This window comes from Amblyomma mixtum, chromosome 1 (genome assembly GCF_055824585.1).
Source record: "Amblyomma mixtum isolate Tamu chromosome 1, ASM5582458v1, whole genome shotgun sequence".
NCBI lineage: Eukaryota > Metazoa > Arthropoda > Arachnida > Ixodida > Ixodidae > Amblyomma > Amblyomma mixtum.
Genome location: NC_143012.1, coordinates 306,563,375 through 306,816,070, shown reverse-complemented (window position 1 = coordinate 306,816,070; position 252,696 = coordinate 306,563,375). Strand labels below are relative to the sequence as shown.

Below are 252,696 nucleotides of genomic sequence, written 5' to 3'. Positions count from 1 at the left end.
CGGCCACCAGTTGCCTCAAAGGAACTCTAAACATAAAGGAATCGAAAAAAGATGTTTTGCGCGGGTGCAACAAGAAAGACACTGTGTCCACGCGCCCGAGCAGGCCATCGAGAGAAGACGAAGTAGTCAATTACGGCTCACGCCGAAATATTAGCCAAATTAGCAGAATTTGTTGTTGCGTAGCCTTCAAACTGGCTTGCAACTTCGAAAATTGGAAACGATGCTGCTACGAAAGCGCGCAGGAGGAAGAAACAAACGCAAAGGTTGCATGTCCGAATGCACCGCGAGTCTTTTGAGTAAAGAAAGGCGACACAGAAGCCGACGACGACGACGTCGAGCACCGGCGGCCCGAGGCGCGAGCTTGCTGCAGGAGAGCCTTGCTGCTCGACGCGCACCCCAGGACAGCCGCCGCCCCTCGCCCGAGCCCGTTCCGCTGCGACGACTCGAAGGGCAGGACTCGGAGCAAGAACCTCGTCGCGATCGCCCCCCACCGCTGGCCATGGACCGCCTTCGGTCCGCCCGGCGGGCCTCATGACCACCCGCAGCAAGGCGTGCGGACTGAGACAGAGCAGCTTTTTCTTGGCACCCGGAGCAAGGACGTGAGTGCGGCTCGAACACACACCGCGGGCCGGTTTTCTGTCTACGTAGAACTCAGGCAGTGTATGGCCAAACGGAGGACAAGGGGCTCAGCGACGTTTTGCTGTGCGGGTCTCGTAGCATAGGTGCCTCAGGCCAGGGTTTACGAGGTCGTGAAACGCCAATCCAGAATACTCTATCTGTTTGTATTTCCATACCCTGTATTTGTACGTAGTCTATACTGCCGCCCTGGTCCTCTCCTTTCTTGCTGTCGCTCCCCTTTCTTTCCCTATCCCTGTCCTTACTCCCGCTAGCCGCAGCTCAGATGCTTCAGGTTTCGGTGGCAGATGCCGTGGCTAGCAACATCTTTTTCTTTCATTGTTAGTTTTATTTATAAATACCCAATAACAGTAATCCTCTGTTCAATGAATGGTAACGAGGTAGCAGAAACAACCGGCGGAGTTCGGCTATGTATGGGCACAGTGTCAATGTTATCAGCATGCAGGACCTTTCTGTCTATTTTTATCATTGTTTATTTTTATCGTGAGCCGATGCTGCTCGATCGAACGTTTTGAGCGAAAGCGCGGTTTCCTGATTGCTACTCTGTACCGCTTGGACTCGCGTCCTCTAACAGAGTCCATTGTTCTGGAGCCTTGGACACAACCTTCCTCACAACGGAAAGTGGTGAAAGCACACCTAAGATTCTTAAAGGACTCGGGGTTGTACTCCCGTCTATAATATTTGTTTTTAGTGCGCGCCCTCTGTCCCCTTGACATAGTGGCCGATGGACACTTGAAAAACTCATTTCATTGCCGCTTTTTTTCCTTTTATCCCCATTGTTCCCCTCCCTAAGTGTAAGGTAGCCTACTGGGCATCGCCTGGTTAACCTCCCTGCCTTTCCGTCCATTTCTCTCTCTCTCTCTTATCCATGATGTGGATGGACAAATGCCGACTGGGTGCAACCTGCGCCACCCACCATAAGCTAAGGCACTTAATACGCCGAAATGAAAAGACGAGTTTGTAAAAGACGAGTAGCCTAATTCTAATAATGACACCTTAGACTTTTAATTACTTTCATAATTACAGGATCACAACACTGATGCAGAGTAAATTTCCAAATAACGAACTACAACGTGAATCTCCAAACCATTTAATCTTCAGGAGCGTTTTCTTGAGGGTACAAAGGCTGGGACTTTGTGATTGCGAAGCTAATGTATCTTAACCACTTCTCGCGTAGATTTTGCTCTCTTGTGCATTATAAATAGCGTACCCCGCTGCGGTGCTCCTAGCCAGAGTTCCCGCTAGACGAACTAGACCTCCGTCCTGCCATTCTATGAGGACTCGATTCTCTGCATTACCTGCAAGAAGTGAGATAACGAGAGAAGGTTGAGCTGGTGAGCTCTCTCATCGCAGGTCACGCCTTAAAGATGATGTCCGACGAGTTGAACGTCATCAACGAGGAGGAGAAAGGGCGCGGAGTGACGAAGAACAAGGTGTTCGTGACGGCGGGCGCCGTGGGCGCCTGCGTCGTCGTCCTCATGCTCCTATCAGTCGCCTCGGTCGGATCCAAGAAGGGAAGCGACGAGATGGGATTCGCCAATAGGCAGATCAACGTCGCCGGAACATGCAGGTGCGCTTACCCGTCCACTCGGGAGCCTCAAGTTATTTTTTTTTCTTCTGAGTATGCGAGACAGAATGACTTTTCACCAAATCCGATTGAACGCAAGCCCTCAGCACATAAATAAATGTCCCGAAAGCAGAAGAATGGACAGCCGTCTCCGTAGCTCAGATGGTAGAGCGCCGGACGCGAAATTAGGAGGTCGTGCTTTCGGATTCCACTGGCGGCGTGTGGTTTTTTTCTTCTGCTTTCTAATCAATTATCTTCAAACGTAATGAACACCACAAATAAATTAAACTTCCCCTATGCTCCTTGGTTTTGGTGACTGTTGGCTTGCGTCATGTGTGTTCATAGATAGAGCGTGACCACAGCCCTCCGCTGAAACACAGGGGAAAATTGGTTTGGCTTATGGGGTTTAACGTCCCAAAGCGACTAAGGCTATGAGAGACGCCGTAGTGGAGGGCTCCGGAAATTTCGACCACCTGGGGTTCTTTAATGTGCACTGACATCGCACAGTACACGGGCCTTTAGAATTTCTCCTCCAAATAAATTCAACCGCCGCGGCCGGGATCGAACCCGCGTCTTTTGGGTCAGCAGCCGAGCACCATAACCACTGAGCCACCGCGGCGGCCTAGACAGGGGAAAATTGCAGACGTGACTGTTACTTTACTAGATCGTTACACAATTACATATTGCAGAAATAAGTTATACGCACCGACATAACCACCCCTCCCCGCACCTTTAGCTGTTACAATGCATCGCCGGTGCCTTTGAAAAATTAAACTCCTGACTCATCATTATCGTCAGGCTAACTACGTCCACCGCAGGACAAATGCCTCTCCTATATTGCTTCAATTATCCACGTCCTGTGCCAGCCGTGATCCCCGCACATTGCATAATCTCGTCTCCCCACCACCCTACACAGTGGCCCGGTGGCTTTGGAGTTCGGCTGATGATCCCAAGGTCGCGGAGGCCACATTTCGATGCAGGTGAATTGCAAAGATGCCTGTGTGCTGTGCGATATTGGTGCACGTTAAATAACCGAAGGCGGTCAAAATTAATCCGAAGCCCTCCACTACAGCGTCACTCAAAGCTATTGTCATCATCTCCCACCAGACTACCTGCCAATCTCTACAGAGCTTTCCTCTTCTCAAAATCCGCTGCATCACCTGTACGGACCATGTTATTATAGTTCTTCGTGTTGAATGCCACGTCCATGTCACTTTCTTCATGATTTCAACTAGGTTGTCGTTAAGTTGTGTTTTTTTTCTTTATACCCCTGCTGCCGTCTTCCTACCGTTATCCTTCTCATGACTTCATGCACTTCCCCAGCTTAATTTCAAGCTTTCTCGTTAGCCTCCAGGTCAGCCCTGGCTAATCCTCTCTTTGATATGGGCTTTTTTTCTCGCACTATGAAGAGCATCGAACACATATTGCTTGCCTGACAACTGGGGTTACGAGCGTTAGCTTCTTCACGCGGGAATAAGTTGTTAGCTAAGTTCCGTTATTCTTGACCTCTTTGCGTGCCAATTCATTTCAGATCTCATGCCTGCAACCAACTCAGCTCAAAGCTGAACGAGACCATGAGCCCCAAGGAGGCTCCTTGCAAGGACTTCTATCGTTTTGTCTGCTCTGGGAAGCGGGACAACATGGCAGCGCAGACGCAAATGGCCGCAGCGGAGGGAACCTTCGGAGCATCGTGGGTCACAGATACCCTGAGAGAATCGTTTCACAAAGTCGAAGCCAATCCCAAGATTCCGGTTCGGTCGCAGACTGAAGCTCAGAAGTTCCTGACTTTTTATCTCTCCTGCTACCACAGTATGGCACCGGGGTCAAGGAGCGTTCGGAGCCTCAAGCACTACATGCACATGTTCAACTATTCCTGGCCTAAACTTAAAATCCACGAAAAGAACTCGTTCGACCTACTAGTCCGGATGGAGCTTGACTTCAACATTGGGGCCTTCTTCCGGTTTGGCATCTCTCTAAAGAGGCAGAATGCGTGGGACTTCACACTGAAACCTCCAAAGATATCAAAGTTCATGTTTTCGCCGACTAGGAAAGAGAACTACAGGAAGTACTTAGAGAAAGTGGTTAAAGCCATGGGAGGCGGCCTAAAGCACAGCAGCATTGTAGATTCGATAGCCAAGTTTGAAGAGGAGCTCTTTGAGCTGGCTGTGATGGAGAAAAAGCAGCGAGTACATCTGAAGAACCTGTCCCTACTGACGCCAACAATCGGCCCCGAGGTGTGGATGGAAACGTTCAGCAAGTACTTTGTGCTCTCCAAGTTTCTGGACAACCACACCATGCTTATCACTAGTCCGGAGTACTTCAGGAAGCTCTTCAACTCACTCTCCAAGAAAGATGGCGCGTTGTACCTGGGGTGGAGAATATTTCGTTTCGGCAGCTGCTTCACGCACGAGTTCAGGGCACTCGAGGAAAGCCTGGAAATGAACGTCGACGCGTGTAGCCACCCCGTCAGTGACGCCCGAGGGTTCTGCAAGGAGTACGCGTCCAAGTTGATGCTGCCCCAGATGGTGGCCTTCGCGACGGAGTCGCTGACCAGCAAGGAAGAGGTGCGGTCAGTGGTGGACATTGCAGACACCGTGAAGACTGAGATTATCAAAGGACTCAATACTAACCCCACGCTGGACAACAGCACTAGGCTCACGGCCATGCAGAAGATGCGAAAGACTCGCCTTGTGCTGCCAGAGATCGGGTTCCGGGCCGAAAACTCGAGCACGGCCGCCTTCCCCGATTTGGGCGCGGACTTCCTCGAAAACTGGGTGCGCGTCGTGCCGCGAGCCGGTTTCCCGGCCAGGGAGTACGAAGTCGAAGAAGCCATAAAGAAGCTGTATGACAGCCAGGTAAAGTACGATGTCTATGGCAACGAGCTACACCTTCCCGTAGCTAGTACCAAAGGGCCCTTGTTCTCCGCGGACCTCCCAGGGTCCACCATCTACGCAGGTCTGGGAAGGGTCATCGCGCACGAGCTGCTCCACGGCCTCGACGCTCAGGGTCGCGAAGTCAACAATGGCGAGTCGCAGCCGTGGTGGAGCGAGGAATTTGCCGAATCGTACAACGCAAAGGCAGCCTGCTACGGCAACCAGTACGAGAACGCTGTCAACTACACCAACAACACAATTCAGGAGGACATCATTGACAGTGGTGCGGTGCGGTACGCGTACGCTGCCTTCAAGGCAGCTCTGCCGTCGGACAGAGTGGCCAACGTACTGGGCGGGCTGAGCACATTCAACCCAGACCAGACATTTTTCATCACGTACTGCCACAGCTTCTGCGAAGGAACAGCCGATCATCCCGAGGCACATGGTGGCTGGACTAAGTACTCGGAAGCCCAAAATCGCTGCAACATGCCCCTCATGAACATGGAGGAGTTCGCGCACGCTTTCTCATGCTCGCTGCAAGACCCCATGAATCCTGCCAAAAAGTGCAGCCTTTGGTGAAACAGCGTCCGGTGACCGGGCGAAGACCAGGCGCGTGGAAAATAAAGATCGGCCGAGGCACGGTGGGTGTTCACTGTAAGCAGTGTGTACACATAAAGCGGCAGCACATCCGTAATGCAGGGCATCTGAGTACCCTAAATATGCTGCGTACTTCTTTAAATGCGCATAATTCATTTCTTAATCCCTGGGCATAACAAAATACTTACTATTTACGCAAGCACAACATTCTACGGCTTCCAACCACTGAAAATAGAATGGAAAGGCGGCTATGAAGCAAAATTCCTTCTTTCGTTACCGACAATGGTGTACTGCAGTTATTCAAAGTTTGCATTTGCAACGCACAGATGAAAAGCCTGATTTCTGTTCTCGAGGCGAGACCACTATATGGCAATCACGCAACATGATGTAAGCTTCGTGACCTGCACAATAGGATTTATTGCATATGAGAGGGTTCCCCACTAACTTCCCTGGTACCACCAAATTGTTATAGCTACATTTTTTGTCTTGGTCAAACTTTGTTTTGAATGCTCCATTTTTGCAGGGTTTAATTGTGAAACATTACGAATAAGCTGATGGGATAGCATTCGCCTAACTAATTAAATGGGAAACGGTACAAATAAGCTTTGGACAACATTAGCCTAACCTTAAACACTAACAGCATATATGCAATTCGCTAAAATGAAGTGACCAAGCTCTCCAAATGTGACGCGCCACAATTTCAACACTTTACAACGAGTATGGGGCAACAAGGGCGACACGCACTACAATGCAGTGCAACAAATATACGCAACTCACACATTCACTGTTTAACGAATAGCACGGCATCAAACTGACGCAAGCAGTGAAGGATGCCAAAGTGACGAATAGCATGACATCAAGCTGACGTAAGCCAGCTGTGAAGGATGCCAAAGTGACGGTGGTGGATGGCGGGTAACATGTGAAGTTTTCTAATGAAATGTTCGGCCTTTGCACGCAATCTATGAAAGACACCATGCATCTCAGATACGTCATTCCAAAGTTCTGCTTGAAAAGTTTTACCGCAGAAACAGTGGGAGTTCTGAGACACTGTTATTGAAAATATTGGTAATTGTTTTGTGGCTACGATTTCCAGATTAAAACATTTCAAACACTGCTTAAACACAATGTTTACTTTGAACGTTAAGCTAATGTTTACCACTCAACCTATAACTTTTTGCTAATTTTTAACACTAGCAAAACATTCGAGTGTATGTAACATTACTGCAAATGTCACAAGTTTACAGCCTAGTTCTGGTTGGGCCAGCTAAAACCACGACGAAGAGAAGGAACCACAAAGAGATCGAGGAGCGCGCCAAGCGCTCCGGAGCACACTACAGCAGCTGAACTATTTGGTGGATTGACGGTTAAGAACTCTTTGCCCCTCTAGGTAAAGTTGCCGCGGACTATGCCCCATGCCAGCGGTGACGTATTCGATACCTCAACATCATTCAATCCACCACGAAAGAACCTTTGCTTTAGCACGTGGCGCAAACTGGACTGCCAGGATCGCTTCACATCTTGGCTATGGAGCCTATGCGAGACCACTCCTCTGTTCCGAACTAAACTTAAACATGGCACATTCAAGTCAAATAAAGTCCGACCACTGACGCCATGAAATATGTCAGCGGTCACGGCAAATAGCTTGAAAGCCATGCGGTTCGAGTGAAAACACTGCAGTGCTTTCGGTAAGTAAAGGGCTATAGTAGCCTTAACTTCTAATTTGAATCTCCGCGTTTTCGCGCCTTCTCCTCTCGTCACTTTTGCGCACTGAAATGTCACTCCTCTGCCGGCCACACCCACTCGGCCCCTCCGCCCAGCTGCCGTCTTGTGCGGGAGCCCCCCGGGGGCGAAGCTTACGGCCGCGGCCATGGTAGCTGCGTGACGTCAGGAAGATTTGGTTTTATGGTTTTATGAGATCGCTAAGTCCCAAAGCGACTCAGGCTATAAGAGACGCCGTAGTGAAGGGCTCCGGAAATTTCGACCACCTGGGGTTCTTGAACGTGCACTGACATCGCACAGTACACGGGCCTCTAGAATTTCGCCTCCATCGAAATTCGACCGCCGCGGCCGGGATCTAACTCGCGTCTTTCGGGTCAGCAGCCGAGCACCATAGCCACCGCAGCGGCCCTCGTCGTGGAAGAGATTGGCAAGGCGAACCAATGACATTCCTCCGCTGCTGACGTAACGAGCGCTGGCGCGTTGCGCGCGGATTCGGGCGAAAGCCCGTCAGCCATGCCGTCAGCGCTGGTCGCCCCGAGGCGTAGAAGCGCGAATTTTCGAAACATATTGTAAATGATTGGCTCGCTTTTGAGGTCGCGTGCACGGCATGAACGCTTGATGGCCTAAACTGGTGGCCTACAAGCATATTATAGCCAACTTCAAACACCCTTTTCAGGGACCCTTTAAAGGACTGGCGTCGCCGATTATACGGTCGAACCTCGCTATAGCGAAATAATGGATATAAAGAAGAAATAGATATTCCCCTTGGAAACTCCCATAGAAGCTCATGTATATCATATCTCGTTTTCACAAAACGAAATTTTCCTACAGCAGGGTATTACGAACCTTATTGGCGAAATGTCAATACATAACAATGCGCAACACTTCCGTACCGATTCGATGTGGCAAACTGCAGTCTCCCCATTCTCCAAACTCTTCGCTGCACACACGACCATTGCAGCAAAAGCCGTAGAGACTGACTAGAGATACTGAAATTTAAGTAAATTCATGTCTGATGTGACCAGCTCACAATCGCATAACAGCCTTGTTATATCCTGTGTCACCTGCAACCGTTATCTTTTTGGTCTCGCATTATAAACCAGAAACTGATAAAAAAAAATAAGCACGATAATCCAGAGCTACGCTAACTCTCTATGAAAAAGCGACGGAAGCAGTTCTTCCATACACAATTCTATGTGAAATATGCAACCAAATCTAAAAAAAAGTGTGCTGAGAATTGCAAAGAGTAGTACAGCAGGGAGGCTGGTCTGTAGGAACTAGCTGGAGTAATACGATTACCTGAAAGCAAAGGAAGAGAAAGACACCGAAGAAGAACGTAAGCCAGCAAGGCATAGAAGGCAAGCCTTACGAGAAAAACAAAAGGTCAAAATGGACAATGCTATCACCTTTGAATGAGGACACTGCCATGGTTGTAGGGTATTTGCTAGATTAAGAAGAATGGGCAAAATTTGTGTGAGGGATGACCTTGTATTCTTCAGCAAATTCAATGGCATTAACGAGGCAATTGCAATGACGACAGAAATAAAAGTCACCAATGACAGACAGCTGCAAGAAAGAGCCCCATAGACCATTTAACAAATATTTCAGTGCGCAATCGATATTTTGTCAATAAAGTGTGGCGGTGCACAAAATGCTTAATCGGTTCCCTTTGTGCATACTTGTTTCTGATGCTAACTACCAGCACATTAGAATCAAGACAGGCCATACATTTACTCCATGCCCAGTCTGTTTACTTTTTCTAGCCACCACTCTTCATACAACGTTGCAATTTGTGGAACTTCAGTCATGATTTCAGCCCTAATTGGGCCCCAGTAGTTCACAAAAGCAGTTTTTTTTGCCTTTTATTAACTGCACATGGTGCTAACATGGATAAATGCATGGAAGCATGCAGTGGTACCATTAGTAGTGTGTACCAAATGCAAAGTCCATAAAGATGTATGCCAATAAACTCAGCATGGATAAAATATTTGTGTTCAGGGCGCTGGGCATCATGACAGAAGCAGCAGTGAATTGTGCCAGAGAAGAATTGACTAATGCATTATTGTTGATGAACACTACCGCACCAAACAAGGATGGCACTGTTGGAGAAATGCATACTTACTCTTTCTAGACAGGTCACTTAAAACTCATTGGTGGCAAGACAATTTAAAAAGTGCCCGCAACTTTGCCTTCCTTTTCTGTTCCTCCTTTTCTGAGGTAAGCCTTGAACTGCACACTAAGAATTAATAGTGTAGTATAACTCCAGGCTTATGTTCAAAGTATAAAAATGCAAGTGGCAGCTACCAGTGCACATAAAGCATTGAAACTCTGCCTGCTGAATGAGGCACGAGACCAATGCTGGTATACAACTAGTTCCTCTCATTGTGAAGGCGTAGTGCCTGAATGAAGGCACTTTCAAGGTATACTACTGGTCATTTCATGTTCTGTGAACATTGCAACACACTGAAATTGCGTCTCAGTGGTACACACAAAATTTGATCAACTGCATTGGAAAAAAAATAAAGGTACAGAACACTAGTGCTATGTTAGGTCAATTGCACTCGCATTATGTCCTTCCTTCATCTACCATCACTGCACTATTCTCTTTCAAGACACCAAACCAACCAGCCTAGTTAGCCACAGCCACTCTCATGCAATTAAATGCACAGGCTAGTGGGAGACAGCCAAGTGATGGCAGCAGAATAACTGGAAAACTGCAGTGAGACAAACTGGCAAGGCAATATTATGCATCACAATCTGGTTCTCTTGCAGACCCCCAATCGCTGAGCACTTCACCTTTAGCGCATCCAATGAAGCTGATCCTCTGTCCATTCACAGCAATGCTGCTATAATGCTACACAAAAAGATCCTTAGTGATGAAGCACCTGTGAAAACACAACCCAAAATTTTAAAGTAGAAGGCCAAAGAACTACATGCCACCAGTAGGATACAAACCCATGACATTCGTATGTCCCACATGGTGCTCTACCAAATGAGCGATGCCAGCATCTGTCCAGTCTTTAAGAGTGACACTCTTAGTAATAAGGGGCGTTCTATGTCTGCCGCTCTAGACGAGGGTGGAGCTGGTGAACACTCTCAAGGTTAGGTTACACGCAATATAAATACCCCCGAAAGTAGAAGACTGGAATTGAAGAAGCGCAGCTTGTTGGGCCAGTTGGTGCATGTTACAAAGGAAGAGAAAAACCATCAAAACAGGATGCATTCACACGGCGAAGAAATACACATGGACAGTGCTGTCCATGTGTATTTCTTCGCCGTGTGAACGCGTCCTGTTTTGCTAGTTTTTCTATTCCTTAGAAGACTGGACAGCCGTTGCCACAGCTCAGTTGATGGAGTATCGTATGCAACATACGGAGGTTATGGATTTAGGTCCCACTGATGGCATGCGGTAGTTTCTTTTACTACTTTCTAATCAACTTTCAGCCATGAAATGATTAGACTACCAATTTTGCTTTGATCAACAGTGCAAAATAAAAAAGAAAACATTCCGCCATGCTTTTCTTGGTTTTGGTGACTGTTGGCTTCTTTAGTACACGAAACAAATTATATCATTTGCCTTCTGCCTTGGACCATATAGTATGCATGTTGCTGTTCTATTTCCTGTTTCTTGAAATAGCGAACTTATGGTAAAATGCACATAGTACCAGTACTAGGCAATTTGATTAATCTTAACATAGACGCAGGAGCATATAAAGCTGTCAGAGTTAACCATACACGCCATATTTTGTAGAATCTACAAGTTCATTTGGCCCATCATAGATCTGGTATTTTTCATAATGTAATGACACAAGAGAAGTTGTTACCAGTGATTAGGCTGTATAGAAAAAGGCATAATGCAACAGTAAAAAAATACTTTATTGTTTCAAAACAAGCACAAATTTTGAACAAATTGTATAATTTCGTCCCTTGAACTGTTGGCTTCCCAAAAGAAACACAACAGTACACAATCCTTCATATTATACTACTAGACTCAAAGACAATAAGTTCGGCAAGGCACAGAAAGAAAACTGCGAAGATTCTGAGCATGTAAGGATTTAACTTCATTTCTGTTATAAATCATCAGCTATGCAATTTTAATAAAAACTGACAAAGCCAAGTAAAGGAAAACTGAATTAAATATTTTCTGCACAAACTGGCAAAGGAGCCTGCAAATATTCTCAGCCTGCAAAACCTCCAATAACTTTCAGGACGCCAAAAACGTCACCTTTCCTAAAAAAGGTGTTCAGTTTTACCGCTATGGCCTAAGACGTTGAGTCATGATATGCATTAAGTGGCAAGTTAGTCCTCATGGCCTGAAAAATCACTGGTTAGGTAACATCCATGTTAATGCAGCAGCTAGCAACCCTCAACAAGCACTCAGTGCCCCATTTATAAAACATACAAATACACAGAGCTGCCTACCTAGACTACCATGTGCAGACATCTTTTATAATAGACCAACGCCAGCATTTTCTTGAACTAAGCTCGAGGCAAACTGACAAACACTCCACTTCTGCTTGCTTACATTTCCAAAAAAGACACTTCAGAATGACACATGCTTCCACTGGTGCGAGCAGCCAGGGAGTACGTACACAATGTTTAAGTGTAGTCCAAGAAGGCTAGTTCAGTTGGAATTCGTCGTCTATGCTGTAATGCAGAGCCAAGTAAATTACGTGCACCATCTATGAGTGTTGTTATCTTATCAGTGATGAAGGCAATAAATACCATCGCATATTTGTGCCTGCAATCATATGGTACATATGTGTGTGTGTGTGCACTGAAATAATTATCTAAGTAGCATGCAGACGTCGTCTTTCGTACCATTTGTGGAAAGAGAACTTTAGTAAGCTTTGTGTGCCAAGAAGGAGACCTTTAAAGAGAGACAGTAAAGTAGCACACACTGAAGTCATTACAATAGGTGAAGTTGAAACAGCCATTTTTCCAGTGCAAGGCTAGAATCAGACATTGCATCTTTAATAGAATGTTTTTATGTATAGAGTGAAAAGCACATTGAAAATAGAAGTAAGATAGGTAAAAACATAACTTGCATTACTTCCAATAAGTGAAACAGAACATTTTATTCATGTGTTTATAATGCTAACCCTCATAAAAATTTCACTGAAAAGTCATTCATCACATACAGTAACCTTATCAATGTAGTGCGACCCTATTAAGGCAACTTGAGGGTTGGAAAGCTATTAAAGGCATAGTTACAATTGATAAGCGACAATAGTAGGCCTATGCACAGAATTTAACATGCCCTATTACAACATGCGTAGCTCTTGTGGCCTTCACAAGAGTGGCCTTCACAACTCCCAAACTTGCCTACTTTAAAATTAGATAAACAATATGTTCCTACTCGAAAGAAACAACGAATAAAACTGCACATAAACTAAAAGACGTAACAAAGTCAACACATGCACAGCAACAACCAACTATCACACTTTGTAAATGAACTACTGCCTCAAGCCGAAAGTACTTGAAACACTTTGAAAACAGTAGAAGCAGTCTCTTGTGAAGCTTTGCCGACGTCGCACAGGCACTGTATGCAGTTCCAGCACTTCCAAACAAAAAAGATTTGAAAGACGCACAGTTCACCTGAAGTAGTTTGCAAGGCATTTTTCCAACGAAAACGGCGTTCACAAGTACGGCCGTGTTGTCATGGTGCTGCCAGAGACCACACAGTTGCAATGCAGCACAGTGCGACTGCTGCGGTAGAAAAATTATTGCACTGTCCTGAGGTAACAGCTTTCGAAGGCAGGAGTTGGTCGCAGAAGGTGAATAGTTTCTTCACATTGCGCCTATCTTGCAGGCCCCATCACCGAACCGCTTTCACAGAGGTTTGGTTCGCTTGAGAAGTAGAATTTGATAATTTGATCCAGATCTGAACAGAAAGAAACGATTTTCAACGTAAAGGAGCCAGTCATACATAGTATGAACTGTTATGTATGTGCAAGCACACCAACATGTAATGTGTTTTCTTTACTTAGTTCATTCATATACAATGTAATGTCATTGCATCTAGTACCCGGAATTTATGATCTAGGGCTGTAGTAAGGGCTTCACTGTAATGCAAAAAGAAACTATACCTATATGGCCTAAAGACTTTCAAGCCAAGGATTTCTAATAAAAGCCGTTTCTGAATGCCTCCAGGAACAAGAAAAACATCGAGATCGTCTTCCTTTCCAACTATGAAAAGCATACAAATACAAAAACAGCTAAATATTCACGCCTGATACTAAGTGCTAGTCAGCTGGTACCTTCTATGACTGTCCCAGATCAATCTCTGTGCCAACTTGCAGTAATAGTTTGACATACTTTTTTTTTCTTTTCCTTGATCCTTGCATGTTACTGTTCTGCACTTGGATTCTCTCCATGCATGGTTATTAATCACAGGAAGTGCTTAATTAAAGTCATCAACCATGGGACTTCATTTTGTATTTCACTTTTTGTGATCACCTCGAAAATAATTAATGAAAAATGGATTTTGATTATGATCTGAGGGCAAATACAGTAAACACCCCAATGCAAGAACTAGAGACTTGTTCTCAAATAATCAATCCGGTAACACTTACATGCTCCTGTAGCAAGAACATGCTCTTACTATAGCAAAAGGCATCTTCCTACATTACCACTTAACTACATTACCTACATTAACTAGCGGTATGTTTCGTTGAATCTTGTAATGCCCGGCACATCCTACACAAATCTGCACACTTCCCAATTTGGCGACAAAAAATCACTGCTTGACGTTGCTCAGTGTGCGCCCAGTAGGCAGCAACCCTAATGAAAATGCTGATCTAGTAAAGAGTATCAACAATGTGGTATGGCTTCAGAGATAGGTGGTAATGAAAATGCTGATCTAGTAAAGAGTACCAACAGTGTGGTATGGCTTCAGAGATAGGTGGCTGTTCAAATTTTTAGCAAGAACTTGCAGGAAGCTGTTCTATTCTCTGCTCCCTGCCAAAGCACTTGGCAGCCGTGCAATGCTAAACATGCACTGACAAAAGTAAGACTATTTCTCATGACTTTCCTTCTTCCCATTAGGTTCCAGAGTCCCCGATGATCAGCAATAGACCTTATGCAAAATTGCTGCCATCTATCGGAGAAAAGAAGAACCAGGGGAAAGCGGCCATGTTGGAGGATGACTGAAGCTTGTTTCGCCTCTGCTCTCTAGATTTAGGCGCGCCTTGCGATAGCTTCCTTACGGCTGTGCTGGCTCGAAAGTCTTATTTTCTCTCACTTGAGCCTGTAAACATGACTGAATGGTCAGTTGACCTGTCTCTGCTGACCAAGTTTCCAAGTGACTTCGTAGACACTTATTATGCGCTCAAAAAACTTTCCGAACGCCACCGGATACGGAGCTACAAGTTTTTTACGGAGTCCTACGTCAGTCTGCCGACGCTAAAGACCACGAAATGTACGAGCCAAATACAATTTTCGTTTGCGGCTAAAAATGTGCGCATTTCGGTCTAATTTGAGTAAGGTTTTATTCGGTTCGCTACTTTTTGCGAACGGGCGTGCCGCTTGAATGGCTGTTGTTGTGGTAGCGTTCTCTGTGTGTTGCGTAGGCGCCGAAAGCAAACGATAGTAAACCTCACGCTCATGTTGGTAGCCTTGAAAAGTTCATGCAGCATTTGTTTGTTTGCCCTAGTGCTTAAAGTTGCTTCGTGCGGCGAGTGGCCAGTTAGTAGTGGTGAGCAGCCTTGCGAAGAGCCTCAGAGTGGTGTGCTGCATGATAAATGAAGTGAATCCTTGCTAGTGTTTCCGTCAAAACAAATATTCGCACTAAAACTAACGCGTGCAATCGCTGCGCCGGATAACGCTAGGAGCGACGGTTCACACAAAGCGCAACCCATACCACTGAACAGCTGATCACGATTACTCTCTTGCAAAGCCGATAATCGCTGCACTTCACAGGCAATCGCAGAAGAAAGGCAGCTTTTGTCTGATATTTTCTACGTGCCTACAAAGCTTATTTCTAATTTCATTGGCTGCATGGAGATAACGAAATGTGTTGCGCGATGCCTCGACATGTAGCGACGGTTCTGCAGCATTTGTGTCGCGGATGTCGGGGATCGCAGTCCAAAAATAGAAATGCGCTCAAATCAAGCGCTTTTTCTCTGGGCATCTTTGTGACCCGTACAGCAAGGCACTGAGCAATACGTGGGCATCTTGAAGACTGTGAAACTCGAGCGCGCGCGACGCGTGTGTACCAGTACGTGCTGTTAATCCGGCGGCTATCCTCCAACATGGCGGATCGCGCGCAGCGACCGCTAGATGGCAGTGCATTTCGCATAAGGTCTATATTATTCCAAAACACTGCTCCTGTTTGCTTTCAGGAAAGCAAGGACTGGGGTAAATAAAAGTAGCTGTAGTGCCTTACCTCGCTAAGAATGGCCCAGTGAGTTGAGTCGTACTGAATGTTCAGTCGTAGGACTTGAACATGGCCCATCTCAGGTGGAAGCTTTCCTTCAGCGATCCCTGTACTGTCCTTAAACTTGCCGACAATGTAGAAACCATCCGATGTTCTCGGAAGTGGCAACAGCACTGGCTCATAGTCGAGCCGGACCTCGACTGTGGTATTGTAGAATTTGTCGTCTGGGTGCTCTTGGTTTCCACTGCGAAACAGAAACCTAGGAAGAAAAAAAAAAAAATCCAACTGTGTGAGCAAGCTAACAGAAGCATTAAAGCAACTTTTCACATGGGTCTTTCTCGGTTCTGAAAGGCACCTACTAAGCCAGTCGTCACGGTAATCAATGCAATCAGTGCTGACCCATTGCAGGTAATTAATTCTACCAAAACTTGTCAGCATCTATTTGTTTTTCATTGTTTATTTATCTATTATTGACCTCAGGGTAAAAACATAACAGAGTGGAATACAAAAATATTGAATACAAATATTGAAAAGTTGAATACAAAAATACAAAAGTGAACAGCAAGAACATAGTGGTACAAGTAACATGTAAGTAACAGGTGAGGTCCACGTTATACAGAGCAATACTTATTATTCTATATAGGTATGAATTCACGTAACAAAATATACAATGTGCAGGCACTAAATTCGTGCTAAGATTTCTGAATACAGCGTGGTGAAATGAAATATTTAAGGAGAGGCACAAAAGTGAGGAAGCTTTCTACAGCATTAAGGAATGTTTCCCTGCTTTATATTGCATACAGCAGAATAAAATAATAAAAGATTTACTGATTGTTGCAAAAGGACAGGGAAGACAATTTAAGTCTTTAGATGTACAGGGTATGAAGAAATCTAAGAAAATTTTAGTGATGATGCCAACCTTGCAGATGTGATCTATGCGTAATGACAAATATGAAAGCAGAATCATCAATTCATCGTAAAATCATCATCGTAAAAGATCTTATGAAAGAGGCACAACTGTGCGAGCTTTTGATGCTGTTCAAGAGGTAATAGGATGAGGTTACATTTCATTGTAGATACACTGCTGGAGAAATGGAGCTCGATATGACTGCGACATGCTCTATCTACATTCATGTTTATTCAGTAAAAATTTACACCATGATCAGACATCGGATGCAGTAATTCTGCAAAAGCAGTTGGAATTACCCTCAATGGCTACTACGATGCTTTGACTATAATGAATGCTTTTACCCTAAGCTGAGGCTTCACACTCGCAACAGAATTTTTCTGGACGGCGAAGGTTGGTGGCGGTGGGCAATGCATCTGAACTGACCTTGTCATTGAAACAAATTATCTGCAATTTCGAAGCATAGTTGCATACACTGCAGTGTTTCGCCTCCATAACCTCTTCCTCTAGGGTTACTTGCCAAGCAGCTCCACTAAGGACTTAAGCCACTGGCATCCTCTGCGGCTGCAGTGGCATAGTGAAACTTCCTGTGAAATCGGTCTATCGGCAGCTCAATCTTTGTTACCTTATGAATGCAGTGTTGCTCCGAACAATCAATTTCTCAGTGTAAGCAAAAAAAACACAAGTACACAGCAATTTTCCGTTTACCTTCAGCATTTGAAATAAGACTAGGTATTTATGCACTGACATATGGATAAAAGTGAAGGTACCCCAGAGGTGGAGGTGGGTGGAGGCTTCGCACACACGCAGGTGGCATTTTTGCCGAATTAGGGCTATACTGCTAATGAATTAGAAGGAAGATTTTAGTCATTGGAGCCCACTATTCACTATAACCAATGAAGCTCAACAGCTCTCTTATAGAGACATATCTAAGCTCTCATGTAAAAGGTGTTGTTTAGTTGGAAGCTACGGACTCACCGTTCTATCCGAACAGGTGGCGTGAATCGGAATGTGATGTTGTCCCCTTTCTGGGGCAGCAAGGACCAGAAGAAGGTGGCCCCCTGGTAGGCTCTGGCAATGTTGTAGTTCTTGTAGGCCTTGAGTGAGGTGGACACCACGGCCGTGGGATTGGCATGTCCGACGTGGAGAGCCAGCTTTCCGAAGTGGCGGTCCTGCATTGCGGCAACAGTTGAGGCAATAAATAACCGATTTGTTATCAGGTGATGAAAGGTGGTGCGGTAACTGTTCCACTTCTCCGTGGACACCTCAACTGCGCTGTGAGGGAAGTGGGAGTGAAAGAGAAAAGAGAGAAAGAGGTGCCGTAGTGGAGGGCTCTGGAATAAATTTGACCACCTGGGGATCTTTCGCCTGCACTGATATCGCACAGCACATGGGCACCTTTAGCATTTCGCTTCCATCCAAACACGGCCGCCGTGGCCGGCTGATAAATATGGCAGATAAATAAAACCAAACCATGTTTATGCCTCCCTACTAGAGCCCCCATCAACTAGCTATATGATCCTTCTTTTCAACACAATTAACCAAACATTAGTTCTTTCTGACACTGGAACTTCCCAAAATACATTTTCATGAAGCACATGCGCATTTTTTTCCCGTAAGGGGCGCTGAATGCTGAAAAAATTGGTGAACCATGACGGCTTGCACAGCAGAACGCCCAGCAAGTGGTATGAAATGACTCCACATTAAATTTTTATTATGAAAAACTTATCGATATAAGCACATTAAAATGCAGGAGTTCAGTAGAAGCACAGTACATACCAGACAGTTTAAATTTTAAAAAATTTGAATTTACTATCTCTAACATGTAAATGATCAACTGTGTATAAAAAAAGGATGAAATGAAGAAACATTTTAGATCTGTCTTTCTTCCTAGTTTCTTCCGTTACGTAATTGGCACACACAGCAGCATCAGCAAATGGCCCCAAAAGTTGTCAAAACATGAAAATCACAAGATTAATTGTTTGGCGGTCTAAGCACAAGGCCATAAACTAAACAGTGTAGTAGGTGGTTTCCTGCAGACTACAATACCCTCTCCCAATGTCAGGCCATGCTGTCTGGCAGCGAGAAATTCTGCGTTTTCATGTCTTCCAAGTTCTGAAAGCTTATGTGGGCACCTGTACACGAGTGGATATGCCTGCATATGTTTGAGCGAATACAGTAGAACCCCGTTCATACCTTTTTCACCGGACCGAGAAAAAGAAATGCAACGGCTGGGAAAACGCAACAGTGAGGAAAGCTCCAAAAATGAATGAAAACAGTGCAGCTTTGACTTGATACAATTTATTTCCTCAAAGTGAGCTTAGGACTTTAAAAAAATCGAGAATGGTGGATTGCAATGGACTGATAATTAACAGTACTTAAAATGCTGTAATGAAAACAGATGTGCTCTTCCTGTCTAAGAGAGCCGATTTTTCCTGTAGGCAGTCCACCTTCAATCTGACTTATGAAGCAACCACTGATTCTCTTCCAGCTCTTTAAAAGAAGTAACTGTCCTCTCCCTTTTTTTCTGAGCATGTGATGTTTCCAGTAACTGTGTGCAAATATCAAATTTTTGGTTTTGAAGCAAAAAGAGTAAAAGAAATTGGCTGCAAATAGAATTGAATCTCGAAAGGCTGAGATATAAAATATCAAAACAAGTAGCTTTACTTAAAAGAGAAATGTGTTCCCACGAAACACAGCAATGAAAAGACAAGTATCACAGCACAAAAATTCTTGACTTAGACACATATAGCAGTATTGCCATGCCACAGGAACAAGACGATTTCCACAAAAAGTAGCAGCTTTTGGTGACCTTGCCATCATAGCCTGAATAACAGAGCAATTAGCCCGTTTGTCTCAGTTTCTTCATGGCCTACAAATTTGGCGTGGCCCACAGAGCCGAATTCCGGAATGGATTTGATGGCCTGAATTTTGATGCCAATGATTTTCAAGCAAGCGAATTGAAAAGATGTCATGCCTTTGGGTGTGGACAGCATGCTGGGCACTCACTGTACCATTGTAATTCACGAAAAATCATTGTGTTAATTCAGCTAGTTAATTTCCCTGATTTTCCAGTTAATTCCCTAGTGCCCCTGATGGTTTCTCAATTTCTCCAGGTGGACAAAAATTTCTCCGTCAATTACATGTTCTCCAGTTCGCTAGGCACCCTGGGCCACGCTGATGCTTTTCTTGCAGCAGAAGACACGGTTGCTAAGAAAATCAGATTTAACACTTGAACACTTTGTTCCTCCCACTAGATAAGAATTCATGACATCAGTAATGAACAAGACTGCACAACGAATGTTTTAAGAGACTGGCAATGCAGCCTAGCCTCGGAGATCCTTGCACAGAAACTGCCCTGACATAATCACATTTTGTTTGTGAAAATCGTGAGAGGCAGCAATACCTGTATCTCATTTTCCGGTCTTTCTCTAGCTTATCAAAAAGCTCAGCTTCCAGGGGAAATACCCTATTTGTCATTGCGACGCTGTAATCTATTGATAGAAGACAACTTCAGTTTGCCCTCAGCATCCCTTTAATTAAGAGTGAATTGAGAGCAATAGGAGCTAAAACTGAAAGCTCTCGTGTTGCGACAAAGAATTTCGCAGCCCAAGACTGCATGGACTCTGTTTGTCCATAAAATAAAAGGATGGACGCTTTCATCTGAAAATATTGCAGGTTTAACTGGGGCACAAGGGTATACAATGAGACCAACATGCAATCATGTCCAGCAACTGCTCTCATCACCCATGCCATAAAAACTTATCCCAGCTGCTCTTGGGCAAACACAAATACAAGTGCATCAGTGCATGCAATACAAGTGCATGGCTGATGAGAGGAATGAATGAAAGGAGAAGCCTAAATTTACACTGCATTGCTGTAGGCTACATTAGGATGGTTATTTATTTTTAAGTTACTTCATGCATAAAATATATCGATAAGAAAAAAAGCATTTTTGAAAACGTCATGTTTCTTGCATTTTCACTTAATTGGGAACAATAGAAAACAACGGTTCGTTACAAAAAACTGAGTCTCGTATAAGAGATCAACATCAATAATCTGAGACACAAAAGCTTCGCATATATTACTCATCAGAAACCAGCCTTTTCTGCTACAAATTAAATAATACCTAGATTTTCACAAATTCACAAATGTTAAAAAGCACTCACAAATGTTTCAGAAGATGTCTAACAGGACTGACTAAAGCTTATTTTCGTTTGTTCTCTTTAAAAAAGTTGACGATAATCAAGGGTCACATTTCTGACATTTGGCATGAGATCACTCTGTAGCCTCATGTGCGAAGGACTGCTTCAGATGCAGCAAGTGCGTTCACAGTCTTCGTGCACGTCGAGCTCCTCCCCTTGAGTAGTACACAGCTGTGAATAAACGACCCACCTTCAATTTCTGCACTTTGCCTTTCAGGGATGAGTGCATTCCTACATGCTGGAACAGTGATGGCTTGTAGTGAATCCAGATAGTGTCTACCCTCTTCCTGCATTGTTTCTGTCGAAAGAACAAAGAAACACAAGGTCCAAGGGCTTCACAGTTTGTCTAGAATACATGTACTGTTGAACTCCACTTGTGCAACAGAAGGCAGAGGTGGAAAAGCCCATAGTCGGACAGAACTCTAGAATGAAGCAGCAAATTCCCCTTACATCCAATGGTGTCAACCGATTGTGATGAAATTGCGGTGAATTCTCTTGCACTTTCTAGCATGACGTAACAGACAGCTGACAGCTCTACGGGGATTAATCATAGATTTACCGGGTTAACCACGACGTCATGACAATCGGCCAACACCATTGGTGGTATGGCCCTCCTTTGAGGGGAATCTGCATCTTGGTTAATTTGAATGCATTTCTTCGCCGTAAAATTAGAGAGGGCATAGCAAAGAGACACACACAGGACAAATGCCAAAACCCGTTAGTCCTGCGTGTGTCTCTTTGCTACGTCCTGTCTAATTTTGCCCTAAAACAATGCATTTGAATTTCCAAGACCAACTAGCCTGTCTTTCTGCTCTAACATGCAGCTTTGTTTTCGAGTTGCATCCGACTACAGCCAAAACAAAGCATCGCTTTAAGCTACATAGCTATATGTCCCCAGGAGTAGTCACAAGGCTGGATAAAAATATTTGCGGTAGAACACTGTGTCACAAAAAATGCTATCCCTCTAATTATCAATGCAAAAATTCTTGCCTTGAAAAAAGAAAAAAAATTTAAATACTTGGGTGGTCTGTTTGTTGAAAACTGTTACACTTCGATAGCTGTAGGCGCTCACAATATCATGGTAAAGAGGTAAATCTATTAAACTTTTTCGCATGTCCACTGTGTTTTGCTGTCTTGTCTTTTCTGAAGTCATTCAGTTTTAATGTGTGCTGCTGCCTTGCATCTTACTATTGCTGCATATGTAGAGCAACTCTATGGATTTATTAGTCTGTGGTGCCAACATTTTTTCCCATCATCCTCCATCTATTGCCCACTTGGGTCCTTTGGCTACTTTCTTAAAATGCATTCTCTTCTTTCCCTTGCATTTCTTAACCCATTCGCTTCCAGTGTTCCGTCCACGAGGGTACAGCATGACCTGGGTTGCTGGAAAGAATCAGCAATAACTCGTGCTGAAAACGTAGCATGTGGGAAATTTTTATTAATGCATTAGCATTTGAAGGGCATGTTCAAGCAGAAATGGTAACTGCCGTCACATGTGGCGATCTTGGATATAACCAACTTTAGTATACTGCTTCAAATATAACGAACCTTAGTATGCCACCTCGAATATAACGAACTTTAGAGTTTAAGGCTCAGATATAGAACGAACCTCAGTATGCCATCAACAATATAACAAACTTATGAGTTGACCTTGGATACCGTGAACCTAAATATGCCATCGCTGATATAACAAACTTTAGAGTGTTGACCTCGGATATAACAAACCTAAGTGTACCACCCCAGATATACTAACAAACTTTAGATTACCACCAAGGATATACCAAACTTTAGAGCGTCAACCTTGGAAACAGACAACCTAAGTATGCCGCCACTAAAAAATAAGCACTATGTGTGTGCACAATCTAAAGAAATGATGAATTGTGTTGTAAAAATGAAAATACAGACATATGAAACGAATATAAGCAAATGTATATGTGAACTTTAATCTGCAACAACAATATCAGCAGCAACAGAACATCTTAATACATTGAAACGATGCAAAAAGGGTCGCCTAGAAGTTGTTTTTTTTCTCTATTTGGCTCTCATGAAAAATCCTGAGGCAGTCAGGTTTATGAAATGCAAAGTGGCACTTGTCAAACAGCATCTTTCACTGTTTTTTCTTGAGATTTGCAGACTAAACATTTGTGTAATATTTTCTGCTATGCAGTCATCAGGAGATATTTGGTTATCAAGACAGTACCATTGATGAGCCTCTAGACACATTTACGATGGAGCAACAGCTGGTTTCTGGTGCTCTTGTGTAGGGGTCACATGAACGGTCCTCTCGACACGATAAAACTTTCCTCTCAGGTGTAGCCCATTCTTTTTCTGTTGCTTTTCGGTAGAATATGTAACCAACGTAAACAACCAAATACATCATATTGACATTTATTCCCTCGCAAGCAGGGCTCAAGCCCCACCTGAAGTGCCAGTCCAAGACCTAATCCTCACCTTGTGGATCAAATCACACTCACTGCTTTCAATATTGTTATGCCATGTAGCGCATTACTGAGGAGTTCAAGGAAAGAGAGGAAGGTGTGTGTAGACTGATCTGGGCCCTGAGCTCTCCACTGAGCTCTCACCTGTATTAAAACCGTTTCATCTGCTACATTTGGTGCTAGGTGCTGGGTAAAAACGTCCTGGATTCGCCAGCACCCCGTCGCAGCCGCCGTGTAGCAGGTATGCTACCTTTATCGCCTCAAGAGTTCCTTTCAATGGCTACCATACAAGCGACACAGATCCAGGAACAGCCAGCTGAAGAAGAGACGACCTTGTCCCATCAGCAAGAGCCGCGTACATTCCACGGCAAGACTGAAGAGGACGTTGAAGAATGGCTCCAACATTATGAAAGGTGCAGCAAGTACAGCCATTGGAACTCTACCGCCCGCCTGCCTGCACAACGTTGTTTTCTTTCTTGCTGGCACGGCTCTGACTTGGTTTGAAAACCACGAGGAAACTCTCACGACCTGGAGAGTCGGTTTGTTGAAGAAATCGCAAAGACCTTTCGAGATATTCTTGCGAAGAAGGAACACGCTGAGCATCAACTTTCGCAGAGAGCCGAGCTGCCCAGTGAAACATGCACGCGATATATCGATGAAGTAGTGAAACTTTGTCGCAGTGTGAACCGGCAGATGCTAGAAGGCACCTTTTCAAGAGGGTTGCTGAGGACGTGTATAACTTCCCTTATTTCATGAGACAACCTTGCTACAGTTGCAGATGTCATAAAGCAATGCCTTGTATTTGAGGTGCATAAAGCACGCCAACTTCGGCTGCCTTTCGAATGTGACAACCGTCGCCAGCATCGACATCCCCGAGACAGAAGACATCACTTCTATAGTCAGGAGGATTGTACGCGAGGAGTTGGCTGCTCAGCGGCAACATATAAATTTTGATCTACATTACCAACAGACATCGAGGTCCATGCCATCATGGGAGCAGCGTACGCCATGGACTGCACCAAATAACAACGAACCATCTAACAACTCCATCCAGCAATCGACGTCGCATTCTTATTTCCATCAGCTTCCGTCCCATCCTGATGAAATGCCTCATGGTGCGCCTTGCTGCGTGTCTGTCGCCACTCCTCAATGGATCCTGCTGTGAGCTACCAGAGCCGCCAGAACCGACATAACAAGGCTCTGGGTGCATCAGACACATCTCCCGCTTTTGCCAGCGTCGCGTTTTCTCGATCCCCTATACAACGCGCACAGGAATGACACCCAGTGGGAGCAGCCACCCACTGCCACCTATCGACCTCCTTCTCCTCAACGTGGTGCACGCAATGACTCCCCTGTCTCAGATCGCAGAACCACTGCCATCTATCGGCCTCCTCCTCCTCAACGCGGTGTACAAAGTGACTCCCCTGTCTCAGATCGCAGAACCACTGCCATCTATCGGCCTCCTCCTCCTCAACGCGGTGTACAAAGTGACTCCCCTGTCTCAGATCGCAGAACCACTGCCATCTATCGGCCTCCTTCTCCTCAACGCGGTGTACAAAGTGACTTCCCTATCTCAGATCGCAGAACCACTGCCATCTATCGGCCTCCTCCTCCTCAACGCGGTGTACAAAGTGACTCCCCTGTCTCAGATCGCAGAACCACTGCCATCTATCGGCCTCCTTCTCCTCAACGCGGTGTACAAAGTGATTCCCCTGTCTCAGATCGCAGAACCACTGCCATCTATCGGCCTCCTTCTCCTCAACGCGGTGTACAAAGTGACTCCCCTGTCTCAGATCGCAGAACCACTGCCATCTATCGGCCTCCTCCTCCTCAACGCGGTGTACAAAGTGACTCCCCTGTCTCAGATCGCAGAACCACTGCCATCTATCGGCCTCCTCCTCCTCAACGCGGTGTACAAAGTGACTCCCCTGTCTCAGATCGCAGAACCACTGCCATCTATCAGCCTCCTTCTCCTCAACGCGGTGTACAAAGTGACTTCCCTGTCTCAGATCGCAGAACCACTGCCATCTATCGGCCTCCTTCTCCTCAACGCGGTGTACAAAGTGACTTCCCTGTCTCAGATCGCAGAACCACTGCCATCTATCGGCCTCCTCCTCCTCAACGCGGTGTACAAAGTGACTCCCCTGTCTCAGATCGCAGAACCACTGCCATCTATCCGCGTCCTTCTCCTCAACGCGGTGCACACAATGACTCCCCTGTCTCAGATCGCAGAACCACTGCCATCTACCGGCCTCCTTCTCCTCAACGGCCTTCTTCTCCGCAGCGACAAGGCCGTTCACCATTATTCCCACGTCGCCACTTTGTTTCTCCACTGCTGGGAAACTAGGTGGTGCGACCGATGCAAGTAAAGTCGCCAGACAGTCAATTTCACGAATACCTCTGCCTATAATCATGCTAAAGAACAAAGTGTCAGTGTGTGTAGACAATGTTGAAATGGATGCTTCGGTTGACACTGGTGCCGCTGTGTTAGTTATGAGCCTTTTATGAACTTCCTTTGACGGAAAGTTATGTTCGTGTGGGACAGAATCAGTATGTTTTGTGGAGTTGGGGGGTGAAACTTAAGTTTTGGTTGGCCTGTGCTATGCTTCAGTTGTGCTTGGTGACGAGTGCTACAGAACAGAATTCGTTGTATTGAGGCATGCCATGCATGACGAGATCTTATGTATTGACTTTTTGTGCGAGTGTGCTGCAACACTAGACTTCAGTGCCAGTGAAATTTCTTTGAAGCCAAACATTACCCCAGTATTAGTGGATAGCATGTCCCAGTATCACGAAGGAGTTCTCTCCCTGAAGGAAGATGTGCTGCTGCCTGTGATGCCGGCAACATTTGTGCCTGTGAAATCCATCATGTGAACATTTCGTGGGTACACACTCAATAGCCATCAAGCCAGATGTCTTGAACGGGGCAAAAAAAAATTTTCTGTAGCCCCGCGCCATCGTGGAGGCCGTGGATGGTTGCGCACACCTCTAGACTGTGAACGTGTCAGAAGAACCTGTTCATCTTCCTTCTGGTTTAACACTCGCAAGATCTGAGAACCATGCGAACCACACCGTTTAAACTATTTCTGATTGCAGAGGAGCTACGAAAGGGAAGTCTGAATATTGTGCTGAGCTTGAGCGCATGGTCAACAAATTGCTCCCATCTGGTGAACACCGTACGCTGCAAGAAATCTTGACGCATCATGCCCAAATGTTCGATTTTGCCAATGGATCGGATAGACATTTCCCGGCCTCTCGAATACCGCATAAAATCAACACAGGAAACGCACCTCCTATTCGCCTGAAACCTTACCGAGTCTTCCCGCCAGAGCGCAAGATAATTCAAGAACAGGTGTATAATATGCTGCAGAAAGGAGTCATCCGAGATGCTTCCAGTCTGTGGGCCGCCCCTTGTGATCCTAGTGCGAAAAAAAGACAATTCTTGGCGATTCTGCAGTGACTGCAGTCGTTTAAATGCACTAACAAAGAAAGACGTATACCCGATACTTCGCATTGACAAAGCCATTGACTGTCTGTATTCGGTGTATTTCTCTCCGCCTGTCTGTATTTCTCCTCCGCTGATTTGCAATCCAATTATTGGCAAATTCCCCTGCATCTATCCGACCATGAGACGACAGCTTTCATAACCTCAGATGGTTTGTATGAATTTAATGTGATGCCGTTTGGATTACGCAAACGCCCCCGCAATGTTCAGGCGATTTATGGACGCTATCTTTGTGGGTTAAAATGGGAAATATGCATGTGTTACCTGGATGATGTCATCATTTTCGGCAAAACCTTCCAAGAGCACGGTGAAAGACTCCATATTGTTCTTGAACACATCGACGCAGGGAGACTCAGCTCGAACTCAAAGATGTGCCATTTTGGGGACCGGCAAACTGTAGTTCTTGGCTTCCTCGTTAACAAGGATGGTACCAGGCCACATATGCAGAAGATCGCAGCAGTAAGAGGTTTTTAAACTCCAACCACCCTGAAAAGCCTTCCAAGCTTCCTAGGACTCTCTTCTTATCTTCGTCGCTTCATTGCTGGCTTTGAGCAGATTGACTGTCTCCTCACTTCTCTTCTGCATAAGGATTCACAGTTTGTGTGGACCCCCGAGTGCGAATCCTCGCTCCATCTGCTGAAATCTTCTCTCACTTCAGCAACACTCCTGCGGCATTTCGACCCTTCTGCTGTGACAGAAATTCACAATGACGCCAGTGGTGTCAGTCTTGGGGCAGTGCTTGTCCAGCTGCACAATGGGGCTGAGTACGTTATTGCCTATGCGAGCCGCACATTAACAAGATGTGAGCGCGACTACACTGTCATCGAATTGGAGTGCCTTGCCGTTGTGTTCGCTGTGCACAAGCTCCAAATATACCTATATGGACGCCACTTCACTATTGTCGCAGACCATCATTCTCTCCGCTGGCTCATCGGACTTGGCAATCCATCCCGTCGTCTGGCACACTGGGCATTGTGTCTACAAGAATAGAACTTTGCATCACTGTGATGGCATCCACTTTTGTACGAGACAGCAGACTGCTTGTCACACCACCCATTGCAGACCTCGATCAACGATGAAGATGGTTTCGAAGAGTATTAAGCCTCATTCACGCCGACGTTCCCCAGTGTGGCCACGTTTTAGCGAGAGCAACATAGTGACCTCTCATTGCAGCCCCTCATAGAAGAGGCAGAAGGACGAGCAGATTCAACGTTATTTACTATCAAAGATGGTATTTTGTTCAAGAACAACTACTCTGTTGATCGTTTCTTCTACACTCTGTTATTCTTCGCCATGGCGCACCCCATGTTATAATAAGTGATCGTGGACGGCAATTTACTGCTGATGTCATGGAAGAAATTCTCAGACTTTATGGATCAGACTACCAACAATCCACACCATACCACCTGCAGACCAACCACACCCTGACAACCATGTTGTCCCTGTATGTTTTGTCTGACCATTGCAACTGGGACGCAGTGCTACCATATGTGATGTACGCTTATAACACGGCAAATCATGAGGTCACCGGGTACTCTCCCTTCTATTTGCTATATGCCAGAACTCCTCGCATTTTCCTCAATAACCTTTCCATTTTCCCTCAACGACAATGCGTCCATTGCCCAGATACTATGCCGTGCTGAAGAAGCCTGTCGTATAGCTCGCTTGCGTACACTGGCGTCTCAACGCCGCTCGAAAGAATACTATGACTCACATCATCGTGCAGTAATTTACTCTCCTGGAGACTTTGGCTTTGGATGCCAGCCCGCAAGAGAGGAATGTATGAGAAGTTTCTGTATAAGTACGACGGCCCCTTCGTCGTGTTGGACCGACTGAATGACGTGAATTAAGTCATCATCAAGGTGATTACGGATAAACGCCGTTCCCACAAGACATAAGTCGTTCATGTGGCTTGCCTGAAGCGCTGCCATCGTCGACCTGCCTCACTTTCTCGAGGACAAGAATTGTCTGCCCTCGGGGAAATTGCTATGCTGCATAGCGCATTACTGAGGAGTTCGAGGAAGAAGAGGCATGCATGCGCGCACAGACTGATCTGGACCTTGAGCTGTTCACGGCCAGCTTTCTTCAGACGAGCTCTCGCCTGCATTAAAACCATTTCATCCATAACAATCGCATCTAAAATTAGGGCATTTGCAGGCCACGTCCCTCTCATTGCCAAAAAGCACCGCATGATTTTCAGCATCCCTGAAACTTCAGTCTTCCCGCGATGCCATAGACCAGCGAGAAAATTTTTTTTCCTGCAATATATTTTCAAAACTAGTGAGCAACTGGTCTAAATCTACTATCCAAAAATTAGCAGTCAAGCAAGTGGCAACATCTGTTGATGCGTATTTAGAGTGATTATTTTAAGGTGATGACAGGGAATCATCACCTTTGGAAGCAAATGGGTTAATGAAAAATAATAATGAGAGTAAAGGATGCCTATCCTTCATCCTCTTTTAAGACTTCTGTCTGCTGTCAATGAAATGAGAGCATTCAATAAAATGTTTTGGCTCCAACTACACAAGCAGACAGAAGATGCAAGACCTTCAAAGACAATGAAGTTCCTGAATGAAGTGGCACGCACAAATGAAAACAACCTCCGTGCTGGCAAAATGAAAGCTCCGCAGCTGTCCTTCCTAATAATGCCACAGCAAGCAAAGAGGCACACAGTACTCACGTGGTCCTGGTCATTCCGGCACATCATAGTGGCGACCATGTTATCTAGAAGCCAATCAACCGGCTTGTCGTTGTAGAATATTAGGAAGAAGGCCACGAACTTGGACAGGTCTACACACTTGAACAGCTTTCCTAGAAAAGATAAAAAGAAGCAATTTTGTTTATCCACTAAGGTAAGCACAGGCATGAATTAATTTGCAACAGAGAACTTAGCACCATCTAATGCAATGCAAAAATGTATAGCAGTCGGGAGTTCAGAGCCACATGGCGCCATGTGAGGTACCTTGGCTGCATTTTATGAGACTTAATTGGCATATACTAACTGGAACCCACTATCAATGCTTCTTCGTGGTACAACTATAAAGCAATGTCATCACATTCTTGCACTGCAGGTCACAGATTCGACTGCACCACTTGCATTCACATTTATTGTGAGCTTGAAAGCTCCACAGTTGAACATAGTTATGAGTTTCCATGAGAAGGTCACTACAGCTTTGATCTATTCAGTCCCTGACAATCGAGCCATGCCAGTGATAAGCTTTCCATGATTAAAAGCAAATTTTACCTCTGGGAGGCCTTTTACGCCAGACCAGAACAACACCACGGCCACCCGGCTAAGTTCCTGTCATCGATAGCACTATTTAATAAGCTTAGGACCTGCCTGTTACATACTTGAATACCGCATTTACCATGTAATTTGCACAATTCTGCTCTTTAAATTAGGGCTTCAAAGAGAGGGTGCAAAAATCACGTAAAAGTTTTCTCAACATATCCTTAAAAACGCAACAAACATCATAGCGCACAATATATACGGTATACTACAGCCTGTACATAAACCCCCCCATCGTGCACCCTCATGGCCAACAAAAAAGTTGACTACAAATAAAAGACGCATACCCACTACTGCCCCACCCCATGCTATGTAGTTCCCCATGGGATGGCATGACGGCGCATGCACAGCTCAAAGCAATAAACAGGCAACAAACAAATCGGGAGGCCAACAGTAGGAGGCAAAGGAGATATAGGGTGGTAAAACGGGGCCCTCGCATGGGTGCTGGCTGACTAGCGGCCCAATGAGCAGCAAAAAGGTAGTTTCGGATATTTATGAGCGTGCAACTGTTATTCTGGGAAAGAGACCGCCAGCACGAGTGAACTGCTTAAATAGTGCACAACTCGGGCTCTTAACACTCGCACCATTTAAAATCACACACGCCGACATGGCCGCACCGACCTTCCCAAGTCTTCCTAGCAAGCGCCCAAGTACATGCTGATGATCTCGCTCAAAACAGAATGCAAAATGTTCTGAGCAGGAGTTTTTTTCTTTCAAAAATCCGGGTGAAAAGTTGGCACTGCACAAATTATGCGCGGGCGCAGATTACACAAGTAAATATGGTATGTTTATTCCAACAATATTATTTTATTGATTTTAGACAAATGAGCTTCAATGCCATAAGAAAGTGGCTTAGCTTTGTAGAAAATGGGTGGCTGCTCTACTGGCTTCATGATAAGAGTCAGGTGTGAATTTAACAACACATTACCATATTTACTCGTATAATTTTTTCATCCCTATTATTACTCTAGTTTGAACTAGCATTAAGTACCTTGCTAGCGACAAAGCCGTCTTGTCTGGGGAGAAAGCCTCAGACCACAAATAAACTAAAATAAAATACTTTAAGGCCGCTAGTGGGTTTCGAATCGGGGGGCGGCGTGAACAAATCCGCATTGTTGGTCATTGCACTAAACCACTGCACTAGAACATTGCACCATAGCCACTATGAAAGTAGGGCATGCTAACTGTTGACTCTCCCTGAAGCCGAACACCCCGCATGCCAAACTGAAAGTCTTTCACGCTATGCTTTGCATGTCACCTTCTTCATCAACTTTCATCCATGAGCAGTGGATCCAAATACCGAAACTGAAGAGAAAAATTAAATGACACCGACTTAACATATGGACTAATACATCTACATTTATGGCAGTACAGTTGTCCGCGCACTTGTCTAGAGCACTTAAACGGAGCGCTCTGTTGTTTATTTAAAACAATCACCGCTGCCTGGCAAACCCCACGTAGTTTTCAAGGCATGAGGAGTTGAACACAATATATGGGAATGTGCACGCACAATGTTTTTTTGTTTTGAGCCCTATGCCACTCATAAGTGGTGCTAGTGCACTCCCTGGTGCACCATTCCAGCACTCTAGACACGTGTGTGTGGACGACTGTACTCATGCCTTTTAACTTTTCTTTGCTCCCACATGCTGTATGCCTGTGGAAAGACTTGTCAAACCGCATCACTTCACAGTGCTACCATGATATGTTCCATGGACATCTAGACAAAGATTTTGTTAATAACATCTAGCATGTTCACTTTTGTATCCATGAGTCAAATAATTTTTTGTCATTTCCCATGTGGTAATTTGCCTGTCCGCCTTTGCATTCCTGCAGACATGCTTGAACTTTTTGCCTGGATACTTTTAAGCGTGCATCTGTTTTTTTTTTTTTATGTCACTCACTGAGTTCCATGACTCATAGTTCTTTCTGCAAGGCTTTCGTGTCAGTAGCGATATTTTGTAGAAGTGTGCGAATATCAAATTTTTTATTGCAAAGCGAATATGAATAATTGGAACTGGTTGCGAATGCAGGTTTTCGAATAATTTCGAATATTGGCACAGGTAGCTGAAACTAAAGACCGATGCATTTCCATAAAAAAACAACTACGAAAAGAAACAAATATTATTTACAATTCTTTTAAGACCTACCAGGACTTAAATAAGGGAGGGGGAATCCCAGCAGTATGTAATAGTAATAAACTATTCTGAGGACTAATACCTTGTATGTATTTCTTTGAATAACAATTCCATTCAGTAAGAAAAAAAAGTCATATCACAGTTTGACCTAATGAGCGCGTGACAAAGGAGCATGGTGAATGCCGTCATGAAGCATTGTAAGGTGGTCAGAGGAGTGACGTTAGCTGTCGATTATTATCAGAGCAAAGTGCAAGCTGCTGCTGGTGAGACGCAACAGGACAGGTTGCGAAACGAACCCAAGATCAGCAAATCGAGCTGCAACGTGAGCACGACGATTTCTTCCACGCTCTCTCGTGATGCCTAGAGGACAAGTGCCGGTCAAGGAATGCCGCTCCAAACGCAGCGTTCATGACGACATGTAGCCTGTTTATCCCTCGCGTACTGACTTCACCGGACTACAGGTCCCCGGATGGGCCAAAACACTGTCGCGAACCAATGGCGAGAAAACAAAACCATGACGTTCGGTGCCCCAGTGCGCGGGCCACACAGTACTCGGTGCGGTTGCTTGGGCTGGTTTCAAGCCTGATGTTTCTATCATCTGCTTTTCCTTGTCCTCTGCTTATAGATTCTAGAAACAGAAAATAGCAGCTTCTAGACACTGCTAGAAATCCACGAGCGCTCAGTGGCACCGGCGTGGCAGTTCTAAATGGCCATCAGTGCTGTTTTTAAGTAAGGGCAAGCATTACTGCATGTAGCCTTCTACCGAGAGCTGGCAGTCGATTCTACGAGGAAAGAGCGATTTAACGCATGTAAAGGCAAAGTACTGCTGTCTGGAAATGTCACAATGTTTCGCTGCAAATTCTGATGAAGAAATTCGTATCTTCTGAATGTTTAGGAGGTTCGAATAGTGAAAGTGCAGTGCGAATCAAATCGAGTCGTACACACTATTCGCAAACTACTCGATGTTTCGAATATTTGCTCACCCATATTTTGTGATCGATTATTTGAAGTCGATAGTTTTTGTTACTTAGGTTTTCTGTTGGTTTTCTATGACCTGTTACATGTATTTATCTATATTGCACCCTACTTTACACAACACATCCCTGGAAGCCTGCAAGGTACTATAGTATATAAATAAATAAATAATTATGATGTTTCCTACAAATTTTAAACAGTATTACAAGCCAGGCTACCTCTAGGCAAGGCAATGACAGCATGAGGACACAGACCTACATGCTCCCACGATCACAAGCCGAAAAAATTTTGTGACATAAATGTTCAGATGTTATCTTGCCCTAATTGCAGTTTATACCTTGCTTCACTACGAGTTTGGACCCAAACGGTGTGAAAAAAATGCAATTGAAGATAAATAAAGCTTAGTGAAGTGCCATCCAACTCACCAATGAAACCTAACTGGCAGAAGTCGAGAATCATCCAGCGCTTCTTGCGAGCTACTTGTAAATATGCAGCATCCCTCATTTTGGTGACATAGCCAGGCTTGCTGAGAATGTCATCCTCTAGCTGCAGAAGGGAAGACACATGCAATCATGTAGTTAAAGCCGCTCATTCAGTTGAACTCATGAAATCTCAGCAGGTTTCACTCAAAAAAAAACAGAAGCCATTAACACAGTTCTACTGCACGCACTCAGAAACTAATGACACAGTAGTGAGCTATTTTAATTTTACAAATGAAGAATGCTAATTATACTGTAAGAGCACAGAAAGAGAGCATGAATCAGAGAACAAAAGCAAGTCAATGATACTACGACATGAAAAGTGCAGTAACAGATACCCTGGGCCATATTCGAATGACAAAACGAATCCCAAGGAAAGGAATTGCGGTTGAAAGTGGCAGAGAATCAGGTGGAGTGATGAAGCTGGAAAATCTGCCAACATATAGAAGTTGCGGCAGACACAAGGAAGAGGTAAATGGAGATAGAGCTAAACTTTAGCTATGGGGGTTGCTGTAGTTTATGCTTTCAGGTAACCTCTGACTGCCTCGTGTTCTTTGATGCGCACCACAGTCTCAGTTATAAAAATGTTTTCAAATTTCGGCTGAACCGGAAGGTGACCGCCATAAATGGGCAAAGAATCTGCGATCACGTGCTCGGAAGCAGAACGCCATGGATGCTAAGTCACCATAGTGTGTCGATAAAACAATAAACACAGGCCAAAAATGAAAGTTCGTACCAGCCGGGACAACGCATTAACCCTTTCACTGTCACGGACGTACCGGTACGTTTTCGCGCTTCCCCCGCACAGTGTCACTGACGTACCGGTACGTTCTCTATCGTGCGTTCGAAATTTCGCGCTTGAGCGCAAAGCTGACGCTCTTGGACTAGCCGCGCCATCTGTTGAATATTTCTACAAGTTCGTATTTTCGCCCCTTACTGTTTTGGTACGTGTATTGAAGAGCATGGAGCGACTGCCATCCCACCCCTCTCTCTTTGCTGAGTGGCGCGGTCGCTCCGCGTTCGCCGGATCATGACACGCGCGCGTGTGGTTATGGGTCCAAGGGTTGTTCTGCCATCTGCCGCTGTTTTGCAGGTTTTTATTTTTCTTCTGTCGGCATGTGAGCTACGGCGCTTCAAGTTGTTCAAGGGCGCGCTCCGTTGCCACTCCGAGAGTCAAAGAAACCGACACATGACTCGATCGCTGCTTTCGCTCTCTCGTCGCACCCTCGCTTGCGGCTGGCAGCAGCAAACGTAAAGCTCCTCTAACTTTGTTTTAGCCTTTTTCCATGTCCCTCTCTCATCTTTATTACACAGCGTCCCATTTCTCTCCATTTTGCGGGCCACTGAAAGCATACCCCCGCTGCGCGCGGTTACTTTTGGATATGGCTGACGGCGCAGGACCTTCCTCTGCGTATTGGAGTGGTGGCTCTTCCGAGTCTGAATACGAGCCGAGCTCGGATTCGGACTCGGACAGCGTCTCATCCGAGGAAGAGGCGAGTTCCGCATCGTCAGATTCTGATGTTGAAACAGCGGGACCATCATCCCGGAAACGTGCGACACTGGGGGTGCGTCACGGACAGAAACATCCGACAGCGAAAGGGTTAAGCGAGATTTCACTCCATACTATGGAGCTGTGAAACAAGTCGAAGGGCCAGAGACGCATGTTTAGAGGACGTTGCACATTGTTTCAAAGCTCGAATGATTTCTTGTCGTACAGCATTCGTGCGAACACCAGGAGCGGGACACCGATCCCATGAATATGACGTTGCCGACTAGTTTGAAAGCGTGAGAAATGCAAACGGCCAATTTGAAAATGCCCTTCTGGAGGGGGAAAAAAACCGTGTCAAAACTTCAGCAAAATGCACAGAAAATAGTCTACAGTACTAAACTCAAAATTTTCGAAGTAAATGCACGATGCAAAAAATAGTTCTAGCTTAGAGGGACCATGAAACGACATTTACAGGGGTTAGGAAAAGCGCATGAGCGATCGATATTTCATCGCACGTCACCGCATCACAAAATTTTCAGGCTAGCTTCATGAACACCGAAGATATCAGCCACTAAAAGTTATGCTCCACCTCGGCACCCTGAACTCACACATGACCCGGTAGAAAAAAAAAAAAAGCAGGTCAGGACTGCACCCCTCGGTGCCCCATCTGGCCCATGCCATTTGGGCATGCCCAATTAGAAGGCTCGCCCACATTACCTACTGACATCCTTGGGGTAAGGGCAGCTATGACAGTGAGGTGCGGTGTCACCCAAATCTGTTGCGAGCTCCTGCGAGCAGCAATTTTTAAAATTATTAGTAAATTATAAAGTCCATGCAGAGCTTTTAAATTTGACTTGAATACTCACAAAAGCCACTCAGATTTCTTCCACTAGAATATGACGCACAAAACCATTTCAGGGTCTCTTTAATTAATGTTCTTTAAATGATGTTCGATGACTGCGTAGTTCGAAGATAATCCCCACGAGACCTCTACGGACATCATTAAATGCTTGCAAAATTACACAGCAGATTTTGGCACTCCGGAAAATGTAGATTCTCATATACTAACAAAAAAAAAGTGAGAACACAATAATTCACACGTTTTCACTCACCTGTACGTAAAACGTTCCCCTGCTCTGCGCATACATCATGAGGTACGCAAAGTCCAGCGTCTGTTTCGTCCTCCACCTGCAGCGTATTTTAGAGTAGTAAAGGTTGGGTCAGTTTCGCGTATGAGCAGTTCTGTTCGCGAGCCACAGGTGATCGAGCCACCGTCACTCACTTTACGCGTGTCAGCGGGTCCCCCAGCGTCTCAGGAAGCCCGTCCATGTCCGGGTAGTAAGACTGAGGTGGGGAGATAATCTCCAGCAGGCCGCTCTCGACGTGCTCTTTCAACCTGTTCAGATGACACGGTGAAGACAGCAGACAAAAACAAAAATCAGCTTTTGTCAGTCTTTTCCTATGCTGAATTGTTAGCATTATGTATCAACAGATGTAGCACCCAGGCATTGATTTGGTACTATGTGCATCTGAAGGACCTATCAGTTAACCATAAGTTAACCTCAGCTATCAGTTAAAGATTCAATATATGGGGGAAGATTTCGTCTTTCAGCAAACTGCAGCCGTATGCAGCCTCAAGGAACGCTTCTGCAATTGTTGCAACAAATGCAGTTCATGGAACGGCTTTCAACTTTTCTATGATTTATATTAAGCACCCGAATGTGTGTTCATACTGTACTAGTTCCTAGGCATTATGAACTTAGTCTAATTTGCTCATTTTTTAGCATGCAGCAATGACAAATTTCCAGTTTTTTACTATTCTGCGAAGTAGGAGACAGCATGTGAAGAGATGCTGGACATCCAGAAATTTTATCCCACATTTTCACGGCCTGGGCGTCACAAAATTCGGTTAGTCCTGATGATAATTCTGGCTCACTGCCAGCTGCTAACAAACATACCACGCGACGATATTCGGAAAATAACTCCATGCATTTTTTTCCTCTACACATACCGCACCTGCATGTTCGTGATTAAACTTTGCACCAGCGTCATGCTGCAAGGCACATTTCATAAATAAACAAAAGACAGCAAATACTCAACGAAGGGCAGCTGAAGCGAACAGTATATGTACTGCAACTTACTGATCCTAAAGTCTGCTGTGCCTGCTTTTCCGCAATAAAGGTTGCAATACCCCTGTGCTTAATTCTCCATGCCAATGAGAAAGTGAGAAGCTAAACAGCTAAAGAAAAATCTAACGGTAAGACTTACTCTTCCTTAATTTCTTTGGCTTGCTTCATGACGTAGCTCAAGTTCGTCTGAAAAAGAAAAAACAGAAAGCACAGACAAGGCACGTTACAGCGATGTCATGATCCGTGATGACTCCATTAAGTTTGGAAAAAGTTTGATGTCGCATACCAGGTATTTTACTTATGATGGCCTGCAATTTTTTTAAATAGACTTTTTGAGTTACAACAGCACTTTTTTGGCATAGCATTGTCAGCAGTGTGCGCATCACAGTACAGCTAAGACATGCTAACTAGTAGGCTGGTTAATTAATGTTGAGTAGTTAACTTATGAACTATTACTGTTAGACCCCTTATTTACTGAGAGACGTGTTGTGCACTGTGTGTAACATACATATCAGTTTTTAGAATTTCGAAAACACAGTTACTCTCGGCGCTGTGGCCCAATAAATTTCGGCTACTTTGACGAGTTACGTGCACTGGAGGGGTTACCCTGTCTGTAAGCTTTCCGAAAGCATATGTATTTTGGCGCAATGTAGGCACAGTTTGTTGGGCCACAGCGCTGAGGACAACTGTGTTTTTGAAATTCTAAAAACTGATATGGATATTACTTATGGTGGGCTATACGCCTCTGAATAACTAAGGAGTCTAACAGTAATAGTTAAAAAGCTAACTATTTCATATTAGTTAACCAGCCTATCTGGTAGCATGTCTTAGCTGTATACTGATGTGCTGCACTGCTAACAATGCTATGCCGTAAATAGCGCACTTCTAACTCAAAAACTCAAAAGGCCGATTTTTAAAAATTGTAGAACCTCTGAGGTAAAACATCCGGTATGAATGCATTATTTTTCTGGAGGCTACACCTCTTATGGGGGCAACAGTTGCGAAGAGGATGTAACTAATTTATTCTCTAGAGTTTTACAGGTGTTACTTGATTATAAACCGATTCATACATAACACAGATAAAATTAGGAAATGATAAACCAGCCCTTTACCAGCAGGATGCATGAACTAGTATACACCACCAGTTTTGATCCTTAAACAAAACTAACAAGAGAACGGAGAGCTGGCGATTATACTTCGACTGCCAGCAGTGGAAAGACATACGCACCTCTGCAATGAACACGACGATAAGCGATATCATCCTTTCTTCGGGACTCATGTTGTTGATCAGGTTCTGTAGCGTGGACATCAGGTAACTTTGGACTTCTCGCTTTACAGTGGGCACACCGAGCACCATGGTCACTGCAAGAGCGAATTATTCAAGTTAGTCGAATTAGTTTCCCCGATAGACTGTCGTGATGGCTGTGAACGTGAAAATGGATTTAATCCAAGTTCCTTACTCTTTTCGTTCCCCTCCAAAATACGCAAGCAAACAGTACAGACGATCTGCTGATATGCAAAGGCCTACGAAAAGGCTTGAGATTAACTCAACGACAGCAAAGTGATTATGAAAAGGAGAACGACAGAATTAACATTGTGGAACAGAAGGATGGAAGTGTGAATTTGAGAACTAATTCGAGTTAACTATACTACAGCTGAAATCAAGAGGATATGGACATGGACAGCCCACGTGGGGCAGAGAACAGAAAACCGATTTTCTCTTAAGGCCACAGAATTAATACCAACTAAAAAAGAAAAAACAGCCAGGTTCGGTCAACAGCCGTGCGGGGAGATGGCACAAGAACATTTGCGCCATAAAAGAAACAATTTTCACCTCAACTATCATCCCCCCCCCCCCCCCCACACACACACACACTTCGTCCACTTTCTCCGAAGATCTGTGCACATCTCCGCTTCCTGGCACTAAGGGTATTCACATCTCCACCTCTTGGCACTAAAGGGCATCGTGGATACAAAAAATTGCTGATGGTTTAACTTGACTTAAACCTGGTGTGTAAGCGAAAGCTTCAAAACATTGTGCCCGCTCCTCGTCGGTCTCTGCCCCATGCTTCCTCTTCTCGGCTTCGCGTTGCCGCGTAAGCCTAGCGAGCCCCCGAGCGACAACGGCTGGATGCTCCGGCTCTTCGTCCACTGCCAACTGCCGCCGAGACACGGCAGCGGCGCGATCATACCCGCCGCGCGGCACACGTGGATGGTCCGTGACGTCACCTCATGACGTCACTCAAGTGACTACCCACATGTTCAACTTTGACTTTGACCTTGACTTGACCTTGAGATTGGGGTGGGCCAACCTCAATCTTGGTCTGACCTCTAGGCCTATGGACCACCTTAGTGTTTCACCCGGCTATGCTAAAGCCCCTAAAAAAACTAAAGTAGCGACAAGACGCCCTCCCTCTTCGCTCATCCTCCCCCGCGCGCCGGGCGAACGACTTTTGTTTTCTTTGTGATTTCATGCGACTGCGGTGGCGACCTCTAGCCCGCTCCGAAGGAACTAACGCCCCTTTTGAATTGGTTGCGCTGGATTCCCGTACTTGCCGAGTTCTTCTCTATGTCTCCGCATTAGCCGTGCGTTCCGCTGCATAAATATATCGGTGACTTAGGAGAAAGATTTGCATGCTTCACTGAATCGTCTAAAGGCAAAAATGAGCACGCATAGATGGATTGTTTTGGTAGAGCAGCACGCGCACCGTGTCCGGGTGCGCCGGGCTTTATGCGGCGTGCCAAGTTTGATATCGAGAGTGGGGCGTGCATTGAACGTGACCGTGAATCACGAGGCCGTAGAATGAAGTGGCGGTGATCTGTTTTGGTGAAGAGGAGTATGCAAACAGAACGACCGTCCCGCCGCAACGCTGGACGTGCTACAACGGATGCACAGGTTTGACATTCGAAAAGACACCTGCAAGTGAAGGCATTATAAATGCCTGTAGTTCATCCGCTCTTCTAGTGGCTTTCGGTTTTGGTCTCCTGCAGTGTATCGCGAACCAGGTTAGACGCTTGAGGGAGTACTCGAAATACGGTATGAAGGTCACGCTACGTCTGTACTTATCTGTGCCTCCCCTAATGTTCTCTCGCGTGCATGAACTGTAACGATATAGACTCCGGCATTAAAATTTTCTTTGGAATAGTGACTTAGTAAAGAGAAAACCTACCTCGCAAATATCCTTCACCTGCCAGCAATTGGATAATGAAGTTCTTCGTAAATGTTTCAACGGCATCAGTCATTTCGTGAGAAGCAAAATCTACCTCGCTTTTAACACATCTGTCCGATAATCTTCCATATTCGTACAGTCGCTATTAGAGCACTGCACGGGCCTTAATTATTCACGCGTCCCGAGCCCGTCAACCTTTTTCGTTACCTGCCCCAGCCCGGCCCGTCCCACGAGGTAGACATGGCCGGCTCAGGCTCAGAAACACCCCGAGTACTAAATGCACATCGGTAAAGCCAAAGCGTTTTGTTATACGGATGTCATTTAAAAAAAAGCGGCTACAAAACTTTTAAAAATGGAGATAATGGGGGCCTCACTGTGGGCAACGTTAAGAAAAAAAAAACGTTTTAGCATTAATCAAAGAGGTTATCACAGACTTTCTCGCATTCGTAGCCTCCTAACTAGTTAGGCGTCAAGGGTAAGCGAGAATGCGGAAGTGATGTTACACACACACATACACACACACACACACACACACACACACACACACGCGCGCACGCACATGCGCGCGCGCACGCGCACGCGCACACACACACACACACACACACACACACACACACACACACACACACACACACACAAACACACACACACACATGCGCGTGACTGCAGAATGTAACGCGTGCGCTTCACCATGTCAGAGCGCAGTGTGATCTGCGCTTATAGTACGCATGTATGTCTAACTTCGGCATGCGCTCAAATTTAAGGAACGTCACTCTACAGTTAGACGTGTGCCTCGCGTCTTAAGCGCCGCGAAATTGCCCCTTTTCTCCCTGCCGGTTTGGCGGTCTTTCCCTGCCGCCCCGGTAGACGCGGTCGCTGTTCGGACTTAGCCGATCGGGAGCCTTCGCCTCGGTAGACGCTTACACGTTTGTGTGTGTGCAATCACGATGCGCTCAACGCAAGCGCCCTCATGTCGAGCTTACTGCGGCCATACGCTCGATCGCGAACAAACCACTTGCACAGCGTAGCTTAAAAAAAAGGAAAACTCAGCAGCTACTAAAAGCATGTCACTTACATCGCAAAGTCTGGTCGATGGCGTTGCGTTAAAATTCGCCCGGCCAATTTTGTGTAACCAAACCTTCCTCCGGCCCGCGTCGGTTTTCGATGATGGGATCGCGAAGAACCGCTTTCCACCGTCGTGACGGTTCTTGCACCCGAAGGCGCAGCTGCTCGTCATGCCGCACAGACAGACGGCTTGAAGTCGGGTGACTGACACACGTTCCGAGCAAAACAAAAGCCGCTGTTCTTCAGAGCAAGCAAAAGCGCAGTGTCCGCAACGACGCCTGCCGAACCTACGGTGCGCGGTTGGAGCGGACAATATGGCGTCCGCGGCGGCGAAAAGCGCAGGTTTAAAGGGCTTTTGCGCGCGAAACCATCGACCAATGGGAAGAGGCGACGGGCACAGGAGAGGGAGAGGCGGCGCTCTGCAAAGGTTGTCGCTACTTTAAAAATTTCCAGGGGCTTTAGGCTATGCCCCATGGCTCTACTATGGTTTGACCTTTAACTCAGCTGAAGGTCAAATTTGCACCGTCCGCGATTGAAGCCCGAGGTCCCGTAGTGAAGCTTTCGCTTCAAAATACCATTTGAGTACGAAGTACACATACACGCAAGGCACCGGGTTAATTGGGTAGATATGGGAGGGGCGTCTGCACTCTGAACATGAATATGGCCATATGGGAGTAAAAAGGGACTAAGCTGTCCTCTAGCGCTCCTTTTTATAAAATGGGGTGCCATAGAGGGCAGCTTACTCCCTTTTTACTCCTTCCTGTTTAAAGTGCCCTGCAGTGGGCGAAGTCAGGTTGGCGATGATGATGGTGGTATACACAGGGTTAACTGAAGATCAACAAGACAGGCCTTTTGTCCTGCATTAAATGGACGTAGTTAGGTTGATGGTGATGACTTGTGATATAGACAGTTGTGGCGGCACGCCAGCACTAAATAACCCAAGTCAATTACACCCTTGCCCCTCTATTCTGGACTGCTCGCGACGACGTCGGCCGGTGGTGGAGGACAGAAGCGAAAGAAAGTCCCTCGCACAATACAGGAAGAGCCGAGGACGGCGACACGCGGGCGTCACCCAACGGCACGCATGTGCATGCAGAACAAGTGAGGTGTACTTACCTCCGCTCCGACCCTTGGAGACCTTGAGGGCGGGCTTGACGGCGTCCGGCCCCGCTGTCAGGTGGGGCAGGAAGTTGTAGATGGCGGGCAGCTGCAGGTCCAGCATCGTGCCGTCGCCCAGACTCCCGTTGCGGGGCACCAGGTGCTGCTGCAGCGCCAGCACGTCCTCCCACCGCTGGTGGTTCAGCATCTCGGCGTGCCGCAGACGCTCCTGCAACTCGGCGATCCTCTGCACCAGCGCAGACTCCTCGGTCATGTCTGCGAAGAAGAGCAGGGGGGTTCTCTCAGACGACACGGGATTTACCTTTTTGTAATGACAAAAAAGGCGAAAATCTGTCCTAAGAACAGAAATTACTATATAGCGACAGAAATTCCTGTATGTGCACTGGCTCGGTTGCGACGGCGGACAATTTTGTCATTACAACCAACAATACGACGACCAGAAATTTGTCATATGGGGGAGCGACTGTTCGGTAACGATTAGTTTTCTGGCGTTTTAAGCTGGGAAAAAGGCATTGTTTCGTAAGCACGCCCTCCCTGCTCACTCATTCTCTGGATAATTTCAAATATCTTCGGCACTTCAGTGAGCAGTGAATCTACTCTAAACATGAATACGCCTATATGGGGATAAAGAAGAAGCGAACTGTCCACTAGCACACTCCTTTTTATGAAAGGGTGTGCGCTAGGGGTCACCTTACTCACTTTTTACTCCTTTCAATTTAGAAGAGTGTACACGCGCACCAATAAAAAATGTATCTCCCACCTATACGCGCCCATCACCCACCCAACACCTCCCAAATACCAAGCGAACGTTCTAACCAGTAATATAACGACTCTAATATACTATGTGTCTCTATTTCTTCGCGATCATTCGCGTTACGAACTCGTAACCGTCCCGATCTTTTCTTTTCTTTGTAATAGTTAGCATCCCAGCATTTAGACGTTTTGCCATCCCAGCTATATGCACATCCGACTGCTTCTGTCGAAAAAAATTATGCGCACATAAACAGATCAAAGAACGGTGCTGCCTCCACGCAGTTCTTTTCAGGTTTTTGTGGGCCAGTTTTCCTGACGCAAGTGCGACGCTTGCGCCGGTGTTTCTACAGCGTGAAACCCGCACCCCGTCAAGCCGAGGCCGTCACGTCAGTTGCTTCATCGAAATCAAAGCTTCACCGAAGTCAAGCATGTATTGTGCGGGCAGAGTATGCAGAAATCGTAAAGCATTGATGGCCACCGCTTCAAGAAGAAAGGAAAACCGACCACAACAGCGGTATTCACGCGAAAGAGTGCGTCCTTGGCGATGTCGATCCTTACGCCGACCCACGCGGACGCCGTTGACGCAGGCGGCCACAAGTAAACGTTCCGGAAGGCTTGCTGTTTTGTATTACGCCACCGGCCCGGAGACCCGCATTTCTCGTACACAGTGTCAGCCACTCTGCTTTCACCCTCCTTCCTGTTCGAGATCAGGCCGCTACAAAACCGTGACGGCCTCAGAGCCCGAAAGGCACATAAAGCGGTAGATATAATAAAACGTATTCGTAAAAAACAAAGACGAATTTGTGCACCTGTGTAGTTTCTTTTCGTTCTGTTTCTGTGTAGTTTCATTCATATATGCACGTGGCTCACAAAATTTTTCACCATAATAAATCGCTAAATGAAAATACCCCGACAGCTGTCACTCAATCTCGCGTTCCACAGTACTAGTAACCATTCTGCGAGTTTTTATTGTCATCGCAGTGAAGGACTAAAGCACGTGCTCATGGCCTCTCCGGGGGGTATTTGATCAAGAGGGCTACTCGACAAACGCTGTCCCACCTAACAGAAGGCACAAACGAAAACGAATTTCTGAACAAAATGCAGGAAAGAGGGCGACCAGAGCTGTTCTTAGCTCATTAAATTTCCATTTTGACGCGACAGCGTTAAACGCCCCGTTCTGCAAAAAATCCGACATCGGCGACGGCGTTGTGAGCGAAAAATCACGGGCACGACTCTGGCAGGCGGTACACCTGGCGGCTGGCATGGCCGGGCACAGATTATGGTCGTAGGGTTGTGCGATGTCACGTGACATGGACGATTTAGGAGGAGTTGCCAACTCTGGCTTCTCAAATCAGATGGTAGGCAGCTGAGGGGAATCGAACCCTCCAGCATCCTTCCATTCGGAGTCGTGCATGCTCCCCCTAGGCCACGAAGGCACGGTCGTAGAGCTTGGTTAAGCGGGGCTTTATATGGGTGTGACCCCCCTACACCTATCGCATCATGCCCTTAAGGCGGAGCTTAAGTGCATCCTCCAATTTTGTTGCTAATAGGTAAAAAAAAAAAATGTTCGGCACGTGACTCGCGACGTCGCACACATACAGTCTCGGTCGAAAATACCCGGGTCAAGGGTTCTGCTGCTGAAACGTGTATGAGCACACCCTCACGGACAGTCTTCAGAACCTCCCTGCAGTAAGTTTAAGACGATCAGCAGAACAACAGGACGAGCACAGGAGAGACGAACGTAGAAAAACGCTGAAATGGTGCGACCAGTAAAAAAGAAAATGCCATGATTTATTAGGAAGCAAACGAAGACACTTTTCTTCTCCCTGGACTGGTTGCACCATCCCAGTGTCGTGCCCTTCCACTCCTGTTTTTCTGCTTCCGTCTAAACGAAGCATGAAACTAGTTCGAATTCAAGGAGCCATCCGGAGTTTAGGAACTTCTCAAAATCCGCGCAAATGCTGCGCCATATATACCCTCTGGCTTCAGTAACAGGCGATCGTGGGAACGACAAACGCAGCATCCATCACTCATGACGCCCGCAACACTCTCCCGCTTTCTCACGTACAAACCCGATTAAAGGAGATTGTGTTGACAAAACACAATAAACGAACAACGAAAATGTACTTTCTTCGTTTATTCATTGCTCTTTGTCACCACAGCCTGTTGTAAATGGCAGCTATCGGCGCTGGCTAAGGTCACCTAACGACATTCGCGCGGCGCCGCTGACAGGAGATCGGTCAAGAGAGAAAAGAGCGCGCGGACATCGGACAAAGCAGCGCGTCGGCGATCGACCACGCGAGCTTCGAACGCAACAAGGCGCGAGCGCGACACTCATCGACCAGCGGCCCTTCGCTGGCGTCGCAGCGAGCGACAGCATCGTCGCGAACTCGCGCCCGTCACCCACGCGCGCCGTGAGAGACAATCGCGTCATTAGGGGAAAAGCCATTAAGCGCCAGCTTATATGCTCCGGCGGCGGCGCGCGCGCGCGCATCTATCGACGGCGTAGTTATCTGCACGAATAGATTAGCAAAAAAATATAAAAAAGGGAGTGGCGGAGAGAAAGGGACGCCTTACATGCAACTAGGCGCGCTACACTGCGCGCGATAAGTGAGACGTGCACAGTACGCGGGCGCAACAGCGGAAGAGAGGAGCGCGCGATCAATGCGGCCGGAACGCTGGAAACCGAAAGTATGAAGAAAGACAAAGGTTGTGAGCGCGCGCGCGGCGACCCGCAAGCTGCCCTTCACGCCCGACTCGCCACGCGGGTGCGGGGGCGGCTGAGAGAGGAGACGGTGGATGTGTAGCACAGTGGAGGATACACTCGGCCAATAATAAACGTGATTGAAGCGCGCCGCTGCTTCCCGTGCGCCGCGACGGATTCAGATCGCCGAGAGAGCTAGACTATAGCTATAGCTGGACTGTGTATTCTTGCTGGGCACGTCTCCGTGCGTAACGCCGCGCACGGCTGTGGGACGCGCTCTGCGAGATGAACGCGGCCGGACGTGGGAAGGTTTGGGAAGAGAGGCGAGGTGGCGAAGACGCACGGCGAGCGGAATCATCAAGTGCGAGCAAATCTAAGCAGGAAACGCGGTTGCGGTGCGGCCTCGTTATTTCGAAACTAGAGGACGGCGAGGAAAAGAAGCCCGAGAGGTTCTCTCCCTCTCTCACTCTCTTTTTTTTACTACAACCTAAATTTCGCTACAACCACACAGCTCTAAACTACGAGGCTTACACGAGGAGACAAAATAACTTCCCTGTACAAACCAATTATTTTGTTGTACTGCTGGGAGCCGCTGAAAACAGGTAAATTGAGGCCAGCGAACAGCTTCGGTTTGGTTTGGTTTATGGGGTTTAACGTCCCAAAGCGACTGAGGCTATGAGAGACGCCGTAGTGAAGGGCTCCGGAAATTTCGACCACCTGGGGTTCTTTAACGTGCACTGACATCGCACAGTACACGGGCCTCTAGAATTTCTCCTCCAAAGAAATTCCAGCCGCCGCGGCCGGGATCGAACCCGCGTCTTTCGGGTCAGCAGCCGAGCACCATAGCCACTGAGCCACCGCGGCGGCGCGAACAGCTTCGTTACTGCGGGATTTCGTTATAGCGAGATCCCCTCCTGCACTTCACAGTGCCGAAGAACAAATAAGGTTATCTTTTGATATTGAAAGCAAAGCTTGGTATAGACACTGCCGAGGCTATTGACACTACACACGACGTCGTACATATAGTTGTGCGTGATGACATGTGTAATTTCACGTACTGAAGCTACACTTTCGCTGTGAGACACGTCGTAGTGGAGGACTCCGAGTAACAGCTTCCACCACCTGGGGCAGCAGACAAGCATCTTTGTATTCCGCGACCCTTTCGAAATTCGGCCGCCGCAGCCGGGGTTCGATAACGCGACCTTGGGCTCATCAGCCGAACGCCCCATATCCACAGAGCCAACGCGGCGGGTCGCGTACCTATAGTAGTCATGGGCGCCAAAGTATACGAAGTAAAAAATAATGAATTTACGAGGAATGCGGTTTACCGCAACCGAAAAGTTCCAGCAGCAAACGAGGCTGCAGCCGCGAATGTCGTCGTTCATGCCCGAGATATGGGGCGACCGCTCGCACGCCTGTACAGTGCCTCCTCCTCCCATAGATTACATCCGGCGTCGGCGCGGCCGCAATTCAGGGCCGCGGTTAGCTAAACTAGGCCAAATACACTAACGCTCGGGGGCGCAGTAAAATGAAGGGCCCACTAATCCTTTGCGCATCCACGGCGGCGTCGGCGATTGTTTATGGCAGCGCACCATGTACGAGAAGCGCCACTTATTTTGCCTTGCGTGCCCATCGCTGGCTTCCTATAAAAATACAATTTGGAGCAACAACGGCGCATTTGCCACAGAGTGACCAATATGGCCTCACTTGAAACTATAGGCTTTACGTGCGGCTGTGAGGCAAATAGAGAAAAAACAACTCGCTAATCCAAGTGCTTTGTTAGTTTCCGACAGTTTCCGGATAATCCTCTGCGTAAAACTATCCACTGTTGTACTGGATGTTAGAACGTAGATATCCATCTTCTGGTCTTCTCTTTTCTGTGTACGGTTTGGGCCAACAGTTAGCGGTATGCGCACGTGCATATAGGTGTGTGCGCGCTTATGTTTTCAGTGAGGTTGAAACGACGAATATAATTAAGACTCATTCGAAATTACAGATGTCAAGAAGTGTCGCGCTTACGTAGAGGTGAAACACGCCCAACATAAACTTACAGTTACCGCCATGCACGTACCGCACTTCTCAAGAAGGCATACAGTGAAAGCTGTTGTACAGAGCCCTCCCGGCGGATTCAGGGCGTAGACCGCCAGTCAACAACCGGTCACGTGACAAGCGAAGGCCTGTGACACTGTGCCCGTTGCGATCGTGGCGTTGTCCAGGTTCCCGCTAAGTCTGCCGGTCTGCAGACAGGCAGCAGCACGTGTAGCGGAAGCTTTCACAGAGTTTAGCGCGTTTCGCAGCAAGGCATAAAAATTAAGGGAAAAAATTGTGCGAAATTTAGTGAGTGAACGAAAATGAGTGAGTGAGCGACTGTGAGTGACTGAATGGCACCGAATGAGCGAGCGAAAGACCCATGAAGCATGCGCCCCTAGGGCAACATCGTCCCACACGAATCAACGGTCGGAAGCACATGTGTGTATCCGTGACGGCAATACTGAAGCCGGGATAATCGGATGGATGCGCTTCGGCGGTTCGCTCGCGTCCCACAGGGGCAGGACCGAAATACCACGGGCCACTGCTACGTCATCACAGACCGTTCCTATAGCAGCAGTCCGCGAAAACAGGCGTGACTGTGGACTCGCGCCGACAGAGCACCGACATTCGCAGGAATCGCACGAATGGCGCAGTAGGCGCACTTCATGAACATTCCTAGCTAACCATGACGACCGCGATAACAATGAGAGCAAGCTTGACTGCTTCCGCAGCTTCTTCCATGGAGATAATAAAATCAGGCAGGAGGCATTCACGCCAGCGCAATTTGATTTGATCCAGCATCTACTTACTGCTCCACTTTCGGCATTTGTTTGCTGGCATACATGCGCGATACTTCACTCGTGCCTTATTGTAAATGATGGTAAAGTTCAGATGAGTATAGATAAACTTTTTCTTTACTGACGCGAACCAACAAACAGCTCGAATAACGGGCGTTCTTGCGTTCCGCTGTGGGAGTAATGCGGAAGATGCACATGGGGATCGAACCCGCTACCATCAGACCCATATAGCAGCTGTATATACGCGGTTTGAGTTAAGTGCCACCGCAGCGCTTAGCGTTCACACATCAAGCAGAGTCGAGACTGCGCGACCGCTGGCCCGCAACAGGTCAGCTATAGGTCAAGTGAACTGGTAGTCCCAACTATTGAAATGAGAAAGCATGAAGCGGAATCCGAGGAGAACGCTATAGCTGTAAACAGTAAATTTTATCTTTAACCCCTCAAGACAGCAGGAGGGCAGTTTGTATCAAAAATAAAACGCGGGATTGATGATATTCAAGCTGGAATAAATGTGTGGACGGGTCGGATTTAACGGGGTTTAACGTCTCAAATTTCCGGACATCTAATTTTCAGTCAGATGCTGACTTACGCTAAGGAGTATAAAAATAATACAAAAACACACGAGTTCTACAGCAAACTTAAAGAGAAACACCGCTCATTACAGCACAAGGCCTCCAGAAATTGATTAGTTCCGCACCGCCGTATCAACTCTGCAAAACAAATGATTTATTATACTCTTCGCAAGTTACTAAATTAGCACAATCCTCGACAATGTTCATACTATCTCCTGTTATATAAACACAGTTTAAAGTGTTTCTGTCCCACTTAGTCTTTAAATAACGTCTTCTCTTGAAATTCTTGTTGGAACATGTGTATTGCACAATTAAAATTTTCAGAGCATGATACCTTAGTGTGCATAATATTATATATATATATATATATATATATAGGTTGCGAAAGCGTGAAGTACTAGACTGCTTATAAGAATATATAGCGAAGTATACGCTTCGTTAAAGGAAACATATTTATTAAACTCGACGTTTCGATCGGAAGACCGATCTTCTTAAGGATCTTCTTCAGGACCTGAAGAAGATCGGTCTTCCGATCGAAACGTCGAGTTTAATAAATATGTTTCCTTTAACGAAGCGTATACTTCGCTATATATATATATATATATATAGCTATATATATATATATATATATATATATAGCTATATATATATATATAGCTATATATATATATATATATATATATATATATATATATATATGGGGGGGGGGGAGACGCGAGTTATTTCTGTGTCATTTGTAATCATGTGTAATTGCACTGCTGCTTCTGTCACGAAACGCGGCCGCCACAGACGTGTTTGAACCCGGATACTACGACTCAGCAGCCGAGTGCCTTAACTGCTGAGCCACCGCGGAGGTTGTGTGGACAGGTCTGTTTGAGTAACTAAGAAGGTAACGTGAGGTGAAGATAACGTGAGGTGAACACAAGAACACATGCGGGGACACCAGGGGATCGGCGAAAAGATGAAGAAGCGCGCCGTGACTAGCGCATAATTGAAGTAATTCTGAGTCGGCCTTAAATGTTCTGCAGCATGTAGACGCATATACCGGATGTCCCAGCTAAATGCAACCAAACTTTAAAAAAAGGCGAAGTGTCCTAGTCCAGTGAAACCAACTGAGGGTTGTTGATAGTCGTGTGGCCTAGTCTTGAGTATATTTTTCGCTCTTCAAAGTTAATTAATGAGTTCAGTTTAATTAGCTAACTTTTTAATTATTGACTCCAGGAAGAAAGTGTCAATGAAGAAGTATTAGATCGCCTCGAAAAACCGCTAGTAGTGCTGTTTCCGTCAAGTTACGATTTACGTAGCTTCATTTATTGGTCTTAAAAGAAAGTTATCACGTGACCAGCTGCTCGCTCACTTGTCTGCCCCAATGTGCACCCAAAGTCTCATCGAGGAGAGGACTTCAGAAAAAAATGGATTTTATTCTTTAAGGCGCGTCTTGGGACGTTGAAGTGGCACAGTTGTCATGTGGAAGCTTTTTCTTATGGTGTGGGTTATGGTTAAAGACCGGTAAAAAAACTATTTTACGTAAGCATTACTTTGCTGCAAATGTCTCAGTAAGCTGTTTCTCAAAGCGATCTACAACTTTTCCATTGACACTTTGTTCCTCATGTCAATAATTAAAGTTAGTTAATTAAGCTTAGCTAATTAGTCAACCTTGAAGAACGAAAAAAATACTGCAGACTAGGTCACGCGACTCTAAACAACCCTCATTTGGTTTCAGACGGCTAGGACATCCCGTGTTTTTTAAAAGCTTGGTTACATTTAGCTGGGACACCTGATATATAGCATATAGATATATATGAGAAAGAAGCCAACAGCCACAGAAACCAACGGACACAAGATATATAGCATACTGAAGTTTCGTCTGTCGAATGGTGACGGTGACGAAGCATTATATGAGAAGAGCATGGAGCGATCTCAGAGCTTCCCTCACTCCCAATCCCTATACGCAACACCTCCTGTCAAGCACGCACCGAATAAGTATATGCTGCCCACAACGGCCACGACATCCAACGGAACAATGTATCTTGTGTGTGCATGTGTGTAACTCCCACTTTGTTGTTCAGTAATGCCAGTTTCAAGGCGGAGAAGCCGTTCCCATGGCAACAGGCTTTTGTATACGTTTCCATCGCCGCCATGGCACATGTTTCCGTTCCGCTTCGCACACGGGTCACCTCGCTCGCTCGTGACGTCAGAATGATCACCGAACCGCAACAGTTAATTCGGAAACCACTTTGAAAACCTGGTCCCAAAAGCCGGACCCCAAAAGGCGGAGTAAAAAAAAATAAAACCGGATTACTGTTGAACACGTTAACTTGGCTCGATGTTTGAAAGTTCTCCGATAGGCTCGTCAACCATTGGCTCGACGCACACTATTACTCCTGATTTTGAAAATGTCACGCTCAATATTCAGCGGTCTTTAAGGGATATCTATAGATATCTATATAGACCTTCTGCTGAAGACTGCAGTATGCATGCGTAAGATACCTCAGGACCTCTATCATAATATCAATATTGTGAGGAAGATAAAACATCTATTAGAGATTAATCCTTCACACAAAGGTATTTTTTCTTTAATCTTCTTTAATTAAGGATTCAAAAGCTATGTGTTGAACGGTAAAAGAAACCAAAGAACACAAGTTTTTGAGCGGGAGGAGAACACACGACCACCGCCCGCCTAAACCATGGTCCCGTGCTTTTCAAAACACCCTTCAGAGGCTGATTTTTCTTCCTTTATGGGTATATTTGGAACCATTAAAAACAGGAAATATAAATATAGGAAAAGAGAGAAGCACACCGAAGCATTACTTTTAACTCCACCGCGCAAGTTCGCGGTGCAGTAAGCTCAACCTTTTATTTATTTTTTGCCGGCCATGGGACGACCCGTGCTCGCGTTGGGCGTCACTGCAACACATAGCAGCAGACGTCGCCGAGCGATACGCCATACACAGTGCGGCGTATAGAGCCCCAAGCTGCTAAGTATAGCCAGAGAGAGTCATTTGCCGCGCGAAGAAGCGATCAGAGCGCGGACGGTTGATGCTGCGGGCGCTATAGAGCGCGGAAGAATAGCAGAGGCGGCGGTAGCAGCAGCAAACGGCGAAGGAGAAAGGCGATAAAAGAACATGCGGAGCGGCGTTGGCGTCGTTGTCGTCGGTCCGGCGGGCGTCACCTCTTCTCACAGCAGCCGCGTACGTCCTATTTCGGGTGAACGACTACAGTCGCTAAGAAAACAAGAAAGCAAGCCCAACAGGCTGCCGTCTTGCAGCACCAAAGAGACGGCGATGCTGTCCGCATTCAACCGAGCTCCACTGGCGTGCGGTGGTCCCTCGCTGGTTAGTCAGCAGTACCCGCTGCGGCGTCCGTGAGCGAGATTATGGGGATCCGGAGCATTGTTCGCCGCCCTCGTATGACCAGCACGCCGGATCTCGAAATGGATTGGACATCATTTAGCCCGACACCGGTCGTCGACAGGAACACTGAGGCCTGAGGAGTTGCACACGTATAGGCAACATGCGCAGACCTCGCTTTATATACATACGCAAGAGAAATGGAGCTAGGGCAGGCAGGTGGGCGCCATGGAGAGAAGCAAAGCGCGCGTTGATGTCTTCCTGAAGTTTCGCTTTCCTCGTCTAATGACCCGACGTCCGCTACCATTTACTTAGTAACAAAACAAGAGCGAAGTTGCCTCCCCCCCCCCCCCCCCCCCCCCCTCTTTCCTCCGTCCCGCTTGGTGCTTGGTAGACAGTCGTATGCCCGACTGCACAGACATCCATAGGCGAATAGGAACACCGGCAATTTCGGGGTTCTCGTGAGCTCGCGAAAGCCACGGGAGATTTTGCCTTTTCCGCTTTACGGGCAAAGTGAAGGTCTCCCGAGTGAAGCGTCGGCGCACGCGAGGCCGCCTCAGATGCCGATTGGAGCGGCAGATATAAATCGTTTTGCGGCCCCGGCAGTCGGACAGGAGTCCCTCTTTTCTGTTTCTTTTTTTCTTTCGCTTTTCGTCGGGTCTCGTTTTCCACCACCGGCGGGCGGAGTGCCGCTTCATTTGGAGGACAGGTGACGCTGCCTACATCACTCCGAGGTCCATGACGGCTGGAGCTGCCGATTATAACGGGCTTCACTCATCTCCGCCGCTTCACTACATACACCGCTGCCCCTGCGTTGGTCACGGAAAAATCTAGCGTAGGAACATAAATTAATATATTATTATCAGGGGGCTAAAATATAGTTTGAAAGTAAAACCAAACTAAACAGCAAATAAATAAAAAATAAGCATGCAAATAAGGAACCCGGAAGCAGAAGACGGAATGGGAATCGAAGTCGACACAGCAGATCATCTAGCAAGCAGTCATCAAGCTCACAGTATGCTCGCATACGCACCTCGCCTCCAAGCTAGATTGAGGTTTATACGGCATACGCTTTCTATCAAAAGTTGTGACGCGATGAAGTGACGCGTGAGTACGTGCCAGACGCAATCAGTTCGGAGAAGCAGCTGGCTCCGACACCTTCAGAGACTCTTACTTCACAATAAGCGAAATGCACACATTAAAGCGGCGAGTGACATAGAATTAAAAACAAAAAAGCCAGTTTTTCGCGGCTCGCGGCTCCCGAGGTAGGAGCAAAATCAACTGCCCCCTTCCTGATCGAAGGGACGTGTGCTCAGAAGAGCAAGAAGCCAGAGTCAAGATGATTGACGAACACGCCTCTCCTTCAGCTGGCAGGAAATTGCTGCACACAACCGGTTGTTCCGGTCACCAGTTCGAGAGCACTCCGTGTGCTTCTCTTGTTGCGTACAGCACATTCCTCGCTTCAGTCAATGATGACGACATCAGCGTCAGGAAACGACGAGACCCTATGAAACCGGGAAGCACTTGTCAGCTTCGATGCGATCGGCACGCAGATCGATAGCATGCACCCGACAGGGATTTTGCCTATTAGCTTTGCGGCACTATTACTGCAAACTTATGCACTTGCGACCCTTCCAGATCCCATTTTCTCAATCCGCTCAGCACTCGCCGACTGCACGCCTTTCTGATGACTGATTCCTGCCCAGGAAATTGGAAAGGAGCTGAAGACTAGAAGCCGAATGATGACACCGCCAATTCATCGGCCTAAGTTCCAAACAGTCGAAGTACACGGTTATTAAAGACACTACACAGCTCCATCACACCGGGATCCGATATCACCATGCCTACGAGATATCACTGCTACGCTGAAGGTATAGAAAGACTACGCCGTTGTTCTTTTTTTTATTATTTTCCGACGCAAAACCACCGCGCGGTTCTTCCCGACTAGAATGCGATCCGCGGGAAGAGACAAAAGGACACGCGGAGCAAAGTCGGATCTGGGCGAATAGTCCGCACGCGAAACGACGCCGCGGACAAGGGGAAGAATTTAATTTCGCGACGGGGACGACGGACGGCTATAGCAGAAGGGGCCGGCGCCCGGCCCGGATAACTTTAGCTTGGCGCTGACCTCGCCTCGCCTCCTGCACGGCGGCGGCGGCGCCGCAAACCAAGAGGCTCAATTTTAGGGCTGTGTCAGTTATGCAAAGTTGGCTCCCAGGACTCCCACTATTTTTCTTTCTGCCCTCCTCCTCCCCCTTCCAAGCAGTGCGCCTCCCCTCGCTCAGAACAGCACAAACAGCTCCTCGGGCGGCGGCTACGACGCCGTGCAACCAACTGTCATGACAAGAGGGGGGTATCTGGAAAGTCAGGGCGGCAGATGGGAGGGAAAGAGAAGGGCGGAGGGGGAGGAATGGCTGGTCCGACCTGTTCGTCTCTCAATGCGCCACGCAGGCAGATGCAGGGGGCTGAGAGGGAGAGAGAGAGAAGCGCGCCGGGGGTGCAATTTGGCCCGCATCACTCCCCTCCCTCCTCCCAGTCCGGCGCTCCGCGCCCCGGGCCGCCGCCCGACGCAGCCCACAAAAGGGTTCTCCCGTTTACCAATAAGGCAAGTTTATTGCCACATCGATCGCGGGCCCTGGCCGCGCGCTCGGCTCCGCCGTCCGGCTGTAAAAATATTTTCCCCGTGTGTTGCGAGGGGAAGGGAAGGGGGGCACGAGCCGTCGGCCGCCGCCGCTGCTCGCGGCAGCCCGGCAGAGGGGAAGGCAGCAGTATGAGGAGGAGGCCGAGGAGGGGGTCCGGCGCCACTTTTTTATGCGCGCGCTCTTGTTTTCTTTTGCCCTCTCCCGTATGCGAGCTCCTCTCGCCCAAAAAGAATGGGCGAGCGGGAGAGAGGGGCCATCCAGTCAGGTGACCCCGATCGAGCGCTCCGGTTGGAGGAACGCCGCCTAACACACTTTTTTTCCGTCGGCTAAAAATTTCTCGGGGAAGGAAGGCTCGCAGACGACGCCGGCACTCCCGCGGGCCGGGCTAGGAAAACATTTTTCCGTGCCGGCGCCGCCATCTTGGAGCGGCGCCCGTTGGCGAGGTCGTCGCCGCCGTTGCTGCCGAACGTCGCGGGAGCTTTGTTTTCGCACCACGGCTGTCGTTGGTGCCGGCATCGACGCCCCGAGTCTTCCAGCACGCGCCGCCGCTGACCCGAGGGAGAAAAACGTGAGTGCTCCGACGTCGGCGTCAGCTGCTGGGCGCGGGCAACCCCGGGTGTGCGTCTGTGCGTGCGTACGTTCGCTCCCCCCCCCCTCCTACCCTCGTACAGGCGGAGTGTCTCCGCTTCCCGGAAGTGACGTCACGCTCCTGTGCAGGCGCATCGGTAACAGCGGCGTCTCGGTCAGCGTCTTGTGATGTCGCCGCCGTCTTTCTTGCTTTCTCGCCTCCTTCCAACGTCCTTTAATTCCAGCGTGCTGCTAGCTGGTCGTACAGTCGACATTTGCGTACCTTCGTTCTGCTTTTAATCTTGCGCTGTGTATGTGTACCGGCATAACGTACCACTCATAGAGTTCGCGTATATGGTGCCGCAAATATGTGATAACAGAATTCATGGTACCATCGACAGCCGCGGCAGTCACCTTTCGTACGCGAACGTGTGTGTGTGTGTGTGTGGGGGGGGGGAGAAAAGCCATACGTTGCAAGCATGTCATTGTTCGTGGCCCGCCGCGCGCACCTATGCTCACCTGAAGTTAAACGCGTTCAACGGGACAGGCCGCGCCTAGAAAGCTGAATGCGCCCGCGCATAATTTATTTCTTGCGCGACGCAGTAGCAGGGAAGACGCAGGCTAAACGCAGTCGGAAAATACCGTGGCGTCGACAATGCCGCAGCGACGACGTCGGGAAAATGAAATGCGCGCGTCGTCGAGGCAGCGAAAGATGATTGTGGTAGTTTCGGCTGATGTGCACTAAGTATTCCGCGTACTGGCTGTGGGCTCGCTTCATACGCCGCTGCCTTATCCTGAAAGCTTCCGTGCAGAACTTCTTGGTGCCCGTTTAAAATCGGAAGTGTTCGCAAGTCGACTGCATTCTAGAATAAACTCGCGAAAGGGCCATTGTGACGTAGCCAATGGTTCCGGTCAGGTTTGCGAAGTGACTTCGATTTTGCTCCTGGGTCGATGTCACTGCCTTCTCTGTGCGGACGGCTATAACCAAGCCACACCCTTTATATCGAAAAAGAATAACGAATTTAAATAAGTTGCAAACTATCGACCACGCTTCACCTTCAGAGTGTAAAATCAAAGTGTGCGCATCGCTGGCTTGGTACCATAACTCCACATACTATACTGGCAGCACAAGTACAGTGAACACAAGGAAGCAAGATCCCCGGCTCTGTTCACTTGTTACCCTCCGTCCGCGTTCCATTCAAGAACTCTGACCACGATCGCGTTTTCGACAAGGGCAGAACGCTCCTTCTGGCCGTGGGCCCATTCGTTCGTCTCACTGTGGGGCCGAAGTCACGCGAGGGAATAGACAGCCGAGCGATGTCGCAAAGTGGAGATGACTGAGCTTTTCTGGTCTCTGCTGTGTGCTTGGCGAAGTGCAGGAGGGCGATAATTTGACGCTCGTTGAAGTTAAATGCCGTGGTTAGGCCTGGGGGGGACAGGCACTAGTGCTCTTTCCAGGAAAACAATCGAGGGGAAAACCACAGTGATGTCTTCTTTTCTTCCCTCAGAAGCGCCTTAAACGTTGTACGTAATCATAATTTGTAATGACTCCCCCGAGTGCGATTTTTGTGCATAAACAGAACTACGAAACAATACTAACTAGTTACGTTACTCGGTGCACAAGCACTAACGCGCCCACGGAAAGTTAAACGCGACGCATGGCAGCGAGATTTCGACGTCTCAGCGTTGACTCTCGGCCCGTGGAGCGCGAAAGAAATGTCGCAAGAAAGGCGTGACGTCAAAAAGGACACAAAAGTGTCTGGGTTATAAACAACGTTATGAAAGTCATTCTATATGCGCCTCCGATATTCTTTTCTCCCTTTCTCTCTACATAGTGGGGGAGGACTTTTATAATGCAGCTTATCGATCAGCACGTGTTTTTGCATATTTGCGGTGCCAGTAAAAAAAAAAAATTATTAAAAAGTGGCCTAGCCTCGCGACCTGTTTCAAATAACAAGCCCGGGGGCGCAGTACCGCGCCTTCGGTGGAGGACCTTATATATTACAGCGAGGTATGGCGTACGTATGCTTCTATGGTTAGCCTTCGCCGAAGCAGCTATCCAGCCATGCGCGCCGCGTAGGAAGGAGCCCGCCGATCTCCGATCTGAAATGATCAAAGCCTCGCGGTTGCTCGCCCAAGGTGGATTATAAATAAGTCAGTGCTTCATTATTTCCTCCCTCCGCCGAGAACTTTCGGCGTTCCCGTCTTTTCTTTTGCAGTTCTTTTTCTTTCTTTTCTTCTTGGCGCTCGACGCGTCGTCGAATGAACCGACGAAGAAGAAAACGGGCCCCCCGCATCCTCGAAAACGAAAGAAAGAAAGCCTTCTCCTCAGAAAAAGAAACCTGTCCTCGCGGGAGAGCGCACACAAAGGGAAGAAAAGAAAAATGGAAGAATCGAGGCGGGGAGTTCGTTGCCTTGCGGCCGACGCCGTGCAGAAGCCTGTTTCGCGCTCGCGAAGGTGTGTGTGCGCGCGCGCGCGCGTTTGTGTTTGTATGGTAGATAGATAATAGACGGCTCTCGGGGGGTGTTTCGGTTTTCTCGCGGTTTTTTATTTTCCTTCCGAGCAAAAAAGAGAGGAATCGAGATTGGCATCACCTCCGAAGGAACGATATGACTGGGACGCCTTTGTGCGCGAGTCGACTGTAATGACTCGCCGCGCCTCGAGATAGCGAACGCGTCGGGCCCGCCGCTCCCAGACTTGAGAAAAGCTGCCCGAAGACAAAAAGACCCCTTTCGTTCATTCAGAAAAGAAAATAATATGGAAACAAAGGCCTCAAAAATAAGCGTGTGTTGAGCGCAAACGCGTTTGATCAATGAGGACTGGTGTAAATAAGAAAAAAAATAGTAGAGCTAAGTTTACCGGATTAGTGCATTGGCATTGATTAGTGAAAACTGGCTGGAATTAGCGGCGTTTCCGGCACGTAAGGTGGGTCAGACGCATGCATGCAACGAGGACGCTGGCGCAAGTATATTCAGACATTTTATGCACACTACGAGCCAACCTGACATACAGGTATACTTGGCTTTCATTTTCTGTTTCGTGCATGTTTAGCTGCTTGGGTTTGGCCTGCTGGTAAATTGGTTTTTGAAAAAAGGATATCTGTCTCGCAAATCTCGGTGGACACCTGAACCACGCCCTAAGGGAAGGGAGGAAGGTGGGAGTGAAAGAAGAAAGAGGTGCCGTAGTGGAGGTCTCCGGAATAATTTCGACCACCTGTGGATCTTTTACGTGCACTGATATCGCACAGCACACGGGCGCCTTTTGCGTTCCGCCTCCACCGAAACGCGGCCGTGGCAGTCGGGTTCGAACGCGGGTACTGCGGCTCGGCAGACGAGCGCCTTAACCACTGAGCCACCGCGGCGGGTGTTTGGCCTGTTTGTTCCGAGCACGTGTAAGTACTTGGCTTAGCCTCTCTGTTTCGAAATCATTTGGCCACTGGCCGTCGCCGCTTTATGAGAGCACTACCGCGGGGGTTCGGTCTTGCACGTTCAGCTCGGATATCAACACGCTTTCGACTTTCCCGCCTGCACGGGGAATATCCGCTTCCGCCGGCATGCCGAATCTATACGAGCATCCCACGGCGCACAGTTTTTGCGTTCTTCGCACCTCGTCAACGCGGCATTGAACGCTACAGCTGACTGCGACGCTCGCAAGCCTCGTGTGGCTGCTGTTGCGTGGTACGCTTCACCGCCGTGCATAGCGATCCACCTCTTCACCTCGGTTATAGTTACTTCTAGTTCACTGTAACCTCGGTCAACCACCGCGCTAGCCTCTCCCTTGCCTCCGCAACGAGCGAACCGCCGGAGCCTGCGACCTTCCTGCCTATCCCCCAGGCGCGCGTCCTGTCTTTCCTTTCCTCCCTTCTCGGCGGCGCTCGTTTCCGGGTGATGCGTACCATCCTCCTCTTCCCGCCACCGGATTGGGAACCTTCCAGCACTGCAATCGCATCCGAGGTTCCCTGTGTATCTGCCTTCGCAACGTAATTATTACTGCGTAGTCGACACGATTAACTTCGGAGATAACGTGAACGGACGCTCAGAACAAACTGGAAACAGTTTAGTAACTTACTGAAGCAACATCTCGAGCAAGTATGCGGGTCGTAGAGAAAAGCCCAGAGGTTTTGAAAGCCCGCCGCGCCAACTGGCCTGGGATCTCGCCATTCGTCCTTGAGTCGCAACAATAACGACGACCCTTAAGAAATACCTGCAAATCATGGTGTGCCCTGTGTTGCCAGCTTAGGGCCACGGCGGCCATGTATCTTCCAAGCACGGCAGCGCGAAGAAAAGGAACGCGGTATTCTGGGTCTCACACTCTCTCGTCGCCGAGACAGAATGAATGCGTTACGGCTGCCGATGTGCCCCTTAAATGTTTAAACAACGGATAAAACCGTGTAAAACTGAACTGTTTATAGTCATGAAAACTGGTATTAATTCAGCGTGGAATGCAAAACGCAGACATACCGGCAAAGTGGCACAAACGCGATGCGCAAGCTTTGTGTGTGCGCAACATGCAAGTGGCGCCCTCATCCGGTACGTTTGATAACTACAGTTGCGGTGGGTAGCTGTGCAGTGTGCGCATTCCAGCCAAATTTTCAAGCGAAAGGACTGCATTCCCTAGAATACAAGAACTGCGGTGAAGGCTGCGTTACAGGAAATGCGCTGCAGGTCCTGTAACGTCGGATACGCAGCGGCAGGTGACCCTCAAAGGAGGCCCTCCTGCCAATGGCGTCGACCGATTCTCGTGTCATCCCCATTGACCTGCTAGCATCGGCTTTAACGTATTACCCGAGTCGTCATTGAAAATCGATCGACGCCATTGGCTGGAAGGCCTTCCTGGAGGATGTAGGCCTACCACTTCTTTCTCGAGTTGTACCCGACTGAAGGACGTTGGGACAGCGCAAGATATCGCGTTTACGAATGCACCTTCACTGACAGTCAGTGATGCAGAACGTCACAAGGCTTTTAATTTAACCTTGCACCGAAAGGTGACGCGCGGAAGTACAAAAAAAAAATCGTAACGGCTAAGGGCGTGCACAAGCACAGAGAAATATGACATGCAATGCTATGGGCAGCGTCGCCATCGTTGTGATTGTGAACATAAGCACGGACGGAGCGCATGATGACAAACCGAGTTCCGATTGCGCTCTCCTCAGGACTGGCGACAACATGCAAGCGACAGGTGTCTGCCAGGCCCATGGTCCGTGCTTTCTTTTCGTTTTGCCATCGAACAAATGATCTGATCGCACCAATAGCATTTGTAACACGCCGTGGAGAAGTGTCCAGTTCTCACGTCGCTCCTATACGGGCTGGCAAAAATGCATTTCAGCCCGGCAAAAACTCTTCCGCTTAAGACTACAGCCAGCTGATCTCGACCCGTGCGCGCACCTCCAGGACGCAGGTCCCACACCAAGCGGGCGACAAGCGGCGGCAGCGCTGGAGAAGATGGCCGAGCAGTGCGCGAACGAGGCCGTGTCCGGCGGCGGCGGGGCGGGCGACAGCCCCGGCCTGTGCGTGAGCCAGAAGATCCACTGGCCGCACAACGTGACCTGCTACCTGGTCAAGTTCTACCGGCAGACGCCCTGCCTGTGGGACCACTCGCACCGGGACTACAGCGACAAGGCGGCCAAGGAGCGCGCGCTGCAGCAGTTCTCCAACGAGACGGGCTACCCCGTCGAGGCGGTGCGAAAGAAGCTCATCAACCTACGCAACCAGTTCACCAACGAGTGGCAGAAGATGGACCGCAGCAGCAACTCGGCCAAGCCGTACCGGACCAAGTGGGCCTTCTACCGCTCACTCACCTTCCTCAAGGACGTCGTGCTGCCCCGGAAGCCCCGGAACTCATCGTTGCACGTGAGTGCACGTCCGTCTTAACTGCCACCAGTGATATGCAATCACCTAGTGTTCAGGGCATCGAGATGCACGCACAACAGCTGATATGTTTCGTTTGCTCGACGTAAGCGAAAGCTGCATGCCGAAGAACGTTGAACCTTGAGGAATGTCGTCTTCGTGTGCGACGTGCGTCGACCTCGAGGGTTTGCCCACAGAGAGAGTTAACATAAAGTGTTCAACGTATAAAATCTTTCAATACCGTCAGTTACAGACCTCTGCATTTTGTACTTCAGAAGAGTTTAGTTGGTTTACAGCCATTATGTTCATCTCATATAGCGCAAAACACACACCTGCCCTTGTGTGCTCCTTTCTTTTGTGTGGTGTGTGTTTTGCGCAATATGAGATTATTGTAATCACTTTGCCATACGTATAGACAGTCCCATCACGTGACCACGATGTCGACCTTTCTCCTGTCTGGCGACTTTTCAGCGACAAGTATGCAGGTCTTGAAAAAGAAAAGTAAGTTCTGGCTCCTTCGTTTTCTTGGGCTCATGCAGCTCGAGGGAGGACCCATGCGGATGCAGTCGATGGGTGCGCTCTGTGGCGGCGGAGGCGGCATGCAGGCTGGGCTCGACTCTCGTTCCATGGACATGAACCCCAACTTCGGCTTCGCCCGGGAGCGGCGGTTCCACGAAGCGCCGCACTTCCACCACGACGGCCTGAAGCTCGAGAACAGCTCGTCGTCGTCGTCTTCCCATAACCACAGGAACTCGCTGACACACAACCACCTCCACAGCGACGACGGCTCTCACCACCACGACGGAGGACAGGTGGCGCTGCTGGACGGCGCCGGGCACCAGGACAACAACGGCAGCTCCTCGCAGCAGACGCCGCAGCAGGCGGACCAGGACGTCACCGTGATCGGAGCGGGCGCCGACGTGGAGGACCTGGAGCTGTCCCAGTCTAGCAACTCGCTGGTGCTGTCGCCCGAGGTGACGCTCGAAGAACCGTCGTCCAGCGAGAGGAGGATATTCCCGGTGAGCGACGAAGGGCTCCGATTCGTCGCGCACTCCGTTTACAGGTTATGCTTTAGTTATCGCGCGTGATAAGCGTGCCACGGTGCCAACAGTCTCTTAATCCCGCTTCCTTGAGCGCCGTAAGGCGACCAGCTACTGCTGGTCAGACACAGAAAATCCTTATAGCTGTCCTCTCGCTGAATACATCATTATTATTAAGAGCACGGCAAGTTCGCGGGGGTCACTTGACACTATAGTAGTATGCCGTAACTATAGGGATGAACTTTTCGTTTTTTTTTATTTGAAAGTTTGGCGGATTTTTTTCGGTGTTTATTGCGGTTTTAACGCGATAGCTTTAAGGGCTCCGCGTCGCACAAAAGCCGTCGTCGGCGTCGTGGGCCGTGAACGAAAAATTCGCGAAAAATCCCCACAGAAGCAACCTAGATGCAGGCGGTCCACTTAGGTCATGTGGCCTTGTGGTGTCGTCACAACCTGCCCAACGGATTGTGATCAAACTGCCCACCCTGGCAGGTGGCAGTTTATGGTTGTTCGCGAGACGCTGCTCGGTAATCTCACAAGCCCCACCGGTGGCAGCGCCATACATCGCAGGGCAGTGGCGCATCGCTTAACCGCTGCACCGCTGCGCCAGGAGTGGTATGAGGACTCCCAAGGATATATGAATGTAAAGGAGAGTGTCTAATTCCGCATATATGAACATTAGCCCATTAACGCTATCGCATCATGCTCGATAGCTCATACTCGATAACCAGCACGCTGCGACGTGCATGTCAATTTCAAAAATGAAATCGGCGTACTTTCTTTTTTTTTTTTGACCGAAAAACCTAACCCCTAGTAACAAAGGAAGGATCAGAAATGGTTCCTCACTCGTGCTCCTCAAGCAAAAAAAAAAAAAAAATACATCATATTTGTGCTTGCGATGCAAGTGCACTCATTCATACCGCAATATATCCCTACCCTCCCGAAGTTTTTGGTTACTCTTTGGTTGCACAAGCAGGTGTCTGCAGCCCTGCTTAGCATCATGTTGCAGGGCTAGAAACAAAACTTGATCCAATCCTATCACTCAACAACGCTTCTTGCACTCTTTTTTTTTTTTTCAGCCCGAGGACGACGGCTTCCACCAAGAGATACGGCCAACTTACACATTTCCAGGGGAACGTTACGGCGACCTGCAAAGGTAGGCCACCACCACAGCTCTCATGGCGCAGCCTTTGACATCCAGCCTTTGCCGACGCCGGCGAGAGAGTAAAGCCGGTTGGCCGACGTGCGCACGTAGTACTACTAGGTAGCGGTACGACATTCCGAACTGATATTCGGCCTCTTTAGGTGAGAAACGAACGGAGGACTGCGAACTTGTGCCGAACGCTCACAGTGCTCAATTACTCATTAAGAGGTAGTTGTTGAACGTCATTTCGCTATAGCGCGAATAGCGGTGGCGCCAGTGTCGGGTCCTCAAGCTTGACGGCAGCGGTGTTCATTCTCTCTATTGCGGAAGCGTTGCGTGATTATGCATACAGGGTCGGCCGCAAGCCAGCTTCTGACGGCTTGTACTTCCTGCCCCAGAATAAGTGACTGCATCTTACTAGCATGCAGATGCCGCAGTCGCAGGCCGTGAGTACCACATATAGACATATCTGTAGAGTCATATTACACGACGTTTAATCGGCGCTAAGAGGATTCAAACAGAAATGTCAGCCAGACTTATCGCATAGTAGAGGCGTGGAGGCGAGAGCAGAATAGGGTCGGCTTCCAGCTCAGGCATGCCTGAATTGGGACAGAATCACGGACGCCGCAAAACAATGCAGAGCCTCAATACTCATAGCGTCCGACGCAACCACTGCTGACGCCTCTCCTCCACGTTTCTGCCTCTGCAGGGGCGACCACGTGGACTCGTTCACGTGCTACATCGGCACGGAACTGCGGCGCATCCCGGACGAAGAGACCGTGGGCGCGCTCAAGCTGCAGATCCTGAAGCTCATCTTCGACGCCCAGGCGACCACGGCCACGTACAACGCGCACCCGCCGCAGTGATGGCGCCCCCGTCAACAACTCTACCACTGCCAGCGACGACGCTTAGCGCACGCAGAGGAATACAAAGGAGAGGCGCCGACGTCGAGCCTGTACCCACATTACCCTAGCCAGCCCCGGTGGCGCATTGCGCATGCACAGTGATATTATATATAGTATATATCGCACATAGGGAACGCACTGACTTGAATCTCTGTCGACCCTACCCTACCAGTTCCCTTGAGCATGCTTCCGATTCTCGCAAAGTCCGAGGGGCAGGCGCACACGAAAGTTCCAGAGTTCCACGCGAGACGGCCGGGCTTTCGCATATGGCGTCCCTCACTAGCTCCATCCAGATCACTACACCAACGACCAATCATTCGGACTGGCCCGAGGCCAGGGCCACATGGAGCGCGCGCACTACGTAACATAGCGTCGCCTTCTTTTTTTTTTATTTTTTGATTCGCGACAAGCAGCAACGATCTCCATAGAACAATTTCACGCTTTTTACGGGCGTTTATATAGCGGCTACTCAGCGAGGTCACAAAGAAATCTCACGATGCCCGGTGCCGACACCAGGCGATGCAAGCGTTAACCCTTTGGACTGTACAGACTCACAAACGAGCGATCAAAGTAGAACGCTTTACCCTCACTTCCAACGAAAGCTTAATTTGATAGTTGCCACTTTGACGGGCCGTGTGGCGCGGATATCTATGCACACGCAAGAAACCGATAGCGAATGTCAATGGCCCGTGCCTGACGTTGTTCCCACAAGAATAAAAAAAACATAAATAGCTTTAATATACACGATATCCTTCAATGTTAATCCTACTTCCGAAGGAGAGGAAACATTTTCCTAAGCAGCACAGGTAATCGGCCCAATATTGAAAATGGTTTCAGTCTGGTCCTTTGTAGAACCGGCATTTGCCAATACGTTTCCAATATTGGGCCAATTGCCGGTGCTGCTAGGGTTATGCTGTCGGCAGGCAGGGAATTTTCCACTTGGCGAAGCAACACTCGCCGCCACGGCACCACAGCAATGTAGTTCCCCTCCTTCCAGGCTTTTACGAAGGTCAGCAAGGCAAGAGACTCTGTTTGTGCTTGATACCAGGAAAGAATTCAGCACAGTCTTCATTACACTCTGGGACGGCTGAAGAGCAAAGGTGAAGGCGAAACCGCACGCGATATACTACAGACTCTCGCGCTTGGTATATATCGGAGAGATAGAGCAGGACACCCGCTGAACCGTTTTATGCAACTTCCGCGCCAAAAAAAACGCCGCGTCTTCGAAGGTGAGAGGTGTCCCGTAGAGGTTCTATAGGCATATACATTGCACACACGCGCATGTATAACAAAGGGTCACACAACGCGACGCCCGTTATACTTCCAGCTCCGTCGTCGCATCAGTCGCGGCGACTACGGGGACCGGGTCACGTATGCACACCCGCTCCGAGTGCGGGCCGAACGAAGACGGCTCTTCCGGCCTCCACGCTCCAACGAATGAGTGTGCAACGCGCTGCTAGTTTCCGCAGAGCGCGCGAAAAGCTGTCGGTTTACGAATAAAAACGCACGGATGTGACGAAACGCTTCGGCGTGATCCTTTCCTTTGATCCTGCTGACGTCGGCGGTGTTGGTGATGCGTGTATATACCTGCCGGAGATTTGCGTTGGTTTTTCTGCGCAACGCTAACCACTGCACAGACGCGCATAAATTTCGCGCGACCTAACGCGCGTGCGATGTGCATACGCGTACTTGACTCGTGCAACGTTTGCAGCGGAGATCGAGCTGGCGTTGCATATAAACGCCGTGCTCAGTCAGAGGAGTGTGTAGCGGAGAGGGGGGATCACAGGTTTGACCCATAGACGGCGCCTTTGTAGCGTCGACTCTAGTCGACCCTAGGGTGCCTTGATGTGGCCGGCCATCGAGGCACCCCAGTCGACCCTATAGGTTCTCTGCGTGCTGCCCGTTTCCAGTCTGCCGCGGGAGCTTCGCCTCTCGACTGCAGGACAGAGGTCAACATCTAGCTTGTCCGCCAAGACGTCCTTCAGAGAAGACTCCAACATTTTCGAAAATAGTTTTTTTTTTTTGTAAAATTATGGTTTTTGCGGCATAAAAATGTTGCCGGACACCGGAAAGCCGGTAAAATGTCTAAAATATTAAGCTGGTTAACTAATTCCAGATAAATAACTTTGTAACTATCACAGATAGGCAACTGGTTGCAATTATAGATTTGTAGCCGGTCGTTAGTAATAGCCATATCAGTTTTTAGAATTTCAAAAACGCGGTTACCATCGCCGCTGCGGATGGATCAAAATTTGGCTGCATCACGCGAAAATACACGCGCTTTCGAAGAGCATGCAGGCAAAGCAAACCCTCCAGTGCAACCCCTCCCCTATAGTCGAAATGGCCAAATTTTGTCGAGCCACAGCGCCAAGGGTAATCGCGCTTTCGAAATTCTAAAAACCGATATGGCTATTACAAACAACCGGCTACAAATATCTAATTGCAACAAGGCGCCTAGCTCTAATAATTACAAATTACAGAGTTAATTATTGAAAATTAGTTAACCAGCTTACTAAATAAGATGATTCACAGGTTTTCTGGTGTCCGCCAACACTGGCGACACCATACCACGAAAGCCACATTTTACCTAAAAAATCACTTGAAAATTATTTAAAGTCTTCCCTGAAACACCCGGTGCAGTAGTTTGCTGCGAGCTTGTGGTGGACCACCGGAGTGTCTCAGCGGCTCTCACGAGTTCAATGACCCATGCAGCCTGGGCGAGTTACATTTAGATGGCGTCAGAATGCGAGAAACGCCTGTCTCATTAGAATTCGGTGCACACTTAAGAACACTGGGCTGTCGAGAATGATCCGAATAATTACACCCAACGGAGCCCCTTGCATTGTATGCATGTATGAATGAGTATACTTAGCGCATCAAAAGTAAATAGAATCCAGTCCCGCGATCGAAAGATACTCGCGTCCAGGGTAGATTAAATTCGAAGCTAGTGTGTTGGCGCGGAAAGGCGCCACTGAGACGCTGACACGTGAGCACATTATTCCAGCTAAATTTTAATACGAGGTCGCGCCTCACTGCACTATGACGTCCGGGCCTAGGTATGCGTCATTTCTGGCGATCCTCTGGCATATGGCCATCGAAATCCGGTGGAGCATGAAATAAAAGATGGTGAAAAAAAATTCCACAGAGGTGTCTGGTCGAAAAAGCAAATTTAATTCAACTAAGAAAAGTAAGCCGACCAAGTTAACACAAAACTTCGTAGCCTACTTGGTTCCTTCATCCGGGGCGACTACGAGATTCGCAGCTTGGCTTTCCTAAGCCCACGTATAGTCGACTGCCGCGTCACTGAACGTAAACCAGCGGTACGTGGGCTTAAAGGGCCACGGACCACCCCAGCTCAGCAGACACTCTCTACCTCTCTTTCAGCGAGCCTCCTCTCCTTCCACTCCCTCCTCGAAATTTTTCTCTCCCGCTCCTCGTCGAGTAGGCTCGGCAAGGCAAAATCACCCCTTCCTTCTCCGGTGTAAGCCGGAGGCGTGGTGTCTGTGGAGTTCGTCACAGGGCGACGTCATGGCCCCGCCTTCAATAGAATTCTTTTCTTGGTTTTTGCATTTTCTCCGCACACTGAACGATCGAGAGGCGCGATCGGCTCGACCACCTAGACTTGTTAGCGAGCGCATCCTTTCATACATCTGTTTGTCATTCCCAGTTAACGAGCCACCTTTTCATTTTCTTTTAGGCCTCCCCACCGTTTCACGAGCGGAGGGGCGGAAGTCGGTTGTGTTCGAAACACACGGCGAAGCGCGGACCCGGCAACCGCCCGTTTGCTTTTCTCCATGCGTGTTTGTGTTCTGTGTGTTTGTGTCTTTTCTCCGCTCCAAAGCATATGTCATTCATTGGAGTCAAGGCGTACGCAAGATGCACGAAAGATAAGCGGTATGTGTGCGGAGCGGTAAAGTGGGCGAGCGAGGGAAAGGCTCTGCTGCACTACTAATTAAAACCTTGTTTTGGGGGGCTCGCATAGAAGAAAAGAAACTGAGAAGGGAGCGCGCACGCAGAGCGTCTCGTGACGGGATCACGGCGGGGGGGGGGGGGGGGGGGGGGGCGAGCCAACTCCCTCAGTTTTACTGTTTTTTTACTTTTTATGGCTAGGGTTCAAGGCTGTCGCCGCACGCTCCCTCCGCAGTTTTTTTTTTTTTTGTTCCTTCATGCGGGTTTGTAGGCATGAGCCAGAACAGAAGGCGCTGCGGAAAGCGTTGTGCAGACGACGCGACGCCAAGGCTACGCCCAACCTTCTCCCGTCAGTCAGAACGATGCACCAATGGAGTGCCTTTAGCGAAAGTAGTCCCCCCTGACGTCAGCGGGGTGCAGAGTAGTGGGCCGGGCCCGTTTTTGAAGGAAGGAAAGAACGAACGGGCTTTGATTTGAATTTTCGCAGCTTTTCGGGGCGCGCATGGCTCTAGTATTTTGCAGAGGTTATCTTCGATGCCTCATCTATGCAGTGGGCTTGTTTTTCAAAAATGTCCGGACCCTGGTCAGTGGCGGGCTTAAAAAGCAAAGCTGCAAGTCGCCCGCAGGTTCCGAAACGTCGTGCTATCTTAACTTGGTTGGCGTTCTTTTAAATAACATAAAGATGCTGCATACGCAAAGCCGCCGCCTCAGCCACTGGCCTGTCCGATTTGACGCGAGTTCTCGACAGCCCCAAGCAATCTCGGCGCGGCCGGTGAGGACATGCGCCAGTACCGTGGCAGCAACAGCATCGTCACACACAGCCCGTCTGGCTTCATTCTGCGACGACGCCGAACACACGCAGACTAAACTAGAAAGGTGAAGGAAAAAAAGAATATGCCTCCAGCACCGGAACCCTAAGCCTTCCGCGCACTCTCGCCTACATTATAAGCCGGCCTCACGCGCGCGAAACGCGTCGCGTCAGCGTTGATTTTGCGAGGCAGCGTCGGCGGCGTGTAAATATTAGTTTCCTTTCTTGAACCGCTCTCCCCGGCTGTTCCTCCGAATCAATACGAGAAAAAGAAGAGAGGAGAAAAAAAAGCAGCCCAGCAGACGACGTTACGGTTTCCTCCTGGGGCACCGAGACGCGACCGGGTTCCCTTCGGTCTCGCCGCTGATCCCCTTTTCGCCCCCGGTTCTGCCTACTTTCTTCTTTTACTTGTTCTCCGCTCTCCCCTCTGTCTCCTTCTTTGCTGTTCTTTCCTCTTCTTCGCTTCTTTCTTTCCTCTGCTTTCCCGCCACCCGAAGCTATTGAGCGCCGTCGTCGCGTGGCCGCCGTGATCGTCTCCCGTGGCCCGTTCCTCTCGGAAATTGCGTCCGCGGACGTCTGTCGACGGCCCGCGGGGACGATATGTCTCGGCGCGGCGCAGTTCGCAAACAAAACGTGCCCGAGAGAAGGCGGCGGCACGACTCCGCTTTTGGTCCCCCAAGACGCGTAGTGATCGCCCTTGTCCGCGAAGCTGTAGTATCACTCCCTCCCTGCGGAAAGCTACAGCTAAGAAAGAACGAAAGAAAGAAAGAGATAAAGAAAACGTGACATTCACGTCAAAGGTAGCTTTGCTAAATGCTGTTAGTTCGTGACTGGAAAGCGAAGAGCTAAACTATACTGTCGAATCAAGACAGACTTAAGGTGAAAGGCACAGGACGTGAAGAAGCAATCTTTTCTGACCCTTCGCAACTAGCGAGATGAACCGGGACTCCCAAGAGGCTATACGGGCAGGGTTTGGAACATGGGACGGGCCTGTGCGCCTTGGGACAGTCCCGATACGCGCGGTTGTTAGTGCCGAGAGGGAATCGCGGCAGTGGAGGCACGAATGATCGTCCACAATTTCCCTAAGTGCCAGACGGATCTGGGACGGTAAACGATCTGCGTCTGAGCATTCCTCAGAATGCAGGAAACTTCTCTGGACGGGGTGTTGTGAGGCAGGGAAGGAAGGGGGATACCCTGTCGGAAGGCTATTTCCCCTTTTAGCTAGGCGTCGATGTCCTTTATACAGCGTTGTGTGTGTTATTCCGCTTCGCAAACACGCTGAAAAAGAACGCTTTATGACCAACGGGTGTTTCTGTTTGCCTGATGCAAAGTTCTTTCCATCGCGAGAACTAACTGCTGTAATAACGTTATATCTTTCAAAGTTCAATATTGAAGTATTCAACATCGAAGAACTGCTCCCGCTCCTCTTCCCTCGTATTCGTACTTAGGCTGCACGGTATGCAGCACTTACGACCACCTCGCCTCTTTGAAAACGAACATCTACTTCTTAAAGGCGGACGAAATATTTCCCTTTAATACTGCGCGTACCTTGTAGACTGAGCGGTCATTAAAACTAATTACGCAGTTATACAAACGCCGTCGTGGATGACACTAACGCCAAATGCCACCTACCAATCCTCTTTCCTTCTCCGTCTTTCTATGCTCATAGGCGGCTGTCACATTTCTATCACCCAGGGCACCATCGACTGATGAAGGAACCCTGACGGCGCCGGCTGCGCGCCGTAACTGCCACTAGCTGCACTCTAAGCGTTAAGCATGTCGATTCGCGACGAAGGCTGTCTATTTAATTAGTTAATGGGTAGTTATCATTGCTCTGTGGGCTGTGAAAATGAGGAACGCCGTAGTAGAAAGCTCGTGATTAGTACCGACTACCAGAGGTTCTTTAATGCGGATCGAAATCTGAAGTAAAAACTAGTTTTTCTATCTTGCTGCCATCAGAATGCGGTCAGGTTCGAACCTGCGACCTCGAGTTCAGTGGCAGGACACCTCGGTCAACGAGCCACTGCGGCGAATATATTATGGCCGGTTATGAACTAATGAACGGCGACACGAACTTATTATCTGCCAGTCAAACCATCTTCAAGAGAATCGTTGATATAGCGGGTGAAAAAAAAAAAAAAAGGAAAACCAAAGAGACGGGCGCCCTTTGAATTTTCGAACGCAATCCACGCGCGCCTTCGTTTCAATGCTTACAGTCAAGTTGGCGCGCTGCACATTAGATGGCGCTAGACGGCGTAAACGCGCCAAATGCTACGCGTCGGCAGACATCAAACAATAAGCGCGGCGAAGGGAAATCCCAGGCAAAACGAACAAATGCCGCTTTCGTCCACACTGTCTTTGATGATTGGTCCGGTCTATTACGCAAGGGCGTCAAAGGCTTTTGTTTTAGTTTTTTTTCAAGCATGCCATACCGCATGTTTTTTGTGCCTTCAAGTGTCTGTACGCCCGCGCTCTTACACTCCGCATGCATTCAGTGCATGCGTTCGGAGATTACGGAAGGAAAAACAAAAATGCCGCGGGGCGTCGTAAGTGCCTTAAGGAGCAGCGGTCCGGATCAGCGAGCGCTCAACAAAAATGCGGATGCGCACAACGCTCGGCATTTCTAAAAGGGCGCGTTGAATTGGAGAACGGAGGAACCGCGGAGAGACGGGGTAATTCCCTTTTCACAACGAAAGCAGCGTGAACTCTCACCGAGGCAGACCGCTCCGACGTCGGCTCGCTCATAGAGGCAGTGATCCAGGCGCGAGGCTTGTGACTGGCTGCGCGCAAAAGCGGAACTCGTTGATCGCACCTGCTGAGCGGTTCTGCTGTGCTGTGCTGAGCGGTTCGAAACTAGAGGTTAGAGTACTGTCCTGCCACTGGCGGCATTCAGATGAACTTGTCAGCACTGCTAGGTCAGGATAGGTTTTCATTTCCAGGAATAGAAAGGGGCAGTATGAAGGCCGCACTGTGACTGTTTGTAGCGCAAGGTTGGCAACCGAACATCGGCCGACAAGGAAGTGTGGTTGCAGCGTATAAAAGACAGAAGCGAAGGACGGTGAGGGGAAGAAGGGTGCGGCAACGTGTATTAAACAAAGGCTACACATAAAACATTTACACATACGAACAGTGTCCGTTTTAAGCTGTCGTGGTAAAGCAGCCTTAATCGCAAGTCCATGTATTACTCCACCAAGAAGGCACAACGCTGCCCGAAGCGTTTTGCTGCTGCAAGAAAAAAGAAACTCTCAGGATACAAGTGATAGCTGACAGCCCAACTCATAGGGGGCGCCTCCGTCGCTGGCCCCCAGAACTGCTGAACCCACAGTCGTACGTCAGGCCCGCATCTTGATTTGGAATCCTTTAATTAGCAAGGTAACCCCTCATAAAAGGAGTGGGGGGGTCGGTGAAGGGATGAGGGTGGAGTACTGCATCAAGCCCACAGATCTGCGCGAAATTCGCTCTACCGCCATGCAGGACGACGCAAAGCGATGGACAGCCCAAAGGCGATCGATTATGTCAATACAGCCTCAAAGGTATACCGCCACTCTGACGGCGAAGGGTGCATCAACGCGAACAAAAAAGACGAACAGAAACAAAAAAAAAAGAATGCATAGACGCGAACCAGCTCGATGAGGGAAAAGTGCTTCGTCGCAAGTGCTTCGCTATACGGGAATGATGGGGGTACTGCGGCGGACGACCGTAAACACTCTGCCCTGTTTATTCATGCGTACCCCGACCCAGTGCTGCAGTCGAAGCTAAATACTATATGCTATGGTATACACAGCGAGTGGCCATGCGTGGTCCTCCCAGCACTCTTCCCAGGCAGAGACCACAAGAAAAAGAGGACCCATTCTGCCGAGGCTGCATCCATTTGCTGCCAGGTGTAAGGCGCTACTTATTCGGAACCACGAAAAGCACTTGCCGTCTGAAGCTGCTCCCCGCTCATGCACGCGACATATAGCTGAAGCGCTTTTTTTTTTCTTCCAGATAAAGCGAACACATCTGAAACAGTTCCCGTATGAATTTAGCCCAAGTTAAAAATATAAGATACTTGACATACCTCAAAAGCGTTCTAAGCGCTTTGGTCTACGTGGCCTTCGGGAGATGCAAGTATCAGAGGAGCTCTAAGATGGGTATTGGTGCACCCACGAGAAATGCTCTGAGCGCTCATAAGTACACATATTTATTCCAGTTCTTCCTTTGGCCGGCATAGCCCTCGGCGCTCTGTCTCGAAAACTTACCACTATGATTATTATTAATATTATTATTATTATTATTATTATTATTATTATTATTATTATTATTATTATTATTATTATTATCATCATCATCATTAGCCACGATAGCCAATGGTTATTTGGATAGGCTGCAGATTTCATCATTAAAATCGAATCACCGAAATAAATACAGTAAAAGCTCACTGATTCGGACTTCAACGGTTCGGGAAAATGTAAAAACGAATGACCCCACACAAATCTGCCAGAAACTGTCCGCATTGGAGTAAATTTACGTGGTGAAAAGCTGGGAGACAGTCGCCTGCATGCTTTTGAGCAGAGGTCGAAAGCGAAACCTCTTTAATCAGAGCAATAAGGTAACTCTCTCTCTCTCTCTCTCTTACCAGCAACGCTGAACCGTGGCTATTTCGGCGATCGCTTGCTGTTTCAGTTACATCTCGACACGACCCTCCAAGGGCAGCCTATCCGAATTTTACCACTGTGAGTCTACGTCCTAATTAACGAGCGTCTGACGTCATAGACTACATGGGCGTTGACGGTGACCGCACGGGCAGTCCGAATTATCCAGATTCCCGAATTAAGGGTGGTCGAATTCGCAAGGTTCTACAGTAGCTGTTATCACTGTGCTTCTCGTCGACGGCAGCGGGCTGCGACCGCTCTGTCCCGCGCCGCTTCCCGCGTCATCGCCACCTATAGTTCTATCCAGTAGTAGTATCGCACCGAGCAGTCGCCCTGACCGTTATTTTGTTAACTCTTGCAGGCCTATCTGCATAACAATATATATTTGGCCTTTCTCCTCCTCCTTTTCTTCACCTTTGGCACCCACATGGATAACAGTAATATGCAGTCGAGACTACGCCGGAAGTCAGAAAATTCCAAAGGGTTGGCCCCATGAACACTCGCAGCACCAAGAAAAAAAAAAAAAAACTGGAGGTCTGCTCTTGAGCTGATTGGCTCACTGCTCCAGAGAGAGCCATCAACGCTTAAAACTATAGGCGAGAGCGCCACGTGGCGTCGAAATTCGAACTGCAAAGAAGCGGAATCAGGCCCACAGCAGCAGGTGTCAGCTCGCCACGTGCGAGCTGTTCTGCTACGCTGCTTGCGAACTTGAAATGCGATACAGTCGAGCACCCACTCGCATACGCACTCCTTCGCTTTGACAGTTGCTGAAGCAAACACTTGGAAGCTCCGCGGCTGCCTGGGTTTCGGCGCGCGCCTTGCCTGCGTCTTCTTGTCTGGCGCCGCAGCCTGCTCATTCCTCGAGCGACGTGGGAAACGACGACCTTTGTAGTGAATTTCACACACACACCGAGCCGCAGCACCGAAGAAATGCTGCAGACAATTCCTTCGCGGTAAATCAGCACCCGTATATGCGTCAGTTCACTGCGGATGACGTCAGTGAGTAAGCGTGAGCAAGTACGACGTCAATGAGCATCTGCGATACCCGACAAAATACATATCGTCTCGGCCGCGAACGGTCGAGCTAAATGCAAGTTTCTACCGCTTGCGTGGAGCGCTAGAGAAGCTGCTGCCCTGGACGCGACACAAATAAGTGTCCGAGAGAAAAAAAATTCTCAGGGGCACCTCACTACATTGTGTGTTGGCAACGCGATAGCATTAGTGGCGGAAGTGACGTCACTTCCAATAGAAACTCCCCATCTAGTGACGTCACTTCCCTGCAGCCAATGGGATGTTCCGGTCCGGTGATGTCACTTCCCACTAGCCAATGGGCGAATTTCATGAGCGACGACGCTTTCTGGCTATACATGGGGCTTCTAATGCCCCGCAGCCTCTCAAAGGCAGCACCTTCATCGCTCAAGCCATACAGAAGCGGCCAGAGTCTCATGTATTGAATGAGGCGAATATTCTGCGCGATCTCCAAGACACGCGACAAAGTCACTTTGGGACAGTTCGCAAAGGCAGACCTCGGGGGTCGAGGATTCTCTCCAAAAGTTATTGTCCCGCTCCTTCAGCGCGTCGTCGCGAAACATTTCGGCTTTCGGGTCAACGCCCCCTACTGCTCCCATGTCCTCTTCATTTTTAAGGGAGACTGTTTACGTCAGAAAAAAAAAAAAAAACGAGCGTCATAAGAACGCTCCTGAGAAATTCTATTATCAATTCGTTTTTGCAGCCGCTCGGGCGACTAGAGAGCTTTTTCGCACGTATCCGTATGAAGCTACACGATATACGCTATGACATGGGTCGTTCAACTGAGCCGCAATACACTTACTTCAGTTTCGTTATCTAGTAAATAAATGTTTCAGGATGCCGAACTGTCGCAAAATAATTGTTCTCAACATTCTGCGCTACCCAATTCAGGGCCAAACTTGTCGGCATTCAAGCGGCTTCACCACCAACCCCCTTCAATACTAAGAAGCACCGAAACTGACTGCAGTTGGCTCAAGATATAGGGCCAGGACTATAGAACTTTAAATGTGAAGATTATTCTAGTACACACGAAATCTCTCTCCACAAATACAAGCTCTACAGAACTTGTGAGGAATATTCTAGTGCACACGAAAATCTCCCCCCACAGAACACAAGGAGAATACGTTCACTTAACATATACGAGCTTAAAGGTGCACTGAAGAGGATTCTGAACTTGTCTTTTTGCCGCGGGAACTCGATCTACACGTTCCAAGCATTCTTAGAAACTGCAACTTATTGCCCTGTATGGCCGATTTCCCTAATTAAATCGAATTAACGTCCGGCTCCCGCCCTTTTTTTTGAATTCTGCCTCATACGATGGGCGGAGTCGACCAACGCGTGAAGTTCCTTTCAGCCAGCTCCGTGGAGGCTTTGCTTTCGCTTTATTTTGTTTTTTAGGTTTCCATGAATAAATAGTTTCATTCGCAGATAATATAGCCGCAAAATAACCCCGCAGAAATAAAAATACGCGCGGACTATTTGCTGCTACGGACTACTACGTATTACTCCGCCGATGGCAGAGCGGCTAGCCGCCACGGGACTGGGTGAAAGGCACTCCACGCGTTGGTCGACTCCGCCCACCGTAGGAGGCAGAATTCAAAAAAAAAGGGCGGGAGCCGGCCGTTAATTCGATTTAATTTGGGAAATCGGCCATACAGGGCAATAAGTCGCAGTTTCTAAGAATGCTAGGAACGTGTAGATCGAGTTCCCGCGGCAAAAAGACAAGTTCAGATTCCTCTTCAGTGCACCTTTAAGCTAGTTGGACCTCGAGTTTGTAGTCGACGCGGCGAAACATTTGCGGCTCATTGCCTGAATGTCGACAGTTGCGGCCTCAAAGAAGGAGCCATAGCAGCTACGGTTTGGGCTAGTTGGTAGTGAAATATCCAGTAAGGGTTCACAGCTCTCGAGAGCCAGTATGAAATTCAGAGATTCAACGAAAACGTTGCGCTACGCATCAGCAAAAAATGAAGCGAAGCTAACATTGCACCCTGTTTACAGCTAATAGAAAACTTCGCATTCGTCTTAGTCATTTGATAAGCAAAGGGCTCCAAACCCCGACATCGTTATTAGAGCAGGAAAGCATCGTTATGTCGTTTCAGTTCGCATAGTAGACATTAAAACAAAGGCGCATAAATCAAAACGACGAAATTTTCCCGGTTCGTTATGACGTGTTTTTAAGTCCCCGAACTGAAGCTATTCGTTTCGCCCTCAATTATAAGCTCTCCAATATATGGTGTTTTAAAACTCGGTAAGTAACGAAGAGTAAATCGCTAATTAGACTTGGCTTGCGCTGCTTTCGCCCAGGCATTTATCAAAGTCTTCACCTTTTTAATAACGACTCGCCATATATTCACGTCAAGCCATTGAAAACACGATAAGCCTAGCTGTCTCTCTTCGACAGGCCCAGCAACAAGTTCGTGGCTCTGGTAAATAAGCATCGATACATAAATTTAAGCACCCCAAAATAGGATAAAAATAAAGCAAGTATTCGGTTGGGTCTTTAATGAGGTCTGCAAGATATTAACGCCAGCAGGCCAGCAGAGCCGGTGTCTCCCAATATTGGACGCATGACACTCTCACAACTTGACATTTCCTGTTTTATCTATTTCCTCGGGCAGCGTCGGAGCGAGAACTCCGTGTAATTAGTGCGTCATTCCCGTCTCAGATATGACGTAAATAAGTGGTTTTCGCGGAAGCGTTCATAATCTGTCTCTGAAATTAGTTTTTCCAAACAAACAAACAAAAAATAAGTACGAAGTTGTGACAGTTAACTTCAGAGTAAAAGCGTCGAGAATGCGCCTAAAGCGAAAACAGTCATGCCCCGTTAATATGACACCCGTTAATATGGACAACTCGAATTACGGATAATTTTTCTAAGGGGGCAAACTTTTGCATTGCCTTTACGCCTCGTAAATATATGTAAACTCGCTGTCCGCTGTCCGTCGCGTTATGCATAGCGATGAAAACAAAACCCCGACTGCCCCAACCAGACCATTCCTTCCGCTTCTGTATTTTGACTGGAGGTAATGGAAAAGTGCAAATTCCTGAGTGATGGCCTTTTTCTTTCGATGGTTTCACCTTTTGCAGGGGCCACGGCGCCCAGTTGACGGGCACACTGGCCGTAACTCCTTGCTTACGGTACGTTGAAAGCCGCAGCGAGCAGCTTTCAGCCGATTTAGTACATCTGTGCACTAGTGGTCTGTAGGTTGTGAAGAGTCTGAGCAGGACACACGCAATTCCACCATGACACCTTAATGCGTTTCATGAAGCGCACTATACTTTAACGATAATGGCGACCAGCACAATGCACTTAGCAGTTTCAAGAATACTGCAAATTTCCACTTCCCCGTGCAGCACCACTACAGAAGCAGACCTCAATACTTTGTTTTTTTTTTTATTTTTTGCGCTTCATTTTTCATCACGATTAGTTATTGCGGATATGCCCCGCTTTCTGGACACTTTTGCGCACGAATAAAAGTGCCCATTATTAACGAGGCCAAACAGTGCATATACCAAATGGAACGCGTTGAAGAAAAGGCCGAAGCTCCGAAAATACAAATTATACGATGTTACTCGAACAGAAAAAGACCCAGTAATTGTTTCACAACGAGACAACCTTTCTCTTTGCTTCAGGAAGCGAAAGTGGCTCAAGACACGACGACTTCGCACGCAATAACCGTTCTTTATGCCAGGTAGGCCAGCCATATCCGGACATTCGAAGATACCGAACATCGAACTGCAAAATCGAATAACGAGAAATATGCAATTGGCATTCAAAATCCGGAAGGTTCCAAGCCCCTCTTACTCTCTCGCACTCTTGCGCAAGTTTCCAGGAACAGGGTTTCGGACAATTCCGACATATCACCCAACATAGCACACAATTCCGATAAGTTCAACGATAAGGCCCTGCAGCGTGTTGCTTCAGCAGTCATGCACATGCGTGGTTCCGTGAAACGTAGCAGTGATAAGAGTCAGCCACTGATATCAAACTCCTTTCGCGCCAACGCACGCCTCGCCAAAAAGCGCACGTCTCCAAAGATAAGCTATGCCAGAAAGTGCAAGCGAATCGGCAGCAAACAGTGCCACTGCAAGCTCGCGAATAGTGCTAGATAACGGCCGCGACTGCACTAACTGCGTACAGATAACTACGGTTTCTGCTCAGTGGACTCTGCGTGAAAAGCGAAAAAAGAGAGAAGGAAAGGAAGATTGTGCAGATACCGTGCTTCGCGAGAGGTGCTGCTTATGCAAGAGGTTGCCTCTTCCGGTGACCGCGAGCGTGATAAGGCCAGCACCGTCAAGCGTTGCTCGTCCGCGATATGCTGTATCAGTTAATTGTAGAGGGCAATAATGAATGGTCCAGGTGTCGTTCCAACAGCAGCATAAACCAAGGAGCTTGGGCAGGTTGCCATAGATCGCTTCAAGTCCGAAAGTCTTTCAGCAGCGCCTCCGCCTTGGTCTGACCGTCTAGGAGACACACCTGCCAAAACCGCTGTCTGGTATCCTTCCACGTCATTAACACTTCCGAGTTCGGTCCCTTCGTTCACCGGCATCTGCATTCTCACGTGTGCAGCTGAATATACCAGCTCGGCTGCCAGCGCGAAATTCGCTCTCCCTTTCACCAGGACCTACACACATGCGCACACGCAGGTGGCATGGATGCTCGGACATACAACACGCAAACGCATGCACCTCAGCTTTGGCCACGAAGCATTCGGTGATAGAGGCACTCCACACACATCGTAAGGGCCGGACGGAGGTGGGCGATAACATTCCGCTCCACTTTCTCTGCGCGCTGCAGTGACGCCGTGCGAAGGAACTAGGCACGCCTCCGCATTCCATTTGCCAGTAAAAAGAAAACAAAAAAAAAATCGTGTATCGCAGCAGCGAGTCGTGGCGCTCCTCTTCAGAGATTACGGCGGACAGAGCTGCACACAGCTATATCCAAGGCACACGTGACACAAGTCACGCAAGACCGTATTAATGTTACTCCGACAAAATAAAAGGTTTGGTTTGGTTTATGGGGTTTAACGTCCCAAAGCGACTAAGGCTATGAGAGACGCTAAACAAACAAACAAAAAAATAAAACGACTAGGAGGCAGTGTCTGCGCGTCCATGCAAGCACGGTCGGAGGAGGAAAATAAAATGTGACACTGATGGGCCTCGTGGCTGTCACCGATTGCGCGAGCAACGCCGCCGACGCATGTGCACCGACAGCAGAACGCAAATCGTAGCTGTCAACGCGTGCAACATCTGGACGCAAGCGCAGACAAGTTGGGGGGGGGGGGGGGGGGGGGGGGGGGGGAGATGCAGCAGGAAATTGTGCGAGAGGTAGCGAGCGGTACTGACGGGGAGGTTTCCTTGACTGTCGGAGGCAAAACGTCACCGGTTGAATCGTGCGGTCGGGACGACAACGGACAAAGGTACAGTCTTTGTCAAAAGTATACAGCCCAAGGGGTCTGCTTCTGAGCCCTGCAGCGCGGTGCCTTTTGCATACACACGAACCCTGATCTCACGAATGCCGGAGCAACTTATGTCCTCAACCTACCCAAGCTTCGGAGTCTCAAATGTGCTAAATACCTCCGCTACGCAGCTTGGAAGCAAACCATTTGGGCTGCATATTTTTTTACAAAGACTGTACATGCAGCTGGGAGGACATGTCGTGTCCCAAAATTAATATGGATATAGTGGAGCGCAGCATAGTCTTGCGCAGCACCAGGCCCCTCGATATCCCGTAGCAGTACAGTGAGGTTTATCGACGCAACAAAAACGACAAAGACTATCCTGGGCCATTTATACAGTGCGGTATAGTATCGTGCAGTATCATATATCATCGTGGAGTGATGTACAATAGAAAGATCCAGCGTAGCGCGGCCCGCAACCGTAATCCGCTTCAGCGGGGACCCAGCCGGACAAGCATAGTGGGAGAGTAGTATACGCCCCTCAGGAACCGGTAAGCGGTAGTGTATAGCGGATCGCGCTACCCTAGATCTCTCTGCTATGGTATATCACAGTATAGCGCAGTTTTTCACTTCATTTCATTTCATTTATTTCATCCTTAAAGGCCCGAGGAGGCCCGAAGCATACAAGGAAAAAAAAAAAAATCCGCTTCCGGCAGCGAGCACAGATGAAAGTCAGTGATCAAAACGTGGTAAAAATGACAAGAAATTCACTTATTCAGAAGATGACGGGCTAGTTCAGTGCGAAAAGATTTTGAATCGTTGCATAAAACAATGTCGTTAGGTAGGGAATTCCAGAGTGTTATTGCATTGCGGAAAAATGAACTATTCATTCCTAATGTACGGGTCTTGATACCAGCTATGGGGTGGCTATGGCTGAGGCGACTTGAAGTTCTTATTGGGGATTTTAGAAGTGGGTGTCTTGAAGCTGGATGGTGGAAGAAGTGATGAAGCAGGCAAAGACGTGAAATTATGCGGCGTGATTCAAGTGATGGGAGGGAAAGAGAGCGTTTGAGTGCAGTGATACTAACTTCTTTGGAATATTCAGAGGTGATAAACCTGACGGCGCGATTTTGGATGGCCTCGACTTCGGCGGAAAGGTATGCTTGAGATGGATGCCAAATAGATGATGCGAATTCAAGTTTGGGGCGGAAGAATGTTTGATAAGCCAGTTTTTTAACATCTGGAGATGCTGATTTCAGGTTTCGCCGGAGATAACCTAGGACACGAGAGGCATCGGAACATATCGTGAGTTACCCAAGAGAGTGTCGATGTCAGATGCAAACCAAGGTACTTGTAGGATGTTGTTGGAGCAATCGGAACCGTGTTAATGCTGTAAGTGTGCTGGATTACAGTGCGCTTGCGAGAGAATGACAAGAGTTGACATTTTTCAAGGTTTAAGGGCATGAAGCAAAGCGGAAAGTTGGGCAAGTTGGATAACGTTCATGATGTAAAAAATAGAGCACAGGGAACACACGGGACGGAAAGTAAACGACGCAGACAAGCGCTATCTGTCGACGCAGACAAGCGTAGCGCTTGTCTGCGTCGTTTACTTTCCGTCCCGTGTGTTCCCTGTGCGCTATTTTTTACATCATTAAGGGCATGAGCCATCGGTTGCACCATGTAGCTATTGCATCAATGTCTTTTTGCAGGAGGTGACTGTCGGTGGGATGACGAATGGGGCTGTATATGACACAGTCGTCTGCAAATAGTCGTAACTTGGCGTTTATGTTAACTGGAAGATCGTTTATGTAAATTAGGAATAGCAATGGTGATAAGCCTGCGCCCTGGGGGACGCCTGATGTAACATGTGGCAAATATTTGCGTAAATGACACCGGTCGGCGGTTTTGAAAGTAACCTCACGAAAGAAGCCGCATATGCAGATAAATTTGCTAAAATTGAAAAGTGCTGGTCAGTGATTCCGCCGGCTGCAGCTCGGGTGCTTAAGATATTAGATAGCAATTGCCGCGGCCGGCAACACTCTTTTGCTTCACTTCTTTATTTTTAAATAAACCACTACCACCACCACCACCAGTGAGGTTTAACGTCTGAAAGCTGCTCATGGGATACATGAGAAACTTCAGCTACGAGAAAGGATTGAAAGGGGTGCCTATCGAGCAGAGCCGTGCCAACGCGATGTCCTAAAACCTGCACATAATTTTAGTGCTTCAACCTTATTTCTAGGTTTTTTAAAACACTGCTTTGACAAGGGTGTACTTCGATACGCATGTGTTCAGTAATTTTTTTTTGTTTTGTTTTGGGCAGTTGGAGATTGCGTCTCCAGATCGACAATAATGAAAAGCTTGCACTCATCGCTTTGTCTCGGTATAACGCAACCTTTTGAGGCGAACTTGAGAAGGCGATCAGGCTGTCTTGCCTTGATTCTGTCATCTTGACCCATTGTTATATTTTCACTGCCGTCCGAGTCATACGCGATGACGTTTCCTCCATTCACCTCGCGCTGTCCACGGGTGTTCTGTTATGTTTTTCCGCGACCGCTGTCGGGTGTATTAACGGCGGACAGCTGAGAGACCAATAAAGATTAACATTGACGTTATGTGTTGCCTATCATCCTCCTCTTACCGCACCAGCTTGCGCCAAGCACCACACCTTTTACCAAAATTGGTTGCCGCGCTGTACCACGATTCTTCAGCTGGTTATGGGCGTAACGCAGTTGACCTAGCAAGGGAGAAAACAAACATCGGCAAATAAAAAAAAAGTGTTTCGTTCTGACCTGCTCGTCAGTATAAAACGAATAAAGCGATACAGTTGTACGGCAGTTTGGAATTACATGAAAGAATGCGGCACGCGAGACAGCTCATTTGCTGCCCGGCTTTCCAGCTGCGCGTTCGGCAAGGGTTCACTATACCACACCAACACAGTAAGCAGCACCTGCGTGTTTCTTCTGGGACGATATCCACCACGCAACGAGTTCGGCTGGCCGGCCTTTGAATCCATGCACGCACATATAAGCGCGCATTTGTGAAAGGTCTTCCCCTCCACTGTCTTGTCTTATACAGTGGTGGAAGGGGCGCAACGAATGAAATCGAAGGCGACCGGAACGCTGCGCTCTCCACGAGCTAGCTGACGGAAGTCTGAAGGCGCGCGGTTCAACCGCGCATAAATTCGCGCAAGACTGACACGCTGACGCAAGGGTGCAGCGCTCGGAACGACGCACGTCAGTGCAGTGACTGAAAACACTGCCGTGCGATACAGGCACGGCAAGAGCGGCTGCAACCGGCGCCATGGCGTGGAAGTAAACTTGGCCTCTCTCTCTTTCTCTCCCCTTCAGTGAGCAAGGCGGCTTTTGGGCTGCGCTCTGGCTGTGTACATCTTTGCTCGACTTCTACAGAGCGTAAGTGCCAAGCAAGCTTTGCTCAGCGCACGGCTCCTCCAGTGCTCGCGTGAGTGCTTGCGCTGCGTAAGAAAGGACGGACATGGACACTGCATGGTGCAACGACCTGAGTGGTCGCATCGCGGCATAGTTCTAATCGAACGACAGAAATTGAAGCAAACAGTAGAAAATAAAAACACGACACAAATTCCCTCCACCAATTTTCTCCCCTCGCACTGTGGTTATATAAGCGCTCGGCTACTGAGCCTGAGGACACGGGTTCAACTACATCCACGGCGCCGCGTACAGGCGAAACGCAAAAAGAGCTCTTGTGCTGCGTGACGTCAGTGCGCATTAAGGAACAAAACGTGACCGAAAACAATCTCCAGTGACTCTAGGTAGTCGAAATTACTCCAGAGCTCTCTTTCTCCCTTCTTTCATTCGCTCCCTCCTGCGCCGCTTCCCTTACGGCGCGGTTGAGGCGTCCACCGAGAAGTGAAAAAGTTACTGTGCCCTTTCCTTTCCTCAAGGGAAAAGAAACAGAGCAGTTCCAATACCTGGTTCTTAAGCAGCCTTTGCAATGTAATGCGTATACTGCGGCGACAGCCTTTCGGATCTACCAGACCCGCAGTAATCGAGGATTCCTGAGCAACGTACACCCCAAAGCTGCCAGACGCTTAACTTCCAATAAAAATCCGTGCAAGTCACAATCACAGATCAGTGTACACACACGGCAGGATATCAGCTCACAACAGCCTTGCATCCCGCAGGCTTCCGCGGTGTCGAACGCGGAACCTGCAGCACGATGCTTAGACTCTGCGCTACTACTTGGCTGCGATTACACATGCACGCAAGCCCTATAACCTCGTTACAGGCATACATTTGTCTGCCCTCTACAAGTGAACCTTCGTCAAGAACCAAGGGCGGCCTATATTCGAGCTCAAAGGGCACACGCCGCCCCAGCCTCACGGAGCGGGCGTGGTTACGTAATGTATCTCGCTGAGTTTGCGCGCTATCTTGCGCACACTCTCTGTAAGCACTTTCTCTCTGTAGTACTGCGCAGCACAGTGGAAGGCCAGTAATCGGCCATTATTTTCGCACGCAACAAACGAGAAGTTCCCCAGTAGAAAAAAAAAAACGTAAAAAAAAACAGAACCGTATATGACAAAATATTTTGTAGTTTGTCGTAACGGCCGATTTTTCTGTTGTGCTGTAGTTCTTTTCAGTAGTACATTTCAGAATAACCTGTAGTTCTGTAGTATACTCTTCTATAGTAGCTACACAAAATTCTGTTGTCGCTACCAAAATTTGTTGTTACTATACATTCTTGGTCAAAACATTCAGAAAATCAGTTGTGACGACAGAAAATTTTCTGTTGTGTTTTCCTGCTGGGTTGCCGTTGCTGGGAGCGTTGGCCTAATACTGCCGGCTACTGCGATTGGCCAGCGCTCGAGCGCCGACCTCTATAAATGATGCGCACGGTTTTGCGCCACGAAACGCCCATGTTTTATCACCGCTGGTCCCTCGCGGCGACGAGACCGCCCTAGTTCAAGCTACCCTCACCGAGAGGTTAGCAAATACGTCTCCAACGTCCTCCAAAAACAGAGCGCTTCTTTGGGAAAGCTGGAGAAGCGCTGAAGGGCCAGGTGTCAGCCGGCCTTGTATGGCTCCGCGTTGCCCTCCGGGCCGTCTAATAACACCGCACAACGACGCTGCAGCGTACGCATATACAGGCTTGATTACCGGTTGCGCCAGCTGTCCCGAAACGCTATACTGCCCGTCAGCGTATTCGTACTTGGAAAGCGAAGTGCAACGCAAACACCATGTTCGCGAGCGCCACATCTGGCGCGTGCACCTGAATCGCGGATAAACGCCGTCAGCAGAAGTGCCGCTGCGTTTTAACTGTGCGTACATCCTTCAATTCGTTATCTGACGCTATCTGATGTCAGAAGCGACAAGTGGGGTCAAGGAGAACGCAAATAAAAGCTACAGAAATGAGGTCTGCCTGCAGCGAGGACTCGCGCTCAACCGCACGACAGTCGTGTTGTGCACAACTGAGCGCGGCTATTAAAATCGGTAGTCGGTCGATTGCCTGACTATGCTGACAATAACAAGTCACGAGGGTACCTATACAGTGAGCGTCAGTATGATGTAGCATATGTAGCGTGTGAAGCCGAAACGAAAGGAAGAACCACTAACAGAAAGCCGACCATAGCTTCAGCATTCGTCGAGAGCTTTGCTAATTCCAAAACCAGGAGCAACAGCACACTGAGAGCTAACGTACATAAAAATCAAACAAAGAAACAAGAAAGAGAGGAGGAGCATAAAAGAATGCCATAATAAAAAGCCTTTCCAATCGACATTTAACAACAAGAAAGGAGATGCGGCGCGGCCGCTGCGCTTATTCGATTTAGTAAGAAAATGCACCAAACGCTCTGTGCGACTTGGATGCGAAGAGTGCATCGTCAAAGCGAATCTTCCAACAACAGTGTGACTGAGCGCGGAGCTCATGGAGCTTCGCACTGAAAACCACAGCCAAATGACTCGTCCCCGATCTTTCGAGTGACAGACAGGGACCTGCATGTACAGTGAGATATTTCAGGTTACCGAATGCTCTATTCCCACGCTTTCGTTAGACGTTCAACGCCAAGTCCGCCTTCAAAGATGTCACCCGGACGGATGAACGAAGGCGGCACGCAGCGACGCAACGTACGGGAGTGCAAGACAAAAAGCTTCGCCCTTGAAACGAGAACGGCGTACAGAACGACGGACGCTCGAGAGTCACGACGCTGGACGGCGTCCAACGCTGCACGGGGCAGCGACCCAATGCCGGCCGCACATCGCAAGGGCGATTGACGCCTCCCCCCCTGGCATCGGCCGCACGCTGTTATCGAACATCAGCAGGTCAGAGCAATGCGCTCAGAAGACCGTGGGACTGCGAGGCTGCGACTGCGAGAAAGAGAGAGATGAGTCGGGAGCGGATCAGTGTCATCGCAAGGTCGTGTACTACGTGGTCGGGTTCGTCGGCTAAGCTACCTTCCGCCAAGAAATCCCGTTGCGTACTCTCACAGGTCTTCCCCCTTCTCTGCGCCCCGCTAACTGTGAAGGAGAGCGCAAGGGGCGCAGGCGTGGCCAGAATAGCTACGGCGGTCGCGCTCCTCTCACGCGTTACGCCTGCGCCAGGAAAAGTCGCCGACGCGATTACGCACAGGTGGGACAAGCCTCGCAGGTTTAAAATAAAAAATTGGTTTTTGAGGAAATGAAATGGCGCAGTGTCTGTCTCGCATATCTCGGTGGACACCCGAACCGCGCCGTAAGGAAGGGAGGAAGGTGGGAGTGAAAGAAGAAAGAGGTGCCGTAGTGGAGGTCTTTGGAATAATTTCGACCACCTGGGGATCTCTAACGTGCACTGACATCACACAGCACACGGGCGCCTTTTGCGTTCCGCCTCCATCGAAATGCGGCCGCCGCGGTCGGGTTTCCGCCGCGGTGGCTCAGTGGTTAAGGCGTTCGTCTACTGAGCCGGAGTACCCTCGAAGGTTTCCTTATCCCGCAAACCTTTGTGCATGACTGTGCATACAGGGAAGCAGCGTTTCGTTTCCGATAACATAAATGCCATAGTGGATTAACAAAAGACAGAAAGCTGATTGAAATACATGCAGGAAAGGGTTTAGTGCCCCTTTAACTAGTGCAGTTCCCTAGGGTATCAGTGCGATAAAACTTAAAATAGAAGCCTTCGTTTGTGCTCGCAAAGGAGTATACGAAACACTCGCAGCATTACAGGAACAGAATTTCCCTACAAGAAAAAAGCTGGCAGAGACCCAGAAGACACGTTGAAGATCGCGCACTGGAAAACATAGTCCTCCCGACGAAAAAACCTAAAATTCTAACAGGCGCGCTGCCATGCTAACAGGTTATGAATTTGAACTTACCCGCAGAACTGCGCCTGAGCATGAGTGCACACTTTTGTCCCTTTTACCCGCTCCGAAATTATTTTACTCGGCCAATTTTACACAGCACTATAATAATTTTCGTCAATAAATCTACCCGCTCCCGAAATTTTTTCCGATGCAGGGAATGTGCTGAAGTTCAGAATTTTTTGCCCCTATTTTCAGCGTCTCTAGACTGCAGCGTTCTCCCCACTCCCTTCCTCAGCCGTGAGGCGCTTAGTATGCGTGGTTATTACCCACGTCTGCTGCCAGAATGAGGGCGACGGAGCTCAATATACATGCAACCTAACGGGCCATGCTTATCCGTCGGTCGCAGACTCGTTTGTAGTGACCAGTTTTAGACGACGGGCTAGTAAGCGAATGGTTTAGACAGACCCGCTTTCCTAATCACCGCCTCCGCCGCTGCTCCGCCGCCCAGCTATATAATGACGCTGGTACACGGTTAGCATTCAAATGAGGACGATACGATTAAAGTGCACGCTATACACACCAGCCGGAAAGTCGCACGCCATCGTGTGATCACCCGAACCGCATCAACATTCCCCGCCGCGTTTAGTAGTTGGCTCTATTGTCATTAGGAGCTGGCTGCATAGCCCGGCTGAAAAGCCAGGAATAACAGCTTCAAATTGGGAAAAGATAAAAGGAAGCAGTATGCCCCCCTAAGACCAATTAAAGTTCGGCGAAGAGCGAGGCGCCCGGAATTATAAGAGTCCGCACATAAGCTCCACGCTTATACGTATATGGGGAAAACGTATAGCATTGCTAACGCTGCGCCGCAGTCATACATGGTACTGCGTTACTATAGCTCACATTCACGGAAATACTGTTCACGTAAAGCACGAAATATTCGGGGCCCAGGCCTCAACAGTGAACCCCGAGACCCCCAGTGTTCCGAGAGCCATTTTAAAGAAGAAGAGATCCTAAACAAGATTAATGCCTCCGATATGAGGGCCCACGACTTCTCGACTCAAACTCTATCCAATTAAGAGGCCAGAGAGCATTGCAAAAAAAAAAAAAAAACCCATCAGCCAATGAATCTTCACATCGCGCGCAATCAGCGGGTATATTCGAGTTCGTAGTTCTCAAGCAAAAAAAAAAAAAGGGGGGGGGGGGGGGACAAAGCAAATTACAGCGTACGATGCGGCACTCTGGCGAAATGCGGAAATCCTGCAACTTCCTACCAGAGCACACAGGGTAAATGGGTTTCGCCACAGACCCGAACAGACCTTGTGTTTAAATTACGGGAGGCCGTATACGCAAGACAGGCAAACGCAATGCTGACTCCGTTCCAGGCGTACAAGTACCAAAACGTGGTAAAAGTTCTATGCACAAGGAGTATACCTCACTCGATCTGCTGACATAGTACAGGAAGGAACGCTTTACTGAAAGAGGCGTTATGCGCTCCGAGTGAGTCTGGTCAGTATCTTGCTAAGTTTCACGCCACTGAAAAGAGAGAGAGAGAAAAAGTCTGCATTGCTTTCAGCGCTGCTGCCTAGTTTGTTCGCCACGAAACCACATTTTTCACACTTCATTCTCAAACAAAGCCTTCAATTCATGTGCGGTGGTATTCTGTGTTTCGCACAAACGCACCGCACTCAGCAAATTTAGAGGTATAGGACTAAATCACTCGCAAGAGACGCATTTTACGGAGAGATCACATGGTATAAATTGAGAATGATCCTTACAAGAAAGCGATATCGATAAGACTGGCATTCAACTGCACCAGTCCTTCGGCAGTATGGACGCACCAAAGTAGCACATCACCGCGTTGAGCACAGTTCATTTTGCTATTCGCGTTCCTGTAGAAATCGACAATATATAGGCGGTCCAGGCGTTAAAATCGCCTCCGCACGTTAAGTGGCACCTATTAGGGATTTAAAACGAGAAATATGAAACAGATCACTAAGGACGCGCAGACACCTGCACCATACACAAAAGTCCTCTGTTCGTTATTAAATTACCCTTTCGGTAATTAGCCCCCTCCCTAAATGATATACCGTAATTTACGGCATACACGCTCCGCATCCGCCCTACAGTACGCAGGGTTCAATTTCTGCTGAAAAAAAATCGTGTACATCGACTCGTAATAGAATAATGTTTTGGAAATTTCATGTCATATTCGGGGATTCTGAAAAAAAAAAGAAAATCTAGACAGTTTAGTCCACACCTACAAATAATTTGAAAAACACACATGTATAGGCCTCGGATTGTATACCGGAAATGACGGGATATCTGTTAAAGTTCTTAGCGCGACGTCCCTATGCGAAACCCGAAACACTTTCGCACATGCACCGAGATTGCGTTCGTTTAGCAACTTTGACTGTCAGGTTTCAAACGTGAGGACGGGAGCTTTCAGCTTTGCCGATTTCGACTCTGTTGGCCGTCGCTGAAGCAGTTTTTCAAAAAGTCGGAAGTCGAAAACTTCTCACCGTTAGGAGGAGAGCACGCTGCATACAAGAAGAAGCTGGAGGCGGTTCCCTGCAGACTCGAGAGGCGTCGCGAAACACAAAGAAGGCCCCCCGCATAAAGAAGTTAATGTATACGGTTATCATGCGGCAAGGAATAGTATACAAGTGAAACCAGGAGATCATTTGACAGGGCTGAACGGCTTGACCTTCAGCCCTGGCACTTTGCTTGCGTATACTGAGCAATTCTCGTGCGAGCCGCTGCTTACTAGATTATACTACAGTACTAGGTAGGAAATTAAATAGTTTGTGGGCATACGGTGGCCGCAACTGGCAAAGGACAGGGTTAATTGGGGAGACATGGGAGAGGCCTTTGCCCTGCACTGGGCGTAGTCAGGCTGATGATGATGATGAGGTAGGAACAAGAAAATAGCGCATGATTTACTTGAGCAGCACGTCACACGCAAAGGAATGGCTCACACTTCATAACTGAAAGCTATGTTCATCACCGAAGAGAATTCCATACGACTACTAAACATCAATAGCGCCTATGCACTGTTCCCGCCGACTGGCCTGCTCTGGTTAATTGACCTAAGCAGGAATGAATGTATGGGTTAGGTATTCAAGGACATGAATATCGTCCAATAAGAACAGCTGTCAGTCGAGCTACGCTCTCGCTGTTGTTTCCGTTGTGCCAGTTTAAACACCGGTTGTTTACAAAGACGCCGCCAAGCGGACTACACACCAATCCGCGCTTCCGCGCCTCCGACATCGCGCGCGCGGCGGCGCCTGTAACGGAACGGACCTGTGGCGCACTCGGGCAATCGGCGACGCAGGAATGCTCCCGCCCCGGCCCCGTCTGCCGGGGCCCGCTCTATCAATGGATTCGATCGGCGGCGCACCCGGCCGTGACGACCCTGATCTCCCCCAACGGAGAAAAGAGGAGGAAAGATGGGCTGCTCTCGCTTTCAACAGCTCCCGTTGTTCGAGCGGCCGAAAAAGCTGCTGCCTGCGCACGCCACTCTCCTCCTTCCCCCTTTTATAGAACGCCCAACCGCACTCAGGAAGCAGACTGCCATTGTTTCCCGCAAGGCAATACACATGGGTGCACGTGAACAGTGACGGTGATGAAGCGAACGTACTTTTTCCTGCTGGGCACCGACTGGCAAAAACTACCGCTTAGCGGGTTATTTCACTGCGCATACGCAGCTTTACCGCACCGAGTTAGAATCGCAACTTACGCAACATGCGGCAGAATGCAACGGATGGTTGCATTCGAGCCCGGATATATCGAACCGGCCTATTTCGAATTATCGGCTTCATCGAACACACATCCTGTCCGCTTGAAAATCTCGCGTTTTTAAAAGTAGACGAAAGTCGCGCAGTATATCAAACTCGATTTTCGTCGGTTGTTCGGTCTAGGATATATATCGAACTGCATACCACACCCCTGCGAGTGGTGCTTCCCGCACCCCTGCGAGTGGTGCTTCTCCTAACGGTGCTCGTCAACCTCTTTACTTCTTCTCGCGCGCGGAGACGAGTCGGCTGCGCGGCTTTGAACACCTGCTGTGAAGCCATGTTACGAGGTGCACACGTAGAGCGTGCTTGAGGGTGGTCTTCGCGCTCTTGTACTCCTGTTACACGCCAAATGGCTGTCATGCGGTGAAGCCAGCCTAACTACTAACTAAACCCTTGAGGCGGCAATCGCCTGGCGTGCTTCGCTGCCATAGGCCGCTGCGGAAGCAAAGTGTACCTTAAATTTAATGAGCAGTTATTTAATTTACAGTACGCTAGTAACAGGATTAGATATAACAGGCAGGCGGGTTCGATCCCGGCTGCGGCGGCCGAATTTCGATGGAGGCGAAATTCTAGAGGCCCGTGTACTGTGCGATGTCAGTGCACGTTAAAGAACCCCAGGTGGTCGAAATTTCCGGAGCCCTCCACTACGGCGTCCTTCATAGCCTGAGTCGCTTTGGGACGTTAAATCCTAATAAACCAAACCAAACCAGTGGCTAGTTCTAAAGAATCCTCAGCTGCGGCTTAGATGCGAAGCAGCCTATACGCATATAGCAACGCCTAGCGACCGGTGCTTTGCCAGCACGCCGGCAGCATGTCGCTGCAAGAACCGCGTCAATAGCTTGGATGAAATGGATTCTTGCTTATGGGCAAGAGTCTTATCGGCTGCAGTCTTTTATATATCGAATTATCGATATATCGAAATATTTCGCTATCCCCTGGCACACAGCAACAGCCCAAAGCTGAATTAGTACCGCGACGTACGGAGGACGCTGGTTCAGCTTTCACCGGCGGCCGTCCTTGATGTTTCGTCTATTTTCTTTCCCATTACAACTGGAATCTCGACGAGAAATGTAAAAAGATGATTCACGCTTTTTATTTACAAAGAAGGAAAAACATCCCTACTGAGCTGTGCTTTCCTTGCGTCCAGTGACCGCTAAGATGGCAAGTTGCGAGAAAGATTGAAATCATTTCAGTTCTAAAGCAAGGATTGCAACAGAGTCGCGCAAGAACCGGCTTCTTAAAGAGCGGTCGGCCACGATTTTCTCAGCCGAACGCAGCTCATCGTTCGGAACTTTATTTTTTATTTTACCCGCTTTAGCACTAAGCAACACAACAGCCAAGGCATAAATTCCCCTCCAGGAAAGACGGAGGCTGTGGCACGCCAGAAATCCACACGTTGCATGCATGCAATTGGACAGCTCTCACCGGCTGAAATCCACACGTTGCATGCATGCAATTGGACAGCTCTCACCGGCTGTTTCTCATTTACGTGACAAACAATCCGCCAGAGCCGATAAAAGCGTTCCCAGAAGAATTCACAGCGCAAATAATAACCGCTGCAAAAATATATTCCGGCATAGCACAGCCCGAACAATAGGAGATGAGCTGGCACATTAAGTACAAAGCTTAACGACACCATCGCACCTTCCATCATCGGGCAATCCATTAGGAAACGAACGGTTTTCACTTCGGAAGCCTTTAACGACACGTCGCGTATGTCTAAGCGTCGTGATTTACGCACTTAAAAATCTACACAGTCCCGTTTACTTCAGCACCAACTCAATTATAATTGACACACAATAGCTTAGGAGAGAGAGCAACGCCTGCCTTGTAGCGGAACGCACGTTAGCAAACAAACTCTTTTCACCTCGAAAGCCTTTAACGACACGTCGCGTATGTCGAAGCGTCATCATTTACGCACTTAAAAATCTACATAGTCGAGTTTACTTCAGCACCAACTGAATTCCACACAACAGCTCGGAAGAGAGAGCAACGCCTGCCTTGTAGCGAAACGCACGTCACGCGTTTGGATAATTTGTTCACGCGCTGCCTGTCACAGCGGGCGTCACATTCCCACAGCTTCCGAAAGAATTCCAAGAGCTAAGATAGCAAAGAGCTAAGATAGCAGCCTTAATTATGAAGTTGTGGTTGCAGACACATGTTAGTCTACCTAAACGCATGCGGCTGCGTGTGATTAATTTCAAAAACAATTTTATTCACACACCAATATGTGCCAGTTATGTTCTAAGAATTTACTCTTAACGAAACGGTTACTGAACAGGTACTAACTAGCGACCATAAGTAGAAAAAAGTAGGAAGGGCTTACTTTTACGAACTACATTGAAGAAGGTAGTAAATAGAAAAGAAGTAGTAAAACGCAGTCAGAGTTAGTAACTTCAGCACTTACTACCTTTTCATTACTTTTTTTTTTTTTTTTCAAGAATGTATACGCTCATATACTCACCGGGCAAGACCACCCGATGCTGGCGAAGTGGTAACGAGTCAATCTGGTGATAGTGTGGTGACGTGTTCGTGTTACGTTCTGGAACATATTAGGTTTTCACTCGATCAGTAAGTAGTTGAGCGAAATCTTAAGTTTGGCCCGCGCAGACCGTTTTTCGCACCCGCCCGTGCTGCAAAACTGGCGCCCTCTAAACAAGAATACACCTATATGGGAGTAACAAGGGAATAAGCCGTCCTCTAGCGCACACCCTTTTATACAAGGGCGTTCGCTATAGGATGGCTTATTCCCTCCTTACTCCTATCCGTTTAGTGTGTGCGCCATCATGAGCGCTTCTCGCGGCCGCGATGGTACAAGTTCGGCGGCGCGGCCAAGTGCGTATCGCGAGCGAAAAACGCTTCATGCAGGCCTGGCTTAGCAGCACGATATCATAGTTTCCAAAATTACCGAGAGGGAAAGCTGGCGCCACCGTCTATGCGAGTTTCTTAAAGAGCACTTGTTTATCCACCGCGGGAATAGCGTGAAGACTGTTTCTTGTTCGGCTTGGCTATAGCGTTGGGCCAAAAACATGGATTATGCATCTGAATCGGCAGCTGCGCCGTGATGCTCTCCTCTGCACACAGATAGAATTATATTTTTAGTGCATTTTCTACTTTTTCAATAGATTTAACACAAGTGTTAGGCTGGTATGGAAACTTCCAAAACATTTCTTCGAGGTATGATGCGAGAAGAGTCGTATTGTTATGACTGAATCCACATTTCATGTATGCCAAACAATGGCCATGCCAAATACGAAACCTCCTATTCCCGGAATTCCTGCGCATCTCCATGGCGGATGAAACGCATCGCCGCCAGTTTTCCCTGTAGGCAAGCTGTGAAACTATATGGCATGATATAACCATATGGTTTACGCTGTTTACGGAGTTTAACGCGACTCGGGCTATGGAGATGCCGTAGCGGTGGGTTCAGTGTAATTTCTACCACCTGCGGTTCTTTAACGTGCACTGACATCGCACAGTACACGGGCCTCTAGAATTTCGCCTCCATCGAAATTTGACCGCCCGGTAGGGATCAGCAGCTAGGGACCAGTAGGGTGAGCACCATAACCACTGAGACGGCTTCGGTACCACCTTAAGATTTTCGCTCGGAATGGGACACGGCATTACTTGACTACAGAAACCCATGTCTGATTAAAGAGACAATAGGTAAAGAAAAAATGGACGCCGGGCATCATCAAGTGAATGCATTTATGCATTCCGTGATTGACACGCTCTAAAAAGCCCCATGAAACATAAGCAGAAAAAGCTGTACATATGTTTGATTGCTGCCGGTCTCACCAATTTTAATTTGTGGTACAAAACAGTTTTCAATCATATTTTTTTTTTTTCACATATTTGTGCGCTAAGCTCTTTATCACTACTGCGAGGCGTGATTCAATCAAACCGAGACCCCTCTCAAAACTCGGCTCGTGTTCTGCGCCTCACTGCCTTCGTACTTTCCCAAGAACGCAGTTAATCAAATGTACAGCACACTGGGCTTTGTGTGTGCGTCCTCATAGAAAATTACACGAAGAAAATAAATGAAGAGACACGAAGAGTGAGATTTTCGTTTCGCTTTAGTCACTTGTATTCTAACTGCCGCTTAGGCAAACCTTTCTCAGATTTTCTTGCCTCGCACGAGGCCGACAGACGATTTCGATGACTGCATACAAAATTCCCCGACAAAAACAAGTAGAAACAAAAACATAGCAGCAGCCCAGAGAGAGAGAGAGGTGAAACACGGCAGCCAGCGAACGAGACGGGAGGTTGTCGCCGGGGTAGTTCCAGAACCGCTTTATCATAGGAGGACGGAGAAGCACAGAGACGGCGAAGAGACAGGAAAGAAGCAAAAATATAAGTACATCAATAGCGTTCAATTTCTGAAGGGAAGGAAGTACAGTTCGATCTTTCCGGCAGCGCGCTTCAATACACCGGGTAAGCTCACCCCCACCTCTCCCATGTCAGCCGGACCGCTCTGTGCCGCCTCGCTACGCCCGCCAAGCGCCGTGACCAACCGTGACAAATTCCGCTGCCTCCCCCCTCCCCCCCCCCCCCTCCTAAGTTTCCACCCTTCACCCGTTTCCCTCTCCCTCAATAACGGTGTCCAGTGACCCACACTGAGCCTTCAGTTCTAGGTTTTCGTTCCCGCAAACTTTTTTGACGACGTTCGCGATACGGACGACCGCCGGCGGCGCTACATGCGTTCGCCGTGATGCGGGGACGGCCGGTTCTTTCAACAACTGCGCAAGGCAGGGTGCATGTCGTCCCAGTTGCCGCAGCGCTTTGACGCCGGATCGTTGCTTCTGGGACCGCGTCGTCGCTGACCCGCGGCCGGACCAACAGGACGACGAAGTCTATACACTATACTTGCGAGCTCGATGGACGGGCGGTGTTTCTCAACGCTCGTCAAATTTCCGGTCCGTGATCGCCCAGTCGTAACCTGCGCTCCGTTCGCAAACACGCCTTGACGCGCACCCTCTTTCTCCACTGGACCACCGTTTCGAGATTTTTCGACCGAGCTGCACAAAAAGAAGCACGCGACGCGCCACATCTCGAGCCGATCGATTGCACGGTATAGTTTCGGAACCGCCGAAGCAGACGAGACCTTCGCAGCGTTTCCTCTGGTCACAAATCACTGACTTCAAACAGCCGTTTATCTCTGCGCTTCGTTATTTGTTTTCTCATACCATCGCTGTTCCGCTTTTCCCACCATGGCTCGCACATGAAGACGTGCTCTTTACAGCGAAGGCCATTATGAAGCACGCAAGGCAGGAACCGGGAAATAAGTGCTTCTTCCGCGTCTGAAGTGATGCCGACTGCGCAAATGTTCCGTCTCCTTGCTGCCGTTAGAGCGTGTGGTGTACATTCAACAGTGCCATTTTCAAGACCGGATGCCATCAGCCTTGCTTCCGAATTTATATCAAGTGCGATAGCGAGCCACGCTATAGACACAACCAGGAGGTCGTCACACAGATGCCTTCAAAGGACTGAAACGAAGATACGAACTTTGAGACTTCCGCAAGGAATTCAGCGCGACCACCCAAGCCATAGAATGAGGTTTGGCGCCGTCTCCACGAGGAGGTATATACACTAAATCGGACGTGTGGACGCTCAAAACTCTGCCGCCAGCCACATCCTCGAAACTGTGGACCAAGTAATCTTCTCGCTTCGTCGCCCCATGCACGTATGTATGCGCGAGACTCTGACCGCTTCTCGAACGCGCGTCGACAGCGGGCCTATGACGCAGAAACATTGAAGTCTCTGCAGGTGATTCAGGCGACTCGCGGCGATGATGACGCGCACTGATGATGTGTTCGCGTACAGTCGCTTCCCTCTTCCTCGCCACCCACCGTAACACCCTTTCTTCCTCCCTTCCAGCTCGGGCCGACCTCTCAGTCTTTCTTTGAGGGTCTCGCTATGTCTTGCTGTCTTGTACAGTGAGTGTACGCGGCTATGGCACCAGAGCACGCAACAAGTCCCCCGATCTGGATTTATTGTCTTCTGTGAGTCTGAGGAGTGCGCATCCCAAGTTGGGATGTCTGGAAAAAAAAAATATCTGCAGCCATGTGAAAAATTCCACTTCCAATATCCTCCTCCTCCTCCTCATCATCATCATCATCGTCGTCATCGTCGTCATCGTCGTCATCATCGTCATCATCGTCATCATCGTCATCATCGTCATCATCGTCATCATCGTCATCATCGTCATCATCGTCATCATCATTGCAGCGCTAAGGACGGCCGAGCGAGGCGGAGGAGCTTCGCGCGACCGTTACCCGCGCGTTTCCTCCGCCCGTATTATTAAGGAGGCTCCCACAGGAGCTGACGCATTCTCGAGAGGCTATATATTCCCTTCTTGGCCCACTATACTCCGACCCCTCTTTTATCGTGTTCTTCCTCCAACACACACTGACAACATAGATAACCCATAGCCCTACCTACGCAGCCATGTACACAGTGTCATGTGCACGATGTATGCTTTCACAGACACTATACTACGCACTGCAAACTGCGCTCCGATTGCAAGCCGGTCGGGCAACGAAAACTGTGCTCTGACACAAAACTGCGGACGTAACGGACACTGAAATCCGCTAATGTAGACGTTAAATGCAGTCCTGCATCAAGTATGCCCAGAAATTCTGAGCAAGCGCATTTTGCAACGGGAAATAGTTCATGAACGCAATTTATCCACACATAGTAAGAGTACACTATAACAATTAATATATCCGCAGATTTACTCTCGGCAGGTTCGAATTTTTTCGCTATTAACGCTCTTGATATCGTCAGAAACGTTCCCCGTTAGTTTTCTATGGCAGTCTTAACTATACTGCATGCGAGCAATGGACAAACCGTAAAAGAAATATTTTGGTTACGCATCGGAAGAATGAACCATTGCCTTCAATATTTCCATAACAATACCGTATACAATATTCCACAGTTTCCTCGCAATTAGAATTGATGTCCAAAAATCCTCTACTTGAAAGGAACCAGAATGACTGCAGCCCTATCATGGGCATTTCTTGAAGACGCCAAAAAAGAAAAATTAAAACAGCACCTGACACCCAGGGCAGCTCAGTTTTTATTCGCTCGATTTAACTTGGCTCCAGTCCATTTCCGCAGTCTTTCAGGCGCGAAAGAGGTGCAGTCCGATTGAAAAGAAAGGCAGCGATATCGCATCTTCCAATTTCGATGAAGCCGAGATGCGCTCGCGCAGCAGTGACCTTCACTCTTTCTTTTTGTGTCATTCTAGCAGGGGGCAAAAGAGCTGTTCACCGAGGCTAAGCTCGATCCCCATGCACACTCTGCAAATAAGAGCGCATTCTCCGGGCTGAAAATGTTCTTCAGCGCATAACCGGTCCCTTTCGGTTTAAAACGAACAGCAACAGTCGAGTGACTAAAGCTAGGGCCCAACGCAAGATATAGCTGTCCCCAAAGGCCCACTCGGTTATAATTCCGCAGCCTAGAAGCTATACGGTGCCATATTGTTGAGTGATCATGACAATCAACTTTGTCCCGCTGTCTTTCCAAAAACCGCATCAACGAAAACGAAAGGCGCAAGGCAGGCTGAGGCAGCCTAATAGTGCGGAATGTCAGACAGCTGCGCGCACGACCGGGCTCAGCTGTAAATAAAAGCATAATGAAGCAAGCACTTGGCTTGACTGCCCATCCTTGGACGACGTTATGGGAGACGACTCTACAGAGTTCATTGCAGCTTCAGGCATACGCAGAAAAAGATCGCAGAGAGTTTATCCGTCATTTCTGTTGTTTTTCACCGCACCCGTTAAGCGCCCGTATACCCTGAGTTTCGCAGCGTTGGCGTTACACGTAAGAGGACGAGGAGGAAAGGCAAATGAGGACAGCGTGGAGCAATGAAAGCGCTCCGAAGAAGCAGAAGGAGGAGGTCAGAATAGGCGAAAAGAGGTTCGTGGTGTGCAGCGGACGCCAGGTACAGCACGCAACTGGTACATGCAACTGGTGCGCCAGTCAACTTGAGCGCATCAAAGACGACCTTGATCAAGACAAAAAATTTTTGTTTCCTTCTCTGTAGAAAAATGTCGGAGGGTTGGAGGGGGGCCCACAGAAGAGAAATCTGCGCGCAGATGTTACAATCCTGACGTCGTCTTCACGCTAAAGTAGTACCTACATTTAATAGGACTAGCGGACTCCCCGGACAGTTCCACCTGCGGCATAACCGAGACTGTGGAGCATGCATACACTCTAAACAGAAAGGAGTAAAAAGGGAGTGAACTGTCCTCCAATGCACACCCTTCTACAAAAGGGAGTACGATAGAGGACAGATTACTATCTTTTGACTCCTACATAGGCGTATTAGTGTTTAGAGTGCAGTACAAGTGGTGTGTCTAGCATTACTTTTACTTTTTGTTTAGCCTTGGATCCCTCCTCCTCCTGTACCTCTCCTTTTCTGCTGATGGCTCGCAGGAGACAAAACTGTGCCAATACGCCCCGCGTAGCCAGATGACTTTCAGGGCGTACATACAGGGACTGGAGAAGCTACGCAACGCTGTCACTTCTCGAAAGATCTGGTAGTCTTTTTTTTTTTTCCTCCACGACGCTTACACGGCGCCAGCATCGAATGACTGCTGCACTGGAAACAGGCGTGCGCGCCCTCGCCCCAGCGGCAGCAGGTGGCACGGGCTCGAACAACGGGCTAATTAAGCGCGAAAGCTCGCGGCTCCGTCGTCGTCGTCCACTAGACCGCGGCGCAAACCTACCGCGAGAGAGAGAGAGAGAGAGAGAGAGAGAGAGAGAGAGAGAGAGAGGGAGGGAGAGAGAGCGGGTCGTGTTCCACGAACGAGCGGGTCGCCGCACAAAAGCCGCAACCCGAAGGAGGGGGGGTCGCACACGGAGCGCAAAGCGGAAGCTTTCGCCAGAGGAAGCGCCACAGACAATTGGAACGATCGGAAGGTCGCGCGCGCGCGTTCCACAGAAGAAAGAGAGTGCGCGGCGGCCGACGCCGGAAACGTGGGCGGAAGTAGAGTGGCGCGCGCCCGCCGAGACGGAACAAAGGCGGACGCGGGCCGCTCGCAATTACTCGCAGACGCGAGCGAGACGAAAAGGAAAGCGCAAGAAGGCGACGTCGATGCTATCATGTATGTACTATACAAGGGGCGGCTAGCGCGCCCAGCGACGGCACCAGCCGCCGCCGATGCAGAGAGGCACACTTTCGTTGTTGTGCATATACGTTGTCGCATGAGTGTACAGTACCTGAGTAGGAGCAACGCCGGCGCATTGTGAGGATGCCTAGCTGGCGCGAGGAACGTGATCCAGATATCAGCGGCTCGTGTCAGTGTATACAAGCTTGTAATGCACTCTCTTCCGGCCCCCGGGAACGGGACGGCACGGGAGGTACTGTACACGCGGGCGCGGCGCCGGTGCATCATATGTATACGCGTTCACCGGTGGTGCGAACAGGGAAGTGCCCCGCTAGCTTGCCACTCGCAGCGACTACCGTATTGTGTACGTGCTTGCAACACCCCACCCTCTTCTTTTCTTTCCATACTCCGGTGACGCTGAAAGGCAAACTCTGCCAAATGGGGCGGACACGTCACTAGATATCCGCCCTTCGCAGTACATGCATGAACCAAGAATTGGATAGAGGATGTCTCGAATGGAAGGTTCAACCTCTCGCAATAAGCGGGTGTCGAAGAATGAAACACGAACAAGAAAACCGAGGAAGCAATATGCCAACATATTAGCTCCTAGGGAGCAAATACAAGCGAGGTTGATCAACACTTCTGAAGCAGAGTATTTGCACTTTCGAAGTGACATTACTCTCCGCTAGTAAGGAGCTTCCGCTGCGTAAGAATTCGTTATTTTTCTGTTGGTGGCTCAGTTGTCTTGTACGCGTTTCATTTCTTGCTGACAGTACGCCATATCCAGTGATTTCGGACGTCTGTCCACTGCTACCATCTAGTGTCACTTGTTGATAGTGCTGGCGTAGCTCTTTATGGAGACTACTACTTGACGAATGATTTAAAACAGGTTTATTTGCCAATTCAATTTCGCGGTTTTTCGGCGGAGGTCTCTGCGTGAGCTGCGCAACGTGTAAAAGGCATACTGGGTCGCATAGGTTCTGTAAAGGCGATCCGAGTAAGTTTTAATGCGAGGGCTGCTCCGCACTGCTTACCTCCCGTGCTGGAACGTTTAAAGCGATCGATTCAAGTTTGCAATATGTCCTCTTTCACGTCATTCTTTGACGTAGTCCGCAGCAGCGGCGATGTACTCGCACCACTGCTTCAACAGACTACATACGTCAGTCTCCCAACTTAAAATTCAATGTAAACGCCTTCCAATGCTAGCTTTCTGTAGACGTGACATTTGAGGCTCCGGACCACGTATTTCTCAAACGAAGCTTATAGCTCTACAATCAGACAGCGGCTGGAGACCGCACTTGTGGAGATGAAAGAACAAAAATTTGACTTTTACCTCGACAAGTGTGGTCTCCCGCCGCCGACTAATAGCAGAGCTATCGGCTTCGTTAGAGGAACACGTGGTCCGGAGACTTTTGTCCCTGACTGTACAAGAAAAGGCACCATGCTCAGCGCCCACTCAGCGATAGCCTTTATTCTGATGCGTCCCCGAATAAACAGAGAGCATCAAAAAGAAATTCCAGGCAAGACAGAACAAATAAGAATATGATTACAACAACCGAATCGCGCGTTTGCTCAAGAGAGCACGTCGTTCTGACAGCGGCTTCCTCCCAGAAATAACAATGCACATTGTCTATAGGAGCCAAAATGAATCGACTCCGTTAGCAGCCCCTTAAATATTATTCCCTGCGAAGAACTTCAGCATTAATCCGGACAAAAAAAAAAATGAACGTCAACACATTTTTTATTGATCGTTCTCTAAATTTACTAGCGAACACGTCAAAAGAGAGAATTAGTTGCAAATAGCGCTACCTCGTCTTTTCTGAAGGAGCTTTTTGCATCTGTGTGCGCTGCATACAGCAGATGTCTTCGATTTCACACAGCGGGGGAAAAAAAAGGGCAGCAGTCTAAACAAGAGTGTCTAACGAGACTTGCAGCCGGACTAAGATGTGATTTGCTGGCGACATAGCAGCACAAACGGAGAACAACGGCAAACACCGTTCACGCTGTTTTCACGCGTCTGTCGTTCGTTATGCGACTATTGTGGCTCCGTCAGACCAGGGGCTTATCGCAATCGCGCCGTATTTCCTAACGATTCGAACAACCTCCGGCGTATTGCAACCGACATTCCCGTCCTTGTTTGTAATACCGCTACAGGCTATCAGCCAGCGTCGAGTCACACTCACCCATTAGCGCTCGCTTCCCGCTCGCCCTCCGCTCTGGCTAGCTTGCCTAACACGAATTCGCTCATCTACGAATGGCTAGCGAAGCAGGACGCCTATATATGCCTCAGCGATATCGAGACACAACTCCACATTCGGCGCAACAGAAAGCGGAAGCAGCAGCAAAAGCGTACTGTGTCGGATAACTGCTCGCGGCTTCGCATGCAGACAAAAAGGCGGGAAAGGACATTCATGAACACAAGAAGTAAAAATACAGCCCAGGGAACAAATAGGTCAAAACGAAAGCTTATTCCATCTGTTTTCTTCAGCTAATCTCCCATGTTCGACAGAATGGCTATCTGTAGCCATTCTAATGAGCTTTAACGCCGCACAAACTACATCTTTGATTACGCGGGACGAACCAAGGGGATAGCTCCAAATGTGGAAATGAAGGAAAACAAGCGAGCATACACATTCACTGAATGCGCGATGACGTGACAACAGCTGCGCTTCACCCTTGCGATACTGCAATTATCCGGTAGATTCTAGGCCGCCGTAGACGTTTAAGATCACTACAGATCTCCGGTATTTTCCCGCGAAATGTATGGGCATATAAAACGCCTCCATTTAAACATGAAACTAAACCCTAAGAATAAGCATTTGGCATTTACTAGTCGATGTGCAACATAACATTCACGACACGACAGTGGTTCATGCCTGTTCCTGCCTCTGCGTGACCGGGAGTATTGCGCGATACCGGGCTGCGTGTACCAGACTTCCGTGTACCAGACTTCCGTGTACCAGACTTCCGTGTACCAGACTTCCGTGTACCAGACTTCCGTGTACCAGACTTCCGTGTACCAGACTTTCCGTGTACCAGACTTCCGTGTACCAGACTTCCGTGTACCAGACTTCCGTGTACCAGACTGAGATCAATACTAGCTGTCGATCATTGCAAAAATGAAAAGCATAGAAAGAGAGATATCGAGCTTTCTGTCAGTTCTTATGACTCACGTGCCCTAAAAACGTATGCTAAAGGCGGGCTCGTTAAGGTAGGTTGTTGCGCCAGTTAATTCGAAAAGACTTCTTGCCGAAACAGTGGCAAGCATCCTGGGGCTTTCCCCGCCCTTGTTCACACTGTGTGTGTGTGTGTCAGTAAAACAGCGCTGCAGAGACATCACACAGGAACAACACTAACGGGCCCTAACAAACTAACCGCCGCATTCCCGTCTCTGCGATGTTTTATGTGAGCAGGCTCATTAGTAGCCTCGATACGCAATCACTGCCGTATCGCTTGGTTCCTTTCGCTCATCGGAACTCGCGGGACTGAGCGGCGGGAACAGGATGGTCAACACGGGAGCTAAAGGAACTTCCGAACAGATTTCTCCTGCTCCCTGCCTGCTTCGTTAGAAGACGCGCGGTATTCGACCACGCTCCGAGTTCAGCGCCCGCTCCAACGCCGAACCACATATACACGCGCGAACCAGCCCTGGGGCCTATCTGCGCTCCCACACAGCGGGGATATGATCTCTCGGGCTGCTCCCGGTGATGAGCGATGGCCGCTGGTCCGCGCGCATCGATCGCCTTATTCGGCGCGAGTCCTAATCATGTCTGACGCCGCTATATACAGTAGCCAGCCAGACATGCGCACCGCGTGGCTTCTATATGGCATCTTCTCTTCGTAGACTCAATACATTCTAGGGCATGGACAGCGGTGAGGTTGGATTCGCGGACAAAGAGAGAGAAAGAGAAAGAAAGAACGAAAGAAAGAAAGGAAGAACGAAAGAAAGAACGAAAGAAAGAACGAAAGAAAGAACGAAAGAAAGAAAGAAAGAAAGAAAGAAAGAAAGAGAAGGAAGGAAAGAGAAAGAAGGAAAGAGGAAGAAGGAAGGAAAGAAAGAAAGAAAAAAGAAAGAAAGAAAGAAAGAAAAAAGAAAGAAAGAAAGAAAGAAAGAAAGAAAGAAAGAAAGAAAGAAAGAAAGAAAGAAAGAAAGAAAGAAAGAAAGAAAGAAAGAAAGAAAGAAAGAAAGAAAGAAAGAAAGAAAGAAAGAAAGAAAGAAAGAAAGCCAGGGTAGGGTTTCAACGTAGTTAAACCGAGCAGACGTGCGACGACGTGTGTTTAGCCTGGTTGGCTCATGGTTTTGTTCTGCTGGGTCGTCGGCACGGCTGGCTGGCGACTATATTAGACTACGGTTAAGATCTGATCGAGGTTAAGCTTGAACTGATCTGTTCACGCCGCAGATGGAAATTGATGAAGACGACGATGTGCAGTGCACAGCGCAAGAGTGTGCCGCAGTTTTAACAACGAAGCATTGACCGGCTGCTTTGAAAGCACAGTGCTCTCGCGCAGTGGCCACCGGTGCTGATCAGTTCGTGCCATCGCGGGTTCGAATCCCAGTCGCGGCAATACTTGTTTTATTGATACGTATACTTATTCAAGGTCAAGGCTTCAGCGATGGCCCGTCTTTTGCAGCTTCGGTCGCGAAGTAAAGCTTTCGCTCTAAAAGAAAGGAAAAACCTTCCAGTTCGGCTTCATTGTTTTGTTTCGGCCTCCTGTCTTCATCTCCTTTTCTTTTCATTTCCAAAGTAAGCCTCCATGCCCGTCGGTCACGCGAACCTACACACACGTGTACTCAGTGGAGTGCATCAAAGTTCGCAAAGACGCGCAAATAGTGCGAGACCTAAACAATGGAAGCAGCAAACTTGAGCAGCGGCAAACCGTCGCAAGGGGGCAACAGAAATGAACGAAACTAACGAAAAAGGGTCGCGGCAAGCGAAGCTACACGGACGACTGGCACGCACGGTAGGGGAATGAAATGGCCACGCAGCCAACGGTCACGTCACGGCTCAATACGGGTCGCGTTGCGAGACTGTGAGAGCCAGCCACGGAGTGTGTGTGTGGTGCTCTCTCCACGCTTGGGGTATACATAGGCACGCACAAACACACGCGCCAGCGCGTTCACGCAGACAAAAGGAGCCGTGCGTGTCGCGGCTCGATAAGACGGTAAACACTCACGGCACACGCAGGGGGGTCTCTGCGTCGCGTGAGCCCCGTCGTCAGGCGGCGTTCGACGCGAAAACGCTGTAAATATAGGACCAGCCCCTCAGAGATAATGAAACTTTCGCCGATTGGGAGCGAGAGGCGAGAGGGAGAGCGGTGTACGGCGGAACGGCAACCACCACCAACCACCCCACGATCGACCTTCGCGCCTTTCGACATGTGCCCGTCTTTAGCCTTCCGAAGGTCGTCCCAGTGACATACCCGCACGGAGATGACGCGCATGGTACCGCGCGCTCTTCTGATCGATACGCAAAGTGGGGCCGCGCGGTCCCGTCTCTCGCTGCATGCTGGCGCCCTGGGCTTCTATAGTGCAAACAGGACGCTGTAACACTCCCTTTCAGCGCTTGGCGCCCCAGAGGAGCGCCCCGTGTCCCGTCCAACTCGTCATTAAATGCCGTTATGTGCCGTTGCAAGAAACACTGCCTACAGGTGTTATAAACACACGCAGCAAAAGTGTTGTCATGTACCGACGAAACACGCCGAAACACGTCATGTAACAAACACGTCGTATGTCACACACCGTTACCATTATCCTCAACTAGAATACATCCGATGCAGGAATGCTGGCGACATTTTTTTCTATTATGCAGAGTCAGTTCCAAGGAATTTTCCACGCCTGCATGCATATATATTTGTTCTTATGCAGAAATCTGCACTCTCCGCATCGCCCCCAACCGCGCGCCGTTGCACCACAGTCTCCATGTGCTATAGAAACGGCTGAAGCTTTGAAAGCTGGATGTAAACATCAAGTGCAAAAGCCAACTCTTACGCACATGAAGTATGAGGGCGCCGGTGTGGAAACACGCGTTTGCCCATTTAACCTGCGACAAAGGGCCGATAACCCGCTTCGCTTGGTGCACATTAAAAAGTTTCCACATAGACACTGACATTGACGGCTAGAACTTGCCCAGAAAACAATAGCGGCTGCGAACTCGATTGCAATGCATTCGCGGCCGCTGTTGTTTTCAGGGCAAGTTCTTAGCCGTGAATGTCAGTTTCTATGTGGAAACTTTTTAATGTGCACCAAGAGAAGTGGGATATCCACCCTTTGTCGCAAGTTAAAAGGGGCAAACGCCTGTGTGCACACCGGTGCCGTCGGCATGACGAAAGAGGCGCCCTTATACTTCATGTGCGTAAAAGTTGGCTTTCTTTGGAAGTGGATTTCTGCATGGAAGCTGTTCCTTCTTTTGTGTTGTATCGCTTGTCTGTGTGTACGGATGCCTAAATGCCTGTGTATACAGCTTCCATGCAGAAATGCGACTACACCTGACCGCAGATGCCAAGGAGCGGAACATTCGGCGTAAAGTGAAGGAAAAAAAAAAAAAAGTCGATTATTCGGAAACAAGAGTAATTTCAGTCGAACCTCGTTATAACGAAGTTGAAGGGGCCCGGCGATTACTTCGTTGTAGCCGTAGTTTCGTTATAGCCCGTGGTGACCGAGCTTCCAAGGGGAATTGCAATTTCTTCATTATATCCATTATTTCGTTATAAGCCGCTTCGTTATAACGAGGCTCGACCACTGTAATGAAGTCTAATTAGTCATTGTACACCATGCACCGTGCATTGCAAAGAAAAAAGTCTGCTCACTTTTTCATTCTTTTGCCACGTTAGCATGCTTTTCAAATTTCATGATATTTGCACTATAAAAGTATGATACCCAAGTTCACCGCCGTTGCCACCTGTACGGGACCACGTACCCGTAAAAGCGCTATCGCTCGCGCGCAGCTTGGGGAGGAACGCACCAACAGTACTACCCTCACAAAAGCACGAACAATTAAACCACAATTCCAAGCTTCTAGTAGAATTCAAATATATACACACTAACTGTGTACTGAATAACGAAGGGAATCCTGTACAGGAACACCGCTATACAGGAGACCGCGCACACAAGCGAGTGTTCACTGTACGACAGGCGCCGACGACTGAGGTACCCCCCCCCCCCCCCCCCCCCCCCCTCCCTCCTTGTCACGACAAGGTGCCGACAGACTAGAGGCCTTCGGGAAGACAAGGACGGGAGGCCGCAGAGGAAGAGTGATGGACCACGGCGAAAACAGGAAATTTTTACGGGTCACGGCATCCTTTTCGCGGGTTATAAACAAAACCAACGAGCACGAGGACGCAAGCGGTGCGCGCGACAGGACACGGGAGTAGATGTATGCACGTGAAAATTACAACGGACAAAAGCATACGTTCGGCACTGAAAAAGCAAGCGAAGTGCCCTTTGCGGCCGAGGTCACTCATTAAGGATGAAAAAGACAGATGAACCGGCTGACAGCGGCGGTAATTAAGTATCAGGAAAAGTGGCACAAAACGGTAGCTAAAAAGACTTTCGCGTCACTATAGGCCAACGAGCAAGTGTGCATCTACAGCCTAGAGTCGCATAGCGTCCTGGCTAATACACCTATATGGAAGTAAGAAGGGCATAGACTGTCCTCTAGCGCACACCGTTCTAAAAAGGGTGCGCACTACAGGACAGCCTTGTCTGTGGCTGCCGTCTAATTCACGCCATGGCGTCGAATAGTTGGAGGAATTTATCTTAGAAGAGCAGCAGCTCCCGAAGTAAACGACTCACGCAAAATTTCCCCAGCCTTCAATGCCGCTTAGGTATAAAAGTGAGAAAAAGTCGCAAAAGCAACTCGCCCAGCGTTAACGTCAAAGACGGGAGCCTATAAAACAGCGTAATAAAAAAAAAGCGTGTACAGTCGCTTGTACGCTTAGCTAGCACACGTAAGACCACCTTTATTTACCTTTCCCGTATAACCGTTCCCGTAGAAGAGATATTCTGAAGAAGAAGCCTGGGTGTGAAGTCTGAGGCAAAGAAAGGTATACGGGCGAAACAGCCTTCTGAATGCCTATTGTTTACAGTCGCACTGTACTGCGGGCCCTAACCTAAAGGCCCACACCACAGTATGCACTCTATAATAGCCTTTCCAGCTCAAAATTCTCGGGCCATTTCATCACGTCGATGGAAGACTGTTTCAGCACGCAAGAAAGAAAAAAAGGAAACTATCATCGACGTTAAACAGGACGGGCCGCCTGACTGCGCGACGTACTGTTTCTGGGCAAAATTCGGACCGCAGTCGACCGCACAGCCTGCACAAAGAGGTAGCCAGAAGTCTCTCAAAACGACTACTCCGAAACACGTTCTGGCAATTAGTTACAAACAGCCCAAATATGAGAGAGCTATGGACTTCAAGAAGATAGACGGAGAAGCAAGGATACCGCGCTAACCAAAGTGTTTGTCCAAGGTGACGCCATTGAGCATGCCAAGACAAGAGGGAGAACGTGGTACCAGATGCTTTTATTACCACAATCTCATAGCAACATCGTTTACAAGTAGCGAGCTTTACGTCTGAGATAACGCATCGATTGCATCTCAACTCATCTAGTAACAACCCATATAGGAGCAACACATATTTCACGCACCAACAAGTTAACTTTTCAAACGAGCCCGCATGCAACTATGCTCTCTTGTGACCACAAAGACCCTCCCGGCTCGGTCAATGCCGTTATATATGGGCCACATCGTACATCACACGGCGTCAGAGAAACGCCGTTCCAGATGGTCCCATTCAAAGCTCGTTCGGCTACCGCGCAGCAAGTCCGCGGCACGGTATATCTTCGCCGACATCTCGCAAGACGATACCACGGGGTCCCCCCTTCGCCGATCGCCGGCGTCAAGTCACGCAGTGCACACAAAGCGCCAGGGAGCCACCGAGGCATACGTACACACGTCACGAATACGGAGCTAACGACCTGTGACGGCCGTAACCGCAACCAAAAACAGCTTTGCGCTGCGGTCGCCAGGAAGGTTGGGGGGGGGGGGGGTTCTAACTCTCCAGGGAACGAGTGTCTGATAAGGTAGACAGAGAAGGGCTGTCACACGTTAGCGGAAACGGGCGCTGTCGGATGAGTGTCCGGCATCCCTTTTTCACTTAACGACTCCAGACAGGTCACGTAGAGGCTGCGGCCGGATGCCAGTGACGTGTGCGCGGCTCCCTTCCAGCCGCAGTTTTCCTCTAAGAAAGTTGCTCCCTCTCAACGCCCGCCTCAAAGTCATCTCATCTCGCGGAAAGGCGGCTGCAAAACTTCGCCCTGGTCGATGCTACGACGGACCTCTAAACGCTGTGCCGCCATCCGTGTTCTGAAGCACGCAAGGCTTACATACTCTACATACGTTACCTCTCTACATACGAGCGACGGGTTATGAGCACATTCGACAGACAGAACAAACTACCGCGTCAGGTAGCAAGACTTTTGGTACGAAGTGCAGGTCGCAAGTGCAGGCGGTAATTAAGCGCAGTTTTTCCAATATTTTGGGCTCCAGCGAGTTTGTGACGCCAGCTGTTACGTAAAAGGTGCGCCTCATTAGACCACGAAGTGCCACCCATCAGTGTTACATACCAAAGTCGAAAGACATCAGTGTTCACATATACGCATCCTGCGGCCGTTTTCTAACCTTGAAAACGCGGTTAGCAGCTCCGACTCTTTCGAGTCGATGCTCACCTCAACATGAAGAAATAAATAAGCTTGCGAGTCCGGCATTGACATTTCAATGTCAAGGGCAAATGAAGACTTCAAGACTTCACTTCAACGCCCGATAGCAGCTGCGATCGAGCTGCCGGTTGCGTGCAGCTGCTACGGACGATGCGTACTACGCGGCGGTATACGCCTGCATATTTCATAGCCTGCCATTCGACACCGTTATCAAACACGCGATTCACCGTTCAGCCGCGTACACACGGCGCCAAAACCGCCACGGGGGTTCGCGTGCAAGCGTCGCTTCCACAACCCTCACGGAAGCGTCAAGGCGATCACAACTTTGGGCACGTCTTCGACTGCATGACTTCGATAGTCGACACATAGCAGCTATCAATCGGCATGCTAAACTCCTAGAACGTTCATGAAAAAAAAAATCGCTGGACGGTTAAGAGGGTGTAGCGCGAATGCTTGAGCCTCAGTTGTGGGGCTACAGCAAAGAAGCCGGGTGACACTGGCACCCTCGTGCCACCCCTCGTGCACCCTCGACTGGCAACCTCGTGCGCTTTATATTACCGCTTGCCACATTTTCGTCCCGCGACTCGTCGAGACTTAGAGAAGTAAGAATGTTGATGATGATGATGATGATGGATTTTTATGGCGCAAGGGCATCTGTGGCCAAAGAGCGCCATGACACAAGGCATTTTCTTTCACTCAATGGTGAGGTCAAACACCCATTTCCAAGAATTTCATCCCAAATAAGGCGAGCACGAGGCAAGGGGCAAGCTAGTACCCATTGTATCACCTGTGGGCACCCGGCGGCACTGGGGATCGAACCCCGCACCTCCCGCATGCGAGGCGGGTGCTCAGACCGTTAGGCCTCCATCTGGGCCTCCACTCGGACTCCGTCCGCGCCTAAGCAGTAGTTTACACTCAGTGAAAATTAGAACCAGAGGGCGCGAACACTGAACGCCTCACTACAGCTTCGACCGTGATTCCCAATAACAGCACTGTGTTTTAATGCGCTCTTTGTTAGTGTGCAAACACTCGCCGAGGTTTAGAGAAGAATGTGACAGAAGCCAACAGCCACAGAAACCAAGGGGCACAGGGGATTTTTTTTTATTTATTTATTTTGTGGTGTTGATCAATTTAGAATATTACTGAATATGTTATCGCTGAAAGAAAATTGATTAGAAAAGCAGAAGAAAAAACAACCACATGCCGCCGGTGGGATCCGAACCCACGACCTCCGAATTACGCGTCCGGTGCTCTACCTCTGAGCTACGGCGACGGCTGTCAAATCTTCTGCTTTCGGGGGTATTTATGTTTACAAGTAACCTAACCTTGAGAGTGTTCATCAGCGCCACCCACGTTCATAAGCGGCGGACGTAGAACGTCCTGAGTTACCGCAGAATGTGACGTAGAACGCCATCGAACGGAGAGGGTGGAAGCTGCGTGGAAGAATGATATACGTGGCGTAGTAATGCGGTTTTCCGGGCCCACTATTTCCGCGGCCTCTACGGCGCTGACTGTTACATAAACGGAGAGGGATATTTCCCTCTCTCCGCTTTGCCACCTGCCAACCGAAACAGGTGGCGCCGCAAACGCCGACGACGCTGGCGCGAAACCGAGGAAACGACCTAACAAGAGCTAACGCTCTAAAACAACGCATGAAACAAACTATTTATAGGGAGATATATAGAGAAACGACCGGCTCACCGAACAAAAAAAAAATAATATTGTAAGTTCAATCTGCAGCCAACGGCTTTTAAAGGGCTGCCGATTCGTTTCGGAACTTCAACTTCGAATTGCGCATGGTCAGCCGGTTGTGCCAGCCATATACGTGCCAGCGGCGTAATGGAGCGCACCTTCAGCCTACTAGCGTCGTTTCAGGGGCAGCGAAGGCGCATTACGCCGGGCGCTCCCGCATTCCGCCCCCAACGAAACGCAGCCACTGCGGCGGCGGGACTCGAACCCACGACGTCGCGTTGCGTTCAGCACGGAGAACGACATGGAAGCCAAGCCACAGCGGCGCGTTCACGGTTGGCAAACACGCGCCGCGGTCGGCCACGATCGGCGTGTCCACGGCGGGGTTGCATGCGACGGGAGCATTAATCAACAAGCAACTCTTCCCCCTCCTCCTGCCCCCACCCCACTTCCCCGAAAGGAGACAATGAGTGCGACTGCACGAAAAGGACGGCCGCTGTTCATGTGCAATAAATATGGCCACGCGTTGCGCAACACCGGTGACAGGGAAAAAATAACGAAAGATAAATAGACGCGGTTCCAGCTGGAAGAGCTCGAGTGCTCAATGGGGCCGAAAGTGGCGCCGCACACGAACGCATGCAATTTCGCTCAAGGCCAGCGAAAGGCGCAGTGCACCATTGGAAAAGCTAAAGCACGAACGTACACGTTATTCGATATCGATGTGCCTCGTTATCATCCACACTGCATTTGGGCCCCGGTCATCACATGCAGAGAAGCACTCTACGACTTTCATGTCACTCACACTTCGCACACTGCTTCTCGCGCGACGCGCAGCACATGGCCATTCAACGCGTGGTGCGTCACCACGCTCCCACACGACGGCCAAAGGCACCGGCGCCATGTGCGTCCCATCGGGCCAGACGAGACGGCTGTCTGCGGCGACCTCGTCGAAAGAGAACGCCGCCCTCCATGACGTCATCGCACTAAATAACACTACACACGACGGACAGCCGAGCCCCGCGCACCACATCGCGCCGTTCCCACGACGCCGCGAAAGACGGCGTCATCAAAGCACGCCGAGCGAGGCAGTAAGCGCGGCGTTGACCCAACACCGCTGAACGGGCACTGCCACGCATACAAGCAGAACCAAAAAGAGAGCGCCCGCGCCGGTCCGCATGCAGCGTTCAGTGGAACGCTTACGTCAGCGCAACATTCGCTGGCGCGCAGCAAATGGACAGGCGCACAGTAAATCTCGAGGCGAGGATAATATACATACGAAGAAGCAACTACGGGTTTACTACCAGAGAGAGCGGCACGGCGAGGCTCAACCCAGACTAACCGACGCCAAGCAACCCACTCAAAGCACCCCCTTACCATCCCTCCTCCACTCTCCCAGCGCAGTATTAAAGCGATAGCTTTGAAGCGCCCGTTCAGCGGAAAATGCGGCACCCAGTCGGCGGCGTCCGGCGTTGCTGCGTCGCAAAACTCCGGATTGGTCGAAAACGTTTGACGTCACACGTGCAGCGGCGGAACTGATGAGTAATTAGAACAGCCCACAAATTGATTACAAGGTCGCAATTTGACTCAAACGCATGACTCAACACGTATTAGTGGGGAATCGAAGCCCCGGCCATTGGATTGCGAGTAAGGCACGCTATACCCCTAGGCCACGCAGACACTGGTTAAAGCGGGGTTTTATATGTTTGTCATGAGGTCTTTCACATAATGTGGTACCTTATGACAATATGCTAATAAGAATGTGAGTAACTAGCGAGACACTAAATAAGGGAGTAATGATTAAGCGAGTAGCAAAGTGCATGCCTGTGAGGCGCGCGTGCACAGCGTCGATCACACTTGTCTATAGAGCGCTGAAAAGGTGCCCTTCGGGGGGAATGAAGAGAAATTATGAAGCAGGTATTGACTTTCATTGATAATGCTTGCGCTGGAGAGCAGCTGAATAGAGACGTGAGCGCACAGGCACCAACGCCTTACCGCTAGCAAAGCAGCTGCGAAAAGATTTCATTTCAGTTCATTTGCTCCGCAGCACACCGTCCGAGCACTCTAGACAAGTGTGATCGACTCTGTACACGAACGAATGTATGCTTGTGTCGCCCGACATTAACGCGTCATGTGATCCGGTGAGACTAGAAGGGCACGTGATCGGGTAAATTGCTAACAAGATCGAGTGGAGTCGCTGACAGAACTAACTAACGGTATCGCGTCATACCCTGAATGGCGAAGCTTAAGTGCCCCCTAAGTTTTAAACGTACGCCAGCACCGGACTCGCTCTCGGGATAACTGTTGGAAGGGGGGCCTTTCTCAGCTCACCGGGGCTGGGACGAAGGGGCTCTCGCCGATTGTGTACAGGGCTCCTTGTCAAAGGGGGTATATCTGTTGCTAAAATCGTCGTCGTCTCATCGGCGGACGCGGTTGCTGCGACGCGTGTCTCTTAGTTCAATCTTTCTTCCCGCATGGTTCAACTCTCTCTGTCTGCATGTGGCACTGATTGTTGGTTTGGTTGGTTTATGGGGTTTAACGTCCCAAAGCGACTAAGGCTATGAGAGACGCCGTAGTGAAGGGCTCCGGAAATTTCGACCACCTGGGGTTCTTTAACGTGCACTGACATCGCACAGTACACGGGCCTCTAGAATTTCTCCTCCAAAGAAATTCCAGCCGCCGCAGCCGGGATCGAACCCGCGTCTTTTGGGTCAGCAGCCGAGCACCGTAACCACTGAGCCACCGCGGCGGCTGTGGCACTGATTGTGTCTCAGCTCGAGCCAGTGGACAGGCCCGTCCTCTTTCCTTCTCATTCTTTTTTCAGTCGCAACGGCAACAAGGCTCTTTTGCATTAAATATGTCATCTCTCGCTACTGCAGCGCCAGCATAAAGCTGCTCGGCATGAACAGCTGAAAGAAAACAATACGAAGCAGTTGAGAAAAATCCAACGATCGGTCAGGCTCCCTCACTCGTGCAACACAGACCGAAAGCTTGCACGCTATTCTGCGCCGTAAGCTGAAAGGTCAAAGTTTAAAAGAAGCAGCGCTCTTTGGGCGGCCGCTCAAAGCTCGCATCTCCGGGGATTAATTCGCCCGCGGATTCTCGGAACAGAGAGGAGGAGCCTTCCCTCGATACTGCTACAATACACGAAAAGTACATAATAACAGATCCCTTCCACTGTTCCAGAGTATAATGCAGCATATACAGCGCTGTATAAAGGGTGTTCCTTTACACATAACACAAGTCGGTTGCAGCCCTTCAATTCGAAATTTACAACATGTCAGATATTCGGTCAACATTAATAAATACGCTTAAAACCAATATCTGAACGGCCAGATATTCTGGACTCACAGTGAAACAACAAAGATCTGCACTCAATAAAAACAGCACGAACCACGTACAGTAGAACAAACTGCGCATTTGGTCCAGCTGCAGAGCAGGGCGCGGTGTACACATGCGCAAGGCGCATTCTAAGCTCCGAACGAGTTCTACAAGGCACGGAGTGAGAGCGGCGAGAAGAGGTGCGCATTGCACATCGTACAAAATAGAAACGACGGCTGTATTTTGCAAGCATTTCTACAAAAGAATCGCTCCCGAATACGGCGTCATAACGCGGCGCTATAGGCGACAAAAAAAAAATGAAACAAAGAACGCGCACGTACGCGTCAAAAAATTTAACGGCGACACCAAACAGCAACCTATAGTTTCGTATTCCATTTTTTTTTTATTTAGTATTCAAGGGAATTCGGATGCACAAGGCTTGAGCATGAAAAGAAAAGAGCAAACGCTTTGAAAAGGCCACAACCTATACGCTTAGCGGCTCGTCTATAACACACATGCCAGTTATTTATTTATTTATTTGAACATACTGCAGGCCCTTTTCGGGCCCATGCAGGAGTGTTTACAATGCATCATTGATCAAACAGAGTAAAAACAAAAATTCAAAAATACACAGATGTTCTCTGACCGAAACACAAAAAGAGTAGGAGAGAATTAAAAGAAGAGTCAATTTTTTCGATATAATTAAGAAATAGTTCCACGGACGTACACTTCACCGCATCTTCAGGCAATTTATTCCAATATGATATAGCATCTGGAAACAGGGAGTACCTGTGGACATTTACACGGCTGACTGGTTGACGAAGTGTTTTACTATGGTTTGTTATAGACGAGTGTTTCAATGGCGGGTGTAAGTATTGTGAATTGGCTATTTTGAAGTGACCGTGAAGAAGTTTTCTCGCGGTTTAATCTTGATAGCGTAGCATAATACGTCGCCACGTCAGCGCTTTTGAAATGGCGCTTGCTCTGCAGTATACGTTACCGCGACGATGTCCCATATGCATGAATGATAGATTGTGCGTCCCGCTTGTGTAACGGTTTCTACCGCCTTCCCGCCAAGCTAAAGCGCAACTTACTTTCACTTCAATTACACAAGAGTACCGCGTTCTACATTCGCTAAAGAACCATTAACAACGTTCCCTGTACACTGCAAAAGGCGCCAGGCAGCGCGCCGGACCGTCGTCCACACTTTTGCCTTCGGGTCCAGCACAGTGAATAAAAGCGAGGGACGCCAATTAGCCGGACGCAAGTGCAGCACGAACACGGGAGAGGCATCGACCCAGAATCGACTACGCCGTCGCTGAAAGACCGGAAAATGCCGAGCCTCGCGCCAACGGCAAGATTAACAAGAAAGGGTTGATTCCAACCACCTCGCCTATCCTGGCATCTCGCAAAGCGACGACGGTCGAGTCGCAGATCGCCCTGGTGAATGAGTTCCTGGAAGCCACTGCAGTCTGCCCTTCGACGCACGTCGAAAAAAAATTACGGAACAGGTTATCATTTAAAGCCATACGTGGGCAATAATTTAAAGCCATAGTTGGAAGTTGCGCTTTGTACATGTAGTTTGTGTTTCCTCGTTTTCGTCCCGTCTTTCGCGCAAGTACGTACTCCATTCAAGCTATGAACCAACTCGCCCAGGTTAGAGTTTTAATGAAATGCGTTGCGACTGAGGCGCTCTCCGAGGCCTCGGAGGGCAAAGGAGTTTTTACGCTTTTACTGCTTTGCATAGCGACCGCCATGGAAGGGGAATTGAACTCGCGACCTTTTTGAAATCAGCGGCAGAATGAAGTGGCCAATGAAACCCCGCACTTGGACAGCTAAGTGAACTTTCCTCAGAAAAACAGGCTTTCATTTCGTTATCATTTGAGGTTTTTTTTTTTTTTGAAATTTGGAAGCGCGTTGTGAAATAGATACGTAGGAGGAGGTGAGCAAAAGAAGAAAACAGAAAAAGAACGAAAGACGGCCTGTGTTCTGCCTTTCCTCCTTTTCATACATTCTTTCTTTCCTTTATTGATCACAGTAGAGGCCGAGTGGTTTTCGGCTACTGAGCCGGAGTACCCGGGTTCGAACCCGACCGCGGCGGCCGCGTTTCGATGTAGGCGAAATGGGGGAGGCGCCCGTGTGCTGTGCGATGTCAGTGCGCTTTAAAGACCCCCATGTGGTTCAGAGCCCTCCCCTATGACACCTCTTTCTCTCTCTCTCTCCTTTCACGCCCACCTTCCTCGCTTCCTTCACGGCGCGGTTGAGGTGCCCATCGAGAAGTGAAGCAGTTACTGAGCCATTTCCTTTCCTCAAAAACCGCTAATCTTAAATCCATTTCAACACGAAGAGGCGTTATTCAGTAACAGAAGCAGGAAATACAAGTCGCTGACGTAAAAATACAATGGCAGAATGAATAGTGAGGTGAGCGATGCGCAAAGTCACCTCAGCCACACCGGTCTGCAAAAAGCGAAGAAGAAAAAAAGAGAAGGAAACAAAAAGGTCCGTATGCCACATTACGAGGCCATTGGCGACATCTGTAACGGAGGAGGCCATTGCAATGCCCAGGTTTCGCTGCACACACAGCTGGTAGCTACAGCTGTGCTCATGATGGGCGAAAAAAAAAAAGAAAGAGGACTGCTACGCGCAGCCCCACGACGCAGCCACAAGGGCCGCCGTTGACGGGGAAACCAGCGCGCAGCGTCTCCGCGTACAGGAGTAGCGGAAACACGAGAGTCCCAACGGCCTTTCTCCTTTCCTCCGTGTTTCGCGACGTGCTGAACTCGGCATACGCGCACTGCACGCGCCCAGCGACAGGCAGCGCAGCCGCTCGTGGATAGAAAGCAAAGTTTAACTTCAATGAACACACGAGAATGCACGCGTGGGGCCCATAGGCTAGAGCCGCTGGAAAAAAAAAATCGCTAATTACAGTACTAAGGGCAGCGGGGCCAGGCAATACGCCAACGATCGCAAACTTAGCGGCCAGCACTCGTTTAGCTGCGTTTAGAGTGCAGATGGCGACCAATAACGAGCCATCTCTGTTCTCTTCACTCATCTTTTCCGAATTCTTGCAATTCTCAGCGTTCCTGAGTTTTCGCCGTCATTATACTTTTTTACTTCTTGTTTTTTATTCGAGATGTTTGCCATTAGGCATAATGAGAAAGGGAGAGAAAGAAGAAAGTGTAAACAAGCCACCCTTAAAAAGTGGCAAAAGTTCGCGATAAAGCGATTATCATGAGTCCACTCGCGATAGTCGCCTGCAACGTCCCATCGCAGGCCTACCTCCCTTAGGAAGCGTCGTCTCACGGAGGCTGTATCCGGGCAAGTCCACAGCAAGCGTTTTTCGTCACACCGGTCTGGCGCAGCACCACAATCGGGACACTTGTCACTCACTTCTAAACTTTTGTCACGCCACCGATGACGCACAGGGGGAGTCAGAGCCTCTCCTGCCCGAATCCTTCTTCTCGCGGTGGCCTTTTTTCTTTTCCCTTCTTCCGCGCTCTGTCTATACGTCGTCCTTCCTTTCAATGCTACAAAGCACAGAGGGATACGAAGCACGGAAACAAGTACAGCTTTCTCGGACAACACTTTCAATCGTGAGGCAACCGTGGAATATTCCAAGATACTGTTATGAATGGGCCGATGGGAATGGTCTAACTTTCCGATGCGTAGTAAAATCTTGCTTTTAAAGTTCGTCCTGCGCTCGCAACGAACAGCTAACACTGCCATCGAAAACCGATGGGTGGCGCTTTTGACAACAAACAGCACAAAACTACAAGCGTTCCGAGAAAGGATCTGCGGACATACCGATTATTACGACGCAATCTCAAGATATATATGCGACAAAAGTGCGTTCATAAACAACTTCTCGTCGAAAAAAAAAGAAATGTGTTTGCTCAGAATTTCTGAATACGCATGCATACACAGGGGACACAAAACGCTTCGAAGTCAAGAGCTGAGCGATAAATTCACTTCAGTTTCATCATGCGCGAAGCAAAAAATGGCTGTGGCTTAGCTTGGTTAAGCCCGGTAATTGCGAAAGCAATATCCGTAGCTACGCCATGGTTCAACTGGTAGTGTAGCTGGTGGTGGTGCTTGTGGTTAGACTTGTGGTGATGCATCGGTTATACAACCCAATTTAATCCAATCCGTTCCAATCCAATCCAATCCACTATGCTAATTTCGTAGCTACCGGCCTCGTTACGCGACGGGCTGAAAGTGCAACTAGTATGGCTTTCGCAATAAAACGTGCGGTTTCTCTCGTTCAAAACAACGCGCCGCGGCCACAGCCCCCATCCCATTAGCATGAGTAAAAGAACACCCCGTATACCGACCCGCACAGCGCGAGCGTATCGTCGTGCGAATGTTCGCTGCGCACATACTGCTTCTCGTGCGTACGACACGCTCGTGGCCGAGAGAAAGGGTGAAAATGGGGGCCGTCAAGCAATTTAACCCCGCCGCTCAATAAGAGGACGCCGCCGCCAGGGTAGTCAAGCAATGCGCACACCTGACCGACTACTACCCCCCCCCCCCCCCCCCCCCCCCCCCCCGCACGTTCGGTAATTGTCCGGGGCGAACCAGCGCAGACGGGCAGCCCCCTTCCAGACGCGGTTTAGGAGGACAACAGCGACAATCACGGCAAAAAGAAAACCCTTAAAAAATCAGATAAGAAGGAGGAGAAAGGAGAGGAGAGGAAAACGTGCGGGACAGAAAATACGCTTCTCACGTTTCAGAGCGCGCTGGTCGCCCCAGGGGGTCATCACGCGGGGTCGACGCGACAGAATCAACAAGGAAGCACCCGTTTCGACGAGGCGTCGTCCACGCGCGCCCGCAAAGGAGACGACGCAAAAAAAAAAAAAAGAAGTGAAATTAAAATTGCGGAATACCAGCATTTTCGAGTGAGTGAGCCAGTGATAAAATGAGCGAGTGAGTGAGTTAGCGAGCTAGAAATAAATGAGCCAGTGGGTGAGCGACAAAATGAGCGAGCGCACGTGTGAGTGATAAAAAGAGCGAAGGAGTGATAAAAAGAGCGATGGAGCCAGTGAGTGATAAAATGAGCGAGTTAACGTGGAAGTGACTAGTCAGTGAACGTGGAAGTGACTAGTTAGTGAACGTGGGAGTGACTAAGTGAGAGACAGAGTGAGTGAGTGAGTGAGTGAGTGAGTGAGTGAGTGAGTGAGTGAGTGAGTGAGTGAGTGAGTGAGTGAGTGAGTGAGTGAGTGAGTGAGTGAAAAAAAGAGTGAGAGACAGAGAGACTGACTGAGCGAGAGACAGAGTGAGAGACTGACAGAGCGAGTGAGAGACTGAGCGAGCGAATGAACTGAGTTGGGATGTGCGCCACTAGGTGACTTAGTGAGTGAATGAATAAAGCAAATGAGCGAGTGAAGACAGCGTGTAGCGCTAAGGCGGGGAATGATGCCGGAACAACGCCGCAAGTCTTCCGAGAAGGCAGACCAGGCGCAACGGCGTTTCTTCGGTACGTAGCCCTTGAGGTAGCCGCAACTATTGCGCGGGTGTACATAAAAACGCGAACCGGTTTCCCACCAATGTGAGCAGCTGAGGCAAGCGATTGCCTGTGGACTCGGGAACGCGTCGTCGCCAATCCGAATAAAAAAAAAAAAAGAACGAAAGAGCCGCCGTTCCCCACTCACCTCGACACCGCGGCTAAGGCAAAGGTCAGCGGCAACGCGAAGGTCGTACCCGATATACACGAAGCCGATAGAGGCGCGCTTTCTTCTCCGCAACCCTCTCGCTCACACTTTCCCTCTCCTACTTACCCCCATGCTCCACCTTGGCTTCGCGCGCGCAAGCGGTCAGGCCAGAAAAAGAGAGACCCCAAGGAAGTGTGTCCAGGGTAAGTAGGGCGCGCACCAGCCGCTGTTGCATACGCGGAACACATTCTTCAATCTTCTTTCTTTGTTCTTATTTTTTGGCTCGCTTCCGCACGAATTCATTCCACCGCTCGACTCTCTCCGGCAGCGCCGCGATCGGGGAATTCGGCTGAAGAGGAACGAGCCCTCGGGCCATAACGACCGAGCAGCGACAGCTTTTTAACGCGAGCCATAACGCACGGCGCTAAGTAGCAGCGGACAATGAATGGGGCCGCCCATATACCGGGAGCGAGACGGGGCGGAAATAAAAAGGGCGACGTCGCGAAAAGAAAAAAGGAGAACCGCTAGCAGAAGAATGGAAGAAAATAAGAAGAGAGGCCGGAGATTCCCTAGGAATGCGGTGAAGACGTGTTCTCAGGACTGCCTCCTCGCGCCGCTTCACTCGTCAGCCCATTCCGCGAGACGGCACGAACGACCACCGAGCGGCGGTCGAAAGCAAAACACAGAAGGGGGAGAAAAAAAAAGATAGAGAGAAAGCGAAAGAAGGTCGAGGAAGAAGATGTGCCCGTGAGCGCTCTCTGAAAACCGTGGCGGTGCTCACAACGGGTTCCGTGAGCCGCACGCAACAAGTTCCGGGTTTCTATTTCCGCCGCACGAAGCGCAGAGCAGCCGTTCTCGGGGGGTTACAATACACCAGCGTCTGCGCATACACTACGCACACTTTCACCGTGCGTCATCTATCCAGAGGTGGGGGTTACTACACGGCAGTAGTGCACTGCGCGAATGGTCTCTCTGCGTGCCACAAACCCATCGCTTAAGGCCAGTGCATCGTTCCAGGGAACAGCGCGGAAAACCATTCCTGGCCACTTGATGATGCTCCCTTCTTGCCCTGTATACGACCGTCGTACGACGTGGCTGCGCAATACCCCTCCCCGTTTTTTCTCTTTGCTGCCATTTTCTAGAACGGTCGCCCCGACTCACGCAACCTGCCCAACGAGCCGTTTTTCCAATCCCCTTAGAAGCATGCTGCGTTGTGGAAGCTATACCTAAAGGCTGTTTCACATGATGCGATCGTAGCCGCAGCGATGCGCGATTTCCAACGTTTTGCGATAGACTTCCAATGAGTTCGTCGCACTGCCGCACCGCAGGTGCGATCGTCGCGAACGGCCCAGCCGTCAACCGATAGGATTTCGAGGAGGCTGGCTGCTCGTAGTTGCGTATCTGTTAACGAGCGCAGAAAACCCTAAAATGTTTCTCGAACATAAAAATGCATGACTGCTCAAAAGAATTACTTACGATTATAAAATAAACTAATAAGGTGTCTGACACTTACATGCGCCAAGGCAAGATTTCTTGCCTGTAAAAAGCCGCTCGCGCCGCACCGACTAAAATCGTTAAAAATGCGAAATAGCGGCTGCGATTGGCGTCGCAACGACAATGCGACTGGCATGGTATTTTTCGTGCGCGTCGCACCATGCGAAACAGCCTTAAGAAAGCAAGCGATGGCTGATATCGGAAGCGGAAAAAAACCGAAAAACTGACCGTTGAGTTGTTCACAAGTTTGAAGTCCCAAAACAACTATGTGGGACGTTACTGCGAGGTACGACATGCTAGGGGGAGTCTCCAAATTGATTCCAATCATCCGGGCTTTTTTCTTTTTTTAACGTGCAACGAAATTCCAGTGTACACGGGCGTTGTTTTATTGTGTTTCCTCTCCATCAAAGTGCATAAGCACGCGACAGTCGGTATCGAATCTGCCACATTGGGTTCAGCAGCCCAACATCAGCCACTGAGCCCCGGCGGCGCGTCCAATAATCGAGCGACTTCCAACGCGCGAGCGGGTTCACGCGACTGTCGGACGTCAGCTAAATCGCGAATACATCCAGCGCTCTACCACACACGCTTTTAAGCCACGATCATCCCTGCTCACGCGCGAAGCGAACTCTTTGAATACGATCTCTGATCAGCTGTCACGACCATCCCTGCTCACGGGCGAAGGTTTCCGTGAATTCGACCTGTGATCAGCTGACGAGAGGTTCACAGCCTGCACAAAACTGCGCGGCTTTTAGCGGAACCGACGCGATGGCTGCCGCATACGGTGTACACAGAAGACACTGACAAAAGAAGAAAAAAACAGAAGCGATCGATAAAGAAGCCACAGTCATCACGCACACGACGATCGACTCAGGTGCGTGCGGTATTCGCGGCTGCACGCGAGGGCTGCACGCTCGGAGCGTCTGGTTACACATAACGTCGCTGTCATTCGAGTTCTTTTCCTTTTTTTTTCCCCCTTAGCCCGCCGCACGACAGGCCTTCCCGTACCGCGAGGACCCAGACAAAGGGCAAACATGTACGAAAGCCACTATAAGCGTCAATGCATTACGGGAGCCCGAAAGGAGACAGTAATAAACGAACAAGGAAAACGCAACCCGAAACATTCTCACGCAGGTGGCGTCTCCATCGGTGGCCCTAATTCGCTTCCCGTGTTTGCGTTCGCCCGTGCGACACGTGTCATTGAACGGGATTCCCAGCGTGTTATTGGCAGGGGTGCTGAACGCCGCTTGCGAAATTCTGCAAGCACGTAATATCGGTTTCATGCAGACAAAATATTTGAAAAACAAATGTCTGAATCTATACTGGAAGATAAAGAGGAAAGAAATGGTTGGCACAAAGTCAACTATACGATGCGAACACCCGGATACACCCGAACAAGCCCGTAGGCTTTAGGATGACTTGAGTAACAGGTGTTAGGAAATTGTTCCGCTGCTAGCAATTTTTCACTACTGCGTAAATACAGCTCTTTTTTGTCGCGCAATTTTAGTATATCCAGTTTTAAAGCCCTGAGGGATTGAAATAGGCGAAGTAGCAAGGGCATGATCACTTTTTTCAAGCAGTCGACCCCAAAACGCTAGCTGCATTACACTGTAGTCGGATACAACTCAAGAACTAAGCGGCAGATGGCCCTCAAAGGAGCCCTTCAAGCCAATGGCGTCGACCAATTCTCCACCTCTCCCTCATGACCGATCCCTTTGTACCTGCTATAGTAAAATAGCAGGGTGCGGCAGATGGAAGGGGAATAACCACGTCCTGGTCGGGGCGTCGATGAAAATCGGTCGACGCCATTGGCTGGAGATGGTGGTGGTGAAAAACTTTAATACTCAAAGAGAGTTTGGGGGTGAGGCTCCTTTGAGGGACATCTTCCGCTTCGTTCTTGAGTTGTACCCGACTATATAGTGTTCATATCTGACTTCAACAGTTCCCTCTTAGCAGTTCCACTCAAACTACGTCTCTTGATACAAACACATAACAGAACTCTACACAGTGTCAAAAGAGACCGACCGAAGTTCAAATGAGTACAATAAAATTAACTTTCAGCCTGGGGTAATCTGAGATCAGCAACAGACCGGCAACGCAACGAGAAACGCGCGCGTTAAACGTCCAGGTAGCGCAGCCAGCAACGACGCGTTCCTCTTTACTCTGACTCAAACCATTCATCGCTAGTAAAAGGTCGTGCGGTTAAAACATGCGCAAAGTGCAAACGCAACAAAAACCTCTGCTGCTATCACGTTGTGTTTTTTTCTTTCTAACCCACGACGTTTACTGGCACCGGCTGCGGCGGCTTGCGAACGGCGCAGCGGCAGATAATGAAAAAGAGGCCTTTTCAACGCACGGAGCCCTTTCAGAGTTATTTGGCGCGGAGCTCGCTAGCTGTAGCGTTAAGGTTAGGTTGTGAAAAAAAAAAACTGAAAGGGCGCGGTAACTGCCCCGCTCTGGACAGATACTTGGAAGTCCGCCGTGTGCGAATGGATGAATGGGAGCGAAAAGTAGGAATGAAAACCTACGAAGCGCAACCTTGTTCAAAAGTCTTCAGGCCGCATGGTTCGCTTTCGACCCGTATTAGTGGAGCACCCGACTAAACCCATAAAGATCTCGAAAAGTGAATGCGAAGGTTTTGCTACGTCTTACAGGGGCTTAAAATCTTGAGAGGCTGCACGGGTTGAAAGCGAGAAACGAGGCTTCGAGACGACTAAGACTGTACTATAGTACACAGGGGCGAGCGTGGGTACGAGTATTGTTAAAGTCGGGACCGCGGTGGTTGACCTCGGCTTACGCCTGCACTCTGCATACGCCCCTGCGGGCACGTACAGGTATCAGAAATATTTGAGGTAGCATCAAACTACGAGCATTCAATCAATGATTACTCCAAAAGTGTGAGTGACAAGAAGAATGCTTTCTTCTTTTTTCTGCTGGGTACTTATCCTCTCCCCCAATTACAACCACCACCATTTTCAGTTTCAACATAACGACAAAATCTGTTCCCCTGTGCCAAATGAACTCCCATTTCATGCTGCTGATATATCTCCTGTACACCTCGTTCGTTAATGACATGTTATTTTTTCGGCTGGAAGGCGGCGACAGATTTTTCGAACAACAGCGACACCGGCACATACACAACACTGCCGCCTTTTCTTGGGTGCCACCGTGTCGAGATTTTTCTAAGTTATCGAGTAAAACAACGAAAACAAAGGTTGAGGCTTAGAAGAGCGATGAATTAAGGCAACGTTTCTTTACGGGCCCAGACCCCGGAAGAAAAACACTATTTTCAGCCTCGTTCATTTCGACCTACGTCGCTTCGATACCTTGCAACTTTCTCGCGCCGCCTTCATTTCTACTCACGCATTCTTCACTAGCGACTCATGCTTCATAGCTTTCTTATTTGCCTGTCAAAAACTAAAGCGAAGAAAGCGGCTTTTCCGACGTCGGACACCCAGTCTCGCTAGCTTGCCACGCGTTCTCCATCCGCTATCGCGCGACACACGTGCCGCCTTGCCCCCAAATTGGGCTCGTTTCTTAACAAATCGCATCTCCATTGTTGGCACATCCCGCACAGTCGGCCGCCTAATTAACCCGATTGTCGACCGCACTGTGCATGGCAAGGCCCGCTCTCGGGAAGCCGGCGCCCTGAACGAGGGCGTAAATAACGTGCAGCTCGTTTCGCGAACTGTGCTCCCTTTCAAGCCAAGCGACTCCGGAGAAGGGCGTTATTTACGGCACCGAAGGTTCGCTGTTTTTTACCTAAACAACCTCGGTATAACGTAACTAAGGGGGACCGGCGATTAGTTCGTTCTAGCCCGCGTTGACCAAGTTTCCAAGGGGAATCGCCATTTCTTCGTTATATCCATTATTTCGTTATATACCGTTTCGTTATAACGAGGTTCGAACGAACAGCACGCGGCGATGCCGAACGATGCCCGCCCGGCCTTGTCCCCGTGGACTTGGAAGGAGCCGTCACTCGCAGACTGTGCGCTGCTCGCACTCGCACTGACTTTTCCCTCCCTGCCTGCGCGTCCCAAAAGACGACACGCATGCCGTGCCGAGAAGCCGTGTTCACGAAGCTACACAACAAGGGCGGAGACGTAGACATCCGCCATAGTGGCGCCGCAAGGAAGCGATGCACCGTTATTAATGCATATAGACCAGCTGCAGCCAGGGGCCGACTTCTAAACGCCGCTCGGGGGCTCAACGAGCCAACTAAGACGGATTAAGAAATCGCAGCTCTTTAGTCACACACAGGTAGCGAAATTCCCAGTTCGAGCTCCCGCTGCGTGTGTATGCCAGTGATCTCCGGTGCCACAGTACGAAACAGTTCACTTTCCTTCAAGCAGGTGACATGACAATCTGTAGGTCTCTAAATCTCCGTCCAATCAGTGTTCTAGATTTTCGAATGTATCAGGACTCGGGAGCGGGGGACAAGGGAAAGAGAATTTCGCAACCGGCATTTGAATTAACCAGTTTTGAGCGAGGCGGAAGCCAGCACACCGACCGATCATGAAATATCCTGCAAATGCTTTCGAAAGTGCGCTGCGGATTCGGGTTCAGGCTGGAGCCTGGGTCTGCAGGCTATAATAGCCCACAGATGGCCTCACCTATAGCCGAGGCCCCACTTCCGCAACGGTGAACCGATTTAACGTCCGCATGAATCCCGCGCCTCTTCACTTGCATGCGTTCCCATCCACAACAGCACGCGTCTACTTTTCTGTCGCGTTTCTCTTCGAGTTCCCCACGTTCCTCGGGAGCATCACTTTCGGACTGAGAGGCAAACTCGAACAGCAGCAGCAGACGCGCCTCGTACCGACGAAGGGACCGTTCAACGTCGCCTCAGAACTCAGCCCGGAAAGAGTGCCAAATCAGAGCCCATCAATCAGAGCCCAGCCAATCAGAGCCCTAAAGCGGTGCTATGACTGGGGCTAACCGGCTGAACATGAAAACGACACAAAACAAATGGGGGAACACGAACACACTGACGTATATAAACAGCGGTACCCGTATGTAAACAGTAGTGAGTTCGCGCTAGGAAATAAAACGGGTTAAATAATTACGTCCTAGTGCCATCTAAAAGCTGGCCATATGACGAACGAAAAACTCCTACAGAGACGCGGGACGCTCGACAAATATTATCATGGGACAGAAGAGTACATAAAAATGAAGGTCCCGGCCCGTGCCACAGAGTATACAGGCCTGACGTGTATTTGGCAAACTTACACACGGAGGCTCTGCCTGACAGAACCGCACGCGGAGCGAGTGGCGCCGCGCCTCATTTGCATGGTCAACGCACCGCGAAGATTTTGAACTGTGCTCACAAAGGCCGCGCGAAAGAAGAGACCGCGACATTCTTCAGCCGCGCAAAGGTCGACTCGCCCTTGCATACAAAAGAAATGTATACACACAAATATTCCGCGCTGACGGGTGTCGCCGGTACTGCACGCTGCAGCTTAGGACGTCACGTGATCAACGTCGACGGCGTTGTCCAGCCCCCAGGTGTGCCCTTTTGGACGGAGCGACGTTTCGAAGATTGAGGGCACTGTCCTCGGACGTGTCCCGCCGACGTTTCGGGGTCATCGTCGCTGCGCCTACTCGATTCGCCGCGGCATGCGGGAACTTTGTTCGCGGGCAACTAACACAGTGAGGCGCGCCGAAGGCTTCGGAAGCCTATTCCGTACGAACCGAGAAAATTTGGTCAGTTACTCTAAGTCGAATGGCGCACAAAGGCAACAAAAGCCATCGTGGGCCAAACAGAATACTGAACGTACAGTCTTTTTTTTTTCTTCTTTCTTTCCCGAGGGCTAAACACTCAAGATCCTTGAATAGTTATATGCTGCCTAAAAATGTTCGCGTCCATTAGGAACCTAAAAACGAGCTAAATATATCCTTAACTGCACTTCCTACAAGAAAAAAAGCTCGAAAAGAAAGGTATGCTTCCCTCGTAGCATCGTCAGAAATGCTTACATATTAGTTTGCTTGGTTATTCTTTTCCCCCGCCGCCACGGTGGCTCAGTGGTTATGGCGCTCGGCTGCTGACCCGAAAGTCGTGGGTTCGATCCCGGCCGCGGCGGTCGAATTTCGATGGAGAGCCCCATGTACTGTGCGATGTCAATGCACGTTAAAGAACCCCAGGTGGTCGAAATTTCCGGAGCCCTTCACTACGGCGTCCCTCTTAGCCTGAGTCGCTTTGTGACCTTAAGCCCCCATAAACCATAAACCAAACTATTCTTTTCCCTGCGAACACAGCGAGGTTCACTTAAACCACGTCTCCAAACCACGTCACCAGTACGAAGTTGCGTGTAAGCTGCGCGTGGCAAAAAAATTCTGGTCCGCATGCTCGGAAAAAATTAGGACTCGTTGGCAGCTCAGCAGACTAGCTTCTGAGAGAGACAAAAAAGAAAGGACGAACAACAACATTAACCGCAGCATGCAACAAATATCAGGCTGAAATCCCTCTATAATCCCTCCGTAAATAAAACTAAAAAAGTCCTCACAAACACATTTACAAAGCCTGAAATACAATCGCATCAAACTGTCTTTGAATCAAGACTATAGGCAAATGAAAGCGGGCATCAATAAGCTCCGTGCTTCCTCGTTAATTCACTACAACACTAAATCCAGCTCGCCTCAAAAGTCGTAACGTCAACGAATGAAGAAGCATCGGTTACAGAGCAGTTTTTTCATGCCTCACGTGACCTACAGTGACTCTCGACGCCACAGCCATCGTTAGGCTCTTTCATACCGAAACCGGAACACCATGAGAGAAGAAATTCAATTATAAATTATTTAGCTGTCGTAGGCGAGTACCGCATGACGATCCATGTATCATACTGTCTTACGCATCATTACAAATAGGATAACAAGCAGCCAGAAGTTTGGCGTCTATACTCCTTCCGACGACAAGGGTTCAACTTAAACGGAAGAACAACGCATAGACCTTTGAAAAATAAAATGATAGATGTAACGTTAAGAGACAGAAAGAGTGCAGAGTGGGCGGAAAAACGCGCGTTAATCACATCCTAGTCGAAGTCAAGAAGAAGAAATGGGCATGCACGGGCAAGGCATGTAATGCAAAGGCAAGATAGCCGATGGTCGTTAGGGGTAACGGACCGGATTCTAAGAGAAAGCGAGCCTAGCAAGGGGGCGGCAGAAACTATGGGCGGACGAGATCAAGAAGCTCGCGGGGATACGGTCATGACCGCGGCTCACGCAGGGCACGGTTAATTGGGGAGATATGAGAGGACTTTGCCCTGCTGTGGGCGTAGCCAGGCTGGTGATGATGATGACGACTCTTTTCAATATGCTCTCCGTAAGCAAAGAACGCCTATCAGCGACACGCCGCGATGAAGTGGCGCACAGTTCCAACGCCATCGCCCTTAATATAACTTGTTACTAGTGCCCCAATTGTGGTAAGGCGGAGCTGTATAGCCACTGGCAGTATGTCGCCAGGGCGTGGCGTAATGCCAGGAGCAGCACGATGAGCGAAGACAACGCAGGCGAAGAGCGCCTCGATATCCACACGGTACTGAAATGAACGCCAGAAATCAATTTCTCGACAGTTTCTAAACGGAAGCTTGTCGGAGAAACTTTTCGCAGGCTCAACCGTGCGTACAACGTGATCCACGTCACCAATGTGCGCCGCCGGCTGCCACTTTCGCAGGAGAGGGTGAACCACAGATTTCGGTTCCAGCCAGAAGGAAGCGATCAGATAAAATGACAGATGCTCCAAAGTGCTATCGCCTTCTTGGATGTCAAGCGCTTACAGACTCAGTTAACTGTAGCTCAATTCGACGAGCTGCGCTACGAACTATACACACCGGTGATATTTTTTTCCACGTCACCCTCAAAACGCAGTTATGAGCAAATCAAGATGAATCCATGTCTGCAGCAAGCATTCGTCGTCAATCAAACACTCACAAACTCTCAGCTATAAGTAGAGGTTCGCCTTATACAACGAAAGAAATCTCATTCAGCGCTTTGATGTCCGACTGCTCCACGCAGGACGCGAGACAAGATATTACAGCGGGAGCAGCTACGGGCATACCTTGGTTCCCCAGGCCGTTTAGCGAAAGTGAATAATTTAGCTTAGGTTACATTTGGTTATAAACCAAGAAGGGAAAGACGCGGCAATTAATTTCGAACTACGCGCTTAATGGATGCCCAAATCCACGACACATAATTCTCATTTCGAAAATTGCTTTTGCGGCGACCGAACCGTTAGGTCACTTCCTAGGTCAGAGAGGTAATGCGCCGAGTGTAGAGGGGCCCTATCGGTCGTAGCCCGAGACGGGAGATAAGACGTCCTACGTGTAAATAGACAAAAAAAGTACAAAATACGGAGAAAGCACGAGCAGAGCTTTCTTATGCATGCAGGCCTTCGGTCAACACGCAGTACACGACAGGCGACCGAGTGATCGGGATCATTGATGAGTGGGAGATAATGAGAGCAATTACTGTCGTGCCCGTTCTTTGCATTCGGTCAGTCACCACTGCGGAGAAATGAAAATTATATGGTAAAGTAATTAAGCCAGCCCGACCTGATTTCGTAAACACACACGAGCCAAACTTTGAAAGCCATGTTGGCAACACCACTCTAAAGTAGTTCGCACCTCGATAGAAGGTTGCCGTCGCTAGGGTGAAGTAACCTAAATCCCTATGCACGCGCAATTGCGACGCGGCGCACAGCTGCATAGACTCAAGACAAATCGGCGACTTGCGGGGCAGGGATCGGCATTCAAAGGAGAACCCGCCCGATTCGCAACGCGGTGATAGACAACGCCTGGCGCCAAGGGCGTCCACAGAACTTTTTCCAGGGGGGTGCAGCCGATGTCTGGGGATGGGGGAGGCGGTAGGTTTGTAGTTGTTTTCTACTAGGGCATAAATAATATCCGTAATTCCAAGGGGGGCAACCGCCCCCCCTTGCCCCCCCTTCCGGACGCCCATGCCTGGCGCACGTAACTAATTAGCACAGCGGCGACCTTTCTCAGATTACTCTCTCAGATTGCTAAGAAGCCCGGACCGTGAGCTCCAGCGCACCACCATCCACCTGGCGGAAGAGGTCGCTACCAGTAAAGGACTGCCAGCCAGCCTCTAACCGCGTACGCGCAACTCCCCGCCTCCCATGCCTGCGTGCCGGGGGGCCGGGATAAACGTCTTTTAAGATCGAAATAAAAGTTGTTCGATCAATCAATGAACGGAAAGCTGCCTGTGGAAAGCTGCATGGAAAGCGCATCTCACAAAGTGGTAAACATATCGCCGCCGCGGAACACAAGATAACATAGTTTCGCACAAACTGAGACCATTTTCGTCAAGGGACATGAGGACAAACTTAAGTTCTCCTGTCCATAGATGACAACCTTCTCACGGCAGACGCTGCTTTCCCTGGAAACGGAGCTTCTATGGGCTTTTAAGAAGGTCAAGAAATGAAGTACAGATGTCGCCACCATCGACCATTTTCGCAAGCAAATTTCTGGGCGTCAAGACAATTTTTTTTTTTGCGCCCACATCCTTGAGGCTAGGCTGCACTGCCATTCACTTCGAAACGGTGATCACGGAGTCCTTTTCAGTGTAGACGGCACATACAAATCGAGTGGCGGCGATTTTTAATCGACTTTTCTCGCCAATAAACGCGCGTTTTTATGCCACACAAACATCAGCGTAGCCATAAATAGCCACGGAATCTATTTTTATTATGAACGAAGTATGGATGGAGTTGACCGCTCCGCCCCTCAAAAGGTATTGAAAGGGTACGCGTTATATAGCGCCGCAAGCGACGTGACCGCTGGTATAAAAGAAGCCGCAGCGACGTTCGCCTGAAGCGGGTACGACGCCGATAAAGGCGACATCGATAAGGCATGAGCTGCGAAACACGTGCAGAACGAACTTGTCGAGAGTCGCCGCACAAGGGACACATCTTGTGCGTAAAGGTGACGAGACGGCAGCAGAGTTCTCCCCAGAATGGGCCCACCGCAAGCGAGTCAGGAGCAGCAAGATATCAACGTCCGCGGAGACGGACGGCGACGCGGTCGCTCCCATTGTTCCCACGGCGCAAAATCATCTCGATTGCGAGCGCAGAGCGTGCCAGCGACGTTAAAAGCGCCGAAAAAGGGTGCAGTCAGCTTTGAGCACGCTTCATCCTCTCCGTTTATGATGCAAGCGCACATAACACAAAGGCAGACAATACACGAGCCACAAACACTATACCAGAAACGACGACACACAAAGAACACCGGCTGCCAGGCAAAAACTGGTCGCATTTGCGAAGAGCAACGTTCAAACACGCAAACTAGATCGGTTTCCGGTCTGCCGGCGCAGCAACACTGGAAAGCAGGACCAAATTCTATTGCCTCCCCTACCCCACCCGACGTCATCTGTCTTCAAGAAATAGGAACGCAATCCGCCACCCTAAGAGGCTACTACAGAATTTTTTATCCGGATTCACCACGCGTCGCTGTCTATGTATCAAAATCCATAGCCTCTGTGGTCAACTCCACCTCAGTTACCGGGATTAACCACATATTGCTGGAAGTCGTCCCGCAAAAGCGGGGGAACACAGAACCTGTATATTGAACCTATATAGCCCAACTCGTGCGCAACAAGAACAGTTTCGAAACATACTCCAGGAATGTGCTCGAATAGCAGACGAAAACCAGCTTCTAGTATTAGGCGACCTGAACGTGCCCCATACTGCCTGGGGGTATACAAAGGGTACCAGAAAACGCCCCTCCCTGTTGGGAGCAGCGGACACGGACAGGGAAGGCCTCAGGCTAGCGCCACGGATTTTACGAGACCTACCAGAATCGGCAACAGCGTATGCAGAGACACCACTTCTGATCTATCTTTTACAAAAGAACGCTACTAACGTCACATGTACAAACTTCGGTGAGACCCTAGGGAGCGATCATTACATCCTGAGTACAACAATTGGGAAGCGTTTCGTTAAAGGTATGCCACACAAGGGCACACCTCAGGGAGCTATTATTTCTCCCTTGCTTTTACATTGCTATGCTCAGGCTGCCCCGCGCTCTACACGCACTTCCAAATGTAGGCTTTGACATACACGCGGATGATATAACTATATGGACCACAAAGGGTTCCCTGGGCCAAAAAGAAACCACCCTACAATCAGTAGCCCGGATTGTCAAGGACTTCGCCTCTCAAAGTGGCTTCCACTGCGCGCCGGAGAAATCGGAGGTCATACGAGTACATGGCCCGAGATATGTGTCTCCAGGTCCCATCAACCTCACGATCGAGGGTCAAACCGTCAAGGAAGTTAACCTGATCAGCATTCTTGGTCTGTGGATACAGAGCAACCTCCGGGTTACCCACACCATCCAGACTCTCAAAACCACCGCAAGCCAGATAGCTCGCATATCAGCCGCATTACCAAACATCGCCAAGGATTGCGAGAAGAAGACTCTTCGGATGGCGCAAGCACTGGTACTTAGCCGAATCACATATGGACTGCCCTTTCACACACTAACAAGGGGAGAGGAGCAGCAAGTTGACACTATCATAAGGAGGGTATACAAGACGGCCCTTAACCTTCCTAAAAACACCTCGACGGAGCGTCTGACAGCACTAGGAATCTTCAACACATTTACGGAACTAACAGAAGCCATCCGTGCATCTCAAACACTTAAGACTTCAGACCAACCAAGCTGGACGAGCTATCCTACGCCGAGTAGGCACAGTTGCGGACATCCGCGCACTAGATGAGCAATACTCGCTAGAAAAACAACACAGCAAATACATCAGCGTGGCCCCGATACCGAAACATATGCTTAAAGACGTTGACACAGGCAGACGACGAGCGCGAGTGTCCTACCTACGCCGACGCCTAGCTAATTCCCCGAACGTGGTTTATGTTGACGCCGAAGCATACACGGACCATGGCACGTACGCAGTGGCGGCAGTGGACCACCGCTTCTCCACTCTATTCACTGCTTCTGTAAGAGCCGAAACACTAGCAGCCGCGGAGACACCGCCGTGGCCATTGCCATTAGGCATTACGAGTCCCAATGCCAAAGCGCTCATGTGATAACAGACTCGCAACACGCGTGTCGAAACTTCCTGAGAGGCCGAGTTCCCAAGCACGTCAGCCGGCTCATGGGCACTACGCTCCTCACCAAGCACCACCAAATCACCTGGACCCCAGGCCACGAGGGACTGGAAGGAAATGAGAGGGCACATGTTCTAGCTCGAGGTATCATCAACCGAGCGGGGCCCTAAAACGTGCCCGCTCTTAACCCTCTACCTTCCAGGTATAACGAACGCCTCGAGTTTCAGCGCCTTCGAAGGAGACACTTCCCTCCACCTCACAGGAGATTAGACACCCCAGATGCTGTCTCTTGGCGGCGGTTACAGACGAACACATTTCCAAACCTCCATAGACTACATCTCATACACCCATCATTATGCTCTGACACCTGCCCCTGGTGCCAGGCCTGCCTTACACTCTTCCAAATTTCGTGGGGACTTGGGGCCAAACCAAACACCTGACGCAAGACACGTCTTTTGAGCGGTGGGAGGCGCTGCTGACCAGCGATAACCTGGAGGACCAACGGGCCCTCACACAACAGGGCCGCAGGGCAGCTCAAGCTAGTGGAGCCCTGGAATGAGGACCCCACCCATAAGCTCGCCCAACTATTCTTCACTAATGTTTTTCCTCCTCCTTCTCCTCAACGGCAAGAGCAACACAGCGGCGACATCTAACAGCCTCCGCGAATATGCCACCACAGCAGGATTGCTCGGACCTCCGCTAAAAGAAAAACCAGCTTCTCCCGCCCCTCTTTCTCCACCTCAAAAAAAAAAAAAAAAAGAAAGCGGTCTGCTCAATAAGTGCCGACGCCAGAGAATTTTCTGACCGCTAATGAAGAGGCGTGGCCCCCCTTTTGTGCAGCGTCATTGCGGGCTCGCGTTTATGAAAAGAGCTAGGAAAGAATCGGCGCCAAGGTGCGGAAGCCGGACGGAGACGCCCACCTCAGCCGTACGGCGCTTTTGCAGCGACCACAGCGCGAGTCACGTGAAAAACATACGCCCGTTTGCACGCCTGTGAATGCGCGGGTACAAAGCCGCGCGCCTGTGGGCGATCGCGGTCCGCGGTGACCACTGTACACAAACACAAAGCTGCACAAAAGGATGGCTGTCTCCTCGCTTAGTTTCTTTTTTCATTACGAGCCTTTGGGATTCAGAACCACCCCCAGTATACAAAGGAAGCTCTGTCTGGAACGGGGAATAAACAAATGGAAAACCCGCCTGGAAGTTTGGCGCAATATCATATACTAAGAGCGCCCTCAGAGCGGAAAGCGAAATATGATTCACATATATACACTGAACATCCGGCATCACTGCTATACATGATAAATAAACAACGACAAAACGGCCAGGGCCGACTCCCACCATTGCAGCAGCAGTAACCTGCGACTTCCTCTTACACCAGATATACAGGAACGCCGGACATGTAGCACGTATGGGCTACGTGTTGGACCTCGAAGTACTGAACTCTGTATATGACAAAAATAAAAAAAAATGGTTATGATGCGACAGCTTTAGAGGGTTAACGCCCCATTTATGCGGGACTGGTGATTCTCGACTTCACATTCATAGATCCCAGGCAGCCCTCATACCAGCGCCATCTGTGGCGCTTCTGCGACCCGAGTTGCTCCTCCTGGACAATTCCTCGCGACAAATCAATAATTTAACTGCCCCCTGCCACGGTGGTCAGTTTGGTCACAATCCGGTGGGCAGGCTGTCGCGTGACACGGTAAGGTCACGTGACCTAGGTGGCCCATTTAGGCTGCTTCTCCGCGGATCTTTCGCTCACAAGACGCTGCCGACGAAGACGCCGGATTAGGAGCACAACGGAAGCGTTACGCGTTCAAAAAGCCCCTACGCTTCGAGCCGCAGGTCCTTCACCGCAGACGTGTCGGACATCAAAGGCCACGGGGCGTATACAGCTCTACTGTCAGTTTGTCACAGCGTGCTAAACGTAATAACCCCTCCTTTGACGGGCAAGCATGACATTTGCTATCCGTGGAAGCTTTCCGCTTCGGAGAAATAAACGCTCGCAAGCGAAGAAGTCCATCGCTAACGGTCGACAAGTGCTGTGACAAGTGCCCGCCGATTCTCACATAGTTTCATTTTCACGGCGGCACATCCGGCTGACCCATCTCGATGTCTGATGCTCGCCTAATAGTCAGGTCGAGAGAAGACGCGCCGCTACCATCAACGCTCGCCAGGGGCGCTTTCAGTGCTTCGTCAGGAATGGCGCCGTTTTCAATCAGCGTGACCGCCGTGGTTCGCGCTCCACTTCGCGGCATGTTTGTTGCGCTATGGAGCACAAACGCTTCTGCATCGGTTTCACAAGTGCGATCAATATTTTGCTTGCCTGATGAGTTAACGCACGAAAGAGGAATAGCATGCATATATTGGCTCCGTTTTCTTTATGGTACAAAAAGATGATCAACGGCATAGGAAACGAGGTAATTGAAGACCACTTGCTTCAACAAAAATTAGCTTTCTCACACTGGAGAAAACAAAGTTAAATTTTCATAGAAAACAAGGTTGTCTCTGCTTGAGTCATCCTCGAATCTGTTATATTTTAAGCATCGCTTTATATCACAAAGACAACGCGGCTAATGCATGCATGCTTTTTTTTGTTTTCGTGGGTTCCCTCGAGCCAAGCAAAATTTTGACCGTACTTGCTAAACTGGTGCACTTTTATACTTTCTTATATTCTTTTTATATACCCGCCGCGGTGGCTCAGTGGTTACGGCGCTCGGCTGCTGACCCGAAAGACGCGGGTTCGATCCCGGCCGCGGCGGCTGAATTTCTTGAAGGCGAAATTCTAGAGGCCCGTGTGCTGTGCGATGTCAGTGCACGTTAAAGAACCCCAGGTGGTCGAAATTTCCGGAGCCCTTCACTACCGCGTCTCTCATAGCCTCAGTCGCTTTGGGACGTTAAACCCTAATAAACCAAACCAAACTCTTTTTATACTTTTTATAGCTTTTATACTGCATAGCGCAACAAACTCGCCGCCAAGTAAAGCGCAAACCACGCTGGTCACGCGACTGAAAACGGTGCCATTCCTTACGAAGCAGAAAGCGCACGCCGCCGAAGGCCAGCTTTTCTGCACGATGCGGGCAAACGATAAACCCTAGCTTGAAGCATTGCAAGCGCTTCTGGCGAGCAGTGACGGTAGCGGCGTGGCTTCGCTAGTGCCGGCGATAAGGCGAGCATCAGGTCATCGAGATGGGTCAGCCGGATGTCCCGACGCCCTTTCACTCTCTGCTTCGCATATGCTGATAGCGCGCTGGCATGCAGTTTTTCCTTGGTTTTTCCCAGTTCGGCCACCGCTCGCGTGCTCCGTTCTACTTTTGGTGCACCTGTTCATAGCCACGTCTGCGTCGCACGATTTGTGTGTGACGAAGGGATTTAAAGCGATGAAAGTTGGAACGGTACCGGCTTCCAAACTGCCCGACGTTCTTTAAAATTCGCTACTCAAGCAGTCTCTCGCACTGTGCATCTGTTCGTATTTCTTCTCCTTCCTAATCGATTATCCTTCAGGTAAAAAATAATTGCTCTACTAATTTCCCATCAACCGGCACCACAAACTAAAAAAAAAAAAATTCCCCCATGATTTTCTTGGTCTCGATGGCTGATTGCTTCCTGTATGTTTTATTTGTTTTTCCACACAGAACGTCAATTTCAAGCACTATAGGACAGGGCTAAAGTGAGGATAGCACATATGGTATGTGGGTATTCAACGTCCCGAAGCTGCACCCATCTGCTCTGACGGGCGCCTCGAGATGTATCTGACTTTAGTTAGTTAATTAGGAGTTTAATGACGCAAGGGCAGCTAAGGGCAAAGAGCGCCAGAACTATGTTTCTTTTCTTTTTTTAAGTCGGTGGGATACTAAATGAAATGGGAGAGGATCGAGTTCTATCTGACTACAGAACGTGCGAACCAGTCCTGACTTCGGTCAAATGAACAACCACACGACGTCCGGAGAGTCGGAAAAAAAAAAATCGCACACGGATAAAGAGACGACAGGCGCAATTGCGCACCAATTAGCCCGACCAACCGCCACCCTCCTTGAATGCCACTTCTCCCCTTCTCCTACTTCAACGTCAGCAAGCAGTGCGAGAGAGAAAGAGTAGTTTGGATGCGTCAACTTCCAGCGAAGCATCGCTCCGGCGGCCGAGCCGCGGTTTAGCCCACTGCTCACAAGCGCACCATCCTGAGAAAGAAAGAAAGAAAGAAAGAAATAAAGAAAGAAAGAAAGAAAGAAAGAAAGAAAGAAAGAAAGAAAGAAAGAGAGAAAGAAAGAAATAAAGAAAGAAAGAAAGAAAGAAAGGAAGAAAGAAAGAAAGAAGGAAAGAAAGGAACAGAAAGGAAGGAAATAAGTAAAAAAGAAATAGAGGAAGAAAGTAGGAAAGATACGGCCGGCGGTGCGCATGCCTCGGCGGCCACTCAACTTCCGGCGCTGCGGTGGCCGACTGCCAGAAGAAGCGCATCGGCCGACACCTCGAGGAGAAAGAACGACTGGTCTCTGCGCATGCGCGCGCGCCGTGGGGACGCAGCGCGACAGGAAAGGCGATCGCTATGCGAGAGCAGCGGAAAGCCAACGAACGACGACGACAAAGCGATCAGGCCTCGGGGCTACGTCCTCGTATAGCTGACGTCTACACGGGTATATTATTATACGACACACGAACGCGTGAGCACTCGAGTCGCGAAGAAATGCGCAGCTACGCACACGGGCCTTGCCTCGAGGGGATGAACGAATCCGCGTCGTTTATATACCTAATGCGACGTGCTGCTGCCTGGTCGCTTCGGGCGCCATACGACGCCGCACCCTCTTTCTCTGGTCGTGGAAGAGATCGGATCCCGGATATCGGCCGCTAACGTATATCGGACAGCGACACTGCCCGAGGCGGCGTTAGAGCGGGGACGACGGCTATAACGCACGAGTGCTACGGTAGGGTACAACTTAGAAGGAAAAATAACAGCAGCTGGCAACAGTGGCCCATAGACCGACGGTTGGTGTACCATTCCGCTATGACCGATCCCAGCAGTAAACGAAAGTTAAATTTTCATATTGTCCTCTGTCAAACAAATCAAGGGGAGCAAAATTCTCGCTCTTATAATTTCGTTCTAGCGAAAAAAAAAAAAACAGCGAAAATCAAGACACAGGACCAGAAGAAGGCATACACATACTCTGTCATTTAAGTAACAAGAAAAGCTTTAGCGTCGGGAAAGAACGGTGGGTGGAAGTCATGAATGGCTGAGCTTCACTGCAGACTTCACTGCAGTTGTATCAGATTTCCCGGTTTTCCCGCGGTAAGGAAAGAGTTAACGTGCTAAATGGCCAAGCGTGACCACGAAGTAAATGAAAGACAAGACACGGCTGCTATACCTCGTTTTACTACGACGTGATCCGCTGTACCGTTTAATTCCATAGCACACTGTGAGGAACAGTTAAAGACGACACAAAGCAGAAAGTCAAGTGTGTTCAGTACATTGTCGCATTCTGCTATAAATGCCAGCGCCCCAGCTTTCCACAGCTGTTGCCAACCAACGGAAACGCGGTTCGCCCCCCCCCCTCCCCCCCCCCCCCCCCCACCTCGAAATCAAGCTCAACCCCTCCCCCACCAGTCCTCCTAGAAGTTTCTCGTTAACCCATGGGACACTCCTTCACAAGCACAATAAATTCCTTTTGTACACCTCCCAGAAAAAAAAAAAATTTGACTACGTGCCTGTCTCGTGTAATCACCTAGCTACGGATCAGCAATTACACTGTCGGTTTCTTTGGATGTGCATGCGCCCGCGCGTCACGTGACCTAAGCACTCCCGACGCTCCACAGCCATCGTTCAGTTGATGAAAGCAAAACAGCATCCAGAAGAAAGGGAATTACAATTTAGCGGTAGCAGGCGAATACCGTGTGGTGAAGCATGCATTCTGTCCAATGCACCATTTGATAGAAGAAAACACGGAGATATAATTAGGTACCTATATGGTCACAAAACCACAACTCGGTCGTTGCAGCGCGGAACCGCTCGCGCTTGCGCGGCAAGCACTCCATGCCGGCAAACAGGAAGTGCGAACAGAACAACGGAAACGGAGTCAGCCGAAGCAGCGACCGGGGGCATGGCTTGAGCGATTAATCCCTGTACCAGCGAAACCCGTTTCCGATCAAACGAGACGACGGGCGGCCTTGATCGATGGCGCGCATGACTGACGCGGCTGCAAGCACCGCCAACTGCGGTAGCGAAATCCCGCGCCGCGACGGAAGAACAAAAAGAGCACAAAGAACCGCGTGCCTCCAGCGCCGACAAGTGGCGCGCGCGGAGCAAAGCTTCAAGCCGAGCGCAGCTGTCTATATTCCGCCTGCGGCCAGCAAGTTAGCCGTGACGTATTGCAGCACCTGCGAGCAGCTTCATTGTTTTTGAGACGCGACACTGTTCTGGTCGTCCAAACTACAGAAACTCTTTTTTTATTATGGGCGTGTTCAGATAAGAACGGTAATCGAGGTCCCATGACCATTTTTTGTTTTCAATGAAATTTTTATATATGATGGGCAAATGTGTCCACACAAAGGAATGAACCTTAGTTTTGCAAGAACCTTCGTAGTTTTCTCGGAAAAAAATCGCATGTCACAAGAGGTGGAGAATGTCGTTTTTGGCACTTCGCAAAGTTGCAAGTTTGAAGCCTCATTCCGTGCACAAAAAAATTTTCCCGCGCATAAGCATTTTTTCAGAAATTCTTTACAACTTGTAAAATAAGAGAAAATAAAACATGTTTTCTTGCTCTTTCAACCTTCCGAGTAAAAAAATTGCAAACTTCGCTTCTGGAGCTATGCGGTGCAAAAGAGGCACTTTTCAGGGCAGCCTTAGGGCAAGATGCCTCAAGATCTTCTCACTGAATATTTTTCCCAGTATTTTTTAGCTGTTTTTACTCACCTCAGGCAAGTTCTGTTGCTCTAGACTTGACAGATAATTTTCAGTACGGTCTCAAAATTGGCCGAGGTTCAAAAACGCCAAAAAAGTGACAACTTTGACTTGGGTTTAAAAAAAAACATCATCATCGAATTTTGTTAAAATTTGCCTGAATAATCCTCAATACATGGTAATTTTAATGCACTAGAAAAGTATTGCATTATATTGTTTTAAAATACAAAAATAAACACAAAACTGAGTTCATGTTTTTGTTATATAGAATTGCTTATTACTGCCTCTTAGAAATAGTAGCTGTCAGAAATTTGATTTAGCACTCATTGAACGTGGTTACATTTTATTTACCCCAACATCGGAACCATTCTCAATGCTTATAGAGCTTCTATTCGCTTGTTAGCGGCGCTCCTAATGCGTGAAAATGGTAATAAATTCGCTATTTTGCCTGATGTCATAAGAATTGGCTGGTGGCGGTCAAACCTTGTTTGTATTCTCTAATTTATTCGTCGTACGGTCTATTGGTATATATAATCGATTCATTAAAGATATTAGATCATTTCTCGCTTCTTAGAGAAATTTTTGTATGTAAGAGTTAATATTAATGCATTTCTGAAGTCGGCGCTTTCGAACCTGCGTCTATTTACCTCTGTGTTCAATGGTTCTACAAGGCACTGTCAGGAGACAAAACGTCTCCTGAGGCGAACGATTTATCTGCAAGGTTTTTAATCATGGGGAGTTTTAATCGAGAGGCAATTTAAAAATGGGATGCCGCTTCATGTGCACATTGCAATTCAGAAAATCGTAATAAGAAATAAACGGCGGCTGTTGATTTCGGTTTTGCGCACAGTATATTGTCCAGCACGAAGCACTAACCAGATCACAGTCTCTTCCATTCAGAAGCAGCGGTGGAGGCCACGTAGGATGCACTGCCTTCATGTGACTGAACCTATTTCCACAGGTGGAGCGTCTGAACTCCAGGCACTTTCTTTGCCAGTTTCCATTGTTCCTTCTTCACTTCGCGAAAGTCTGCAAGCTCCCTCTGTGGCAGCTCCAGAATGGCGATGTTCTTTAGTGTTTCTTGAATTGACGAAGCCTCCGGCTGTGTGTATGACCTCACTTGCAGGCTTCCGCAAGTTGTGTTGGGATGTTCGATGGTGTGATGCTGCGTCATGTTTCCTCAGGAATTGTGCCACTATCCACATGATGGGATTTTCACTTTGGAAAATATTTAAATGAGCAGCGAGGATGAGGTGTTGATTGCTACATGGGAATACGGTGAGCTAGTTAAAAAAACTCTGAGCGCTTCACCGTTTATAAGAGAATTTCTAAGAGTGACCATGAAATGCATTCCCTACAACTATATTATATCTGTGCAAGCAAGAACAATACATGAAAAAAACACACGGCTGCAAGAGAGGTGCAATTGTTTTACATTTTGATTTCGCCAAAAAGTGAACAGTTGTGCGTACCATTGGAAGAAAAAGCAGCTAACCGTGTTTACCTGCGTTGTCATGTCAAGAAAATCGACTCGTAACTATGCCATTAATTTGGACGATATGTTATGATTCCGCTCATGCATGCTTGGCTCTGTCGATAATCAAAGCACATCGCGAAGAAAACGCGCCAATCTACACCAAGATAATATATTTGAGCGACTGGGCTCCCGCTCAGTTCAGGAATAAATACCAGTTTATATGAGCTGCAGCGCAGTGAATGTCAACGGACGATATTGATGTTTTTGGCCTCTGGACACTGCAAAAATGCTTGCGGCGGCGTTGGTGGGCTAGTGAAACATCGAGCATCCCAACACAACTTGCGGAAGCCTGCAAGTGAGGTCATACACACAGCTGGAGGCTTCGTAGACGCAATTCAAGAAACACTAAAGAACATCGCCATTCTGGAGCTGCCACAGAGGGAGCTTGCAGACTTTCGCGAAGTGAAGAAGGAACAATGGAAACTGGCAAAGAAAGTGCCTGGAGTTCAGACGCTCCACCTGTGGAAATAGGTTCAGTCAACTGAAGGCAGTGCATCCTACGTGGCCTCCACCGCTGCTTCTGAATGGAAGGGACTGTGATCTGGTTAGTGCTTCGTGCTGGACAATATACTGTGCGCAAAACCGAAATCAACAGCCGCCGTTTATTTCTTATTACGATTTTCTGAATTGCAATGTGCACATGAAGCGGCATCCCATTTTTAAATTGCCTCCCGATTAAAACTCCCCATGATCAAAAACCTTGCAGATAAATCGTTCCCCTCAGGAGACGACATTTTGTCTCCTGACAGCGCCTTGTAGAACCACTGAACACAGAGGTAAATAGACACAGGTTCGAAAACGCCGACTTCAGAAACGCATTAATGTTAACTCTTATATACAAAAACTTTTCTAAGAACTGAGAAATGATCTAATATCTTTAATGAATCGATTATATATACCAATAGACCGTACGACGAATAAATTAGAGAATACAAACAAGGTTTGACCGCCACCAGCCAATTCTTATGACATCAGGCAAAATAGCGAATTTATTACCATTTTCACGCATTAGGAGCGCCGCTAGCAAGCGAATAGAAGCTCTATAAGCATTGAGAATGGTTCGGATGTTGGGGTAAATAAAATGTAACCACGTTCAATGAGTGCTAAATCAAATTTCTGCCAGCTACTATTTCTAAGAGGCAGTAATAAGCAATTCTATATAACAAAAACATGAACTCAGTTTTGTGTTTATTTTTGTATTTTAAAACAATATAATGCAACACTTTTCTAGTGCCTTAAAATTACCATGTATTGAGGATTATTCAGGCAAATTTTAACAAAATTCGATGATGATGTTTTTTTTTAAACCCAAGTCAAAGTTGTCACTTTTTTGGCGTTTTGGAACCTCGGCCAATTTTGAGACCGTACTGAAAACTATCTGTCATGTCTAGAGCGACAGAACTTGCCTGAGGTGAGTAAAAACAGCTGAAAAATACTGGGAAAAATATTCAGTGGGAAGATCTTGAGGCATCTTGCCCTAAGGCTGCCCTGAAAAGTGCCTCTTTTGCACCGCATAGCTCCAGAAGCGAAGTTTGCAATTTTTTTACTCGGAAGGTTGAAAGAGCAAGAAAACATTTTTTATTTTCTCTTATTTTACAAGTTGTAAGGAAGTTCTGAAAAAATGATTATGCGCGGGAAAAATTTTTTCTGCACGAAATGAGGCTTCAAACTTGCAACTTTGCGAAGTGCCAAAAACGACATTCTCCACCTCTTGTGACATGCGGTTTTTTTCCGAGAAAACTACGAAGCTTCTTGCAAAACTAAGGTTCATTCCTTTGTGTGGACACATTTGCCCATCATATATAAAAATTTCATTGAAAACAAAAAATGGTCATGGGACGTCGATTACCGTTCTTATCTGAACACGCCCTTATTATTATTTCAACCGATTCATTTTTCAGAGCTGACACCGTAGAGCATGACTGGCTGGCTGACTGCAGTGACCTGACGTGCTGCGTCGCTGGGCGTGTAGTCAGAACAACGGGAACAAAGAAACAAAAAAAAAAAACAGGGACAGCGTGTGAGCGTCTGCGCCTGTTCGAAAACGAGAGCGCAATCGAACAGACCCGCTTTGCGTTCCCAGTGAACTTGCGGCTTCCAGTGTTGCACCCCCACCCATCACGGCATGGCGAGGGAGCTTCGCCACCCGCGATTCGGATAAACAGCGGGCTGTCTTCCCGCGCCGTGGAATCCAGTTACTTCGCCACGGAAGGCGTCAGGCTGTCGATTTCCCGCGCTCGCAGACCCTGAAACTTGGATATACAGCGACAATGACCTAGAGCCAGGTCATTTTAAAGCTGACTTTCGTGCCTTACCGGTCATTCATCCAGCTGCATCGACAGAGAAGACAAAAAGCCTCCGATTCCATTAATTAATTTATTTATTTATTTTGAGAAATCCCTATCCGAAGAAGTCTAACCAGCTCACCGAGTTTGTTGACCTTTAAGGTGACCAAGGTAAAACCTTGCAAAGCAACAGCCCATGCAGAATGAAATAAATATTGCCGCGACCAGGTTCCGAACCCGCGGCAGCGCGAACAAATCAGCTCCGCTGGCCACTGCACGAGAGCATTGCGCTATCGCCGCAGCCGGTCACGGCTCGTGCTAAACTGCGACACTCTCGCGCTGTGCATTGTATGTCGTCGTCTTCTTCAACTTCCATCTGCGGTGGTCGCCAGACGTGCCCAGCAAAGCCAAACCATGCATGAGCCAACTAGGCTAAACAAGTGTTTTCGCATGTCTACGATGTTTAACTAGGTCTTGTATATATATAAAAAAAAAATTCGGAATGATGGCACACAGCATGCTGGAACGTTTTGTGCGCCCACAGGGCACCTCTTTCACCAACTCATCCAAAGTAAGGGCTCTAGGACGAACGAGAAAAAACGCACCCCCGCCCCCCTCTCTATCTCCCTCATGATCAGAAGGACAGCCACATATCATGCCAGAGGCGAATTTAAAGGATGAGGAGTGGGTGGGAAGGGCTGCCCTCCTCAGCGAGATATTTCTGATGGAAAAACAAGAAAACGGCCTGTCGTATCAAGGCTGGTAGGTCCTCCGGTGGCAGGGACGCCAGTAGGCGGATAGGGTGCGGGATAGTTTAGGGATTGGCGGGATAAAGGAAAAGACAGTGCTCAAGATTCCTGTAAAAGGAGGGGCAGCTAGGGTCTGCAATCTACAACGGGAAAGGCGAACGGCGCATTCGTTTGTGCATCGATAACTGCAGATGAAACGCTGTGACAGCGCCAAATCCATCTTGCGCACCGACGACATTTTAAGCTAACTGGGAACGCCACGTAGTGTATTGAAAACTTACATGTCACATCTGGATACTGTCAAGTTGAAATATGACCCGGATGACATTAAAAGAAAAACAGCGTTCGTAATATTCCAGGAACTTGTCATGCCACTTGGGTCGAAGGTCGCCCAAGTGACATTTGAGAGGTCCGTTACATTTGTCACCGCAAAAAGTCAATTTGAAAATTTCATCGACTTCGATGGCGAAATTTGATGGCGCATCAGGGGGGAATCTATGATGGGGGGTGTCCCATTTAACATATATGTGATATTTATATCATATCAAAACAAAGACTGGCACCAAAACGAAGCACTGTTGCAGCCGCGCTGCATTCTCCAAGAGCAAAATTCTGAAAGAAGGTGCGACAGTTTTCGGGAACAATTAAAGTAGGCGATACACTTCGAGTTTTAGTCAAGCGCTAGCTATTAAAACAGCTCATCTTAGCAAGGATCTGCAGGACGCTTATTCCGAACAAGCTCAAAGTGGAGCGAAGAAACGCCACGCCTAATTATTACCAACCACCTTTAACCCTGACAAACCATGCACTGCTTAGAGCGGTGCTTGAGCGCATGCGCACCGGAGCTTTTTAAAGCAGACAATGATGGCAAGGAACACGCTGTCGCATACCAGTTCCGAAGATTTATGAAACACAAACTGAACGACGCATTAAGTTAGCTAAGTTAAACGATCCACTCTGTGCATGACTGGCATTGCAATCTTAACGGCGTGAAAATATTGTGACGAAGCTGGCAGTGGCGCGGGACGGAGCGCCCGCGCTAGGCCAGCGGCCATTAAATCATCTCATAGCCATGGTTCACCACGTCTCATTCTTCGGCTGGCCGCCGCGCAACATTTGGAGTGAGGCGCTGGGGTTCCTTCATCGCCATCCTGGTCACGGAGCTTCGGCGTCCTGGGCCTGCCGTGGACGTCGGCCGTGAGTACCTGATCAGCGCCGCACGGCCGTGCCCCAGCCCGCCCGACCTGAACCGACCTCGACGCTCACCCCAGCCCCGTCCCCCGCCCGGACCACACTACACGACGGACCCAAGACCCGACGGACCCAAGACCCCCCCGACCCAAAACCGCACCGACCCAAACGTGAAGACACCGTCCCCCTGCCCCCGCCGTTCGGTGCGTCCAGAGACCTCGGCCGTCAGCTCCTGGCACCCTACGGCCCGGATGCTTCGTGGACCAGGACTCATTCTCTCATTTTTCTCATCGTGGCGGCCAGCACTGCACCATCTTCTACATATTGTTCGATCCTTCACTCAAGACCATCGCCATTTCGCCGTCTGTTCGTCACCGATCGGGACGATCGCTCGGAGGCCCCGGGTAGTGTGACGAAGACGAAGCTGGCAGTGGCGCGGGACGGAGCGCCCGCGCTAGGCCAGCGGCCATTAAACCATCTCATAGCCATGGTTCACCACGTCTCATTCTTCGGCTGGCCGCCGCGTAACAATATTGATGCGAACGCATTTTCCAAAGGCCCAATCGCTCCTTCTTTAGACGAGCTACAAGACGATTATTAAGACCGTCCACAATGCAAGTGCATCGTTTTCAACGGCCTGGCAACTGTCACAAGAATGTGAGAGGAAAATATGCGTTCCTTGTGCATTGCAGCTTTATCTTATCAAGAACGCGCATCAGACGAAATGCGAGGTGAAAAAAAAAAAAAACTCTGGGACAGCTCTCGACACAATATTTCTGGCCTCAAATCACGGCTGATGTGTCGGAATACGTCCGTCATTCGCGACGTGCATAAAGCAACGTGCAGCAATCCATAAACCATCACTGAAAGCAGGATTAGAGGACACGGCCTGAGAGAAAGAAGACGTATACCTCTCCTTCCTATCAGCCCGTGTCCTCCAGAACTGCCTTCAGTGATGCGAAACCAACTCGCCCCCAACACGCTACTCTGCTCAAACGAAAGACGTTTGGATCGTTGGTCACTGCCATTTGCTGCACAACCCTGTGATCTTCTCGCTGTTAATCTCACCGGCGTCTTTGCACGATGCAGCTTAATGAACAGGGTTGTTCATCTGGCCGTTGATGATGCCACTCGTTACGAATGGGCTTTCGCGCACATCACTTACAGGAGACATGTGACGCTTACATTTCAAACAGAAAAAGTGTCTCTCAAACCGCAGAACTGAGTGTACGCAACAGGAAAGACTAAGGAAATACTAAAAGACGAAACTCAAACTTTACGTCGTCAAGCATCAAGCTGCAGTGAGTGGACTCACTCGATACCAACGAAGACCCGCAAAAGCCAGGTAATCAACATGTGTCGGATTTAATTCGTTTAAGTGGACATCTGAAACAAACAGCAAACAGTACAGCAGACAGTGAACAATGCAGTGCTGCAAAACTGCAGAAATAACAACAAAGAAAATACTCCCATCGTACTGATTCGACGGAGGGTCGGAGGACGGGACAGTTACGGTTTATACGCAAGTGCCCAGCGGAATGGTGAAACCGCTGGCCATTCAACAATGTCGGTGGGTAACGCCTTCCATTCGGAAATCGCGCGCAGGAAACAGTAATTCCTAAATACGCTGGCCCTGCCTGAAAAAGCTCTTAATTTTGCAGTTGTACTAGCGTGTGGAGCGTTGGTTAGCGGCAACGGTAATTCCATGAATAAATCAGGACTCCCCGCAATGTGTCAAGATACGCTCGTATTTTTCTGATGCGGGGCATCTCATTCTAATAGGAGTGCTAATCGATCACACGGAGAGGCAAGAAAACCTGTCGATGAAGAAATTTCTTCCGTAATGCAAGATATATTGGAGATACAATAATATATACGGGAGAGACTGAATTGTAAGTACTTATATATCACCCTTTGGAAAGCAAACAAAGGAAAGCGTACGACGAAATCGACAGATTTGTGAAGTCTATACTACGTGAGCCAGCTGCAAAGCTGTACTACTACACATTCGACACAGTATGCATTCGCAAGAAGCGGCACGCATACATGTGGATCAAAAACACTTAGGCGTTCGTTTGCGGCTAGGAAGCATCCCGGCATGGACATTTCTTTTGGAAGGGCGCTCTCCAGACAGGTTAAGGAGCATACTTATCGCCCTCAAAGTATTATAACAGTGTTGCTGCACTCTTAAAAATAGCCCCTTTACTATTCCACAGTAGGCAGAAAGAAGCCGCGACACAACACCTGCTTCACGGTGTAGTGTAGAAAGACATCGTCCACACAGGGACACGTAAGCAGACAATATGTCAGCGAAATTTGAGAGGTTTCAAATATCAACAGAATCGACAGAGAGCAACCTTTGACAATTCGTGAATGGAATATGTCTGAGATTGATGAGCGGTCGATCTCTGGAGTTCCTGAAATACTGTATTCGACTGCCTCAATAGAGCGAGAAAATTATCTTTCTTTTGTTTTCTTCTGATAAGCCATCATCGCGACACGTCGCGGCATTCCTTTGCTTCAGTCGGCGCGGCTACATTCCTCGAAATGCACAATGCATTCGCTTAATTAATGAGCACTCGCACTTGCACACGTATTTGCCACCTGTCCCTGAAGTTGTTATGCGAGAGGAACCGAGGTAGGACTGACGTTGCACGCAACGTTCGGAGAAACAGCCGCGGTAATTTGTCGCCGCGGGCTTGAGAACGATACAGCGGGATGTCTCCTCGACATTTTCAGTCGTAAAATCGACGAGCTGCAGCGCTCAATGCGCACGTTACGGACATGAACACTTTGACATATAGAATGTTTTGCTTGGTTTTACTACGCAGATGGTAATCGCGCCGGTAATATGGCAGTCTCGACGTCAAGAATGCTTCGTCAGATGGAGAAAAAAATGGTTTTTGAGGAAAGGAAATGGCGCAGTATGTGTCTCACATATCTCGGTGGACACTTGAACCGCGCCGCCGTAAGGGAAGGGATAATGGAGGGATGTGAAAGAAAAAAAAAGAAAGAGGTGGTGGTGGTGGCTGAAACATTTATTGCCAAGCAATGGAGAGGGGGCAAACCCTGCCTCCCCTTACGTGGCACGAGGCAACCCTTAGGGGGTTGCCCTTAAAGGGCAAAGGACAGTCCTTGGAGGACTATCCGCTTCAAGGCGTCGGTAATTATCCGGCGCTGGTCAGCAGCAGCGGAGCTGGCCAAGAGAGTCTCACAGTATGACTCCGCCGTGGTTGGGGATGGAGGGTGTGGGAAGGTAGGGCATGTGAGAAGGATACGAATAAAGTCTCCCGGTTTCCCGCAGAGCTTACAGGAGGAAAGAAACTGATCGGGGTAGCGGGCATGAAGAAGAATAGGGTAAGGAGCAGTACGGGCCTGGAGTTGGCGCCAGTAGGAGGCCTGGGTTAGGGTTAGAGAGGGTGCCGTAGTCGAGAGCTCCGGAATAATTTCGGCAACATTGAGATCTTTAACGTGCACTGGCATCGCACAGCACACGGGCGCCTTTGTGTTTCGCCTGCATCGAAACGCGGCCGCCTCGGCCGGGTTCGAACCCGCGAACTCCGGCTCAGTAGCCGAGCGCACTAACCACTGAGCCACGATGGCGGGTCGTCAGATGGCGCCCGCAAGCAGTGCGGCATATATTGTTCCCCATGCACAGATATAAGTTGAACCTCGCTATAACGAACTTAAAGGAGCCCGGCGATAACTTCGTTAAGCCCATGATGACCAATATTCCAAGGATAATCATCAATCCTTCGTTATATCAAATCTTTCGTTGTAAACCGTTTCGTAATAACGGGGTTCCAATGCATACGAAGCCTAATGCGGCGCGGTTCGGCACGCGCTGACGGGGTCTTTTACTAATGGTGACGGCAGGATATTCGCGTGTACACATATTCAGCATCATGAACGCCCCCCGCGGTTTTGGTAGGCGTCTAAACAGAAGAGCGCCTGGGCTTGTGCGAAACGATGCCTCAGTGTATTTGGCGTTAGGAAGCCGAGCTAGCGATCGAGGGATAGAGGCCACGATGGCCACATTTCGACGGAGGTGAAGAAGTACAACATGCGTGCGCTGAGATTACGGAGCACTTTGGGGAACCCGACGAGGTTCAAATTCACCCGAAGATGAGCGCCTTCTCGATAGACATAAAAGACCTATACTACTCGTTGCCGCATGCTGCTCTATTCGAGGCAGTCAGCGACAGCATCGATGACTACGGCACTGGAAAGTTCCAGAACGCCTGCGGAACTGATGTGAGTCGTTTCCTGGATCTATTGTCCTTCTACCTATCCACCTCAGTGGTCAACTTCAACGGCCGCATGTACAGACAACAGGAGGGTCCTGCATCGCACCTGGCTCACGACTCGCTGTTAGCCCGAATTGATAGAAATCTTGACACCAGACTGGAAAGTTCTGCGGCTTGCAAAATATTCCGCTATGTTGATGACTATCTTGTCTTTTTCAAGAGCCCATCCAGCAACACCTCAAAGTGAGCACACTGTTTCAGTCTTCTCCTCCTGCCTTGAAGGCCTCAGCATAACTGATGAGCTTCCCTTGGATAAGCTTCCCTTAGACAGCAGGAAGGTCGGCGTACGAGTACTGTTTTCTGCGCCAAACAAGCTAGCCGCCCTATGTAAGAAGGTTAACACTCAACGCTGACTCAGAAGACGGTGTGCAACAATTAAGAATAATCAGCAGCCATTTATTGCATGCAAGTCAAATGTAGTTCACGAGATCCCGCTTTCATGCGGCAGGTTTTACAAACCGGAAGGTTGCGAGAGCAAGCCAATTCACGAGGTTCGACAACAGGTTCTAACCTAGCACTTCATTGCGACCAGCGCACGGGGGAGATATGGGAAGCTTTCATGATCAAAAAGAAAGAAGGAAGAACATTGCGTCAGCACACCATCTGTCACTTTGTTTCCAAAAGAAATCGCATTTCTAGATCATTAGATTTTAGATGCGCGCCCTGCCGCTAGATTTTAGCTCTCTAACACACTTTTCTTGTCGCGAACTGTTTACACTTATGCTGTTTTTATTATTTTTTTGTAGGTTTTGCAGTTTCCGGTTGTTCTCTTGAGACGTTCTCAGCAGCCCGGCCGGGCACGTGCCGTTTCCTTGTAATGCTGCGTCGTGCAAGTTCCTGCTTATAATTGTGTTTTTTGTTCATCTTTCTGAACCAATGTATATTACTGTGCTTCCTGGAATAAAAATCCGCCAGTTGTCAGTCAACACTGGTGTTGTCCTTTTGTCCCGTCTTTCGCGCTGTTTTAAGTATGAACTGACGCTACGCGTGTCGGTTTGAAAGTGCATAAGCATCGGACCACGAGAAGGCTGTTGTTACTACGCAGTTTGTTTCAAGAATCTCAATCATGACATAGTTGCATACAAAAAGTGAGCCCGGACGCGACATCCCTACCGTGCGAGAAGTTGAACTCTTCGTTATTTATGGCGGCCCTAGTCGCAACCACTTGAAACGATACGCTTGCAACAGTTAATTATTACTTCACTTTCCTGACATTTCATGCCACAAAGCCAACACTGTGGTAGTCCGAAAATTTACTGCTGCGGTGTGTGAATTTGTGTGGGCAGGAAAAATAAAAATTCCATTATTTGAATGTGCACTTATGCACACGATTATCATTCCCCAACACTCCTGCATGAGGACTCTGCTAACCGACAAGCCAGCCAAACGAAAAAGAGACGGCAGCCCTCGCTAGGACGCTTTCATTGCGACGATTCGAACATCGCGACTGTCGTAGTTGTTTTAAAGCGATCATGCAATGAAAGCAATGCATAACCTGTTGCACAGTTCCTGAAATCAAGCAAACACGAACTGAACTATACGCAATGTGTCAATGACTTTCAGTACACAAGTACAACTGCCGTCTCATTCGAACACCGTTCACTATTGTCATCGATCATGTCACCTTTTCAAGTGATCCCTGAATCTTTGCGTATTTGAAGTCAACACCAGAAAACTATAAAGGTTTGGTCTGGGTTATGGGGTTTAACGTCCCAAAGCGACTCGGGCTATGAGAGACGCCGTAGTGGAGGCCTCCGGAAATTTCGACCACCTGGGGTTCTTTAACGTGCACCGACATCGCACAGTACATGGGCCTCTAGAATTTCACCTGCATCGAAACTGAACTTCTGCCGCCGGGATCGAACCCGCGTCTTTCGGTACAGCAGCCGAGCGCCACAACCACTGAGCCACCGCGGCGGCATGGAAATAGTATAGTCTGGCGCTTGCAGGATACAAGCACACTACTTTTTCATTGTTCAGATATGGCAAAGGGTGTATCGTACGCGTATGCTAACTCTGAACACCCAGCGTTGTGAATTCTCGACATACCGCTTGCAAGCCGCGCAGTGGAGCTTTGAAGCAATGGCAGTGGAAGCATGGAGCAATTGAAGTGAAAGTGGTTTGGTTTATTGGGGTTTAACGTCCCAAAGCGACTCAGGCTATGAGGGACGCCGTAGTGAAGGGCTCCGGAAATTTCGACCAGCTGGGGTTCTTTAACGTGCACTGACATCGTACATTACACGGGCCTCTCTAATTTCGCCTCCATCGAAATTCGGCCGCCACAGCCGGGATCAAACCCGCGTCTTTCGGGCCAGCAGCCGAGTGCTATAACCGCTGAGCCACCGTGGCGGGAGATAATACTAATGCTACTACTAAGATAATGAACTACTAATATTTAGATAATACTAATGATAATACTAATGTAGCCCAATAGGCGAACTTCTTGTATTAACTACAAGAAAATCATATGAACTCATCTGCATGATGGGTGGCACGACGCCGTAGGTCGCTCTTACATCAATCATAGGCGTCGCACCGATCTGATCGAGAAATTACAGCAGAACCAAAGGAACCAGAAATGAAGCCCGAAACCAAAAAAGAAATGTCACTTTCCCAGAAAAGATTGCGCGTACAGGCAGGCCACCGTCGTCTTATCCTTATCCCTACTCAAGTGCAGCGCATTAAGTGTGGGCACTGAACGAGTGCAAAGGTCAAAAAGACACGTATAGAGCGAAATAAAGTAACCACACGTGACTTCGCACCTAAATACGCTTCGGAATGCGAAACGGAATTCGCTCCGGGTCGTAGTACATACATCTGTCGGCGCGTATTCCGACCGCGTAGCACGCACGCCCTGCAGTGATTGAATAGAACGGGGCGCCTCATCCGTCAAAGAGGCTGCAGATAACTCCAACAGTAACGGTGAGCGCCTGATCTCATCCGCCGGGACACGATGGCAAAAAGGTGACGGCGCACAAGTCGTTCGAAAGGTTGGATTCAGAAACATAATGACGTCTGGCATCCCGTCTCACGCCTGGACGCTCAGCGGCACTCGAGTGAACCGAAGAACCTGCCAAGATTCCAGCCACGGGGAAGAAGCACTTCTCGGCCGGCTGCGACGCGCTGCACCGACTGACCCAGAAAGAAACGATTGCAAGTGCACTCACCGGGCTTCTGAAACATGATGAAGATTGTGAAGAAGGGTGCAGCGATGAGAAAAAGAGCGACGTAGAAGGGCACTGGCCTCCTCGGGAGCATCATGGGGCCGCTGGTGCCTGCTTGTTGTCACTGTTTCCAAGGCAAGAAGTGCGAGACGCCGAGGGGCGGCAGCGATTGCAGCGGCGTGGGGCCGTCTAAAACACGCACACACACAGCATCCCCACGGAGCGGCGGCCGCCCAGTACCATAGTCGCCGAGGCACGTGTTCGAACTGCCGCTCTGACAGCCAAGCACAGGCATTTATAACAGAGCCTTGCGTCAACAGCGTCGGAGGCTCACATGCCGTAACAGCTGCGTCGCAGAGAGCAACATAGCCCACCGCCTCCACTGGTCGCCGACTCGATCACAGTACGCACAGAACATCGCCGTTGCTCACTGCCGCTTGTCGCGATGAGTAGTTGCGCCCCATACCGCTAGGGGAAGAAAAACTCTTTTTACGTTTTATGCGCTGCCAACAGATGGCGCAGCCTGCCCACACGCATTTCGTTGGTGTTGAGTTTGTATCCTCAGCGCTGGTTCTGCAAAAATGTGCTGCAAACGTTACTACGTTTATCTAAGCTGCATTCATGGCTATAACACTGCTCACTGCATCGAAACGCCGAGATTTGTAAATAGAAATGCGCTGGGCGTGGACCTTACGAAACCGTGACGGATGAGGTTACGGTTCCAGTTCTGGACGCGGTGCCAGTACCATACGTTGTTTGCTTTAAGCATGCTTTGAAGACCATAACGCCGAGCTTCTTTTCGCCGGGTTTTAGAACAAATAGTACAGATTAAGAAGTCTAAAAAAATAAAACTGAATGAATGAATACAAAAATACATATAAAACAAACTGGGACTCGCTCCCCACTCAAAAAGATTCAGGAGTGCCTGCCCCATGGTAAAAAAAAAAAATTATAAACGAAACCAAATGGAATCTGAAGAACTGAAATGTAAAAATATGAAGGCACAAATTTTGTAGCACTGCTTTTAGGTTAAGCCCATAACTAATGAGATGCAACAGCATGAACACTCAACAATATAAGTTTGCTGAATGAGCATTCGGGGGGAAAAAAATTTATTTCTTCATTGTTTCACTTGCCAGCCAGGTGGAATTTGCTCCAGTATATGGAGCATCCGTGTCTCCTCTTGTAAAGCCCCTCAATAAATTATAGAGGGGACTTGCACTCATGCTGCTAGGCTGTCCATTGACTCACTTTGCCTGAACATGCAGGAATAAAATGACATTTCCATGAACTCACCTTATATAATCTTTTGCACACGACTGTCCCTCCGACATCTCAAGCATGCTGGTGTCGCCTACAATATTGGTTTCTCAAGCAAACAATCAAGGACTGGGGATGTGAACTTCAGTAACATAGAACATAGGCAGGAGCTTACAAGAGAAGATTGCTATTATTAGCATCTGCGCACATTGAGTTGGTCTTGCATGATTCTGTGGAGCTTGAGTTGCCTTTCATCACACAGCTGTTGCATAGTTAGTTCTGTTGCCTTCACCGTCACTAATGTGATGTCAGGAAGCTCATTACACCTTAGGAACTGCATATGGCTACGTATATGACAGAAGCCAACAGCCACAGAAACCAAGGGGCACGGGGGAATTTTTTTTAATTAATTTATTTATTTTGTGGTGTTGATCAATTTAGAATATTACTGAATATGTTACCGCTTAAAGGTAATTGATTAGAAAAGCAGAAGAAAAAACAACCACGTGCCGCCGGTGGGATCCGAACCCACGACCTCCAAGGGCGTCCGCAGAATTTTTTTCAGGGGGGGGCCCCATTGGTTGTTGGCGCCGGAGGGGGGGGGGGTATATTCGTAGAAAAAAGGCACTATTTGCGGAGTAAATTTATTTATTTATATATAAATAAAAAAAATAAGTAATATATGCACATGAAAGAAAAATTACAAACAGAAAATTAAAGCGCGGCTAGGAGAGATACATTAAAGTTTATCAACGAAAAAACAATTAAAATTAATAAAAAATACAAAAAGATACTATCACTTCGTGGAGAAGTGCTCAGTCTTGCTGCATACGGGTTCTCGACTCACCCGGATTGATGACCAGCACACAGCACAATATGTTCACAAAAACGCAACTACAGTCACTCAGTCAGTCTTCCTTGAACAGCAACTGTAGGCGCCTCGGATTTTTCTGGGCGAATTGTGTAATTACACGGGTGATAAATTCATTTCTGTGCTTCACTACACGCTCTCGGTGCATACTCATCATACACATTGAATGGAAAAACGGTTGAACGCGTACGTTGAAAACAAAAGACAACTATATATACAACAAAAACTTCTTTACAAGATAAATGCACGCTCGCCGCTTCATACACCTCGCTCCATCTTGCTCGCGCATCCGCACAGTCGAGCAACCGCACACACACTGCTCGCCGCTCGTCGTTTTCTCGTCCGCTGTCTTGGTTGTTCTGACCTTCGTTGACAACCGGCCACTAAAAACACCGAAGCACAAACACAGAGGCGCGCACACGTGCAAGGGCTTACTTGCCGCAATATCCCCGAATGCGCACTTTGGGGGGTGAAAGGAACGCCGCGCGACTTCCGAGGGGAAGGAACACTCGCCACTCCGGTCGGAAAATTTGTTGTGTTTTTATGGGGTTCAGAGCCCCAAAACGCATCAGGCTATGAGGGACGGAGTAGTACAGAGTTCCGGATAATGTCGACCACCTGGGTCTGGGTCTCTTTACCGTGCACTGACACGCACAGTACATGGGCGCTGTTGTGATTTGAGACCCAGCCAGAGGTTAAGGCGAGCCAGGCAGGCGCCATCGGTCTGCGTTGACCAAAGGCGCTGGTTTTCGGAGAAGACGCAAGAAACGCTGGTGTGGGGGCGCCTCTGGAGACTGCGTCGCCGTGAACAAAAGCAGCTAATCCCCTTTGCCGAAGATTCTGAAAGCGGCGCTTCTACCGAACTGCGCTCTCCCGTGGATCGGAGGAGACAGCGAGCGGCGGCTGCGGCGCCAACCCACCGCCCGCTTGACCCTGAGCAGCCCGACAAAGCGGGGGTGGATACGGCTGATTTGTCCTTCCCTCCTGAAGAATTCATCGGTGGCCGGCGTACGAACGTATCCTGATTATAGCGAGCGACGAAGGCGAAAACAAGATGCTCTGTGCACTGTCTGCCTCCGTGCCGCTATCTCTCTAGAGATCAAAGAAACAGACACCGATCGTAAGAAGGCTCAAACACATGCTCGCCGGTGCCGCTGTATGTCTGCAACAGGTCGCCTTTTAGTAGAGCTAACGATGGCGTGGTTTGAAAACGGCGGAACGACGCCCGCCCGGACGCGGCATTTCGCAGATGTGACCCAAAGCGTGGAAGCGGAGCTGCTTTTACCCTTTTGGCTGAGCGCACCACCGCCCCTGGCGTGCGGCCATCACTCACGGTTCGAGTGAGTGATTTTCCAGGGGGGTGCAGCCGCCCCCCCTTGCCCCCCCCTCCGGACGCCCATGACGACCTCCGAATTACGCGTCCGGTGCTCTACCTCTGAGCTACGGCGACGGCTGTCAAACCTTCTGCTTTCGGTTCTGGCAGCCTTGACGCCATAGGAAGCATAAGAGGGTTCTCACGCACTTCCACACTCTCCGTTCGATGACGTTCTACGTCACACTCTGCGGTAACTCAGGACGTTCTACGTCCGCCGCTTATGAACGTGGGTGGCGCTGATGAACACTCTCAAGGTTAGGTTACTTGTAAACATAAATACTCACGAAAGCAGAAGGTTTGACAGCCATCGCCGTAGCTCAGAGGTAGAGCACCGGACGCGTAATTCGGAGGTCGTGGGTTCGGATCCCACCGGCGGCACGTGGTTGTTTTTTCTTCTGCTTTTCTAATCAATTACCTTTAGCGGTAACATATTCAGTAATATTCTAAATTGATAAACACCACAAAATAAATAAATTAATAAAAAAATTCCCCTGTGCCTCTTGGTTCCTGTGGCTGTTGGCTTCTGTCATATTTATAACGAGCCCCTTACCCCTTCCCTTGTTTGCTTAAAGGCTACAAATTTTATGTAAAAAGTAAGCCAAGGGCACTACAGTTTTCCCACAACAAGCCATAATGGCTTGTACTGCAGACTATATAACTATAACACAACAACAAGAAAAATAATTTTAATACAATGCAGATCCACCATGGTTTCAAATGAATGACATTTTACACACACTAACACCCTTAGTATAACGAGGAAATGCATCCATACTGACAGCTCGATGCAAGTCCTTACCATCCAAGACGGTTATAATTAAGTACAGGTAATACACTACCAACTTTCGAAGTTACCTAGTGTGGCCAGAGCCACATAATTAGTTCTCCAGTTGCACATGTTTGTGACTTACCTGTTGTTATTCTCCATTCCTACTTAGCAAAAATGATAACACTCTGTTACAGGTAGAAATTTAAATCTTGTGCAACTAAAACAGCCTTACAAGCTGGAATCACTTGTACTGCTGAAGGAATTTCACATCATTTACCGATAATGCACTCAAAATTTATCCATATGTACCATAGTTTCTCACAGACTCATCTATAGTGACAAGAGGCTACATGGCACTTTATCTCGCAGGAATGCAGGGAAGTGGACAATTTGAATATGGTCTGGCTAGCCTTGGAGCGAAGATGTACATTCAATCGTAACACTGCGACTTTTCTCAAGGGAAACTTTGAAGAAATGCTTTGCCGATTGCCATACAAGCCTAATTACGAACAATAATTATGTTAGATTTGCCAAATAAATGAAGTGGCTTATAAAAAAAGAATTTATTCTGCACAGAGTTTTGACCCAACATTAGTCAAGCTAAATACAAAGTGTCCACTTCCCAGCCTTCCTGCAGAGGATGGAGCACTCAATAGGAAAATCACATAGACAGTGGCTTTTCTTTTCCCTCTAGGTAATCTGGAGAAACTCTTATGATGTGTGCATACGTGCAACTACACACACATGCCACAGAATAATATACAAACATACACTGGCACTGCAATAGTTTTCACAACACAAGTAGTATTGGTACCTATACATAAATAAAATACCTAGAGGAAAAAGACCAAAAACAATGCATAGCAGTCATGACACACTGTATATTCGGTCACTATATAGACTGTCTTACGAGAGTTTTTTTTCACCATTCACAAAGCATTAATGCAGGTATGAAATCTCTAGCTATCCTTTATATGTCCAGAAATCATCTCATTACAGCAGGAATGGCAAAGAAACCAACAGCCAAACTCTAGCACGTCTAAGCAACTTCTAGTGCAGTCTTTTTACCTCCATATTGTCTAACAAAAGGTTGCTGAAACCTACAACACCAGATGCTTGGGTCATGGAATGACCTATAACAACTAATGCGAGGTTGTCAAGCTAAAAGGCATGATTCAAGAAAGGCAAAGTGGGGCTGTTTCAATGCCCCAGTAGCAATGCAAAATTTCCACAAGAAGTGTTCACAGCGCACAACACCTGATATTACTTACAGAACGCATCTGCATAGTAAGCAGCATGGTAGCTACCCCAGCTTAATGCAGCACGGACTAGTGAGCCATAAACATGCAATGTGGGCTAGTGTCTTGAGATGAAGTTGGCGTTCTCCACTGATACAGATATTATAGCAGAATTAAAACTTGAGGGGACACTTGAGCTCCGCCTTAGCGGTATGATGCGATAGTGTTAATGGGAACCTGCAGCGGCCAGGAGTTCTCTTGCACACACTTCGCAGATGCGATCATATTCTACTGTACGTTCACAGATCGCAGGCAGTCCTCATACCACTCCCGGAACAGTGGTGCAGCAGTTAAGCAATGTATCACTGCCCTGGCAGGTGGCTGTTTCAAACACAACCACCACTGGGTGCTTGCGAGACCCAAACAACCTCTCGCGCCCAATCACCAGTTTAACATCACAAGGTCATGTGACCTAGGTGGCACATGGGCCACCCACTGCTTCACTCACAACGCCAATGCTGAACTTTTTGTAGAACAGGAGGAGCCTAAACTAATCTGTTAAAAACCTTCTTGAGTAAATTACAAGAGACTCACTTATCTAGTTGCCACTTAGACCAAGAGCTAGGGCAGTAGTGGTTTGATTTTCTACCTCTTTTTGCTGTCAAAGTGCCAAGCAGCTCTCATGAAGAACTACTCAGCTCTTTTCCTTCGAAGCAATTTCGTACAGTATTTTACAACAGCCACCAGATGATTGGACATTTCCCATGTAACTGCAATAAAGAATGCAAACCATTACTAAGACTATAAGGCAGCAGATACAGCGGTTTGCCTCCATTATGCTGTTGTTACTCACTAAAGAACATGCGTGACAAAATATCTGCCATGCATGATGTTAAATATTATACTCGGCTACATGTAGCCTGCCCTCTTTAGAAAAGTGAAAGGGAAAGTTGAAAGGGAAGTTGATACATGTACCCACACGAAACTCTTGCCATCAAACGCTCACACAAAAAAACGTGGTTCTCTAGATACATTTTTCATGCTTCTGTACAGTTAAGGCTTTTCCAGATTCACCACCTACAGCAAACATGCACGCTTTAAAAATAACACCACAAATAAAAAGGAAAGCAGCAGTCACTGTTGTTTTCAATCTATGAGTCATCACTGTTGTATGAAGTGGCTGAACTTTGCGTTGAAGATGCACACTGAGCGTCCTCACGTTCGACACCCGCTAGCTTGTGTTTGTCTGTGCCCTCCGTTGACTTCTCAGGCTGGCCTCTGCTGAGCGGATGCCTCTCTTCAGGCTCATCTTCTTCATCAACGGCAAAGAAGACAGTGTTGCATGCTACCGGCAAAAAACACAGAAAAGACATTAAGACAGTGAGTTTCAATTCAACAATTCTTGCTTTAAAACTGCACGCAAAATCAAATCTCTGATTTTACTAAGGATATATGGCAGCAATGTGCTTTGGAAAGAGAATAGCTTCATAAGACCAAAATAGAATGCAAAACATTATTACTACTGATCAAAACCTGCATCATAGGTAGGTGTCATTTAGCTTAGTTCACTATTATCATCTGTGCTTTAGAGCACACACTTCGCTTTCTTTTAGGACACCTCCACTATCAAAGCGAAGAATAACCCAACAGTATTCTTATATAGATTTTATGCATTACTCTGACATTTGGCATGGCTTCATATCGCAACATGACCTGCACAAGTGGCCCAACACATCGTCTATTTGCTTACCTGAGAATGCTGACGGGTATTGTTGTGTTAGCTTCATTTTCAAGAACCTGTAAGAACACCAGTTATGAGCAACGTGTTTCTTTGAACAAGTTTGGGAGCTTATTTGTGCAAAAACAAAAGATGCATTGCCCGACAAGAGTAAGGCAAGGTCGCTTTGAACAGTCAGCAAAAGCATGAGGGGTAGTGCAAACCAAGACGACGGACTAAGAACAGATACACACACCACAAGGAACTTTTTTACGCACCTGATTCGCTTAAATACTGAATCCAGATCTTTCTTCAAGTCAAACAGGAGCTGCGTATGCTTCTTGAGTTCCTGGCTGGCAACGGTGAAGCGAGCCGCTGACAATGCGTTGCAGTTGATCAGCATTTCATTCGTTTTCTCAAGCTTTCCTAGCCTGAAAATCAGGTAAGCAGAAAACGGATAAAGACTAGATAAAAACAATGATGCGCTAAGCAGTCATGCGGTTTTTTAGACAGCACGGTAAAGTTGTGACAGGACGCTATACATTGATAACATGCAGCAAGTGAGTCATATGCGGTTCTTTTTACAGCACGGAAAAAAATGCGACAGGACAAAACACTGAAGATAATAACATGTAATTTAAAAAAGTGAGTCATATACTGCAACAACTGTAATCTTTTCTTGCTGTTGCGCCTCAGTAATTCGAGTAAGAACGACTAATCCAATGTCTTGTGTGGGGCGCAGAGCCCGAACAAAAATTCGCTTGACAATGTCTACATATCAAAGCCACGAGTATATGCGACACTTACACTTGCTTCTGACACTGTATGATGGTCTGGATGTCACTGTGATTGACCTGATTTGCCAAAGCATGAGCAACAACTTCAGCCGCAGGAGACTGACAGCAGCCGAAATCGCCGTGCGCCATGTTGCAGCAGTCGCCAAGCTAGCCAAGGTACTGAAACCAGCCAGAACAGTAGCAACAGTAGCCAAAACACGGACACACAAAATCGTGATAACACATGTAATAATATAAAAAGCCTTTTCGCCATAATTAGTGTTTTATGTCACGCAAGATGCCAGTATATAAGCATTATACTTTCCTTTTTACGTTTCTTCAAAGCGTATGTTGAGCAAGCGATGAAAGGCGGGGTTAGGGAGGGTTTTAGTTTCGGTTCCAGACAACTGCGTTCGACGGCCGCCGTGAATGCCCCTGAAGTCATTTATTGGTCGTGTAACGAAAATGAAATATGAAATGTGGACGTAACCAGAAACTATCAGCACTCTGAAATTAAAACTAAGACTTTGCGTATTCTTTTTCATGCTAGTTCTTCCGGGCCACAGGGATTAATTAGTAGTTTATTTGCACTCCAGAGAAGAAAAAAAAAACGAAAAATGTCGCGATGTGCTTTAGTGCAGCGGTCGCGCCAGAGGCAGAGCAGCTCACTGTGTGTGGAGGCTCCACAGAATCTGGACTTGCAACATATAACATTTCCTTTAAATCGCGAACACTAATTTAACAGCCAACAAACTCTTTCTTCTCTTCATATAATTTATGATTAATGCGTATGTATGATTAAAGCTGCTTTTAGAGAAAGGTGTTGCGAACGGAAATTTAGATAAGCTGGCAATAGAACATATTCTTGGAGATGAACGCTCTTTTTAAGCGTTCCTAAGACATTTACAGTTATATATCACGCGCGCAAATGGTGCACATCTGCACAATGAAGAGTGCATGTTTTTGCCAAAAAAAAAAAAAAATACAGATTTAGAAAGACAAAACAAAACTCTGACCCGGACGTGATTCGAACACGCAACCTTCTGATCTGGAGTCAGACGCGCTACCGTTGCGCCACCGAGTCGACACGGACACAGGCATATAACAAGTCGTTATAAACACGCTACCGCTTACTTTGTATGCGAATGTTTTAATCGTAATTGTCTAAGTTGCTGACAACCTTTGAAAATCTGCGAGGAGAAAACACCGGCGGCTGCTGCTGCGACAATTTCTCAGGGCCGGTGGCAGCGGCGGACAGTTCTGCCGCTTCAGCAGCAACGAAGTCGGGATGCAGAACCAGCATGCTGTAACGGTACACTTTTCTTGCGAAGAAGGCCTGCAAGAAATTGCGAACAGGTGCTGAACGGGCAGTATTCAAATCACAGTGGAGCATTCTAGTAAGTATATTCGTGCATTGCATCATTACTGCACAGTGAATTTGAAGCATTATCAAAGCTATAATACGTAGTATTGCATTTGCACTGCAGCTCTTTACGACCAGTTGCAACGCATTCAAGCATCGTAGAATAGAAAACTATGCACTTCAACTTCTAATGAACATTCCTGCAAGTTCAGTAAAATACAAAATACTTCTGTACTGAGCAAAGGTGTTTCAAGGCGCCTTTTAACCTAAATAAAAGGAAGAAAAAAATTCACACTTCTCCGCTTAGCACTCAATGTACGAGGTAAAGCCCACTTTTGCCTCGAGAATGGAGTAAGTTACGTTGTCGGTCTGACGGCGTTTATTTAGTGTCCTTTTTTATTACGAATTTTGGTCATATTAAGAAGCACATAAATTCTGTCCGAGGCTAAATTTACGCCTCCTCCATGTTCCGACGAGAAGACGCGTTAAGATACGTAGAAATCGTGAGCTGCATGCACTGAAAATAAATATCGAGACGGAAACAGTTCCTTTTTGTAGTCAATTTTAGCAGGAAGTTATGACTTTTCTATCTCCTGAGCGACGTTAAACACAAAACTAGAAGCATTTTTATTTATTTTTTTCATACGCCATTACCAATTTGAGCGTTGTGGGCACTTATTGGCGGGTACTGCCACTGTCGATGTCGGCCATGTAAAGTGGTGTTATAGAGGCTAGAAGTTTTATATAGTGGTGTGTCGTGATGTCAATAAACCCGGTTTTTTATTTGTAACAGCTGGGTGTGGCGTAAAGTGTGTTTGAATTTTTTTATTAAGCATTGTGTTGGGCTGATTAATCCATGTAGTTTTTGCGCTCAAAAAATTCTAGCCAAGTCATATCAAGGCTGCAGGAATCGATAATAGTTTTCTTTCTATCGATTCCACTACAGTTTCAGTAAAATTTGCGGTACAAAAACCAACGATAAGTAGGTGAACTGTTCGTATATCGCCCGATTATGAATTGTTAGTATATGTAGCGTTGGTTTTTGTACCGCAAATCTTACCGAAACTTTCTACGAGGTACGTCATTGAAGAGCATTATATATCGGGAATATACTGCCATTAGCTTTATATCGATTAAATGGCATGAAAATATACGCGAGAACTTCGTACGCGGTGGTGGCGGAGGAAAAGGAGGAGGTTATGAAGAAAAAGCGCGGTAACTCTGAGCCTAGGCGGCGGAAGCTGGGTCTTGACGTAATAAGATGACGTCAGCGGCTGGTTCCACCTGACCAGCTTGTTTTTGGAAAGAGGGGGTACGAGTATGTTTTCGCGACATTTTAAGGGAATATCAGTTTTGTCGCTCGCACACCTGTCTGATTGCAGCCCCACTCAACCCAGGATGGTTCTGCCCGTGTTAGTTCGGCTCAATCTTTCTAATATATAGTGGCTGGCTTGTTGGTTGCACATCTTGACAACAACAGCGCGGTCGGAACACGGACAAAAAAGTCTGACACAAAAACAGGCGCTGTGTTTGTGTTAGTCTTTCTTGTCCGTGTTCCGACCGTGCTGGTGTCAAGACAATCTTTCTAGCTGCGCCATATGCACTGCTTCCGCCAATTCTTTAATTGCTGTAGCATTATATCCGTCGGCTTGTAGGAAAAGCCCTAGGATTATAATCTGTTCGACCCTTGCCACTGTTTGTCCATCTACTGTGATGCTGAGATTTATTTCGCGCTTGCACCTGAGCGCTTTTGGATTGTATGCAAGGAGTTCAGATTTCTGCGGAGAGCATGAAAGGCCCAATTTCTTGTAGGCCAGTGAGAATCTATGCGTGTTTCACATTATCTTCCCAAAAACATGCACCCGACCTATGAAAAGGAACGGAGACAAAAAAGGGGCGGAAGCGCTTAGCAAGCGCATGGAAAATAAGAAACCTGAGGAAGTAGCCTACGTATAGATGCGGCTAGTAGAAAGTCGGGGGCGACAGTCTCCACGGTAGTTAACGGCCGTAGTGTACCAGTCGCCACCGCATCCATTAGCAGCCGAAACAAAGATACATCTGAGGAAGTTGCAATAGGGCTCGCTTGCGTTGGAACGAAAGCAAACATCATAATTAGCGATAGCAAAACGGCTGTCTGGAATTTTGGCAAAGGAAGGGTCTCGAAAGAGGGAAACAAAATTTTAGCAAGTTGAACCGTAAAATTCGGCACACGAGTTAGCCCGAGCTCTCTACTTTTGGGTAGCCGTAGAGCCACCCGACTGTCGGAGACTGGATGAGCGCTGGCAAACCTACACTGAAATCGTCGAGCACTATATAAAGTTGGAAGGAGGTCTCTGCCACCACCGGACCGAACTTTAAGCAACAGAGAGGGTGTCGCTTGGAGACACCTGCAAGCTAGGAATTTCCCAAATCCAGTCTGGTTGTTCGTCAAGCGAATAGAAGACAGACCTGATGATAAATGTACAATCTGCGGAGAAAGGGGCACTCTTGATCATATAATCTGGCAACGTTCTGGGGCCCAGGTGTCAGGAAGAACATTAAAAGTAGAGATGCCTGGGAGGCCTTGCTGCGAAGCGAGTCCCCCGCCGAACAGCAACAAGTCATCAGCCTGGAGACGGAAGCCGCTAAGAAACACTGTAACTTCGCCTGTCTTTAGTAGCGGAGGCCCAGGCCCCCGCCCCTTGAGACTGCTCGCCAGGGGCGGAGAGTAGGGGGCCTTCTACACCGGTGGAAAATAAAGTTCTTCTTCTTCTTCTTCTTCCGCGTGACCAGCTAACCTCGTTATAAAGAAGTCGAAGGGGTCCGCGATCTCTTCACAAAAGCCGTTACCTACAGCCATAAATGACCATATATCCGCAATCGTCGCATGCGGACAGACTGGTGTGGGTCATCGAGCAGACCGATGACTACCTAGATATTTTTAAAAATTGGCTAAACTAGGCAACGGCCCAGTTAAACAATCGCCGTGAGCCAACGGCTGCGCGACGCCACCGCCACTGGGGTCCCAAACTAGGGACCTCCACCTAGTGCTTGTAAGGACCGGTCCCTTACGGGCTGATCCAAGCATATACTTCCTGTCCCTTCCTAATAAATGTTTTCACCACCACTCCCACTGGCACTGACGCTTCCTACGCTATCGCTCCAGCGCGACCCTCCTAGCACGAACCTCGTCCGAGACGGCAGTACCGGAACTTGAAGGTTCGCCATCTACGCGTTGTCGCCTGGGACGCCAGAGTGCGCTGGGTCGCCAGCTCTGAGCTGAGCAGGGTGGTCTCCCACTGTTCCTCGGAGTGGGAGTTTGTCTCCAGAGCATCCCCAAGCTACGTGGTATGTGGTGGGAGTCTCGCTGCACCAAGGGCAAACCCCATCATATTGATCCGGAAAAATAATATGAAATTTATGTAGGTTGAGGGACGTACGGACTAGCCGTTCCTTCGTTATATGAATTATTTCGTCATAAAGGGATTTGTTATAGCGAGATTTAGACCACATTTGCACGGTACAGTGCAGAAGATGGCGCGATGAGGCGTCCATGCCTCTGGTTTCGTTCGACACACTTGGCGACCCTTGCAGCGATGTTCCAAATTTGCGACAGCAAGGTGTCAACCGTCTCGCCTCCAGTTGTGCTTCGCGTTTCTTCTCTTTAATTCGTGAGCGTGAATGGCAAGGTGAACGGAAACCTGGCGTCCGCCTGTCCGCGTACAATAGAGAGGAGGAGAAATGAAGGAAGAGGTTCCATGACGTCACGAAAGAGGAAGCGCACAGCACACAGGTGAGTCGCGGTTTATGGGGAAGGAGGAGTCAAAGAACAGCCAAATTGAAAAAAAAAATAGAATTGGAATTGAAAGTGAATTGCAATACAGAAAATACAGTTGGAACATGAATTGAAATTGCGGTTGGAACCCGAATTGGAATTACAAGTCATAAATTGGAATCGGAATGGGAAGAACTACAATTGAAAATGGAATTGGAAATAGAAATACACAGATATTCTAAACAAGCGCGTTTTTCAACGGGAATTTTTTTATGAACGCATTTTTTTTTTTCAAATATCGTAACATTTCATTACTACAATCAATATACCCGAAGATCTTCCCTCCTCAGCAGGCTTGCATTTTTGGCTATTGGCGTTTTTAGTAACGTCAGAAACGGTCCCCACTAGTTTTCTATGGCAGTCTTAGCTACTGGATGCGAGCGATGGACAAACGTTAAAAGAAAGATTTTGCTAGCATCCGATGAATGGACCATTACCTTCGATATTTCCATAACAGTGCTTTACAATATTCCAGTTGCCTCAGAATTAAAACTGATGCCCAAGAATTCTGGACTTGTCAGAATATATGGAATTGCTGTCAAGAATGGGTAAACGTACAAAGAAATAGTTTGTCAAATCGAAACTTAAATTTTCATTGCGTTGAATAAATCCACTTCAACACAAATTCGGCACGCCGAGCACGCCGGGCTATTAAAACGTCATCTCTAGTAGACAGACGGGTAGCACCCATCGGAAACGCAAGCTCGAACACGACTGAGCACAGCGCGGTGCATGAGGCGCTGACCTGACGTGCGATTTCGATGGTGATCGTGTGACGCAACAAATCAAGCCGGTTCGCTCTCCACCTCCGCGCCTCTTGCCCTCACTTCGCCGGCAGAACTCCGTGGCGAGCGCTTTAGTTGCGTTCTGCCCCGCTAGGGGCGCCGTGGTGGTCACACGGACGCCACACCACTGCAATTTTGGCGAAAAGTGGTCATAATGCTGTCGCATCAAAAGCGCTACGCCAGCTGCGATACCAAGCTCGCTGCGAATTAACCTTGCATATCTCGACTGTCTCTACAAAGCTTTCCTTCCCTTCCGTCCCTTCTTATTAAACATGGCAAACCTAGCTACCACAATGCATGCACGCGGGAGTGAAGTGGTCCATTCGACTTTAAGAAAGCAGGCTACATTGTATGAGAGTTTACCTTCACCAATGTAAATATCCCGGCGCTGACGACAAAAGGCCCGATAACTGGCATCTGCACAAATGCAAAGATCGATTACGCATTGCTATGGGTAAACACTTCAGGGCAGCAACGAAACAAAGGACCACTTGCGTGCACAAGACGTAGCACATACCGTAGTAACCCTTTCATGTACTGTATTCCTCCGCCTCAGTCCGTTTTATACACAGCTGTCATTGTTACAAATATGAAGCACTATATCTAGCCTCAGTCACCTTGCTCAGTGATCAAAGCTATGATTTCAGCGGTTACCTCGAAAATAATTACTACCATATAGCGAGCTTCAGAGTTGAAGTATAGTACACCTGTTGTTTCTAATTCATTGGGTCAGCATTTTTTGGTTCTGCTAAACACAACTTGGTCCGTGAAACGAAGCTAATATTACAACACCGAGATACGCAAAGCTGACCAAATCAATGAATTGAAAGAATACTTCAGCAACGGTCTCACCGCATGTTCTTCGCAAACTGTTTTTTTATTGTAATTGGAGGACTTATCGACTATTCAGGAGCTGCAAAGACAGCAAACAGGTGAATCGCAAGCACGCTCTACACATGCACGGTGCAATGGGGGCACATAAGGGGACCAACAGGAGGGCGTCCAGCAGCGGCAGCAGCAGCAGCAGCAGCAGCGCTGTCACTCACGTTCTCCTTGTTGCCCCGCCAGATGGCGACAGCGAGGAGGCCTAGAGCGTGAGCCACTGCCGTGAACGATGACCACCACATGTAAGTCAGCATCGGCACCCGGGAGTTCTGTCGTCGCCGCAACACAGTGCAGGGAGAAAAACAGAAGGAGACACTGATTTAGACGAGGATGTGACAAGTCTAGAAAACACGCGGCAACATGCGAGCAGAACCTGCGGTCAATAATATTTCTGTGCTGGCAGAGCAGCTGTTCTGCGACCCCACCTTCCGCGGAAAATGGCGCGGACCCTCGCAATTCCTGTGCCACGACCCTGCGATTGCACTGTCACGCAAAGATAAGGAGCCTTGTGTATCAGCGGCCATACTTGCAAAACTCCAGTTGCGTGAAAACACCTCGCGATTGGCTTTGTGATTAGAAAGAACCCACCATGGTGGCTATATATAGAGTTAGGCTGCTGAGCACAAGGTCACGGGTTCGATTTCCGGCTGTGGCGCCTAAATTTCGTCGAAGGCAAAATGCAAAGAAGCGCGTACGCTGGGATTGCAATGCATGCTATATGAGAAAGTGGTCAAAATTTACTTTGGGCCCGGCCCTGTGGCAAGCCTCATAGCGCGCGGTGCAACTTAGGTACGCGAAACCTAATTTATATTTCAGTTAATTACTGAGAAAGATGATAGCGGACGAGAAAGGCATTACCCGATCGGGAATCGCAGTGTTGTCTAAATCGGTAGAGAACCTGATGCGATAAGTACAATCCTGGGACCGCTGTCTATGGACTGGCATTTCTTATGGGGAAGCGCGTCGCCCGATTTTCTCTTAGACTCTCACATGGGACAGATGCTTAAAAAAGGCGCCACGCACTCTTGAGAACAGCTATAGTGTCCAAGGTACATGGCTGTGCCCGCTTGGAGCTCCTGGAGCATATCTTCGTCCGAAAATCCGGACTATAGGTTGAATTCGTTGTCACCTGCACTATACAGCTGCCGCCTTGTCGAACGCTTAAAAAGCGAACAACGCGCAGCAAGCTGCCCGTGCTTTACCGCATTTTCGTTAAGCTACAAGAGTTCGCAGACCTTCTGCGGTCGTAGTGATTAAAGAAATCCAACGTGCAGCAAAAGCGCCGCACTGGTGGCAAGGGCAACGTAGTGAACAACTCACATCTTCAATGCCGATGACGAGATACAGATCCACTAGGCTGCTGATATAGAATGAGCCCACCACCAGGGAACCGGCAAGTCTTATTTCTGGCAGGAAAGAGAAGAGTGGGAGGTAATCGCATCACATATGGCGAGCAGATATGGGTATAATGCGCAACACCCATTCACCCGGTCAAAATTCAAACTTGGGTCATGCTGTCAGGCAGGTGGATACACTCGCTAGTCACAACCACTTACAGCGGTTGCGACTTATATGATTTGTATGCACCTTCCAGAAGGCATTAATTTGGTTTTACATGATACACTATTACATGATCCAGCGAAAATACATGCAGCTTATTGCTATACTTCACATACTGCATGGCCAGAGACCGATGAAATCCGTAAACCAGTACACCAGCCCGCGGTGGTCGAATTTCGATGGAGGCGAAATTCGAGAGGCCCATGTACTGTGCGATGTCAGTGCACGTTAACGGGCCTCAGGTGGTCGAAATTTCCGGAGCCCTTCACTAGGGCGTTCCTCGTAGCCTGAGTCGCTTTGGGACGTTAAGCCACCATAAACCATAAACCATCTAATATTACCTCATCCCTGTGGTATGCTACACAAGTATAGTTGTACGCGATACTCATCCAGACCTACAAGTGCTTAGAAATCTCACTTTCCAGTATTACGAGTGCAAAGGCGGCTAAACTTGAATCACGAGGACACGCCATGGCTACGAGATGACCGCACCTGCTGGGTTGCTGTCTACCGAGCTCAGCTTGAGATGAACGGCGACGTCGTCGGCCAACAAGACACAGAATAGGAACAGCATCATCAGCACGCTGTTCAAGGTCTGCACAAGAGGACCACAGCAAAAGAAAGTGAGTGCCCTTACGAAAATACTTGCAGGCTTTTGTCATCCTTCAACTCGAAGGAGAGACCCCGCCACCCAGCCCGAAAACCAGAGTCCACCTTGATCGCATTCTTAAACTTTCTAGCTACGACATAACAAGGCTACAGTGATGCCAAAGCCGTTTACCCTGTAGAGGAAGTTGCTCGTGGTAATACATCTTGTAGTAAGGGTGCCTCCGGTTAGCAGCTGTGCGAATGTAGTTCGCCAGGATTGTTACACAGCCTTAAAAACGACATCCGTCACTGATGGACCTTCCGCTCTGTTTCTACCCGGATCCTGCTATAGATACGTTTGTATGTGCAGCGATTGTAGACGTGCAATTCATCCAAGTTTCCATCCCTGTGTGTCGCGTGACTTCGGAAATTTAAATTTCGTTACACGAAGGTGTTCGTGTAGTAAAGCAAAGAGCGAAAACTGAAACACGAAATCAACGCTTGATTGAAGTGAAGCTGTATAAATCACATTTAAAGCGCTACTACAACTATTCAGCCTTCAGTACCGTCCAATGCGAAATGGGATAACCATGCAAAATAAGCGGCGGATTTCTAAGCCGTACGAAGTCGAAGTGGTTTTGCGTATTAACAATCGAAGAAGCGGTCCTACAGAGTCGCAGAGCTCGCCAGTAGGCGGAATAAAAGAAACTCACAGGGAAACCTAATTAAGTGACGTGACCGGTCTGGTGACATCACTTTCCTGCAGCCAATGTGTAAATTTTATGACCGACGACGTATCCTTTAACATATTAGCGTTAAGGCCACCGTTCTGCCCAAAATCTGGTGCCGTCGTCGTAGGCGGCGTTGTGAGCGGAAAAGCACGCGGTCGACTTGCCACCTAGATCACGTGACATTGTGTCGTCATCACAACCTGCCCACCTGATTGGGAGCAAACTACCCACCTCCGCCTCGGCTGCGGGAGGTGGCAGGTTCGAAACCCACCGTCGGATACCCACCGCATGGGTACAGGCTCCCCTCTACCTGGCGACCGGTTTGTTCAGGGGGTGCAGTCCTGGGAGAGGCTCCGTAAACCCCGCTATGCCCTTCGGGGATGTACCCTATTTCGAAAAGCCGCCTGAAAAGGTGTTTCGATATATGTTACTGTGCCGTCTCGTGGTTGTCTCTGTGTCGTGTAAGTGTTAAATGTCAACCCTCATGGGTGATGCCCAAGTCGTCAGTGGCGGGCAGAAGCGAATGAAAAAAGGGCCACAAGTTGGGCTTCTACCGCACGAGGCGGATTTAGGGTTGCTCGACGGCGGAACTTATCTCTGATCCGTCCAGGCAACTTTGGTTTAAGACCCTTCAAGTCACGCTTTGTCCACGTGACTCTCTGGCCACAGTGACGGGATTTGAAGGCAAGCAATGCAGCCCAAGCAATGCAGCCCTAGGAAGCCGAGCACCAGGCTGGGCCATAGCTTGTACCCATTTTGAGAAAACCAGTGGGTACCCGGCCGGCGGCGGGAGTCGAACCCACCACCTCTCTGTTCTCGTTCTACCAAATCTGCTGCAACCACCATGATGTATGGACCAACTAGCTCAGTTAACCGCCCTTTTAACAAAGTAGATGCGTGCCACACTTAAAGGCTTTAGTTATATGAGCGCGCAAATCTGGCAAAACAGAAGCAAACCGGGAAACTGCGGTAACTCACGAAGAAAATGCTGCTTATCGTCTGTATCCCGGGCCGGTTTTTGAACATCATCCGATCGATGCAGTCGTCCATCGTGCGATGCTCAAGGCGATGTCCGCTGCGGGAAAAAGCTTTTCGCCATCGGAATATTTTTTTATTGCCTCCTCGTGTGCTCAAACTACAGCCTTGAGATTCCTTCCCAAAAATGTCTGCGACGTCAGAATTTTTAGCAGACTTAGATTTTTACCTAAAATTAATGTTCGCAATGGTGCACAGGAGACATTCTGCAGAGTGCAAGGACAGCCACAATTCAGGACAAAAAAAAAAAAACGGTATGTTAGACCAACTTCGGACAGTTCCGGAAGAGTTCCAGCTAACTTGTACAGTATATCCTACATATGTCACCCCGTCGAATCGACCCTGAAAATATAAGGTAACTGGTGATCAAGTACTCGCGCTATGCGACAGCACGGAAAGACGGTGGTGGTGGTGAAAACTTTTAATTACTGAAATAGAGTTTGGGAGCCACAGAGTGGCCCCGCTACATGGTCGGCGTCCCTAGTCCGGGACACCGCATGACAATGCCCCGTCTCTCGCCCGTTTCACCAGAGCCCTTTGGGACTCAAGCGAGGAGCAGTTGAGGAGGGCAGTCTCCCATGCCTCTCTGGAAGGGGTAGGGGAAGGGGGGAGGTGGGGATTTTGAGTACATGCCCACACCATGTGGAAGATATCACAGGTCTCCCCACAGTGCGGGCATCGCCCATCCGTGTTAGAATCGTAATGCTTTAAGATTGCAGGACAGAGTAGAGTACCTGTCTGCAGGCGTCTTGATGAACGCAGGAACAGAAGCAACAAAACAAGAGAAGTCACCGTGGTGTTGTTTCAGTGTTTGCCTTTCGCTATCAGTGGTCAAAGACACATCAGAAACATTGCTTGTGTAGCGAGCAAGGAGCTCATGACCAATGTAAAGGATATATGGCTTTGTTATGGCAAAACCCTTTTGCTGACCTTTGTCAAATTTAAATGACAGCAGCAGCAGTTAATTAACTAAGTCAGAGAAGCAAGCCTGCCTTAGACTGCTTAGCCTGCTTCTACGCAAGCTTAGGGATGGGCGAGGAGAAAAAGGTAATAAAAGTGTCGATAAATATAGAAGACAGGATGAGTCTTAATCTCCCCTCAATCTTGAGCCTTACGGCCTACTGACAATCAGCGGTCCGGTCTCGTGGGACGTAAGAAAACAAGCGAGATAATTATTAAAATATTGAAAAAGATGCATGCGACCTTACTTGTAGATTTCAGGCCCTTCTTCTTCTCTACTTTTGGTTCACGCTCGGTAGGGTGGGTCGCATGATGCACGCTTCTTTTTGGCGTTTTACAAAGTCACACATGCTATACGTGTGTAACTATTTCAGCAGAGGTCCAAGTCGAAGATTCCGTTTTGTTTATTGTTGTTATTAAATAGCGGAGAACGGAGTTAACGATGGGACACCGAGTGAATTGAGAAGCCGTTTCAGGCTATAGCTCGCGATTGAAACAAGAAGAAAAGGACGAGGAAGAAGAAACAAGGCGCCTCAGTCTCAGCAGGCCCGAATGGCGGAACCAGCGGCTGCGCCAGTGGTAGCGTCGCCACCACCCGCCCAAAGGTAAAATGTAACTCTTCTCATCGTCCAACGGGCACCGCTCCAAGTGCAAGCATGTACTGCCTGGTTTAGCCTTAGGGTTCGCCAGCTCATTCCCTTCTGTATGTCGGGGTCTCGCAATCCTCATGCACTGTATGCTTGGAATCAAATAATTAAAATGTCGGGATAATTGGATCAGGACTTTTTCCAGATACATTTCCCTTCGGCTGTTTTCGCTGTTTGTCATTGGGCCAAGCGACACTTCTTCCACGATAATGGCGTGATCTACCAATCTATAAGAGCTTAATGCGTTGGAGGACAAGAACTGAACAAAAACGAAGCAAAATAATCGTTATAATATGTCAATTCGGATGCAGAGAAGAGAAGAGAATGGATGAGAAGCTAGTATATTCTTATATGCCTTATCTCACATTGTAGCAGGAAAGCAAAGACACGCATATATCATCCCGTCCCTTTTGATTGCAGAATGAGTCGTGGACAATGCGTTGCGTGGCACGCACGTGACAATAAAATGAGATAAAATACACAGCCAGAGAACAACGCTGAAATTCCCACGCCATTCGTCCCGAAGTGGAGCAAGATGACATTCCATGCCAACTCTTTCAGGCTTCTGCAATATGTGGGAGCTCTAATACCAATTAGGACTGAAACGACAGAAAGATGAAGGTTGAAGCGCTCCATCTGCTTTGTTGTGATATTTTCACTCCCAAATATTGGAGAAGTATGTTTCACTTACCATCCCAACAGTATTTATTGCTTTCAGGTGCTGTACCAGTCCTAAGTGCTTCGTTCATTCCTGCACTATAAAGAAAGCATCCTTGCAGTCTCGTGGCGTTGGCATCTACGGCTAAAAGCGAAATGCAATCACGTGTTGTTTCTCGAACTCTCAGACACATGTCTTATCGCGTCACGCGCTCTGTGGAAGGGTTATAGTTCGCGATTTATGCTCGTGACAAGGACCGTTATTCATTTTTTCGGGACACCGGAATTATTAGAGCCCTGTGAGCAGCATTAACTGACTGACTGAGCGAGCGACCGAGTGAGTGAGTGAGTGAGTGAGTGAGTGAGTGAGTGAGTGAGTGAGTGAGTGAGTGAGTGAGTGGGAGTGAGTGAGTGAGTGAGTGGGAGTGAGTGAGTGAGTGAGTGAGTGAGTGGGAGTGAGTGAGTGAGTGAGTGGGAGTGAGTGAGTGAGTGAGTGAGTGAGTGGGAGTGAGTGAGTGAGTGAGTGGGAGTGAGTGAGTGAGTGAGTGAGCGAGTGAGCGAGCGAGTGAGTGAGTGAGTGAGTGAGTGAGTGAGTGAGCGAGCGAGTGAGTGAGCGAGTGAGTGAGTGAGTTTGTGAGTGAGTGAGTGAGTGAGTGAGTAAGTGAGTGAGTGAGTGAGTGAGTGAGTGAGTGAGTGAGTGAGTGAGTGAGTGAGGGAGGGAGGGAGGGAGGGAGGGAGGGAGGGAGGGAGGGAGGGAGGCAGTATCACTGCTTATCGGTGCGTATGACTTTACACATCACCTATACTACTGAACTAGCCCACAGGCAGCCGCTCTCGGCAAACATTAAAATCTTTCTCTCGGTCTCTGTCGCTACGGCGCAGGCCGCCCCCTGCCCGAGGCTGCTGTCCGGCGGGCTGTTACTTCTGCTTTCACCTGCGCAGCCGCTCCAGCATCCAGAGCTTCGCAGCGCTGTGCTTCGTAAGGACGCCGTGTCTATAGTTGCACCCTTCCTGCTTAGTTCAATTGCATTCAGGCGCTAGAAGGAATGGAAATTACACTGCATATATGAACTGTGTGCGAAAGATGTCGGCACGAAACGATACAGAAAAGATAAAAACAACGCTACAACAGCGATGACCTCAGTGATCTTCAAGAACGGTGTGGGCACCTTAATGTTTTCGCACTAAGTGGGCTTGCGGCACAAAAGATCTGCTTGGCTATTACGGCCATGTTTGGTCTGATGCGTCATCATTGCCGTCACGCATAGGGCAGGTCGCTGAAAATTTTATGTCACCATGGCAACATAATTTATCACTTGCCAGAGGAGTTAATTATGCAATGAGGGGCAGGAACAGTTTGCATCATATTGGCGTGTGCTTAAAACTATGGCATCATTCATTAAGGGTGTTCCATGGGATATGAGAACGACAACGGTCCTAATCATTTACCTCTAACTTACTGGCAGAGCACTGAAGACAGCTGAGGGTTACTGCTTGCCGCTCCAGGTTGACCTGATACCTCGTTCTGCTGCATTGCGCGAGGTTTGCTTTACGCGTTTACTAATATAATGCGTCATTATGCACCCCAAAACTTGTACAGCGTAATGCCGTCACCACCATTTTTCCTGGGACAACTCCTCGCTTTTAAGGCGCTTCATTTAGCTCCTGATATCACCGTATTTCCTTACTAACGGCGCAGATTTCCAATGCCCTGTTGCTGCTGATCCTGTTCTTCATCGTCGTCAACCCCGAAGAAGCGACCGTCTACATTAAGCTCAGCATCGTTCACACCACCCTGAAGGGTAAATGGACGTCCTCATCCTTCATTCCGCGTGGCCCTTGGTGGAAAAATGAAATTCATGAATTTCAAAAAATGAAATGTATATCTCACGTGAACGGGGCCAGTTCTTTGTTCGTAACAGCTTCTCTGCTAAGCCTTGCTCTTTTTTTTTGCAGGTAATTTATTGCAAACTTATTATCAAACAGTCCTGAATGACAGGTCTAAGTTCCCTGCTCCCTCCATTGATTCTTTTACTGTTTTCAAACTAGAAAATCTGGTGTATTACGCACACGGTTTTCTCCTTGTTCCGTACGCAGAGGTAACGCTCCTGCCCATACCTTACGTCATCACGACAACGCTGAGCATCATGGTAGACCTGCTGCTTCTCATCGGCATCGAAGACGTAAGTGTGATGCGGGGCTCTCAAAGTGCCTAAATCTAGTGAATTCAGAAGAAACATAGTTATGCCATTTTTGCAGCTGCTAATAGCAGAGCTTTCTGAACGACTGCGTTTATGCCAGCTTCGGTAGTTGTGTAATTGACAGAAGACTGTCGGAAATTGCGGCTCGGAGTGCATAGATCTATTGCGTTTATCATATAGCCAGTCTAAAAGTTCAATACTGAGAGTTTCTAGCCGGAGGGACTGTGAAACGAATTTTGTGAAGCTTGCAAAGCGTTCTGCAAGTGCCGATCACTTGCTTGAGGGAAACCGAAAAGAAGCTATGGCTTCTTATATTTTACACGTACTTATCGAGCAGTCTTATGTGACGATGATCATGTGATTCCTGCTTTCGCCTTGATGTTTGCGAAGCCCGTGGTTACTTTGGTCGGTTAGCATAGGTTAGGTTAGGTTAAATGCTCGTCATAGGTTGTGTTCTCTCCCGTTGATTCACATGATCAACGCGCTGCGAACACTCGTTCGTATGGCCTTCGCAGAACTGCCGAGAAGTGCTGCAGGTGTACATCGGCTGGAGTTCGGCGTGCACGGCGTTCGAGGCCGTCTCGTGGGTCGGTTTCATGGCCTGGAAGGCGAACGGCGAGAATGTGAGTGCTGTGAGAGGGGCTCCATTGTCCACACGAGGCATACATGCTTATGCATGCATTTCAATTATTGCCGCATTATTTGAACGAGGTTTCGATGGTAAACAAGCAGTTTCTTTTACTACGAGGCACAGGCAGCGCAATTGCTGTCGTAAACATTAATGCGAGAACATTAGAAGCCTAAACACTCACACAAAAAAAAAACATGGCCCAAATTCGCCGATTGGATGAGACCGTGACAACGTCACAGTGTCCCGTGACATAGCTGAGTGCTGAATGATCGATGAGGCATGTAACGTCACGAGAACTGCACTGGCAGTTAGCAGGTGCGCTGGTCACGTGACATGACCGAGCGCGGTGGTGGGCTCGGCAGCAGTTGACAGCTGGGCTTGGTTTGCACGCAGACGTGTCTAGACAGGTTGGAATGGAGCTGGAATTAACGCCGCCTGTGTCAGCCGTATTGTAGATTCCGAACAATCGGAGAGGGCGACGGCCGAAGTATGTCGCTGGGAATGTTCTAGTACCGGCGATTGCACGGGCTCAACGTGTGCGGTGAGCAGCAAGGACGCAGGAAGAAAAGCAGGTCGAGGCGACTTCAGACTTTAATGCTATCGCAGTCTTGAAACGTCATGCCATTATAGTGACCCGTAAGTCTTTTTAAAGATAATCCCGGCTTCCCCTCAACATAATCATCATCATCATCATCATCATCACAACCAACACCACCTCCTCCTCTTCAATTCGAGAAAAAAAGTCTCGAACGTGAAGTGCAATCTATCGAAGGTATTTAGTAACACACGAAGCAGGGTTGTCGGATTGTTAAGAAAGTCGGCGACGTTACTATCATGAAATAACGTAGTGCACCATCGGGTAAAATATGCTTCTTTCTTGGAAATGCCTTTCTCTACGCTATCCACAGTTCTTCGCCTAACTAAACCTGCTGTAAAACATCTAAAATGATTTCATATGCAGGGATAACATATGGAACGCAATATTAAGTGGTGAAAAGAGTCGTGCTTTTGACATTCCGGTTGGTTTTAGAGTTTCAAGCTGGACTAAACGGGGCTCATAACCTTCAAGGTTTTGACGGGATGGCATAAGAAGCACAGACGCGTTGTATTTCTGCCTCTCTTGCGTCACAAGTTCTTTTCTAACATTTTCACTGATGACCGCAGCGTTTTCCTGGAAGTTTGATTTGAGCATCTGTCTCGCGTGCGGGAGGTGACGGGTTCGATACTCAATGCCGCCGGGTTCCCACCGATGTTACAATGGGTACAATCTTTGCACTGGCTTGGTGCACGGCTTATCTGGGTGAAATTCTTGGCAAATGCGCCTTTGATCCCGCCTTGAGTAGAAAAAAATACCGTGTGCCATGGTGCTTTTTGGCCGTTGTTGCGCTTGTGCCATTCAAATCCATCACATGAAGCGTTTCACTGACGTTGCACCGAAGTTTCTTCCGAAATCATGCCTCGAGGCAGCATAGGTGTAGTCTTTGTCAATGAATATTATGCGCTTCTCGGACAAAAATTATTGGACGCTTCCTTTTCAAATGCGGACACCCAGCACTGCTCCGTGGACCACTTTGGTTTAGCTCGATGGGCGGAGCCATGTTTGACTATTTAGACGAAAGCTGTCAGAAGCGTCTTACAAAATAACTGTCTTGATCTGCGAATAAATAATCACTTTAGCGAAACCGGAAGTAGTAAACTATTAACACTTTATATGTTAACGATCTGGCCTCTTCGAAGATGTCACGGGTGATCGGTCGGAACCGGAATGATCTGCATACATGCATTGAAAATCTTTCAACTCCAGGGAATTTTTTTTTTTTAAAGAAAAAGTGCTTCCCCGTTTTTGCTTCTGAATCCGATGCATTGCGTAGCGCCGACGACGGGTCGCTCGTGTAGTCGAGCGCATTGGAGATCTCTAAACGAGGTCAGTGATAGTAGAGCGGGAAATGTGTCAGGCGCGTCTGCCGTGCTCGCAGGCTGTGTGCAACCGCCGCTTTTGCTGTGTTTCCACCTGCACGACGTATAGAGCTTGTAGGCGCAGAGTCCCAGGAGATTTTAATGTGCCAGATGGTCGCGTTACGCTTGACGTGTAACTAGACAAAGATATCCGTCGCAGGTTAACGCAAAGTCCTGCGCATATTAGACAAATTCCATTGCAAAATAAAGGGGGTATCTTGAGAGTATCGACGAAATGAGAACAGGAAGTTCGGTCACTGTATGAGGGAACCGAAAATGTTTCAAGAAAACATTCGCTTCTGCCGGGGTCTGCAATTATTGACATTGTTCAGGAAGGTTGTTCTCGAACGCAATTAATTTGCCTACGTCTCACCAGCGTCCACATCTTTCGTATACGTTCTCATAGTTTGGAATCTAATGCCGGGCTGGAAAATTTTGGGGCAGGCCCATATTACGATGCCTTTAAATTTGTGTACTATTCTTCGTGTTACGAGAAGCGTCCAATTAGTTTTGGCTCCTGAGCCACACATTTTTATAATGGAATGGAAATGTGAAGTACATCTCTTTTCAGTGCAGATCTCTACTGGTTCAGTATATCTAGCTTCGTCATGCAGGTAGAAATAATTGGGCTGATAATGGCGACACCAACGGCGGACTGCATTGGCATCCTATCAGTCAGAAGCCATGCGCGTGCCCTGTTCCTTCGTATTAGGAAGCAGCCAGAAATACTAAAACCCTTGGTGCGGGCTGCACTGCGTTATGTAACGCGGACCAGGCGAAAGAGCCCCTCTCATACTTGCATGCAGGCCTCATGCAAACCCTAGGTCCCTAGGATCATGTACTGGTAGTTGAAGTGCATCGACTTTGGTGCAAACTGTATTGAACAGTGACGTGCTTCCGGGAAAAAGGAAAATTTCAAAGATTACTTGGATGTAGTATTCCTCATGCCCATTAACTAATAAAAAATTTAGAGCCCGAGAGGTGAAGCATTTTGAGAATACATCATATGTGCATATGCGGGTTTTTATGGTATTTGTGCCCAGGAAATTACAAATAGTTTAACTCATCTCCTATGCTCAAATTCCGACTGTCACTTCCGAGGGAAGGAAGCTTTCAGTCAGAATTCAGTGTTCATACTTATTGCGTAAATCGCGAAATTCGGCAACAGCCAGCGTAAACGTCAAAAGAAAAAAAAAATCTCTGCCCCTTTCACCCCGTCCTTAATTCATTCCTTCACGGTACGGTCCAGGTGTCCACCCACTGTAAAAGTGTCATTGCGCCTTTCACCATAGCTACTTATGATGCCTACGCAGACGCACACCCTACCGAGCTACTCAGCATGGCGAAAAACGTTGTCTATGAAATGTGATTTCGGGCAACGCGCTTACGAGCAGCGTCCCAGCAGGATCCTCTACTCCGCTCCCTACCTTCGCACTACGAAACAACAAGAAATAAGAATCGACACCATCGTTAGAAAGGCTACAAAGCGAGCACTGGGCCTCCCAGTGGCCACCTCCAATGCTAAGTTGTCGGCGTTGGGGGTGATCAACTCCTACCAGGAGTTACGAGAGGCCCACCTCGTGAACCAATATACGCGACTCTCGCAGACGGCATCCGGGCGCCGCCTGCTAGACCGCTTGCACATCCAACACGAGTGCACTCCAGAGGAGACGTGTCGGATTCCGGAGCTATGGCGTCACAAGCTCTGGGTCCCTCCACTCCCGCGCAACATGGACACACATACACACGAAGGCAGACGAGAGGCGCGCGCTCGGGCCCTCGAACACCAACACGGATCCAAACAGGGTGTATACTACGTTGACGTGGCAGGGCCGTCGCCCAATGGATTCTACACGGCCGCAGTAGTTCACCAGGATCAATGCGTTAACGGGCTCTCCTTTCGAGCTCGAAATTCAGCACAGGCTGAGGAAGTAGCCATTGCGCTTGCCGCCTCGGACTTGAATTCGAAGGTAATCGTGACAGATTCGCGTCGAGCCTGTCAACACTACCTGGCTGGCGAGATTTCACCTTTAGCCTGGAGTATATTAAAGCGCGCAGTGAGGGAATCGGACCCTTCGCCCAAACGCATAGTTTGGACTCCAGGCCATCAGGGCGTTAGAGGTAATGAGGCTGCGGACGCGGCTGCCCGAGCGCTTACCTACCGGGCACCTCACCCAGGCTCTTCCGGCTCGGAGATTGTGCAACCGCTTCTGCGGTTCAGAGAAATTCTGGACGACTATTGCGAATGCCATCGTCTTTTCCCGGTCCCTGCTAAGGGCCTGAGTAAAGCTGATGAGCGAACTCTGAGGCGCTTGCAGACCAACACTCTGTTGTGTCCTGCAATAGTGAAACATTTCGACCCCAAAATTGATGGGCGCTGCCCTCACTGTGGGGAAGTTTCCGATACCTTCCACATGGTTTGGGCCTGTCAAAAGAATCCTTCCCTTCCCCCCAATCCTTCCCCTTCCCGAGAGGCATGGGAGGCAGCCCTGCTCAACTGCTCGGGGCTGGAGTCTCAGAGGGCTCTAGTCCAACGGGCGCGAGTAGCGGCCTCGTCCAGCGGGGTCCCGGACTAAGGACTCCACCTATGTAAAGGGCCATTTTTGGTCTGCAAACTCTCCTGTTGTTTATTAAAAGTTTTCACCACCACCACCACCTTCCCTACCGGGTACTTCCTCCGTGCAACTCGCCGCGTGTTTGCATCCGAGGCGCTCTCACCTCACGGTTACGTGAAGCGTCCGAGAGCCGTTTCGAAGACCGCGGGTCCTACGCGATGACAGCGCAGGTCGCACGGAGCGCGAGGCTCGGGCTGTGTGCTAATGGTGTTCACGTGACCGCAGGCGAGCGCGCGGCCAACCCGAAGGCTTCGAAAGTAGCGCGAGGCACGTGAAGGGGGTAGTCACGTGATTGGTTTCAGCGAACGTATAAGTGTCGGCATCAGGGACGTCGCAGCTAAAGCTCTCGTTGTAAAACTAACTACTCGCTTCAGGCTGTGTTTATTCCGTATAGGATGAAAACTGTGTCCGTTATGCGCATATACGAGCAACCGTTTTGGAAAGGGGTAGTTTGTCGTTATATGTTTTTTTTTTTTCGAATCTTCCACTTATCAGAATCCTTGGTTCTAATGAACTAAATACTGGATAAAAGAGGTAGCAGCCACAACCAGCTGTAGTACTGTGTATTCCAGTCCATAAGTAGCGCCATCACATAATCTCTTCATATTCTGTCTATTTTCTTTCACTTGCGCAGTTGATTTACATAATTCACCATTTCGTATATCATCGGTTTCTTGGCGGGTTGGGCAGAAACTTGTGCACTTCATTATGATGTCCGTCGTATACACATACCCTGTTCTCAGTTTCCTGTCACATAAATTTTGTGTTACAGGAGTTGCCAGGACCCGCCCACTGTGTAAATAATGCCCGTACTTGTAAAGAGGGAAAAATGCATTTTCGTCTAGTATTAGAAAACGAAGTCACATACCCTAGTACTCGTGCTCACATACTCTAGCCAGAAAGGTGACTTTTTTTGTTTTTCAGCACCACTTCATTTTGCTTCCTTTCGTCGATCGCAGACAGTTTGTGAAATAACCAACGTTAGAAATCATTCGAGTCGAGCACTTCAATACACACTCGACAAAGCCTCAAGAAAGCGCGCAATAAACTTGCGCATTGAAAGCATCGTTAAGCAAATATTCCCTCTAGTTTCTTGTCAACTTCTTTCCTTCTGCAAATATTACCTTTAGTAACTTCTTAATAAAGTTCTTATTTTGATGTTTCTTCATTAAATATGTGGGGATACACATGAATCCCCTGCCCCATTGTAACGGCCGCGCGTAATTATCACGCGATGCTATGCGCGCGCCGTTCGGGAGGTTTTGCGAGGGAGGGCACTCTCGCCACCCCCGCTTCCTTTCGCTCCCCGCCGCGGAGACTTTCCCTCTTTCCCCTCTTACAACGGAGAGACCTCCTCTCCATAGCCCGGGATGAGACGCGTTTCTCCCGAGGCTCGCTTGTCTTCTGGCGGGAGCCGTGCACACGCACGGATCGGAGATCTGCCACGGAGACCGCTGCCCTTATCGCCCGGCCACCGTGTGTGACTTGACCGCCGCGGGCCGTGAGCGAGGAACCACGCGAGGTGAGCGGAACCTACTTCCCCCACATTTTTGCGTGCGTTCTGCCCTTTGTGTTTTCCACCCCCGTACGCGAGCGGAACATCCTCGCTCGTTACGGCGGTTGTATTGTTGCTGCTGCATTGTATTGCTCGGGAGCAATAAACGCTCCTCCGAGTAGCATACTCGTGTTTGTCCCCTCTGGCCCGAACCCGCCGTGGTTGCGACTCACCGCACCGCGGGTTGGGGGTCACAGCTCTGACTGCTAGGGCTGGCACGCTGGTGCTAGAGAGCGACAACTGCTTCTAGCCCTTTGAGCGTTACTACAAGAATAGACCCCCATAAATATGGGCAGCGGGAATTCACGGTTGTAACTTTTTGTGGTCAGCCGTCCAGTAGTTTAATGCTGCATTTTTCACCCCCTCTCTTCCTAGTGCACTTTTTATTCTTTTTTTTTTTTACATATGAAATGATAAGTACTAGTCAGCCGACCTATTCGAGAGTTAATCGCTCCGGGCGCTACGATAACGGGCAATTCAGTGTGGTTGAAAAAATTTGTTCACGGCAAACGGTTTGTTGCATGTCGCACCTGACGCCGCATGTCCGTTTCATGGGAAAACAAGTACAGCGAAACTAATTTTCCTCCCGCACGCCCCGGAATATTGTTCTTTATTCTCGTTGTGTTTGTTTTTTCTTAGGCGAACATTTTGTGTCAGGCGAGCTCTTTACAGCTGTACTGCTATAGTGACTTCTCGCTTTTGTTGTTTTTCTTGGTCTCCGCAAAATGCTACTACTCGAAAACGAAAACCTCATTGGAACGAGTGAGCGACCTTTTGAGCAGAAAACATCCGATTAAAAATAAAAAAAAAATAAGAGAGATTGCCGTCTGTACCGAGGTCGCGACAGTGAGAAATTGATCACTCGTACAGTCACGTCTAGATAAAGCGGGAGCTATGCCGATTGGCCAGAGGATCTTCTCTCGCAGCTGTTTTTTTTTTTTTAAAGCTGTTATTTGTTAGAAGAGCGCAGCCAAAGTTTTTTTTTTTTCTTTTACCCTGTACACGTATACCTGTTTACTGTTATATGCACTCGTGCCTTCGCGCCGCTCTTCCATGATAACTTACCAAGGGCGTCAAGTGTCGATTTTTCTTATTATTTTACAAATCGGCGATTTCGCCCTAACACTGCCGTGCAGACTACGAAGCAGTTATTCTAGCTGTTGCCGCACACTCTACCCATTCCCAGAAAATCGCGATGCACTCAATACGGAACCATCGCGTTTCGTGGCTTTATTAAAACAAACACGATCTCTCGTACTTTCGACATTCGAGCAGTTCAAAATGCGCTCATTACATCGCTCTACCGGTTTCGCTGATCTTCCGGACACTCCTCCTTGTTTTGTGTTTGTGCTGTTGTTTTCCAGCTCGGGTTCTTCAAGCTGCCCTCCATCATTCTTGTCATCGTAGTAGCCTTCAAGGTGAGTTCCTTTGGGGCGAGTGTGACTGACGACAACAGGCTCGCTGCAGCGTACGCGAGCTGCGCACTGCACACTGTCTAGTCTGATGCTTTCTTCTGCGTGCGCCACGGCCGTATAGAGTGATGAGGTTGTGGTAACCTTCTGCAATGCCTTCATGATGCTAGAGGGAATGCTTCCTCAAAAAGGCAGACGCAGTGCTCCAACAAGGTTTTATGAAAATATTTTCGTTCTTCTGAGCACCCTGAGCTTACGTTGCAGAAATGTCTATTGGTATTTTCGCAAAAGCGACGCCACGCTGCGGCAGTGCCGTGAACTAGGCTAAGAAGTATGGGCGCGTGCGTAACCACGTTGTTAGCTGCGTTGTGTAAGCGCCGTTCGTTCGCATATTCAGACATCCTTTTCAGCGTTTTGCTGCAAAAATATATCTTAGGAGGTCGCACAGACGTTTCAAACTATAACGAGATAGATGAGCCGCTATGGGTAGTCACGTGATTGCTCTGGTGACAACAATACACAGTCAGATGTGAATAGCAATTTTCCAAGCTGTTGTGCAGCTCTTCCAAGACCATGACAGTGCGTTAGGCAGGAGGTACCGAAGTTGTAAAAGATGATGTCCTCGGACTATAGGAGGATATAAATAAAAAAAAACAGTAGTCGTTAACAAGTGGTCACGGCCCGCCGGGTACTGTACTACTACGCTCAGCAGTCACATCAAACGAAATCAGCTTTTTTTTTTCTATGTTTGTCGATATCAAATAAGTCAGAGCAGAAAATTTTTTCTGCTTATAATTTCTTGTGATATGCTTTTTGTTCAGGTCACGAGAAAAACTTTTAACAACGGGCTGCATTTCTGCCGTGAAGGAATTCAGTGCCTGCCGTGCTACACAATCGGCCTGCACAAACCGCACTGCCGTACCTTTAACGGTTCTTTAAAGAGAAATCTGTACATACTAAAAAAAGAAAAAGGCTTGGTATGACGGCTGGATATTAAAAGGCGTCACCGTAATGACTGTCGCCACAGTTGGCAAGAATGTGAAGAGGGTGTGCAGCGCGCCGGCTGCTTTCGCTCCTTTGGGTTAGTGTATTGACCTTATAGCGTTAGCCGCATAAACACGCGGGGCATTTTCCGCACATTGTATATGACACGAGACTGGGTACATTTCCGGTGTGTAGCAACCAATGACGTATATACCTTCAAAATGCCTAGCCCTACGCTTTGTGCAGCATCGTAAAGGTGTGCACGATTTTATGTTATGTATTATTTATATATGTTTAAGCGTACAGACAGTATGAAAAGCACATATTTTATCCGGCTATTTTCTTAAAAATAAATATGTCGTTTAGTGCGCGTCTCGCGGCTCTGTTCAGGGTTATATTTTTGTTTCATTTTTGGAAAGACAGCATGCGCGGATGCGACAGATTTTAGTACTCTAACTTTTATCCTCACATCCCGCCAGGGCGCCCCTGTCATATAAAGATATATGGCGACTGACACGCACACATTAACAGAATTCTTCTTGCCTTAAAAAACACGAACTGCGTAAATTAATGCTAGGACGGAAGAAAAAAAAAGTCGCTCCGCTAGATGCCAGACACGATGCAGGTAGATTCTGTGTCCGCCACAGGAATTTAGAAATCCTTCTGACTGGCGTCTGAAATCTGGTGGCACAGTCGGCGGGGATGGAATTCCGCTCTCGCTCTCCGTATCGTGCGATCATCTAAACCAGCCCTTTTGCCAAGCAAGGCGTTCTCGCTCCCCTCATGTAATCCCCCTAGTGGGCCTTTGAGGTACTAATAAGTAAGTAAATAAATAAATAAATGACGGGTGCGTTGGCCTACTCTTGCTACACAGGCCTCATCAATATGCGTGTTAGCGATCGCTTTCGCTCGTCCGAACATGGTCGACTCTTACGTTGTGACACCAATCAGCTTTTATTGTAAGCAACACGAATGTGAACCAGTATTAGAAGACAGTGCATCTATCTTCCCACGCAGTAATGAAACTGTTAGGGAGGAATCGCATTCATAAGGTTGTCGCCAGGTTCGTTATTACACCTTCTATCGCACTACAGGAGCGTGAGATTCCGCTACTGGACAGCGTTTTGCCAGCTTGGCCGGTTAACATGATAATCTCAACGTATACAGGGTCAATCACACTTAGAGGGAACATGGCTCCGCGCGGCTGAGCACACGCGGAGCACCACTGCGACCAAGCCAGCGGCAAACCCGTGCAAAGGGGCAGATGACACGAAGCACCACGTCGAGGGTACCTCTTCTCGTGCACCACTCTGTATTGATTCATGAACGGGTTAGATGCAATGGCACTCCGCAGGTACTACGTGGCCGCGCGGAGCCGTGTTCCCTCTAAGTGTGATTGACCCTGCACATATTCCCTTTCTGTTTGAATAAACCTCAAGCTGAAATTTATTGCTTGTCTCGATCGTCTTCTACTCCTTTGTACTCGTTTTCGTGTGCTGCACTCTAAACACGAATACGCCTTATATGGGAGCGCACTCTCTTTATGAAAGAGTGCGCTAGAGGACATCTTACCCCCTTTTTACTCTCTTCTGTTTAGAGTGTACGGTGTATAAGACCAATCAATCTTTCCTGGTGTGACGGTTACTCGTTTTCGGAAACAACTGGCGGCGAAAGGATAGAGGAACAAAGGAGCCAGCTATGCTTGTGCACTTTGTGCGGCGTTCTTGCAAATACGATCTGCGGTAGCGCACTTTGTCAGGCTATATTCTAAGCCTAACCTGATCATTATTTGAGACTGAAAAAGCAACAGGCTCAAATAATATCCACCACCTAGCCCAAATTGACTTTCTTTTGAACCATTTTTCTAACCTGATCACTTTCATATACTGATTCTGACTGGCCTGCATTCTCACTGCGAAGACGTGTACCGAATAAAACTAGCTGTGTTCTTCATGGTCGAAAAAGACGGAGGAACCGAGAAGACTGGTCCCCTCGTTTGTTTAGTGCTTCTCAACCATGAAGATCTCACACCAAAGACACCACAACCATCCACTTCGCTACTTGGTTTCTCTCGATGGTGATCGACGTGTTCTTCTTTTTCGCTGGACGGCCACGACCTGGTGCAGGTGTACACAGTGCGGCACCTGCGAGAATACCTGAAGGTGCTGAAGGACGCCCAGCCCATCACGCGGGCTCCCAGCTAGCCGGGACCAGAAGAAAAAAGAAAACAGAAATAAAGCCGTTCGGACCCCACACCGCCACGCCTGTCACTCGAACTGTCTCATTTTTTGGTGTGGACATCCCTGTAATATTCCTCTACTCTGGTCTGGAGGGTGCTTATGCAATATGTTTATGTTTTTAAGTTCAAGGACCTCACGCCGGTCTTCCGGCTGGAATATGTTTGGTTTTGGGGACGGTCACGCACAGGTAGTGAGCCACACACGCACATGTGTGTGGTTCAGGTCGTCCGTGATTTAATTTTCTCGTTCCAGCGCTGCCTATATACAGTAGTAGTGATTACTTGAGCAACGGCACCCAGAAAAAAAAAAGGGGCGACCGCTTCCACGGAACAGATGGGCCCTTAATTGAAAACCTCCGATTAATTAAAAGTCCAGTAAGTGGTACCAGTCACTCAAATGCTATGTGAAATTAGTATAGTGAAGTCTGTGCGTCTATCGCTAGTCTCTCAGGGATGGAGAACAAAAACTGTGTTTTTACTGTGAGCAATTTTTTTAGTAGATAATGCTTTAGCTTCTGTGTAACGGCCACACTTTTATACAGGGTCTGTTCTAAAAGTAGTAGGACTCATTTTTTAAAATAAAATTTATTCATGAGAGTAGTAAAAACGACGAATTTTTCAAAGTAGCACCCTTCCGCATGTACACGCTGCAGCTAATGAGTTTTCCAGTTTTCTTACGCCTCCAGAAACGCCTGGACTGGAATGCTGTTTAGCTCCCTCGTCACGGCCTGTTCAACCGCCTCTACCAATCCGTGATTTTTCCCCTTGAGCGTCGATTTTATTTTCGGGAATGAAAAAAAGTCTGGCGGGCCCAAGTCGGAGCTGTAAGGGGGCTGAGGCAGCGTTGCAGCCTTGTGCTGGGTAAAAAATCGGGGCCCTCATTCACATGATGAAAAAGATCCTGGCAGATCGCTTTCCGGTTGGCCTTTTGCTCCTCTGACAACACCCCCGGCACCAACTTCGCGCACACTTTCCTCATGGCTAAGTTTTCTGTCTCGATCTCAAAAACTTGGGTTTGAGGAATGCTCAAGTCATCAGCAATCATTCTGGTACTCATTTTAAAATCACTGTTCAGTAAATGTTTCACTCGCTACACATTTTCGTTGGTCTTGCTGGTCGTAGGGCGTCCGGAGTGGTCGTCGTCTTGCACTCTTTTTTTTACCTTCTCGGAGCAGCTTGCGCCACTCAAAAAACATCTGGTCTACCCATAGCAGCGTCACCGTAGGCCTCCTTAATCATGTCGTAAGTCTCTTTGCCCGTTTTGCCAAGATTTACACAAAGTTTGGTTGCGTATCACTGATCCGATAACCGCTCCATGATTCTGCGTGACGAGACGTTTCTACAGGTGTTCACAGTACATGCGACCTGCTCTCTTCAACGATCGAGAGCCGATTGCCGATTTTCCCCGGCGTTCCCAATATGTCCCTTCAACGATCCTGCACGCGCACACAACCTTTCGTCCGCCCGTTCGCCAAGGAAATAACCAGTTCTACTACTTTCAGAACAGACCCTGTACAGGGTCAATCACACTTAGAGGGAACACGGCTCCGCGCGGCTGCGCACACCCGGGCCACTATTGCCACCAATCCGGTAGCAAACCTGTTCAAAGGGGCAGATCACACGAAGCACCACGTCGAGGTCCCTCTTCTCGTGCGCCACTCTGCACTGATTCATGAACGGGTTAGACGCAATGGCACTCCGCAGGTACGTGGCCACGCGGAGCCGTGTTCCCTCTAAGTGTGATTGACCCTGTACATCAAGAAAGGCGGCAGCAACGGTACTTAACATTTCATTTTCTGGTTCCTGTTATTTTTAATGAGTGCATAGCATTCACGTCAGTTATTGAAGGCGGTTTGTACAGCCCTTACCACGACACTACATTCAACAGCTAAAGACAGGATAGCGTGCTGACCTGTATCGGTACAGGCTATAGGGGGGAAAACGTAAACCTACTCTAAGACGGCGATACGTCAGTGTCGAGAGCAAAACCTCAAAGAAAATCCTGTATACGGCTAGCATTTTTACTTTCCACCTTTAACTTCGTCTGCATCTTGCTTGCCCGGCTAAACGATCGGTGCCGTTTTAAACGCACCCAATGGCTCCGTCATTGCATTTCCTTTGTGCGAAGTTCTCGCATTGTCGCCTTTTTTATCCTGTGTTCCGTAGCAAACTCAACGGTTCACTTGCATCCTCGCCCACTCTGCCTATATACGCCGTTCTTTCCTCCACTGTGTTGTATTCATGGCTGTCGTCAATTACCAACTAGCCCCATCAGGCAGGCTTCCTAAAAAAGACTGGCACTTGACAACATTGCCCTTCCAGCCGGGAATGCTATTTGTAGCGTCAATCGTTTTCACACATGATAATCTGAGAGAGTAATCGTAACTCTTTCTGTAGGTACACGACCAGGTAAGATTCCGTCTACAGTATGGAAAAAATTCGGGGGGCACTTTGGCTCTCTAAAGTGCTGCAAGGCGAAAGCGTTTCCTGGCCACTGTTTGTTTCTATTTACTTTTTATTTTTCATATTTCGTTTTTATTTATTTTTTTCTCCTTTTCTTATTTTTTGTTTTTATTTTATTTTCACATCTTATTTTTATTTTGTTTTATTTTTGTTTATTTTCTTATTTTTATTTTTTATTTCTCTTTCCTTGATTTTACTCCTTTTATTTTATTTATGAAGCCCATGCATTCACTAGATGCGCCTTTATTCACGCTGGAACCTTGAGCCTTTTAAGCAGCGACGCCGAAAGGCGGACGAATCTGCCGACGCGTCTGTCGACACGGCTGCCGACGCGTCTGCTAACGACAGTATGAGGCATTGAAGGCTTTCGCCTTAATAAAGCTAGAACTGTAAGGTGCTCTGAACAGAAACGAACACGGAAAGCGTTGCGCGGCCGGCTACCGGCACGTAAACAAATGAGAATGATTAAAAAAATGACAGGAACGCCAAAGAAGTTCTGAGAAAAGAAGACGTGTAAACAATACACAAGCCCATGTCTGTCATCGTGCGACTCCTCCCCTCCTGACAGGCCCCCTCAAGAAGAAAAGAACAAACGTATCGTTTAAAAAGTTTCTTTTTAATTTCTTCCGAGTTCCGACAGAATGCATCATCAGAATTAGGACATCAGGCGAGGCGCGGTATCCGAATATTGCGAAACATGCGACCAAAAGAATGACGGGTCTATTGTGCTGGACACGGAAGCAAACCCACAAGGATGGTTGTTGCTTGTGTCATGGCTATTCAGCAGACGTGGGGGAAAGTTAATCGCTCTCTCGGAACTCTTACTGTAACTCATGTGCGGGAGTTGTGTTTATTGACACGTCGCTGGCAGATGTCCTGGCTTTTAAAAGCCTACGCCGCTGTTGAACCACGAGGAAGTAACCGAGTAGGCTCCGAAACATCCAATCCCCCTGCAAGAATTTGATTGGCGTTCCTGTCGTTATATTTTAGTGCTCCCCAGTCGGGCACACTTCTGTCGATTGTTTTCTTTTGAGAAGGGGCACGCGTTACGCTCAATGTTTATAATCCACGCAGCTTCGTCTATGTGACCTCGCCCTCATTACATTTCCTCTTTCACATCATGAAGAACGAGCTCCAATCAAACTCTTACTTCGTAGAGTCGTTGGTGCGTTGCTTTAGTAGGTGCAGATTTGTCCCTCTTTATCCCACGCAGCCAAATTGCCGTCACTCTTGCCGCATTGAATGGCAAAAATGTTCTTCCCGGATTCCTGGCGGTTGCTGCACTCGAAGGCGGCCGTACTTCACGATCCATGCTCCCTTACTAGAATTTTTCAAAACTTTAAGCACGACAGATCACGCTCTGCAGTCCGCCGCGCAAGCCATCTTCCAATCCTGTTATCCTGTATAAACAGTTGTTGTTTGTATGCATTGTGCGCTGGCCTTTTCAGATTTGTTGGAAATCTTATTTTCTCCGTTTGTCCTGTCCTCCTCCGTTTGTGCGCAACTCGTTTCCGACATCCGACTTCTTACCATCCCCAAACAAACGGGTTGACGGAGCGCACCAATAGAGCACTCACCAATACGCTTTGTACGTCGCTTCGAATCACAAGAACTGGGACTCTGTGTTACCCTTCATCACATACGCTTTCAACACTGCCAGACATGAAACAACACTCCATTCTTCCTCCTTTATGCGTGTTTCCCCCGCTAGACTCTCGACACCATCCTCCCTTTCTTCACCGATGATGATCCGTGTTTAGCGGAGACTCTCTGCCTGGCTCGGCTTGCCGGCTTGCTCGCCTGAGGACTCTTGCATCCCAAGATCGCTCAAAAGCTCGCTACGACGGCCACCATCACCATATCAACTACCTTCCTGCTGAATTCGCCTGGCTTTGGCGATCAATCAAAAAGTGTGGCTTATACACCAAAGAAAGCTAGCACACTACACTGATCCATATGTCGTCGTGAACCAACTCAGTGACCTGAACTACTGCACAGCGTGCCCTAACGCCAGTGGTACACGTTCCGCCCAAACTGAAGCCACGCACGCTGCCCGATTGAAGCTCTGTCATTCTCGTGACCATGCCTGAATCGCTCAGGGGGCTCCGCCTGCGGAGGGAGAAAGTGTTGGATTTGGCGAACCTACGCAAATCGACCGTCAGCTGTCTTTTTTTTTTTTTTAATTGAGACCGGTTTACTCTGTGTATCTCTCAGCAATCGCCGACAGAGCACTGCATACACGTGGACTGCATTTCATTTATTAAAATGCGGCCCACTTCTAGCTTAGATCTTCCCATTTATCTTTGGACCACCCTCTATGCACCGCCGGTCGGGGCACGTGTCGTCTCACTCTCCCAACCACCACGTGAGAGGCTTGCTCGGAAACGGAGTCTTTTCCTCGACTTCCTGGAGCGAGTGTGTTTGTGAAGTAATCTTGGCCGCGCGTCTAGGCCGCCGCTTCTCAAAGACCAGTGCGCGCGAGGACGTCCAAGACACACGGAAAACGCCAAGGAACCGCAAGGAGAAGTTCCGTCACTCAGTGACGTCACATTGCCAAGTTCGTGGGTGACGCCTTGGTTGCGACTTACAGCTTGGAAAAAGTTGAAAGTTGAAAGTTTATTGAGTAATACAATAAAAGTTACAAGTTGGGCACATAAAATGCATGACGACACTGATAATCTTTCAACAAACTGCAAATGTCCTGAATTTATTTACACTTGTTAATATGATCCAGGTAAATAAATACAATAATCAAAGATCATTCATAAAGCACCTAACAACGTGTTGCACGCAGCATCTCTATTTCGCCATGTGCGCGGTCGCTTAGTGCTTGCTAATCAGCGCCTGCTAGAGCAATGATGGGCGTTGGGACCCATAAATTTCTCTAGGAAGACTTTCTTTCCACTCATTTCACCCCATTCGTCCCGGTGCACTTCAGATTTTCACCTAGTGTGAGACAGTAACAGCGCCTTCTTACACACCCTCCTCACATTCCCCACCATCCCTCATCCCCATCACAAACCGCGGCGGAGTCTTACTGGGAGTCTCTTCTGACCAGCTCGTCCGCTCAAGACCAGCGCCGGATCATCTCCAGCGCTCACAGAAGGATTGCGCTCCAGGGGCTATCCTTCGCGTTGTAAGGGTGCCTCCTCCTCACATTGAGGAGGCATCCAAGTGCCATGTAGGGGGTCAAGAAGAACAGCGCGAAAAGACAAGGACCACAGGAAGATACACAAAGACAAGCGCTGACTTTCAACTAAAGATTTATTGCTCGGAACGTGGAAATAAATACATCAGGCTCTAAGCAACAAAAAGAACACATAGGGTTGATACACACTTGTCCACGCACACAAAAAATACCAAACAGATACAGCAGCATTACTTCCTTGCAGATAGAAATTCTAATTCTTTCTTTGACAACGATAAGGAGGGACTACTGATACATGCGTCATTTAGCCGGACGATTTCAGCAGCTTCAATGATTTCTCGAGTCAGCGTATTGGGGTGTCTACTTAACACTTTTGTTTGTTGGAAGAATGGTTGGCACGTTTTGCTTTCGCAATCTCGGCAGTGGATGCCGAGGTGCCCTTTAACAGTATTATAAACAGTGATATTGTAACAGTTGCTACACTGAAAAGTAACTGCAGCGGCTGAACGAGGGCACCAGAGAAACGGACCTCCACTTCAGCGTCGTCTACTTCTTGCGGCTGCGATCTTTTTCCTCTTCTACGTCCAATCCTCGTGTCACTGCCCCCTCTTCAGGAGCATCGCCCCGATGCGGTGTTACCGTCAGACCGAAGAAAAAGTGTTCAAGAGTTGCACCACGAGTCTGACATCACGGAATATGACTACATGCAGCCGGAAAGTCACTCGGGGGGTCGCTCGTAGTACGGCTTCATTCGCACCACATGCACAACGTCGCTGCGCTTGCCGTTGTGCGATGAACGAGCTGGCGAGGCTGGTGCAACTTCGTACGTTACGTCGCTGAGGCGGCGGACAACAAGGTAAGGGCCGAAGTAGCGGCGCAGTAACTTTTCGGACAGCCCGCGGCGACGAACGGGCGTCCAAACCCACACATAGTCGCCTGGGTTGTGGGTAACGTGGCGGCGTCCAAGGTTGTAGCGGTCAGCATCGATCTGCTGCTGACGATGAATGCGGTGTCTGGCCAGTTGCCGCGCTTCTTCCGCACGCTGAACATAGGTGGCGACGTCGACATCAAGTTCACTCTCACTGTCAGGGGGGTCCACGGGTAGCATAGCATCCAGGGGGGTGGTAACCTGTCGACCGAAGACTAATTCGAACGGAGTGAACTGCGTCGTCTCTTGCTGCGCGGTATTATACGCGAATGTTGCGTATGGAAGAATTTCGTCCCATGTCTTGTGCTCGATATCAATATACATGGAAAGCATGTCGGTCAAGGTCCTGTTGAGGCGTTCCACCAAGCCGTTTGTCTGCGGGTGGTAGGCCGTTGTACGTCTATGGCTGGTGTGCGTGAGCTTGAGTACAGCCTGAGTGAAGCGGGCCGTAAATGCAGCTCCACGGTCAGTAATGATAGCTGCAGGAGCGCCATGACGCAGGACGATGTTGTGGACGAAGAAGTCGGCGACTTCAGCAGCAGTACCGTTTGAAAGTGACGCGGTCTCAGCGTATCGGGTCAAATAATCTGTCGCGACCGCAATCCACCGTTTTCCTCTGGACGACTTCGGAAAAGGGCCGAGGAGGTCTATGCCAATTTGCTGAAAAGGGGTCTTTGGTGGTGCTATGGGCTGCAGAAAGCCTGCTGGCTTTAGAGGAGGAGATTTGCGCCGTTGGCAATCCCGGCATGTTGTTACGTATCTACGCACGGATTGTAGTAAATTGGGCCAGTAATACTTAAGCCGAATCTTTGCCAGTGTGCGACTGACCCCCAAGTGGCCGGCGGATGGTTCATCATGACAAGCGCTTAAGATTTCGGAGCGTAACTGGGATGGCACAACAAGCAGAAACGTCTCCTTGTTGCTGTCGAAGTTGCGCTTGTAGAGGACTCCACGCCGCAGAATGAAGGACTGTAGTCCACGGCGAAACACACGAGGTACATGAGCATTCAAACCCTCGAGATACTTAACGAGTGGCGCCAACTCAGAATCTGCTCGTTGAAGCTGCGCCATACGGGAGATGCTAATGGCACAAAGAGTAGGGCAATCTTCGGTGATGTCTTGCGTAGCCGCTTCCACGGGCGCTCGTGATAAACAGTCCGCGTCTTGGTGCTGCCGACCCGATTTATAGACGACCGTAACGTCGTACTCCTGTAAACGGAGGCTCCATCTAGCCAACCGGCCGGAAGGGTCTTGAATGCTGGCTAGCCAGCATAGCGAGTGATGATCGCTGACAACACGAAACGGTCGGCCGTAGATGTAAGGTCGAAACTTACTTAGAGCCCAGATGACGGCAAGGCACTCCTTTTCTGTCGTCGAATAGTTCCGTTCCGATCGAGAAAGTGTGCGGCTCGCATAAGCGATTACTCGCTCTGCGCCGTCCTGCCACTGTACGAGGATCGCTCCGAGGCCGACATTGCTGGCGTCAGTGTAGACATCAGTCTCTGCATTTCTCGTCGAAATGAGCTAGTATTGGTGGACTTTGAAGGCGGCAGCGGAGTTCCTCGAAGGCTGCGTCTTGGGCACTTCCCCATACGAAGGGTGTGTCATCTCGAGTCAAGGCAGTCAATGGCTCAGCTAGGCGAGAAAAATCTTTAACAAAGCGGCGGTAATACGAGCAGAGGCCCAAAAAACGTCGGAGGGCCTTCTTGTCGGTTGGGCGTGGGAAACGGGAGACGGCGGAAGTCTTGTCGGGGTCTGGAAGAACACCTTGTGCGCTAACAACATGTCCTAAGAAACGGAGCTCCTCGAAGGCGAAATGGCATTTCTCTGGTCTACTTCTTGCGGCTGCGATCTTTTTCCTCTTCTACGTCCAATCCTCGTGTCAATATTATGTTCTCTCAGGCGCTCGTTCAGGCATCTGCCCGTCTGGCCAGTTTGCTTAGAGCATGATGTATTTATTTCCACGTTCCGAGCAATAAATCTTTAGTTGAAAGTCAGCGCTTGTCTTTGTGTATCTTCCTGTGGTCCTTGTCTTTTCGCGCTGTTCTTCTTGAACATGGCATACCAACTCGCCCAAGCATCAGTCCTAACGAACCATGTAGGGGGCTTCGCCCCCACGATTTACATGATCGGCAATAAAAGTTTCCAACACCACCGCCTTCTTCTTCCTCATAACCAACCCTCTCCTCATCTCCACTTACTGACAGCAAAATGTAGGCGCAATAACAACAACTAGAAAAAAAAACATCGAGCGTGACAGGGAACTTCAAGCAAGTCCTGAGCCTCTTGACCGGTTTCCAACGTTTCTAAGACGAGGGTCTTTTTTACATATTTGTATTTTGTCGCTCTGCATTTCTGATACGGGTGTAGATGCAGTTGCCTACTGTCCGACACGTGCCAAGAATAAATCAGTTGCAAATGGCGCTTTCATTTGGTTTCACGCGCCATCCTATCTCCTTGTGCCCCGTTAAGCGCTGTTTAACTGCGAACAAGTTAGCCCAAACCAAAATATTACCGAAGTAAACGACCGATACAACGTGTCGACCACGTGTGTTGACTGCCGCATGCGTAGACCGCTGGGTACGGAGTAGCCTTCCCAATCCCACGAAAAAAAAAAGGGGGGGGGGGGGGGGTTCAAAAGAAACTGAATGTAAGTTATTGCCACCGAATGACAATTACCGAGCCCACAACCGCGAATGGCGGGATCGCTGCAGTACAAAAGGAGCTGATTCGTGACGTTCCTAGATGAAAGATTTGGAGGTTGGTGAAGCCATGACTGATTGATTGTTTGGGAGGTTTACAATGTTTACAACGCTCGATTCAGTTCGAAGGCACGGGCAAATTAAGGCTGTTCTTACTGATTTTACATGCATGAATGACTGAACTGAGGCGCGCACATGACTGATTCAATTTGGTGTCTTTTTTTTTTTTAGTGGACACGCAAAATACTATTTTGCACGGATCATAACCTTCAGAAACCAATACGTCCCCCTTATGTAATGCCTTCGAGCCTATCGGGAAATTAATAAATGAAAATTAGTGCTACGTAGCATAGCCAACAATTTTGGACAAGAGCATTTTTGAGTGGGAAACCGTTTATGAACGCAATTTTTTCATATAATGTAAGATTTCACTATAACAGTCAATATATCCGAAGATCACCTGATGGAAGTCCTGTATTTTTTTTTTCTATGAGCGTTTTTGCTATCGTCAACAGCGTTCCCTATTGGTTTTCTGTGGCAGTCTGAACTGTTCAGTGTATTCAATTCAATTCAATTTCATTTATTTCCAGAAATTCTGGCGGCTGCCTGGACTAAAAGCTGTAGGTATACAGCTTGACGAGGCCCAGGCAGCCGTTACAAGGCATAGGAGCAGACTTTGTATTCGATGGAAACACCTTAATGCTACATATTGGGACCACCTGGGGTTCTTTAACGTGCACCGACATCGCACATTACAGGGCCTCTAGAATTTCGCCTCCATCGAAATTCAGCCGCCGCGGCCGGGATCGAACCCACGTCTTTCGTGCCAGCAGCCGAGCGCCATAACCACTGAGCCACCGCGGCGGGGCGCTACATATCATAAGAATGGACCATTACGTTCAATATTTTCAGAAGAGTCCCTGACAATTTTTAATAGACTTTTGCGTTCAATGTTTCCATAAGAGTCTCTTACAATTTTCCAATTTTTCAAAATTTTTGTCCGAGAATATCGGACATGAGACGACAATGAGCGAGCAGTACCTCGGCATGGAGCGTTCGCACTAACACATACTCGGCACATACATTCAAGTACCTCGGCATGGAGCGTTCGCACTAACACATGCTCGGCGCATACATTCAAGAGACGATTTTGCTACGCTCTGATCGTCCGGATCACTGCTTTCGCACTAAAAAAAAAAAACAGGAAAAAGGAACAAAGAAAACGCGCCGTACAGCCAGCCTCGCAGCTGCGCACACGCCTGCTTCTCTCGAAGCCGTCAGGGAAAGGGGGCAAGCTTTTTTCTTTTCCCTCCGTCCGTGGAGACCGGGAAAGGGTACGAGCGGCGAAGTAGCGGCGAGGAGTGACGCCACCGACAGCAGCTGCGAGGAGAGGTGGGTCAACGCCGCCGCGCCGACGCTCACTTGTGTCGGTAGGTCCGCGCATCTGTGAGCGGCGATCGACGCGACGCGGCTGAGTGCTGCACGAACCAAGAGCGCCAGGAACTCGGGGCCCAGCGCAGGTGAGCGATAAACGTTTGAGCACATTGAATCAGCCGTGCCTTCGGTTGTTATTTTTTTTTTCCAAGCAAATCTCCTAATACTCCAAAGTCCCAGCCATGCCTGAGGACGTCGTAGATTTTCAGTTGCTCTTCCTCCTAGACAACAAAGGGTTGTAAGCCGCTTCTAACTATGCGGAGTTCTTTAGCGTACGTTGCGGTTGCTTTATAGGTACCAGTTTGCTGTTAATAGTAACAATGTACCGTCTTTGTCAAAAGTAACCAGGCTGCATGGTTTGCTTCTAGCTTGCGTAGTGGAGCCCTTGCGGCTTTCTTAAAGATCGAAAGGTGTTGGAAGGTAAGAAGACCCCCAATTCTTACCTTTAACGATCATTTCAGCTTCAGTGAAGCTATAAGGGCTCCACTGTACGAGCTAGAAGCAAACCATGCAGCCTGGTTACTTTTGACAAAGACTGTACTCTTTACTGTCGGCTGGAGATCTTTGGTTTTGTTTGGTTTGGTTTATTGAGTTTAACGTCTCAAAGCGACTCAGGCTATGAGGGACGCCATAGTGGAGGGCCCCGGGCAATTTCGACCAATTTCGAGGCGCTGCTTGAGTCGCAAAAACTCAGGCTGCTGCAGACAACGACTGGAAGAGCGCTCTTACAGAGACTCCGAACAATTTCGACTAATTTCGAGGCGCAGCTTGAGTCGCAGGCTGCTGCGGACAACGACTGGAAGAGCGCTCTTACTGAGACTCGGATACCGCGAGCAGGTGCGAGAAGTGAGGACGGAAGCGATCCCCAACGAGCTTAGCAAGTCCCTCAAGGTAGCGCCAATACCAAGGGACCCCAACCTCCACCGAGGCAGAAAAGCAAGGGCCGAATTCATCGAGCAAACATACGCTCCTTAAGAAACGACCGCGTAGGAAGACGAGTCCTCGAGAGGAGGAGACACCAAAATTGCAGTGGCCATTGTGGTCAATTCGTCTCCAAGCGAAATGACCAGCGCGTCTATGCGAGACTGTACGGTAGCAGAGGCCAAGGAAGTAGCCGTTACTCTAGCGGTGGCGGAGGGCTATAGAACCGAGTGGTCGCTAACAGTACTCACGGACTCTCAAACAGCCTGCCGAAATTACATGAATGGCAGGATAGGTAGTCACGCGCTCCGTATACTCCTCGCAGCGAGCGACAGAATTAAAAACCACAAAGAAGAAAACGACAAGACCACACACAAAATTGTGTGGGTACCGGAACATGCGGGGGTGGCAGGGAACCTATAGGCAGACAGGATAGCTCGAGGATATCCGATGAGACCGCGGAACTCGCGCCAGTATACCAAGGAATACTCGGTCATACTAGAAAACTAAAGAGGCAGAAGAATGCGATATCGCCCGCCGCACAAACCTCTCAACAGAGAGGAAGCTGTCACTTGGAGACAATTGAAGACAGGCTCTTACCCAAACCTACACATGCTAAACAAAATCAAAATGAACCCTACGATATACGCCAACAAATGTCTCTAGTGCGAAGAAAAACCCAGTCTATAATTACCCGGGCCTGTCAGAACCGCGGTCCCCAAAATACAAAACCCCAGTGCGGAGCAATGGGAGACTCTGCTGTCCAGTGACAGCGACTCTGTTGTCCAGCTGTGAAGACCAACAAGGTCTGGTACAGCGAGCTCAATGGCTGGCAGTGGCCAGCGGAGCCCTGGACTGAGGGCAACCGACCATTGATTAGAAGTGGATGAGATCGACAGAGGAGACTCCTGGGCATACAACCAAGAAGAGAACATCTCTGGGGATGCCCCAAAACCGCAGAAAGAAGAAGCACTGGAGTACAATAAATTTTTTCTTCCTTCTTTTTCCTTCCTTCGGCATACCGTACATCCTCACTTCTTGGATGGTCGCGTTCTTTCCTTGCAGACACTCGTCTCTCTCTCCTCCGTCAAGAAATGGGGTTTTTCGACTCCAGGGCCGAGTTCAGAGCGCCTTCTTGTTCGCTGTAACCGAATTGTGCTGCAACACTTGTTCGCTGTATCTCGGATGCAGTGCCAGTGCCCCAATCCACATTTGGCGGTATCACCACCCTCGTGCGTAATAAACGAGCGATCGTTATGCCGTCGTTATACGAAGTTGGCTCCACTGTATAAGCAAGCGTAAAAGAAAGAGCACGGAGCGAGAAAGGCAGTGCGCAAGTTTAAGCTGCTCCGGATTCGCTTGAAACAAAATCCGTATATCCAGAGGGTTGTCCTGAACAGAGCGTACAGCATGTTATCGTGGCACACAATATTAGGTTACAATAATATCGATTGGTTTAGTTTGGTTTATGGGGGTTTAACGTCCCAAAGCGACTCAGGCTATGGGGACGCCGTAGAGAAGGGCTCCGGAAATTTCGACCACCTGGAGTCATGGGCGTCCGGAAGGGAAGGCGGTTGCCCCCCCCCCCCCCCCCCCGAATTATTTGTGCCCTAGTAGAAAACAACTACAAACCTACCGCCTCATCCCCCCCCCCCCTCCCCCTGGAAAAAGTTCTGCGGACGCCCTTGCCTGGAGTTCTTCAACGAGCACTGACATCGCACAGTACACGGGCCTCTAGAATTTCGCCTCCATCGAAATATCGGCCGCCGCGGTCGGGATCGAACCCGCGTCTTTCGGGCCAGCACCCGAGCGCCGTAACCACTGAGCCACCGCGGCGGTGCTACAATAATATCGAGAAAATATATAAACAAATCATGTTTAATTTCTCCTGTCCACTGAATATGTACCCGAAGTATGCACGAATTAGCACCAAGTTTAACCGCGCATTGTCCCTCTGATGCGCCTGTCATGCCGGGACGTTCAAGTCGGCTTGTGAGACCGACAGTTTATGTGCGTCTGAGCAAGCGCAGAATGACATGCCTCGCCTGCCGGCATGTTATGCCAACATGTCGACGTTAAACAGGTTCCGTATGTCGCGGAGGTCGCAATCGTTTCCTGATCGGCTGAATACTACAGCCGCACTGGTTCACCTTGAGTCGATAGCGTAGGCGCCCGGGGCAACCTAGTTGTTAGCTTGGTGCTTTAATGACTTCGCCAATAATCTTTGAATGCGAAGAAAACATGAGTTTAGTTTAGCTCTTTCTTTACCGTGCCTATTGAGCATGAGTCACCTGTAACCCATAGATAACGCTCGCTGTTTTAAATGTACCAATGCATGTTACAACTAACGTTATTAGTTGTATAGCTTAAGGTGTTGGCTTTCAGTTGTGAAGTAATTTGTACCTTTGCTACAAACTTGGGAGACTTGGTGTGGGAATGAAGAGCGCGGTGCTCACCTCTTCTTATGAAGCGAGGCAAAATCCCTGATATCCTGCCGTTCCATCTTTCAAACGACCTCGGGGTTGGCATGCATTTGGCCTTCAAAATATTTGTTTTTAATGCTACCAGCAGTGAGCCTCAGGGCAAAGTCAGATGGTCTGGTTTAGGTTGAAAATGCTCAACTCCAGAAATCAGCCCAAGACATCAATCGCTGTCCATAAGGGATTATCATCCACTATCAGTTGCCGGTTTAATGAATTTTGGGCGCCGTCTAAGTTGTAGGAATGTTCGCAGTACTATAATCGTTATCTGTCGTGTGTCTACATTTCTACATTAAGAGGCCAACATTTGCTCCCACCAACTTTGGAGAAACTGTCGTCTTGCCCGAAAAAGAACCTGCCTCCCCACCCTCCCCGACCTCCCCCCGCATGGCACGGTGCAGTGAAGTCAAACATGTGACGAGATGAAGCGATGCTGTCGAGCTCTTTTTTTGTTGCTGTCGTCCAGCCAACACGAACAAGTATGTATGGATCCTGAGCGAACAACCTTGAGCTAAAGCCGACGATCGATTAAAAAAAGTCGCAAGTGCAAAGATGCGTCATTCTGTGCCTTGCTCATTTACAAAAACATCGTCGAGCTCCAACGACTGCACCTCTACTGCAGTGATGTTAGCTTGTTTTCTTGTCCGTTTTCTTCCCAGGTTCAATGTCCCCATTTCACAGCATTTCTGTGCTTGTTGATTGCCTGTATGTGTGGTTCAATAAAATGGCTGGGGTTCAACGCTGCTTGAACCTAGTTATAGGAGCGAAAGCTTTCTTAAGCATGGTCTCCACTGTCTAAAATCAAATGTCAAGGTCAACGTCAAGGTCAAGAGGCAAGGTCAAGGTCAGGCACCCAATGGTCATAGTCATGTGATCACGTGATCATACTTCCATAGTTTTGGCCGTACCACCACGCAGTGAAGTTCAGTTTGACCGTGTGAGGCATTGAAGGTCATTGTCTCATCCTCATCGAAATCAGAAGTTGTACCCCGAGGAATAGAACTCTCGCTCTAAAAAGGGCTGTTTCGGGCAGTGACGAGCGAGTCTTGGTTAGTGAGGGCTTTCCTTTGTAGCTTAAAAGATTATTAAGGTGCAACTCTATTTTTACGCGCAACCTTTAGTCACTTTAATTCGATACATTTTGTGCATCTGATGCATATTAGTCAGCGTTTCTTTCATGATATTTGCATGTCTTTTCGAAGTTACGCTATCACCTTCCCCAAATTTTTGTGTTTTATGATTTTTACTGTGAATTACAATTCCGCATTCCGCCTTTTAGATGTCTCTCATTCAGAAGTGTATTCACGTTCGTTGATGTGTTCGCACTTTCTACAGCGTTTTATATCAAAAATATTTCGAGAAAAAAAATTTGGCAGTGGCTTAGCTCTGGTTAAGCCTGGATATATAAGCGAAAAGTTATGCTTGGTTACGCTTGGTTTGACGTCATGGCTGTCGCAGTTGGCGCACAATGCACTGGGAGCACCACGATAACGGTGGAGGCGTTCGGCCGTCCACACACTGCCTGTACGGAGGTGGAGGAGGAGACGCGCCTGTAGTGAATACGGTGCTGTCTCAGAAGGTTGCTTTAGAGACATGTACTGCGGTGTCCATTCCTTTCGGGTGTACACCAAGATATGAGAGACAGGCATTTCCTTTCATTAAAACCAATTTTCATTTCATTTTCCTTAAGACCCTTACGGCGCGGTTCGGGTATTCACCGAGATATGAGAGAGACAGGCGTTGTTTCCTTTCCTTAAAATCCAATTTTCCTTTTTTTCTTAGTTGTATTGTTTTTTTTTCTGTACATTACATTTTTGTTCATCTCATTTCTTATTTCCTTTTTATTTTTTTTAATGGTTTTTAATTTTTTTGTTGTTTTGATTTTTTATTCCTTATATTTTATTTATGAAACCCATGCATTCACTAGAGACGCCTTTATTCATGTCAAACCTTGAGCATTCGTGGCGGAGTGGTAGCGTCTCCACTTCAAATGCCAAAGGCCCTGGTTTAAACCCCATAATCCAAACCAAACCATCGATTCCCATAAGTAGTCACTCGGTTTCGCGCATGCGCAGAATATGGCTTTTGCCATAGAGTTTCTCTATGGCTTTTGCGGCATACCCGGCATACGCGAATCCTCGTAGTGAAGCTTTTCGCTTCAAAAATAGCTTTTGCAGAGCCTAGAAAAACTAGCCGCCTTCTGTGAGGCAGGAAGTATTCTTCGCGACTCAAAGTATTTGTCACTTAGAGCATTCAAATTTTCAGTTGCTTTAATTTATATTTCCGAATTTCTAAAATATTTTTCTTGCCGTGTAATAAGCTTAACGTTATAAATATTAGCCACAATTTTCATCACTGTTTATAATATACAAATAAAATTATGTATTACTGCCATATACTTGTTTTAAAAGCGTACTATCAAAGAGAGCATTGATTTAGCTTCACTTGTACATGCTGCACGTTAATTCAACTAACGCAGTATTCTCACTCAAAAACGAAATTTAACCTACAAAAAAGCATATTTTTTTCCACTGCAAGGAAATAATTAATGCACATTGAGAATATTGAACTAAAAACGATTCCGTAGTCCATGAAATAATGACAGAGGAAAGCATTAAAGTATGGAGAAGCTGTTTGTACTGTTGTGGGTCAGGTTTTAGGAGAGTCAAACAAGTCAGGTGAGATGACGTGGAATGCAGTTTCGTCAACTGCGCGCTGTCAGTGAAAAAATCCCGATTGGCCAGAGTCGACAGAACTGGTCGACATCTCGCGCATAAGAATGCCGTCGAGGCTGCTTCGTCCTCCTGTACCTGGAATAATTAGCTCGAGGCAGAAACAGCAACATATATATAACGCTGCTATTGTATACGCCAGGTATAAGTCAAAACGCTGGCACATCCGGGCACTAACCCACTGTTATACCTCGATATTATCTACCCGGCGTCTATTTTAAAGCAATAGCGTTAAGGAGCTCGTGTCACATAAAATGTGGCGTCGTCGTTGGCGCCGTTGACCGTGAGTCCACAGGCTGCGTTATTTAAATGTGAATGCAAATGTTGTAGACTGGATCACCGAATATTTAAATTTAAGGTCTCGGTATTTAACTATCAATGGAGCCAATTCCAATGTAACTTCATCACGTCAGGCGTCCCACAAGGGTCAGTTTTGGGACCCCTGCTTTTTATTGTGTTTATTAATGATATATCGGAAAATATTAGTTCATGCATGCGACTGCTGGTCGATAATTGTGTGGTTTACAGAGAAGTCCGAAACGCCCATGAATAGCATGCTTTGTAGAAAGAACTGGATGTAGTGCACCAGTGGCGCGAACAATGGCACATGGAATTAAAGTTTCAAAAAACAGTGCACATATGCTTTACAAGAAAAAAAAAATCTGTACCTAATTAAATCTACAACACAAACGTACACGAGTAGCAAACTGTCACTGAATATAAGCATTTTCGGTGTGCTTGTCAATTCGAAACTGTGGTGGCATCGGCGTGTTTATTATGTTTCTGGAAAAGCTTGCAAAATGTTGCTTTCTTTTTTGAGGTATAAAACAAGGATGTTTTCTCAAGATTCCAGGGATTTATTGTACGAAACTTACATTAGGTCTCTGCTCGAATATGCATGCACTGTATGGGATCCTGCTACATATATTTATACACATGAATTAGAAAGGGTCCAGAACTTGGCGGCCTGTTTTGTTTCAGAAAATTATAGCAAACAGACCAGTACGACAAGCGTAAAACATAATTAGAATCGGAACTTCTTGAAGTGAGGAGGAGAAAATTAAGGCTGAATTTTTTTCATCATATCTCTTACAAAGTTGTGGTTCTAAGAGAAAAGTACATTTTTCAACCACACTAGAGATCTGAGCGTGTTTATCACAATCACAAAGTGCGTTAATTCAGGGCTAGCACCAATTTGCTCAAATGCCGTCTGTAGATTTGTTTTTAATGTTTCTAATTTTTAATTTTTTCGCCATGTTAATTGTTGGCTGTCGATGGGTCTGCTCTCTTTTAGTCTATTGACTCCGCCTTTTGCCCCGCAGATTTTTTAATTCTTTTACATTTTTTTCAAGCTTATCTCCGCAGTCTTTCACCTTGCGTTTTTTTTTTTTTTTGGCGTCTTTTACACGCTCTGGCCATTTTCTGTTCGCCCTTTACACTCTTGTTATTTCGTACCATCCGTCATACTGCTTTGGAGTGTTGTACACACGAGCTGCTGGTTTTGTTTTTATTTTTGTTTGTCTTTGTCATGGGGCCAGGACAAAATTCCTTTTTTGGTTTAAACTGAAAAAAAAACAACGAGAAAGTATGCCGAATACGATTTTCGAAATTCGGTTTTAAGCGAAAAAGATCAGTACCTGGCGTTCCATGCCATGGCTATAGGCGAAGACAACTCAATAACTAAGCGGCAAATGCCACTCAAATGAGGTAAAATTGGTAAATTGGTTTTTGAGGAAACGAAATGGCGCAGTATCTGTCTCACATATCTCGGTGGACATCTGAACCACGGTGTAAGAAATATTTCTTACACAGTGATCTGAACCGCGCCGTAAGGAAAGGGATAAAGAAGGGACGTGAAAGCAAAAAGAAAAAGGTGCCGTAGTGGAGGGCTCCGGAATAATTTCGACCACCTGGGGATCTTTAGCGCACACTGATATCGCAGAGCACACGGGCGCCTTTTGCGTTTCGCCTCCATCGAAACGCTGCCGCCGCGGTCGGATTCGAACCCGGGTACTCCGGCTCAGTAGCCGAGCGCCCCCTTCAGACAATTGCGTCGACCGGTTCCCATGATGTCATGATGTGATGGCTAATGACTGTTTTCGAAGTATACAAGGAAGGTAGGTCTTGCATGCACGCAATGTGCTACGTACGAGATTGACATTTTATGCGACGAAATATTATAACAAATGAGAAAAAATGAGTGAAGATGAGTGAAGGTGAGTAACAAATGAGTGAAGATGAGACTCTTCGTAACCTTTCAGAGATTTTGAACCTCATGAGTCTCATAGCTGCATGTGAGCAGGAAAGCGGCTGCGTGACTGCCTGGGAATTGTGAGTGGCACTGCCCGAGGAGTAGCAACCCTCAGAACCACGAACACCACAGAGGCAGAATGCCTGGTCATGTCTATGTCTACAGCAAACATCTGCACCCTGCTCACAGACCCCACGACCATCTGTACAGACTCCCAAGCAGCATACATACTCTTCCGTAAAGGCACTGCTTCTAATCATCAGCCCACATACTATGTACGCTACCAGCGCCATCAACAAATCACGATTACATGGGACCCTGGGCATGAGGTCACACCCGGAAATGAGCGCGTTAATTCATGCGTTTGCCCGCGAACTTAGCGTCCGGGCTCCGGTGGATGGCCTCTCCAACCCACAAACATACTCAAGCCTAAAACGAGCCTCTTGACTACCACACTGTCATACAGCACTACAGGCAAAGCCGCATGCTATCCTCCTCCCCGCGCCATACTAGACCACTTACAGAGCATACATGGAAACAACTTCAACTGAACTAATTAATTCCCATCCCCTCACTTTGCTCACTTGTTTCACCGCACCCACTTCCCTCCATACCGCCTGCGAAGCCATCACCCCCCCCCCCACACACACACACACACACACACTCTATCACTACATCTGGGCATGCCCACATCCTATCTGTGTACAACACACTCACACACCTACCTCAACCACCTGGGAGACCGCCCTGTGCTGCCAACAGGAGCTGGTGGACAGCTCAAGCTGATTAACCGGGCTGGGCTGGAAGGGAAGTTCAGAGGGGTCTTGGACTAAAGAGTGCTCCCGGGAAAGTTTTCATATTTCTTATTCATTGAAGTTTATCCTCCTCCTCCTCGGCTTCTTATGGTTGCCCCATCCATTACAAGGCTCAAGCCAGACCATGTAGCCCGCCGACTTTCGAGAAATTCTGTATATGTATATCATGTACCATTCAAGTCCATGTGTCCCCTTAATTTTTGGGAGCCTATACCAACAGCTCTATCTCGTATTCTGACCCACGCAGGCGAAGGGCCTATACACAGGCGGAGGAAAGCATGGCCACCGCGGGAGACTGCAGTGCGGGCCGGCCACTGCGTAACCTGGCCCTGGCCGTGGCCGGCGTGTTCGGCTACGCGCTGCTGCTGGTCATCCAGTACTGCGTGCTGGCCTCCCTGACCGTGAAGAGCACGGTGCGCAAGTGGCGCCACCGGTTTGAGCACGCGGCACTCAACTCGGCCACGGGCTACGCCGCCGTGGTGGCCATCCGGGAGAGCACCGAGAAGCTGGCCGACAAGCCCCGGCACGTGGGGCTGCTCGTGCTCGAGGAGAAGGTCGACCTCGAAGCGGTGGCCAAGGTCATCCTCTGGTGCCTGGCGGCGGGCGCCCAGTCCATCTCCGCCTACGACATTAATGGTGCGTCTCGTTCGCTTCTAGTCGGGAATTCCTCTCAGAAGGACTTCGCTCTTAGCACCCTCCTTATCGCGGGCATACCGCTACAAAGAAAATATGCAGCTTTCTCAACAGCTGAAACACTAAATTGTCCAGTCCGGGTCCTTTCAATAACGAAATTCCATTTTGTCATATCTCTGAACAAACACTAAAAAAATGGTACGGTTTTAACGTAGTTAAACCGAGTATAGGACGTGCGAAGGCACTTGAGGCAACAGCGTCTCAAAGGCGACCGCATGCAAGATCAAGGTCGAAGTTCAAGGGGAGAGGTCAAAGCCGAAGGTTGAGGCTTCACAGATACCTCGGGTTTTCCAGCTTTACTAATGAAGTAGTGCTTTCGCACTAAAAATAAAATGAGAGAAAAGTTCTAAATTTGCGCATCGCCTTTGGGTCTTTCTTCGCCCCGTCTGTTTTGCGCAATATTGAAGACAGATTAAATATGAAGTCAGTGATCCGATGGAAGAGGCTACCGGGTCGCCTGCGGTGCGCCGGAGAGATATAGAGAGCTTCGCGTTGGCACGGACGCACAGAAAAACTGAAGAAACCGCGGTTCTCGTAGCCCTCTTCGCCCTCCCGCGCTTTCTCGCTCTCTGGGTCCAAAAACGTTGCTCTCTGCCGTCGTCAGACGAGGCGGAGCCAGTGCGTCGGTCACGTGGTGCTCCGTCCGCGGATGGAATTTGCGATTTCGTCCGTCGGAGTAGGCACATAAGAGAAGTTTATTTGGACTCTCGACCAAAAAGGGAGTAGCGACTGACAACCCGAAAGAGATTTGCGGACAGCAGGGCAGAACGTATGGACATGGCCTTTCTCGTACGGTTCCAGCGCAAGCAAAGGCACAAAGAAAGAGCATTGTCTTTCTCTTCTGTTTTGCGCAGCAACCAATAAATTATGTCGTAGCCTACAAGAATGTGTGTTTCCTTCCCGCATGCATCTAGTCAAAATGCAAATGCTCCGCGCCCGGAAAATCATGTCCCGAACGCTATTGAGCGAGCGTAAAAAAAAAAAAAAAGCCTAAGCTCTGACCGGGCTTTCAGCCAGTCTTTGCGAAAGCTGCAGGGTAAGCGTTTATTTTTACTATAGCTTTCTTTTCTAAAATATGGCCAACGAAACCAACGTTTCCGTTATAGCAGTGACTTCAGCGCGCATTTTCATGTGTACATCAGCAACGCACAGCGTTAATGAATGACATCGTAATACATCGCTCCATCGCTTCGGGCAACAGCCGGATGTTTCCCTGTACCTTCCTGTAAGCCTATCGGTTTATTTTATTGGGAAAAGCTTCTACACAGGTTGAAGGCAACCAGCACTGTCGCCGTACAGCTATCCTGAATTCTAAGGAAAAAAAAACCGGCTCATTGGAGGAGCAAAGTCAACATAAATCCTCAAAACCCGTCATTCTCTAAATCTGCACACGGCACATGCTTCTTGCCTCACATGCGTACCGTGCATAAACTCAGCGAACTGCTGAGAAAGAGACTAGGGGGTAACGAACCGTAGATCATGAAAAACGGCATCTATCGCGATAGGCCTCGCATTTTCGAAGCGAAGAATGTCATCTAAGGCCTGTGAGAGCACCGCCGCTATCCATGTCGAAGCGGATAGTCTCTTCGACGAGAAAACAAGGCACAGCGGGATCAGAGAAATAGGAAGCTCAGAATGCATATAAACATGTACGACGCGCTTTGAAACGTGTTGAATGTGAGTAGTAAGAGTCAGCGTTAAACAAGTACCCGTAATTTCCTTTCGCTGCCAATACTTCTAGAGCTTAAGTGATGTGCAAGCATCGGCGAGACTTAGCGAAGTGGTGATAGCGGCAATAAATTTGCCTTTCCCGCAGCTCGCCAGTAAGGAAAAATGAGGCAAAATACGGGTGCTATCTTTATTTTCAACAGGTCGTATTGCGCAGTTACAGAAAATAGGACTGCCTAATGCGCAAAAAAAGAAGCGAAGGATGAACAATTATTAGCGGTTGCGAAGTACCGGGCGTCAAGTATACACACGACTCGGCACTTCTTTTTCTGGTTAAAAATGATTTAAACTCTGTGATTATGCTTTGTGGCTTGCCAAAGTTTGTGGGAAAAGCCTATGACCAAAAAATTGCCATGCTTTGCCCTAAGCAGCAATACATTTGTACCCGAGCAATCCTTTCCTGCTCACAGCCGCCTGCTGTGGTCGCGTAGTCATATCCGTGCTCGGTTCCCAATCCAAAGGTTGTGAGTTCAAATCCTAGTATAATCATACGTTTACTTATCATATGTGCGATCAGTGCTGTCAGGAAAACATGATTCGTGTGAGTTTTTTCGTAAATGGTAGCTTCTGGGGACTAACTGCTCCTCCCGTTCGCTAGGGGACGAACAGTTGAACCATTCGCAGTCACTTCCGAGAAGAACGGAAGGTTGTAGCAAACCAGTTCGTCTCCAAAAAGACTTTCCTGACGCCCTCTTTTAATCCCATTTTTTTCTTAGCCGGCACATTCCGCTGTACGCAAGGTGTAAGTGCCACTTGAACGAAATCTCATTTACATTTCAGGAACTTTGGTGCATGAACTGGGGAACCTCAAGGAGATCATGAAGAACACCCTGGTGGACGCACGCTTCAAGAAGAGCGCCGTCGAGTTCGTCGTGGCAAGGCCTGAAGGTCGGGAGCACTTCGTAATGCCTCACCTCTTTCTGTATATTAATCCACTGGGCTGACACAATGTGCCATAGACAAGGAGGGGTACACAGCTTTGACCAGACATTGCGCAACAAGGTATGGGTTCTAAATCGTAAAATTTAATGCCGCCAACAGGCAAGGCTACAACACACTGCAGGCATTACAGCGACAGCAGCTAAGGGGACACTCGCTGGAATTAGCGCCGCCATTTACAGCGTCGTGACGTCATCAGACACGTATCGCACCACGTGATCGGGCTTCGCAACCGGCATTACCGCCAGCCCGCTGGATGACTCAAAAAGTACTGCTGGTCGTGTTTTTGCGAGGTACATTGCGTTGTCCTTTCAGCAGAGTGGGGTGCCCAAAAGATTACCTAAGCCCGTAGCAGAAATAGTGCAATAACGCAAGGACGTTATGTCTCGTGTTTTTTTGCGCTATCCAGGAGAGGATGAGTACGAGAGGAATAAAGGCGCCGCGGAGCAGTTCACGGGCTTGCCCGTCTACGTGGTGACGCCTGTGGACGGAAAAGGCGGCCTCGTCGCGGCGTTCAGGAAGCTTTGCGACGACTACAAGTTTGGAACCATCGACGACCACGACGTCACCCAGGAGACCCTCGACAAATACATAAAGGGCAAGCCTATTTCCCTCTTTTTCCGCCTTCCATTCATCTTCTTCTCCGGCCAGGCTGTCTCTCGCATTGTGCCGTCTCCGGCTGCAGTATGATCTGTGTCTAGAGTTACTACCCTAGCCGACAGCTTTATTACATTTAGATCTTAAAACTCCCGCCTATATTTGTCAGTACAGTGTGTTCCTCGCGCTGATTATAATTTCCAACCTCTTTGGAGACAGAACTCGATTCCGCCTGCGGACATCGCAGTATTCAAAGTGTCAAGTCATCACAGTCCATGCTGCCACATGTAGTAAAATCTTCACTGCAGACTATTTCAAGCCTTGGCGCGCACCTGACTTCTTGAAAGTCACAGTCAGCGCATCAGCGTGGAGCCAGGCCTCGAGCTCTTTGAGAAAAAGAGTCGTAGGCAACTGCGACTGCTGTTGGATGCTTCTATTCTTCGCAGGAACTTTTTTGCGCAGTAAACATCAACACATGTCGATTGACGCAAAGAATTTATGGTTACGGCCATGACGTGACAAGCATGCAAATGCCGTAGCGCTCAAGGAAGTTTGCAACGAGCAAAGACCGCGGGTGGTAGACCTTCACTTCCTCCTGCGATGACTTTGCATCGGCTCGAATTCGCAAGTAGGCAAGCTCTTGTTCCTCGGCACAACACAAACATCGGCTGGTGGAAGAACAAAGAGAGACCGTTTTCTGAGTCTCTCGACCTCATCAGGGCTCTGAGGGAGAGACCGCAGTACTAGAGACAGCAGTACTTGGTGAATGCAACGTATATTCCACAAGAGGTCGCTTTAATGTTTGATCACTACTTTAGACGATAAACCTTTCCCCCTCTCTATATATCTATCTATCTGCCAAAGACACACAATACGAGCAACGGTGTTCACGTGAGACGAATCGAGTCTACACTAATATCTATGTCACTGTTATAACATACAAAATGAAGTAACCGGAAGGGTACGCATACCCAACACTTCTGGACAAAAGCATTTTTGAAAGGGAAAGACTTTATCAGCGCATTTTTTTACATATTGTAAATTTCACTATAATAATCAATATATCCGCAGATCTCCCATCGCTAGGATTAATTTTTTTGTCTTTAATGTTTTTCCCTTTGGCTTTCTACGGCAGTCCTAACTGCTCGATGCGAGCGATGGAAACAATATAAAAGAAAGATTTTGCTACGTATCGGAAGAATGGACCATTACCTTTAATATGTTTCTACCAATGCCTTAAAGTTTTCCAATATTCAGAATGTTTGTCCGATAATGTTGGACACGATATTATATAAGGAAATAAAAATGCCGTCGCCGTCGGATGTATCGAAACCGGATATATCAAATTATTGGCTATATCGAACACAGAGATCATCCGCTTGAAAATCCTATTTAAAAATATAGGACAGTCACGCTGTCCATCGAATTGAAATTTAGCCGGTCGTTCGATATATCGAACTGCGCACCGGGTCCCTGCAAGTGGCACTTTCCCTAATGGCTCTCTGCAATCACTTTCCGCGCACGGAGGTACAGCTGCTGTGCAGCCTTGGGCATTTGCTGACAACGCTCGCGCTCTGAAACTGCGTGCCGAGGTGTACACGGGGTGCACGTTAGTGACCTTCGGTCTCTCGTACTCAATTTGAACGCTAAATCGCTGTCATGTGGTGATGCCCACGTAACTTTAGCCCAGCGGCGGCCCTCGCTTGGCGTGCTTCACTTTCGAAGGCATTGCGGAAACGTAGAGTACCTTAACTTTAATGATCGACTGTTCTATTTACTGAGTACTGGTAACAGGATTAGGCATCTTATGATAGGCAGTGCTTAGTTCGAAAGCACCGTGTGCAGCGGCCGAAGCAGGTTACACCTGTAACGCCTAGCAAGCGGGCGCTGCCAGCACGCCGGCGGGCGGCACGTCGCTGCAAGAAGCGCGTTGCTAGCGTGGGCGCTGCGTATTTTCGCTTGTGGGGTACAGATAATTAAGCTTCTATTACTATTTTTTCTATATAAAATTATCAATATATCGAACTATTTCACGATCCCCTTTCGATATCTCCGGGTTCGACTGTACGCTACAGGCATGGCACTTCAAACCTACGCAGGTGGAAGGGACGGGGGAACTTATAGTAGATACGCTTGCTGATACGCGGCGCGCAGGAATCGGTAACACTGCTCAAAGTATGAAATGAACAACCGAATTTTCATGCCCCTCATACCCGGTATCGCGTCTTTTCAGGACGGCGTCAATTAATTGTTGAGCACAGCGCACTTCTGCGTAGACGTTTACATTCTAACCGATATGGTTTCCCTGTGCTAAATCTTCGGAGCGGAGCGTATGCGTACGTCACTTACGCGGTCACGCACTCTCTGCCAGAACATCTGCCAGGCGACCATTTCGGCCAATTGGACGGCCGCAGTTCTTTTGGATGTCTGTGAGGTGTTTGACGTTGTCTGGGACCCCAGATGCGCCTCACGGGCTTGAATTGGATAACGCATGACACAAGCCACACCACATATATAATTAAATTGAGGAGTAATTACTTCTTAACGCCCACCTGAGAGCAGTCATACAGCTACAACGGAAATCTCTCTGGGAACCTTTGGAGTTGAAAAATTCGTCCTGCTCCGGGCTTCGAACCCGGAACCACCACCAAGCCGAAAAACTCGCTCTACCAAGCAAGCTAACCAGGACGGCTAGCAGATGCAAGCTAGTGGAGGCCGAATTTATCAACAATTCGAAGCCATGGCCATTGCTTCGACATCATGCACTACTATTCTTAGTGACTCTCAGTCTGCAGTACGTATGTATAGCTTTGCCAGACCGGGTTTCCCCCGCTGCTCTTTCCATGCTTCGGAGAGTCCCAATCGACAGCTGCACCATTTCCATCATCTATATCCCCGCTCTATCGGGCGGCTAAAAACAACCCATCCCGATTGCAAACCTACTACGAAGCCGAAGATGAATATTTGACTGCGATCCGCAGCGCAAAGCGTTTATTTTATGCTACTACACTTCCAAATTTGTTGCGCAGCAACCCAAGACAGTTTTGGCAAGTAATAAACCCTCACCCACAACGCGCTATCACTCTCACCAATGATTTACAAGAAACCATTACCGATGCTGAATGTGCCGACGCTTTCAATTCCGCATTTGCCACTGTTTTCACGAAAGAAATCGAAACGCCCTTTTCTTTTCCTTTTTTCCAATATGGAAGATACCATGCCAAACATCACATTTTGTGAAGACGGAATTTCATCCATAATCCAGAAGACTAAACTGTCGTCATCATTTGGCATTGATGGTATTAACTCTAAAATTCTAAGGAACACGAGACACACGGTTACTTCATACTTGTCATTGCTGTTCTCCCAGTCACTTTCTTCAGGAACCATACCAGATGATTGGAAAGTGGGAAAGGTCGTTCCAGTCTACAAAACAGGTAACAGAAACTCTCCATTAAATTACCGACCTATCTCCCTAACAAGCGTGCCATGCAAAATCATGGAACATGTCATTTACTCTCAAATTATTTCTTTCTTAGACTGTAACAATTTTTTTCATCCCTCGCAGCATGGGTTCCGCAAAGGTTTCTCCTGTGAAACCCAATTAGCTCTTTTTGTTCATGACTTACACACTAACATGGACACTAATGTGCAAACTGACGCAATCTATCTGGATTTTGCGAAAGCCTTTGATAAGGTATCTCACCAGCGCTTGTTACTAAAACTTCAACTGCTAAACCTAGATCCTAACGTTATAATGTGGATACAGGAATTCTTGTCCAATCGTACGCAAATGGTTTTAATCAACAGTAACTTATCTAGACCCCTCCCAGTAACTTCCGGCGTGCCCCAAGGATTTGTCTTTGGTCCTCTGTTGTTTTTAATATACATTAACGATTTACCTCAGTGTATTTCTTCTAATATACGCATGTTCGCAGACGACTGCGTCATTTACCGCACAATCAAAAACATATCTGGCCAAACTGCTCTCCAGAACGATCTAATCAGCGTTTCAGACTGGTACAACAATTCACTAATGACGCTAAATGCCAACAAATGTAAATGCATGCACTTCTCCCGCCGGCGCAGTCCCTTTTGTTTCCCTTACACAATTCTTAACACACCCCTGGAACTAGTGCAGTCTTACAAATACCTAGGTGTAACGCTCTCTCACGATTTGTCTTGGAGCACACATGTCACTAACATTATCGCCGCAGCTAACAAAACCTTAGGCTTTCTGAAACGTAATCTGCGAAACGCCCCGGAACATGTCAAATTACTAGCTTATAAATCACTTGTCAGGCCAAAACTGGAATACGCGTCGCCCATTTGGAATCCGCACCAAGCATATCTCGCCGACGCATTAGAATCAGTCCAAAATCGCGCTGTTAGATTTATTCATTCATCGTACTCATATAATATCAGCGTTTCATCTCTCAAAGCAGAATCTGGTTTATCATCGCTTTTCTGTCGACGTCGCATTGCTAGCCTTTCACTGTACCACAAGTTCTTTTTTTCGTCCCTTAATCAAGCACCATACATCACAGCAGCAGCACGCATATCATATCGAACCAGCCATCCACTTCAAGTTGCGCGCCCACGTGCCCGGACCACCACCTTCACTGCTTCATTTTTTTTCCGAACCGCCACAGACTGGAACGGCCTTCCCCACGAAATCGCTTCTACTACCTGCCCATCTTCGTTTTTGCAACTAGTATCTGACCATTTTTTCAATAACTGTTTACCATGATCCTTATTGTTTGTATAAAAACCCACCCCTTATGTAATGCCCCTACGGGGGACTTTTAAGGTAATAAACTGAACTGAACTAAACTGAACACACTCACACGCGCCGTTCACACTGCATACGCACGTGGCTTGAGGTCTCACTCACCAAGCAGTGTCGTTGGCCGACTCCCACGTGGTATTTTCCGCGAAGGACCGTTCGGTCACGTAACACGCCATTACAATGCATTACCGACTCAAACGAGTCCGGTTTCCACCGGGTGATAAATCCCTCACAAAATCTGGAACGGTCCTTTGGCGACGTGTCTCCCCACGCCGGATCAGTATGCATTCATGCTTCCCGGAAGCTATATCCTCGACTGCGCCCTCTACGGTTAACGCGCCGATAGTGCCCACATCATAAGTGCTTGCTCCCTAAACTGCTATTTCCCTAAACCAGAGCTACAACTCAGTGCTTTTGAGCAGTGGGAGGCGGCACTGCTCAGGTCGGACCTGACTGTCCAACGCCGGGCCCTCGAGCGAGCCATTGAGGTCATCTCTGAAGCAACATCTTCTGATCACCTAGCATCGACCTAAAGTTTCGTTTTTCTTTCTTGGAACTAATAAAGTTTTCCTCATCTTCCTTAATAAAGCTCAATTTTGGTTATAACACGTCATCTCCCGCACACGCCGCACACCATGACTGCACCGGGTTGCTCTATTGTCAACGCCACGCCTCCACTCCCCCACACTCAACTCTCACGCACTCCCTTGCTGAGCCTATCGCGGCATATGTGCATTTATGGATGGATTGGCAACAGTGCGTGACCGCGTAAGCGACGTATGCATGCGCTCCGCCCCGAAGATTTAGAATAGGGAAACCCTATCGATTAAGGCAGTAGTGGAATAGCGGAGCGCCAATGCGCATGCGCAGAACTATAACGCCCTTCGTGTTATTGTCCTGCACATGCGCAAAGGCGCCCCGCTATTCCCTATCTCCCTAATCAATAAGGTCCTTTAACTAAAACTCCCTAGAATAGGGATTTTAGTTTTATAAAATGGGAATAAATCTCTAAAGGGGAGTTTTAAAACTACCAGATAGGGAGTTTTCCCTATCCCCCTAATCGATAGGTGGAGTCTAAAACACTATACTGAACAGTCCGACTCGTATCAGCTTTTTGCATATCGCTAGCTGTCGCTGAAATTCACATTACCACAAGGGCAAACGTCTGATGACTTAGTTTATTTTGGTGCACTATGTTTTCATCCCATATTTTCATTGCCTGGGCAGTAGAGGGAGCAGAATATAGCTAGTGTTCCATTTCTGTCGTTTGCTTTCGTGCACAGTTGAACACGAGCAAAGAGTTTGTTGATCACGTGTTCCACTATTTATCGCGCCCTTTCTCTTCTTCTGCAGCCGAGTACCGAGGGATGCCGGAGCCACAGCTCGCCCTGCGCTTCGGTGGATGGGGCTCTGTCCTGGGCTATCCGCCGTGGCACATAAATTACAGCGAGATACTGTGAGTGTTCGGGGACAGATAGGTCCTGCTCGCATACAAATATGTCGCTCGTATTTCAAAGCCCGTGAAAGAGAGCAACTGATTAATTGAAAAAGAGCACAATATGGATCTGCTAGATCCCCACAGATCATTTGCTCACAATAAAGGACTGGTAGGAACAAGTGGCTTTCCGCATCAGTGTGCGCGGCCAGGAGTGACTGCATGCCGTATTGCTCAAAGAACTGCAATTTGCGTAGACACTTCCCTTGTTTTTACGCGAAATGCTCATGCTACTCTATAAAAGCACATGCACTCTAATAATTCACCGGCATAAAACAGGCTAGGCGTAGATGCACTTTTACCCGAAAGAGAGAAATAACTTTTATTTGCACCCGTCAAAAATGACAGGGGAGAAGGATTTAGCCTAAACACCCATTCATTCTCCTAACAGTCGGCCGGAATCAACCGGAAAAAATATTTTCCCCTCGACAGTATCTCACACTCTGCATAAACGTATACGCACATGTTACAACGACAGTTCTTACATGGTCAAAATATATACACGTACGCTAACTTGCTGGTGAACCGAAATCCGCCGATCCCTTTTATTTTCATGGATTACCCTGAGTTAGCCAGACTAGCCAGCCCATATGGACCGAAAATAAAAAAAAAAGCATGCTGCTGACTTGCAGCAAGCCACCATGGAGGCTTCAGTTCAAAGCACTGCATGCTTGTGGCGCTGCAGAAAATGAATTTCTTCCATTGTTTCAGTTTTATGACTAAAAAGAGCAATTGAATGTCATCAGACGACAGGGTGCCGAGAATTTCTCGGCGGTAGCGTTAAAAATGACTTGGTAACAGCTAGGAGAGTGCCTGAGATCCCCAGATGGTCGAAATTTCCGGAGCTCTTCACTACGGCGTCCCTCATAGCTTGAGTCGCTTTGGGACGTTAAACGCCCATAAAACCTTGAAACCTGAGGAAGAAAACCACCATGTCTGCTTCCTCGGCCGCTATCCTGCTGCCCTTATTTTTTTCGGCGTAGTCCAGCGGTTACTCGGATGTCTGCTTACTCTCTTCTCTGTCTCTCCCGACGCTATAGGGACCTCGGAAGCCACAGGAACGTGCTCCTCTCCGAGTTCGTCGAGGTTCTGGAGAAGTACAACAAAATAGAGAAACGCTTCGGCAAGTGACCACGTGTGGCCCGCCTTTGGCAGCCATGGACAGGTGCAGCAGAAATGCTGGACTGGGGCGTACATTTATCAAGCGTCATGAGGCTGCGACACACAACAAGACAGCGATCGTGCAGGAGCGGCACGCTGCGAGGTGTGGGACAAGGGAGTGTGTAGTAAACAAACAAGCAAGCAAGCAAACAAGCAAACAATCAATCAAGCAAGCAAGCAAGCAATCACGAGCAAGCGTGTGCGTGACGCTGTCACGCTGGGAGATAGAGGGGGGTTGCAACAGGAATTCCATGGACTGGTCGGTGTGGGCCGTAGCAAAGAAACAGGAAGATACAGAAGTGTATTATGTCTCACTTTGTAATAAGAATATTAATGACTGCTACTAATAACACATAAAAAAAGTAAACTCTCAGTAGGCAAGAGCACTAGTTGATAAGATCGAAAGTATACGCTGAAAGAGGCGGCACAAGGTGAGGCCAGCGGCGCGTAATGCAAGCCGACCGCTCCCCGCTTCTGTAAGCGATAGCAAAACGGACCAGCGGGAGCGTTTGAAATTCTATGCCGATCATTACACCAACCCGCCGCCGCGGTGGTTCAGTGGTTAATAAGGCGCTTGTCTACTGAGCCGGAGTACCAGAGTTCGAACCCGACCGCGGCGGCCGTGTTTCGATGGAGGCGAAACGCAAAAGGCGCCCGTGCGCTGTGCGACGTCAGTGCACGTTAAAGATCCGCAGGTGGTCGAAATTATTCCGGAGACCTCCACTACGGCACGTCTTTCTTCCTCCTAGAAAAGGGCAGTTAATGAGCCCTTTTCTTTCCTGAAAATCAATTCTCATTTCAATTTTCATCGCTACACAAACCGCACTCAAATCCCTGATGATGATGATGAAAAAACTTTATTTGTAACAACGGAGTTTTGGACACGTCGGTCCTTGGGCCCCCGCACGGCCCCACTGCACTCAAACGTTCACGTCCCGGAGGCTCATGACGCTGGCAGCCCGGCATGTGGCGATGGCTTGCTTGGCCGGGTCCTCGGAGCGCAGTAGGGTCTCCCAAGCCTCCCAAGTGGTAAGGTGCTCCAGGCTCCGCGGGGGAGGATCCGCCGGGCAGATGAAAAGAATATGATCGAGGGTGGCTTTGCGGTGGTGGCAGAGGGTACAGGAAGGGTTTGTGTGGACTTGGTGATATCGCGAGCGTATATAAGGGGAGGGCTAAGTGCGTGTTTGGAGCCGCCTCCAAAGTATCTGATGGTAATTGTCGAGGGAGGGATGAGGTGGGGGGTAGAGCCGACGCTCGGCTTTGCAGGCCTGCGTCATTTCACTGAATGAGTGCATGCGCTCCCGCGAGAACCCCAAGTCGGAGGCCGCCGGTGCCCGGTTGAGAGAAGCTCGGGCTAAAGCGTTGGCGGCCTCGTTCCCGGGATTCCCGGAGTGGGCAGGCAACCATATCAGCTCCATGGCGGGGCGGGTGGGCGGCGAGGGAGTCCAGTATGCGAAATGCAGGGACGTGAACTCTCCCGCGAGCAAAATTTAGTATGGCAGTTATAGAATCTGACAGTATATATCGAGCCTCCGTGCGTGTGATGGCCAGGGCAATGGCGGCCTCCTCGGCCTCCTCGGAAGTGGCAGCGGGGGATATGTGAAGAGTGGCAATCGGTTGGAGGGAGTGGTTTGTGATGGCTACAACCGCGTCTTCGCCTGTGCATGCAGCACCCACCCAAACGGCAAACGGTTCCGTGCCATAGTGTTTGTGGAGCGCCCGAGCGCGAGCTCTGCGTCGGGGTTCGTGGTAGGTGGGGTGCATGTTTTGGGGGAGAGGTTTGATAAGTAGTACGCGGTGAATATGGCGGGGGACCTGGAGCTCGTGGTAAAACAAAACTATCTTCGCAAAAGATGCAAAATGTGTGTTCTTCCCCAGCCATGAGACAGCACTCTTGGTTCTCCAGTCTTTCCGTGCGAGCACTGTAAAACCGACATGCGAGTATCTCCACAGTTTACCTCCAGTATCTCTACAATGCCTGCCCTCAACCCAACTTGGAAACTAAGGGGCCTAACTGGACAGCTTTCTGCATGCTTTATCAGACAGAGCCCGCAGTCTATTTTAGCTGTCGCCCTTTCCGGGGCCTTCTTCGCTTCTCCTTTCTCTCGATAGTTTAAACACACACGGCACGCATTTAGTTCCAGTTTTAGTTAGCATTACGCGTGTCATCTCTTTGCTGCTATGGTAGAAGAAAACGCGTACAGTCCTATAAAAATTCCAAGTGACCATTACCGTATTCTTAGTAATTATTCCCGTGTTCATATCCATAGCTATTAAGCCGCGCTTAGTATACCTAGATATGAAAGAATTAGGCTCCGGGCTCATAAAAAAGTGCCCAAAAGTATGCATCAGTTCTTCAAGAAACAGGATAGCTAAGCGGGCGAGTTGGTGATACATTATGCAAAAAACGTCGTGACGTCTTCAAGAAACGTCACGAGCCGTCTCTACAAAGGACACCTGCACGCAAGTACGCAACGAAATTCTATACGAAGTGACATCGTAGTGATGTCTGCGGACATTCTCCAATGCGTGCAAATCTAAGTGCCTGCTACGACTGAACAGGGTGTTCCACTGAATGAATGAATGAATGAATGAATGAATGAATGAATGAATGAATGAATGAATGAATGAATGAATGAACTTTATTTCCGTCATCATGGGGCCTCACGGTCGGGGCGCAGCAATTAGGAGGGGGCGCCTCCCAGCCGGCTCTCAGCACCGGAGACCGCGGAGAGTGTCTTGTGGTAAGCTGTCTCAGCCTGACGGATGATGAGTCTTTGCTGATCCGGGTCGTGGCTTCGGATCAGCGCTGTCTGGGATGATTTGTGATTTAGCCCCAGGAGAATCCTGACACTCCCAAATTAAGACCGACAACAATTTTTAAAAATACGTTTTTTTGAGTTCGAAGCGCGCTTTTTTCAGTGTTGTCTGCGGTGCAGTGCCTCAGAATAGAGCTAAGATGTGCTAACTAGCAAGCTTGTTAATTAACATTTCGTAGTTAACTATTACTGTTAGGCTATTTGTCTATTGCGAAGCTTGTAGCCCACCGCAAGTAATATGTTTTTTGTATTTTTGAAATTGCCATTCTCGTCGCACACGGCCGAAACCGAAACTATGCGGCTAGAAAGACCGCTAGCTACAACTACGAAGACGCGTCGCAAGCAGTACGGTTGTCATGTGCTGCTTTAGCAGCGCTCGACTGAGAGCAGGAAGAGAGCACGTGACATAGCGCGACGATGGGTGACGCGCACTCGTAGGCGTGGCTAGCGCTGTTTCTGGATGCACGGTTTCGGTTTCGCTGCAGTGCGACACCACCGGCCACCTTGCTTAGGGTGCACGTAGCAGAAAAACTCCTACTCCGAAAGCATGTTTTCTTCGCGTGTCACTTCGAAATTGCCGCTTGGAATCCGCGCGCACCCGAGATTCGGCCGGTAGTCACCGCACGTGATAGTCGCCGCCCGGTAGTCGCCGCACGAAAGTACACCCGGCCAAATCTTTTAACAGCCGCGATTTTTGCGTCCCTGATTTCACCTTGCAAGAGAAGTCTCTCTGCTCAACCGCTAACATATTAATGCTGTAATTTAACGTTTGTGGTGGCATTTGGTGGTCCATTTTTATTCATATTACACTTCAGTGGAGTAATAGCCTGAATAAATAAAAGTTATGAGTAATCTTCATCGTCTGCATCTACAAAGTGCGAAAACAAGGGAGATACGTAGCAACGGTCCTGGTGGCACAATCGCGCTTACTCTGGGTAAAGGACTTGTCTGGGAAGAGAGGTAGTTATCCACAGGAGAAAGCGAGATGAGCCAGAACCATTGCTGCATGTGCCGCTTGTTTTGGCTTCGCAGGTGCAGACAATGTGGTTTTCTTGTAATTTTGATCCAATCAGGCAAGTATACCACTCAAGCATAATATGAAAAATAATGGACCACCAAATGACACCACACGCGTCAAATAACAGCATGAATATGCCAGCGGTTTAGCTGAGAGGTGCATTTTACAAGTTGCAATTAGGGATACAAAAAATCAACGCCAGTTAAAAATTTGGCCGGTTATGTCGTAAGCAAACACCACTCTAGGAGGGCAGCCGTGCTGGTTAGCGCTGCTCGAGGCTGTCGAGAAACAGGTGCAACGACGAAGGTTGGTCGCGGGTTGGGTTCTCCTCAATTCTGGAATTAGAGCATAAATAGTGGTGCGCTTCCGTGAAACCAGACAGCCACATGTGGTTTAGTCACGTTCTGGCCAAGTACAAAGACCGAAGAAGCAAACTGCAAGTAAGTACTGTTTGACATGCATGCGATTTTTGCTTGCGACGCTGTGAATTCTGTCAGCCTGTGACTGGGGAGGACCACCAGTCTAGCCACAGATGGCTTGCAACGGGTTTCCGTCTGGTTGGAATTCGATTGCAGCAACGGTGAGCTCGCTCTGCAACTCACCAATGGGGAGTGCAGAGACAGCGTGCGACGTGGGATCACGTTGGAGCTGTGTCACAGTCGAAACAAAACTGCTTATTCTAATCAGGACATAGGAAATATTGCCTTGCATCTAAAAGTACGCTGATTATAACATCATCACCATATTCCATGTAGCACTTGCCAACTGTTAACAGCCGCCTGCATGGGTACTGTGAACCATGAAAATATTCCTAAAAGTGTTGCTTGCATGTGATTCAATGGGCTGCACTCCCGTTCCATACCCCAGCCGGGAATCACCCCCAATGCGCATTTAAGGTATGAGGCCACTTTTAAGAAGTAATACTTCTGACAAATATCAGTTCTTTAAACATTGTTTCATAAAAATGCCAATTCATTCCTGATTGAACTGTAACAAAAACGATGCTTTTAATTAACACCATTACAAAGATACAGCCAAAGTTGCATCCCCCTGTACGTTTTAACTCCCGTTGTCCAGAAAATCCGGTGCCCGCATTGAACGAAAAATCACAAGCATGACTTTGGAAGATGGTGCCCCAGAGAGCAACCTAGAAGGCAGGTGGGCCACCTGTGTCACGTGACCTTGCGGCGTCATCACAACCTGCCCACCAGAGAGTGGGCCAATTTCGCACGAAAAGTGTGATGCAACTGTTCGTCCTACACAGTTCAGGGCGGTATCATATGCACGCATGAGTGCGAAGGTGTCAATGCACTCAGGAACGGTAATGCTTTCACAATTTCACACATAAGCAGTCTTAATTATGTGTCTGCCAAATTTTCTCTCTTTTAGCCAGGTCACGTGGGTTTCAGGACGCCACTTTTTCTTGGCATTGGGTTTTGTTTCTGATGAGCCCCATAATGCTTTCGCACTGAAAGACCATGTGCCCAGTCACGAACTGCTGACCAAGCCCGATAGCTAAGACGTGATAACAGCACTCCGATGATGGGAAAGCATTAACATTGCCACCATTACCACAGAACTCCGTGATGGCTAAAGGTTTTATAAGCAAGAAAATTGCATAAAAGTGAAGTACACAAGACCCCGCCACTTGTGGATTCCTTGGTGACATATTTACGAGCATGGGTGTATAAGAATTCTTTCGGCATGGAGAAATTATAGCAATAGTCCTAGTTCTGGAATAGCGAGAGGTTTCGAGCTTATCTGCGGGTCCCAGACAGGTCTTGGCCGCATTATACAAAACCAAGTCTGCAGTGAAGCTCAGCTCAAGTTAATAAACACAATCCCTTTCTCCGCGACGAGAGGATACTCCACACCAATTAGCATTTTGCTTTTGTAGCAAGAAAAGCTTTAGGACAAACTTACAAGCGCAGGATTTTTTCATTTACTGCTGCAATTGGTTGGCGGAGTCATACAGCACGCTGTGGTCACCGGGGCTTAGTCCATTCACAGTTTGCGACAGCTGTTCGAGCCACAGAATGTCTATAGCATGATCACGAGTTCCCAGCATCCTGTGCTTGATGCTACAGGTTGTCTCCAATAGAATATCAAAGTTTTGTGTCACTGTAGTCAGCACCAGTACAAATGGCCAGAACCTGGTATAGCATTAGGATTTGCAAATGTACTCCATTTATCAAAACAGACCTTTCATAAACTGTGCCATGCTATTTTTTTTTATAGATTTCTTCAGAATGTCTCTATGAAACCTAGCCTATTTTAAATTTATACTAAGAGTTGTACCAATTTACTTATATAGTAATTATGGACATGCCTGCTATTGTCAAAATGATAACTTTTGTTAATATTACCTGATGTACTGAATGCAGAGCAGCTCCAAATTAAAAAAAAATTTTTAGACAATAAGTATGGTATAAGGAATGCAAAAGTCCCTGCTCTTGTTATACAAATCAAACAGGAGACATGTTAAAAAACACAAACTTTAATACTCATCTTAAAAACAATGTAAGTGTGGCATCACAATGGAACTCCTCCATATCTCAGCAATAACTCTGCAGTGTTAGATAAGCAAATACAGGTACCTTGAGACTCTTGAGGCAGAAAAACATCCGAGGCTAGACTAGTCAACATTGCAGGCTAGACTAGTGAACATTCGGATGCTTCATAGCAGTCGTTAATACATACTAACCTGCAGAGGCGAAAAAGGCTATCCAAACAGTGAGCTTCATCACGGCAGCACAATGCCATGAGTAAATAACTATGCCAGTCTACATAAAAGGTGCACTTGGCACAAGCGGACCTGCCGCTACTTAATGAAATGTGTTGAGAGACTCTGTACCGTTAAGTCACATCACCAAAAATCCTTTCCAGCTGACAAGATCTAACACTGTAGTCAAGCCAGCTAGACCGAAAAAGGCAGGAATGAGAAGTTTCCAGCTCTTGCTGTGGGATTATGCTACCGCTGATATCACCACAACACTGCTGAGCTGAAATGTATAAAAATGAAAGGCTTTCTTTAAGTGATGTTTACGCCAGGATGCACTGAAGCCAAAAGAGTGATAAAAGGCAGTTGTGTAAAACCTGCATGAATCCTGCATGTAGAGAACTAGCAACTCTTGGCAACATTCCCTTCAGCAAAAATTAACACTTGAACGTGCCTCAATACTTGGATCACGTGATAACTTCATGGTTCTGGTGGTCTTTTGCGGCAGCATCCTCCACCCCTTCATCATCATCATCAATCAGAGACTTGCTGTCCGCATCCTGAAATAAAAGCACATGACCAATATCGTTAATATGCATGCAAAGCAGACTGAAAAGGTAGCATAATAAAGTGAACCTTTAGTTTAATTGTGAAAACAGAAAGCACAGTGACAATGGTACAGCATTAAAACATGCACAGTGCGAAGAGAGGTATCTCTCAGGCTCGTGAAAAACTATTAACCACGATGACTACATCAAGGGTCCATTCGTGCCCTGAATCTGCCTTTTATACAGGCATTAGCAAAGCACAGATTCCTTAAACGCCAGGGGGCTTCAAATATCTTTGGTAAGTTACCTGTGGATTACACAATCCTGCAAGAGCTTTGCCAAGAATGCAGGCCACAGCAGTCAAAAAGAGAAGGCCACCCAAGGACAGCAGGAGATAAGCAAAAAGCATGCTGTAGAACATTGGGTCTTCCATCGTCTTTTTCAAGTAGTTGGCTAGAGCATCATCCATCTCGACATGCTGCAAGGCAGATAAAAAAACATGAAGATATCCACCATTACTGCGCTGCCTGAGGCAGGACCAAAGTAAAGTGCATTCATTAAAAATATGCGTAAATAAACTGACAACTTCAAGAGAAACTAGACGAGAAGATTTGATGCTTGGAACCAGATTGAGGAATACCAGAACAGAGGGCCAGAAAGATTGGTTTGGTTTATGGGGGTTTAACGTCTTAAAGCGACTTGGCTATGAGGGGCGCCGTAGTGAAGGGCTCCGGAAATTTCGACCACCTGGGGTTCTTTAATGTGCTCTGACATTGCACAGTACACAGGCCTCTAGAATTTCGCCTCCATCAAAATTCAACTGCCACGACAGGGATCGAACTCGCATCTTTCGGGTCAGCAGCTGAGCACCATAACCACTGAGCCACCGTGGCGGCCACGCCAGAAAAATTAATGATAAATCAAATATTTCGGTGAAGCTTGAAGTTCTATATTTAATTACCTCAAAGATGGTATAAAATGTGTAGTAGCTTAGAACAGATAGAAAAGACATAGCTTTTTCTGAGCATGCTACAGAAAAATTGTACTAATATAAACTTCAATGAAGGCTTTATTAAGATCACGAATATACCATTACACAACGATATTTCACAGAGCTATATGCCAGCTCCAAGCAAACAGGGGCAAATTACCAATAATTACAAGTCCTGTGAAGCACCAAAGTGCAAACCCAGGGCACAACTTAAAAACATTGTTGAATCGTTTTTGCTCACATCAGAGAAATGCTCATGCTGTAAGACAACTTTCCTTTGTTGGCAACTTTTGTGATGAACGAAATTCTTTTGGGCCACCTCTAAATATTAGACAGCACTGCACATTTCATGCACCGAGACCCTTATCAGCTTGACACAAATTTGAAGAGCCTCAAAAACAAGTTTATTTTTATGCCGCTTATGCAGTCTTCAGTCAATTCGCACAAGCCAGAATAAGGACAGAAGTCTAAAGTTTTTCTCTCACTTCATAGAAGTTCGATTAGTGAACAGCCAAGGGGATTTCTGCCTAAAATACAAACTTTTTGCATGACCAGTTAAGTGCACTACCGTATTCCACATAGCTATGTGCAGCACTCTCAACTAGAATCATTAAAGATGAGAGAGCAAAGACTGAAATAACAGAAGACAATGAGAACAATGCGTGTGCTTACGATTTCCTCCCACAGGAAGGGATACACCAGCTCCAGTATATCAGCCAGACTCCTTCAAAGAAAAGGGTCAAGACCACTATCAGACGCACTGAAGAAAGCAGCCGAGTCTTAATGCAGCTTATATTTATGGTGTACAATCAACCATAGCACCGTAATGAATAATATGGCTTACGTGATCAATTTGTTCTTCTTGACGACAACATTCAGCTGTATACGACCCCTCAGACCAACTGTGAGGCCTAGCTTCTGCAGAAAAAGAAATCGTAAAGAGAAGCAATACATGAATGCAATAGGTAGGAGCTGAGTAGGTTTAAAAACCTTTCAGGCACTAATAATGTGGCCACAACAGGAGAATTTCCAAACAGTGTGGTTAAATACCCTACTGTTCCATCCTATTCACTGATTCCAGCAAAGGCTTCAAGGGGGAAAACAAAATGTTCCTGGTGCATCGCTGCAATTCTGGAGGACTTCAGTATCATGGCCTGAACCAGTATAATCTCAGGCAGGTCCCAATTTCAAATCAGGACAATACTAACAGTACAAGGCAGCCAAAGGATTGGCAGAATAAATGTGCAACAGCGGTTAAATTATCCAAGAAACCTTGCTTCCTACACGTTAATCAGAACTGAAGATTTCATGCATGCCCACCAAAACCCTGCCAAGAGCAGTCTACAAGTCTGCTTATGGGAGGAAGACAATGTCATCACTTATGGCATAACACATAACGAAGCCATGAGACACTAATGACAGTACTACCATGGTATTCTGAGAGCTTAGCCAGTGCAGCACTTAGGAAAAGACTTGACGGACATTGTGTGCACCCTGAAAGTTTACAGCAGCCAAAAGGCCAACACCAATACAACTTCTTCAACAACTTGGTAAGTAGGTGGCTTTACCTTAAAACTTTTGGGTTGTGCAGCTGTTTAGACTTTTGCCCAATACACTGAGCGTTTCAAAATAATCACTGAAAGTACAGAGAGAGTACTAAAAGATGGCTTCACGCCTTTAGATATCTAAGCCCATACTGACACTCCAAAACTTACAGGTTCCAGGTCGAGCAGGAAGCCATGGAGAGTGCTGTTTGGATGAAGTCCCTCCACCTGTTCCAGATAGTGGGGATCAGCCATATAAAAGTGTGGGAAGGACAGCGCTGCAGGCACACCTAGAAATGGCAAAGGAACATAAAAAAAAAGTTAACAAAGCACACTGCAGCTATGAAATATGATAATCCATTACCAAGCACAACCAAAATAAACTCCGCTTGACGTACAAGCACTGTATGCAAGTCTCACATTCTGATACAAAATGCACATTGATAACGACTGCAATGGAGAACTCGTCATTGATTGATAATTTCAACTCAACACATGTCAACGTGCCGGTCCATGGATACCTTTTTTTTTTTGTGCCCTTTCTGCAGTGGGACACCAGGAGCTGGCTTAAGTAGCATTCTGATCAGTTGTCCTGGTTCGTTAACTGAAGAGTACAAAGAATTTGCTAGTTAAGGTGAAATCCTGGGTTCTTACCAAACAATAATAGAAAAGTTATGGCTTATTGCGAACAAGATATCTCAATGACCTGTCACAGCAGTTGCAGTGTTGTCATGCCTAGGAAACCAAGCTCTCAACAGTGCTTCGGAATGAAATTAATATAAGTTGAAGAAAAAAATTCATGCCTCCTGTTTTGTGCCTTCAGCCACAAGTAACATTTTCATGCAGTGACTTTGGGTCACATCAAAAATTGAGCCCATTGAAATGATCGAACCGAATGATGCACCTTCTATTCCACATGAAATGACAAGGACCGATGTTATGCAGCCACTCCTTTCAGTAAAACTGGGTGTTTCTAGAGCACCGGTAGCACCAAAGGGCTTGAGACTAGGTAAGGCATGCTCAGACTTTAACCCTTTGTATCCCAGTAGCCACAAATGTGGCTAAAAAGTAATTACTGTTTCTAAATCTTATACCTGACGCGAAATTCCCAAACTACAATCAAATAGTCACATCACATGGACATTTCATAAAAGCCTTCCTACGTGGGAGCAGGTGCTGCAACAACAGCAGCAGCAGCAGCAGCAGCAACAGAGCAGAAAACATGTCATTCTCTAAAAGCAGTCGCATGAGGTTTTTTACCTGCATTTTTAGTGAATGTTTGCTTAATCTGTCATTCATTCCTTCATTTTATCGCTATATTAACAAAAGCGATAGATGCCCCTGCTAATAACTGAATTTTGTTGCGTCACGTCCACCGAAAGTTTTGTTGGGGGAGTCATTGTCAATGCATCCACGTGCATTGCCATCAGGACTGAGGTTACCACTGTATCTGAGGTTTACACGTCACTCGCTAGCAGACTGTTCAGCAAGGCTTCGAAATTCAACTTGCAGAGTTCAAACTACAGATTGCTCTTAGTTTCACAGGGCAGAAAACACTACAGAAGATAAAGACGACGCAAGGCGAACCTCCGCCACTACTGTGCCCAATAGAGCGCCAAATAATCGAATACAAAGTGTGGTGAACCACATTCCAGTGAAAGTGCCTAAAACCAATGCCCCCATTTTCAAGATGCCAACATGCAATCGGCAAACAAGGTTTGTGGGAACTCTCCCTGCTCTGTCCCCTTGGGTTTGTTTCCCCACGACGCATCCTCCTTAGTTACCTCAGCTAACAAGAGAGGGCATCTGCATCACAGTTACGCCAGTGCCGGAGACAGTAATTGTTGCAGGCACGGGGGAGACAGCCCTCACGCTTGGATCTCAGGAACTCGTCATGCCTGGGCATTTCGGCGTAGCGCTCCACACTTCACCAGTGGGGCGAAGTCTCGAGTGAACTTCTCCCATGAGCTCTACCCATTATTTCTGCAGTATCCTAAGTGTTTCCTAAGTGCAGTGTTCTAAGTGGTAAAGGCAACACTTTAAACATGACAGCTCTTCTGGGAACATTTTTCCACCTTTGCATATGACGTGCAAAAAAATGGGATAGCACTTGATCACTGCATGTGGGGAAGGCAAAAACTTGACGAGGTAAATGTGACCAGCTCTTCCAAGTTGGCAAGCAGCAACTTATGCTTCTCGGCTTCACCAGATGAGTGATTACAGGGAAATTTTGAAAACAAGGATCGGGGCGCAGCGAGGTGAAAGACAAGCAGACATTTTCTGCGCTATTACAGATGAACTCCTGAAGTGCGAGTGAGGAATGCAAAGTGGAAGTGTTTGAAATTCACTACAGACACCGAGCAAAAACCACAGAGACAAAGGACGTCACTGGTACCATTTGAGCAAGGGTCCAGAATGAACTGCAAGACTCCGAGTGAATGTATGGTTTGTAATATGCGACAAACATGTGACTGTAGAACACGGTTCGGAACATGCTACATTTTGGTCAAGCCAAAGAGCTGCATAGGCTGCAAAGCCAGGTAGAAGTGTAATATCTGCTACTTTCACGATTGCAGTCAGACACTGAACAGTGAACGAGTGACGTTGAGTACAAGCAATTTAAATGGGCCAGAGATGTTAAGTGGAGGCTGAGAAATGTGAGGCTGAGGAAGCCAGAAGTGATCAAATCATGGAACCCAAATGCAAAATGACACCGTAATGCCTAGAGTGAAAAGCAGCTGAAAATGCCTTTTCCAGTTATAATGGGACTCAAAGAGATGGAATGGTCTCTGTGACCATAACTATACACTTCCCAAGGCTGTTGCCAGTATGCAACAGCACTCATGGGTTGAAGCCAGGAAACCTTCACGAGACATGGGTTTACACATTCCAGTCAAATTCAAGCGTCACCTTTTTATTATCAATATGGGCGCATTCAAATTGTGACCACAGCAAAGTGTCATTCATAGTATCAGTGGTGCTGATATACATGGATTGTTAATTATCAATAAAAAAAACAAGCTGTCTCCTGTCAGGACAACTCCATGGTTCTGAAGGGGAAATGTGAAACTGTTATGGCACACCTCACAGGGATCACTACGAGCTTATGAACCCACAACTCCTCTGGAGAGGATACTGCTGTTCTCAGATAAGCAAGCAGCTCCCATTGTACATTAATACATTAATTTGAACTGATTGCACATCGTTTTCAGTCAAACTACAGAAATCATGTAGGCCACATCTAGAACCAGTTACTCCCGTGCTGCATGATCATTGCTCCCTGCGATTGTCAAGATGTTTGACAATTTGACAATGAGAGTGTCCTTGTTGGTCACCTTTACCTGGAACAGTTAGTAAATTACTTCTCCTTGGAAGAAGCAAAACAGATATCTTGGATAATACATACGGCACTGAAGGTACAAAGCTGTTTCTAACAAATAAACTTGGCATGTATATAAAAACTCAAGCTTAAAGGGACAGTGAGGAGAGCACTATTAATATTTTTTGTATAGCAAAATCCGATAGTACGGCGTGTCATGGCTTTGTTGCCACTTGGCCGGCAGCGAAAGATGCATTTATTTCTAAGAAATTTGGATTCCAAGTTGAAAAGTTTTTCCCGCCGCTCTGATTCAAACTTGGAATTCTCCTATGACGACACAGGACTAAGTGACGTGAAACATGACGTGCACATGACGTAACAGGACTCCGTGATTTCTGGCGGCCAGCAGTGCGGCCTAGCAGCAGCCGAAAAGAAAGCTACCGCTGGCCGCACGTTGAAGGCATCTATTGGCTATTGCGGCCCTCGCTACAGTCGCTTCGCTTACGTTTGCACTGGCGTTTTGCCAGCGTTACGATGGATCTCGTTCTCGAAGTCGTCAGCAAAGTTCTTGCAAATAGACACCTTTAGCATACCGTGTACTATGGCCGTGTACCTTGTTACCGCTAGCGGAATACCGGGAGCCCGCCTACTGCCGGGGAGCAGGTGCTGATTGGTCCCGATGCTGCAAGCGCGCGCGTAGCTGCCGGGCACGTGGCGCCATCTGGCGACGTCAAAGAGATTTGCGCATGCATTGGCTGCGCCTCAGTGATTTGTGGTTTCTCGGGTCCTAGAGTTGCTAGAACCATTGGTTCTAGCAACACTGCTTTGTCCTATGACGTCACCACGCTTGTACTTGCGAGTTTGGCCTGTGGCAGCGATACCTGTATTTTGGTTCTTGCTCTTTTCTACGTTGCAAGAGCTTTGTTGTCAGTATGAGTGGTGTTTTTGTAATCAGGAGCTGGTATTCTGTCGATACAAGCCAACTTCAATTTCTCCTCAGTGTCCCTTTAAAGGATTTCAAAACCATGCACCATCTTTGTATTTTCCAAAAGAATGGAAATGATGCTCGAAAAGAGCACAAACAATAGCTGGTGAAACTGCAAGCTGGTAGAAAGGTACATATACACGACCATGTTTCCCAGATGTTTTAGGGGAGTTTATTACAAACAAGTAACGTGTCTAGGGTGCCTTGTCTACAGCATTTGCATAACCACTCAAACTGCACATTTCATACTAATGTAGTTTATCATTAGTGGTCACATCTGCAAGAGAAACTGCTGATCTAACTTTTGCAACAAACCTACCTCATTTTTGCACAGCCCTCAAAAAATTATGACACCAAATACGTCGGCGAGAGCTGTATTTCAATCCTGTGCTCGTGGATGTAGTAACTTAGCATTTGTTCGAGCAGTGAGGGTTGCATACCATGCTGGCAGGGGCCCAAATTCATCACTCCGGAACGAAGGTGATTCTTAGTGCCGAAACAGGCGTTTGATGAGTAGTTTTCACCATTCAGGAATGTGGTCTCAGGAGCCACAAATTGTTCTAGCTCTATACCCATTTTTGAGACAGGTCCATTAGAGACCATCTTGAATGACCTGAAAACAGGCAAAAACAACAGCTGCAGCACAACACAAAAAAGTATTCCTCGCCCCCTTAACAAAAAAAAAAAAAAGGCCAAACCTTTGCAAATACAAGACTGACTTCTTTTGGGCCACACTGCTGTCAATCACTATGCTAAGGATTCCATTTGGTACTGTTAGCGAACACTACTTTGTTAGTATAGAGAGTGAATGAATTTTCTAAACGATGCACTTCATAGAAACCAGAAAACAGAAACCAACCTAAATGCCTCAATATTCAGCCTAAGTTGTTAACAGAGCCCAATGCACACCACTGACTATACATATTCTGTTTTGATCACAAGCAAACCAAACGGTGGTACAGTCTTTGTCAAAAGTAACCAAGCTGCATGGTTTGCTTCTCATTGGAATAGTAGACCCCTCACATCTTCTCTAAAGATCAAAAACTGCTTTGAAGGTGAGGGCAGGGGTTCTCCTTACCACACAGAGATTTAGAGCCTGAGGGCTGGCATAATAGATTTACTATACGACTGCGAAGCAAACCGTTACTTTTGACAAAGACTGTACTTGTCTCTGAACAGTATTCAGTGCCCTAAGTGTGCCAAGCAGTTTTCAATGACACTAATACTTGTGTTTGCATTTTACGAATACCAACAACGGGTAACTACAAGAAAATTGTGGTGTGTGCCAACAACTCACGATTGCAAACAGAAATTTTCAAAATTATCTAGAGGGAAAAGAGGCATCACGACCTAAGCAAGTTTTTCAATTAGCACTTTAATGAGTGCAGTAATATCGGGAAGTGCAGAGTTCTCATCTGGCATGGCTAGCATTAGGTCGAAAATGTGGCCTGTGCTGCAGAACCACAGCTGTACCAAAAATGCTTCCCACTGCGCAGATTAAATTCTTTCAATAATGCAGTTTTCCACCACTAATAAATTGAACACAAGTGTATGTTGAGTATCTTAGGCTCCTATGGAAATCAGCAAAGCATTTCTTGAAGGCTTGCATTAAGAAAAGATGTACCATAACGAGTGAAACCATGTTAACTGCCCAACAATGGTGAAGCCAAATGCAAAGTGTGCACTTCCCAGCTACTCTTCACCTCCCCATTGTGGATGGAAAAGTGCTTTCCCTCTAGGCAATTCTAACAAACTGTGCTTATAAATTGAACTTTTTTGTCTGGAACTATTTTCATGAATTGCCTAACTGAGATGCAGCTACATCTTAAATAGCTGAAGTGAATAAACTAGTAAGCTGGCCACCTATTTCCAGCTGCGTAATCCTTCTCCCAATTAAAAATGCCCACATTTTAAATGAATGCTAGAATGAAATGACCATAGTTTGCCTTAAAACAACAAATCAAATGAACGTCTTGACTTGAAGTTCCTGTGGCCAAAAATTTTCGTACGAATGGCCAGCAGTTTCAAAGCACTGAACATAAGTTCAAACAATTTGCAAACAAAAATTGGTAATTCATATAGACCGGAAACTAAGAGTACAAACCATGCTTTTGCTCATGCAAGTTCTACTGCAGTGGACATTATCAATGTCAGGAGTTAGTACGAACTCACTTAATTTGACCTACTGGCTTATTTGAACCGAAGCTTTGGCCCTGTAATGATCATGTGTATTAAAAAGCGTACCCTATATTAAATTCTGCACGATTTCAACAATTTCTTTATTGCTTTCGATTCCAAACTATTGAGAGACCATTGTACAATGAACTACATCCAAAATGTTGGTGAGCACTATGTGACAGGCATTTAACTAAGTATGGGTCGTTCAAATAAACTGCTAAAAGAAGATTAAAAGCAGGTTACATTTACCAAGCATGCTGACAATACATTTACCAAGTCCTTTTCAATTGCGTATGTCCAGGCACTTCTAGCTAAAAAAGCTCATTTACCACCACAGTAGAAGTACCATGAAAAGATGTGAAACTTGAACAAGCTGCAAGCACTTGTTTAACTAAGTGACTTAAAACATGATGAAACCAAAGAGGCCAATCAATGTGTCAAAACCCAAATGATTGTGAACCGACTGAGCTGTCTTCACACAAAGAGCTGAACACAGTTGTCTGTGCAGCACTGTTTGTTTAAACAAACGCTTCATACCTGCAGAAGTCAGGGTTGAAAATGTAGACGGAGTTTTGACCAGGCCCAAGTGGAGGCATGAGCTCCCCATCTGAGCAATGAATACAGAACAATGTACACAGTACAGCTTGCTGCATTTCCAGGCTCAATCATTCTGTTAGGGTGTAACCCAAAATATCAACCACTCTTCGAACTGCTAGTCATTTTGCTTTCCTGTTATTCGATACTGTTAGCACTCTGGCCAGTTATGCCTGCTGACAAGCTTTCTGCATCTTTACTAACGTAGCCCCTTTGGTGCAAAATTTGTGAAGTAAACGCTATATAAAAGAAAATCACTGCAATAAGAATCCACAGCTTTCTATGATACAAACAGATGCCTGCCACAAGGTAATTTGGAAGGCCTCTGAGCGCCTGCATACTGACTGGTCAGCACTTGTCACCACACAAGCAACTTTATTGGGTATCTAGTCAGTGTTAGCACAAAAAACAGAGGGGCACAAAACCGCCAAAAGTCTATGAAGCCCCTCGGTGATGAAACAGCACATTTCTGACCACGCTGTTTTCAAGATTATGCACTATGAATGAAAACTCTTAGCAAGTTAAATGAAACAAGGTAATCACATAGCAAAATTTTAACTCATTTTCAAGCAAGAGCGCATGCAGTCAAGAACAGTTAAGCTGCTGGTATAAATATCACTACCAGACACTGCTCCCGCAGAAGCACACAAGTGCAGTTGCGACAAGCTTCACAAAGCTGTTATACACGCGCATACTGCAAAAATTGCGGGCAATAAAAATTAATAACCTATTACGTGTAACTGAAATACAAAATAAAGTTGCTGCAACATAATTAGCTGTCATAGTCAAAAAGAAGTTTGTGTCCTGCATGCCAGGTGGCATGGAAATGCTTTTTAAAGAATGCAGAGGACAAACTGACGCTGGTCTATATAAATTTATTACCTGTTATAATGAAAAAGACGCTGCTTTCATAGCTAATAAAGCCTCTATAAAAACTTTAATTGATGGTTTAGTTTGGTTTATTGGGGTTTAACGTCCCAAAGCGACTAAGGCTATGAGAGACGCCGTAGTGGAGGGCTCCGGAAATTTCGACCACCTGGGGTTCTAAACTTTAATTGAGGCACTGCTGTCACACACTGCTTTTGCAAATAAAATGCTACAACGTCAAGTGTTTTATAGCATGTGCGTGCATGAGGCTAAACGATACTGCCACCTACAGGTTCAAATAGCAACCATCGAGTCCATAATGCTCTCGACGACATCGCAGAAAAAATATTTTACTTTTAACAAACGTCAACTGACCTGCCAAAACCCAACTAATTAAATTTTACTAAAATGAAAGACTGGATGAAGTTGCTCACTTTAATGCTCTAAACAATCCTTGCAAGATACTGTATACACTCAGTTTAAGGGCCATACACGAGTACGGGCAACTCTCCCCAACTTGAGTAAAGCAGAAATTTGGGCAAGTTGGTACGTATTCATTTTTGAAACAGCGCAACAAAGACTGTCTATATATTTGTGTGTTTTTTTCAATAAACCCAGTTGTTAGTCAGCGCCTGTTTGTCTTTACCCCTCAGTTTCCACGTCCCGTCTTTGTTGCGCTGTTTCAAAAATGAATCTCCCCAACTTGGGAGCCAAGAACTTGTAAAAAAATGTCAGCAAAGAGCAAGTATGTATGAGATGATTGTAAATCTAGCGTGCCATGCTACCCTGGGAGCTGCCAGATGACAGGTGGCAGTTGTTATTCTCCTCTCCCAGCATGCGCCACTGTCCAGCTGTGTTCATTCAAAGGAGAATTCGGAAGACTGTACTCCCGACTGGATGGCAACAGCCAACCACGAAGGAACGCCGACTGGACAGCTAAGAAGAGCATTGCTGAAGCTCATCTGCTAGCGAATTTTGAATTTGTGTGGTGTTCACGGGCACTGTAAAGAGTTTTAAAGTTACACGAAATTGAAATGCGATGGATGGAAACGAAGACGACTTCATTTAAGAGGATGATGAGGAGCCAGGGCCCGAGCAGCAGCGATGGTGATGAAGAAATTCGGAAAGGGTTTGCAACTAAGTGCCAGACACAGCATCAGACTACGTACAATAAGGTGGCTTTCTAGGGGTATATAGTTGGAAAAGTAAACCGCACAATGCCACTTTTGTGTAAAGGCCACAATCCCCAAAATCATGCAAAAGAAGTGCCGTCTTTATTAGAGTGGATAAAATATACCACATAAGAGGTAACTTCCAAAACTACACTAAACTTTTATGTATTGCATAAAAATGTATGGAAGCAACTAATACAAAAATATGACCAGGCTTGCATTTTGACAGGAACAGATGACAGTACCATTAAGGTTACAGTGCCTAAGGGAGTAACATATTAAGAACAACTAGAAATGGTTGACTTTTACATCGCTAAGCTCGCATAAAAATAAGTAAATATTAAAAAAGTTAACAGTGCAGCTATACACTCCCCTTCATTAGCCGCCACCTGTTTCTCACACTTCTCTTTGCAGCTCTCAATAACTGTAACCTTAATAGCATTAATCTGAAACTCCATTCAATTGACTGGCACTCAATCAGGTGCAGCAGAAAAACCAAGTTCAATAATGTATCAGCAGAAGTACAGCTGGCCAAGTCTTTAGCTAGCGTGCGTGACGGCAGCTTTTTCTGCCCTCCTGCACTTTGTGACAAAGCAAACTTGCTGAAAGCTTAATATTAAGCACAGGCTTAGTGAGCCTTGCTTAGATTTGATATTTTTGGAAGTTTGCTCCGTCATAAGCTACAGGAGCACGGAAAACACTGCCGTCACGCACGTCAGCTAACGATTTGGCCAACTGTACCAGCATGCCCGTAAGGAGTGTTCTGACCAACGCAGGATCACCTTTACTGGCACATTTGCACAAGTGAATCTGAGAGAAGCTACACGACAAGCACCCAACGTTGAAAGCAAAATCTCTCAAAAGGCCATTGTTTTTTTTTTTTTTTTTTTTTCACACAGCAACAGCATTCAAGCTGCCGACCTGACTAGAATATGATTGCATACAAGCATAAAATAGCCACTTTGCAATACTCACTTGTGCCGTTTATCATGCCGCAAGTCCCGTTCCACCAAGTCAAATTTCTGTGGCACAAAGATGGGCACAAAAGTAAGAATCGCAACACACAGGTCAAACGGGTGCCACCCATCAGTGTGCCTAAACAACCTGACCTAACACAGACAAAACTGTGCCACTAGGCGCGACCTAAAGAACCATTATCAACCCTTATTTTCCTGTACTTGCACAAAATTGCATCGGCTAAAGGCCAGATGCAAGAAACAAGTGAAATAAAGCAGAATCTGAACAGCAGTAACAGACACAACAGTAGCACTAAAAAAAAAAAAAAATCATTGTACAGTAAAAAAATAAAAATAAAATAAAACTCACTGCAGGCCATTCCAACGAGTGATCAAATTATACTTGTCCATTTCACCTTTGCCTGTGTAGACAGTGAAAAGTCCATCATTGGAGCCATTACGCTGAAAATAAAATTCAAGCAGCAAGAATAAATATTACACAACACAGATTGCATTTACTCTATAAACAGTGGTGACTGAGTGATGGTGTGGAGCTCTCTTCCTCCAAATATTCACAAGTGCACAGGAGCCCGTAAGGACCGAAGCATTAAACAGTACACCTTGTGCAAACCCTAAATAGAATAAACCACATGCACCACACACACATTGGTGGGAACGTTCACCAGAATAAAAAAAATGGAAAGCCGCATCTAGAAAATGTGCGGCAAACTTATGCAATAAAGAAAGTAGGCTTAAGATATTGATAAAGAAGCATTTTACTAAGTCACATGTCAAACATTGTGCAGCATGGTCAGCAACATGAATAACTGCTAGCTATAAGATATAGAATATATTTTTCATTGTGTGTTGCACACAACCATCCAAAGGCTGCTAGTGAGCTAACAAAACCAAGTACCTCAAAATTTTTTTTCTCTAAACAAGTTTTGCGCATGGTACAAGGATTAAAGGGACTAAACAGCTCCTCAGCGCTTCATATCTTCAGTTCATGTGAACAGCTGGGCATTTCGCAACTTACTCCAATCTTAAGAGTTAGCCGCATGAGGTGATAGTTCACATTGATATGCCGTGCGATGAGCTGAGCGCCACTCAACTGCTGTCGCTCAGGTTCTGGGTTTGCAAAAAATTTCACCCATCGCCTGAAAGTGGTTTGCGGAACTAGCCAATAGCAGAAGAAGTTTGGGGTAGATATGCGACTTTCGATCTGTATTGTGAGTGGAGGTCATTTTTCCACCATGACTTCAGCGAAGACGCTGCCTACACTCGCTTAGTTAATATCTGTGCGCCTAAACAGTGCAGTGAAAGTACATCTGTCGTGAAACCTTGGTAGGAGCAGTGGAACAGAGAAGAGTGTTGCAGGGCATCCCTCTATTGTGCTAGCATAAGTCTACACATATCGTAACAAAAAGTGACTAAGCACTCAAGAGGCCACAACCGAGCAACATTGCTGAAACATGCCACTCTGCCACCAAGTCTCTTCGCTTCACGTGGATGTACCAGCGGAAGTGGTAGGCAACTACCTTCGCCATCGTACATCGCATCACAAGGAACATCGTTTCAGGCAGTTACTGCTTTATTTGGCGCAAAATCATGCACCCTTAGCCAGGCAATCTCAAGCTAAAAACACAGGTATCCTGTGTGCAGCTGCTCAAGATTAACAAATCAAGAGCACAGCAGTGTTCCAAGAAACATGTGAAACAATTCTGTGGTAGCAGGACTAATGAAGCACAGAAGATGAGTTAGCAGGTCACAGTTACGGACGGCTGAATGGCAGCTACAGTTGGTTAAATGAGCCTACCTGGATCATCACACCAAACTTTCCCTTTGTGTCAGGTATGGTTGGATCAAAAATACGGCTTTCCTTGATAAGTTCGTCGGCGTAGCCTTCAAAGAGGAGCTCGCTCACTGTATGTTGCACAACTAGTTTCTCATGAAGCCGATTGATAAAATGTGCAACTATTCTCCGTTCCCAGGAGTACTTTAGGTTATCAACAAGGGCACCTGATGACTGGAAAAAAAAAATGCAACAATCAACAACACTTAAGACAGCCTACTATCGCTAAGCAAATGCAAAAAAAAAAAAAAACTCCACACCTGTGTATTTTTCAGCACCTGCAGTTTTACACTTCACACTTGCGTGTTTCTGTTTCTGCTTATTACTTTACTATGAGGACGTTACAGCAGGGCTTGCAAATAGCAACAAGAACAACAAAAGTTACTGCATTTTCTAGTGCATAAGTCACTCAAGGCAGACTGTGGCAAGAAGGCAAGCTTATCAGAGTTTGAAGACAATCTGCACACGGCAGGTGGCGTAAGCGTACATTTTTGTCGCACTCTCTAACAAAGGCATCCTCAGCGCATCTTTATTGTGTTTGCCAGATGAACAAGAACGTCTATACACTGGTGTGACATGTCTGAAAACTGCTGTTTTCAAAGGGCATGAGACTTTTACTCAAATACAGTAAATCCACTATGGTGCCACCTATACAAGCATAGGCTTAGCATTTTTCTTCACAATACTTTTTGACATGCTCACCAACCACAACCATTAAAGCTACACCTTGGGCATGTGTATCTCCATAAGAAGCCTTAATTGGAAACACAACTTACCACAAGAGGGATATTGATGGATGTAATAGTGTCGTTTTCAGTACCAATGGATGAATTTCTGTCAAAGAAATAAGTCTTGACTTCTCTGTAGGACACTGTGCCATTGGAGTTCCATGTGATATTTTTCTTGATCCATGTTACCCTGGGAAAACAAATGTTTCACGGAGATGGTCTCACAACTTATAGAAAAAAAGGATGGGGGGGGGGGGGGGGGGGGTGGAATAAGACAAAGTATATTTTGAATACAAAGAAAACCGGGCCACATTCTCCTTCATATATTAAATGCACCAAAGCAGCAGCAACATTCCAGCAAAAATACTTCATTGCTTATCATACTATGAAGCCCTACAGCTTAGGGACCCTCAGCTACCACAGCAATTACTCAAACCAGGCGCCATAGCAAGAATGCTTTACTGCTTAACATAGCATGAAAACCTCCAACTTTCGCACCTTTCGCTACCCTTACAGCACTAAAAACCAGGATTTCAAAATTTTAAAATGTCGCTTAAATTTGCAGTGGCCACTGCACGATACATACTACAAGGGTGTTTACATACTACAAGGGCGTTGCAAAGAGTACCAGACTTTCCCATGCACAAGGCGCGGCTTTTTTTTTTTTAACTTTGCTAGTGCATCTATACAATGGCCTCTCTTATGAGTTTTTTCATTCTTTTTGGGAGTATGGAAATAATTTGGGCTCATGTTCGGGTTTTTTTTTACCATTTAGAATGGGCAGCCACAAGTATTGCACTACAATTGTGATAAAATTAGCCATACAGAAAAGAAAAAAAAAGTGTCACTATCGATCACGCGCTTGTAACATGGTGTTACTTCAATACGGGGACCTCCGTGCGCAACATTCCTAGGTGAACTTTGTCACAAAACGGTAGCACTAACGATTTCCACGATTCCGAAACCTACAGCAGGCTCAGGGAGCCCAGCATTAGTAATATGAAATGCCAAGAGATGGCGACCTCCAAGCTTCTCGCCCGCCCACACTGCCAAGACAAGGCAGAACAAGCCGAATCACTTTTCCTGCCACCATTTGCAACACTGTTTGCACTGTATACGGTGGCTACGAGTGTTTTTTCCACTTCCTGCTTGTACTATGCATATCGTGCTGCAGTATGCAACCGAAGTTGAGCAAAAGCTACGCAGCAAAGTTCAAGTTATCTGTTGTTGAGTATGCTATGGGGAACCTGCGCTGAAGTTTGCCGTGTCGATTGCAGCGCCGTAACACACAGCATAGCGAGAGGAGGAAGCAGTTTTTGGGGCACTCGTAGCGCTATTCCACGCCACGTTCCTGAGCTTACTGGCGTGAGCTTCTGCGCTCTGTCGAAGTCACACGTGGTGCGTGTCAGTTATCTGGATTATGTCTACAGAAGCGAGGCAAACAGTGTTATCAACCAAACACGGGCTTCTAATCGTTCAGAATGTGCCCTCGCGTTTGTAGCGGCCCAAGCGACTGACGGCAGCAACTTTTAGTCGAATAGTGGAATAACTGCAGTGCCACCTGGGCAGCGCAGGCTCCCCATCGGGCACAGGAATCGAGATACAGGACGCCACGCCGAGAAAATTATTCACAGCTTTCACACGTATAGTCAAATCTCATTGCCTTAACTGGGTTAATTGAGATGAGTCTTATGCAACGCTACGCCTTATATATAAACTTTCTTGCTGCAAGCCTGCATATATATGGAGTGCATCTTATACAGCAGAAAACAGGGTAAGCTAGGAGGGCGCTTGCAGGGGTCACAGCCCCTTCAGAAATAAGTTATTATCCAAAGGGGGGAAAATGCTACAATTAAGGAGTATGCCAAGAGTGCGCAGAAAATTCACACCCTCCCAGATATTTAATCATGCAATTTCTACAGATATCTCATATCTGCCCATCAAAACTCAACACTGGCTTCAAAGTCTCTGTTAAACTGCGATTGACTCATTTCTGTCACAAGAATTTGTTATGTAACCAAGCACATTTTAAACATGTACCATTAATCCTTCAAAAAACATAAAAGAAAATGCAAACAGAACAAAGATGTAACAGGTAAACACTGAAGCATTGATCATAAAACGATTTTTCGCATTTTGCATGCCTGTCTTGAAATGGTTCCATGGAAGATTTTTCAAATTACCAGGCTTTTTTTAAAGTGTCCCCATTCTGCTATTCGACCTTGTGTACCAGGATTTTGCAGATTTCACTAGTACAAATGTCATGTAGCGCCTGAGAGGAATATTGCTCCTCCTGTTCTAATTCCTGTTTATGATCACAGCAGGCAACTACTGTTAGATACTACATATGCTGCGTCAGGCCCTCACAATACCAGCTACAAGATAGCGGCCCTCATAGTCAAATAAGGATGTGAGTAGTGTTGTCAAGTTTTTGGCTATTACCAGCACCTCACCAGCAAAAATTCATCATCAACTTAATCGGGAATGAAGCTAATGTCATGTTAGAAAAAAAATGTAGACTTGATGCCACTGAGCTACATGCTAGCGAGGCAGATGTACAAAATGCGCATTGCAGGTTGCACCTGATGCAGATTTCTTCTATGCCGGTATTGGTACTGAGGCATACCATTGGAAGAAACACAGACAAGCATGGCAACTACGTTGAAAAGTAATGTCTAAAGCCATGAAAATGGCACACTGTGCTTAAATTTTTAACAGGAAGCAAAATTCATTGCACATTTTATTCACAATCTATGGTATGTAACAACGTTAAATAGCATACATAAAGCAATATATATGAGGAGGAGTTACCTGTATGAATAAGGTCCGACTTCCTCAAGCTTTGGCTTTGCTTTATTGGCAACGAACTCTTTTGGGTTGGTCAAGTTAAAGAAATAAAATTTTCTGTATATAGGAAGAGGAATGTTCTGCCAAAGATTGAACACATCCGAGTTGTTCACCAGTGGGAGTTTCTAGAAAATGAGAAATGAGGCCACAAAGCATTAAATACATACCACTGCTTCCTCAAATATGCCACAATCAAATAAGAGGATATATGCAAAAATGAACTGACAAACTATATGCTCGCACAAGCTACCTATCTGCAAGCCATGCAAAGAATGGTGTGACCGAAAGTGCACCAGAGAACTTGCAGACAGACAAATCTCAACTGTTCTGCCTTAATAATGAGAGCAGGAACAAGTTGCTTGCTCATAAAAGTGAGAATGCATTCTTCTTTAAGTTCCTGTATGGCTTTGTTGGAGCAGTACCAAAGTGCCGATTTCAATTTTTAGCAAAGAAAAGAATATCAGCCCCAATCATACAGTTCACACCTTACACTTCACAACACAAAAAGGAGAGGAAACTGTTTGAAAGCAGCGCTACGATAAAAGCAAACTTGCATGCTGGCTCTGCCTACCGCTCTTGCGCACTTCACATAGCCCATGGCATTTTTATCATTTCTCTTCAGGGTATCACAACAATTTGTGCAAGAAAAAGCAACAATGGGCTAACCAAAGGAACCACATGTACTACCTTGTCTAGAAGGCTTGTGAATAACCTAGGCAGAAAGATGACACCAGCACCACCAAGAAGAGCCAAGAAAAACCCAATAGCACCAAGCACCACTGCGAGAGGGAAGAAAAAGTAATTACGCGGAGCAGCACATTGGCAAGAGTGTAAACCAACACTTAGTGCCCTCTATACTCAACATATAAAGCTAAGCAACTCTAGGAGTTTCATTAATAAAAACACTGCCCCATGTCAACATATAATTTTAAACGGCATTCCCCACTTTCATATTTGAGCAATAAACACAGAGCACAATGCTGTCGGTCAATTCCCCCCCTAACAGTGCTTTCGAAGCCATGAATGGCACTCCACCAGCACCGGTCTCTGCAACAACATATGCAAGCTATTCATACTAAACACGGAGATAACCACTTAGCTTTATGGCCCACTTGGGCTTTGAATGGAATGAACCTTATCAAGTGAATTTTACGCAGCATAAAGTCTACAATGATGCCATGATGGTATGTTGCTTTTTGCAACACAACTAAAAAAAATGTTACAAAAAGTGCACACTTCTCTGTACTAACAGCAAGAGCTCTGGGAGGCGAGATACCCCCAGTTTATACTGTTGTGAAGTTGCGAGCTGCTATACTGTCGGCTAACAGTTCTGTTGCCAACCTACATACATGCCTCACATAATACTCCAGTCGGAGCCTGTGAGGAATTTGAATAAATAAATAAATACATAAATAATTTTCTTTCATGCCACAGAGTACGAAACCCTGCAAACGATGCATGCCCCTGCACGGGAGAAAATTTCACAGCCTTACAGAAGTGCTCCAGTATTTGTGCAGAATATTTGATCTAGAATTAAAGAATTCCAGAATTTCAAGGATACAATAAGGCAGTAATCAAGATGGGCAAAAAAAATTACTTCGTCACACAGGCTACGAATTTTTAAATATCGAGAAGCTTTATGTAACCACCCTCTTCATGTACAGAATCTGAATTTCTGTCCCTGGCCTATCGGCAAGGAGGACTACGCTATTTATAACCACATAATCCTCAGGGAGACCATTTGAAGACTTCCACAGATACTATTTACTGCAGCTTTGTCCTAGGTCTGTGCGAGTTCTCAAGCTTCAGCTAGAGTGAGTGGCTGTGCTAGATTGTTTATTCTTATTTTTTTTTCATGTCTCCAAGTACAAGCTATGTTCACAAAAGTAGTCACAAAACAAATCGAAGCCTTTAAACTAACAGACCATGGCACATTGAGAAGGCCGTTACACCTTTGAAGGTATCAGATTATTCACCGAGAAACAGTTTTGCCATGTGTTCCATACGAAATTACTCGTTAATACAGAAACCTTTCTATTATGGTAAGAAGAACATATCACGCGTCCACACTCATGTATAAGCGTTGCCAGCAATTGTTTAGTTCAGATGAAACTTCACATCATGTAGCTGTTTCTTCACCCAATTATCTGGCAGTGTGCAGGAGCTATATAAGATGACCCTCCTGGGTTAGTGCACCTTTTTGTAACAATATCGATGCTCTTCCAGCACAATGTGCACTTTCTTCAAGACGGGTCATTCAGACAAAACAGTCTAGACCTTGCTCTATTCAAAAGGCATAACACTATAACAAACAGTGCATGGTGCAAAGCCCAAGGAGAAGGAGCAGTTGAAAGCCCGTTTAATTGAACTGCATTACTGGACTCGAGTGAATCACTTTTGCTTATGTTGCCACATGATGCTAAGTGGATGAAGGGGACAGGTTGACACAAAGATGAAACCAGCTAACAGCCAAATTCGCCTTGATGAGAATGCATTTTCAAGAAATTGGCACCTCACTGACTCGTTTCTCAGATGTTAGGCACTGTGTAGCTTCACCTCAAAGAGGTAGGTCAGAACGACCCAAATTTTACAAGGAACTGAAGGACTGAGCAAAATTTAAGAAGTTTCAAGGACCCATGCGAATCATAGAGTGCTCAAGCATATAGATGACTGGTACGAGAGGGTGCAGTAAGAGATCCGATTAATCAAAAGCCATCATAAAGGATGGCTTTGGATTAATTTTAACCACCTGTCGCACTTCAACGCACACTAACATCACATAGCACATGGGCGCAATTGCATTTTGCCAGAGTTATGAATCAATCCCATGACCTTCGGCTCAGCAAGTGAAAAAGAAAACGAGCCACTGCACTGGGTGGACAAAGTTGAGACAACTGCCAGAGTGACACCAATCTGTACCAATCTGTACGTATGGCTGCAAGAAACTTGCTTATGCCACGACTGCCACACTGCATTGCATGCGACCAACTACCAACGAAGAGAGGAAAAAGTCTGTACGTATGGCTGCAAGAAACTTGCTTATGCCACGACTGCCACACTGCATTGCATGCGACCAACTAGCAACGAAGAGAGGAAAAAGGTAAAAACGGCGAGAGACCAGAAGTGGTTCTTTATGGCCTGGAAATTAAAACTAACTGTACTGGGCATCAGCACAGGATTATGACACAGCACGAAATTTTAGATGGAGTTTAAAAACAGCCCGGGGAAGATGACACTTTTCTATTGGCACACACACAAAAAAAAAGGCTCCTAAAGCCAAGCAACCTAGAACCGCATTCAACATAGAGAAATCACCATTTCATAACATTCTATGCAGCCCCGACTACAGCCAGCTGAGCAGTGGGCAATCTCGACAGAAAAACACACAACGGAAGAGCGAATTGGTGGTTGTGCAACCAAGCAGAAATGCTACGAAGGAGTACAATCCTCGAAAAGGAGAACAGGTTTCCGCACTGCTGCCCATGCAGCCCACAGTGAAGTCGGACAACGCCGGGAATGTAAATGCACCCAAAGAGGCCCAGCGTGCACGCGACTGCCTCATGACATTGAACAATGAGGCCAGGTAACGTCAACACAAGGTGGGCCCACGCATGTGTGTTGCTCTTTTCACTCAACCCCTAACAATGAAGGACAATTACATAAGTCATAACATTACATCATTGAATTGAATGTAAGTAGTTGCCAACTAAAATGAAACAGCATTAAGGACACTGTTGCATTAATGAGATTAGAAATGAGCTTTCTCACATGCCTCGTTGAGGCCAAATACTAAAGATAACAGGATATATTAAAACAGGAAGTAAAGTACGGAAGGGAAGGAAGGAAGAGAATTGCAAAGCTATCGTATGAGCAGCAAAAAAAAAAAAAACAAAGCAGTTAAGTGCACTATAAGCACGGAAATAAAATATCTGTCAATGGAAAGGATGCCATTTGCATCTCACGAACAATTTGCGAAGGAAACTGCAACAAAATGAGTATACGAGTTACAGATGCCTAAACCACAAGAAATGAAGGTGGTAAGGATTGAAACCCAATCCGCTACTCACTACGCCATCAGACATATGCTAATTGCAGAAGGAAAAGCAATGATTCCATAAAAGACCATTTTCTGGACACCGTCCAAGACCTTCCTTTACGTATCGCGCCCATATTTCCTTGTTTGGATTTGTTCACAAGGACGCTAGCCAATAATTGTAGAGCTATTTAAAAACCGTCGAAGGCCGCATTTTAAGCAAAAAATAGAGCTCACAATTCAGTTAGGCGGTCCTTTTGGCCAATAATAAGTTATGTTAGCTGGTAGGATAAAGTTCTTCATGAGGGACACCGCTCATGAGCGATAATTCGTGAGCGATAACTTTTTTGAAAGGCCTTCGACTTTTGCGGAGCAGCTGTTACACAAAGCCCAGATTAGCGACAGACCGACGGACCCCACCGATAAGCGCACTTAACCATTTCGGTATCGCCGTCTCTCGCCGCAGAACAATATAAGATAACAGCACTCGCTCAGTTAGTGGTTTTGCCGTGCACACGCACAATACTAATTATTTTGGCCGAGCACGATGCAGGAGCGCCTGTCGACGCAATCGAGAGGGCCAAATGGTGCTGCCCTGAGCGCATACATTTGCGCGCGTTCGACATTCAGAACCACTTTCACCACATAAATGCAGAATAAGAAAAATTACACATGCGTATCACATGAAAGTAACTCACCTAAAACGCGACTCAAAGCCATGTTTTCTTTTTGAAGCCGTCACACCCACATGACGCCCCAGTCAGCTCGTCTTCCAAGAGCCTGAAAATCACGGCGACAAACCGACGTTTTTCGCACGGTCTCCACAAGACAGGAGCAGAAAGTATGGCCTCGATATGACGGTAAGCTCAAAACCAAGGCAGCCTGCAATCGGTAGGAGTTGTTATCGCAGTTGCCATGTCCTTGTTCACGATGCGAAGGCAATCGCGACCTCACATACCGTTAAGAGTACAAAGACCTTGGTGTAAATGACACCCGAAAACAAACGCCATCTGAGGAAAAGCTAGGAAAAGCCGCTAAAACTGCAAACAGCATGTCAGCCTTAACATCTCGCACTTCTAGCGTTCAAACGTGCACGAGCGAAACTCACTGTGCGATGCTGCAGCACACGATGGACCGTCCCCGTAAGTGCATCCGTCAGCACAGCGCTCCAAAATCACACAGCCCCGCCAAGCCACTCTCCCGTTACAACAAACACGCCAAGCGCTCACCTAATCCCATGCACAGCGCTCGCTTGACAACTCAAGCGCGTGCCAGCGTTGCGGCCGCTATCCGCCTCCTACCGCTTTCAGCGTGCAGTCCGACCGTCCTCGCCAAACTACGGCCAACGGCATGCACGCACTTCCACAGCACAAACGACACTGCACGCTTCGGCGCCAGCATCGGCGCTTCGTTGGCTGCTTATCGCGCCACACATCGCATTCGCATGCGTTGGGAGAGTTGCCTTGGGTTGGCGAGGTGCGCCGGTTTCTCGTACCTAGACAAGGCGTTGCCACCCGCTTTGTCCCTAGGAAGCCACGTGACGTGCCGTAGACTACAGTATACTTTAGTAGCGCGCAGCATGGATCACTTCGAACGTTGGATACATGTACAGGTGGATGATCAGGTGGCTGCACCAGTCAGTTACAGAGTTACTAGTTCAAATAAAGTTGAGTAAACGCTAGTGGAACAATTAGGCTTGTTTAGTAACATTGACGCAGACACCAACGTTACTAGAACCTACTCAGTTTCGCAGCTCCCCATACCGCCCAGCGGAGGAGAGTGTCCCAAGCGGCGGTCACGAGAACTAACGGCGCTGCAGTCGAGTCTTGCTCCCTGCCGGGCGCGTCGTCTGCTACACGCAGCGCGGAAGCGTGGAGCGGCCGGCACATATGAGGTTTTGGCGAGCTGCATTCGCACTCTACATGGCTGCAGTAAAATAATACTTCCATTACGGCAGCTTTTGCTTCGAAGCTGCGTGTTATCTTGGAGAAAACGTTTGTGTGATGCGAAGGTAGGCTGTTAATATTGTGAAAAAATTGCAAAAACGCTGAAATGACTGTCCGTGGAGTCGTCGTTGGGATGCCCGCTATTGCATCCCGGTGCAAAGCAGGTCAGCATGAAGAGGCCCGATGTCACAAAATACTAAAACAAAATTCAGGGGCCACTTTGACGATCTAAAGTGCGCGAGGCGAAAGCCTTTCCACGCAACTTTGGCCGCACGGCCGTTGGCACACACGAGGCGGCTATGGGGCGCTTTGGTTTGGCTAGCCATGACAAATTGGGTCGAGACTAATTAGCCATGACCCATGAATAACTAGTCATGATTGATTAATTAGAACTAGTTATGTCCGGTTAATGACTGGCTAGTCATGACTAACCAGTCAACTACTAATGGCTAGTTAATGACTAACTTGTCATGACTGCTTAATAACTAACCAGTCATGACAATTAGTAATTGGTCATGGTTAGTCATGATTAATCCGTCATGACTAACCATGACTAATGGCTATCCAGTCATGACTAGCCATGACTGGTTAATTACCAACTAGTCATGACTAACCATTAATGACTAATGGGGTCATGGCTTGACCCATGACTTACTAGT

At 47.8% G+C, this 252,696-nt stretch overlaps 8 protein-coding genes and 1 non-coding gene across 13 annotated transcripts; 4 read left to right on the top strand and 5 right to left on the bottom strand.

The window, feature by feature from the left end:
• Positions 1–2,003: 2,003 nt before the first annotated feature.
• LOC149372326 (endothelin-converting enzyme 1-like) lies at positions 2,004–5,655 on the top strand. Its single transcript, XM_089586093.1, has 2 exons — positions 2,004–2,206; positions 3,735–5,655. The coding sequence occupies exons 1-2, from the start codon at positions 2,004–2,006 to the stop codon at positions 5,653–5,655; spliced, it is 2,124 nt and encodes a 707-aa protein (XP_089442219.1).
• A 5,592-nt stretch (positions 5,656–11,247) lies between these two features.
• LOC149372324 (alpha-1,3-mannosyl-glycoprotein 4-beta-N-acetylglucosaminyltransferase B-like) lies at positions 11,248–155,459 on the bottom strand. Its single transcript, XM_089566792.1, has 12 exons — positions 155,025–155,459; positions 42,672–42,929; positions 38,549–38,682; positions 37,460–37,506; positions 36,474–36,587; positions 36,304–36,379; positions 33,649–33,769; positions 29,505–29,635; positions 21,072–21,179; positions 17,655–17,848; positions 15,779–16,028; positions 11,248–13,276 (listed from the first exon to the last, which is right to left on the bottom strand). The coding sequence occupies exons 1-12, from the start codon at positions 155,116–155,118 to the stop codon at positions 13,211–13,213; spliced, it is 1,593 nt and encodes a 530-aa protein (XP_089422918.1). The 5' UTR covers positions 155,119–155,459; the 3' UTR covers positions 11,248–13,210.
• Positions 55,809–66,544, top strand: LOC149372325 (uncharacterized). 2 transcript variants are annotated; one of them, XM_089566790.1, is made up of 5 exons: positions 55,809–56,091; positions 61,482–61,940; positions 62,477–62,956; positions 64,054–64,130; positions 64,828–66,544. In XM_089566790.1, exons 2-5 carry the CDS (start codon positions 61,533–61,535, stop codon positions 64,982–64,984), a joined length of 1,122 nt encoding a protein of 373 aa, XP_089422916.1. In that variant the 5' UTR covers positions 55,809–56,091; positions 61,482–61,532; the 3' UTR covers positions 64,985–66,544. The 2 variants fall into 2 exon arrangements, with proteins under 2 accessions (XP_089422916.1, XP_089422917.1); XM_089566791.1 differs by lacking the exon at positions 55,809–56,091 and adding an exon at positions 59,366–59,482.
• A 3,738-nt stretch (positions 155,460–159,197) lies between the features above and the next one.
• LOC149372323 (kxDL motif-containing protein CG10681) lies at positions 159,198–163,214 on the bottom strand. The gene is made up of 4 exons (XM_089566789.1): positions 163,059–163,214; positions 162,530–162,682; positions 162,285–162,331; positions 159,198–161,879 (listed from the first exon to the last, which is right to left on the bottom strand). The coding sequence occupies exons 1-4, from the start codon at positions 163,175–163,177 to the stop codon at positions 161,686–161,688; spliced, it is 513 nt and encodes a 170-aa protein (XP_089422915.1). The 5' UTR covers positions 163,178–163,214; the 3' UTR covers positions 159,198–161,685.
• An 825-nt stretch (positions 163,215–164,039) lies between these two features.
• Positions 164,040–164,111, bottom strand: TRNAW-CCA (transfer RNA tryptophan (anticodon CCA)). The gene has a single exon. It is a non-coding gene; the product is annotated as a tRNA-Trp (tRNA).
• A 66-nt stretch (positions 164,112–164,177) lies between these two features.
• LOC149372321 (uncharacterized) lies at positions 164,178–173,803 on the bottom strand. The gene is made up of 6 exons (XM_089581966.1): positions 173,732–173,803; positions 171,927–172,029; positions 171,195–171,280; positions 170,036–170,143; positions 169,353–169,406; positions 164,178–164,363 (listed from the first exon to the last, which is right to left on the bottom strand). The coding sequence occupies exons 1-6, from the start codon at positions 173,801–173,803 to the stop codon at positions 164,178–164,180; spliced, it is 609 nt and encodes a 202-aa protein (XP_089438092.1).
• Positions 173,804–175,300: 1,497 nt separating this feature from the next.
• LOC149372320 (uncharacterized) lies at positions 175,301–189,610 on the top strand. The gene is made up of 7 exons (XM_089586085.1): positions 175,301–175,353; positions 176,935–177,031; positions 177,752–177,854; positions 178,150–178,235; positions 178,769–178,876; positions 186,375–186,428; positions 189,533–189,610. Exons 1-7 carry the CDS (start codon positions 175,301–175,303, stop codon positions 189,608–189,610), a joined length of 579 nt encoding a protein of 192 aa, XP_089442211.1.
• Positions 189,611–200,258: 10,648 nt separating this feature from the next.
• Positions 200,259–221,225, top strand: Tango14 (transport and golgi organization 14). 2 transcript variants are annotated; one of them, XM_089566787.1, is made up of 6 exons: positions 200,259–200,406; positions 209,767–210,155; positions 212,721–212,828; positions 213,289–213,477; positions 219,619–219,721; positions 220,801–221,225. In XM_089566787.1, the coding sequence occupies exons 2-6, from the start codon at positions 209,798–209,800 to the stop codon at positions 220,889–220,891; spliced, it is 849 nt and encodes a 282-aa protein (XP_089422913.1). In that variant the 5' UTR covers positions 200,259–200,406; positions 209,767–209,797; the 3' UTR covers positions 220,892–221,225. The 2 variants fall into 2 exon arrangements, with proteins under 2 accessions (XP_089422913.1, XP_089422914.1); XM_089566788.1 differs by lacking the exon at positions 200,259–200,406 and adding an exon at positions 204,062–204,200.
• Positions 221,226–227,239: 6,014 nt separating this feature from the next.
• On the bottom strand, positions 227,240–251,585 carry LOC149372318 (lysosome membrane protein 2-like). Of its 3 annotated transcripts, none has more exons than XM_089566784.1 (15): positions 251,200–251,585; positions 250,790–250,871; positions 246,746–246,837; positions 246,023–246,183; positions 243,260–243,401; positions 242,448–242,657; positions 241,002–241,093; positions 240,651–240,697; positions 237,580–237,649; positions 235,305–235,477; positions 230,732–230,850; positions 229,861–229,934; positions 229,689–229,740; positions 228,333–228,503; positions 227,240–228,037 (listed from the first exon to the last, which is right to left on the bottom strand). In XM_089566784.1, the coding sequence occupies exons 2-15, from the start codon at positions 250,809–250,811 to the stop codon at positions 227,945–227,947; spliced, it is 1,518 nt and encodes a 505-aa protein (XP_089422910.1). In that variant the 5' UTR covers positions 250,812–250,871; positions 251,200–251,585; the 3' UTR covers positions 227,240–227,944. The 3 variants fall into 3 exon arrangements, with proteins under 3 accessions (XP_089422910.1, XP_089422912.1, XP_089422911.1); XM_089566786.1 differs by having other exon boundaries at positions 251,393–251,585; XM_089566785.1 differs by having other exon boundaries at positions 251,321–251,584.
• Positions 251,586–252,696: the final 1,111 nt, after the last annotated feature.

Bases quoted from the DNA above. Each gene is read 5' to 3' on its own strand.
- Tango14 (XM_089566787.1), top strand. From the start codon at position 209,798: ATGGCCACCGCGGGAGACTGCAGTGCGGGCCGGCCACTGCGTAACCTG. The intron at 210,156-212,720 runs GTGCGTCTCGTT...TTTACATTTCAG, and splicing joins CTCCGCCTACGACATTAATG to GAACTTTGGTGCATGAACTG. The intron at 219,722-220,800 runs GTGAGTGTTCGG...CCGACGCTATAG, and splicing joins ATAAATTACAGCGAGATACT to GGACCTCGGAAGCCACAGGA.
- LOC149372324 (XM_089566792.1), bottom strand. From the start codon at position 155,118: ATGATGCTCCCGAGGAGGCCAGTGCCCTTCTACGTCGCTCTTTTTCTC. The intron at 29,636-33,648 runs GTGAGTTGGATG...TATCTTTTCTAG, and splicing joins CTGCCAGTTAGGTTTCATTG to GAAAGCTGTTCAAGTGTGTA. The intron at 13,277-15,778 runs GTAAGGCACTAC...CTTTCTGTTCAG, and splicing joins ACTGGGCCATTCTTAGCGAG to ATCTGGATCAAATTATCAAA.
- LOC149372318 (XM_089566784.1), bottom strand. From the start codon at position 250,811: ATGGCTTTGAGTCGCGTTTTAG. The intron at 246,838-250,789 runs GTGAGTTACTTT...TCCCTCTCGCAG, and splicing joins GGCTTTGAGTCGCGTTTTAG to TGGTGCTTGGTGCTATTGGG. The intron at 242,658-243,259 runs GTAAGTTGTGTT...TTTTTTTTCCAG, and splicing joins CCATCAATATCCCTCTTGTG to TCATCAGGTGCCCTTGTTGA.
- LOC149372323 (XM_089566789.1), bottom strand. From the start codon at position 163,177: ATGGCGCACGGCGATTTCGGCTGCTGTCAGTCTCCTGCGGCTGAAGTT. The intron at 162,332-162,529 runs GTGCGTAAAAAA...GTGTTCTTACAG, and splicing joins TCAGTATTTAAGCGAATCAG to GTTCTTGAAAATGAAGCTAA. The intron at 161,880-162,284 runs GTAAGCAAATAG...TTTTGCCGGTAG, and splicing joins ATACCCGTCAGCATTCTCAG to CATGCAACACTGTCTTCTTT.
- LOC149372326 (XM_089586093.1), top strand. From the start codon at position 2,004: ATGATGTCCGACGAGTTGAACGTCATCAACGAGGAGGAGAAAGGGCGC. The intron at 2,207-3,734 runs GTGCGCTTACCC...AATTCATTTCAG, and splicing joins AACGTCGCCGGAACATGCAG to ATCTCATGCCTGCAACCAAC.
- LOC149372325 (XM_089566790.1), top strand. From the start codon at position 61,533: ATGGCCGAGCAGTGCGCGAACGAGGCCGTGTCCGGCGGCGGCGGGGCG. The intron at 62,957-64,053 runs GTGAGCGACGAA...TTTTTTTTTCAG, and splicing joins GCGAGAGGAGGATATTCCCG to CCCGAGGACGACGGCTTCCA. The intron at 64,131-64,827 runs GTAGGCCACCAC...CTGCCTCTGCAG, and splicing joins CGTTACGGCGACCTGCAAAG to GGGCGACCACGTGGACTCGT.
- LOC149372321 (XM_089581966.1), bottom strand. From the start codon at position 173,803: ATGGACGACTGCATCGATCGGATGATGTTCAAAAACCGGCCCGGGATA. The intron at 171,281-171,926 runs GTGCGGTCATCT...CTTTCCTGCCAG, and splicing joins GGTAGACAGCAACCCAGCAG to AAATAAGACTTGCCGGTTCC. The intron at 170,144-171,194 runs GTGAGTTGTTCA...CGGCGACGACAG, and splicing joins TCGTCATCGGCATTGAAGAT to AACTCCCGGGTGCCGATGCT.
- LOC149372320 (XM_089586085.1), top strand. From the start codon at position 175,301: ATGGCGGAACCAGCGGCTGCGCCAGTGGTAGCGTCGCCACCACCCGCC. The intron at 178,877-186,374 runs GTGAGTGCTGTG...GTTGTTTTCCAG, and splicing joins GGAAGGCGAACGGCGAGAAT to CTCGGGTTCTTCAAGCTGCC. The intron at 186,429-189,532 runs GTGAGTTCCTTT...GACCTGGTGCAG, and splicing joins TCATCGTAGTAGCCTTCAAG to GTGTACACAGTGCGGCACCT.